This window comes from Crotalus tigris, unplaced genomic scaffold, assembly GCF_016545835.1.
Source record: "Crotalus tigris isolate CLP2741 ecotype Arizona unplaced genomic scaffold, ASM1654583v1 scf7180000017639.5415321, whole genome shotgun sequence".
NCBI classification, from domain to species: domain Eukaryota; kingdom Metazoa; phylum Chordata; class Lepidosauria; order Squamata; family Viperidae; genus Crotalus; species Crotalus tigris.
Genome location: NW_024096532.1, coordinates 248,286 through 497,828, shown reverse-complemented (window position 1 = coordinate 497,828; position 249,543 = coordinate 248,286). Strand labels below are relative to the sequence as shown.

The 249,543-nt window shown below is 42.2% G+C and overlaps 12 protein-coding genes across 36 annotated transcripts; 7 read left to right on the top strand and 5 right to left on the bottom strand.

The window, feature by feature from the left end:
- Positions 1-7,936: 7,936 nt before the first annotated feature.
- IZUMO2 (IZUMO family member 2) lies at positions 7,937-22,675 on the top strand. Its single transcript, XM_039334901.1, has 7 exons — positions 7,937-8,171; positions 14,301-14,375; positions 15,167-15,253; positions 16,254-16,274; positions 17,624-17,704; positions 21,783-21,906; positions 22,479-22,675. Exons 1-7 carry the CDS (start codon positions 7,937-7,939, stop codon positions 22,519-22,521), a joined length of 666 nt encoding a protein of 221 aa, XP_039190835.1. The 3' UTR covers positions 22,522-22,675.
- A 98-nt stretch (positions 22,676-22,773) lies between these two features.
- EPN1 (epsin 1) lies at positions 22,774-89,245 on the bottom strand. Of its 14 annotated transcripts, XM_039334955.1 has the most exons (15): positions 87,851-88,627; positions 75,990-76,519; positions 74,964-75,213; positions 61,496-61,635; positions 54,419-54,490; positions 53,300-53,386; positions 51,103-51,361; positions 47,575-47,742; positions 47,284-47,382; positions 46,366-46,608; positions 27,044-27,133; positions 25,901-25,918; positions 25,590-25,670; positions 24,328-24,418; positions 22,774-22,934 (listed from the first exon to the last, which is right to left on the bottom strand). In XM_039334955.1, the coding sequence occupies exons 2-15, from the start codon at positions 76,215-76,217 to the stop codon at positions 22,877-22,879; spliced, it is 1,884 nt and encodes a 627-aa protein (XP_039190889.1). In that variant the 5' UTR covers positions 76,218-76,519; positions 87,851-88,627; the 3' UTR covers positions 22,774-22,876. The 14 variants fall into 14 exon arrangements, with proteins under 14 accessions (XP_039190889.1, XP_039190893.1, XP_039190884.1 ...); XM_039334959.1 differs by lacking the exon at positions 27,044-27,133 and having other exon boundaries at positions 87,851-88,624; XM_039334950.1 differs by lacking the exons at positions 22,774-22,934; positions 24,328-24,418; positions 25,590-25,670; positions 25,901-25,918; positions 27,044-27,133 and adding exons at positions 42,291-44,473; positions 83,461-83,569 and having other exon boundaries at positions 87,851-88,609.
- TEX51 (testis expressed 51) lies at positions 28,334-40,504 on the top strand. 4 transcript variants are annotated; one of them, XM_039334970.1, is made up of 7 exons: positions 28,334-28,789; positions 30,690-30,764; positions 32,919-33,008; positions 34,560-34,577; positions 36,003-36,092; positions 37,600-37,669; positions 39,663-40,504. In XM_039334970.1, exons 1-7 carry the CDS (start codon positions 28,579-28,581, stop codon positions 39,940-39,942), a joined length of 834 nt encoding a protein of 277 aa, XP_039190904.1. In that variant the 5' UTR covers positions 28,334-28,578; the 3' UTR covers positions 39,943-40,504. The 4 variants fall into 4 exon arrangements, with proteins under 4 accessions (XP_039190904.1, XP_039190903.1, XP_039190907.1 ...); XM_039334969.1 differs by having other exon boundaries at positions 35,913-36,092; XM_039334973.1 differs by having other exon boundaries at positions 28,334-28,891; positions 35,913-36,092.
- Positions 89,246-92,370: 3,125 nt separating the features above from the next.
- U2AF2 (U2 small nuclear RNA auxiliary factor 2) lies at positions 92,371-109,526 on the bottom strand. Its single transcript, XM_039334963.1, has 12 exons — positions 109,387-109,526; positions 106,245-106,380; positions 105,182-105,211; positions 104,801-104,904; positions 102,652-102,803; positions 101,244-101,360; positions 99,740-99,878; positions 99,523-99,602; positions 99,078-99,200; positions 95,445-95,531; positions 93,922-94,170; positions 92,371-92,915 (listed from the first exon to the last, which is right to left on the bottom strand). The coding sequence occupies exons 1-12, from the start codon at positions 109,433-109,435 to the stop codon at positions 92,781-92,783; spliced, it is 1,401 nt and encodes a 466-aa protein (XP_039190897.1). The 5' UTR covers positions 109,436-109,526; the 3' UTR covers positions 92,371-92,780.
- A 2,533-nt stretch (positions 109,527-112,059) lies between these two features.
- On the bottom strand, positions 112,060-160,041 carry CCDC106 (coiled-coil domain containing 106). Of its 3 annotated transcripts, none has more exons than XM_039334966.1 (7): positions 159,917-160,041; positions 159,736-159,832; positions 122,325-122,398; positions 119,600-119,722; positions 117,800-117,976; positions 117,096-117,296; positions 112,060-113,831 (listed from the first exon to the last, which is right to left on the bottom strand). In XM_039334966.1, exons 2-7 carry the CDS (start codon positions 159,807-159,809, stop codon positions 113,419-113,421), a joined length of 1,062 nt encoding a protein of 353 aa, XP_039190900.1. In that variant the 5' UTR covers positions 159,810-159,832; positions 159,917-160,041; the 3' UTR covers positions 112,060-113,418. The 3 variants fall into 3 exon arrangements, with proteins under 3 accessions (XP_039190900.1, XP_039190901.1, XP_039190902.1); XM_039334967.1 differs by lacking the exons at positions 159,736-159,832; positions 159,917-160,041 and adding exons at positions 120,906-121,011; positions 127,674-127,742; XM_039334968.1 differs by lacking the exons at positions 119,600-119,722; positions 159,917-160,041 and having other exon boundaries at positions 159,736-159,825.
- LOC120304435 (zinc finger protein 581-like) lies at positions 137,368-145,457 on the top strand. 4 transcript variants are annotated; one of them, XM_039334975.1, is made up of 3 exons: positions 137,368-139,104; positions 141,760-142,448; positions 145,054-145,457. In XM_039334975.1, the coding sequence occupies exons 2-3, from the start codon at positions 141,809-141,811 to the stop codon at positions 145,095-145,097; spliced, it is 684 nt and encodes a 227-aa protein (XP_039190909.1). In that variant the 5' UTR covers positions 137,368-139,104; positions 141,760-141,808; the 3' UTR covers positions 145,098-145,457. The 4 variants fall into 4 exon arrangements, 2 of the variants coding, with proteins under 2 accessions (XP_039190909.1, XP_039190908.1); XR_005555719.1 differs by having other exon boundaries at positions 137,373-139,104; positions 141,760-142,651; XR_005555718.1 differs by having other exon boundaries at positions 137,374-139,104; positions 141,760-142,853.
- Positions 148,434-155,303, top strand: ZNF784 (zinc finger protein 784). 3 transcript variants are annotated; one of them, XM_039334947.1, is made up of 2 exons: positions 148,434-150,254; positions 152,114-155,303. In XM_039334947.1, the coding sequence occupies exon 2, from the start codon at positions 152,136-152,138 to the stop codon at positions 154,140-154,142; it is 2,007 nt and encodes a 668-aa protein (XP_039190881.1). In that variant the 5' UTR covers positions 148,434-150,254; positions 152,114-152,135; the 3' UTR covers positions 154,143-155,303. The 3 variants fall into 3 exon arrangements, with proteins under 3 accessions (XP_039190881.1, XP_039190880.1, XP_039190882.1); XM_039334946.1 differs by having other exon boundaries at positions 148,434-150,260; XM_039334948.1 differs by lacking the exon at positions 148,434-150,254 and adding an exon at positions 150,461-150,741.
- Positions 159,917-171,296, bottom strand: ZNF865 (zinc finger protein 865). Of its 2 annotated transcripts, XM_039334943.1 has the most exons (3): positions 171,079-171,296; positions 162,594-165,101; positions 159,917-160,043 (listed from the first exon to the last, which is right to left on the bottom strand). In XM_039334943.1, the coding sequence occupies exons 2-3, from the start codon at positions 165,076-165,078 to the stop codon at positions 159,973-159,975; spliced, it is 2,556 nt and encodes an 851-aa protein (XP_039190877.1). In that variant the 5' UTR covers positions 165,079-165,101; positions 171,079-171,296; the 3' UTR covers positions 159,917-159,972. The 2 variants fall into 2 exon arrangements, with proteins under 2 accessions (XP_039190877.1, XP_039190876.1); XM_039334942.1 differs by lacking the exon at positions 159,917-160,043 and having other exon boundaries at positions 160,489-165,101; positions 171,079-171,294.
- A 204-nt stretch (positions 171,297-171,500) lies between these two features.
- On the top strand, positions 171,501-182,860 carry LOC120304425. Its single transcript, XM_039334945.1, has 2 exons — positions 171,501-171,648; positions 179,163-182,860. Exon 2 carries the CDS (start codon positions 180,088-180,090, stop codon positions 182,698-182,700), a length of 2,613 nt encoding a protein of 870 aa, XP_039190879.1. The 5' UTR covers positions 171,501-171,648; positions 179,163-180,087; the 3' UTR covers positions 182,701-182,860.
- LOC120304431 (actin cytoskeleton-regulatory complex protein PAN1-like) lies at positions 176,984-205,396 on the top strand. The gene is made up of 2 exons (XM_039334965.1): positions 176,984-179,274; positions 205,079-205,396. Exon 1 carries the CDS (start codon positions 178,062-178,064, stop codon positions 179,136-179,138), a length of 1,077 nt encoding a protein of 358 aa, XP_039190899.1. The 5' UTR covers positions 176,984-178,061; the 3' UTR covers positions 179,139-179,274; positions 205,079-205,396.
- LOC120304430 (zinc finger protein 726-like) lies at positions 185,607-193,034 on the bottom strand. Its single transcript, XM_039334964.1, has 2 exons — positions 192,879-193,034; positions 185,607-189,088 (listed from the first exon to the last, which is right to left on the bottom strand). Exon 2 carries the CDS (start codon positions 189,044-189,046, stop codon positions 187,922-187,924), a length of 1,125 nt encoding a protein of 374 aa, XP_039190898.1. The 5' UTR covers positions 189,047-189,088; positions 192,879-193,034; the 3' UTR covers positions 185,607-187,921.
- Positions 205,397-219,046: 13,650 nt separating the features above from the next.
- LOC120304423 (sacsin-like) lies at positions 219,047-249,195 on the top strand. The gene is made up of 9 exons (XM_039334941.1): positions 219,047-219,135; positions 221,925-222,106; positions 222,977-223,007; positions 226,607-226,694; positions 228,092-228,203; positions 232,882-233,028; positions 234,989-236,444; positions 237,079-237,167; positions 238,743-249,195. The coding sequence occupies exons 3-9, from the start codon at positions 222,985-222,987 to the stop codon at positions 241,358-241,360; spliced, it is 4,533 nt and encodes a 1,510-aa protein (XP_039190875.1). The 5' UTR covers positions 219,047-219,135; positions 221,925-222,106; positions 222,977-222,984; the 3' UTR covers positions 241,361-249,195.
- Positions 249,196-249,543: the final 348 nt, after the last annotated feature.

The window sequence follows — 249,543 nt, the reverse complement described above, 5'->3', positions numbered from 1 at the left end:
CAGTACTAGCTCTCCATCAGGACCCTCCCCCATCAGCTCTTCTTTCAATCGCAGGATCAGAGATTCCCAAACTTCATACTTTGTAGGGGCGGGCGGAACTAGCTGCGCGAGAATGACATCACCCAAGGCTACCTGGAAGCGCCTTTCAGATTGCAGAGGAGTCTGCTTGTTGCAACTCTGAATGACTGCTGCTGGAGTTTGTCTTTCTTGCTGATTGGCTTCTCTTACCAGACGGGCTGTCATTCCACGTCATGATCCTTTTGACTTTTTTAGTCTGTCTCTCAGGCTACTCAAGCGAGTAGAAAATCTGAGTACAGGTGACACCCCCTGTTACAGCATCTAGGTTGGGTTCATGCAACAACCTCTTTGGACTAATATGAGGTTGGATATGTGTGGTCCAGTGTGTTGTGGGAAATCTAGCTGTTGTTTTAGAGCATTGTGTGAATCAAATTATTGATTCTGTGAAACTATTTTTTTTTCTTATTGTCCTAAGTTTAAAGTATAGCAATTTGAGCGAATGCAGTCACAGTCTATCATAGTCCCAGGACTCCTTCTGATCAGGAATCATGTGACAGTTTGACAATTTGCTGAAAAACAAAGCCTGTGGTACGTTAAAAGTCTGGAAATATGGCAAACAAACAAACCAGATGAAGTTCTGATTGGACTGCTGAGGCCACCATCTTGACTTTTTTGACTACCCTCTTCAAATACTCTTCAAATATGTGGTTATCATTGAGAACCCCTCCAGTTACACTGTGCATACCGAACAGGCTGGAAATAGATTTCTGAATACAATTCAGGTCCTGCATTCAACCGATTAGTCTTAAATTTCTTGGATTCAGGCTACAATGTTTAGAGGAACATCTCTTCTGAAGAGAATCTGCCTATCCTGTTCAGTCAGCTCAAGAAGACTTGATGTGGGGTTCCCTTCTGGAAAAGTTAAGAGTCTGGATCTCCAAGCAGGCTTCTTTTAAGAGTGATACATCTTTCTGGAACATGCTATTCTCCAAAATTCAGATGGCCTCCACAATTTTAATATTCCGGAAAGTCTAAATATCTGGCTTTCTTGTAGAGTATTTAGATTTGGAAATCTTTGTGGTATGGAGTCATCAATTCTTACTTTAATTCCACTTCTAATGTTAGTAGCTAATGATAATTTAAATAATATTTAATTGGAGATATTATCAGTTCATTGTTTTCTGATGTACAGTATTTGCCAGAGTTACTGGAAAGAGCCAGTTTGGTCTAGTACTGGTTAAGGCATCAAGCTAGCAGCCAGAAGACTGTGAATTCTAGTCCTGCTAGAAAGCCATTTGAGTGATCTTGGGCCAGTCTCCCTCTCTTTCAGCCCAACCTTCTTCAATAGCTCCTAAGAAAACATCACTACCACAGGATTGTTTTTCTTAAGAACTGGACAGGAATCAATTGACATTTCCCATAAGGCAGGGCTGTGAGAAGTACAATTTCCCTACCACTATCACATTGTTTACATCTCTAAGTGAATTGCAGGCAAGAGTAGAGCTGTGAAATGCAGCAGTGTCTGCAGCACATCAAGAGGATAGTAAAATGATGACATAGATGTGTTGATGTCATCACACAAATGCCAGTCTTACATACATGCATTTCTATGTCTGATGCAAATAACAACAACAACAACAACAACAACAACAAAATACAAAGACCTACAAATAGAAATAGAAAGACTGTGGCAAAAGAAAGCAAGGGTAGTACCAATAGTAATAGGCTCCTTGGGTGCAATCCCAAAACAACTGGAGCACCACTTGAACACTATTGGCATTGACAAATTCGCTATTAGTCAATTGCAAAAGGCGGCCTTACTAGGAACTGCTTCCATCCTGCGACGATATGTGTAATACCATCAAACATCCACATCTGCCTATCCCAGGTCCTGGGTAAGGACTCGATAGGTAGACAAAATGCCAAATCCAGTCTGAACATCTGGCTGACTGTGCGATGATCAATAATAATAATAATAATATAGATAACAAAATACAAAGACCTACAAATAGAAATAGAAAGACTGTGGCAAAAGCAAGCAAGGGTAGTACCAATAGTCATAGGCTCCTTGGGTGCAATCCCAAAACAACTGGAGCACCACTTGAACACCATTGGCATTGACAAATTCGCTATTAGTCAATTGCAAAAGGCGGCCTTACTAGGAACTGCTTCCATCCTGCGACGATATCTGTAATACCATCAAACATCCACATCTGCCTATCCCAGGTCCTGGGTAAGGACTCGATAGGTAGACAAAATGCCAAATCCAGTCTGAACATCTGGCTGACTGTGCGATGATCAATAATAATAATAGCAAAAACTGGTAGGATCATAAAATAGAGAAAGTCATAGAAAATGATAAAATTAAACTGCTCTGGCACTTCAGAATTCAAACAGACAAGCACCTGCAACATAACACCCCAGACTTAACAATTGTCGATAAGAAAGACAAAAAAGTCTGGATAGTGGACGTGGCAGTGCCTGGAGACAGCAGAATAGAGAGAAAGAACTGGAGAAGATAACAAAATACAAAGACCTACAAATAGAAATAGAAAGACTGTGGCAAAAGCAAGCAAGGGTAGTACCAATAGATAGGCTCCTTGGGTGCAATCCCAAAACAACTGGAGCACCACTTGAACACCATTGGCATTGACAAATTCGCTATTAGTCAATTGCAAAAGGCAGCCTTACTATACGATATCTGTAATACCATCAAACATCCACATCTGCCTATCCCAGGTCCTGGGTAAGGACTCGATAGGTAGACAAAATGCCAAATCCAGTCTGAACATCTGGCTGACTGTGCGATGATCCATAATAATAATAATAATAATAATAATAATAATAATAATAATAATAATAATAATAAGACAAGCACCTGCAACATAACACCCCAGACTTAACAATTGTCGATAAGAAAGACAAAAAAGTCTGGATAGTGGACGTGGCAGTGCCTGGAGACAGCAGAATAGAAGAGAAAGAACTGGAGAAGATACAAAATACAAAGACCTACAAATAGAAATAGAAAGACTGTGGCAAAAGCAAGCAAGGGTAGTACCAATAGTCATAGGCTCCTTGGGCGCAATCCCAAAACAACTGGAGCACCACTTGAACACCATTGGCATTGACAAATTTGCTATTAGTCAATTGCAAAAGGCGGCCTTATTAGGAACTGCTTCCATCCTGCGACGATACCTATAATACCATCAAACATCTACTTCTGCCTATCCCAGGTCCTGGGTAAGGACTCGATAGGTAGACAAAATGCCAAATCCAGTCTGAACATCTGGCTGACTGTGCGATGATTGATAATAATAATAATAATAATGGAGTCCAACACCCTGCTCAGGCAGGAAACCCTATACTATTTCAGACAAATAGCTGTCCAGTCTCTTCTTAAAAACTTCCAGTGATGGAGCACTCACAGCTTCTGGAGGCAGGTTGTTCCACTGATTAATTGTTCTAACTGTCAGAAAATTTATCCTTAGTTCTAGGTTGCTTCTCTCCTTGATTAATTTCCATCTGTTGCTTCTTGTCCTGCCCTCAGGTGCTTTGGAAAATAGCTTGACTCCCTGTTTTTTGTGGCAACCCCTGAGATATTGGAACACTGCTATCATGTCCCCCCTCGTCCTTCTCTTCATTAAACTAGACATACCCAATTCCAGCAACCGTTCCTTATATGTTTTAGCCTCCAGTCCCCTAATCATCTTTGTTGCTCTTCTCTGTACCCTTTCTAGAGTCTCAACATCTTTTTTACATCTTAATGACCAAAACTGAATGCAGTATTCCAAGTATGTAAGTTGTGGTATGGTACTCACAGACGTGTTACATTTGGCTTACCCTGCACACAACTCTGATGAAAGGTCGAGTTTATAAGTGGCATCACTACTCTTGGTCCTTGTTCAATTACCCATCTGGATGTGCAGGAAATAGCAAATGCTGCCAAAAAATTAACTTTGGCACAGTAAGGCTCACATCAGTTTGAGAGAGATTAATTGAGGCATGCATGCGTGCAAAAAGCAAGGTGATGGGAACAAGCCTTCACACACTCTCCTACACACATGCACACACACACACACAAGCATAATGTCAGATATATCTGAAATAAGAGTGTGATGCATAAAGCTTATGCTGCAATAAATCTGAGTTTTTAAACTGTGACAGACCAGATTTTTTTCTTCTTCTTCTTCTTCTTCTTCTTCCTTTTGCTGTCCCTTTTGCCAGAGTTAGTCTGCCCTCTTGTGGTAGATGAATGTCCAACTCTATCATACCAAGGTCACACTGGCAGTGATGCAGCAAAAGTCCACAGAAGATGACCAAACAGAACCATCATAAATGAAATTAGCTGGAGCAAGGCCGAGAGGAAAGGTTCCCCAGGCTACTTTTAGAGATTGAAGTGACTCAACAAATTGGCCTGTGATCGTTTTCCCATCCTGAGTGATGAGGTACTCTTGCTATATTTGTATGTGTTGATGCTGCATTCAACATTCATGAGCCAAAAAAAGGAAAGTAGAAATTTTCTCAGGCTTCAAAAGAGGAGGATGCAGTCAACACGTCAAAGGAAAGAAGATGAGTTACATCTTATAAAATGTACAACGTGAACTGTTCTGGGAGTAAACAAGATTTTAAGCCATGGGAAGAGACATTTCATCCCTTAAAAGTTCATTTAAGGCTTCCCTAGGAAAAACTGCTACTAATTCATCCAATTCTCTCTTTTTTGCTCTCTCTTTGTAACTCCTGAAACCTCATCCTGGAAAGACCTATGTAGCATAGGCCTCAAGGAGACTTGAGAAAGTATTGACTAAAATAATGATTATATTAGAGAATTCAGAAAAACAAACATGATGTCAGTATTACAGTACTGAGAAAGATGTATTTTTGTTTTCTATTTCTCTCTCACACACATACATATACAGACAATATTTCCCAAAATATTGTGTTTCTCTGGAACAGAAGGAGGTAAGCAATCCATGTAACTTTTATATGTTAGACAGTTTGAATAAGTCTGTATTCGATCTTAACCAAAAGCCCCAAAAGCCTTGTGGCTGTAATAAAGATTTGAGTTGCTTTGACTGACGGTAATTCTTATTAACTTATTAAAAATGCATTCCATGGTATTAATGTTAATTTTATTTGCATTTTCTATTTAAGAGAAGAAATAATTGCCCTGAGTAAGAATTCTGTATTGCTAGTCCCAGTCTCTAATAAAATTTATTTATTTGATTTTGGCACTATTCAACTTCAAACTGACTCTGGGCAGCCTACCACATAAAGAAAGCATGATAGAACTACAATAAGGAAATAAAATACAATAAAGTAAATAAATGAGATGGAAAATCCAGACATCCAACCAAAACATATACAACATATGTCAAACATATGTCAAAGAAGAGCATTCCGCCACCTTACCCCAAGGCCTGGGAGAACAGCCAGGTCTTTAAAGTTACTGGAATGTCATTAGGCTGGGAGCCATCTGGATTTCAAGAGGACTTCATTCCACAAGACGGAAAGATGACACTGTTTAATCAAGGGGACCTGGAATATATCCACTCTGTTGGTTCATAGTGGCCAGGAGAAACCATGAGAGGTAGGTGGTCCTTCAAATAACTGGACCATATTTTGTGTAGGGTTTTATAGTTGATAACCAGCATTCAAAGGTGCTTTTTCAAAAGGCAACTGGACTGTTGTTGTTGTTTTTTTCCTGAGGAAGAAGAAGACGACATTTTGCTTCTCATCCAAGAAGCTTCATTGGTTCTGGCTCATCTAAAAAGCCAGGCCAGAATTAATGAAGCTTCTTGGATGAGAAGCAAAACAACTTCTTCCTCAAAAAAAAAAAAAAAAACCAACACAGTCCAGTTGCCTTTTGAAAAAGCACCTTTGAGACAACTATGACCTGGATGACTGAGAATCTCCACAGACATTTGACAACCAGCACCTTGAATCACACCCATAAACTTATCTACTAGCAACCAGTAAAGTTCATGAAGCTGGAGTGTCAAGTGAGCATTCTGAGAGAAGCCCACCATTGCTTATTCCACTGCATTCTGAACCAGTTAAAATTTCTTAGTGGTCTTCAAGTGTAGGTCATTGTAGAGAAGCGGGTCTTCAAACTTGGCCCTTTTATGACTTGTGGACTTCAACTCCCAGAATTCCTCAGATAGGCATGCTGGCTGAGGAATTCTGGGAGTTGAAGTCCATAAGTCATAAAAGGGCCAAGTTTGAAGATCCCTGTTGTAGAGAATAATTATTTATTAATCAGGCCATGGCTTAGGACAGTATATATGAATCTTGCTGGTTTCTTGGCAGTTGGGCAATATCTACAGTTGGTGATTGTAACTTTCAGAGAGGCCTTTATACAGTTTTTACACAAGAGTCACAATTTCTGATACAATGCATAAGGGTGTATTAATTACATTAGCAGAATGTTAATAGAGGGAGATGCAAAGCAAATATCTACTGTTTAACTAATGGGGAATAATGTCGTTGTATTTATCCTAAAGGTGTGTAGTGAGGTAATCAATATGACTTGTGACTTACATAGCAAATGTCAATTTCTGAGTTATTTTTGAATCTGGGAAGAGTCAATTAATCCAATGCATTAACAAAAAAAAGATATGATACATTCCACAAATATTTCCACCACATTTGGGGTTTAAATACCTTTTAGAAGAATATAATTGGACTGATTGTGTGAATTGTGATGAAGTGCTATTCTATTCCAGCAATCCCCATCTTTTCTTGCAAAATATGTTAGACTCAGCTGCCTACATATTTCTCTCTACTCCTGTCTGTTGAGGAATTTAGGTGTTGTTGTAAGAACAGTTTTGGAGCATGTGAAGCAGAAAAGGCTTGTCTTACACATACAAGCAAGATTATATAGTCAATTTCAAAAATCACACTGGCTAATCCACATTTGGTCATTTATATAAGCAAGTGGAAAATCCCCTAAAGTTTACCTTTTGCACATCCATACAATAATCACATTTCTAAAGAACACAAATTTCTAAATGTGGAGCCCAGCCTCCAAAGTTCCCTTCCTCTGTCTACAATTATAAATTATAAATCTGAGAGCAAGGATTGCCATACCATTAATCTCTGCAAAGTATTTTAAGAGCTTTTATAAATATAAATATTAGCTTAGCAGTGGAGGGAAAATAATGCAAGGGCTTAATAGATACTAAAAATGAATAATCTCTTTGTTTATAAAATATGACTGGGAAAACATGTAGCTGCTTTCCCGTTCAATAACTTGTTGGGACTACAACTTCCAAGATTCTTTAGCCAGGGCCAGGCCATGCTGCCAGGGAATTCTGGGAGTTGCAGTCCTAGAACATCTGTGGGGCATCAGTGCAGGGAGCTTATGTGCAAATGGGAGAAGTTGACCTAAGCTGGGAGCTGCCTAGGCTCTTTCTTTGAAGAGGAACATAAAAGCTTACAACCATTTGTTTAGCAACTATTCAAAGTTGCAGTGTCACTGAAAAAAGTGATTTACAACTGGTCCTCATGCTTACAACTATCCCAGCATCCCCAAGGTCATGTGATCAAAATTCAGATACCTAGCAATATATTTACGACAGTTGCAGCATCCCGAGGTGTCATGATCACCACACGTTTCCTTCCTTTCCTTCTGACAAGTAAAGTCAATGGGGGAAGATGGTTTTGCTTAATGTCTGTGTGATTCACTTAACAATTGCCCTGTTTCACTTAACAACCGTGGCAAAAGAGGTCATAAAATTGCCTTGCTTATCAACAGAAATTCTGGTTCCAACTATGGTCGTAAATCAAAGACTATCTGTATTGGCCAATTGCCCAAACAGAATCTTATGATTCAGTTGATAATGTTCTGCTTATGCCATTCTGATGTCATGCTCAGCAGAACTTCGTGATCCTCTGATTCCTTTTGCTCACATTTTTAGTCATGCCGCTCCTAGGATTTTCTTCTCTGTTGTTCCTGGTATTCATTCCCACCACGATCTGGGCTTGCTTACAATGTGACCCAGTGTTTAAGAGCAATATAGCTAAGCTCCGGACTGACATTGTTCCAAAAAAGATACGGGACACTCGCTTGAAGACACGGGCTGAAGTCCTTCTCAAGGGCCTTGAGGGGGATTTCTTTCTGCATTATGCCACTAGCCAGTTTTCAGGATTGGCAGGTACAACTCTGTAATCCTTTGCCTACAGGTCAGCCCTGCCCTCTGGGCCTTTGTTCATTTAAAGCAAGTGTCCAACCTTGGCAACTGTAAGACTTGTAGACTTCAAATACCAGAATTCCCTAGCCAATTGTGCTGAATTCTGGGAATTGAAGTCCACAAGTTATAAAGTTGTCAGGATTGGACATCTCTGATTTAAAGGCTGTTTGAAAGACTGTCTCTTGCCTATTTTGTCCATCTGGCTCACCAGGATGGGAAGGGAGGGTATGTTACTAAGGTGACCAACTTTTTTACAATGAAAAGGAGGACACAAATAAATTGAAGAAAAAAATATTGTAAATAAAAGAAACATTTTATTCATTACAACAATAAATACAGACAACTTGCATGTGCAAAGTTTGCTAGCCGGGTGTATTGGCGTGCTCAGCAGCAATTCCTATTGGCTTTCAAAAGCCAATAGGGGGAGTAGCACAGCTCATGCAAAAGTTGAAAAAAAAACCCATAAAAAAAAGGTGCCGGAACGCCATTCTGAGCGTTCGATGAGGGGAAAAAAAGCCCTGCAGATTAGTCTTCAAATATCGAAAAGGAGGACATGAAGGAGGACACTTTTTGAGGGAGGACAGAACTTACAAAAAGGAGGACTGTCCTCCCTAAAGAAGGATAGTTGGTCACCTTAATGTTACAGGTCCCATCAATTAGAAACATACATCTGGATGGGACCACAAAAAAGGGCCTTTTCAGTGGCAGCCCCTTCTCTATGGAACATCATTCTCCCTGAGGTACAGTAGGCCCCCACCCAGCGCTTTTCTGAAAGGCCTACAAACATGGTTTGGTCAGTGGTCCTGGGGACTGCAACTAGAGATGGTGAAATGGCTGTTTTGATTGTGTTATTGCTGCTTTGGAGGTAGGGTGGGTTTTTTTAAAATAGATTTTTATTACTGGTATATGTTGGATTTTTAAAATTTTGTAAACCGCCTAGAGTCACCTAGGAATAAACTGGGTACTTATCTAAATGTATTAAATAAACAAATAAAATTAATGCTTCAACACATTTTAATCATGTGTTAGAAATGATTAAAATGTCTTTCTGTATATTAATACAATTTGCTGCTATGAAAATGATGTTCAGCCTACTGAACCTCTTTCAGCAGGTTGTGAATTGCTTTATGAAACGTAGCACAGGGCGCTTACGGGGGCTATTGGCTAGTAGCATCACTGCTGATACACAATACCTTCTGACCTACACAACATACAGGTAGTCCTCGACTTACAACAGTTCATTTAGTGACTGTTCAAAGCTACAAGTGACTTATGACCATTTTTCACACTTAAAACCGTTGCAGCATAGTTGCGTGATCCCCATAGTTGTGTGATCAGAAGCTTGGCAATTGACTCATATTTATGACCATTGCAGTGTCCCGGGGTCATGTGATCCCTTTTTGCGACCTTCTGACAAGCAAAGTTAATGGGAAAGCCAGTTTCACTTAACAACTGTGTAACAAAATTAACTATTGCGGTGATTCATTTAACAACTGTGGCAAGAATGGTTTTAAAATGGGACAAAACTCACTTAACAACTGTCTCACTTAGCAACAGAAATTTTGGGCTCAGTTGTGGTCATAAGTCAAGGACTATCTGTAATTGTATTATCTTAAAAACAGTAACGCTGCCAGGATTGAAACCCAAATTTCCAATTCTGTCTTCATTTTTGTTTTCTGTTTCTTAGTTTTTTCCATCCCACCCCTTTTAAAAATAAGATCCAGAACAGGAATGGAGGAAATAGAAAATAAAATTTCATTCATTTATAATGCTGAATTTGGTGGCAGTCTTTAAATCTGCACCTAGTGACTCATCCCTGGAAACACAGTTAGTTAGAAGGTTTTTTTCTAAATATTATTAAGTTAATATGTATTATTCAAAATATTATTTTTCTTCATGAATGGTCTGATTTCTCCTAGACCACAACACTGCAAGAGTCCTCACCCCATTAAAAAATGATCTGCCATTATATCAGTATTTCAGCGTCAACTCTCTCTCTCTCTCTCTCTCTCTCTCCCTCTCTCTTATAATATCTTTATAAAGTTTCAACATCATACATTAAAATACAAATTAATATAAAAGGAAAGAGAAAGGGATTGATAAAACACATGAAAAGTGCCAAAAGGGAAAAAAAATACATCTGACAAATATAACAGACTTTCTTTATACAGAAATATTAACAATACTTCTTCTAGTATTGTTAATATTTCTGTATAACTAGACAATGAGTTCTAGTTTTGCCTTAGGCATGAAAGACAGCTGGGTGACTTGGGCCAGTCCTTCTCTCTCAGCCCAATCCATCTCACAAGATTATTGTGGGGAAAACAAAAGCAAGAAGGAATATTAGGTATGTTTGCTACCTTGAGTTACTTTTAAAATAATAAAGATGGGATAAAAATCTAATAAATAAAAAAATACAACCACCTTTCTTAATTTTAAAGGGGTCAACTCTCTTACAATTTTTTTTAAAAAATGGCTGTACCACATTGAATGAATCTTTATTACAACTAAGGGCCCAAGAGCGTCAATATAACTGAAAACAGCTAAAATAATTAAATAAATGTAGAATACAGACAACTGTAATGGTTGATATGAAAAGTATGTTACAGCTGTGGGAGATCATTCATCAAGTGGTGTCTAATTTTTCCAGCAGCTACACAGTATTTAGCTACGACCTGATTTAGAAATAATTGACTTTTTTTTTTAAAAAAAGGATGAATATATGCATTGTCAGATCTTCCAGGATATTAATGTAAAAGGGGAAGGATATGTATTATAAATATCTCTGCAGATGGGCCAATAAAATAACACATGCTGGGGACTGTTTCAGGCTCTAGCTTATTTATTTATTATTTTATTTCTTCCCATCACAATTGATACACTCTTGGCAGCTTACAATCATCAAAATCCAATAAAACATCCATGGTTAAAAAAAAAAAGATGGAATGGAAACAAGGAAACAAAGAATGCACAACAGCGTTCCTCATTCAAAAGTCCTGATGGAAAAAGCATCAGCCACATCCAGTTCCTTGGTCTCCAACATGGGTGTGTCTGTGCAACACAACTATTTTTTTTCCCAACCCTGCAAATAATTATTACTAGATTGGAGCTCTGCTGAGTCAATTGTGCTGAAATCCATGGGATGAATAAATGAATCATGGCCATGTCCTCAGGGACTTCAACAGGCCTAAAGCACCCTAACAGGCAATCTTTCCTCCCTTAATGGGACCCAGCCCTTGCTGTGATGAGAGATGGAACTGGCAGCATTAAGACAAATTGTCCTTTCCTGTTTTGTGGCTGATTTTTCTGTGGGAGGGAAAACGGGCAGGTAGGTCTGGGCAAATCATGGCTTAGGGTCAAGGCAAGGTGGAAGGGGTCCTGGACTAGAAGACCTCCAAGATCCCTTCCAATCATGTTGTGAGGCACAAAGAATCAGAACTGCTCGTAAAGTTGCAGCATAGAAAATTTATTCAAGTCTATACACGAGAATGTAGTCAACTAACAGGACTAAATTGGTGCGAGATAAGGGTCAACAGAATTTGTGGGCTGGACTTGAATCTCTTATGGCAATGCAAGGACTCTAAACTGATGACACATTTAACTCCATCTCCCTACCTCTGCCTGCTCTTCTCCTATATCAATGACTCTATTATTCATGGAAACAAGAGGTAAAGCTGTGGTGGGAGGATGTTCTTTGTGGTGTTCTAAAATAACACGAAGAAAATTTTGCTTATTCTATTTCAAAGCATCAGTCACAGACATGATTCTGGTGCCACCGATATGTGTGTCGTAATTCTGTAAGAATGAGGCCAGACTGTTTTGCCCAGAATCCCAAATTTGACTCACAGAAATTAGGAGGAGGAAGAAGTATTCTGTATGTTCACTGCCTTGAGTTACTTATAAAGTAATCAAGGTGAGATAAAAATCTAATATATAAAAATAGATATAGGAGAGAGATATAGAAATGGGAATATAGGAGGACAGGGAACATACATTGACAAAGCTGGGAATTAAGGTTGGCTAATAGTCACACCAGAAACTTCATTGAAAAGATGAGATTTTAAAGGGCAATTTGGGACAGCCAATTTGGTCTAGTAGTTAACGCACTGAGCTAGAAAGCAAACAACTGTGAGTTCAAATCCTGCCTTAGCCATGGAAGCCAGCTGGGTGCCCTTGGACCAGTTACTGTCTTCAGCCTAACTTGCCTCATAGGGTTGTTATTGTGGGGCAAATAGAAGAAGGGAAATATATTGGATATGTTCATTGGCTTGAGTGATTTGTAGAAATAATAAAGGTAGGATATAAATAACTAAGGAGGAAGCAGTATTTAAGAGGTTGAATATCTGGAAGCTGGGCAAGACAGAAGAAGAAAATTGTATCCTTTCATATGATAAAATCATCTTTAAGGGAAGATAGGAAAAATGCTTTTTTTCCAGCCTCAATCAAGAGCCCTTCTAGATGTACCATCAAACTGATTGGGATAATAATAATAATAATAATAATAATAATAATAATAATAATGCAGATAACAATAAAACCTGGCAATGGCTAAGAGCAGGAAAATTGAAGAAAGAGACCGAGGGACTAATTCTGGCTGCACAAGACCAAGCCTTAAGGACAAATGCATACAAAGTCAAAATTGAGAAGACAGCAAAAGAAGTAAGTGCCGCCTATGCAAAGAAGCTAACGAAACAGTGGACCACTTGGTAAACTGTTGCAAGAAGATTGCACAAACTGATTACAAGCAGCGGCATGACAAAGTAGCAACAATGGTGCATTGGAAGATCTGCAAAAAATATCATTTGCCTGTAAGCAAAAACTGGTGGGATCATAAAATAGAGAAAGTCATAGAAAATGATAAAATGAAACTGCTCTGGGACTTCAGAATTCAAACAGACAAGCACCTGCAACATAACACCCCAGACTTAACAATTGTCGATAAGAAAGACAAAAAAGTCTGGATAGTGGATGTGGCAGTGCCTTGAGATAGCAGAATAGAAGAGAAAGAACTGGAGAAGATAACAAAATACAAAGACCTACAAATAGAAATAGAAAGACTGTGGCAAAAGCAAGCAAGGGTAGTACCAATAGTCATAGGCTCCTTGGGTGCAATCCCCAAACAACTGGAGCACCACTTGAACACCATTGGCATTGACAAATTCGCTATTAGTCAATTGCAAAAGGCGGCCTTATTAGGAACTGCTTACATCCTGCGACGATACCTGTAATACCATCAAACATCCACATCTGCCTATCCCAGGTCCTGGGTAAGGACTCGATAGGTAGACAAAATGCCAAATCCAGTCTGAACATCTGGCTGACTGTGCGATGATCGATAATAAAAATATGTGATTGTTATGCCATTTTCCACTGTTCTGATGAAAGAAAGGCGAACACTGTGAAGGGTGCACAATCTGAGACTCCAAAGACCGCATGCGCCCCAAATGCTATGGGGGAGACCTCCAGAATGGCTCCACCAACACAAAGAATAAATACAGATGAATAATTTGGGGATTTCTAAAATTTTCTACCAAAGAGAATTATTCATAAAGGGGAGGTGAATAATTAATTTAATATGCTTTAATGTATTTAATCTAATTTGTCAGTTTAAATTTTAATTTAACACATTTTTAATTTTATTTTAATGTTTAAATTTTAATTAAATTTGAATGTTGAATTAATTTAAATTTAATTTAATTATAATTTAATTTGAATATTTATTTTTTAATTTAATTTGAATGTTTAATTAATTTTAATTTAATTTAAATTTAATGTGATTTTAATTAAATGCAAAGCTCAGTTAAATTAAATTTAGATTTCTTGCACTGCATACAGAGAAAGTGTATAAGTTTGGTCTAAAAAACTTATGTACCTATGCTGTGATTTTAAAAGAAAAACGAAACACCCCTGAAAATCCTAGCTACTTTCATGGCATTTGTATTTACTCTGCCTAAGCCTTATTGTTTCCCCCCAAAGTTCCCTCCACCACTAAAGTATAGCCCAGTTTACTCTATCTTTTTTAAAAAATATTTAAAAATCTAAAAAAATTTTTTAACACTCTATTGCAACTGTCTCTCATTCTCTTCTTCCCAGTTAAAGCCATGGTTGATGCCTTGATCCAAGAGGTGAAGGTCACAACAGAAAAACTGCTTCAAACCCAACTTACAGGTGAGAATACCAGCAGCGATTACACATATTTCTCTATCATCTATCTATCTATCCATTATATATCTGTCTGTTTATCATCATCTATCTATCTATCTATCTATCTATCTATCTATCTATCTATCTATCTATCTATCTATCTATCCATCCATCCATCCATCCATCTATCTAATCTATCTATCTATCATCTAACTATCCACCCATCCATCCACCCATCCATCCATCCATCCATCCATCATCTATCCATCTGTCTATGTCTCTCTCTGTCTATCTGTATCTATCTATCTATCTATCTATCTATCTATCTATCTATCTATCTATCTATCTATCTATCTATCATCTATTTATCTATCATCCATCCCTCTCTCTCTTTCTCTCTCTCTCTCTCTTTCTTTCCCTATCTATCTATCTATCTATCTATCTATCTATCTATCTATCTATCGTATATTCCGGCATACAAGGCAACCTGGCATATAAGATGACCCCCATCTTCGGCGCCGAGTCACATGCCTAGAAAGTTGTCTTATACGCTGGAAACTACCGTTATTTCCGGCGTATAAGACGACTCGGCATATGCCAAGACGACCCCCGACTTCGGTGCCAATTTTAAAGCTTGCCAAAGTCGTCTTATACGCCGGAAAGTACGGTATCTATCTATCTATCTATCTATCTATCTATCTATCTATCTATCTATCTATCTATCTATCTATCTGTCTATCTATCATCTACCTATATCTATCATCTATTCTCCAGTCTTTCCCCTCTAAAGAAAGAAATTCTTGGTGTTTCTGCAGATGAGGATCTGCTGGAAGAATTGGTGAACTTCCGGACAAAGACAACCATGAGTCTCAAGAAAGCTTTAAAGATGTACCAAATACAAGGTTTTGGGTCTTTCCTAATTTCTGCTTCAGGAGTTCTTTTTGTAATCTGGAAATCTTCCTTGTCCTTTGTTTTGTTATTCCATAATAGAAGATATGGATGCATATATGTATAAAGCAGCGGTTCTCAACCTTTGTGTGACGGTGACCCCCGTCACACGGACGCGCCGTGCATGCGTGGCAGCAACCCCCACGCACGGTGCGCATGCGCGGCGTGGCCCCCGTGCGCGGCCCCGTGCGTGGCGTGGGCCCTGTGTGCGGCGCACGTGCGTGGCACGGCCCTGTGCGCAGCGCGTGTGCACGGCGCGCATGTGCGGCGGCGCCCCCGTGCACGGCGCCGCCCCCTGAGGGGGAAAAATGGCGGATCGCGTTGTTTGGCGACCCCCGTAAAATGGTCGTTCAACCCCAAATGGGGTCGCGACCCATAGGTTGAGAACCGCTGGTATAAAGCAATACATACGAACACAACTGAGCACAAAATTTCTGTTGTTAAGCAAGACAGTTGTTAAGTGACTTTTCTTGCCACAGTTGTTAAGTGAATCATTATAGCTGTTAAGTTAGTAACACTGTTAAGTGAATCTGGTGTCCCCATTGACTTTGCTTGTCAGAAGTCACAAAAGGTGATCACATGACCCAGGGACACTGCAACAGTCATAAATACATGTCAGTTGCCAAGCATCTGAATTTTGATCAAGTGGCCATGGGGATGCTGCAATGGGTCGTAAGCATAAAAAATGGCCATAAGTCACTTTTTTCAGGACTGTTGTAACTTTGAACAGTCAGCAAACAAATGATTGTAAATTGAAGATTATCTGTGCAAACTATTTTTCATAGTTACACAGATTGAAAAGGTATAAAAGCTTCATAATTTGGTTCTGTAGAAGTGTAACATTTGGTGTTGCAACTGAAGAGAATGTGGGAACAATTTGCATGTGAAGAAAAATCTACAGATAATATATTATTGGAGGGATGGGCATTCATTTTGGAATCTCTTTCCTTGTAGGTTGTGATGAAAACATATGTGGTAAGTTGCTTGGTTTTAAATGGGTGGGTGGAACAAGAGTCTGCCAGATAAAAGCTAGTGTGGTTGAATAATAATAAGAGAGGATGTGGCTTGGGAGAAGCTTAGGGGTGGCCCCTGGGGGATCAAGGCAAAAAACAGAAGTGTGTAGGAAATTATCTTGCACACATGTGGATCAAACAGTGACAAACCACAACAGAGCAGCAAAAGGATGAAAGAATTGTTGGAGGGTAACAGGAGGGGGAGCTAGATTAGGTTTCCCAAACTTGATGCACTTAAATGTGGAACTTCTAGAAATCCCAGGCTACATGGCTAATATTTTTGGTTATCATCACAAAACAGGATACCATGTTGGGGAAAGTTGAACAAGGTGGAGAACTGGCCCAAGGCAATATCTATGTGTTTGCCCCATTAGATGGGTCAGACCAAGGAATCAACAGCTGTGGTGGCACAGTGGTTAGAATGCAGTATTGCAGGCTAACTCTGCCAACTGTCAGCAGTTCAATTCTGACTGGCTCAAGGTTGATGCAGCCTTCCACCCTTCCGAAGTCAGTAAAATGAGAACCCAGATTGTTGGGGGCAATAGGCTGATTCTGTAAACTGCTTAAAACAACAAAACCAAATCATAAATGAACAAAAAAAGATGTAAAAATAGCATTAACACAGACTTATATACCGCTTCACAGTGCTCTACAACCCTCTCTAAGTGATTTTACAGAGTCAGCCTATTGGCCCCAACAATCTGGGTCCTCATCTTACCGACCTCGGAAGGATGGAAGGCAGAGTCAACCTTGAGCCAGTCAGAATCGAACTGCCAATCTTCTGACAGCCAGAAGTCAACAGAAGTAGCCTGAAGTACTGCATTCTAACCATTGCGCCACCACAGCTCTTAACAGACGATAATAAGCAAAACATACAAAAGAGAAAATTATGAGCAATCTTGGCATATTGTCTGTATGTCAAATAGTAAAAGAAAGGGAAAAAGTATTTCTTCTTTGAAGATGGCCACACATAAAAAACAGGTGACCTTCAACCCCATGATTGCAGCTGCCATCTTGACTGTTGGGCTCCATCCTGCAGACACTGCTGTTATTTTTATAACATAAATTCAGCACAGCCCCTTCTCAAGTAAATGGCAGAGTACGGGCTGAATTTATTTTATGTTCTTTGTGCATTGGCTGGGCCTATATATTGTCTTGAGCTGCTCCCATCTACTGCATGAATTGGGGTTGGAGCAGGTGGGTTACCTTGAGTTAATCATTCCTTGTGTGGAGATTTTAAAATTTAATTTCTCCCACTTTCTTTCTCTATCCCCCCCCCCAATACCCTTGCTCATCCTCCCCCTGTTGCAGCAACATTGAAATATGAAGTATTTAATTGTGGAAGATGCCTGCCAACGGAGGCCTATTGCTTGTCACTAAGTCAGTGCTTTGGTAAGTAAAGTTGGAATTTAAGGTGGGAAAAGGACTATTAAAAGTAATCTTCATTTACCAACTGCAATTTGTACAGAATTATGTCACTAAGAGAAGCAGTCATAAAGTGAAATGTCACAGGGACATGCTGACTTACAACATCAGTTCCAGCTGTAGTGATTGACCAAATCACTCACGGTTATTAAGTGCAACATCACATGACCGTGACTCGCAACTTCCTGCAGGTTTCCCCATTGACTTTGCTCATTGGAAACCAGCCATGAAGATCATCTGCAAAGGGAGATCATGTGACCACAGAATGCTGGCAACCATCATAAATGTGCATTGATTGCTAAGCATCCAAATTCGTGTCCCAAAAGTGCTTTTCCAAAAGACAACTGCACTTTCTTGGATTTTTTTTTTCTTTGAGAAGTAAAACATTTTCAAAGAAAAAACCCAGGGAAGTCCAACTGCTTTTTGGAAAAGCACCTTTTGGACAACCATGACGGGGATGCTTGAGAATTGACTTACCCATGACATTTTAAATGTGATTTTAATGCCACTATTGTATAGATGCATAAGTTATTATCTTATGCTGTTATTTGCATGTGTTTATGTATGCACACAGGTGTGTCGTATAGTGCTTTGTAATATTGTAAGGTGTCTAGAGAAGGTGATGGTTAAAGGCACAAGAGAAATATCTCACAGAATGATTTGAAAACAGAATTTGGTTCAAAGCCTGTTTGTGTGTTGCTTTGACCAGAAGAGGGCAGCACTTAAATTGTTTTGGGACATAACCAGACTGCCATTTTAAAGTACTTTCCTTTACTCTGCATGCCATAGCAAAACAGTATGGCAGCATAAATTGTCCTGCCCTCATTGACAAAGCCTATTCTGCTTCAGTAATTAATCTGCTGAGTTGTGTTTAATTTAATGTGGAAACCAATGCAATAAAGTAATTGGTGGATTCTCTTTTCTTTGTTTCCCCTTGCACCATGTCATCTCTGATAGCAAAAATAACCAGCAATTGCTCTCCTTAAGGTATAATGGAGTAGTCTGAGCTAGTGTAGATTGGTGCTTATAAAGTAGGTGGTATAATCGCCTCTCAAATTGTCTAACTAACAAGTTGCAGCTGAGAAATGCTCTGTGCCTGTTACCCATTAGTTGGGCTGCTTCTGAACGTGAGTTTAGCACTTTTCTGAAGAAGTACTAAACCCATGTCCAAAAGTAGCTTGACAGATCACAGATGCTAAGGGGGGGGGGGGAAAAGTGTGAGGGAACAATCAATAGAGAGCAAACCCTGTCCCCTAGTGGCATTGAGCAAGTGGAGGGTCATGCCCAAAGAACCAAGAACTTCTGAGTAGTTTTATTGTTGTTTGCCTACAGGCAGAATCTTGCCACACTAAAGCAACTATCTGCATAACTATAGATATACTCTGTAAACTGCTAGGGAGTTTATGGAGTGACCAGTAGTGGGATTCAAATACCTGAACACCCAGTTCTCTGCGTGGATGCAGGCCTGGCCTCTAAGGCCTAGAATGGACTTCCGGAAGTGACATCCGTGCACTTCCTGTGGGCTGTTCTAGGCCTGGGAGGCCTCCTCCAGGCCTACGAAACCTAGAATGGACTTCTGGAAGTGACATCCATGCACTTCCGGTGGGCCGTTCTAGGCCTGGGAGACCTCCTCCAGGCCTACGAGGTCTAGAACGGACTTCCAGAAGCAGCATGGGTTCAGCTGGTTCTCCAAACTCCAAAAAATTTAGCTACCGGTTCTACCAATGACTGAATTCAGGTGTAGCTGGGGAGGAGGCAAAATGGCATATACAAAGGGGTGTTCTCCTCCCTCGAATCCCTTGATGGCAGAAGCAGTAAAAACCTGTGGTTACTAATTCTTGATAGAACTAGCAACGAATTGTATATCTGGCCAACTTTGGATCTTATTCCTGGTTGAAACTGACTTTCTGAGTAGCACAGTTATCACCTTCTCTAGTCTTGTATTTTTAAACACAAGTCTAGGGCTCTTTCAAAACAGTACCAGGTATATCAAGAGCCTATGTAAGATCCACCGAGCTCTGGAAGGTTCCAGTCAGTCTAATAAGAGCAAATACCTCTGTAGAAGCCAAGTGTGATTATTCCAGACAGCCCAGGGCAAAGTCACTTCAGTTGGGGGTCATTTCAGGGGGGAGAGGTGCTCCAGGAGCCTAAAGTTGGTAACTGTGGTGGAATCTCCAGGTAGGCTGGTGGGTGGTGTTAAGAGGGGACTGAGTTTGGAGTCATTGCACTGCAGGATGTGGCACAGACATGACCTTCCCCAGAATCCTTGAGGCCTTATCATGCTGTTCCAAGAGAATGGAGTCAGTCTGGAAAGATTTTTGTAACATAGTTGACTTAGCAATAAAACTCCTGCTAAAGCTCTTCCTGAGTGGTTCTAGTTGCTTTTGCCTGACACTAACAGGAGCTGGGACATTTACCACATCATCAGTGAAACACGTTATCAGTTCATGTCCATAGCAGGAATTATATTTTAATTGTATTAATTGTAAAACTATATTTTAAAACTGGAGCATCTAATTTGGAGCAACTATAAAATGAACTATAGTATCAAAGCAGTTTCATGTGGACATATGATAAAAAAATTGTTAACAAGGCACAAAGATGCTGTACAGGTTATCCTCGACTTACAACAGTTCATTTAGTGACCTTTCAAAGTTACGACGACACTGAAAAAAGTGACCTATGACCGTTTTTCACAGTTATGACCTTTGGAGCATCTCCATAGTCCTGTGATCAAAATTCAGATGCTGGGCAACCGAATCATAGTTATGACCGTTGCTGTGTTCCAAGGTCATGTGATCACCTTTTGTGACCTCACAAGCAAAGTCAATGGGGAAGCCAGATTCATTTAATAACCGGGTTACTAACTGATCAACTGCAGTGATTCACTTAACAATTGAGGCAAAAAGGTCGTAAAATGGAGCAAAACTCACTTAACAACAGAAATTTTGGGCTCAATTGTGGTAAGGTGAAGACTACTTGTATTTACAGGAAAATGAGAAAGAGCTCAGAGTGATTTTAAACATTTGAACATTTATATGTACAATATAATTTTTTTCACAGTTATTGTTGGAAGGAGGGTTTTGAGGCACTTTAGTATATCTGTCTGATTGCAATTCTTCAGGTCCTAACAAACTACTTTATAATGCTTTTTGATGTTCAAAGGATTCTACACCATGTTATCTGATAATATTATACATCAATGCTGCAAGAGGGGCACTATTATTCCCATGTTGGAGTAACAAATCCAGAACCTGGATGTTGTTGAACTCCTATTCCCAGCACTGCTCACCACTGGCTGGACTATACAGGTTGTCCTCAACTTACAATATTTCGTTTAGTGATTATTTGAAGTTACAACGCCACTTGTGACCGTTTTTCGCACTTACAACCATGGTGGCATCCCCATGATTATGTGATCTAAATTCAGATGCTTGGCAACTAACTGATATTTATGAGTTTCAGTATCCTGAAGTCATGTGATATCTTTTCCAACCTTCTGACAAACAAAGTCAATGGGGAAAATAGATTCACTTAACACCTGTGTTACTAACTTACCAGCTGCAGTGATTCATTTAAAAAGTGTGGCAAGAAAGGCCAGTAACATGGGGAAATGTCCACTTAACAACTGTCATACTTAGCAACAGAAATTTGGGGTTCAATTGTGGTCGTACATTTAGGGCTACTTGTATGCACCTGATGTAGTTCAGCCACATTTGTAGGAGGCCCAGATTATCTAATTATCTCCTAGAGGTACCCATCTGTTTCCGGTCAGAGGATCCTCTTTTGCTGCAGGCCTCTTGTCTCCCTTGATTATTGTTTAGATGAGCCTTTGTGTCTTGGCACAAGGTTCTTTTTTCTGGGGCTGAACCTGAACTCCATGCTTTTGCAGAAATCTGGCTCTTTCATTTTGGAAGCATGAGAAGCTCTGAAGGGTACAGAAGAAATAAACAAGGGTGGCTTGGAGCAGACCTTTAGCCTTGGGAAGGAGAAGTGGCTGCGTTTTGCTGTTTTGAACCCAAATCTGTTTTTTTTTTATTTCTAGTTGATAACCAAGACCGTCTGGTCCTTCGCTTCGGGGAACCATTGGTGGAACCAGACATCGCTCGGACTGGAGTGGCCATTGTCCTGTGTATGGGTGGAGTGTTGTTCCTGGTGATCGTAGGCGTGTAAGTATTGCAAACAGCCTGTAATCCCCATAGAAAGCAATTTTAGTTTAATAATAATAATAGTAAAATTGGAAGGGACCTTGGAGATCATCTAGTCCAACCCCCTGCTCAGGCAGGAAACCCTATACCATTTCAGACAAATGGCTGTCCAATCTCTTCTTAAAGACTTCCAGTGTTGGAGCACTCACAGTTTCTGGAGGCAGGTTGTTCCACTGATTATTCTAACTGTCAGGAAAATTCTCTTTATTTCTAGGTTGCTTCTCTCCTTGGTTAGTGTCCATCCGTTGCCTCTTGTCCTGCCTTCAAGGGCTGTGGAGAATAGCTTGACTCCCTCTTCTTTGTGGCAGCCCCTGAGATATTGGAACGCTGCTATCATGTCCCCCCTCGTCCTTCTCTTCATTAAACTAGACATACCCAATTCCAGCAACCGTTCCTTATATGTTTTATCCTTCAGTCCCCTAATCATCTTTGTTGCTCTTCTTTTTTCCATACCAACGGTGACTACAAGTAACTATACCCCAAGTACCATGCATGAAGATTTTTGAAAGACACTAATTCTGCTTTTCTCCTAGCATTATCATGTACTGGAGAAGTCAGCTGTATCGTTATGTTTAGCTGTGATCTACCCTCTTCCTCACTCCTAAGTGGCGTCTGCTGACTGAGATGCCCTTAGACCTTCAGAATGTGAAGCCTGACCATCCCATCACAACCTTCACAGTAACTTTGCTCACAGACTGGTATTTTGTCTTCTGATCCTCTTCCCCGTGCTTCCCTATAATAAACACAAATCTCTTACGATTGCAAACTTACGCCATAGTTTAAAAAGAGCGGTTCTAGTCTACTAAAAAAAAATGACAAATGTTCTTCTCTGTACAAATGGGTTTCTTTTATTTAGGCTTGTCAACTGAAGATCAAGAATATTTTGAATGAAGAAAAGTCACTTAAATGGCCTTCTGGCCTATATATGCAATTAATAGCCCAAAGATTTTAGCAGCATGCGCTTCCTGTACTTGAAACACACCAGATACCTGGAAGTGAGGAAATGTGGTTAAGCAGAGAGGAAGGATTCTTAGATCTGATGGAACCGAAGTGAGTTCTAATCTACATATAATAAGAAACAAAGGTGGTGGTAAATTATACTATTCTGCTGTACAGGTTGTCCTCAAGTTGCAATCATTCATTTAGTAACTGTTTGAAGTTACAGTAGCATTAAGATGACCCCATTCTCGCACTTATACCACAGGATCATGTGATCAAAATTTGGGGGCTTGGCAATAGGCATGAATTTACAACAGTTGCAGCCTCCTGGGATCATGTGATCACCTTTTGCGATCTTCCCAGTCAGTTTACAAGAAAAGTCAACGGGGGAATTCAGATTTACTTAACTGTGTGATTCATTTAACAACTGTAGTGATTCTCTTAAAAACTGTGGTTAAAAAAGGATGTAAAATCAGGCATGCCTCACTCAACAGCCACCTTACTTAGCAACAGGAATTCTGATCTCAATTATCATAAGTTGAGAACCCTCTGTATAACCAAATAAAATAAACTACATAAATTCTTGACCAATAAAAAATAAAGGGAGAAAGGTTCAGTCCAAACCTTTCAGATTTCTGTCTTCTTTCTACCGTGTTTTCATATTGCCTACATATATCACAGGATGATCTTGCCCATCAATGTTGTCTTCAAAAAGCATTAAATAAGTATATACATCAGGGAAAGTGACAAAATAGTTATATCTATGAAGGCATTCCCATTTTTTTTCTACAATGTTTTTCAGCCTTAGTAACTTTAAGATGTGTGGATGTCAAGTCCCAAAATTCATAGGGAATTCTGGGAGCTGAAATCCATACATCTTAATGCTGCCAAAATTGAGAAAATGTGCTTTGGAACTTTTGCTTTTATACTTTTTGTTATGTCCTGGGCCAGCAGGCACAGGCTGCAGCGATTGGCCCGGGCTGACCATGTGGATGCCTGGGACAAGAAAAGCTGCTTCCAGCCTTTGCAATGATTGGCCAGCAAGGTATTATGCAGGGGGGCTATAAAAGCCCCCCCCCCCCCCGCACCATTTAAAAATCTGTTCTGTTGGTGTTGCAATAAAGGGGACTGTTGGAACTCGTTGCTTTGTCTCAATGCCTCTTTTCCTGAAACAGAACACTTTTGTTTTAAAGATCAAGGTTTACATTTTATAAATTTTAATTCTGTGCTTGTACAGAAACTCTTCCAGAGACGCATACAATAGGAAGAGTGTCCAGATCCTTTAAGAGGTAAGCATAATTGCCAGATTTGGAAGAAAATCCATTTCACTAACATCCTTTGATTTTTTTTTTTTTAAGGAATAAAAGTAAGGAGAATTAATCTAATGATTTTATTCCTGATCATTTGGGAAAATTCATAGGACTTGGTGGGGCATTTACTCACACAAGTATGATCGAAGTTGTTATCACAGACTCACAAACAAGGAAAACATAAAGAACAATTTCATTGTATTCTGCCAGATGTCTGTCTTCCACTGAAGAAGAGAAAAATCTTTTTTAGCTTTTTGTTAACAAGAAGCTCAGCATGGAAGCAAGGAATCTTCACAATAAGTTAATATATGGGTTGCTTAACCAAGATTTCTCGATTAGACTATAATTTGATGGGCTCATTTTCAAATCATAAGCACTTACCATCACAAAAATGGTGTTTTGTTTTAGAGTCTTGTATGAACCCACATAAAATTTAATGCTGGAATAGGATATCTTTCTGCCCCATCAGTATATTGGTCCAATTGCCTAAAAGGGATCTTTAAATGGGAGCAAGAAGAGAGGAATACAGATAGTTCCCAACCTATAATTGGTCACTTTGCGACAGTTTGAAGTTATGATGGACCAATCTTAGGGCTAGCCTTCCATCCTTCTGAGATCGGTAAAATGAGGTTTCAGATTGTTGTAGGAGATACACCGACAGTGTAAACTGCTTAGAGCAGGGGTGTCAAACTGCCGGCCCACAGGCTGGATGCATCATGCCAAAACCGCGCCTACCCCAGCTCTGGCAATGGGAAAAAAATTGCGATACGTCATGACCAGTGGTGGGATTCAAATATGTGAACAACCGGTTCTCTGTGTGGATGCTACTTCTGGAAATCCATTCTGGGCCTGGGCAACAAAAAATTAGCTATCGGTTCTGCCAAAGTGGTACGAACTGGCTGAATCCCACCACTGGTCACGACACGTCACGTGACGTGGTGAGTTTGACACCTCTGGCTTAGAGAGTACTATAAAGTACTATGAAGTAGTATATAAGTAAGTGCTATTGCTATTGCTACTTACAACCCAGATTCCAAGTTCTGACAGCCCCCCCGAGTCATATGACCAAACTTTGGGTGCTCAGCAATCCAGCTGCATTTGCACCATCCCATAGTCATGTGATTGCGTTTTACAATGGTTTTGCCAAAAATTGCACTAACTTCCAGTTTTTGGCAAAAGGGGCTTCTTATTTTGTATCTGTGGCGGCCTCTCCTTAATTATGCATGAATGGATAGTAATCTGTTCATGCACAAGCCATACCAGATTAAAGAATCTTGCTAACATTTATGGCTAATAATATGCTAACATATCTGGAGATGGGAAGACAATTTCAAAAGGCAGTGAGTTGAGACACAGAATAAAGCAAAAATCACCCTTCCCTTTCTCCATCCATACCTCCGCAGACTTCTCCATCAAAACACTGTGTGGTGATACGCAGACATGTCCAGCAGTCCAGAATAGGTCCTTCTATCACTGCTGCAAAAAAAGAATGTCAGAGTTGGACTTCAAAAAAGCAATCCTCAAAGCATGCATAGTCTTAAATCAGTGTTTCCCAACTGTGGCCATTTGTGTGGACAGCATGGCTGGCTGAGAAATTCTGGGAGTTGAAGTCCACACAGCTTCAAGTGCCCAAGGTTGGGAAACACTGGTGTAACTAAGTAATGAATAACTGAAGACGTGAGGGTCAAAATTTGTCTGATACTTACTGCAGTCCTCTGAACAAGCTAGAAGGTGCAAAGAAAAAGAAAAGAGGATTGTTTTAGAGACTGAAAACTCTAAGAGACTTTTTCCTAACTAATGCATGGTTGAGTTACATGCTCAGGAATACAGAATGCTAAGCAAGTAAGAAATTCAACAATACTGTATTAAGGCAGTGGTCCTCGGCTGTCTCATAGCTATAGGTTTTCCTCGAAGGGACAGTTTTGATATTGGCATCTTCTAAATAAAATATATATTGAACTGATGGGTGAATGCAAAGCTAAGCTAGAGTACTAAGGAAGGGCACTGAATGATAAATTGAATATTTTGGATTTTGGACAATCCAACTCTTCCCCACCACCACCATCTGGCTCCAAGGCACTGGGGAACGCTACATAAATCTTGTTTTATTGATAAAAAAGTTCCACAATTTCCATTAGAAAAAAGCCATGTTTCTTTCTGCCACAAAAGAAGAGTAAAATTCAAGATGGCAGCTATAGTTGCAGGCATCATTTGAACTTCTTCAACATATACCCATTGACCCTTGGCAGATACCCCCCAGTTTCTTGCCATAATAGTAAAGGAACTCTGAGAAGGGAGGACTGGTTCAAAAGGATACACAACCTGCAGAAGCACCTTTTCCAATCTGTCTTTAAAAGCAAATCAGGGTTTGGATGGAGCTGTCTTCTGCTTGGGTTTCCCTCTTCTCCTTTCATGCAAATGCTCTGATAATTTTACCTAACTATAGATTTGGAGATACCTTTTTTTCCCCAATCCAATATGGCTAAGATGCTTATTTTGGATCCCCTTATTTGCACACCACCTCATTTAACCTGGAGTATTTACTATAAAAATAGATTTTCATAAAGCAATGTTTTCCAACCTTGGCACTTTTAAGATATGTGGACTCCAACTCCCAGGATTTCCCAGCCAGCCAAACTGGCTGGGGAATCCTGGGAATTGGAGTCCATACTTCTTAAAGGTGTCAAGGTTGGAAAACACTATCATAGAGTTATTAAATTTGCAAAGGGGTGTGTGTGTGTGTGTGTGTGTGTGTGTGTGTGTGTGTGTGTGTGTGTGCACATATATATGATGGAGATAGGATGGGCTGGAAGTTTTGCCTCTTCTTTTTCACTCTTCAGGATTGGTACCAAGATCAGCAAATTTCTCCAGAATCTGGTGAATCTTCTTTCTCAGGGAAAAGCGGAGCTGGTACATAGAGAGCTGCCACAGAAAAACTCCTAAGAGGAAGGTTAGAAGAGGAGAAAAATGGAAGATAAGAGGATTCTGAATAAGACTGGGTTGGAAAAGATTCAAAAGCACCCATAGAATAGAATATTTGTAGCTCAACACAGTTGGACTGTGGGGTCCTTGGTGCTCCTGCCCCAGGAACAACTCCAAACAAAAGCCCCAGAAGTTATAAAAACCCACCGCTCCCTGCTACATGTGGTCAGCTTTCCCAGAGCCATCTTTGTGTCTGGCTCCCCTCTTCAATAAACTGCAACCTTCTTTCTAAAGCAGTTTCCATTTTGTTTATTCCCGGCTTGGACTGGACCTTGATGAAGATTTTTCTTTCAACAGAGGCAATGACTGAAGCCACATGATTTAAGACAAGATTAAGAATTTTCCTAGTGATTTCAACCTTCCAGCATCTCTCACTAGTGACTAGGTTGATTTGTAGCTGCCAGAAGATGCAATGAAGCAATATGGACGATGAGTTCTAATCTCACTTTAGGCATGAAAATGGGCCTGATGGCTTTGAACCAATCATCAGGAGACTATGAGTTCTAATCCTGCCTCAGGCACAAAAGCTGGCTGGATGACTGAGCCAGTCACCTTCAGCCCAACCTACCTCATAGGAGAAGAAAGGAGTATTAGGTATGTTTACCATTAAATAAATAAGGAGCACCACGAGTTTCCAACCTCTGGTTATGCAGAACAGTCCACTTTAGTAATTGCATGTATAGAGATAATCAACAGGGGATTATTTCTTGAAGGCAGATTGTACCCACAATCCACACTCAGTTGCAATCCCTACCCAAGTTTCTTCTTGCTCACCTTTCCACTGAGTTCTCTTGATGGTTTGTAACTGGTTAATAATGTGTAATTTGATCAACATCACTCCTCGGACATCTACAAAAAGACATTCACAGATGTCACCCTGTAATCCTGACCTAATCTCAACCCTTCCCACCCCTAAAGGGTCGCACCTAAAATTCGCTCGTAATTCCTCCGAAGGAAGGTGCCGTGCAAATCTGCCAAGGCTTGGATATGCCGTGTGATCAGGGAATTGCGGTTTGGCAGGTCATCTGGCAGGGTTTCCTTCAGCAGAGACACCACCCATTTTAAAAAACGGGGGTCACACTGAAGGCAGCTGGCCACCCCCTGGAGGGATAAGAGCCCTAAGAAGAAAGCCAGCAGAACCTGGAGCACCATGACATGGCCAAGAGTTTACAGGACTGTAAACTGTCCCAAGGCAACCTCTTTCCTGAAGTCCCCAATCACAGGAGAAAGTCTACCTCCGTGACCCAGGGAAACGTTGCCAAGGAGAAAGAACAAATCGCCAGGCAGTAGGTGTAGGCATTTGTGATGCTTGGAATAGAACAGGAAGTGATGTTCAATGCTGTATAAGCCATTGCTGATGTCGCCTTGGCACAGGAAGTGCTACTTTTGATTTCTGGTTCCCATGGCTACAGCCTCTCTGCTCGGATTGCTTCTATGGGCTGTCCCCATGCAGCTGGCTGGTACCTGCCTCCGTTGCTGGCCAGATGCTGCTGCCTATTTTATTTACGATGTTAACTTGCTGCTGCAACAGGATACAGCAGCCTCTGATCGGCTGGGGACACTTTTCCTGGGAAATGTCAAAGAGCTTGCTTCGTATGCCAGCGGATATTTGGGTATATAGAATTAAGGGAAGAGCTGAGCAGGGTCGCCTCTGATAGGAACTTCTGATGAGTGTCAAATACCCATTTCTGAATCACAGACTGTGCCAGGCTGAGGTACAAACTCTGGTTTTGATGTCTGTTTTGTGCTAGAGGCTCTAAGAGAAAGCCTGAGAAGCAGAAATAAGTGCTCTTAAAGAAACCTGAGCACTAATTATATGAATGAATGAATGAATGAATGAATGAATGAATGATCGATCAACCTTTATTACAGGTCACAAACTGATAAAATTGCCTCACTACTTTGAACATTGTAATGATTTTACTGAGTAGTTGTAATATAGAAATTGAGGTTGAAGAAAATCTGCTATAGTTAAAAATGTGTTTTTAGGCCTTCTAAAACATCAGTGATAACAGAAGGTAAGCAAATAATAACATCTTAATGTATCAGAAAGCAGTTCTGCCTTTTTCTCAAATTCAGCTCATTGGATTACTGTTGTTTAGGAGAAGTGCATCAAAATGTAGTCTGTTCATAGTAGTTACCATCTAACGAAAATGTTAGGTTGCCTCTAAATGTTCATAATGGGTTGATTACAGATTTCATTGGAGCAGACAAATTGATGTCAGGTCTTTACTAAATCTGGACAGAATGTATCAACAGAACACAATACATGGGCCAGAACCACTTTCAACAATCATGTATAAAACATCCGTTTTATACATCTACATACAGAAAGAATCAAGATTACATAATACAGCACAGATACTAAAAACATCAAAGAGATCGTCCAGCAGAAACTACCACATCATAGCAAGCTAGTTTATACAGTTGGTCCTCGACTTACAACAGTTCATTTAGTGACCATTCAAAGTTACAACAGCACTGAAAAAAGTGATTTGTGACCATTTTTCACACTTATAAATGTTGCAGCGTCCCCATGTCACATGATCAAAATTCAGATCCTTGGCAACTGATTCATATTTATGACCGTGGCAGAGTCCCCGGCACATGTGATCTCCTTTTGCAATGTTCTGACAAACAAGGTCAATAGAGAAGCCAAATTCACTTAACAACCATGTTACTAATTTAAGAAGTGCAGCGATTCATTTAACAACTAAAGCAAGAAAGTTCATTAAATGGGGCAGAACTCATTTAACAAATGTCTCACTTAACAACAGAAATGTTGGGCTCAATTGTGGATGTAAGTTGAGGATTACCAGCCAATCAGGAATTCTAGACAGATGCTAGCCTGAATTTGAGAAAGTTATTGGTGATTTCATTAAAAATGTGCATGACTTGAAAAAAAAAGAAACAAATATTCCAATTTTTAAAAGCATAACATAAAATCTATTTGCTAATTCACTCCAATGAAGGACTCAGCCTGGGGATGCTTCCTGAGGAATATTGCTGCATGCATATTCCAGATGTTCCTAAATGCATTCTTTGAATGTGGCAAAAAATCAAAACAAGCACCCCACAGCTTCTCATGTGCCTCAGTTGATCTGGGCGTGTCATAGAAAATATCCAAAACTCTCAGCCTTGGTTGAGAAAACAGGGACCCTTTGCAGACAAATCAACCAGAAAAAGATCCCTCCATTAAATATATAGTCCTACGTGAATGCAAAGTATGTTTGTGTTGGTTTAGTTCTGGGTTTAGCATGAGTGAATAACACACAAGCTGAATGACCTTCATCAGTTTGGCATCCTCTAATGTGTTTGGCCATCTTGACTGAGAATGCTAGGCATTGCAATCCTAGTATTTTTTAAGAATGGTAAGTTGGAAAAGGCTCCATTACATAGTAGAAGTTCTAAGTTAGTCTTGGTCAGTTTTGACAGAGCAGAAGAGCACGCTTGGAAGATCTGATAAATCAGGTTTCCACAAACAACATCTTGTGTGCCTCTCTCTGTTCGCAGAACGAGAAGATATGGAACGGGAGGCTGGCAATCTCTTTCATCATCTTGAACTAATTATACAGAAAAGTCAAAAAAGTAGGAACTGAATTACCCTTTTCCTTCTACAAATTGCTTGTGATCTCATGCTAATATGGCATCTTTAAGATGTGTGGACTTCAACTCCCGGAATTCCCTAGCAAGCCAAAATCTTAAAAGTTGCCAAGATCAAGAAACACTGTCCTAACATGTTCTGATTGTCAAGACATTTGTCTCTGTTTCAAGAAAATTAATAACATTCATAATATTTTTCTTCAATCAGAAGGGTATGAAGTTCAGCCTGCATGCAGCTGGCCCCAAGAGACTCATGTTATATAACTAAAACACAACTAAAACACAAAATGGCCTAGTTTTCAAGACTCAGGTAGTTTTACAACTAATCCTCAACTGATCACTCATTCTATGTTACAATGGCTGTTCCCCCCTCCCCCATCATGTAATCACATTTTGGGTGTTCGGCAACTGGCCCACATTTATAGCCATTTGTAATGTCCCAAGGTCATGTGACTATAATTTATGTTTTTTGTCAAAAACCAGCATTTTCTTCTGGTTTCCAGCAAAAAAATCCATTGCAGACAATGGCTTTACTTAACAACCACAGCATTCACCTAACAACTTTAGCATTCACTTTACAACACCATGCTTACTTAATGACAGTCACAAAAAAAAGATTGTAATATCAGGCATTGTCATGTGGTGACTTGCTTAACAACTGGCATGATGTTGTTTTGATGATTGTAACTCCAGGATCCACAATTATGGTTGTAAGTTTGAGGACTACCTGTAAAGGAATGGGAATAGGTGGCCACTGAGAGATCTACAGCTATCCTCACGGTTAAATGTCACCCTAAAATAAGTTTATATATTTTACTCATCAGAATGGAGATTATCCATTGTGGAGCCATCATGAATGTCCCCTTTTGGTCTTTCAAAAAGTCAAGAGGCTTAATTGTGGCTTCCAACTCTTAAATATTATCCATCCCTTAATTAAACTCATAGTGTTCAATTTTTGGTGGGCAGGATTTTAAGTATATCAACCAATGCAATTAAGAATTCCAGGTGAGAATTTTAGATGTTCTAGATCAGGGCTTTTCAACCAGTGGTACGGGTACCACCTGGGATACATTGGCACCTGGCAAGTGGTACGCGACCCATCCTAGAAAAGTGGTAGCGGGGGAGGGAAATGAGCTGAACCATTGGCAGTACCTCACAAGCCTGAGTGAGAGATGGCTGCAGTTGCAGGGCTGTCAGGGCTCAGCAGAAGCACCAGGACCAGTGCTGCTTTCCAGATGATCGGCGCTTCTTCGGGGCTGTCAGGGCTCAGTGGAAGCGCCAGGATCAGTGCCAGGCTCCAGCTGGAGCTCGGCACTGATCCTGGTGCTTCTGCTGAGCCCAGAAGAAGAGCCGATCAGCTGGAATGTTGCAGCATCTCCAGGATCTTGTGATTTACATTCAGATGCTTGGCAACTGATTCATATTTATGACGGTCACAGTGTCCCAGGGTCATGTCAAGTGACCAAAACCTGCTGCAACTACCCAGCAGATGGGGGAAATAAAAACCAAACACTCCCCCCACCCCTGCTGCCAATCCTAAACAGAAATGCTCACAACAATGAAAACCTCAGAAGGAGGAAGAGCGCAGCCGGGCGGGCAGGCAGGTGTCTTGCTCGGCTATGACTTGGGGGCCACTTTTTTCAGTGCCATTGTAACTTCAAACAGTCACTAAGTGAACTGTTGTAAGTTGAGGACTATCGGTAATTTATCACTTTTTTCCGTTTTTTTTTTTTTTTTTTTTTTGGTCATCAAGTTTTTGACAGCTTGCTAGGCAACTGGTGGTACTCGAATATTGCCATATCCTAAAAGTGGTACAATGAGTGAAAAGGTTGAAAAGTCCTGTTCTAACCTTGGCAACTTTTGTGGATTTGAACTCCCAGAATTCCCTAGCCAGTTTCAAAATCAAATTCCAACCCCTACCCTTGGTTAATCTAAACAAAATGTGCATTAATTACCTCTTACTACAGGTAATTTATTAGTGAAAAATTCAACTGTCCTTTCAAGAAATTTTTATAATCTCTTGTACAATACTTGACTTAATCATTATTTGCACTACATTCACACAGCCTGAAGCAGCTGCTCCTTCCTCTACATCTCAAAAGTCTTGGCCTCTGTTGTCTCCTTTCTTTTTACCAAAAGATCATGAAGTCCTGATGAAGGAGGCAGAGTTGGAAAAAGCAGACTTTATCAAGCGTTTGGAAGAAGCATCTGATCTTTTTGTGAAGGAAAGTAGGTGCCTTTTCTGTTTCCCTCTCACAAATGCTTCCATTTCTGTTCATTCAGAAAGCCGTCACATGCTGAGCCAGATCATTAATCCTTCTAAGACAAAATTGTCTTCTTGTGAGGAACAGATCATACATTAGTCAAGTAACAAAATCTAGCCTTCAGGAATCCAGGATGAATAAAACAGATCCCTTATGATACCAGTTCTTTGAATCAACTCAGCTCTGAGGGGAAAAATGTTTTTAAAGGTTTTGAGGAATTAAAACATTTGTGTTTCTGGTTCTTGGTAGAATACTCAACTGAAGCCCTTGTTACTCAGTAGAGTTGGTCCAGATGTAATTACTGCTTTTGAAATTCCAGGGTAGTTTGACGAGAGCCAGTTTGGTTTAATGGTTAAGGCATTAGGCTAGTGTCCTACTTTGGCATAAAAACTGGTTGGGTGACTCTCTCTCAACCCAACCCACCTCACAGGGTTATTGTGGGGAAGATGGGATGAGGAAGGAATATTGGATATGTTTGCTGCCTTGGATTATTTATAAAAATAAAAGCAGGATATAAGCAAGCAAACAAATAATAGTTTGCAGTTCTGGCAGAATTCTCTAGGGCTCCAAGGTCAACACAATAAACTGAGCAATAAACTGAACTGCTTTTGATTCTGTGGTTGTGTTGGTTTTCTACTCAGGAATGTGTCAAGGGTAGTGTTACAAGATCCAGTCTGAGTTGGTCACTGGCAACAGACATTTATTCTTCCAAGCTTTCAGTCTCTCTCTCTCTCTCTCTCTCTCTCTCTCTCTCTCCCTCCCTCCCTCCCTCCCTCTCCCTCTCTCTCTCTCTCTCTCTCTTTCTCTTTCTCATTGGAATGAACTGATTAACCCTTAAAAAACTGAGCCATTGAACAGAAGAACCTAATGTTTTTTATGAAGCTAATTTAAAAAAAACCCGAAAAGATCAAATTAGAAGATAGAACCAAAGAAATACAACTTTACCTCACCAGTCCTTTCAGAACTGAAACGGCTTCTTCTGAAAAAATGAATAGGAATCAAGAAACAATACCTGCCTTAGGGATATTGATTTAATTTTTTCATTGATAACTCCTTTCTCCGAATCAAGAAGCCACATACATTGTACATAACTTGTAAAACAGCCTGTTTCCAGAGTTCAGCTTGAACAATAAGTACAAAGCGATTTTGTTCAGGAAAATTAAAATAAATGCTGCATATGTAAATGTGCGTATGGGATGGTTAGAAGAGTTGGCAGCAGACTTTAGAGCAGTGTTTCTCAACCTTGTCCATTTTAAGATGTGTGGACTTCAACTACCAGAATTCCCCAGCTAGCCATGCTGACTGAGGAATTTTGGGAGTTAAAGTTCATACATCTTAAAGTGGACAAGGTTGAGAAATATTGATTTAGAGCAATGAACATGCCAATAGAGACAAGTTAAGACATGGGGTGGGAAATAACTTGGGACAGAATACTGAATTTGTGACCAGGAGTGAAAGAAATTTGCTGGAATTCATGCTCTGATGCTCATCCCTTCTCTGTTTTATGTCTTCACAGTCTGCAGTTTTTCCTGTGGTAAGTTCATCTGTCTAAACAGGCCAGAATCATGTTTGGTCCAAGAAACCCTGTTTCAAAAGAAGTTTTCAATGATCCTGTGTGTGAATCTTTGTCTATTAGCAACAGTGGGGTACATTGGTTCCTCCTAACTGCAAAATGAACTCTCTACTCTGCAGAGCAGGGCAAAGCAGTCTTTCCAGCAGCCATCCTGATGGGGCTGAAATCCCATTATAAATGGTTTCACCCTACCCATCCTGGGGCTTGGAGGAAAAAATAGAATTCTAATTTGAAATAAACCTAACTGTGTTTCCCCACTTAATATCTCCAGAAGTACTGGACAATCCTTGGTAGGAGAAGGCTAGCTGAGAATTAAGGGAGTTAATATTCCAAACATACGGAGAAATGTTACAAATATAGTGATGTCTATATAGAATCATAGGCTGAGCTCTTAAGCCAGGCACTGCAGGTCTACATCTGTTCTCCACCTCTTTATTCACAGTTTCTAGGGCTGAACATTTGTCAGCAAATCTGCAAATAATAGCAGCACATTTTTCTTTGCTTTCTTTCCCCCTTAAAATTGAGCAAAATGGATGCCTGAATCCTTCAAGGAATGCACCTAATTCAATTTCTAGAAAACATTTAAAAAAGAGGGACAAAGAGCCAGAAATTTCTTCCCCACCCACTTCAGGGTTTTTGTTACCATCCACTTGGTCTTCTAGCCTACAAACCGATAGAGAAAGGGAGGTGTACTCCTTGGACTGAAAAAATAATTTAAATTAATGGGATAAGGATTAAGGGGACAGGACAACAATTCTAGACTGACCAGGTCAATTTTATCTGCACTTCTAAAGGCAAAGTGCGTAATGTGCTGTTTAAATTCACTGAATGAATGGGTGCAGACCTGGAGCAAGTCCACTGCAATCAGCAATTACAATACTGTAATTACAGTAAAACCCCATTGATTTCAATAAGTCTATTCTAAATATGATTAAATCTAGGCCTAAAATATAATAAGCTTTGAATGTGATGTGGATTAATTCAGATATAATAGCAGACTAAGGTTCCCCCACCACCAACAACCACATTTAAATTTCATGCAAACACCTCACTTGTATTAATTTCCTCTGGACTCACTACCCCCTACAGTCCATGTATGTCACCTGGACAAGCTTTGATGAAGACTGGAAGAATGCCAACTATGGTTTGAACCCGATAGTTCATCCAGGATCTGTCTCATGCTGGGGTTCAAAAATCATAATAACTGTTTCCCTTTGCAAAGGGCGGGTGTGCCTTTCATGTGCACTAAAGCGTGACTCATGTTATTGTCTAACTCGACTTTTTCTCCACTTGTAGATAGGGCAGGTCTGACTGAGAGTATGGGTGTTTATGCTGCACAGGATAAGGAGGGTCGATCTAACAGCATCTCCTCCATCACTTCCACAGGCCAATCGCGGTTTCGACCTTACGAAGTGGTACAATGCAGAAACTGCCAAATTCTCAAAGTTTCCTGCTATGACCTCAGAATATGTGCAGGTGATTGTCTTTTGCCATCTTTCTCCCATACACCTTAACTTCTCCATCTCTCTTTGCCTCCATTGAAACAAACTGCACATATAAAATACGCTGAAATCCAAAAATGGTGGGTTGGACATCTAAGAAGACCATAAATTAAGAATCCCTTAGTGGTGAAGAGGGATTAACAACTTACTTGTGATTCATAAGAAGCTGCTTTAAAGCTCACAGCTTTTGACCTCTGTGGTTATAGGGTAAAACCTAAGATGTTTCATTTTTGAGATGACACAGGGAATGAAGTAGGCCTGGAATCAAACATCAGGCTATTAAACTATTTAGGCAGCCTTGGTAGATCATTCTTCAGCATACGTGTGTTTCACAACATTGCTGTGGGACTAACAATAACATGGAGAGGAAAACTAGACATATTCCTTAATGGAATAGGATAAAAATTATAACAAAGCTTCTCCTTCATCCCTCACTGATACATACAATTGTTTCACTCTGGACCTTTTATCAAGGGAGTTTTAACTTAGCTCTTTGCCTTTTACTTGCTTGCCTCTAAGTAAAGAATGAAAATTGGTTCAAGAACAATTCAAGAACAAGTACTTGTCCCTATTTCTCCAAAAGTTCCTTCTTGCTCAATGAATATTGCCATTTTCACAATAGAATAACCCACACAAGTAATAAGTTGCCAAACACTCATCAGGAACATTATTTTCAAGAATAATGTTGAACCATTATTCTTGAAAATAATGAAACGAAGGAGAGAAGCAATAAATTAAACCAAGGAGAGAAGCAATCTGAAACTAAGGAGAAACTTCCTAAGAGTGAGAACAATTAACCAGTGGGACAAATTGTCCACTGGCCAGCTGTTTATCAGAAATAGTATAGGTCTCCTGCTAGAGCAGGGGGTTGGACTATATGACCTTCAAAGTCCTTCCAACTCTATTACTGTTACTCTGTTACTGTTACATACACTCCATTATTATTTGCTTTTGGCTATGTGCGGAAAGCTCCCTTCCCCCCTTTCAGAATCACTGATTCCCTTAACTCAGGGGTCCCCAACCCCGGTCCGTGCACCAGAACCGGGCCGCGGCATGTCAGCAACTGGGCTACACAAACAAACAAAGCCCCATCTGCAACATGCAGGCAACACACAAAACCACGCACCTTCCAGTCCCCGGAAAAACCTCTCTCCATGGAATTGGTCCCTTGTGCTCAAAAGGTTGGGGACCTCTGCCTTAACTGAGTTGGGCAGAAACCCTAAACCTCCCCCCGAGCTGGCTACAATCCTGCCAAGAAATCTGTGCCTGCAGAATTATAGATCACCCATAAAGAAATCTGCCATGTTCTAATACATAAAGAAAAGCTACAGATCTGCGTAACGTTAATACTTTGGCCATGCTACAGTGAGGTTTCTGACTGGAAAAGTTTCAAAAACCATAGTCCTAGAAAGAGATTTATTACATAGACAGATTAAATGAATGATGCAAGGTTTCTGTTTTGGCTTTTTCCTTTTCTGCAGGACCCAATGTTGTTGCAGCTGTGTTGATAACCCTTACAGTCTTGCTGGGGGTAGTGGGAGTTGCGGTGTGGTGAGTTGCTTAGCATTTATAGAATCAGAAATGGCAGAATTAGGAGGATTATTTAGTATTGAACCCAAGCTTGTTGCTCAGCACAGGTATTAAATCGATGCATCCTGAACAGATGTTTGCTTGGACAATCCAGCAAAGAGATGCCCACTATCTCACTGGGAAATAGATTCAGTTGTTGATCATTCTTGCCATTTCCCTTTACATTCAGGAATTTGCTTTCTTACAGCTTTAGTATTCCATTTTCATTCCCCCTATAATAGATTTCAAGTATTTCCAGAGCCCTGTTATTTCATCCCTCCCCTCCTCCCCACACCCCCAAATCTCAAGATAAACTTAGCTAGTTCCTTCCATTTTTCCTTGCAGAATTTAACTTTTGTTTCATTCTCTGAACCCAGAGGTTTGAACCCTTCTTAAAGTGCAAGACCAAGATCTGGGCTCCATTCTCCATTTTGGTGGGGAATCACCCATACTTATCATTGGAGGTATTGTGTATGTGGGTAAATCGGTTTATTGCAACTTGACATCCTCCAACTGCTGGGAATGTTTCACTTAGTGGTAGGTGCTAAGTTGGAAGAAACTCGTGCAGAATACCAATTGCTTTGAGACTAGGGAAATGAGACATGAGTATTGCCTAGTCCAGTGGTTCTCAACCTTTTTATCCCGGTCATAAGCACGCGGCGCGCATGCACGGCGGTGCCCCTGCGCGGCGCGCATGCGTGATGCTGCCCCCTGCGCCAGCTGAGGCATAGCCGGCAAGGGGCAGCGGCAGGCAGGCCCGGACAGTCCTGGGCGGCCGCGGCAGCGGCGGCGCAGGGCGACCACCGGCTGGGCCACCAGCTGGCCCAGCCCAAGGCAGGTAAGGCACCTGCCAGGCCCCACGCGCGCAAGCAACCCTCCCTGCACCCACCGGCCTCCCACCTCCCATCCCCGGCCCTCTTTTACTTACCTTTTAGTTGCTCAACAGGGAGGGAAGCTCTGCAGACTGTTCCCCTTGCAGCACCATTTGCAGACTGGGGCTTTTGGCGGGCTCAGCAGGGCAGAGACAGCCCTGGACAATTCCTATTGGCTTTCAAAAGCCAATAGAATTAGACTCTGTTCAAGAGAGTCTATTCTATTGGCTTTCAAAAGCCAATAGAATAAGAGGGAGTAGCACAGCTAAGGAAAAGGGGGGGAAATGGCGGAAAAAATGGCGGATCGCGTTGTTTGGCGACCCCCGTGAAATGGTCGTTCGACCCCAAATGGGGTCGCAACCCACAGGTTGAGAACCGCTGGCCTAGTCAATGTTTGAGAATGAGCTATGGGTTCAATAAATATCTGATGAAATCTGAATAGTGCCACAAGTTGATAAAGCAATTTTATTTTAGGCCCATTTTATATAAGTAGTCCTTGGGTTACAATGGCAGTTGGAGCTGGAATTTCCATCGCTAAGCAATGCAGTCACAAAGTGTGACATCACCTGACTGCACTGCTTAGCCTCAGAAGCCCAGGATCACACTGGTTGTTAAGCAAGGACCTGACATGATTGCAAGGGTATAGATTACTATGGAGTGTCAGTGAGTCCCACAGGTAAGTGGGTGGGTGCTGTGGGTGGGCACTAGAGAGCATGGAAAGGAAGAAAATGGCAGGAATTGGAAGCAACTTAAGACTTCTTGGCAGCTTCCCCATTGACTTTGCTTAGGGAAGCTGTCAGAGAAAGTCACAAATAGCAATTACATAACTGCAGGACAGTGCAAACTGTTGTAATTGCAAGGTGAATCATGATCTTTGACCATGGGGACACTGCAATAACCGCAACTTCATGGGACTACTTGTAAGTCCTCCTTGTTTAGCACTGTCTTAATTTTGAATGGTTGCTGAACCAGTGGTCATAACCCAAGGACTATCTGTAGCACTGGGTGTCCACAAATCTGACAGTGCCTCCCCTGTTCAATTTCACTCATGGCCTAGAATGGAGCAGTTTAAAGGATGCACTTGCTATTCCTTTGTACTGCAGGTACTGCTGTCGTAAAAAGACATCCGAAGAAACTGAATCGGAAGATGAAGATGACGACAATAAAGATAATGATGAAGACAGTTCAGAAATTTCAGAAAGCTCAGAAAAATCAGAAGAGGCTGCCCCAATTCCTCCAGTACCAGACTACCCAAGCCCCCCTGAATATTACACGCCCAATCTACCAGAATTCGACATGCCCAGTCCTCCAGAATTCGACATGCCCAGTTCTCCAGAATTCGACATCCCAAGCCCCCCTAACTTCTATGATGCCCCGAATTAAACTGTTTACAGCAGGAAAGTGGAATTATTTCTCCTCACTTGGCAACATCTTTCCACCTGCAGCTCCACAGTGGTGTGTAAGTCAGGGCAGCCTCAGAGAACTATTTTCCATTTTAAGGTGGAAAACTCAAAAGAGTCACGGATCAGAAAGTAATTAAGGGCAGATTGAGCCAGGAATACTGAAGCGACTTTCAACCATTTACGCATGCTTGGCTCAGGGCTACCATGATACCTTCGCACATCAGATACCAAAGGTGAAGATCCATGCTGTGTGAACAAGTTTCTTTTCCTTCCTTGGTATCTCTTCAGCCTGAAAATAAAAACTCTTTTGTCATTCCCAGCTGGCTCTACCAGCCATGGGTAACGGGATTTCAATCCCAGCCACTCTGAAGGTAACCAGAATTATAATGGCTGTCTGGCTGACATACTGTAGTATATGTACCAATACTCTTCAATTTACAATCACAATTGAGCCCAACTTTTCTGTTGCTAAGTGAGACAGTCGTTAATTGAGTTTTGCCCCACTTTGTCTTTCTTGCCATGATTGTTAAGTGAATCACTGCAGTTGTTAATAACACAGATGTAAAATGAATCTGGCTTCCCCATTGACTTTGCTCGTCAGAAGATTGCAAAAGGTGATCACATGACCCTGGGACATTATGACTGTCATAAATATGAGTCAGTTGCCAAGCTTCTGAATTTTGATCATGTGACTGTGGGGGATGCTGCAATGAATGTGTGAAAAATAGTAATGTCACTTTTTTCAATGTCTTTGTAACCTTTAATGGTCACTGAATGAACTTTGTAAGTTGAGGACTACCTGTATAGCATATGAGTAAACCACCTGCAGGTAATCCTCATCTTATAACCATAGATGGAGCCTGTCTGTTATGGTCATTAAGCCATGACAGTCATAAAGCAGGTCACATGACAAGACACATTTTATGACCTTTTTTATGGCAGTTCGCAGTTTCATTCAGAGCAACCTCAAACCACATTACAGCCCTGAGCAATCTGTGAATTTAGTTGTGGAGATTTATAAATAATAGCTTATACTTTAGCATATTGTATGAACTCAATCAACTTATTAGTCAACAAACACGATCATTCTAAGTGTATTTGGGGCCAGCAATGGGAGCACTTCTGCAATGCTCTTTATCCTCAGGAAAAAGCTTTTGAAAAAAAAAAAAAAAAACCAAACAGAAATAGCAATTAAAAAAAAATGCCAGAACTTATCAGGCTGTGGGCATATGACATCCTGAAGCATGTTTTGTTTTGATTAGACCTTTCACACTGGTGTCCCTAAATCAAGACGCAGGTAGCTCTCACCTTATGACGGTAATGGAGGCTGTTTATTACCGTCTTAGTAAAACAGCTTGGTCATATGACCGACTTGAGATTACCTTTTTTGTGGCAGTTGCTAAGCAACCATGGTCATTAAGAGAAGCAATGATTTGCTATGAACACGGTTTGGCTGAAAAGCAGAAGTGCCAGTTTTCGGCAAAGCCATTGTAAAAGCCACGAGATGCAGCAAACGACTGTAAAAATGCAACCTAACCCCCGAGCACCTGAAGTTCGGTTACATGACTGCAGGGGTGGATGGGTAATGACCATCAGAACTTCAAATCCTGACATAAGTGAAGTTGATTTTTTTCCTCCTTTTGGAAGGAGGCTGTGCTTCTGCTTTGTTTGCATGGAGAGGACAACTTTATATCCTCGTCACTTAGGCAGCCACACAACCTTGGCTTAAACCAGCCTCTTTCCCTGTTCCCTCCACCAGCTCCCAACCTCAGAATTTTGTAAAGCACACAAAGGGGAAACAGTCGTTCACTGCTTGTCAAACACATAGCATACTTAATTGGACTGTTCTCTAGAGCAGGGGTCCCCACCTTGGCGACTTTAAGACTTGTGGACTTCAACTCCCAGAATTCCTCAGCCAGCTTTGCTGGCTAGGTGATTTTGGGAGTTGAAATCCACAAGTCTTAAAGTCGCCAAGGTTGGGGACTCTTGCTCTAGATGTCCTGGACTTCCGACTGCCATCCAGGGAAACCTTGTGAGGGGAAGGGCCAATCGCAGTGGTCAGAAGTAATACTGCAAGCTAACTCTGCTGACTGCCAGCAGTTTGATCCTGACTGGCTCAAGATTGACTCGGCCTTCCCTCCTTCCAAGGTCAGTAAAATGAGGACCCCGATTGTTGGGGGCAACATGGTGACTCTATAAACTTAGGGCAGTAAAGCACTGTGAAGCGGTATAGGAGTCTTAAGCGCTATTGCTAAATGAAGCAGTCCAACGCTCTCTTGTCAGCCATTTCCATACAAAGCAAGCCTTGAAGGGGCCAAAGCCTTTGGATGCCATAGAAGAATTTCCATTTATTTCAATTCATTAATAGCATTTTTTTCTGAAGCATACCAGAATCGGTTAGGAACCTGGGAGAGGGAAATGGGAGGCAGGGGGACTGAGCCAAGGGGGAGGATCACACACGGCTAAATCACTCCCCACCCCCAACAAATGACACAATGATTCAAATATACTGATATGGGGCAAAAGGAAAAATCAACCCCAGCATGATGGGGGGGGGCAGGGAGGCATAGGAAACACATTCCAAGAATTTATTTGGAGGAAAAAAGGGGGAGAAAAGAAAGGCCGAACAGATTGTCCTGGGTGCTAACGAGTGCCCCTCCCCAGCATCAAAGAGAAATTCAGAAAAGCAGCAACACATACACATACACACACACTCACAAACACACACAGCCATGACTCCCTTCCTCCACAAGCTGCTGCTGCTGCTGTAGAAGGGGTAAAAGTGACCACCCAACATCCCCTGTGCCTCCCTCGGCTCAAAGACACGGAAAGATGCTGCCACGCAGGCTGTGCCTGGAAGGCCACTGGACCAGATGCAGGAAGAGCAACGCCAGGTGGGTGTCTCAATTCTGCTCGGCATCCGAGTCCCATTGTTCTCAGTAAATTCCTCGGTCTCCTCGATTGAGCTGGCCGTGGCCCGCAGACCAGGACAGATAATTTTAGATCCCGCTGTTTCAAAATCCAACAGGGGCTCCATTCTTTCAGGGCTTGCAAGACACGGGCCAAGAAAGCCTTCCAAGTCGTGGTCCAGCAAGGGAAGTTTTGCCTTTAAAGCCTTTCTAGCATCTTAGAACGCTCGGACTTCAGCTGTTTCCAGATTCCCCCTTCACAGTAGGTTGCATTGAGTGTTTCAAGGCCCTCCCCACCATTGATCCACTCAATGCGTTGGTTGGCAAGGTCCTGCATTTCTTGCAAACGGATATTCTTTCGGGGTCCAATGTTTGCAGAAAGTGGGTGTACAAGGGGGAGGGGTCTAGGAGCATGACTCAGCCCTGGTCTCTGGCACTAAGTTAGTGGCATTTCTCTTGATCCTAAGAACAGAGAGAGATGTATTCTAAGGTGCCAATTGTTCCTGTCACCCCCACCCCACCCCTATTTCCTCAGGAGGAAAAAAAAAATCCCCAAAAAACCAGAAAAAACTGGTCCCAGCTAAGGGGTTGTGAGAAGAGAAGGAGGTTGAAGAAGATGCAACAAACATTCAGAAGGAAGGGGAATACCTAGAGAAAAAAAAAACAACCATTGATTGAAAAGGTTGTGTCTTCATTTCCCCAAAGAATTTCATCTGGAACATCACAGAGGTAGGGAGTTAGCCATTTCCCTTTCTTCTCTTCTTCCACAAAAGAGAAGACAGAGATTGATGAAACAAAAACAAAAATAAAGGAATATAAATATTCCAAATCCAAATCTGGATAGGTACTCAAAAAAAAAAAAAAAAAAAAGTGAAAGGATTCAAAGATCACTTTTAGGGAAGAGCCCTCTTCCTCCAGTTCTGCTTCAGTGAATAGATTCCTCCCCGTTGAACTAGTCGCTGGGTGTGGCCACTGTGGCTCCCTAGACTTTGGTACTAGAAAAGGATCTTTCCAGGTCCCAGCAGAGCGGGCCTGGGGAGAAAGGGGAAACCAATTTTCAGAAAAACTCTCCTGACCTCCCAACATGGGGGTGGAGGGCCTGCAAAGACGTGGGTCCCTCCCTTTCCTTCCACCTCCCTCCCATCCCAATTCAGCTGCCCCTGCTGGGTGGCTGCCATCGGAGGGCCCCACTGCCAATGGGGAACACAGGGCAAAAGGGGATGTTTAGGTGGTCAACACCTGGCCAAAGGTCCCCCAGTTATAGCAAAAAGGGGTTAGTGCTCCCCAGGGTGGAGGCCGAAGTGCTGCTGGGAACAACGCCGGCAGGGGGCAGGCTCTGAGGGGGCAGCCCCATGGCAGGGAGCCCCAGAGGGGGAACAGCCCCCAAGGGCTGCACCGCCACCATGGGGGAAACAGAGGCTAAGGGCATCCCGGGAGCCATGGGGGACATGGAGACCATTGGAGCTGTGGCAGGAAATGCTGGTGGCGCTGGCTGTGATAACGGAAGTACTGGACTGACACGGAGTTGATTGAGTGACAGCGGGGTGGCTGCCGCTGCCTGGAATGGATTGGTGGCCGAGGCAGGTGGGGTGGGAGCTGAACCTGCAGCAGGCAACAAGACAGAAAAGAAAACATCATTACAGAGAAGCCCAGAGGGCCTCCCTCTGGCCTAAAAACCCCAGAGGTCTACTTAACCCAGGAAGAATTCTGAGAGTTCAAGGCTGCATGTCTTCCAGTTGCCAAGGCTGAGGAACACTGTTCTGATTCATCCTCTAGAAATATATTTCTCGACTCTGGCAGCTTGAAGATGCGTAGACTTCAACTCCAGAATTCCTCAGCCAGCATGCAGTCTGGGGAATTCTGGGAGTTGAAGTCCACACGTTGTTGCCAAGTTTGAGAAACACTGCTCTAGAAGGTTCTACCTGTCAATCTGGTCCTGCTTCAGGCCAACAAACTCTCTTCTATGAATAAATCTTCACACAGCTTTCCCCAAACAGGCACCCATCCAAATAAAAAAGTTCTACCTTTCTAATCTTACAGCCTTTATTACAGCATTTCTTTACATCAGGGGTAGGCAACCTCGGCTATTTTATAAATCATGGACTTCATGATTGAAGTCCATGAGTCATAAAAGAGCCGAGGTTGCCTACCCCTGCTTTAGATCACGGATGTCAAACATGCTGCGTCACGTGACACATGGCGACTTTTTTTGCATTGCCGCAGCTGGGGTGGGCATGGCCTCCGCATGATACAACCGGCCCTCAGGCTGGCAGTTTGACACCCCTGCTTTAGATGCTCAAGATGACACGCATGGAGTCATTCATTTCATTCATAACCATAGCAACCCTTTGAGGTAGGCTGGATTGATCGTGACTGACTCAGTTATCCAGTAAGTCCTAAAGCGAAGTGGGAACTTGAATCTTGGTCTCCACACTCAAAACATGAACCACTCCTCTGAAATATTTTTGGCAATCACACCCCATAATTCCCACACCAGCTGGGAACAATGGGGGTGTGCTAATTAACATTTTGTCAGGCAGTCAAACTGGGAGAAAGCTACTTCAAAAACGAATTTAAATTGTATTTATTTGTATCCCGCCTTTATTATTTTTACAAATAACTAAAGGTGGCAAACACACTTTCCTCCTAGGTGGGTTGGGCTGAGAGACCATGACTAGCACAAACTCATGCAGCCAGCTTTCATGTCTAAGGCAGAACTAGAACTTACAGTCTCCTGGTGATCGGCCCAAATGACCCACCTGGTTTTCATGGCTAAGGCGGAACTATAACTCAAAGTCTCCTAGTGACTGACCCCAAGTTACTCAGACAGCTTTCATGGATAAGGTGGGACTTGAACTCACAGCCTCTGGTTTTCTAGCCCGGTGTCATAACCGCTAGACCAAACTGGCTAGTCTGATTTCAGTGTTGCTTATGCAAGTAATCCTCGACTTACAACAGTTTGTTTGTGACCGTTCAATGTTGTGACTTACAATGCCACTGAAAAAAGTGATATGACCATTTTTCACACTTATGACCATTGCAGCATCCACATGATCATGTGATTTACATTCAAATGCTTGACAACTGGTTCATATTTATGACCGTTGCAGTGTCCCAGGGTCACGTGATCACCTTTTGCGTCCTTCTGACAAACAAAGTCAACGGGGAAGCCAAATTCACTTAACAACTGTGTTACTAATTTAACAACTACAGTGATTCACTTCATAAGCAAAGTTGTAAAATGGGACAAAACTCACTTAACAAATTTCTCACTTAGCAACATAAATTCTGGGCTCAGTTGTGGTTGTAAGTCGAGGACTATCTTTAATTAATTCAAACAAGGATAGTTCCTTTTTATTTCTATCTCAGTGATATCAATGCAATGGGACCGATTTCCTATACCTCAAACCGAGTTTGATTCTTCTTGAGCACAGCAATGAGTAGGAGTCCCTTTATTTGCTCCCCCTGACACCCCAAGACACAAAAACCCTTACCAGGAGGGAGGAAGGGGTTGGAAGCCTTGGTGCTGCTAGATGGAGCAGCAGGTTTGCTAACCAGCGAGTCCAGATCCACCAGGGCTGCGTTGGGACCCAGGAATGACTCGGGAGTTTTACGCATCGGCTTGCAGGTCTCTGGCAGTGACCCAGCCACAGCAGCCATGTCAAAAGTATTGGGGCTCTCCTTGCCACTGCCAACCTGAGAGACAGGGACCTCCCCTGCTAAGAGGGACAGTTCACCTGTGGAACAAGAAATGAGAGAGTGAGAGAGTGAGTGAGAGTGAGAGAGAGAGAGAGAGAGAGGAAGAGGGAGGGAGGGAGGGAAAGAGAGGGAGAGAGTAAATATCCAGATGTACAGAGAATATGGACGGAAAACACAGGCCCCATTACAGGCAGGGCAATTGGCTGGTCATACAAGGAATTGTGCTTGGTTTATGACTTTCCACAATCATTTTGGCCCCATTCCCCCAAACCACAAACAACCCTCCCTTCCCCAGATTTTAGTTTTTTGTTAATTAAAGTGTTAATTTATTTTCTCATCCCTTTCAAACTACATGCAAGAACATGTAGTTTGGAAAGCCAATGTCCAAACAAGGTTAGAGGAGGTAGGGAGGGAGATAATCAAAGGGAGGAGCATGCAAACTCTCTCCCATGCCAGGGGAGCGAGAGGTCATCCAGTCCACAAACCATCGGCCTGATAGGTTAGAGGGAAGGGAGGTTAGCACTGTGTTTCTCAAATGTGGCAAACATGACGATGTGTGGACTTCAATTCCCAGAATTCCTCAGCCAACACGGCTTGCTGGAGAGTTCTGGGAGTTGAAGTCCACACAACCTCAAGCTGCCAAGGTGGAAAAACACACTGGGGTGCAGCGTTAGGAACCATGCCTAGGAGAGGGAGGGGGAAGCAAGGCTGACCTGTGCTGCTTCCAGATTTGGGCAGTGCTGGGCGCAGGCTGTCAAAATCAGAGAATTCATCCCTGTCCCCGTCATCAAACTGCTCAAAGCCTCTGGCAGCTGGAGAGGAACAGGGCACACAAAAGGAAGGATGGGGCAGAAGGATTAGCTGGAAGCAGGAAGAGGCCCTCTATCCCAACTCTGAACTAGGAGTCCTTCCCCTTCAGCTGACCCAGTGAGAAAGACCAGCCCCTCCCCTCCCCTTCTCCCACCACTTGGTCCCCAATCCCCTACTGCAAATTTCATCCTTACCTGCCACACCGTTGGTGCTCGGCTTAGAAGGGGAGCCCCCCCAGGGATCTGAAAAAGTGGATGCTGGAGCCCAAGGATCAGGAACAGGCTGTCCTTGGTGCGTGGGAGCCGTGCTGGAGGACCATGGGTCTGTGGGTGGTGCTGTTATGGGCCCCACAGAAGTCCCACCTGGGAAGGAAACGAACCATGTCTGTGCTGGACCGGACTGTAGCCAGCTAGAACTGTGTTAAGAGTATTTAGCATTTACAGGATTAATGTTGTTTCATTGAGAGAACTGTATGTTAGAATGTTTAGCATTTAAAGGGTTAAACTGTTTCCTTAAGAGATGGCTTAGGGTAACATAGTTCAGTGTTAGTCAGACCCATTTCTTATCTAGACAGTGGGAGTAGTTAAAAAGTTATTGCAGGAGTTCCTGGCTTTGTGCCATTGTATTATCTCTCTGCATGGATTTCCGGAGGAGTCCATTATTCCTTTACCTATGGGAATAAACAATATCCTAATGACCAGATGTATCTTCTGCATAGTAAGTCTCTGCTTAGAATTCCTGGACAATAAATATTGTTTTAAAATTGTTCTCATTGAGTGTATGCTGTCTGGACCAGAACTATAAAGCAACTCAGTTCATGGTTCCGGAATAATGTCAGAGATGGAATTGGAGAACAGCCTGTCCAGGAATTCTGGCATGTCTAGATCCAGCTGCACAAGGAAAACACAGGAGGGTTTTTGAGGAGCAGGCTGGCCAAAATAATGCTCAATCACAGGAAGTTTTTAAGAAGAGATTGAACAGATATTTATCCAGAATGGTACAAGGTCTTCTGCTGGGGGTGGGGGTTGGACTAGAGAACTTCCAAAGTCTCCTCTAATTGTTATTCTGCATTGTGTGTGGCAATTAGGGAGCATGCATTCCACTGGTGAAGGACCATCAAACTGTAAAGAGGTTTAACTCAAAGGAAATGGCCTTCCTGTTAGATAATTTGTGCATCTATCACACTCCCCTGACTGGAAGTGGCTCACTAAGATCCCAAAAGAACACAGGAAAGAAAAAGCAGTAACTGAAAATAAGCCAACATGGCTTCCAAAAGGTGAGTGATCCCCTGAAACTTTTGAAATTTGGGGAAAGTGGGAACAAGCATGTGGACAAGATACCTAGTAGATAATGTGTATTTGGATTTTCAAAAAGCCCTCACCAAGGGGTCTTGAGCAGGAATCTTCAAACTTGGCAACTTGAAGACTTGCGGACTTCAACTCCCAGAATTCCTCAGCCACCCTTGCTGGCTGAGGAATTCTGGGAGTTGAAGTCCGCAAGTCTTCAAGCTGACAGGTTTGGAGATCTCTGATCTTGTGCAAAGTCAGCTGCCATGGGTTAAAAGTGTAGATACATTTATGGACTGGGAACTGATTAAAAAAATGAAATAAATGATAAAAATAAATGGGCAATTCTCAATTGTGCAAAGATATGCAAAGCATCTACCTTCCAGCCACAGATGCAGTGAGCAATGCTTTTTATTTGATATTTCAGTGATCTGGAACAAGGGCTAAGCATTGAAGTGACTCTGTTTGCTGATGGCAGCAAACCATTTAGAGCTTGGCATTAAATCGAGAGTTTTCAAAGGATTCCCCTTTTGGGAGATAAATGGGCTTTCAAACAGCAAAGGCAGTTAAATGTAATTAAATTAAAGGGACGTGTGTTGGCACAAATTATGTATGTTAAAAAGGTTTGAACTGGCAGTGACTAAAACCAGGGAAGGGATCTTGGGGGTCACAGTGGACAAATTGATTATAAAAAAAAAATTAATCCAGCATGACCTTTCATTTGTGGAATTAGTAGGAGAAACTAGAACTGCAATTTAATATAGGTAATTCTCCCAACCATAACGGAGTCTGGAATTATGGTTGTTAAGTTGCTCTGGTTGTAAATTGAGGTATTGTGTAACTCAGTGGTTCTCAACCTGTGGGTTGGTGGCCATTTCACGGGGGTCGCCAAACAACGCAGTCTGTCATTTTTTCCCCCTTTTCCTTAGCTGTGCTACTCCCTTTTATTCTATTGGCTTTTGAAAGCCAATAGAATAGACTCTCTTGAATAGAGTCTAATTCTATTGGCTTTCAAAAGCCAATAGGAATTGTCCAGGCTGTCTCTGCCCTGCTGAGCCCGCCAAAGTCCCATTCTGCAAACGGTGCTGCACCAGTTGAGTAGTCCTGGACTTACGACCGGTTGAGTAGTCCTGGACTTACGACCGGTTGGGGGTAGCGGCATTAAAACGGTTGAGAACCACTGGTATAACTGGACCTGATTTTTTGAACATTTTCTGTGGCTGACGTGAAGCAAACATGGCAGTCACCAAGAGGACCGATTTTCTCCAATGAGCTTTTTTTTCTTCTTTTTTTTTTTTGCCAGAAACCAGAAGTAAATGCTGGAAATTGACAACAATATGTTGTAAAATATGGTCGCGTCACCATGGGATGCTGCAAATGGCCATAAGGATGAGCTAGTTGCCAAGTGCCCAAAGTGTGATCATGTGGCCACAGTGGTAGGTGGCACAGAGAGTATGCGAGCATCATAACTTAACAAATGGGAGGTAAGTAGCTCTGGGTCATTAAGTAACTAGTTGTAAGTTGAGGACTATCTGTAATGCCTTTTCCCAACTCTATGGTGAGACCACATGGTCTATAGCTGTGGTTATTCATCTTAAAAAGGGCATTTCAGGTCCAAAAAAGGACAAACATCCATTATCTGCTGAGAGCCTTTCTGCAGGAAAGCTAAGAACCGAACTGGGTCTTTGGCGAAATACCGTCTGCTCTGCACATCAAGGGTCTCTCTTCCAATGGATACAGAGGCCGTGTGTGGCTTTTAGGACAAACCATAGAGAACCTCTCCATTAAAAACGAGAGGCAGAGAGACACCAGGGTTGTAGAGGCCAGGAGGAATTCTGGGGATGACGATGTCCTTCCTCCTAGGACTGAAGGCAGCATAAAAGAAGGCCTCATCTAGCCTGGTGCTGACCTGACCTGGTTGAAACATTTTTTTCCCACACCCTTCATGGCTGAAAAGCAACAGGCAGCCTTTCTGAACCTGCAAAGAGTCAATTCACACGAACAGTAATCTGTGGGAAGCTGCATGCTGGGAAGGGATAAATCAAGCAGGAGGTGGTAACGGAACGAAATGGGGATGGGAACACCCTGTTTCTATTACCCCCATTTTCTTTTTATCACAGCTCCAGCTGTGGCAACTTTATGACCTGTGGACTTCAACTCCCAGAATGCAGCCAGTCCACAGGTCATAAAGTCGCCATAGTTGCCTACCCCTGCTCTACACTCTTTTCTCTACACTCCACCAAGCAGCTCGCAGCACAGGAGACAACTACTATAAACAGCCTCATCCATAGGTCTTATGAAATGCCGCGGGACCCCCATGTTGGCCACCTCCTCCTCTTAAAAGATCTTTTCAGAAGAGGAACCACACACAAGTACATAATTAAAAAGTAATGGTGATCAGAGATGAAGACTGTTTCAAACAGACTCGGTTCTTACCTTCGGCTTTCCAGGGATCAGCGCTAGCAGCTGGGGGCGCTCCCCAGGGGTCCGAGGGGGGTGCAGGAGGTGCTGCAGAAGTTCCCCATGGATCTCCTGTAGGGGCTGCTCCAGCAGCAGGGGGTCCCCACAGGTCCGTGCGGGCTGCAGGCACTACTGTGGTAGAGCCACCCCAAGGGTCAGCAGGAGCAGGCTGAACACCCCACGGATCAGCAGGTGGTGGAGCAGTAAAGACATCAGTCAGGTCCATCAAAGATGACTGGGTAATGGAGAATAGAACAGAGATTGTAGTGGGAAAGAGAAAAAGTATAGCGCCCCTTCAATGGTTTCTCCCATTTCCCTGGCCTAGAGCATCCTGCTGGAATGTAGTGTTGGAAATGTGGACTAGGACTAGTAAGAGAAGGCACAGAGTCACACTCAGCCCTAAATGTAAACCTATACACTGATGCTCTATTTAAACTGTTAACGATTTTATCTGCTGTGTTTCTATGATTACTGATTTTAGGTTTTTTTAATGCTCTAATGCAGTGTTTCTCAACCTTGACAATTTTAAGGCATGTGGACTTCAACTCTCAGAATTCCACAGCCAGCATTGCTGGCTGTGGAATTCTGGGAGTTGAAGTCCACATGCCTTAAAATTGTCAAGGTTGAGAAACACTGCTCTAATGTCTTCATGCTATGAGCTGCCCAGAGTCGTTGGATTCAAGATAATCGGAAAATAAATTTCATAAACAAACAAATTTATACTTGTGTTTGTACAGATACTGCATTTTATTAGTGTTGTATATCAGTGGTTGCACGACCTCTGTAGACACTATACCCCAAATAAACAAACAAACAAACAAATAAAATCTTGTTCTTAGAAGTGGGCAGAATCGGTTTATTTACTTGAACATTTATTATGAACCAGAGCCAATTGCAACAGCTTGGCATCCTGTTCTCAATAACTGAATTCAAAGGCTTTGTTACACTAAGTTCTACTTCTGTTTTTTTTTTTGGGGGGGGGAGGAGTGTCATTTAAATTGTAAAAGTCCTTTCAATTCCGACATTATTACATAAAGGGGAGACAGAGTACCCACGATGATGACCTGTAAACCACCCAGAAATCAAGGGAGAGACTTTGATTTATATTCACTTTTGGTTTAATTGACAACATAGTATTTGTGCAAAGATAAAACTAAAACATCCATCCATAAAGTTCTTTGGAAGAAGATATAAAATGGTATTAGTTGACTCTTGAGGGCTCCCCGGGGCAGAAAGATAGGATATGAATCATGTCCATAAAATGATAACTATTTCACACTGTTGCTAAGAGGTGGTTTTGCTAGAGTAAAGCATGGGTCTTGTAGGACAAGGGTCTTGGCCCTTTTATGACTTGTGGACTTCAACTCCCAGAATTCCTCAGCCAGGCATGCATCTGAAGACCCCTGTTCTAGGAGATGACCAGGCTGAGCCCGGGGGTGAGGCCAAGTGTATCATCAGTTTGGAATCATGCCACTCCCACAAGAAATCGAAGTCCACTTGAATTCCGTTGACTGTTATCAGGCACCAATTTGCCTTGGACCGTTAGTAGGTCAGATTCTTGTGTATGGGTAGTATGTACAAGTAGTCCTCGACTTAGGACCATAACTCAGCCCAAAATTCCTATTGTTAAGTGAGACATTGGTTAAGTGAGTTTTGTGCCATTTTACGACCTTTCTTGCCACAGTTGTTAAATGAATCGCTGCAGTTGATAAGTGAATCTGGCTTCCCCATTGACTTTGCTTCTCAGAAAGTAACAAAAGATGATCCCATGATTCTGGGACGTTGCAAATAAGAGTCATCTGAATTTTGATCATGGGGAGGCTGCAGCAGTCATAAGTGTGCAAAATGGTCACAAGTCACTTTTTCCAATGCCCGTCGTAACTTCAAATGGTCACTAAATGAACTGTTGTAAGTTGAGGACTACTAGTAATAAACTTGTAGTACTTTGAACTTAAACTCCGGTTCCCAGTTATTTGTGCCTGACAGGTCTTCTACTTGAGCATCCTCTTTTTCCCGAAGGGACCAGCCAGATGCCCCTCGGAGTTGACCCCATGGGGCACAAAGGGAAATACTTGCTGCCCCACGTTGCTCTCCTCCCACCCACACCACCCCTTTGCATGGGAGATCCTAACTATCATGGCAAGCAGCTGCCCACCTGCCTCTTCCGTCTCACCTCCTCCTTAGCAGGGACCGTCTCCTTCTTGCTCTCTTCAATGGCCATCTGGAGACGTAGGTCATCCCCCCGCCGGATCCGCTCTTCCTGTAAGAGGGTTGTGAAAAGGACAGAGGCATGAGCAGAGGCAGTAGAAAGTGACAGGTGGTTACTCACCTTTGGCATAGAAAGAGCAAGAGCCAGAATATAGATGGACAGCAGCTTGGCCAGGGATCAGATCAGGTTTGAAGCATCTGCTACTGTTGTTTCTGTTTTGCATGAAAAGTTATCTTCAGGAAAAACATCCGAGAAAGAGAAGTGAGCGAGATGCTATTCTAACCTTCCAACAACTAGTTGCTGCCAAATAATGGAATCCTGAATTTTGGCTGCTTTTGTCAGTAGTTCATAAAAGTGGAGTCCAAGTAGAAGCATCTTCTAGTCACTGCAACTCCCTCAGGCTCAAAACTTATATGACCTTCAAGGTGCCCAGCAATCTCAGTGTTAACTTCTCATTCTAGGATTTTTACTAGCTGAAACTGGCTGAATTTCTAGTACTTTATCTTTTCATCTACTGGGTGAATCCAGTAAAATCCAGAGATAACACAGATTAAGAAAAAAAGTCTTCTTTTTCTTGCCTTTCCACCTCACCTTCAGCTAAGGTGAGAAAAGAAATCTGAAAAGACATCCAACGCTTTGTTTCAAATTGTGGCCTTCCTTTCCAATTGAGAGTCTGATCCCTCTTTCTCATCAGCAACTCATAAGTACATTTTCCTCCAGGATGTTGTCTCCAAGCTTCTGGAGACATTCATCGAATACCTTAGCTGGCCTGAATTAAAGTCATAGCCCAGTCAAGCTTAGGATACCTGGATTGACCGGTTTATTAACCAGCTTCTCACTGGGAGAAACTTGGAAACTGGTCAACTGAAGAATGGACAATTAACCCGGGAGTGGATAATTCAGGAAGCCTAAAGCTGAAAACGGAGAGATTGTTGCCATCACCCTGCTTTGGATGTGGACTTGGAGAGACAGAGAATGCCATGTTAGTTAGAAAAGTGTGAGGGGTCAAGACTAGCTCAGAGAAAGTGGTTTAGTTGATTATTTCAGGAAGAACTGAGTGGGGTGTCATGACAGCAGTCTAACCTTGTCGTGCTCCTCTTTGCTCAAGCTAAGGGCTAGCTGGAGCTGTAGGTCTTCGTCGGCCACTGCAGGGGGCTGGGAGGGAAGAAACACAACATAAGAGGCATGGAATGGAGTTTGACACATGGAGAGGAAGGAGGAGAAGACAGACAGACGGAGGGTATCTCCAATTCTCAAAGCCATTTCCACACTGGGTTGCAAAAGCCCAATCAATTGAACTAACCCAGGGGTCTGCAACCTTGACAACTTTAAGATTTGTGGACTTCAGCTCCCAGAATTCCTCAGCCAGCTGGGAGCTGAAGTCCACAAGTCTTCAAATTGTCAACGTTGCAGATCCCTGAACTAGCCCATCACCTCCCAGATTTTGAACTGCCCAATAATATTCAGTTTCTGAGATAATATTTGTACCTCACGATTGAACTGTGGGGTCCTGGATGTTCTCCAAACTTGGTTGTTTCCTTGCAGGTGTTTTATTGCCCAATTAGATAATATTATCAGTGCAAAACCCTAGCTGGGTAATGAAATGTCTGCAAGAAAACTACCAAGCTCATATCCAGTATTTTCCCTCAAAATTGGCCAAACCAGTTCTAGGTATACTTGCGAAGTGTGATTTCTAGGTATACTTGCAAAGTGTGATTTTTCTTCCTGGCTACAATTAAACAGTTCTCACAAAAATTTCAAAAGCACTCCAAGCCCTAAGTAGTGTTCTAGTAAGCAAAAGCAAACTGTATTGGGACCATATCGTGATATATGTCGAGAAATGTGTCTGCACAGGTCCAAGAATCAGCAAGATATCCTCACTTTCCAACCCTTAATAATCACTTTAGGTGGGATCACCCTTCCCAATCGGGTGTGTTCACATGTGATGGACGTCCACTTCCATAAATGATGGGAACTGAAGTCCAAGCCCTCTAGAGAGCCACCAGGTAGAGAAGGCTGAAATTGGGTAGTCAAATGAACAAAATAGGATATGAAGAAATCAGGTTCAGAATCCTGCTATGATACTCATTTATGAGTTCTCCCTACACTCTTCCAACACAGTGGAACAAGGGCCACAGCCTGATGGTATCTGGAAAGTGGATGCCTTCTCGGTGGGAGAAGAAAGACATATTTTTATGCTAATGTCCATGTCTGTGAAGCATCAGCCTGGCAGCTATAGAGAATCAGAAACTGGATGTAGGCAAGTGAGCTGTCAGGAGAGAGGAGGAGGGAAGACGTTGACTGTGCAGCAGATGTAGAATATTCTGCTCCTTCTGTCTATCCTGTATAAAAGCCAGGCACTGGAGAAGGGAAAGCTCCTTCCACTAACGTAGGGGTGTCAAACTCAACTTCATTGAGGGCTGCATCAGCATTGCAGTTGCCCTCAGGGGGCCGGGTGGGTGTGGCCAGGATGGGTGCAGCCTACTGGGTGGGCGTGGATGGAGTGGGCGTGGCCAGCTCTACATCATTCGCATCAAGGGGGCCTGTGGGGGCCTGGGCAGGAGTGGGACAGATCTGAGGGTCTCTGGCAGAAAGGAGTGGGACCAGGGCAAGTACCAAGGCATGGTCCACTGGAGGAGCCTTACTGTTCGTCTCAGGCCATGCGTGCGGGGGGGCGGGGCGCTTATGGAGCTAACACTGAATGCGTTTCACATAGATGGCCACCACAAAATTGTACATTGGCTCCTGGCTGGCCTGGTCCAGGGCCAAGGCAGCGGGGGCCGTTCCCTCACTGTTTCCAGGATGGCTTCGTGGGCCATGTGAAACCACTTCGTGTGCCGCATCCGGCCCCCGGGCCTTGTGTTTGACATATCTGCACTAACACTATGGAGAAATATTTCTCTCTACCTCAACTTTCCAACTTTCGGATCAAATCATCCCAAGCCCTCCAAAAAAAAAAAGTAATTACTTTTTTTTCCTCATTCAAAAAAAAAAGTAATTACTTTTTCATTCTTGAACATAACAGAGGTGTCAAGAAGAAGAAAAATAGTCTATACCACATCTAGACTGTTTTTTTTCTATCCTGTTACCTAGACATCTTTCCTTAATACAAATAGAATAAAAATAAAACCTGGCACAATGGCACAGATCTTAATTAATATCTCGGTAAGAATTTATCTGCTTTCCGTTTAGAACAACAGGGTGGAGGAAATGCTGCATGGAGGGGGGTGGTGGTCAAGGGAAGTGGAAAGAAGGTGCCAAGAATAAACAAGGAGCTGAAAATAAAAGAGGACCAGGTGGGAGGGGGTTATTGGGGGGAGGGGAGGGAGCACAGAGGATCAAATCCGTCTGGAAGGAGCCACAGAAACAGGAAGAAGCTGACAAGAGAGCACCGGGAAGGAGTCTCAAAGGTACTTTATTATTATTATTATTATTCAAAAGGCACTGGACTGTTTTTTTTCATTTGGGAAGAAGAAAAAAAAAAGCTTCACTTCTCATCCAAGAAGCTTCATCAGTTCAGGAAAAAAACAATCCGGTTGCCTTTTGAAGAAAAAAAGCACCTCTGAGACAATTATGACTTGGAAGATTGAGAATCTCCACAGACACTGGGAAGGAGTTTTATGTTTGGCGAGTCACATTGGAAGTGTAGGAACAGCCACTCAGCTCAGTGATGGAAACGAACAGTGGTTGGACAGCAGCAGGTCTAAGGAGAATTAATGATCACGAACAGAATTTAGGGCTTCGCTTTCCCTATGCAGAGTGAGTGAGCACATCTTTTTCCATCTCCTCCATTCGGTGGAGGAAGCAGACTTCTTAGGAGAGTGAGAGGATATGAAAACTACAACAGAGGAAAGGTAAACAAAAGAGCATCCTTAAGGGGTTTTGTGTAAACCAGGAGTGTCCAACCTTAGCAATTTTAAGACTTGTGGACTTCAACTCCCAGAATTCCCCAGTCAACTATGGGAATCGGCGCAACTGATCCACAACATGAAGCTATACAATGCCTTCCTAGTCATGGCTGCCTTCTTCAGTTGGAGCCACAAGTCCAGGGGGACTCCCAAACTGTCCACGGGATCTGTCTTGGGCAGTGCAATCCCATCCGGAATGAGAGATGGGAAGTCCTTAGAACAAGGGGATCCTAAAACCCAAAGTCACTTGGTCTTACTAGGGTTGAGCCAAAGCCTCTTGCTCTCCATCAAGTCTCCCACAGCCTCCCGACATCAACAGGATCTCCACAGCATCACTCAGAAGGACCAGGGTGGAGATATATAGCTGGGTATCAGCTATAACACTTAAGATATGTCTCATCCCAAATAAAGGGATGACCTCACCCAATGGCTTCATGCAGATATTAAACAGGAGAGGAGAAAGCATTGAACCCCATGTAGTGGAAGACATAGACTGGGCCTCTCCTCCCCTATCCATGTAAACTGGAACCAGCCCTGGAGGAGGAAGGAAAGTCAGATCACCACCATACTGCCCACCCCACTGCTGGAAGCTGATTTTACTTCCAACGGCATTGGACGATTTGTGGACAGCAATTCAACCCTTATGCTGACCAGATGCATTACAAAATACTTAAAGCTCAGCTATGCTCAAAACAATCCCTGTCAAAATTCAGCTCCCTGGCCCTAAGAGCTCCAGTCAAGTTATTTTAAACAGGGATCATATTCTCAGAAGAGCAACAGCTGAAGGAACCGATAGTATCAGCCTCCTTCCACAATTCTCTGTCTCCTGCAGACATAATTGTTAAACCAGATCCATGACTCTCAACAGCTTCAAGTGTACATTGGTCTGTTCTGCACATTTTACTAAGCTATAACATGAGAGCTACAGTCCAACACATCTGGAAGACATCAGATGAGGGAAAGCTGCTCTAATAAAGCAGCCTCTTTAAAAAAGATTTCTTCCTCAAATCTGATTCCCTCTGGACTTTGCGATCTATTGCAACTAACAGCCCAAGGCCACATGATCAATGTTCCAAGATGATGAACTTTTAAACCAAGCATCTGTCAGAATCCGGGTTGAGAAAGGCTCCCTAAAGCCTTATGATTTTTCTTTTTGATTAATTAGTGACACACACATTCTATTTCTGCTTTTATTTGCACCCATGTCTGTTTGCACCATTCTTTTTGGTCCAGTTGTCATTCAATCGGGCATTGGGCACTTACTCACAAACCCTCTTTAGCCTCTTCAGCGTCAGGCAGTGACAGCTTCAACTCAAATTATTTGATCTGCAGGCAATTTCAAATCAATTTTCCAAATTAATCTGATTTGAAAATGTCAATGCCTAAATCAATCTGATTATTCCAACTGAATCAAGGCTGATTAAAATAGCCTTTAAAAAAAATAAAAGTCATTTACAAGTAACCTTTTAAAAACTTTTATACTATTAAACCCAGGGACTTTGTCACTAGCATCTTTTTAAGCTGGGCTGGGAGCCTATTTGAATAGGCAGGACAACAAATGCACAGCAGAATTGGAAGTAATTAATAATTGCTGATAAAACAGCAGCATGATAAGTGGAAACAAAATTGAAGATTGGCAATTGTTTGAAATTACAGCAGCCATGAGTAACTGCCCAGTCCCCAAAGTTATGGCCATTCCAGTCCCCCTCCGGTTATATGATCAAAATTCAGGGGCTTTGCAGCCCACCCACAATTAATAATTGCGTGTGTGCTTCAACTCCTCTCTCCCTGTCGTCTTGCCCTCATCTCTGCCCTTTTGGCCACCCTGCCCTCCACCAGCTCTGCCACTCTGGGTTCTGCTGGCCTTAGGTTCCATTCGACTTGCCAGCCTGCATTCCTCTCACCTTGCCAGCTCTGCTGCTCCCAGCTGGCCTTCCTCATCTTCTTCGACCCACTGTTGACAAGGCGCGTCTGGCCTGGCCCTTCACGATGCAGCTGCTGGCTGCACTAGGCTTTCTTCCAAAGGCAGCATGCAGCCTTGCCCAAATCACAGCTGGCTTTCTTACCAGGTGGTGGACTGCAGGATGGCCCAAAATGGCAGACAGGCGGGAGATGGGCAGGTGGGGGAGCCAAAGAGAAGGCAGTCCCTTCAGTTACTGAGGCTCGGGGCTAGGCGGGCCCAAGCCAGGAATGCCTTGGATTGGGGTGAATCCTTGCCTAACAACCCTTAGGGATTCTATGAACAATGGGAACTGCTGAGATTCTCACTGTTGAACAATGAAGTCACATGATGTTGTATTTTATGACTGTTCGCTTAAGTGACAGAAATTTAGATCCCAATTACTGTTGTAACAAAAACTGTACTTTTTTTGGCACTGAGCAACCATCAAAAGGAGCTGAGTCATTGGGGTTTACCATTCATAAAACTTTTTTTATCATCAAAGATGGGGGGATGCAGAGAAACACTGGGGAGGAGGAAAGAGCTCTGAAAATGATCTCAGGTGCCTAAGCAGAGTGGTCCCCAATCTTTCCGGCTTCGCAGACTGGGTGGGTGGGTGGGAAGAGGAAATGGTTTCGTGACAGCAGCAGATGCAGGTGCTTGCGAGCACAGCTCCATTTGCTCACATGAAGCTCCTTTTGTGCCAGCGGTGGGCCCTTGCTCAAATGGAGCTGCATGTGGGCACCCACCTGCCGCTTGAGTAGCCCAGTTCTGAACTGACCGTGGTCCAGTACCGGGCTGCATGTGGGAGGTGGAGAGTCCTGCCTAAACAGAGAGGTTAGGAAAGGCAATCCTTCAGGTACCAGACCTTAAGAGGCTATGAGGTCTCTGCAAACAGCCTGAGGGGAATCACTGGCTGCTCTATTAGCTTGCCCAGCTGCCCTAAACAAGGGGAGCCCTCTTAGAGCTTCTGATGTTACTCAGAGGGGATTACAATTGCAATTAGAAAATTACAAACATAATTGGGACGAGGCTATGCTTTGGGATTAGATCTAATGCAAAGTCCATGATGATATCACTCCCAAGTGTGGGGGATTTTAAAATTTAAAAATTTTAAAGCCTGCACTCTATTTCTGATTCTCTTCATGGCCTATAACACAGATATCAAATTTGATCACATCATGTGACGTATTGCAACGTATCACAATGCTTTTTGCCTTTGCGAAGCTGGGGTGGGCATGGCCTATGCATGATACATCTGGCCTGCAGGCCGCCAGTTTGACACCCCTGGCCTACAGCATATGTTCCTCAACCTCAGCAACTTTAAGTGTGTGGACTTCAACTCCCAGATTCCCCCAGCCAACAATCTGACTGTGGAATTCTGGAAATGGAAATCCACACATCTTCACGTTTGATGAAGTTGAGGATATTGGGTTAAACCAATGGTTCTCAACCTTCCTAATGCCGCGACCCTTTAATACAGTTCCTCATGTTGTGGTGACTCCCAACCCAAAGGGCTCTCCAAGCGCACCGATGCCACCCACTCACCACCGTGCCCGGGGCTCAGCGCGCCTTGCCTGTCCTCGCCTCACTTCCAAAGGTCGCCGGCCTACCTGGCTCCAGCTGGCTGGGGAGGGGGGGCAGAAAGACTGCTCCACCGGCTCCGCCCAGCCTGGTTGGAAAAGCATCCAGGCGGGGAGAGGGAGAGCCAAGAGGGCGACAGTGCCAGCAGAGCTTAGTTCAGCCTCCTCCGCGGAAAGAGCCATGAAGCAGCGCAGCTTCTCTTAGGAGATGCTCGACGGAAACGAATCCGGCACTGCAACGGCCCCCAGCTCAAAGCCGTGCGGAGACGGATAGAGGAGCAGTGTCTCAGTTCCTAAGACCATCGGAAATATGTGTTTTCTGATGATCTTAGGCAACCCCTGTGAAAGGGTCGTTCGACCCCCAAAGGGGTCGCGACCCACAGGTTGAGAACTGCTGGATTAGAATAACCTATGCAAGTCTACAGTTGTAGCAGCTGCCCATTTTTTTAACCTGATAGATGGTGGGGAGAGAAAACTTCTGGAGATGTTTTTTCCTACAAAAAAATAGGAGAATGGGCCCAAATCAAAATAGTATTCCTGATCTAATAAAGTTTTATATTCTTTTACATGACAGTTCTTAAGCTTCAACAGATTCAAATGAGAACTTGCACAACAAATAACAGCCCCTCCATTGAAATATACAGTATTTTATATCCCAACAGACAATGATCATTTGCCCATTCTTTGCCCCACTTCCATGCATCCAAAGAGCTTCCAGTGATAGATTTACCTTGGCGCTTACCTGCTCCGCTTCCTCTTTACTCATGGCCAGTGCCAACTGTAGCTGCAGCTCTTCTTCCCCACTGCTCTGGGGCCATGCTTGCTCTGCTTCTACTGGGGCATTTGCCAAAGATGACGAAGCAGAAGAAGCTGAAAAAGAAGAACAGGACAGGAGAGAGTTGGTCCAGAATGCAGATCTTTTCCATCTAACTTGAAGGACCAAAGCAATCTGTAAGTGTGATGTTGCAGGCAGGCAGAAAGGAGAAGATGATCGATATTTCTCCTGAACAACTGCAAATAACATATAGCCTCTCACGCACCCTTATTTGTGGTTGTCTTTATGACAGAACTTGATTAATTTTATAGCAAATCTATGCACATTGTGGTAACTTTAGTGCTGTACCGCATTTTGGTTTATACATTGTTCATTACATTTCTCCTACCGTTGCAGAACCTCAAGTGCAGGTTAGCAAGATGATCCAAAGGCAACACTTAAAATCACCTAAAATTGATAAACGCCGATCAAAACAACTGAAGGAGTAAAATGTAGTTACAGCTATAGCTAAGGAGCCTGACCACACTTTAAGACTAAGCAAACCACGGTATATGTGCTACAGCATGTCTCCATTTCATAAGTTTTGAATTCCATCTGGATCCAGTGAAAACAAAATCCTGCATTTCCAGGCTTGAAGTTTCCTGTCCCTAGAGAGTGCTGGACAGACTTAAAGACTCTGCTTCACATTTTTTGTTCAGCCAGCAAGCTTCCTATAAGAGTCATATTTTCTGGATTATCTATCTCAGGGCTTTCTGGAATGACAAAGTAGGGACAAAGTTTTTTTTTTTCCATTTAGTTCAGACGCTATAAAAACAACATAAAAACATTAAACCAAACGGACAGTCCAGATTAAAATAATCTTACAGGCAACAAAAATCAAACAAGGCAGAGATCCTAGACAAGTAATGATACATCAACCGCAGTCTTGGGACCAAAGCCAGGTTTTCTGGAGCTTTCTGGGGCCCTGGGAGTGAGGGCGCCATCCTTATCTCCGGCGGGATGCTGTTCCAGAGGGGGACATGATAGCAGTGTTCCAATATCTCAGAGGCTGCTACAAAGAAGAGGGAGTCAAGCTATTCTCCAAAGCGCCTGAAGGCAGGACAAGAAGCAACGGGTGGAAACTAACCAAGGAGAGAAGCAACCTAGAACTAAGGAGAAACTTCCTGACAGTTAAAACAATTAAGCAGTGGAACAACCTGCCTCCAGAAGCGGTGAATGCTCCAACACTGGAAGTTTTTAAGAAGAGACTGGACAGCCATTTGTCCAATATGGTATAGGGTTTCCTGCCTGAGCAGGGGGTTGGACTAGATGACTTCCAAGGTCCCTTCCGACTTTATAATATATTATTATTATTATTATTATTATTATTATTATTATTATTATTATTATTATTATTATTATTCTCAATCATCGCACAGTCAGCCAGATGTTCAGACTGGATTTGGCATTTTGTCTACCTATCGAGTCCTTACCCAGGACCTGGGATAGGCAGATGTGGATGTTTGATGGTATTACAGGTATCGTCGCAGGATGGAAGCAGTTCCTAATAAGGCCGCCTTTTGCAATTGACTAATAGCAAATTTGTCAATGCCAATGGTGTTCAAGTGGTGCTCCAGTTGTTTTGGGATTGCGCCCAAGGAGCCTATGACTATTGGTACTACCCTTGCTTGCTTTTGCCACAGTCTTTCTATTTCTATTTGTAGGTCTTTGTATTTTGTTATCTTCTCCAGTACTTTCTCTTCTATTCTGCTGTCTCCAGGCACTGCCACGTCCACTATCCAGACTTTTTTGTCTTTCTTATCGACAATTGTTAAGTCTGGGGTGTTATGTTGCAGGTGCTTGTCTGTTTGAATTCTGAAGTCCCAGAGCAGTTTAATTTTATCATTTTCTATGACTTTCTCTATTTTATGATCCCACCAGTTTTTGCTTACAGGCAAATGATATTTTTTGCAGATCTTCCAATGCACCATTGTTGCTACTTTGTCATGTCGCTGCTTGTAATCAGTCTGTGCAATCTTCTTGCAACAGCTTACCAAGTGGTCCACTGTTTCTTCAGCTTCTTTGCATAGGCGGCACTTACTGTCTGTTGCTGTCTTCTCAATTTTGACTTTGTATGCATTTGTCCTTAAGGCTTGGTCTTGTGCAGCCAGAATTAGTCCCTCGGTCTCTTTCTTCAATTTTCCTGCTCTTAGCCATTGCCAGGTTTTATTATTATCTGCTTTCCCAGCTATTTTTTTAATGTATTGGCCATGTAGTGCTTTGTCTTCCCATGCCTCTATTCTGTTCTTCATTTGGTCTTTCTTGTAGGCCAGTTTGGTCTCTCCAGTAGTCAGTAAGCCTTCCTGATATACTAATTTCAGTGCATCTTCATCATTGTTCTTCAGATATTCTTCCAAAGCCATTTTTTCTTCTTCAACCATCTGATGTACTTGTAGCATTCCACGCCCACCTATTTGCCTTGGTAGATAAAGTCTATCAATGTCACTGCGTGGATGAAGGGCATGATTCATTGTCATTATTTTTCTGGTCTGCCTATCCATTGCTTTTAGTTCTGCTTGAGTCCAGTCCACTATTCCAGCTGTGTACCTAATGACTGGGATTGCCCAGGTGTTGATTGCCTTTATGGTATTTCCTCCATTGAGTTTGGATTTTAAGATCTTCTTCACTCTCTTGATGTATTCACCTCTAATCTTTTTCTTGACTTCAGTGTGCTTGATGTTGTCAGCTTGAAGGATACCCAAGTATTTGTAGTACTCTTCCTCATCCAGACTCTTAATGTTATTTTCGTGGGGCATCTTGATTCCTTCAGTTTTCATTATTTTTCCTTGTTTGATAGTAAGTGTGGCACATTTGTCCAAGCCAAACTCCATTACAATATCTTGGCTATATATACGGACAGTGTTGAGCAGCGATTCTATTTCAGATGATGTTTTTCCATACAGCTTCAGATCATCCATGTAAAGGAGAGGTGGGATAGTCTGGCAGATGTTTTGATGTTTGATAGCCATGTCCTGAGTTATTCAGTATTGTTGACAGAGGAAACAGTGCAATAACAAATAGTAATGGTGATAATGAATCTCCTTGAAATATTCCTCTCTTGATATTAACCTCTCACAGCTTTTCACCATTGATCTGCAACTGTGTCTTCCATTGTGCCATCGATTTTTGCACAAATTTTCTGATGTTTCTACTTACTCCTGTTATTTCTAGGCACTTGATTATCCAATCATGTGGCAGAGAGTCAAATGCCTTTTTGTAGTCAATCCATGCAACCTTCAGGTTGGTCTTCCTTCTCTTGCAGTTTTCCAAGATCATTTTGTCTATTAGGAGTTGATCTTTTGTTCCTCTGCTATTGGGGCGGTTTCCTTTCTGCTCAGGTGGAAAGAGATTGTTTTCAACTAGATGCTGTTGTACTGCATCATCTACCACACCAGTTAGTAATTTGAAAGTTGTTGGTAAGCAGGTAATTGGCCTGTAGTTACCTGGTGTTGCCCCTTTTGCTGGATTTTTCATTATTAGGTAGGTTTTCCCAGTTGTTAGCCACTTTTCAATTTCTCCGCCTTGTAGTATATTGTTGAACTGCTTGGCAATGAGTGGGTGTATAACAGTTAGATTTTTCAACCAAAACCTATGCAGTTCATCTTCACCTGGTGCTGACCAATTTTTGATTTTCTTTGCTCTTTTTTCTACCATTTTTGTTGTTATTACTAGTTCTTTCATTTCAATTTCTGTTTTATTTGCATCCACCTCTTTTAACCAAGCTGTTGTATTTCTTTGGGTTATCCCATATCTGCTTCCAGAATTGCACTGTTTCTTCCTTGTCAGATACTGACTGATTCCTTGCAGTTTCTCCATTGATGGATTGGTAGAAACGTTTCTGATTGGATTGAAATTGGAGGTTCTGCCTATAGTTTGCAATTCGAGCTTCATATCTACTGATTTTCCTGGCTATAGCTGTTATTTGTTGCTTTATTATTTCCAGTGCTTCCTGATCTTCCTTGTTTCTAAGTGGTATTTCTTGATTAGGTATTCTTTGGTCTTCTTGTTCTTCAGCTTCTTTTCTTTCATCTGTTCTAGCTTGCTTTCATGTGATCTTAACTTGCTGATCTTATTTTCTAGTCTAACCTTCCATTTTTCTGGTGCATTGTTTGTTTGTTTTTCTTTTTTGTTGATTTTACATCCCAGGTATTCTGTTATAACTGCAGCTGTGCTGTACATTAATTGGTTTGTTTCTTGCAGTGAATTGGTGCTTATACTTGCTATTGCAGTATTTGCATCTTTTAATGCTTGTGCTAGCTGTATTATTATTATTATTATTATTATTATTATTATTATTATTATTATTATTATTATTATTATTATTAAGGCATACTGCCTTGGTGTCACAGGATGACAATATTTAATGGAAGGAGCACACCCACTCTGTCAGAATGTATTTTGTGGGCAGAAACGATTGGAAAAAAAGCTATCACTCAGATATTCAGGCCCTGTAACGTAACAGGGCTTTTATAGGTAATACCCAATACCTTGAATTGTACTTACCATGTTTCCCTGAAAATAAGACAGGATCTTATATTAATTTTTTGCTCCAAAAGATGCATTAGGGATTATTTTCTGGTTAGAGCTTATGTTCAGGGAAATATGGTACTAAATGCGTCCGTCTGGCTGACGATCTTAACTGGTTGTTATTTTTAGGGTGGAGCTTATATACTGACAAATCATGCTAAGGTTTATTTTCCGGTTGGGTCTTATTTTGGGGAAAACACAGGAGAAACCAACTAGCAGCCAATGCAGTTCACATAGCAAGGGTAATAAATGGGGCACACACAAAGGCCCCCTATTGCAGTTTGTGCTGTTGCATTTTGAATCAGGTGTAGCTTCCAGAGAGTCTTCAAGGGCAGCCCCATGTATAGGTAGTCCTCATTTTATGACTGTTCAGAGTTACAACGGTCATGAAACAGGTGATTTACAGCCCATAAAAAAACTCTGACCATCATCAATTGTTGTGCTGGCATCTCACATGACCACATGTCGGGCGGGTCAATTTTACAATTTGTTGCAGCATTCCACAATCATGTGACTATAGTTTGCAATGAATTTTGCCAGTTTTAGCAAACAATGCCAATTCATATGAATGGCTTTGCTAAACGGCTGCCATGAAAAGGGCCAATAAAGTATTGTTGGTCATGTGTGCGCCTTGACATACGACTGCAAGACGTTAAGATTGTAATCCCGGGCCCAACTGCAGTTATAAGTCAAAGACTAGAGCACAATCCTATAGTGCAGAGGTCTTCAAACCTGGCCCATTTATGACTTGTGGACTTCAACTTCCAACGTGCCTAGCTGAGGAATTCTAGGAGTTGAAGTCCACAAGCCATAAAAGGGCCAAGTTTGAAGACCCCTGCTATAATCCAATCATGAGGTGCCCAGGACATGAATAATTGTCTGAAGGGCCTCAAGGTGAGTGAGAGAACTCAAACTTTCCAATTATGTGTACTCAGAAGATTTTTTGCCTGATGGAAATTATTTTGTCAGCCAAAAGTTGGGTTTCTTAAATCAAGTGATGTGATTTGACAAAATGTACATGGTACATTGAGTACATTGAGAGTTGGCATCTCTCCCAGATGGGTTCCTTCAAAAGGAAATGAGGTGATTATTTCTAAACTTTAGTTTATTGCATTTTTAAAGCACTATTTCAAAGACACAGTGCTGATCAACAGCATGAAAAGGCCCCCTAATTAACTCTACTTATACACAGAAAGCCAATCGGCGCTACAATTATTTTATTTTAATAAAAAATAGGGAAAGATGTAATAGAACAGGAAATCTGGAACTTATGTAGGTTTTTATATAAGTAGGTATTTCCTCTCCTGAAATTACAGGCAGTCCTTGACTTACAACCACAACTGAGCCCCAAATTTATGTTGCTAAGCAAGGCAGTTGTTAAGTGAGTTTTACTGCATTTTTAAAAAAATGTATTTAATTGATTTTTTTAACATAATCACCTTGATATTTGGTAAACGGCACGTTGTCTGGGTTTATATTTAAAAAACAATAACAATTAGTTGCTATAATTCTCTAGTCCACATAGTAGCTTTGCTTGATTTTCTTTTCTTCTCTTTTGTCAACCTTAAATTAATACTATTCTTATTATTTTGATAAATAACAATTAAATATATATTTTTAATATTTCTGCAAATAATAACCACATCAATATAAAGCTTCTTTTCTAACTGATCATCCCTCGTCATAGATCCTGTTTACAAAATTCTTATTTAAATCTGTTTTTCCCGCAATATTCAAAACATTCTTACCGGTTGAGATTTTCTCAAAGTTAATTACACTTAAGTATTTAAGTCATTTTCCTCATACAGGCCATCCCAACACTTTTACATTTCTCATGTCTTAAAAAAAAAAAAAACACCACTTTTTAATGACCTTTCTTGCCAGAGTTGTTAGGTTAATCACTGCAGATTTTAAGTTAGTAACATGGTTGTTAAGTGAATCCGGCTTCCCCACTGCTTGTCAGGAGGTTGCAAAAGGAGATCACATGACCCAGGAAAACTGCAACCGTCATAAATATGAGTCACTTGCCAAGAGTCTGAATTTTGATCACATGACCAAGGGGACACTGCAATGAACGTAGGTGTGAAAAATGGTCCTAGGTCACTTTTTTCAGTGTCATTGTAAACTTTGAATGGTCACTAAATGAATTGTTGTAAGTCAAGGACTACCTATATCCAGAATGTTTTTTTTTTTAACCAACTGACTAATCTAATTTACTTTAAAGCAGTGAATGGATTTTCATAGTGCAAGGCCAAAGAAAGATATGGCAGGTTATAAAGTTATTTCTCCATAAAACCACACACAAAGGCTCCCTTTTTGCAAAATTGGCTAAAAGCCCAGCTTACATTATGAATCAAAGGCAAAGCAGACAGCTATCAACAGGATCTTGATCAGAATGAAGCTCAGGAGGGTCAAACATTAAGTCCGAAATAGTTTTAATTATTTCAGTACCTTCCAATAAAAAAAAAAAATAGTACTCCTATCTGCCCCTACCTCTATAATATATGTTTAGAGAAGGGAAGCCTTCTCAGGAATTCTCATTTCCTCATCCAGGTTACATTGGCTCTTATCTCAAATTAAGCAACTTTTGGTGACCTGGGGCTACACTTAAAAGTTGTTTTGGTAGGGGCAAGAACTATGGCAGATGGAGGAAGGGTGCTGGGTGGGTCGAGCTGTGTTTTCACTTTGTTCACAGGTGTTTATTTTTTTCCCCATTTAGGACAAAGACGGGAGATTTTTTTCCTATATGGCATATACTCCAGAATAGCAGTGACTTTTCTGCCACAAAAAAGCAAATCAATTGAAACAAAGGCTATAAAAAGGGCTGTGATGTGCAGCGTGCAACTCATGGGCTGGAGACTGCCCACCACAGCTCAATCGCCATTGCGGCTTGTCTTCTAAACCTCCAAGTCAACTATTACTGCCTACTAAGGAAAAATACTACGGCTCCACTAATGCTTCTGTCTTACAAACTCGGAACAGGACAACTTGCTGGGACCCACTCTCCGTGGGATGACTTGCCGTGGCCACCTTGCTGTGGAACAACTCACTGTAGGATAATTCAATTTAATTATTTAAAATAATTTTAAAATAAAAATTTTAATTGTTGTTGTTCACATTTTATTTTGTCCCTCCTTTTGCATCCTTTCCTTTCCATTCCATTTCTTTGATATGTGTAACTTTTGTCCCATGGCAAGTTGTCTCATGGGGAGTTGGACGTAGTGAATTGGCCACAGCGAGTTAGCTGTGTCCAGTTGGCTGCAATGAGCTGACCTAGACCCTTACAAACTGATAGGAAAGTCTACTAGAAAAGATCACAGATGCCAAAGCCTACACGTATGAGCAGAAGGTGGTAGTAAATATGGTGTATTAACAGGCTGTTAGCCATCCTCCCCTTTTACATATATTGTTATAATTTATAAGTCAGAATCTTTGGGGTCTGACAACTCACCAAGCTAGAACCAAACAAATTTTAGGACTTAGCAATCAGGGAATCGTAAACGTTGCAATAGGTGATTCTCTGAAATCATAAATGTTATTTTTAATAAGTTAGGTCTGATCCCTCCTCCCCCAAAAAACCTGGCCATGTTTCAAAAAGTTCTGAAATCCTGGCTCTTTCTCCAGACCCCACATTATAGAGTAAGTCTCACATATGATTATCTTTTAATCATTTCTTTTCTTCAGGGCTTTGTGTGAGGATTTTGTTCTTACTGTTTGTCTGATTTATCGAACTGCTTTTACTCTATGCCACCCAGAATGCTTACAGAGTTGGACAGCATTATACAGTCCATTTCGAAAATTAAAAAGTAAAGAAATAAAATACATTTCCTGGAGCAAATAATTTGAGCTGTTTCACCTACTTTTAATCATTGTATTTTAAATTGTACAAGTGAAGCAGTTACGGAATCTTTGCACAACTTTTTTCCAGATGATTTTGTTGGCTTCATATTCCCAGCAGTATTTTCTGACAAAAACTATAGTGAATTATTCTCCAGTAACCAAAAAATAATAATGTGGAACCAAAAGATATCTAACTTTCATCATGCTTTCTTGTCTCAAGCTAACTTTTATTAACACAAAAGCTTTTTACTTACTAGATCAGTGGTTCTCAACCTGTGGGTCGGGACCCATTTGGGGTCGAACGACCATTTCACAGGGGTCGCCAAACAATGCAGTCCACCATTTCCCCCCCCCCCCTTTTCCTTAGCTGTGCTACTTCCTTTTATTCTATTGGCTTTTGAAAGCCAATAGAATAGACTCTCTTGAATAAAGTCTAATTCTATTGGCTTTCAAAAGCCAATAGGAATTGTCCAGGCTGTCTCTGCCCTGCTGAGCCCGCCAAAAGTCCCATTCTGCAAATGTTGCTGCACCAGCTGAGTAGTCCTCGACTTACGACAGGTTTCCTCGACTTACGACCGGTTGGGGGGTCACGGCATTAAAAAGGTTGAGAACCACTGTACTAGATAATAAAAACTTTTCCATTTTGAAAGGTAGGTGTCTAAAATAATTACTGAATTTCACTAGCACATAACTACAAGCCAAGCCATCAGACATGAAAAAAAATATTTCCAAAAATCTGAAATTCACTAGGGTGGCCAGTGGATCCTCAGTACCTTGTAACTATTTTCCAATGATCAACAATTCATTGTTACGCGCTGCAGAAATGAGAAATTCTCCACTTTGTGTTATTAATTCCAATTCATTAAATATGTTATAAATATATAACCAAATCAAATTACAAAATTGTATTGGTATTTTTGATAAAACAAGTGATTTTAATAGACAAGTTTAAATGTTCTGTAAAAGAAATACTATGCAAAAAAAATCAAATATCATTTCAAAATAGTATTCTATAACAAAAAGAATATAGTATTATTGCCATTCATAGTGTAGGAGAAAAAGTGGAAGAACCTGGGGGAGGAGTTAAAAGAGGGATTAGCCTAGAATCCCTAAGAAGCTACAAGTAGACTAATCCAACCCCCTTTGAATTCCATTGACTTTTATTGAACTTCAAAGAGGTGCTATTGTTGAAAAGATCCCTATGCATAGGCTTAGCTATAAATCAGTTTAATTGGTTCTTCATGTCTGGACTTGGTCTCCTCTGTCTGATACATAAGACCTCATCTCTAATAAGAAAGGGAAATAAGATGAAAAATAACTTGACCCAGAATATGAGAATCCTTGGCTAGCCTTAGCATCTATACCCGTGGTGGCGAACCTGTGGTACGCGTGCCATTGCTGGGCTGAGCTGTTCCCTTCTCCTCTCTGTGCATGCGCAGTCTGGGAATAGGCGAGAGGCTATAAAAGGAGCAATTTTCTGCGGAAGCAGCATTTGCTGCAGACAGCTTGAGAGCGAGCACAAGTTGGAGCGGACAGCAAGCGAATGAGCGACACGAGCCAACAGCTTGGTGGCCACGCCCACTTGGTGGCCAGGCCCACCCGACACCCGGCGATGCATAAGTGGGTTTTGGGTTGCAGTTTGGGCACTCGGTCTCTAAAAGGTTCGCCACCACTGAACCCTCAACTGAGAATTTGAGGTCATCCAAATGGAGTTATTTTAAACAAGAATTACTTTTAAAATATCTGCTACCTTCTCCTGGTAGAAGGCTTTGGCTCTCTGGAGGAAACGGAGAGCCAAACACTGATATAGAATGATTATCGCTTTCTATTCTAATCCTTTATCTTCTCTAAGCTAAGCATAAAATGACAATATTTATACCACACACACAGAGGCATCATTGTTTTTCCATATAAAATTAGAAACAAATTCATCAAATTAATACTGCTCCAGGAATTGCTCTGGTCTTCAGGCCACAATAGTAGCACTACTAGCCAAAGAAGTAAAGGTGATTGCAGCATCTAGAGCCCAAAATACACAGATGGGGTTTGACTAGATGACCTACAAGGTCCCTTTCAACTGTTATTCTAACAACATGCATTGTGCTGACCACATTACCAATCTCTATTGCAGATAAATTAAATATAGTGAACTCAAGGGAAAATTTCTCTGCTTCCTGACACCTGAAATATGACCGACAGCTTTGCTAGTTAATCATCATTTTTCCCAAAAGGCTTTGGACAATGGTTTTTCCTACTCCCACAAACACACCCAAGAAACTTAATTTATGAGGGGAGCACTTCAGAAGAACTCAATAGGACTTGCTATTTCATATCTCTCTTATATGGTGTCATAGTTTTATTGTTCGTAAATTTGTTTTAGAAATTGAAAGCAACTTTCTTATCTTCCTTTATCTACTGTACTTCAATCAAAGGGTGTAGGAGTGTTAACATTACACATATCATGAGGTTGCGAGTTGATTTTTAACTACAGGGCATTGCTTGGGATGTTCCTCTGGGCCAATATGGCTAGCAGTCTATCTTCAGCTCCATTTGGGGGTTGGAGTTGGGTGAGGGGGGAGGTTATGCATATTCCCTTTTTCCTTTTTCTATTGAATTCTCTCTAACAATTCCCCAGTTCCCTGTATTTCTGCTGAAATGGTTACAACAGGAAGCAAACGCTGCACTTAAAAAAAAAAAAAAAAAAACTGAACCTGCCCTACCAGATGTTGTGCAAACAAATGTGGTGGAATTTGATCCAGATTATCAATATGGAGAAAGGGCACCAGCAGATCAAGGAGACCTGTAACTCAATCTTAAGAGCTTGGCAACCTGCCAAATTGGTGAGAGTTGTATCAGGGGCACACCTTTCTCTGAAGGCATAATTTCAGAAAAATGAACATAATCAAGACAGCCGGCCTTTGTACCAACCTTTTGGACAATGGGAAAAATGATAATTAAATAGCAGAGCTGTCAGTCATACATCAGGTGTCAGGAAGCAGAGAAATTTACCCTTGAGCTCACTATATTTAATTTATCTGCAATAGAGATTGGTAATGATGTCTTCATATTGTCCTTCTTGCTGTCCGTAACCAGAAAAGAAAAAGTGCACTGGAGACAAGTAGCAGGTTCAGATTTTTCAAACATCCTCATAATTGAACCTAAACAGCCAAAACAATCCAACTTCTACAAACAAATTCCAGCACATCACCTTATTTCATATTGCACAATCAGGAATTTCCCAAAGGCATTTGAATCTTAGCTCTTAAAACAATATGGTAATTCTGGAAGTTACAGTTCTATCACTGTAGAGATGGCCAGGCTGAGACCAAGGGAGGGGAGGGAACAAACATGTCATCAGTCTCAAGTCCCTTCGCACCCACAAGAGATACAGGTCCAGACCACCTTGAATTCCGTTAACTCTTATCTATTGCCAATTTGTTCTGACTGCTAGTAGTTCAGATTCTTGAAGAGAGTATTAGTATGCTGTATTCATTTGCATTGACTTCCTGTGCTTGACAATTCTGTTATAACTGGAGGAAACCAGAAGCGAGAAATGTTGCTATCTGGGAATGGGGTCACAATTGGTGCCTTGCTCCAGTATCAGAACAAGTGTAACATTCATCTGTTCATCAATTTCTGTTCTAATGCTTTTTCTCCAGGCTAAATATGACAGTATTTATACCATACACCCAGAGACACCATTGTTTTTCCATAGACAATGAGAAATTAATGACATTTGATGAAATTAAGAATGCTCTGGCCTTCGGGCCATTGTACAGATAATCAACGTTTAGCGACTACTATTGGGACCAGCAACTGGGTCATTAAGTGAAGTGGTTGCTAAGTGAAACACTGACTGTGCTTACAATTTTACCTCAGCTTTCCTTTGCTTACAGACCTGCAATGGCGTAAATGTGAGGATTGGTCACAAAGCTACTTTTTCATCGTTGTCATAACTGTGAACGATTACTGTATAAACATCGACTTACTACCACTTGCTTACTGACCATTTGGAGTTACAACAGACACCCCCCCAAAAAAGGTACTTACGACCTGGATTTGAAGTTCTGATGGCCACACACACCCCATGGTCGCATGATCACATTTGGGGTGCTCGGCAACCAGCCTACATGTACAGATATTTACAGCATCCTGCAGTCATGTGTCCACAATTTACAATGGGTATTTACTTCCAATTTCAAGCAAAAAAAACCCACTCATTGCAGACAATGGGCTTGTTTATTGACTACAGCCGTGGTGGCAAACCTATGGCATGTGTGCCACAGCCTTCTCTGTGGGCACATGCGCCATCACCCCAGTCCTAGGCCTTCAGCTGGGTTTTATAAAACCTTTTCGTTTTAGGCCTCCACCGCCGTATGCAAAAAAAAAAAAAAAAAAAAAAAGATTCAATCGATCAATGAATTTCAACTTCTCATGGGGAAAAAAAAGATCTTGCAAAGCTGGAATTGATTGAACTTTTTAGTCCCATCCAGTCTGCCGTTACCACCGCAGCCATGCCCACCTAATTGGCCATGTCCACCCAATTGGCCACACCCAGCCAATGGGCCATGCCCCACCCGGCACCCAACGATACATAAGTGGGTTTTGGGTTGCAATTTGGGCACTCCGTCTCTAAAAGGTTCGCCATCACTGGACTACAGCATTCCCTTAATGACCACTGATTTGCTTAACCAGCATGGTGACCTGCTTAGATGATTGCAGCAACTCAGAGACCAAAGCACACATACAAATTAAATGTGGTGAACTCAAAGGAAAATCTCTCTCCTTCCTCATGTGCAATATATGATTGACAGCTTTGCTATTCATTCATTATTCTTCCCATCATCCAAAGGAAGAATGTGGTTCTGTCCTACCCTATGAAATACATAGACTAAAATACACAGGGATTACTCCAACAATCTCATTATACTGAAGAGGAATCACTTGGAGAATGAGAAATGTGGATTTGGATAACAAAGAAAACAATGTCAACTAGATCAAGGCCCAGAGAGCTTACCGGTTGCGGTCTGGGCCAGCTTCTCCTTAGTTTTAAGAGCATGGACCCTCTCTTCTTTGAGACGCTCATCGTCTTTAAGGAGGGCCACCAGCTGCTTGGCCTTCTCCCGCACGTTGACCCCTTGATCTTTGCCATCCCGGTCAACGTACTGAAAATCCTTTAGTGTTTGGATGGCGTAGATGTTCTCTTTACACTGCTGTGCAACCCGCTCTGAGCCTGTCTTGATTAGGTATTCCATAAGTGTCATAGCCTGGAAGAGATGCAAGAAGAAACAAACTCACGACATGCTTAGAAGATAGCCCAAATTTAGCCACTTGCAATGCCCTGTGTTCACGCTTGGTTTCCGGCAAAAATGGCCACTTGGACAAAGGGTTCGCTTAATGACCAGCACAAAAAAGTTGTAAAGTCAGGTGTGGTCACATGGACTCACTTAATGACATGTTACAAACATAATATGCAGGCTTAATTGCGATCATAAATTGAGGACTACCTGAATGATGGAATCCCATCCCCTCACTTTAAAGCCTCGCACCCCACCCCAAGCATTAACTGTGCTCCTGGGCTACCAAAACGTATCCTAGTTTAGAAGCTTTCTAGGGTTTCAGACCTTTCCAGTCTTTCCTGAGGATATCATGATCTGAATTTGGGATCGGATGGATGAGAAGTTGGTTCTCTACCACTGACCAACAGCCCCTCCATTTGCATGTTTGAGGATTAATCTGCATTTGAGAATGAATTCACATATTTGGACTTTTGAGATAAAGCACACAGACTGCCATGCACATATACATTCTTCTGAATACTGTGCTGCATGTGTCCAAAGTAGTACGCCTTCTATAATAAAATCACACCATAATACATATGAATGTATTCCACTTTCTTAATAAGGTATCTGTGGAGCAGTGTGGAAATGCAATGAAACAGACTTAATAGTGAATCGCTATGAAAAAAACAGAACAGGAGAGTTACAGCACCGTTACCAGACAAATATATATTTCCAAAAACAAAGAGACGGTGCACGCTTACCTTATAGACATGACGCCAATTTTTCCCATGGTCGTTGAGACGCTTCCAGATCATGCTCATGATTTCTGAGAAGGCTACCACATTGTAGGTGAGATCAGCAATTTCAGACATGAGAGAACTAGATGGGCCCCAAGGGTCATTTGATGTAGCCTCCCGGACCTTGATTTCGGCTTCAGAGTAATTATGTACAATATTCTTCATCTGACGGCGCAATGAAGACGTCGACATGGTGGTGATGGTGGAGTGGAGAATGGGAGAGAGCCAATTTGTACGGTACCCCAAGCTTTCTGTTGATGGCTTTGAAATAAGCCAGGCTAACGGTAGCCAAAAGGGCTCTCTGGGTTAAAGCAAATCAAATTTAACCAACTGCTTAAGACAGTGAATCCTGTATATCCAGTCTGAACGGAACTTAGTTTGCTTCACAAGAGGCAGACCGCGACTTCTGCTCCTGTGACACTTGCTTGAAGTTCCTAGCTGGCCAGGCACTCTCTGAGCATCCATCTGGGCATCGCAGCCATTCCGGGACACGACTGAAAAAGAAAGAGAAAAACTTTTAATGCTGATTTATTTAGATTGCTATCCCACCTTTATTACTTTATAAGTAACTCAAGGCAGACAACATACATAATATTCCTCCCCTCCTTCCCCCCCCGACACAACAACTCTGTGAAGTGGGCTGGACTGAGAGAGAGAGAGTGGCCCAAAGTCACCCAGTCGGGTTTTGTGCCTAAGATGGAACCAGAACTTCAGAGTGTCTTGGTTTCTAGGCAAGCACCTTCACCACAACACCAGGCCTGGAATGAAGGACATTGTCCCTGATCCTATGCATGGTTTGCATGAATCCAATCAGGTCCTGGGAATCAGTCCCAGAACATTATCCAAATTTTGGATTAAAGACCCTTACTTTAGGACAGACATGTCAAACACAAGGCCCGGGGACCGGATGCGGCCCGCGAAGTGGTTTCATGTGGCCCACGAAGCCTTCCTGGAAACAGTGAGGGAACGGGCCCCACTGCCTTGGCCCTGGCCCAGGCCAGCTGGGAGCCAATGTACATTTTTGTGGTGGCCATCTTGGCACTTGCCCCAGTTCCACCCCCTTCTGCGAGAGACCCTCAGATCTGTCCCACTCTTGCCCAGGCCCCCATAGGCACCTTTGACGCGAATGATGTAGAACTGGCCACGCCCACCCAGTAGGTCACACCCACTCCATCCACGCCCACCCAGTAGGCTGCACCCATTCTGTCCACACACCCCTGCCCCCCCCCAAGGGCAATCGCAATGCTGATGTAGCCCTCAGTGAAATTGATTTGACACCCCTGCTTTAGAACTTTCTTTAAGAACCTGGTAAAACCAAAAGTTCCCTCCCAAGCTAGCTTTTAAATTCTCAAGAGGACATCAAGAGAAGTGCATGAAGAGAAGTGAAAAGACCAGACCTGCTTCAAAAATTAACTTGTCATATTGATAACCAAGGAGAAAGAAAAGGACAAAAATTCTACACAGCTCTTTATCAGAGAAGCTTTAAAATAAGTAAAATAAAAAGCACAGTATGACACTTTAGATCAGGGGTTCTCAACCTTTCTAATGCCCTGACCCCATAATACAGTTCCCCATGTTGTGGTGACCCCCAAGTGGGTGTGGCCACCAATAAGAGGGAGTAGGACAGCTAGGGAAAAGGGAACAAAATGGTGGACAGCATGGTTTGGCAACCCCCATGAAATGGTCGTTCGACCCTAAATGGGGTCCCGACCCACAGGTTGAGAACCACTGCTTTAGATGCTACATTCTTTATTTCTGTTGTTTAGCTGTTTTAAAAGATTGTAAGTCTGAAGTTTGTTCTCTCTGGCTTATAAGTGACAGCTTCCAGACAAAAGGTTTAAGCTGAACAACAGAATTTTTTTCTTATTCTGGATCAGAACAAAGGTCTGTCTGCCTTGCATTTTAGCAATGGCAACTGGCGAAGAAGGTATTCTGAGACATGGGCAGAAAGGAATGCAGCTCTCACTGCCAAATACCTTCTACTGTAGGGATGTCTAACCTCGGCAACTTTAAGATAGACTTCAATTCCCAGAATTCCCCAGCCAGTCATACTGCATTTGCTACTTTCTTAAGGAAAACTGGCTAGTCCCACATCTCCCAGGCAATGTAAGATTTGGAAGCATTGGGGGGGAAAGAGGGGAGGGGAAAACCGTACAGTCCAGCTATCTATTTCTTCCTCCATTTGCCTTTTAACCAACATTGCTTGTTTTCCAGTCAGGTTTCTATGGTCAAAACACTAGCAGACATCTTAGTTAAGGTTACAATTTTGGCAGTGTTTACTTGCATCAGGCCTGCAGGATCAAGATCCAAAACTTCATTCATGATTTATTTTACAGTTGCTTTTCCTCAAAAAAGCTCACAGAGGCACAGAATCTACCTTACTTATATCTTTGTAATGACCTCGTGAAGTAGGCCTCAAAACACATTACAAAAGGCCTGTGATTGTTGTACAGGTGGTCATGACCACAATTGAGCCCAAAATTTATGTTACTATTTGTTAAGTGAATTTTCCTCCATTTAATGACCTTTCTTGGCGCAGTTGTTAAGTAAATCACTGCAGTCGTTAAGTTAGTGACACAGCTGTTAAGTGAATCTGCCTTCCCCACTGACTTTGCTCGTCAGAGGTTTGCAAAAAGTGATCCCAAGACCCAGGGACATTGCAGCTGTCATAAATATGAATCAGTTGCCAAGCGTCTGAATTCTGATCACATGACTACAGGGATGTTGCATTGGTCATAAGTGTGAAAAACGGTCAGAAGTCACTTTTTCCAGTGCCGCTGTAACTGTGAACGGTCACTAAATGGACTGTTGTAAGTCGAGGATTACCTGTATTGAAGTCTGAACAAGGAACTGAACTGGAATCTCCATAACTCTATGAAGCCCCAGGGAAAAAAACTTGGGGGAAAAAAATAGAGGGACTACGACAAAAATCGGAAAGCAAGTTTTAAGCCTTCATACCAGAATAAAATGCTTCAACCACAATGAAAGAACGCTTACCCAAACACAGAGAACTTCCTATATTATTTACTAATTTCATCTCTTATCCTCTGCTTTCCTGGTGCAACAGAAGACACAAACACTGTCTTCCCCTTGCAGCCAAGTAACCTTAGCGATTTCAATGGATCTGAATATGTCAGAATTGCTTCTAGGACAATTCAAGCCAGAAACAAAAATTCCCAAGGGTAGATGGGTGGGTGGAAAATCTGGGAGGTAAGAGCAACGGAAAGCGGAAATTGTGCAGATGGCAACATCTGACCCCAAATTCTCCTCCACTTCCTGGAAGCCCCTGCCCTACTTAAGGCTTTACATTCCTAAAATCTCAAAAGGAAGGAAGCCCACATTTCTAAGGAATGAGTCACAGTGGCTCGTTCTTCCTCTTTCTGCCCCTTCCCGTTTTGTCCAATTCAGTTTCCAGCTCTAACTTTTCAGGTTACCAACTGATAACCTGAAGATGATTCAAGAGAAGCAAAAGTGACCACAGACCCCCCCCCCAATGCTGCACAAGGACACTGAGGTCAAATGAATGGGAGCGCTGATTTCAGGCACACTTTTCTAAATTTCTGTGTTTGAAAATTTCCAATTCAGTAAGATTAAGACAGTATAAATAGATGGCAAGGCCATTTTAAGAATATTATTCTTTGTCCCGCTTGGGAATACATAACTACTGTACTATTGTACATTATTATATAATATTTTAAGAAGCAAAACCTAAAACAAACTCAAGGTCCATCAGTTTTGGAAAAGAGCAAATTGAACAGCTTCCCCACCAGTCTAGAGATCTCTAGGCTTCTCCCCAAATTCCCAGTTAGCATTTTTTTTTCAGAAATTGCAGTCTCAGGATTGATAAGTTGGAACAGCTGATAACAGGAAGATCTACTCAGCATTAACTTTGGCCAAAGACTGATAGTTCAATTTCCTTCAGTTCTCAACATTGCAAGGAAACTTAAGAGAGGCAATGTGGAATAGCAAGTGTAATAGAACTATTTTTCTTATTTTTATTACATTTGTGAGCCTTCTCCAACCTCTATGTGGGGGGTGATAGTTTCTATCATATCTCTCTATTCTACATACAGGCTGGATTAAGGGAACTGTACTGCAAATATTCTGGAGAGCACTCAGTTTTACAAAATACAGAATAATAGAACTGGAAAGGACTTTGGAGGTCTTCTCTATTTGTTCTTGCATCCTACAAGACTAAATGCATGTATGAAGCAAAGTCTCTTAACATATTATAATTCACCCCTTTTAATTTTCTATTTAAAAAAGTGATCAATATGGCATTAAAAAAAATTCATATTGGTAGAACCAAAGTGTTTCTGTGGCAAAAGGATTTGCCGGTGACATCACGTTTGAGACCCTTTGCTGCTGCGGGGTGAGGTGAGCTCCCGTCATCCACTCAGCCCCTGCTGACCCAGCAGTCTGCAAGTAGATTAACGGGTACTACTTTGGTGGCCAACGTCATGGGAATACATGAAGATAAATAACTTTTCTTGATGAAATAAGGGAAATTAGTAATGATTTGGAGGTGAAACATCACATTTCAGCAAGAATGGTACCACTAATAATTAAATAAGCTTTTTTCGGGCCATTGCAGAAATTTTAATCCAATTGTTTTAAGCTAAAAAAAAAATCACCATCAACTGATGCAGCAATTATTCCAACCATGATATATACTTGTTGGTGCTACCACTAATTTATTTTGCTTTATGTCTGACACCATGATAGCAGTGTTCCAATATCTCAGGGGCTGCCACAAAGAAGAGGGAGTCAAGCTATTCTCCAAAGCACCTGAAGGCAGGACAAGAAGCAACGGATGGAAACTAATCAAGGAGAGAAGCAACCTAGAAGTAAGGAGAAACTTTCTGACAGTTAGAATTAACCAGTGGAACAACCTGCCTCCAGAAGCGATGAATGCTCCAACACTGGAAGTTTTTAAGAAGAGACTGGACAGCCATTTGTCCAAAATAGTATAGGGTTTCCTGCCTGAGCAGGGGGTTGGACTAGATGACCTCCAAGGTCTCTTCCATCATCATCATCATCATCACCATCACCATCATCATTACCATGGATAGTCTTTGATCAATCACGATAGACAATGCAGGTATAATCAGATCAAGGGTCTAACTCGCTATAAGGTAGCCACAAAATGAAAATACATGCAAACACAGGCATCTGAAACAGAATATGAGCCTTGTGCAGCTTCCTAAGCAAACATTTAAGGGGAAAAAAGTCAAATTTGTAGACTTAACAGCTGTTTCTGTGAGTTGGAATTTAAAAGAACCCGTCAGTCAGCCCACTTCCCCTTCAAACACCACAATTGCCATCTGCAGTTTTGCTTTTCCTTCTCTAGAGTAGTATCTTGCTTGCCTTGCCAAACGACAGAGACTGTAACTTATACTGCAAGATTTTTTGATGATTCAGCAGCTTTGGGGAAACTTTAAAACTGCCTCAGCAGCTGATCTTAGCTGAAAACTGGGATATATCTAGAATCAATGTTAGGAATATAAGACTTTGAAGACTTGTATTACCATCTTCTCAGAATATTCTTCTGATGAATGAGCCCCATGCATTTTAGCTGTGTTACAGCAGATAGCCAGTCTCTTCTGCCAAAGCTTAACGAAATCGCCAGAAATTAAGAATATACATAGCATATTTGCAGATAAAATGCAAGTTGAAACTGCTTTATGCTGAATGAAATAGTCCTAGGCAGAGTTAGGATAAAAAGTAATATAGCATGAAAACTAGCACTGTTTCTTTTACTTATAAATCAAAATTTTCTTTTGGGGAAAATTTGCTTTTCTTGCCTAATGAACTATATCCTGCTGGAGGTATACCACTCCATAACAGAGGTAATTGGCACTGGACACAGAATCTAAGACTCTCATCATCTTAGCTTTCATTTATCTAAACTCTGATCCTTATCATACAACAATGTGCAATGCACAATATCTCTGAAGTTGGGCGTGTTTATCTGGATCTCCAGCACCCTATTTTTCTGAGCCTATCCTAACAAAAGCAGGTATGAAGAGAATTATATAAATCCAGTATAAACATCAAATGACATAATTTGTCCATGAAACTTAGACGTAATGCCAAGTGCAACTACAAACTTGATGAGAAGTTTTCAGTTAATCAGTTTATTTATCCATTTATATCCAGCTGATGAAAGTTTGGATACAAACATGCATGTTTTCTAAACATTTTTCAGAAGAAAAAAATATGCAAACAATTTGTGCATAATTATTTGTGCAATAAACACTTTCACTATAGTATTTAATATGCATTAGATGAGAGTTTTCAGGAAAATTTTCCTATGCAAATGAAAAGAATAGAGCTGGAAGGGACCTTGGAGGTCTTCTAGTCCAGCCTCCTGCTCAAGCGAACCTATACCATCTCAGACAAGTGACTGTCTAGCCTCTTCTTAAAAATCTCCAGTGATGTAGCGCCCACGATTTCTGGAGGCAAGCTGTTCCACTGGTTAAATTGTTCTCACTGCCAGAAAGTTTCTCCTTAATTCCAGGTTGCTTCTCTCTTTGATCAGTTTCCAACCATTGTTTCTTGTCCTGCCCTCTGGTGCTTTGGTGAATATCACGACTCCCTCTTCTTTGTGGCAGCCCCTCAGATACTGGAATACTGCTATCATGTCTCCCCTATTTTTTCTCTTCTTTAGACTAGCCAAACCCAAGGCCTGTAGCCATTCTTCGTATGTTTTAGTCTCCAGGCCTTTGATCATCTTAGTTGCTCTTCTCTGAATTTTTTCCAAACCCTCAACATCTTTTTTGTGATATGGTGACCAAAATTGGCTGCAGTATTCCAGGTGCGGTCTTACTAGGGTTTTATAAAGCGGTACTAATACTTCGCGTAATCTTGATTCTATGTCTTTGTTTATACAATCCAGGATTGTATTAGCTTTTTTGGCTGCTGCTGCACACTGCTGGCTCATAGACAAGTGATTGTCCACCAGGACTCCAAGGTCCCTCTCATAGTTACTGTTTTTAAGCCAGCTCTTGCCTAATCTGTACTTGTTACCTTTGATTTTTCCTGCCTAAATGTAAAACTTTGCTTTTCTCCATACTGAAACTTATTTTGTTGGATAGGGCCCATTGTTCAAGTTTGTCAAGATCTTTTTGGATCCCGAGTTTATGCAATATTATTTGTGCAATAAACACTTTCACTACAGTATTTAATATGCGTAAGATGTGAGCTTTCAGGAAAATTTTCCTATGCAAATGAGTATGAGTATAATAAGGATCTGTATCTCAACATTCTTAATTATGTTTTTTATTACTATAAATAAGTTACTATATCTTATGCGAGGGAAAGGGAGCCATGAAATCCCCACTTCTCATTTTTTTAAAACAGTCACCTAAGTAGATAGAACTCTGAATTCCCCAAACCTGCCTGAAGAGAAACATTTTCATAGAAAAAAAATTACCCTGAAAAATGTTTTGGCCTGTATTTCTGGACACAAATCCTGCAACAAACAAAGGGAAAATATTCTTTTGATGCCTTGATGATAAACAGTTGATGATGGAACCAATTACCTAGAAAGTAACAAAATCATGTAAGGGTTGTTATTTTTTTTACAATAGTTTAAAGACTGGAACATCTTCCCTGTGCAAAAAAAAGAGGGTAAAGCAAACCACTCTATTAATCCAGAAAACAAAAGCAACCAGAAGAGGAAGAATGTTCTTTAAAATGCTTAAGATGCATTTTTAAAAATGCAAAACTTTGCCTATAGCAGTGATGGAGAACCTATGGCACGCATGCCAGAGGCGGCACTCAGAGCCCTCTCTGTGGGCACGAGCGCTGTTGTCCCAGCAGAGTTTGCCAGAGTAGCAAGCACGTGGCGTTTGGAAACAACAGGACAGGAAGTGAGTGAGCAAGCACCATTGGCCCCCCGGGAATGCCCCGGAGAGGGCGAGGGACTGGCCTCCACCGCCCTGGCCCCAGCCACACTCACCCAGTCTGCCGTGACCACTGCAACCACGCCCACCCAGTGGGCCACGCCCCCGCCCCTCCATCAGCCAATGCTGATGCAGCCCTGGCACTTTGCGATAAATAAGTGGGTTTTGGGTTGCAGTTTGGGCACTCGGTCTCTAAAAGGTTCGCCATCACTGGCCTATAGTATGGCGAAGGAAATCTTTACCCACTCCCATACTTGGAGACAATGTAAATGCAGTTAACGGGAGTCAGATCCAGAACAGAATGATTTGTACTAACATGAAATTTGTTCTCTTGCTTGCTTAATTTCAAAAGGAACTTAGAAAAAGACCCAAATGCAACAGATATAACTCATATAACAGCTACCTGAAACAGCCATGTTCATAGGTAAACTGTTGGGAAAGACAATGTGAACTGGGAGCACTAGGAGCTGCAGTCTACCATATTTTGAAGATACCAGAGTAGGAAAATTTAAAATAAGGCATACTCCTATTTGTTGCTTTGCTTTTCATATTTCATACATAGCGCCTCACTTTTCTGCATTGATGGAATAATTGCTACATCCTGGAAACTGATGACAATTCAAAAATGCAGAAAAAGTGTACCCTTTTTCTAGAAATCTCAAGGAACTCCAAAATAAGGAAATGAAAATTGATTACTAGAAAGAACAATTACTGTTAATAACATATTTAATCCTTTGTTTTGAGGGGAGGGGGGGAAGAGAGGAAGAATGAGTAAATATTCACTAAGTTACAAAATCCAGACAGTTCAACCATTTGAATTCTAAAGTATCCACAAGTTTTGATAATCTTCCAATCCCATTCTTTCCCAGCTGGGGATCCTTCAGATGCCAAAAAGATTCCATCTCTTACTTTCCTTAAGAGAGTTGGAAGATATTGTGTTAAGAAAAAATAGTATGAGTTTGTGCAATATGTTTGGTACAATACTATTCTGTGAAAATATTGTTAGTGTAGGCTTGATTTTTTGCCTTCCAAATTCATTATATTACTGTAAAAATGAAATATTGTTAAACTTTTTATTAAAACAATTAAAAAAAACCTTCAGCCTGCCCTACCCCCTCAACTCTTCTTTATCATCCATCAGCTAGTCATGATTATACAGAAAACTAGTTTTACGTGACTCAGTGAAGGTTCAGCACACATGAAACACAACTAAGTCCACAAAACCAAAGCAGACTGGCAATGCAAAGCCTGGATGCACAATTACACTTCCAAGTCAGTGTTGTAATAGTGATCCCCAGCTGCCATACTAGAAATGACTGAGGATTCTAAAAAGTTTCAAATTTGAAGATTTAATGAAAATAATCTCTGAGGTTCTTCTAGCAGTTTTTATACATTTTTCACTGCTCATTATCTAAATGTCACAGCTGTTGCCTCATTCCATTATGTCCCAAATTTGCTTGAAAGAAAGCTAAGCAATATACTCTAAGACAGGGCTTTTCAACCTTTTCACCCATTGTACCACTTTTAGGATATGGCAGTATCTGAGTACCATCAGTCGCCTAGCAAGGTGTCAAAAACTTGATGACCAAAAAAAAAAAAAAAAAAAAGGAAAAAAGTGATAAAGTACTGGTAGTCCTTGACTTACAACAGTTTGCTTAGTGACTGTTCAAAGTTACAATGGCACTGTAACAGCCGAGCAAGACACCTGCCTGCCCACCCGGTGGCGTTCTTCCTCCTGTCCGAGGTTTTCATTGTTGTGAGCATTTCTGTTGAGGATTGGCAGCGGGGGTGGGAGGGGGGATGTTTGGTTTTTACTCCCCCCGTCTGCTGGGTGGTTGCAGCAGGCTTTGGTCACTTCACATGACCCTGGGACACTGTGACCGTCATAAATATGAATCACTTGCCAAGCATCTGAATGAAAATCACAAGACCCAGGAGATGCTGCAACATTCCAGCTGATCGGCGCTTGTTCTGCGCTCAGAAGCGGCAGGATCAGTGCCGAGCTCCAGCTGGAGCCTGGCACTGATCCTGATGCTTCCACTGAGCCCTGACAGCCCCGAAGAAGCGCCAATCAGCTGGAAAGCAGCACTGATCCTAGCACTTCCGCTGAGCCCTGACAGCCCTGCAGCTCTAGCCATTTCTTGCTCAGGCTTGTGCGGTGCTGCCACCCATTCAGCTCATTCCCCTCCCCTGCTACCACTTTTCTAGGATAGTCGCGTACCACCTGCCAGGTGCCAATATACCACAGGTGGTACCCGTACCACTGGTTGAAAAGCCCTGGTCTAAGAGACCTACAGACTACGGGACCCTGAAGGTCACTGGCAAAACTGACTCTAGATAAGATAGCCCGTGAGAGAATGTATAAATAATATCTCAAAGAATCTAAACACAAGGCGAAAGCAAGCTCTCTGACTCTCTCTAACTTCCTCTCTTTTCTTGAAACTGAAATTGCAAAAAGGAATTTAGGAAGCAAAGGCATTTTAGGCTGGTTCTGAACAGGTAGTCCTCAAGTTACAACCACAATTGAGCCCAAAATTTCTATTGCTAAGTGAAACATTTAAGTGAGTTTTGCCCCATTTTATGACTTTTCTTGCCACAGTTGTTAAGTGAATCACTGCAGTTGTTAAGTTACTAACATGGTTAAGAGAATCTGGCTTCCCCATTGACTTTGCTTGTCAGGTCGCAAAAGGGGTTCACATGGCTCAAGACACTGCAATGGTCATAAATATGAGTCGGATGCCAAGTGTCTGAATTTTGATCATGTGACCATGGGGATGCTGCAACAGTGTGTGAAAAACAGTCATAAATCACTTTTTTCAGTGCCACTTTAACTTTAAATAGTCACTAAATGAACTGTTGTTAAGTCAAGGATTACTTGTACTTCTCTTTTTCCTCCTGCATTTCCAAATCAAGCCAGGCTAAAAATAAAGGAAGCAAAGGAGGAATAATGATCATATATACTGTAGCTGGAAGATATTTTGGACAGGTGAATAAAAGTGTGGAAACCTGAGAACCTCAGGTTCAAATTTTCACTTAGCCATAAAGGTTTTATATTAAACCTCATATATTCATCAAAATTACACGATTGTTATGAAAACAGCATGGGAGAGTGAGAGAACAGGTATTTCACCTTGTGGTTCTGAAAGAAAAATAGTAAATGCAATAATATTTACTTCTTTTTAATTTAAATTGAACCAATAATGCCATCTATGCTTATCATTCTTCAGCAGTGGACAGCCATGTAGTTCTGGAGAAGTGATATGAAAACAATACAGAAGCCTGGGGTTTTTGAAGAGCATTTGTTTTATCAATGATATACTATCTCTGAATACAAACTTTCAACTAAGAACTGCATTAATAATCTCTGACAGGCTGTTCTAATCTATATTCAAAGCTAACAAAAGGTAGCAGTTACTACCAAAACACATTGTAATAATGGATTTATAGCATGAAGCAGCATTTCTTTGCACCTCTTAATAGTCTATCAATCCATTTCATTTTATTTTCTGCTTCTATTACACACTCTAATATGCTCCATTCTCATCAATCATCTTTAAAACTTAACCTGCACTATCAATTTGCTGGAGTTTCATTGATATAAATCCTTTCATTTCAATCAAAAATAAAATTCTCTTGTTTCTTCCCAATTATTTGGCACAAATATAACTTGTTTCACATACCAAATATTGGCTTAAATTCATCCTTATCAGAGGGAGTTCCTTCTCCGGCCAGATACGCACCTGTCCTGTGAGTTAATTTCTGAGATCAGACTCAGCTCTTACAACTGAAGGGATAACTCTAGCCAACAGGAAACGGGAGTTGAGACATATTGTCCACACATTATATAAATACAATTCCTTTTTCTAGCCTCCACCCTCCTCTCCTGCTCATACTGACCTGCCAATGGCAGTTACTCACCTAGATAGTGTAAGAGAAATTTCGATCTTCCAGGCCACAGAAAGGTTGGGGCTCACACCAACAGATCTGTGAACAGCCAGACCAACACTGGAGTCCCCCTCCCCCCCCGGGTCCCCAGTAAGCGTTTCAGCCTCCCCACTTCCCCCAGCCAGGGGGCATAGCCAGTGCCCTTCTTTAAAAAACGGGGGAATATTGGCAGACGGGAGGGTAAGAAAGCTTCGTTTTCAAATAGCTTCTCGAAGAGACGAAATCGGGCACAGAAAATCTGAAACGTTAGGTTAAGTCGAGGGTGGATCTGAAGAACAGACCTAGGAAGAGAGCCGCTCCTTGGAGGGAAGGAGGAACAGAAAAGAATGGAAGTCCTTTGGGAGAGAAGCTTACATGGACTGGGTTCAAAGGTCACAAAGGCAAGGAGGTCAGAGAGGCCAAGGGGAGGCCAGTTCTCCAAGGAAAAGGCTTCGCAGAGTCAGAAGTCACGGGTCAGAATGGAGGCGGCGGGGAAGACGAGACAATTCAAGCTTTCTCCCTGTGGAAAACCTCGGCCTGACCCCGTCTGAAGACACCCCCGCCCTGGGCTCTCCCGTCTCCCAGGCAATGCAGAGAAATCTGGGCCAAGGGAGGGCCGCTCTACCGCACCACGACTCTATGGCCCTTCCGAAGGCTTTCGGCCCCTCTCAGCCCAGGGGCAGATGCGGCACTAGCGGCGCCACCGGCGCCGGGAGGACCGCCCCGCAAATCGGAAGCGGATGTCGGCTTGCTTCAACTTCCGCCTCCAGGTGGTGCCCAATTCCGCCCTCATCCTTCTCCGTGTTGAGAAGCCGGCACTTCCTGCATCATAGAGAGAATCGGGCCAAGCAAACGTGAAACGGGACCAAAAAAAAAAAAAAAAATGGAGGGAAGGCAAACGGACGAATCCGGTATTATAGATTTCTTTTCTTCATATATAGGCATTCTGGTTATTTTCAAGCCAAAAAACCCCCCAAAACTCAGAAATAGCAAAACGTTTACCTCAATACAATCGAAACAATAATCCAACACGAAAACATTTAATTTTAGCAGTTTCTTCCAGGGCAAACGTTGCCAAATGTTTAATAATCTAAATGGTATTGCGTGAATGCAACCCGTGCTTTCGCAAGAAGTCAGAAAACATAGTTGTAATTTGGGAGGATGGGAAGGGAGGGAGGGTACCTTCAGTAAGAGTCGCAATTGTTCGTGCAGTCATACCGCACTTCTTCCCAACCTCCGATTTATTAACATTGGTACCTGGCTTGCTCAAACGGCGACCCCCACCACAGGGGAACACCAATCAGAAATGTGGCCTGCGATTAACAGTAGCCAATCCCAAATCACCTAAATTTTAAAGGAACAGCACTAGCATTTTCTGCACATTAATATAAAGATACGTTTGGGACTGGAACCATGAGGGAGGAAAAGAATAACAATCTCTTGAGTTCCGTCTTTTGTCTGGACCTATAAATGCAATATTTTGAGAAAGGCAAGAGACTACTCCAAATCATAACTCTGAATCTCTTTATTTTTATCTTACAGATTCAGCAAATTTTCCATTAAATGCAAAGAAAACTCAGTTTGTTAACATTAAGGTAGCTTGTACCCAACCCATTGAAGTCACCCCATTTGGCATATTAAGTAGTAGCATACAATGCCCTCCCCTCCCAAAAATCCAGTAGTCTGACTGACTACAAAAATAGGTTTATTGGAGCTGGAGAACAGTGGATGAATAGAAAAGTTTTCCTTTTGTGTATGAAATTCTACAATCTAGACACATATAAAAGTATAGCTGCAGTGATTATAAAGGATCCTGTAAGCATATATACATAGAAAATAATATAATGGAATTCTCTGATTTAGATATTTTGTTAAAAGTTTAGGGCCCTATCTAAAAATACCAAAAGCAAATAAAAGGTCAAGCAAAATTGTCATTTCCTCCCATTCCAGCAAATACTGAAGGTACAATCTTAACAAGTAACAAAAATCCACAATAAATTAAACCATCCACTGAAAAGGGATAAATAGGTATTAAATCACTGATGTCAGGGAGATGAATGTCAACATCATACACTTAAGGTTTGTTAAAAGGTAAGGTGTATTGTGAAAAGCTGTTGAAATAAGGCTTTTGGATAGAAATTTCAAACCACATCTGCAAAAAAGATCCTTTTCAGTAACCCCTCAGATGTTTGTGGAATAGACTCTTAATTTGTCCCTAGGATTTTTTTAAAGTCACGATCTTTTAAAAAGCCAGTATAAATTTTATGCTTCTGGGGTATAGCAACTGCAGCTTTAATCCTAGCTACCTATCCCTTATACATAGTGATTAACATTAGTTCAGAAGACTAGATTTTTCTCTTAATTCTGAACTTCTTAAATGGCAGAATAAAAAATGTAATAAAATAAATTTAAGAAAAACATAGGAAAGAAAATGCATGTTAAGATTCCATTGCTTTAGAGATATTTACAGCTTTAATGTGCTGTTACTTTAGCAGTCGCAGACCTTAAAAGGTAAGCATTTCTCATTACTTTGTTATTCTGCAGCGAGAAATATATTTGCCAACCTATAATTCTTAGCTGATTAATTTCTTTAGCTTTCCCATTTGAAACTGTTATATTCTTCAAAAAAACATGTTTTCTCTTTAAAATTGGAATAAAAGTTATCTGTCCATACTAATCTACTCCTAGTTTAAGCAATTACTAACTATACCCTATTTGTGGATGTACGTGTAATACATAATGTTAGAAAATAACTTTATATGATCATAAAATCTATCCAATAACAGATCTAAGTAGCTTGCCTTATAGCAATACCAGATGGAGGAGTATAAAATCAAGAAGCTATGGAAGCTATTTTGCTGTAGCTTCTGGACTTCCATTTCTATGTTCACAGAAGTAAAGCCAAACTCAGTAAAGGCACTTTGAAATAATCATAGCATCCTGAAATTGAATTAAGATGAATTCAAAATAAGTTTCTTGATATTAATATGAGCAAACATTTCATCAGGCTGACTAAATTCAGAAGTTCATTGATTTAAAAAATTGCAAATACTGAGATAGGTCAGCTGGGTTTTGAATTAGTTATTAATATTAGTTACTAGTTACTTCATATGTAAGCTTTGGTATTTTGGAAGCAAAGTAATTGCAAATTTTTGCATCAGTCCCTGTTGGGAATTTTCAAGGGTCATGCTGCAGTTGTACACATTCCAATACATTACTAAGGTCCACTGAGCATTATAAGCTTTAATTTACTATCCTACTTAAATTTTGTGAACAAGCTCTAAGCTCAATTTTTTTAGCTGAGGCAACAGTTTTAAAAAGAGTCTTACATAAACGATTGTAGCATGTTGTTAAATAAATCAGAATTCAGTAATAACCCCAAATTCTCCAGCAAATATAGCTTAATCTTGCAACCTGAACAGATCATGTAAGACATCATGCTAATTTCATCATTTCTATTGTTAGTCATTGGTATGGACCACTGTTATATTGGGCAGTGAAGTATTGCCATAGAAATGTTGGCTTATTCAGCAATTCCTCAGGATAAAGTTCTCAGCATGAATTGACCAGTCTTAAGTATGCACCTGTACCTCTAAGGGGAAGAAATAGTTTTGTGGAAAGAAATTGGATGAAAATGAAGATTTTTGGAAAATGTATAGATTCACCAAGTACCACATACTGGCATTTCATTCTGCTCAAGATTACCAAAAGCTCAGCCTCCTGCACTTTATACTAGGGGTCTTCAAACTTGGCCTTTTTATGACTTGTGGACTTCAACTCCTTCAACGCCAGTCTGCCAGGCTGAGGAATTCTGGGAGTTGAAGTCTACAAGTCATAAAAGGGCCAAGTTTGAAGACCCCTGCCTTATACAAAGACAACACTGCATAGATCCAAGAAATATAAGCTATTTGTGACCATAGTCCCACAAAGACACCATCTGAGAAATCTGTAGTCACAGATTTGCCAATTTCTACATTACAGAAACAGTGTGTGCAGTATTCTTCTGGCAGAACTCAAAGATGGTAAATACCCTAGTTAAAAATAATTACTTCCATCTTCTGTTCTTAAGATTCAACCAGCATTCCAGTTCTCTTTGAATGATCATTTGTTCGGTGACCAAAGTTGCACATGGTGCTTGGAGCCTGGCTTGCAATTTTGATACTGCAACATCCTATGATAACAAGATTGCCATTTGCAATTTTCACTGCCAGCTTCTGACAAAGTCAATGGTGAACCCAGCAAGAAGTTGCAAATGGTGATCACATGCTGTTGCACTTAATGCCAGCTAACAGAAACGCCAGAACTAAGTGGCAGTCAGGTGACACTGCATTTTATATCATTTACCGACAAATTCCAATCCCAATTATCATCAAGTAAGGATTACCTGTACGTTACAGATAGGTTTTGATACTGTGAGTATCTTTGATAAATTTCCCTTTGAAAAGCATGTTAAACCATCTTAGTTTACAATCAGGGATTTAAAATTGAGCAAGTCGCCCCAATGACACCAGGGAATTGGAAAAAAATGTTTTAATTATGAGAGACAACACTAGAGAAATAGTTGTCCATACACACAGCATAGAAGAAAGGAAAATACAACAAAAACAGGCCCACTGTTTTGACAGCAAAACTCCTTTTAGCAAAAAATCTGAAACATCACAGAGAAAGGAGGGAAGGAAAATATGGGAGACAACACTTCTACTACAGAATAACCATCATTGGGAAACCAGTGGGGGGGCATGGGTGGGTGGGCTGATGGTAGGTTTAGAAAAGGAAGGAACTGGGAGGATAAATGGAAAGGGGAAGGGGAAATACAGATTTTGGCCATAAAATATAAACAGGCTATGCTTCTAAAGGAGCCTCTCTGGCCAGCAAGTTGCTCCTGCCTCCACAAAACCCCCTCAAGGCTGTTTCAAGGGCTGGGCTACCAGAAGTCTCGGCGATGATAAGAGTCAGGATCGCAGTACTTAGTCACAACGACCCGGTTTGCAAACTTGCGTCCAGTGAGGCCTTGCATGGCCTTCTGACAGTCGAAGACAGATGTGAACTCCACAAATATCTACAAAAAGAGCGAGGGGACAAAAGAGAAGACAATTAGTGGTACATTTTAAAAAACTTGACAATTAAAGGATTCAAATCTGATCTAGATCATTCATATAAGAATGTGAGTAGGAAAATAAACTGAAGCAACTGTACCTCTATTGTAATTTGAGTCTCACGAAATGTTTCTTCCATGCTTCTAATCTAATTTATTTACCGTACTAAATTTGTAGATAGATGCTTTTATGAACTGATCACCACCTTACTATTCTTAGAGCTACCCAGTTTTATACTGGCTGATTTAAAACAGATAGCACCTAGCCAATCTTTAACAACTAAGCAGGTCCTGATGTGCCTAGTACAGGGGTGGGGAACCCTGGCCCTTTTATGACTTGTGGGTTCAACTCCCAGAACTCCTGAGCTATCCATGCTGGCTGAAGAATTCTGGGAGTTGAAGTCCACAAGTTATAAAAGAGCCAGGGTTCCCCATCCCTAGTACATGCATATAAAATCACCAGTCCGCAAATGTCTATGAAGATCCAATACAATTGATGAAGCTTCCAGGATAGGAAGCAAAACTTTTTTTCTCAAAAAAAAAAAAAAAAAAAAAAAATCAATCAGCCCAGTTGTTGTTGTTTTTAAATAAAAACCACTTTTGTTACCCAGTCTATAACCAAATGGTTTACTTAACAAAACCCCCACTACCTTTTCAATTTGCTTTAGAGATGTGATACCAGAAGTTTCTGCAAAGGCAAAAAAACAAAGCAATTCTTGGACACCAAGCCACAATTAATGAAATCCTAATTTGGATTCCCATGATTCAACCTCTTCATTCCTTAGTGGATACGTTTGTGTTTTAGAGCAGAGCCATCTGATTGAGCACTTCTATATCCCACATATACCATAAGAGCTCACGGAGCCAAATAAATATTTAAGAACAGAAGCATTTTATGTTAACAGCAATAGCTTCTTCATTTCCTTCTAAAACACCATCCCATCCTGCCAATCCTACAACCATTAAGTACCTTTCCACAGCCAGGCACCTCAACTCCATCAACAGGCCGGGGGATTTCAATGGATTTGACAACACCATATTTGCTACACTCATCACGGACATCTTCAACTATCTCTTCATATTCCTCATCATCCAGGAGCTCCTCAGGTAATACCATATTCATGAGGCACAGAACCTCAGTTGGATGACCGCCCATCTGTACTTGTGAACTCATTAGACCCGGTACCTGCAGGGTTACTGGGGTCTGGTTTATTGTACTCTGTAGGGTCAGCAAGAGAGGAGAGACAAAGCCACAGAGGAATTCAACAATACAGCCATTTAAACTGGCAATCCCAAACAGACTCAAACTTTCTGTATTCTTTCTTTACAAGCTCTGATTTTATTTTCTGGAAGAATTCAGAGTAGCTGTTTTTTCAATTTCAAACATGCCAAACAGCTCCTACTAATTCTATTTTAAAACCAAGTCCCAAAATCTGAAACTCTGAAAAGTGTTACTTCTCTGTCAACAAAATAGCTAGTTTATGTTTATGACCGGCAGAAATAAGCAAAGCAGAAATAATAATTTCTGATTCTCAAAAATGTAATAACTTTTGGCTATACTGTAATTCTTTGGGTACTGGTTACTTTGGAAACTGGTTTTTCAGATCACCAGAAATCAGCATGATGCCCTATTCTTCTAATATATGGCTTCAATACATTAGCTGATCATACCAGGAATGTCTTTATAAAGACAATATTACCATTTCATTTTTGGTTTCAAATTATCCTGGGTCCATTGCATAGATAGGTTTAATATAAAAATAAGAATTCAATTCAGGAATAAACCTTTATGAAAACAAAAAAGAGCCTTCACCATCTGAATAAGAGTGTTTTAGACTGTCAGGAAGCTTCCTGGAACACTCAACCAGAAATTGGTGGCAGCAGCTGAAGGGAGGGAGTTAAAGTGCTGGAAAGACAATGGGGACAGTCAAGCCAGCAAGACAGCTGCATTGGGAGTTTCTGGGTAGAGGAGGAGAGAAAGAAGGCAACACACACCAGCCTTGTCTTTCTCATTTGAATTATGTTTCGCCTGAAAGCCAGAGCTACCAAAGATGTTTTGATATTGCCAAGCTAAGGGTGATATGAAAACAGTCACAGCTGTTCCAAATTTGAAGCATTTTCCCCACTTCATGCACACTTATTTCTGAGATAATATAAAGCAGGCATGTCAAACTGCTGGCCTGCAGGCTGGACGAAACAGTGCCCACCCTATTGCCGGCAATGGGGAAAAAATTGTGATACGTTCGCACGATGTCATGTGATGTTGTGAGTTTGTCATGCCTGATCTAAAGGGCCTGGGAACCTTCTTTGGCCTGAAATTGCTTCTCTCTCGTTAAGCAAGGCAAGAAACAAGTAGTTCCCCTATGCCTGCAACCATCGGCATTTGACAGTATTGATAAGACCAACTTTCAGAAACAGAACCTGCAAATATATCCTGGAAAGGTTGTTCTTTGGTACTACTTTTCCCTCATCCCAATCCCTTCCCTTCCTTACCAGGGTAGCATTCTTGGCTCCCACGCTGGCTCTCTGCACCAAAAGCTTCTTGTCACCCAATTGCATGCCGTTCAACCCCGCGATGGCCTGCGAGGGCAAAAAAAAGTGAATCCAGACACTTCAAAACTTGAGCCTCTTGAAGCCACCAACCTCACACCCCGCTGCCCCAGGCTCCAAAACACATCCACACATTCATACACAAAAAGTAGCTTCTTTTATGCCCCCCCACCAGATTCCTACCTGAACTGCACTGCTCTTGGATTTAATACATTTAGTTTATTTACCTGCCGGGCCTCAAAAACAGCATGTTTTTAAAAAATAGATCTTGTTGGAAGGGATTAAGATGAGCCAACAAGACTGTCTGCATGAAGGAGAAGAGCCAAAGGTGAGATTTCAGCCTCAGCCAAATGTTGCCAACAAAGACAGAAAATTCTAAAATGATGCAGATGAGACCACGTATTTCTCAGAATGAGAATTCCACTGATTTGAGGTTGTCATGCTTTGGGAGTTTACATCTAACCAGTCCAGCCCCAATAAAGAATTTAGTATCAGGTTTTACAATATTGAGAATTTGTTTTGCACACAAACCAATTTCAGAAGCAAGAATATGAGGCCAAATAATTTCCCAGCTACAATATAGAAACTGAGGTTTATGAAAGAATGCACATTTCACAGTTATCAATTAATTTAAAAAAAAAATCTGGCAAGCAAATTTACTAATCCTTTTCCGCACAGAAGAATCCAGTGGATGAACGGCTGGTTCAGGCAGGGATGGAGCAAAATACATATCAAACTACAACTTGGCCAAAATATTTCAAGTTATGATCTAGAATTTGTATTTATGGCTGTGTAACTTCAAAATACACATATGGGCCAAATTTCCAGCATCTAATTTTATCAGAGACAATTTTCTAATAACTTGTTTCTAGAGAAAGTAAGAGTATAAGACACAGAATCAAGAGGGGGAAAATGACAGTTTTAAAAAGTTATTTTACCAATATTTGGTACAATTATATACCTGTCTAGTCAGAAAGTAATGTTCATTTATTCAGATGGTGTAATCCTCTTTCCCTTAATGCCACCTGCTCCCAGGATCATCCCTTTTCCAAAGAAAATGCTCAACATTCTATTTGCAGGTTAAAATTTTAGGTCTTCTTGGCAAAATGAAATTGTTATAACTTGAACTATATATTTTAAGAATCTGTGGAGTATATAAAAAAGTCTCTCCTGAAGAACCAAGTGTCTATCACTGGTAAAAAAAAATAAGGTTCACTAAAAATAAATCTTATTTAATAGACTCTTTCAGATACTTGCTCCTTCACAGGATTTCTTGGAGAGATTTAATATAAATGTAACTGAAATTACATCAGAAAATGTTTTCCATATAATCAATATGTCTTTGTATTACATTACAAATAGCAATTTGATGGCAACCTTAGGAAGATCCATAAGGTGTGTTTATGGCTTTCTGGGGCCCAAGGTGTGCAGTTGCTATGCCTCTGTAGAATTATTTTTACAGTTAGGGCATTTATCTTAATATCTAACCAAAAGTAATTAGCTGATGTTTGAGCAAGCTGTACTGCTTCCTCATATAATATTTTAATATTTAAAAAATGAGAAAAGCCCGTTAGCCTTTTCAAAGCCTTCAATTTGTGGGGTATCACTGGGTTGAATACTTTTACTCCTCCTACTATTACTACATGGACAATATTCAGTTGTGCATCTCAACAAAGCAAGCTTGGTTGTCCTGGTGTCTGGAAGCTCTGGGGAGGAACATGCTCAAACTCAATCCCATCAAGAGTAGCTGTAGATACTTGGTTCCAGGGATCTTTGATTCTGAATGGGATCACACTATCTCTTTCTGGATCGGTGCACAATATGGGGGTCTTCCTGGACTTTCAATTCCTGTTTAAGGAGCAGGTAGCCACTGTAAGCAGGAAGTTCTTTGTATGGGTTTTGCTTCAGATGCAGCAGTTTCCAAATCATGAGACTCTCCTTATAGTCATATATGCCTTGGCTATCTAGTGAGTAGACTTACAATTCGCACTATACAAGGCTGCTTTTAATGATTAATCAGAAGCTACAATTGGTCCACCTTGCAGTGACATAAGGAGCAGATGAAATTATGCCCCTGTAACAAACCCCTTTGCTTTATGACCTGCACTGATTATCATTAAACTTCCTGGTGCAATTCAAGATGCTAGTTATTACCATAAAGCCCTCCATCACATAGGTCCTATCCGAGGACACTTAATAGTGTCTACCTGTTCTCTATAATCAGATTTGGCTTGCTTTGGGTTCCACTGATCAAGCAGTATCATCTTGCAGAACTCAGGAAATGAACTTTCGGTTACTGAACCTACCCATCTAGAACAGGATCCCCCCAGAGATTCATACAGCTTTCACCTCACCCAACTTCAAGTGAATTCTAAAACCCTGCCTCTTTTCTCAGGTTAGGGTGATTGACAGACTCCTTTGGGCTGGGAATAATACAGAAAGTGTATTTTGCATGCTTTTTTGGGGCTACTGTTACTCTTTTTGTAACATTGTTGTCTTCTTAATCTGTGAAGCCATTTTGGAGGTTGGTGGCCTAGGAAGTTAGAGAGATAAATATCCAGTCCACTCTCAGATTTACTATCTGATTTTGGATCTCATCCAATATTTTAGTTTTTGCTAAAACCTCATAGCTTTCTCCTTGATGCAGAGAGACCAAAAGAGGGGAAGGGAGAGCATGGGAAAACACACTTCCCAAGTAGCATGTGGGAAGAAAGACTGCACGGGACAGGAAGCAGGTGTGGGGGATTTTATATATATATACATATATATATATATATATATATATATATGTATTAAAAAAACATATATCCATACATACTAACAATGGCACTCAATTACAAAGAAACACATGCATAACCCTGATGGAGATCAACCCAAAAACAAGAGCTTATGCTCTGCATGCAAAGTTACCACCGACACGCTCTGAACCTTATTGGGAATTGTGGGGTGTTTCCTCTCCACCACAGGTCCCCCCTCTCCAACGGGCAAGGGGAAACTGGGGTGCTTTTCCTTTGTTTTATTGTTAAACTATAAATGTCAATACTTGCATTTTACAACTCCCACTGGAGTCAGCAAGCATGTCTGCTGATTACGGGCCTGTTCCTCCTCCCCCCGCTGTAACAGAAAGCACAGCGGGAGAAAGGAAACATAGTTATTAGGGGTGCAGAACAGAGAATTTACTGGGGGGGGGGTAGGGAAATGGGTGAAATGCACTACGGACCCGGCTCTTCCCTTACTGGTGAGGGGAGGGCTTCTTACCGGCTCTCGGTCGGGCACGGCGGCCAGGGTCTTCGCAAAAAGGCCGAAGCCTTCTCCGACTAACATTCGGGGAGAGTTGTTGTTTTTTTGGGGGGAACAAAAAGCAGAAGTGATCAGAAAACTAACTCGATGGTGTCTGCCGCTAAGTCAGCAGCTGTGCTGTAAAGGAGAGAAAAGCTGGCACCCCCTAGAGGGGAGGAGAGAAAAAAACACCCCACCTGCTCAAAGGACAAAGAACCCCCCTCATCCCACGGGAAGATCGGCGGGCCGCTGCAGAGCAAAAATGAAAAGAGGATAAACAAGGGAGGCTGGCCCTACCTGGTCCGTGACATTGATGTCCACATATTCACAGAAGGCATAACCTTTGGACAGGCCAGTGGCACTGTCCTTCACCAGATTAAAAGCCTTTAGAGGTCCAAAGGAAGTGAGCAACTCCTTGACCTGATGAAGAAACAATGTTGAAGAAGAAACAATGTTAACAATTGTCATCATACCAAATACAACCTTTCATAGTAGCATGAGAGCGTGAAGAATTAAAACTAGTCTTTAAAAACTTATCTGGCTTTTGTAAAAAGATTATTAAAATTAGTAAATATTTCAGGAGAAAGATTTCCCATTAAATGCTAGCTCAAACTGGCTATTAACTGACTTAAACTGGCAAAGGATTACACTGAGCATGAAACATGTCCCAGCTGGTTAAAACTTAAGGAGAATGAAACACTTGCCCATGTTATCCTGAATTATGTAATATACCCAGACTGACCTGATCATCATTAAGATAGTTTGGCAGACCCCCAATGAACAGTTTATGAGCAGAATCTGGGACCACTGTGGAAACGACACCTGTAAGAAGGAAGTGGGTTGACATGGCAGGAAAATGTATAAAATTATACATACACTGCATACAACATTGCTACATTTTCCCCACCCTATATATATGACCAGCACTTCTTTATTCAGCAGAATTCTGATAAACCCACCTGGCACATAAACTGATGGGTTTTCAGACATGCCAGGAAGTGGTTGATAATCATGGGGGCGTCTGATCTTCAGTGACTGTCCCTGGAAAATAATCCCATCAAAAGCCATGGCCTGTGTAGTTTCATCCACAGAACGGAACTGGAGCAAAGGAAAGGAAAAAACAAATGGGAAAATCGGTGTCATAGTCTCTTATAGAATGTATTGCTATTGCGATTCTTATCTCAGGACTTTTCACCTCACCCATCTTCAAGTGAACTCTAAAACCTTGGGCAAGAAGCAAAATAGGCATTTCCAATTAAATTCTACACTTATATGAGGTTAGATAATCAATGCCCGGTTATGGAAGCAGTAGACATATCTTGCAAAATTTACAAGGAATGAAATTCTCACCAACAATTTGGAAGATTGTAGAATACATAGAACAAGGAAGCTATTATTTTGTACACCCAAAGAGACATGCCCAGAGCTGAAGTGGCGATTTATGCATGTGTCCACAAAGCATTTAGAGTAGATAAAATACACAAAAAAATATGAAGTTAGAAGTCAAAGAAGCTCAAGAAACTCAGCCAGATGGAATCTAAGCCTCATATAACCACTACATTTAGCATTTTTATTTTAAGAAAGTTTTTAGAAGATTGCAAATTTTTCACAATTCTCTTGGGACTGATAACTCATATTTAAATGTATATTCATGTTTATCAAGATTAAGGTTCCAAATAATTCAACTTCTTCACCTTTAAGGTCCACAAAATTATTTATTTTTTGGGAGGGCAGGAATACCGGGTTTATTTCTACAAGCCACCCATTCCACCTTTTAATTCTATCTCCTGTCCATTAATGTATGACATACAATCTATTTCATATTAGCTTGTTTCATGTTTGTACAAAGTCATGTTTTACTGTTCAATTAAATGCAGACATTCAGCAAAGGGTAGCATCAGCAAGAGATGCCTTTAATTAGAATAATTAAATAATGAAACAAGTTTGTAGCACAATTGGAGTGCTCAAATTAGTCCCAAATTCTAGAAAACAATGCTACTGAAAGAATTTGTCAACTGAACAAATAAGCAAGACACTATTTCTAAAATATCTTGCATCCACTGTCTCCTGGCTTTTCTGCTTTTCAGCATTTGCATAAATTACTATTGTAAATGTTTCCTCTCCTACTATCACATTAGTCTATGGAAATCTTTTCTAAAAACTGTTTTTATGCTTTTAATTAAATTTATTAACTTGCAGAGACTGGATTACCCTTACACCATCAAGCTCCACAGTTGTGGCTTAAGATCACAGTAAAACATATAGAAAGAGAATAGCTCTTATAGAGCCTCATACATAATCAAACTTTAGAACTCATGAACATGGACTACCTATGTTATATTTTGTACATTCAACAAATCTATATGAAACAATTTTACGCATTTGTTTTGATTTCTCCAGAATCATAACTGTGCGAGTAAATCAGTGGTGTTTTAAACCTGTTTTGTGCCACTGTAAACTCACCTCCAGAAAAGCGAAGTTCTTGTCCTGGTTAATTTGCACAGCCAAGACAGGATTACCAGGAGCCTGAGTAAGGCCACCAAGGCGCATCTGGGCATTGAAGAAGTCCATCATTGCTTCCTATTGGAATCATGGAAAGAGATGCAAAGAGTAGATGTATGATATAAGCTGGAATGGCAACCTGGATCACAAATAGATTACAAAATAACATTTCCTACTTGCCTGCTATGATGGTAGCAAACTGTGAAGCTATGAGGATTGCAGTCCCATACACTATTCACTTAAAGAGAAATGGAAAACTCTTTGGTCTTTCTTTTTCTTTTTGGTAGGGATAATTAAATAACAAGCAACCATATTTATTTCTCTGGTTATTTAGGTTTTTAATACATCTCCCTCTACTAGATATAAGCACCACTGAGCTACAGTCAGGACTGCAAATAAAATATGCTGCTGCCCAGGGTCTAGTGGAGTAGCAGCCATAACAAATTTAATGAAATAATAATGTCCCATTCCCATATCCAGATGTCTACATCAGAATTCACCTCTTCAGACCAACAACATTGATCAAATGTCAGTATCAATTGGAAAAGACAAATTTAAAAGAGGCCAAGAAAAGATACTATATTAAACTGAGCAACTCACTGACTCAAATGTAGTCATTTGGCTCATAATGAATGAAAAGCAAGAAATGTCCTTTGAAAACAGCATCTGTGTCACATAGAGAAAAACAGTTGAGCTGCTTTTTCTGTATGCTCAGCAGAGCTTCAAGCCACCATTTAACCAATTTTGGAAGTAGTACTGAGGATGGTTATGTCTCTATTGCAACCAACCTTAAAAAGGTGAATGGCAGTAACCCCAAATCAAACAGTTTTCTTTTTAAAGACAAACACTAAACTGTGTGGGGATAAGACATTATTTGATAGGAAGGAATATTTAGAATCTCCTTTCAGTCTGACTACAATTTCCATCTGTATATTTGGAAGGTACCAGTTCAGGGTAAGCAAAAATTCATTTCATGTGATTCGCTGATGAATAGTTTGTATCTATCAAATTTGAGTCATTAAGATGCCAGGTCATAACAACAGTTTGAGCATGGCTGCATTTAGAGATTCAGTCAGCTCTTCCAACTTAAACTTCCAGTATTCCCTTTGCAACTCTTCAAATTTCAATGGCAAAATGTCAAATATGTAGTTTTTGATCCAAAAATGACAAAATAAGACTGAAGTGAAATTCCTCTGAGTAGGGAAGCACTCCCATTTCCATTCTTACCCCCATATTTTTGAAAATAAAAAAAAGAAACAAATACCAAACCAGGCTGCTTTTTCTGGTGGTGTCACTGAAATTGAGCACTTGTTGCAGCAGCCAAAAGTTTCAATGCTGCGCAGAGATAATAGGGCAAGCTAACAAGTACCTCAGTGATTCCAAAAGGGATATTGCCAACATAGAGACGTCGAGCTTGTCGCGTCATTTGGCTGCCGACTACAGGCACAGGTGTAGGTGTTACTGCCAGCCCATCTGGAGTCATGGTTGGTAGTAGGGCTGTAGCTGGAATTTGTCCCGCAGCTAGAAATGAAAGAGTATAATGAAAGTTACCAGTTCTGATTCTCCTGATAAAAACAGTATATATTGGGAAAGTCTTGATGACATAAATACAAAGGATTAAGGATGTGCAAAATGTACCATTATGAAACATCCAACCCCAAAACAGGCCTATATTGTGTTACAGAAGTGGTTTAAAATAGATCTAATTTGAAGGTAAGGGCACTTCCAAAACACTCAGAATACCTTATTCTGGAGTCAGAACAATCTGAAGAGCCCAAAACAATCTGTGGCAACAGTGAGAGTTAAGGTGTTATAAAAACATACATGGAATGATGAAGAGAACTAGCAATCCAATTACTTTTCAAACACATAAAAGTATTAATTTTGTTATTTTTCCACTAAAAAATAATCATCTATTCACCAGCAAAGACCACAGCTATCTTTTTCCATTATGCCCAGTAAATCATCATCCAAAATGCACCAGATACAGGAAAAATGCTCCCAAATTGAAACAGAACATTCTGATCACAACGTGGATTTTTATAATTGTTATAAGGTCAAATTGGGGAACTCCTAGGCTGAGGCTTTTCAATGCCATTTAAAAGCCTTTAAAATCATGTGTTCCTTTTTTATTAATTTTTACCCCACCTTATTACTTTATAAGAAACTCAAAGCAGCCAACTCCTTCCTCCTATTTTCCCAACAACCCTATGAGGTGGGCTGGGCTGAGAGAATGAATGACCCAAAATCACCCAGCCAGCTTTCATGCCAAGGTGGGACTAGAACTCCAGAGTTTCCTGATTTCCAGGCCAGCACCTTAATCATTATATCAAACTGGTTCACACATACTCAATGTTTCTTCCTTCTAAGCAGCACAGTCACAGAAATGACAGCCTGTGGTTTGTTTAAGATTAATAACATCATACAGCTCTGCTACTGAAAAACACCAGCCAAATTTAAATATGAATTTGGTCTTTGATTAATAAAAACTAGATGTTCTGTCACATAAACCACAGAACAACCCTTAGGTCAGTGTTTCTCAACCTTGACAATTTTAAGGCATGTGGACTTCAACTCCCAGCCATTGCTGGCTGTGGAATTCTGGGAGTTGAAGTCCACATGCCTTAAAACTGTCAAGGTTGAGAAACACTGCTTTAGATTAAGCTCTGTGGTTAATGAAATCCAGAAGTAGCAGTTAAAAACATGCTTATTTTGTGGCTATGATTTGCAGAAAGTACTGGATATGCCTTCATTTGACATTTAATAAGAGTTTGCAGTTTGATATAGCACTTTAGCTCCTATGCACTCTTGTGGGATTCTACACATAGGTACATTTCAGAAATGGCCTATTAGACATGATTCTTCAACCAGCCCTTTGGCAAGGACAACTGATGTCATTTTCTTCTTTTTCCCTGTTCCCATCCAGGTTTATTTGGCCTGCTATCTCTATTCTTCTGTTTTGTATTGTTTCTGTATTTCTAGTTTTAAATGTTTTTAACAATTTTACAAACTGTCCAGAGTTGCTGAGAGCCAAGCAGCTTATCAATGTAATAAATTATTAACCCCATTTTAAAATCTTATTGTGGTATTTTTATGCATCGTTTGTAGCAGGATGGAAGGGCAACAATTATAATTATTGTAACTCAAGATACAAAAAATCCAAAGATTAATAAAAAGAATTTCACCAATGAAAGTTATAAGACATTGATAATCAAATTCATGGATGTTAACTCAACTGCAAGCCTTACAGAGACTGGTGAGACATGTTTTGAGGAGACATAGATGAAATACTGAGGGAGGCCACTCAAGGTAGATGTGCAATGAAGCAACTAGCGAGTAGGGCCACACATGCTCTCTATTACTGACCTGCCCAAAGTTCAAACTGCCAGGGAAGTGACAAAAAGCTAGTACCAGAGAGAGATCAAAACTGCTTACTTCAGATTTTTAAATTACGCAAGCTGCCTATCCCTGTTCTAAAACTGAGTGAATCAAGGTGACTTAAGCAAAGAGAAGCCTACCCTGCATAGCTTTATACTGCATGGGTGTAATGTGCTCAAAACCTGGAGGAGGGACATCCCAATACTTGCGGATTTTCTTCTTCTTCTCATGCCGGGGAGAACGGCTGTTGTGGGGAGCAAGAGTAAAAAGTTAGTAGGAAGAAAGAAAAAAAATACTTTACTGTAATCTTAACATTAAAATGAATTCCTAGTCAAGTCTACGCTTATTCCAGTTGGGATATTATGTATGTAATATCCAGGATCAATCTTTTTAATTTAACAACCCCTACAGTTAATTCTGATTCTTGCATTGTTTCCTTTAATTTTAGGGGTTTTTTTAGTGAAGCTTCCTATGTTTTTTTGTTGTCCCTGGCAGCACTAGGAAGAACCGGCAATGCTCACCTTAGAGGACCTGACAGGCTTAGAGGAGATCTGAAAAGCAAAAACAAAAAGGGTTTAAAGCAGCCCCAGAAAAACATTCATAGAAATGTAATATTAATTTAATAGCTTTGCCAACCTTGCAATTGCGAGCAGAGGTGCAACCAACGTAGACAAATGAGCAGTGTAAGAAAAAAAGTTCCAGAAAGAACTTTATCCATTTATTATTGTGGCATATGACATTTCTAACTGGGTTTAAAAAGTGTCCAGGCACAAATACCTATATCATGTGTATCCATCACCAAGGATACTGGATGCCAGATATTAATCAGTAAGAAGAGTGTTTGATTATCAATAATAAAATTCCAGGGTTTTCAAAGGATAAAGCTGTTTCAATCACATAAGATAAAGATACAGCAAAATACTGCAATAGTCCTGCTGGCCAAGGAAACAAACGTTTAAAAACAAGGACAAAACCAGAACTATAACTGTAAAGCAGTTTGTAGGGTTTCCAATCCCACATTTTACAAAAAATATATGGTAAACAAAAATTTAACGTCAAAAGCAACCTAATAGTTTCTATTGTATTATATTTCTGTGTTGCTTCTTTCTTTTTATTTTCCTGAAGCTTTGTTAAATTCTTCATTTCCCAGCTCACCCAATATGCAGAGGCAAAATAGTTGGCAAGACTACAAAGGATGCAGTACATAACTTACAGAAGATACTGCTTACGTGCAATTTCAGCATGTTCTCGTATATAGCTCTGACATTAACTATTTTCATTCTGGCGATCCCTGAACACACTTTCGTAACAAATTTAGTTTCAGCAGAGTAACTAATCATTCATTACCAATGATAATTAATTAGCTCCATTTGCCAATATTACAAAAATAGACTTTTGGTCTCTAGTAATCTGGATTATTAGATATTATTATTATCTCAAAGAATGTTCAAAATCTGTTTCTCTAAATTTAGTTTTCAGAAAAATCACTATTCTGCATAATTCTGAATGGCAAAAGGATCCATATTTCTGACGTTTTGCCTAAGATTCTCTACTCAGTATAAAAATGTTGTTGAGGATCTGTACCTGCGCCTCCTGCGATCTCGTGAAACACTGCGCTGATCCCTGTTGCGCCTGTCACGGCTACGACTGCGACGTTTCCTGTCACGACTCCGTGAACGACTGTGGCTGCGTTTACGATGACGATTCTCTTTATCACGTTCTAAAGGCAACAGGATAGTACACAGTGAGCCATCAGCTGCTGCTTCAGAACAAAGAACGTATCTCCTCTGGTTGTTGCAACCCATTTCATTTCCTTAAAACAGTGAGCGGGTGGGGGTTTTGGGATTTCAAAGGAGAACATTGAGAAAAAGAAACATTGCCAAGAAGAAACTGATACCATGATTGGATCATGTCTGTTGTATAATCATCTGGATTATCTTAATTGCCCCTGGAAAATTGCAACAACAAATGGATCAAACAGGAGAAATAGAGACAATAGATTAAATTGTTTTAGAATTTCTCAACATTAATAGGGCACACAACTATCTCAAAGTTTATCTCCAAATCTAGCAAGCAGAGGGTTTGTTTGGCCCAATTTGGAAAGCCTTGAGACACACATTACTTTCCATGATATTTTTGTAACATATTCTCAAGGAGCAAAAAATGAGATAATCTAAATAAAATTTGGAGTCAACAATTTAATTTCTTTAAAAGTCAAAACCAAGTAATCTGTTTTCTATTTTAAAAAAACATTGAGGAAAATCTGGGCATAATTCTATCTAGATTTTTTAGACTTTTAGATACAAACACTACAAAAACAAAGTAAAACAGCATGAGGGAAAGGGTATCAAATGATATGCCTGTCTGCTTCTAAAATATATTAATAGCTATAATTGCAAGAATGCAGGATGTTATTTCAATTAATACTGCTTTCTAATAGTTCTGAACTACTATGAGACCTACTATAGGAGGGCTATGGAACAGAATTAGATACAAAACAATAGATCTTAAACAAAGAACTGTTCTGGAGACTGGAGAAGACTGATGCAGCTGCACTGGACACAAACAATGTTTTAGAACAAGCACAAATTATTTGTGTGGTCAATGGGACTGTTTTAAGATTCTTTGGTAACAGATACAGAAATTTCTGTGTTGAAAACACTCATGCAAAGCAGAAAGTCCTAATGGAAGTGAAAACAGGGAAGCTTCAGTTTTAACTAAGGATCTATAAAACAATATTTTTAAAAAACAGCATGCTTTTATTTCTATATATTAGTCATATAATCCAAACTACTGGTAAGTCCAGTGTTATCATTGGACCTGCAGTGCTAAACATTCTTATGCCCTAGTTCAGTGGTTCTCAACCTGTGGGTCGGGACCCCATTTGGGGTCGAACGACCATTTCACGGGGGTCGCCAAACAACGCAGTCCGCCATTTTTTTTCCTTTTCCTTAGAGTCTAATTCTATTGGCTTTCAAAAGCCAATAGGAATTGTCCAGGCTGTCCCTGCCCTGCTGAGCTCGCCAAAAGTCCCATTCTGCAAACAGTGCTGCACCAGTTGAGTAGTCCTCGACTTATGACCGGTTGAGTAGTCCTCGACTTACAACAGTTGGGGGGTCACGACATTAAAAAGGTTGAGAACCACTGCCCTAGTTTCACCATCAAGAAAGCTTAAATAAGGACTCACATTGCTTCTATTTGGTATACCCAAGATGTCCAAAACAGTCTCCATTTTTTTAAAAAATAGACTGAATTCTAAAAAACTCGTGAATGCTTGTACTTTCAGAAAGGGTGGAACGGATTTCAGGAAATCCATTCTGGGGAGCAAAGAGGCAGCCTCTGAATTATACTGTTCAAAAGCAGAACATGAATAATTTGCATTCTTAGAACTACACCCTCTATTTTGCTTCAATGCTAGCAACCAGGCGGTGGATGATAACAAATTTGGCCTAGGAGTCTGTGAATTATTGTGATTCCCACCAAACGGAAATAGGTATGTCAGTAGGGAATGAAATCAGGAATATAGTACTGTAGCTTAATTCAAATATTTTGACTCATACAAGGAAACCTCTACTGCCAAGATATTATTCTATGGTGTTTTCTGGAAGAAGCATAGACATGTTGTATACGGGTAGTCTTCAATTTACCACTACTCATTTAGTCATCATTCTAAGTTTCAATGGCACTGAAAAAAAAATAATATATGACCAATTTTCACATTTACAATCGTTGCATCGTCCTGGGGTCATGTGATCACCATTCGTAACCTTCCCAGCCATCTTCGGACTAGCAAAGTCAACGGGGTAAGTCAGAATCGTTTAATGACCACAACTGAAGTGATTCACTTAACTGTGGCAAAGAGATCAAATGAGGCAAAACTCATTTAACAATTGCCTTAACTAAGGAAATTTGGGGCTCGATTGTGGTCGTTAGTCGAGAACTACCTGTACTGTACAATTTAAACTCTGGCGCCTCCAACTCGGAATAGGAAAAGGCCCCCATCCCAAATCCCCTTGGAACAGCTGTCAGGCCACATGGCCTTTAGTAAGGCTGAGAGAGGCGGCTTCCTGGCGGGGCCTAGGAAGCCACCTTCCATTCACCGCTCGCGTCCCTCCCACCATGGCGCCCGAGAGCGGATTTCGCTAACTTAAAGCTCTCCTGCAAGCCCTCCGGTTCGCCTTTATTCCGCCCTGGCAGGAACACCCGTAACGCAGGAGAGCCTCCTCTCCCAAGTGCGGCCTCGCCTCCCCGCTCGGCTTCAGGAAAGGGAGGGGGTGCACCACGTGCGTTCTCTAACTCTGGGCAACCCCCCCCCGCAATCCCCAAAACGGAGAGCTCCCCCCCACGCTTTTCCCACCCACCCCCTCGGCGTTCCCCTCCCCCACTCGTTTTAAACGCACGCCGCGCACTCGGCCGCCAACGGTCCCGGGCGCGCGGCCTCTCCTCCTTCCTTCTCTTCCCCCCCCCCCACGAACCACTTCAGACTCGCGCCAAATTAGGCAGAGAGAGGGGGATGTTAAAGAGCAGGAGGCGGCCGGGCGCACGAGGGTCCCCCACCCTCCTCTTCAACGAGGCCTTCCAAGGCAGCCGATGGGCCGCGTTGAAAACCAGGGGAGTGAAGAACGGAACGGTGAAAGGGGAGCAGTATCGCCGCCGCCTCGTACTTCTTTTTTCTCCCTCTAGCTTGGACCCGGCCGACTTACTTGCTCCCACCACGCATGCTTACCCTGTTTGTTTTCATTTAGTTGTCGCTCGAACTCGTCGAAGTCCGACATAGCTGCGGAGAAGGGAGGAGGACGTCCCCTGGTCCGGCCTAGCTACGGTTGTAATGTGGTGGCGCCTGCTAGCCCAGGATCTCCTCACGCAGTAGGCCTCAACAGCGCCTTCTCTGGGAGTTCGGCAACTTCCGGTGACTGCTTCGGATGTGAACGGAAACTCTCGGCTATCTCCGGAACGCCTTTCGAGAAGAGGTTGGTTTCCCCCCCCCCTACTACTTTCCCCTCCCCCGAATCTTCACAGAAGCTCTCGGGAAAGTCTGCCTCTCTAGGAAAGTTTCGGATTCTTATGGAGAGACTCGGATACTCTTTTTAACGTCATTTCCTTCATCTTAAAACCTTTTGGGCGCCTGACACATGCCTTTGTATTCACGCTTAAAACAAAACCCCCAAAACAAAAAACCGTGGCTTCTTAAAAATAAAGGTTCTGATGTATTTCCGCCGGATGTTGCTTGAATGCTTCCTGTGCATTTTTTACAGAGTGCCTGTACGGTGGCTGGCCTTTCAATGTCAATATACAAAACAGGAAGAATGAGAGCAGTCTTTTTTTAATCCTAATTGTTTCCATTTGTGAAATATACTAAACTGAATAATTTCACATGCTGGACTTACATACCATGTTGTTGTTAACTGCGAAGTCGTGTCCGACCCCTCGCGACCCCATGGACAATGTTCCTCCAGGTCTTCTTGTCCTCTACCATCTTCTGGAGTCCATTTAAATTCACACCTACTGCTTCAGTGACTCCATCCAGCCATCTCATTCTCTGTCGTCCCCTTCTTCTATTGCCCTCAATCTTTCCCAGCATTAGGCTCTTCTCCAGTGAATCCTTCCTTCTCATTAGGTGGCCAAAGTACTTGAGTTTCAACTTCAGGATCTGGCCTTCTAAAGAGCAGTTGGGGTTGATCTCTTCTAGGACTGACCGGTTTGAACGCCTTGCAGTCCAAGGGACTCGCAGGAGTCTTCTCCAGCACCATAGTTCAAAGGCCTCAATTCTTTTGCGCTCAGCCTTACATACCATACTGTGGCGCTAAAAAAGATGATGCTTAGCATGTTGCATGGATGTAGCTATATTTTCAGGGCATATTATATGAACACATGCACCCTCATTTGACGTGTACTGAGTGTCACGCAAACCTAGAAAATTGGTTCATTTAATAAACCCTGAATAGCCTTGTTTAAACATATGAGCACAGATAAACATGGGAAGTTGTTAACATGTAGGCAATGCATACCTGGTAGATTTTTGTATTCAGGTTGCCAGTTGGCACTGAATTTTTACTAAAATACTTGTAGGGATGTAATTCATAAACACTATTCTTTCCAGGGCAACTCTTCTAATATAAAGAGCACTGCTATTTTCCCTTTTTCACAAGGATTATGCTAATTAATGCTATAGAAAGATAATTGCTAGTTTTTATATTTTTGAAAGGGAACACACATGTTCCTAAAGCTTGTGTAATCTGTGGTCTTTCCCTAACAACCTAGCATAATTTTGTCTAGAGGACCACCCTGTGGTACTTTATGGTGCATTTTCCTGCATATTTTCTTAAGGGGTTATACTTTCATCTTCCATGTTGAATTTTATCAGCATGAAAGTTTCTCCATTTCTTTATGAAAATTCAAAAGTGTTACCTATTTCCAGTGCTTTTTTTTTCTTAAAAAAAAAAAGTGCCAGAATTCACACACATCATACAACCCGCCTTGCCTACCCTACAAGGTTCCATCCAAAAGTGCCAGAACTCCGTTCTGGGCGTTCTATGACAAAAAAAGCCCTGCCTATTTTTTTTCCTAACGCACCACTTATTTGCAAATTGTCTCTTGAACTTACTGTGTTCTCATTTTAAACATATTTTCTGCCTTTTAAGAAACATTGAAGTGATGTAGGTTCTATATACTATTATACACTTATAAATCCTATCGTTAACTGGGAAACTAACTAGTGCTCCCATATTACCAAGAGGAAACCAACTGAACAAGTCCAAATGTAATCCAGGAACTCTTGGAAAATGAAGATGTTGGAAGCCAGCACCCATCCATCTTCTAGAAAAGGAAATACTTTGCAGAATATTAAGAAGGCAGAATATTTCCCGAAAGGAATAATGGAGGAAAAAAATTAAAAGCAGATTTGATAATCCCATTCAGAAAGATCGGATCACCTATTCATAAGCAAAATGCCTTTAGCCACAGCCCCAAAGAAGGTTTGAGCTGCTAGATTAGAAAAAGATTTCAAGGATGGGAACATGACCTTTAGCATAATAGGATTAACCCACCACCATTACAATACCAAAAGGGCACATTCAAACTCAGGTCAAAGTATAGTGGAACAGGAACAACCTCGAATACAAAGCCCAAAGAAGATATAAAAACCCACCCACTCCCAGCTCCATTTTATCAGCCACTCCAGAACCATGCTTTGTCACTGAAGTTTCTGGTAACTAAATAAACAAGAACCTTCTTTCCCAAGCAGCTGCTTGAACTGGACCTGAAGATTTTTCTTTCAACAAAAGAAATTGGATTTCTCCACTCTAGTAATCCACACATTTGTTTTCCCAGGCTGTATATTTGCCCCATTTTGCAATGTGTTACACAAATTTATGTAAAAAAATATACATAGTACAGAATGTTATACCAAAATGTTCTCTTTAATTTAAATTCTGTTTTAATAAAATGTTTAATATTTTCTTTTTAATTTCTTTTTTAACACAGAAAACCGATTGGAGAGAAAGAAATTACAGGCACAGTGGGAAGAGTTTGCTAATTACACTGAATAAAAAGGAAGCATCCTCAAGGAATGCAATATATAATTCAAGTCCTTGCATTCAAACACACTTCCTCACAAACATACTGAGAGAGGGGGAAAAAGTAAAATTGCCAGCAGAAAAATCCAGTTGAGGGCTTGGAGTGGGACAATAGCTAGGGAAAAGTTTTAGGCAATACCTTCCAAAACTATGAGGTGAAAGATGCAGTAGGGGCTCAGGATGTGAGACCATCTTTGGGAGACAATAGGAAAGCAGAGGCAGCTCAATTCTGCAATTCTTCCAATCATAGCAAGATTGTAGTGAAAATGGAATGGTAACCACAACATCAGCAAAAGAATTGATACAGTACCAGTAGCGTCTGCTAACAGCTCAGAAAACACGGAAAAGGTTTTCAAGCAAAGAGAGGTAAAACTACAGAAGTGCATCATGCAATTTTTATTTTCCCTCTTCCAGTTTAGAAAAGAATAAGTTCTGTTGGTTAGAGTGATTTGGCTCTCACTGAGGCAACTTCTCTCCCTCAGTCTACTGTTATTTAACCTACTGTTAGATGGTGGCCCTTAAGGAAAGACCAAATCACCCTAACCAACAAAAATTGGGAATATAACTGCTGCTGACAGGGACATTTTTGCAAACTTTTACCATCTTTTTATTATATCATTTGTTTTGACATACCCCAAATGACAGGAGTTTATTTTATAAAATGTGTGGATTTATATCTTATGTGCAAGGCTATAATTACCATCAATCAATAAACTAACATTGTTAGCTGTTTCAAGTTACCTGTGCAACAATTACAATCAATCTATCCATGATGTTATTTATTGTGGGGTGGGACACAATATTATGTCTGCCAACTGCTCCTTCGCCATTGTTTCTCCTCTGGCCAAACTCTCAAATGGAAGGAGGGAAAATGAAAGCAATCTGGTAGCTGTGGGGAAAGCTTTAAAGAGGGAAGCATGATAAACAGATCTATAGTCAAATAATAATCCTAGGAAACCACTCCTAGGCCTTTTGTGTAATGATAAGCTGGTGCTTCTTGTGAAACAGCAGCTTTATTCAGTAAACCTAGGAAAAGGTGGGAGGTTATTGTGCAATAAGGTAGAAAACTCAACACTCTTGAGAGTTTGCTGAATAATGGATGGGGGTTGGGGGGTGCAGGAAGTACAAAGAAAAAGGTCAAAGGGCTGGCAAAGTAGGTTCTGGCAGTAGCTCCAGGAGAGAATTCATCGTGTGTAACATTCAGCGATCGGCAGAAGTTGCTTGGGTGGCGCGACAGGAGAAGGGACAGAATTGCCAGCAGCTGAGCCAGGAGAGTCCATTTTCCTCTTAAAGCGGTAAGTGATGGGCAGTAGAAGCTTGCTTTTCTTGAGGGCCTGCACTTTCTTGAGCGTCTCATCATCTAGCGCCATGAAACATCGCCGGGAATATTCAAGCAGACGCTCCTTAGATGGGTCAAACTCACCCACTTCAGCCAATTTTTCGGGAGCAACAATAAGGAGCTCTGCTATAGGGGTGGTCAAGGCCACAGTGTTACGGTCTACCCGATGATGTTCAAAGGCCCGACTCATGCTTTGCAGCTTCTGAAAAGTGTACAGGATCTTCTTATACCGGCAGAGAACTCCATCCACATCCTTTACTGTACGGTGAATTTGGGTTCAGGTGGACAATACCATGGAGGATAGAGATAAACAGCAGTGTAATTGAACAGCAAAATGCAGAAAGAGAAGAACAGCACCTCATGAACACCAAGATGAAAGAAATGAAAAATTGCCATTAAGGCAAGAAAGCAAGAAGTTGAGATGGAGAAGTAGATAAGGACATGATGTGGGAGGGTTATAATATGCCATATAGGACAAGAAAGGCAAAAGGCAAAAAAAAAAATCGGATCAGGTTTAAAAAAATATACATTTAAAGTTGAGAACGTCAATAGATATGAAAAGATGAATACAGGGACAGAGAAGATAGGTTGCAAAAAGAAGGAAAGAAGTCAAGCAGGAGGCATATATCATAATTGTCAAGATCAGAAATAGGAAATAGGATGGTGAGAAGTTTAAGGATGGATCAAAAAAAAGAGGAAAGGGGAGGGGAGGGGAGGGAGAGGAAAGGAGAGCATATTATTTCTTTTTTACCAAAACTTGAGGCTTTAATGTGAGATTTGGATAAACTAAATCAAAATTCCCTGTTTCTATATATCTTAACAAGATATCCCTTACAAACATTTTAATGAAAGCTCTAACAATATCTTGCACGGCCCATATGGGTTAAGATTATGAAGGATGTAAAATGTCTCAGATGCTCGGTTGCCTATCCTTGCAATACTGTAGAGATCTTGTTTTTCAAACTCTAGATTCTCCTTCCTACTTCTTCCTTTCTTTCCTCAAAATAAAAAAAGACTTATACTGCAATATCATAAAATCTCTGTTATAATATTGTAAGGGTTCTGCTGGATCAAATCAAAATCGTCTATTTCAGGATTTTGTTCCCATAATAGCTAATGAGATGCTTCCAAAAAGCCAAAAATAGGAGAATGCTAAACCTCACATCTATACATACACACCGGTATTACCTAGCAACTGATGGTCAAGTGCTCTGTTGCATTTCTCCTGCATGTGTTTTCTTTTCCAGTGTCTCAATGCCTTTGTACTAGAAAAGCATCTTCCAATGTAAGCATTATCACTCAGAGATATTCAAGAGCAGTAAAAGATAGGGGACAGTAAGGGGACATTCAAGAACAATTCTATTTCATGTCAATGTTACAAATGTGTTCCTTTGTGGTTTTCAATCTTTCTTTGCAATTATAAATAGGGATGAATTCAATGTATAAATTTAAAAAAATGATTAAAACTGCCAATTGTTGCAGGGAAAAGAAGAGGAAGAGATATTAGGCATTTATATCCCAATAAAAGTGGGATATAAATAAATAAGTGGCAACATATCCTATATGCTTGTAATTATTGCCTTTGTTAAATATAAAGGAAAAGATTGGACTGAATATATGCTCATCTTTTATTTGCTGTTGGATGTTTGCAATAAAATAGTTTCTAATTCCATTTTTATTGTCTTTTCACTTAATTACATGGAGGTTTTAATGTTATGTTTATTGTGCAATGAGACATTAGTTTACCCAAGTGAAGAGTTTTATCAGGGATTCATGCTCTGGGCTAAATATTTTTAAAGGTGGAGAAAGATAAAAAGTTTTGCTGGAATGGGACACTGCTGGGGGAAAAAAAGAGTTTGGGAACCACTGTTTTAGTGAAAAATGCCAAATTTTAAGACTTTGGAAAAGAACATCAAATCTAAAATTTTAGAAAAATATCTACACCTGTTCATCCATAGACCATAACAAGAGATTTTTGTCTACTAGATCTATGGCTAAATGAAATCATGTTTGTTCTTAAATCTAGTAAGAAAAAAATGCTGGGAGAAACTTAAAACACTTAAATTTAAAGAACTTCACTTTATTGTAGCAAAGAGATGGCAGCAGAAATACTGAATAGTTAGTTCCATTTAGTGTCTTTGCTTTTAATTCAAACTGCAAATACGGTTACAATACATTTAAATCTAATTTCAAATTTGTTTATTTTTCTTCTTTCTTCTTGCTATCTCTTTTGTGCTAGATTTTTTTAGACTATGATGGCAATAACTATTTTATCTTCTACTGGCTTTATATAAACGTCTCTGGATGCTCTTTTGACCATTTATTTCTTACTTAAATAAATAAAGACAATAATGAATGAAGACACTTAAGAAATTAACTGTCTATTAGGAAAAAGATCCACTTTTGATGGAACTGAAAATGAAACTTGTTTTATTTAGTGAGAATGGTTAAACAGATTGGAGAGGGAGAATGCCAAGAGGACCCAGATTGTTGGGGGCAATGTAAATATATATATACATTGCTTACTGGTGTACACCGCTTAGAGCAGCGTTTCTCAATGTTTGTGTGACGGCGACCCCCCGTCACACGAACGTGCTGCGCATGCGCGACGCCGCCCCATGCATGGTGCGCATGTGCGGCACCGCCCCGAGGGGGGAAAATGGCGGATCGCATTGTTTGGCGACCCCCGTAAAATGGTCGATCGACCTCAAATGGGGTCGCGACCCATAGGTTGAGAACCGCTGGCTTAGAGAGTGCTCACACTTAAAGCGGTATATAAGTCTCATAAATAAATAAATAAAGAGGTTATCAGTGGAAAAAATAATCTATTTTGATTGTAATATATATATATTTAAAAAACCATAAAAAAAATCCACCCCAAGTGGACAAATGAAATAGTTGTCTTGCCCTTCTAGTTCCAAGTCATTTTTTGAGATCAAATTGGAAGTGGTACATACCTATCCAAATTATTATTTTGTTATACAGGTAATCCTTGAGTTACAACCACAATTGGGATTGTTAAGTGTGTCACACCTGATTTTATGACCTTTTGCCGGATTGCTAAGTGAATCAGTCTGGTTGTTAACTGAATCATACAGTTGTTAAGTGAATCCAACTTCCCCCATTGACTTCGCTTGTAAAGCTGGCTGGGAAGATTGCAAACGGTGGTCACATGACCCCAGGTCATTGCAATCGGTGCAAATACACGCCAGTTGCCAAGTGCCTGAATTTTGATCATGTGACAATGTGGATGCTACATGCTATGACATTTGTTAAGTATGAGAACCGATCATAAGTCATCACTTCAAACAGTCTCTAAATGAATGGTTGTAAATCAAAGATTATCTTTACAGTAGAACAATGTTAATGGTAATACTATAACTTGGTGTTGCTCAATCTTTGCATGCTGGCTGGGGGGTCCTGCGAGTTCACATACATGCATCTTAAAGTTGATAAGGTTGAGAGACGCTTCTGTAACCGTTGAGGCATGGCTCTCCAAACCTTTCAAACCTTAGTACTTACCTCTCTGCCTCTCCCGGACTTTAGGGTTGGCAAAGCATCGTCGGTTCAACCCTGCTTTAGGTTTCTTGTGTTCCACAGAACCTCCTTCTTCAGGGCTGGTGGTCATGCAGGAGCCCATATTGTCATCATCTGTCATCTCCCTATTTCGGGTCTCCAATACTTCAAATCTCCGGGGCAGTTGTTTGTTACAACAGTGATCATCTAGGTTGGAAAAGAAAAAGGCTAAGCGAATCACATTTGGCAAGGGAGATGGGAAACTCAAGAGCACTCACCTGGGTTACCAATTTCCTCCAAATTACAGCATTACCACATACTTTTATTTTAATAAGGATAATCAGCCTATGGTTCTTCATGGGCCACTAAATTCAACATCTATCAACCCCAATCAGAATGGCTCCTGATTGGACTACAATGCACACCATCCCCATTATGTTTCTCAACTTTGGAAGCTTGAAGATAAGTGGACTTCAACACCTAGAATTCCCCAGCCTGTCTCAAAATTCTGAATGGGCCCTCAAGCCAAAAGTGTCTTCTGCCATGATCAATCCCTATCCTAAATTGTTCCCTCCTTTCTCTTAAGAACCAAGTGTCCTGGCATCCATTCTCCTCCCCCCCCCACCTTTATTTCTAGATTATTCTTCTTTCCAGTAAGGTGCTTTCCACTAATCCAGCAAAACAACTCCATTAGCCTCCAGAACGTTTACCAGCATCCAAGTGGGCTGAAGAGATGAATTTGTCTAGCTGGCAGCGCAAGAAATCTCGTTCTTCTTCCAGGTCCTCGATTCGCTTCTGCAGCCAAGAGTTCCTTTCCAATGCCATATGTAACTGGGTCTTCATATTGGTCACCAGGGTCAATGATGGAGCTGGTATCTCTGGGACCTCTAAGACACAACAAGAGGCACAACACGGGGCTCCATTCACACACCATGCTGAACTGGGTTTGTGCAAAGCTCTAGTTTAGGTTGAAACAGTTTGGCAGTTCCTAGTTCAGCGTATGGTGGGGATATCCAATCATTCTCTTAGAATGCATTGTGAATCAGGTCACCAGGTTTAGCCATGATGTGGCTGATTTGTTTGGGTATAGTATGGGAGTGCTTAAAGTTTGTGAATCCTGTTGAATGTTCAATATTTCTGTGACCTAGAATGTGATCTGTTCTCCACACTAGTCCTAAAACTAGATAAAGAGACCCCAATTAAACAAATGAATCAAAAACACAATACTTGTTCATCTATTTATTGAAGAAAATGATTCAAAGCTACTTGTTTACGTTATACTGAAATAACAGAATTAACATAGTCAGTCTGCAGAGGTCCCCTGACCATTCCTGGTAGAAACGTCTGTGTAAAATGTTAGACAAGGACAGTGTTTGCCTGATGCAATAAATCACAAAATAGCCAACCACATTGAAGCTTAGTCTGTTGTGCAAATTTCTACCTAGAAAACATGCTCTGCTAGGAAGCTACTGTCTCTCACAGTTGTAAGGATTGTATAGAACAGGGGTAGGCAACCTTGGTTCTTTTATGACTCGTGGACTTCAACTCCCAGAATTCCTGAGCCAGCATGGCTGAGCTTGGAAACCTCTCCCTTTCCCCTCAGCATGGCTGGCTCAGGAATTCTGGGAGTTGAAGTCCACGAATCATAAAAGAGCCAAGGTTGCCTACCCCTGATATACAACATCTCCCACATTTATAGAAATCTATTAGGACTATTACTAGTCCTTGATTAACAACCAACATATCTAGTCTTAGATTAACAACTGTCACTAAGCAATGTGGTCATTAAACAAAGCATCACATGACTGACAGATTTAAATTTTCACTTCTGCTGTGGATATTAAACAAGACACCGGAGGTTGTTAAGTAAGATATCATGTGACCACAACTTCTGATTTTGCTACTGGTTTTTCCATTGACTCTGCTTGTTGGAAGCTGGCTATGAAATATGCAAATGGCAATCACATGACTGCAGGATGCTGAAATGGTCATAAATGGCTGGCAGCTACAAAGTGCCCGAATCTCAGCCACATGACTTGAAGCATTGCAACAGTCATAAGTGCGAGGGCCAGTCCCAAAATTATTTTTCCAGCATTGTCATAACTCTGGATGGTCACTAAATAGAGCAGTTGTTAAATGAGGACTATCTGTACTTGGGTTCAGTCTCAGAAAAGGACACCACTTCTTATTGCGTTCTAAATAAGTGCTATCTTGGTGTGCTCTCATCTGCCTCACAGCACTTTCTGGAGACAGAATCCTCAGGGCTACACAGCCGTGGTCCCAAGATACCCCAGTTTCCTTTTCTACTGCAGTTTCCATGATGGTGACTTTTTTTGATGGTTTTTCTTAGCACTTTTCCAGAGTTACCATAATCAGGGAAGAAACAGAAGAGCCCATTCCAATTCCCCGTGGCTGAAATGGATTGCCTTGAGGTCCTCTGCCTACATGGTCCAGGACAGAGTTAAAGGATGTTTATTTGCTGACAAGGGGAAGGTGACATTGTTTCTCACCATCAAAATTTTCTGGGATGCTCAGACCATAGTATAACCGTTGCCGAGTTTGCGTCTGGGACTCTGTTTGGCATGGCTCATCCAAAGGTAAGGCTAGTTCATAAGTTTCATTATTCTCTTTCACTGTAAACATAAATATGGGGGGGAGGAGAAGAAATGTAATAAACTTGGAATACACAAAGTTAAACATCATACTAAACCATGGTTTGTTCAATTTCAGTTTACTCCAATGGTTCTCGACCTTTCCTTCACAACAGACCCTCTTTAAATACCTTTTGTGGCCATGGACCACCAAGACATAACTCAACCTTATGTGACAACATTACACCTCCCCAGAGGTCCGCAGACCACAGACTGAGAATCACTGGTCTACTCAATAAATCACATGGGACTTGGTTTACATAATATGTTAGGGAATAGTATACAAATCTCAGTAACAGGTTCACATAACCCCCAAGCCAAGCAAACAATATTATGGCTTATCAAAGTGGATGAACTACTAGAAGAAGTAGAACACAATTTTGTTTGAACACATCAATAATTCATGAAGTCCTAAGCTGAGGCAAACAAAAATATTCTTGGTTAAAGACTTTCACTAACACTAATAAAAGAGACAATTCCATTGGCAAGAAAATAAACACAACTATGTAATAACAATTCATGTTTATGGGAAATATAGAGTATAATATGAGGAAACTGTATGGAAGTGGTGGTACTTTATCACTTTCTCTATATCACATTTTTAGCTCTACAGTATGACAGTGATCTGACATTTTAGCACAAAAGTAAAGCATTGTCATTATATAGCTGCTATTTCTAAAATCCTTAAATTTAGAGTTTCCCCTGATCAGAAATCTATTCCCCTACAGATGCTCATTTCTTAACAAAAACTTTGGGCTGGGTTCCTTCATTATGCTAAGTCAATAAAGACTCGTTTCCAAGCCAGAGGGGCTGATTCCTACATGTAGCTTGTAAATGATAGTTTCTGAGTTGAGGATGGGAACCCAGCCATCTGTAATTTGCCCTAATGATTATTAAATAAATCATGGCTCATCATGATGAAGAAGACAATATTATTAGGAGCTCCATGGGTATCTCTATACACAGAAGCCAGAAATAGACTTATCTGGATTTGATTTAATGCAGCATATGAACCGACTCAATAGGTTGGATTCAAATTTTCATCTTGATTTCAGTAAAATGCAAAGCTAGCTAACATGCGTTTCCCTGAAACATTACTCCATGATTATCAGGACTTTGCCTCAAGCCTGGGACAATCGACCTCATTCCCAGCCAATATACACACCTTGCTTTGTTCCAGCTCCACGGCGACCCCTACCTACATCTGCTCCCTGGTGGTGGTTACTTTCATTCATTGTCCTCCCTCCCCGAGTGAGATGAGTATTTCCAACCTAGAGGACAGGATGGAAGTTATAACTAGGGCTATGGATCACACATACCTCCTTTCTCCATTCTCAGAAAACTCTGGTCTAGATTTTCCTCCCAAGTCAACTCCAAGTTAAGGAGTCTGAAGGTCTCCCTTCAACAAAATTCCTCAGCCACTAAGGAGCCTCTTTCAGGAAATCCTAAATGGCTACCTTTCACAATTGTTGGTCTAACATCTTTTAAGATCAGAACGGCATATACAGGAGGGGAAAATACATACGGTAGATAGAAATAGCAGCAGAAAGTAGAACTTTCGTAGAAATAGCACAGAAATAGCAGCAACTGAAACCAAGAGGCCTATGCTTCCTCCTGAACAGAGAAACTATTGAAATTCCCTAACAGGATGCACATTCCCCGATTCCTGCAACTAGTGGAGTTACTAAAATTCGGACTGGAAAATTTGTGGTTTTCTATTTGTTCTTACAGTCCCCATCTATCCTAACCGATTCGCATGCTGCTAAGGCCAACATCCTCTAAAGAGATTGAGTTTTCTGGGTGACTTTTGGCCAATCACCAGGAGACAGTGTGTTCTAGTCCCACCTTAGCCATGAAAGCCAGCTGAGTGACTTTGGGCCAGTCACTCTCTTCTCAGCCGAAACCACCTCATAGGGTGGTTGTTATGGGGAAAATAAGAGCAAAAAGGTGTGCTGGATATGTTTACCACTTTGAATTATTTATAACTATAACAAAAGTGGGATACAAATAAATAAATAAAAATAAAATTTGATAAATAATACATAAATAAACCAGGCCTCTCCTCTCCCTCCCAAAAAACCCTCTACAATATTTCTGCTTTGTTTTTTATACCATTCCTTCATTCATCTCAAAGCAGCGAGCACTGTTCACACATAAAATTTCCATTTTAATTTTTCCACCACTGTGTGGGATAGTTTAGACCAGGGGTAGGCAACCTTGGCTCTTTTATGACTCGTGGACTTCAACTCCCAGAATTCCTGAGCCAACCATGCTGAGGGGAAAGGGAGAGGTTTCCATGCTGAGCCATGCTGGCTCAGGAATTCTGGGAGTTGAAGTCCACAAGTCATAAAAGAGCCAAAGTTGCCTACCCCTGGTTTAGACAGTGACCGCCTTTGCACATCATGTTCTCATGGTGTGCTTCATTCTGCTTTGAAAATGAAAGAGGAATCCAACTACTAACTGGCTCAAATTATTCAACTTGGGAGTTTTATGCTGAGTGGATATCTCTTTTGGAACTTCCTCATTGTCGATACACAGCTACTTATTGGCTCGCTACACAAATAGAGTGTAATGAAATCTCTACCTGAGCCAGGGTAATAGTTGGGGATCCAATATTCTTCACACAGCTCCTTGCTTCCTGGGAACAACTTCAAACACCTGATTGAAAGCAAAAGAGAAATTTAAAAAGTTTGGCGAAGAATTCCAGAAACTGGTACAGTCTATGACAGGTGGATGACAGCATCTTTCAAAGTAACTATATAGAAGATTTTTTTAGTACAGGAATTTACTTGCACCCAAAAGTAGTATTTAAAAGATGGTGGTATCTGAATCAATTCCCTATTCTATGAATTATGACACTTTTTCTATAATGGCTTATTCACATATGGAATTTGTTTCTTGATTTTAAAGCCTTAAGTGATGAAAATATATGAATATTTTGAAAGCAAAACACCATCAAAGATCAGTTCAATGCTCTGTGAGGAGGGTTGGGCTGACTGGCCTAAAGTCATCCAGCTGGCTGTCATGGTTAAGGTGGCACTTGAACTCGTGGTCTCTCCTGGCCTAAGAACAAAAAGTCTGCAGAAAAGCAACTAAATTCAGAGAACTCCAAAATCCCCAAAGAAATATCCATACTATTTCTTTGGTAACAATGTAGAAATAGATTACTGACCAGGTTTTTTTTTTTTTTTAAAGCAATGCCTAGAGGTTGGCATAAAGTTTTACTTACTTGCCCTGAGGACAGAACAATGTAATGCCATACAACTCCTACCCGTTTTGTTATGTTTATATAATCCTCTTAGTCTCAATCATACAGGCCAATTTTGCATCGCTCACAGTAAACCTGTGTATGTTGCTTAACATTCTTCAAGACTGAAGTCCCTGGAGATTAAATTTCACCAAGAGAGAAACTATTTCCTTTGCTTTTTAAAAAAAATGCCTTGCTTAACAGGGTTGAGCATCAATTTTTATTTAGCCCTTTAATCCAAGCCAATTAATAACTGATCAACTGTCTTTCTTCTCACCAAATAACTCGTCACTCAGCCGTATCTTACAACCACACCTATCCTCTTCTTTGCCAAAAATAAAGGGAACCCTATAAACTAAACATTTCCAGTTTGATGTACTCCAGATGGGTTGTATTCAGCTACCATAATTATGGGAGGGCCTCTGGAGAACAGCAAGTTTGAAAAGGTTGATCTAAACCAGGAGTCTTCAAACTTGGCAATTTTAAGACCTGTGGACCAACTCCCAGAATTCCTCAGCCAACCGACGTGTCCAACCTTGGCAGCTTTAAAACTTGTGGACTAACTCCCAGCCAGCATGGGGAATTGATCCCCTATCTAAACAATGGTTCATCTGTTGAATCTCTACTCTTTCTAATAGGGGGGGGCGGGAACTGTGTCTATTGCAGAGATCTGGAATTGGCTCCCGGACAAGGTTTTTCATGCAGAGAAACTCAAGGAGGGTGAAGTTGAATTTATTTTTAATTATTGCAATGCAGAGGTACCTTTTCTGATTCCATTCTAGGAACCAGAAACATCTCTAGGAAGCCCACACCTATCAGCACTTATCACCCCAATACAGTATGTATTTATGAATTACAGTTATTTATATCCGATCTTTCTAGATACAAATTCTTCTCAGGTGACAGAAAAGTAAAACATTTTAGAATCTCCTCTCGAAGGACCAATATCAACATTCAACAAGGTATCTCAATTATTCCAACAAAACAGCTGATGTCAGATGGACCCAGAGAGGTCAGAATCATTGAAACAGGTACAGGTAATCCCTGACTTAATTTGGTCCAAAATTTCTGTTGCTAAGCAAGGCAGTTGTTAAGCGAGTTGTGCCTTATTTTACAATGTTTTTTGCCACAATTGTGAGGCAAATCACTGCAGTTGTTAGGTGAATCACACAATTGTTAAGCAAATCTGGCTTCTCCCATTGATTTTGCTTACCAGAAGCCAACTGTGAAGGTCAAAATGGTGATTACATGACCCCAGGATGGTGTAATTGTTATAAATACATGCCAGTTGCCAAGCCCCTGAATTTTGCTCATGTTATCTCAGGAATGTTGTGATGGTTCTAAGTGTGGGAAGCAGACATAAGGCCCCTTTGTCCTGTGCCATTGTAACTTTGAGCAGTAACTAAAAGAATAGTTGCAAAGTCAAGGACCACCTATAATTCTATTTGAGTTCTTCTCAGAAAGTTGTGCTGGTGACAGATGCCTTGTGATGGAATGTAAGAATCCAACTGAGGCAGAACCTTAAGGTCTCTTTCGCCACCTTCTTTCCCTCTTTGCACAGAAAAATCAAACTTTATCATTACTTATTTCCCCACCATTGACAGAGTACCCATACTGTCCTAAACTATGCCATTATTGTTGGGCTCTTGAACAAACCACAAACAACAGATGTATTGCATATCTTGCAATAAATCAAACCCAGACAGATCATATTACAGTTCAGCACAACGTCAACCAACCAACCAACCAACGTGAACCAACCAATGGATCCTATCAACAAACTTAAGTATTACTCTGTATATAGCAGGATTAGGAGGTGAAATCCTAAATAACTATTAACCCAAAATCCTAATATTCTGGCAGCTCTAATTTTTTTTTTTTTTTTTTGCATGATGGTTCTGCCATGTCCTAATCCAGTGATGGTGAACCTTTTAGAGACCGAGTGCCCAAAACCCGCCCAGCCCCCCTGCCCCGCCTCATCTTCCCCATCCCACCGTGCCCCCACCCCCTTGCCTACCCCCACTCCGGTCCCACCCCGCCCACCTGCAGGGCCACCCACCGCCTCCATGGCCCACTGCAGATCGCCCAGGTAGCCCAGCGGCCCCATGGCGGTCACACCCTCCGCCTGTGCCCCGCAGCATCATTTGCATGTGATGGGGAGTGAGGTTAGAGTCTTGTCCCTGCTGTCCAGCTGCCATGTCCTTGGCTGCGCTGCGTCGCGCAGGCCACACCCGAGGGTGGCTCTCCTCCAGGGTGGCTGCTGGTGAAGAGGAGGCTGTGGGGGGAGGTGGGGCTGGAGCGATGGCATGTGTGCCCACAAAGAGAGCTCTGAGTGCCGCCTCTGGCACGCGTGCCATAGCTTCGCCACTACTGTCCTAATCCAACCATCAGATTCTGTAACTGATAGCGGGCTTACAATTATACAAGTAGTCTTCATTTAGCAACCACAATAGGACTGGCAACATGGTTGTGCTTACTAAGTGAAATTGCGACTGTGCTTATGATCTTACTTCAACTTTCCTGTCCTTTGTTTCACAGAAGGATTGGTCATTAAATCAATTTTTCATCACCATTGTAACTGTGAACAGTAGCTAGATGAATCAGTCACTAAACAAGGACTACTTATACTTCCATTCTTATATCTCCTTCCTGTCCTTCTCTCGCCCCACCTAATCTAAAACTGGTTTGGATTTATTTTAGTCAGTCTCTGCACTATATTTCAGCCTTCTCCAGTCTGATGCCTTTAAGCTGTGCTGGATATGTGCCTATTATGTCTAATCAGGGAATTGTACTTCAGAGCTAGAGGGCACCAGGTTGGGGAAGGCTGCTGCAGACTCCAGATTTCCCATGATTTAAATCATCTGTAAATTAAATGTGACCCTTTCCCACATTCCCTTTAATAACTTGTAACATATTTGGTTAGCTATAGTTGGTAATTAATAATGGGCTATTTTATTGGTGAGGCTTGTAAAATGGAGTTATAAATATATAAGATTGAACATAAAGGAAAGCATATTACTATATGCAAACCTTTATAGTACCATAACATCTCAAAAATGTATTTCTGCATGAACCTGCTATTCCCAATCTATTAGCAATCAACCATTTGCTTGGGATTCATTTCCTCTGATTACAATACTCAAAGCAGAAAAAAGGAACCCAGGTCTTAGTTAACAGAAGTGGGACTTTCTTTAAAATTTGGTTCTTGATTTGTTATCAACTTTCCACAAGTGAATGGCTATAATCACACTTTTGCTTGGTCCCAGTTGATAGGTTTTCACTTAGTAATATGCAGTTATTTGCTATGCACTGTGTTGGCAATGTCTTCACAATTTAAATCACCATTCACCAATGATACAGACTTAGTTGCAGTTTCAAATAGTCCTTGATTACAACCATTTATTTAGGGACCATTTGAAATTATAACAGCACTGAAAAAAGTGGCATGTAATCAGTCCTCACACTTACAACTGTCATAGCACTCTCACAGTCACATGATCACAATTCAGGCACGTGGCAACCAGTATGCATTTATGATGGTTGCCATGTCCTGGGGTTATTGATCACTACTTGCAATCTTTCCAGCTGGCTTCTGATAAGCAAAGCCAATGAGGGCAGCCAAATTTGCTTACCAACTGCATGATTCACTTAACAACAGGCGTGATCTGCTTAACTGTGGCAAAAAATAAGGTTGTAGAATTGGGTGTGAGTCACTTAACCACCACCTTGCTTAGCAATGGAAATTATGGTCCCAAATGTGGTCTTGAGTTAGCTTAGTAACTTTCCAATTAATCAAAATACATCACTCGTCGTTTTTCTATAAGCATTGTAATATCGCTTTATATACATGAAAAGTAATAGAAAGAAAAACTCTGAATAAACCAAATTAGGGGGTTTTATCTTAACTGACTCCCCTTTCCCAAGCTACCTCTTCCCCACTGCACAAACATGGACGTCAATCTAAAAGTCAAAAGCCAGCTATGTCAGGAGGGGAGGCAGTTTTACAGGTGCTAGTGAAACAGACTGGAGTCAGAAAGTTATTTTTCAGCAGCATCTGAGACCTACCAAGGGGACTTGAAGCACACCTGTGAGGAGTCTCTAAGGTGCACTCAAATGTTTAGTCCAGCCATTTCTTCAAGCAGAGAGGGGGAGGACTTCGATAATTCATGCCCCAGGCTTCAACCCACCCTTCCCTACAGCCCCCTCCTCCCACTCTGCATCCCCCGATACCAGCAAACTGCAGGTACGGCACAACGATGCCACTCAAATACCCTGGGCGGGCGAATCCATAGCAACCCTTCTCTTCCCCCTCTCCATTAAATCAGGCCTTTGGCAAAGAAAATCCAGAGTCCATTACCACTAGTCCAAAATGGCCTCGGCTGTTGTCCTGCTATGAAGAAACCCTCCCTTCTTTTCTCAAACCCCCCCCCCCCAATTCCAAATCTTGCGGCTGACGCGCAGCCAGGACTTCGGAGACACCAAAGGAACTCCGCGCGCCTCCGCCGGTGCGCCTAGGCGCTCGGAGCGCGACAAGTTGGGATGTGTTGGCGAACTGATCTCGAGGGAAGCCCGCGCCGCTTCTTCGAGACGGAGATGATGCGGAAAGCGTCGAGGGAAACCGACCTGGCGATGGGGCGACCTACAGCCTCGCTCCTGCCAGGACCCCCTCCCGCCTTAACTTTTTACCTTCCTCGCCTGGGTGGCCAAAACCACAGTGGAGCGTCCCAAGTCGGAGCTTTGGGTAGGCGAACGGCGCTGGGGAGCTCCTGTAAAGTGCGGCGTGAAGAGGCGGGGCTGAGGAGGAGCAAAACGGCCTTAAGCTGGGAAAGGGGGGGGGGGTAAAATCTAAGCGAGAAACCTAGGCATCTCTACGGCGATGGCAAAATCCCAACGCCCGGTTCACGTATCTTCCGATAAGTGATTCCTGGCATATGTGGGAATGAGCCATTAAGAATGTAGATCGTCACACCCCAGCCGTGTATTTTCCACAGAAGCCGCTTAAACACCCAGCTTGTCAGAAATCAAGACCAGCAGGGTAGGCCAGAAGCCTAGCTAAGTATTGAACCCAGTGTGAAGACGTCTATTTCCTCACAGCATCAAGAAAAGGCAAAACTTCTATTTCTATACAGGAGCAGAAGTCTATGCTTCTGGATTACCCACCCAAGGAGTGCACCAGAAATCAGCACTAGTTATTTTTATACAATGTACCACAGAAAACAAGAGAGAATTGCTGATTGGGTTACAAAGTTACCTGACAGTCATACTTTAAATTTACTGAAAAAGAATTAAAGGGAGACTAGTATAGCTATTTTGAGCTATACTCGACTCCCTTTAATTCTTTGTCGGTAAATTTAAATCTAACACACAAATAGTCTATCACAGAATGTGACTGCTTGTGAAGGCTCCTAGATTGGGGCTGAAAGGCGAAAGAGGAAGCAATATGCTCTGTCCCATATTTGGGGTAGACCAGGTTGTCCTGTTAGACGTCTCACCAGAAAACACATGACAGTCAGATATTCCCACAAAGCAAAGCCATCACATGAAACCCATAATTATTAGTAAATCCTGCTTCATCATCATATAAATTGACTACCCTGATATGATTTTTACTATGCTAATGCTAAACTTTATTCCTCTTTGAAGCCTTGTCCAGATGCCTCTAACCCAGTGATGGCGAACCTTTTAGAGACCGAGTGCCCAAACTGCAACCCAAAACGCACTTATGCATCCTTGGACGCCGGGTGGGTGTGGCCCAGTGGGTGTGGCCCATTGGCTGTGCCTGGCTGCGGTGGTAACGGCAGACTGGGCGGGACTAAAAAGTTCAATCAATCAATTCCAATTTTACAAGATTTTTTTCCCCCAAGAAGTTGAAATTGACTGACTGATTGATTGAACCTTTTTTTCACACGTCCTTGACTTACAACCATTCATTTAGTGACTTCAAAGTTACAACAGCACTGAAAGTATCTTATGACCATTTTTCATACTTATAACTGTTGCAGCACCCATGGTCATGTGAACAAAATTTGGATGCTTGGCAACTGGCATGTATTTTTGAAGGTTGCAGTGTCTTGGGGCCATGTGATCACCTTTTGCGGCTTTCTGAAAGCAAAGTCAAGGGGAAGCCAGATTTACTTAACATCCTAGTTATTAACTGCAGTGGTTCTCTTAACAAGTGTAGGAAGAAAGGTCCCTCCTTAGCCAGGAAAGACAGCTGGGTGGCTTTTGGCCAGTAACCCTCTCTCAGCCAAGCCATCTCACAGGGTTGTTGTTTTGGGCAAAATAAGAAGGTGTGTTAGAAGTTTGCCACCTTGAGTTATTTGTAAAATAAAGACAGGATACAATAAATGAAAATAAATATGGTGAATAAAAGGACAATGCCTAGTAAGATGGAACTGAACCCAATGGTTGGGATTCAAAATGAATAGTTAGGATTTTAAAAAGTGGCAGAACTTTTTTTTAATGCAAATCAAATCATATTTCTTTCTATTGCCTCATTGCCTAACCATGATTATGTGCCATCAGCTTGTCGACTGTTACTGACCACATAGATTTGGTCCAGGATAATCTATTCCTAATCTGGTCTTTCAAGTCTTCCAATGGTGCACCCATCAGCATTATAACCGAGTCCACCCACCTTGCTGCCAATTGTCCTCTTCTTCTCTTTTCTTCCACCTTTCCTAATGTTGGGGCCTTCTCCAGTGTCACAGGTTCTTTTGTCGGTATTCAAAGTCAGCTGGCTCTCAAAACCCAGAGGCCAACACAAGCTCCCTTGGTCTTTAGGCAATCTGCACACCAGCACACTACTCACAGCTCCTTCTCACAGGTTTACTACCCTTCTAATACTAGACTACTACAATTTGTGAGCCATGCTGCTAAAGAATAGTATTTCTGTCTCTTGGCCCTAGGTCAGTGGTGGCGAACCTATGGCGCGGGTGCCAGAGGCGGCACTCAGAGCCCTCTCTGTGGGCACATGCGCTGTCGCCCCAGTCCTAGGCCTTCAGTTGGGTTTTATAAAACCTTTTCGCTTTAGGCCTCTGCCACCATGTGCAAAAAAAAAAAAAAAAAGAGGTTCAATCAATCAGTCAATTTCACTTCTCGCGGGGGAAAAAAAAGATCTTGCAAAGTTGGAATTGATTGATTGAACTTTTTAGTCCCACCCAGTCTGCTGTTACTACCACAGCCACACCCACCCAATGGGCCACACCTACCCAATTTGCCACACCCAGCAAATGGGCCACACCCACCCGGCACCTGATGATGCATAAGTGGGTTTTGGGTTGCAGTTTGGGCACTCAGTCTCTAAAAGGTTCGCCATCACTGTGCTAGGTTGTTTCCAGTGGCTCTATTTCCACAAAGTAACAAAAACTACCCACCCAAAATTATTCCAGTACAACAACACCCACCACACTCAACTGCTTTTATAGCTGCTGGTTGCTGGGCAATTGAGCTGGCTGGGGAGAGGTAATAATAGTAGTAGTAGTAGTAGTAGTAGTAGTAGTAGTAGTAGTAGTAATAATAATAATAATAATAGTGGACGTGGCAGTGCCTGGAGACAGCAGAATAGACGAGAAAGAACTGGAGAAGATAACAAAATACAAAGACATAGAAATAGAAAGACTGTGGCAAAAGCAAGCAAGGGTAGTACCAATAGTCATAGGCTCCTTGGATGCAATCGCAAAACAACTGGAGCACCACTTGAACACCATTGGCATTGACAAATTCACTATTAGTCAATTGCAAAAGGCGGCCTTACTAGGAACTGCTTCCATCCTGCGACGATACCTGTAATACCATCAAACATCCACATCTACCTATCCCAGGTCCTGGGTAAGGACTCGATAGGTAGACAAAATGTGAAATCCAGTCTGAACATCTGGCTGACTGTGCAATGATCCATAATAATAATAATAAACAACTCCCAGTGAGGCACTACCTTGACGTAGTTGTGGGGCTTGTGTACTCTGAGGGGAGAGCTATGCCAGAGGTTCAACCATATTGGACAGGTCTCATCAGAGGAGTCAGACAAAGAGTGTCTCTCCCATAAAAAATATGGTGAGACATAAATTTCAGAATGCCATACCGGCTCGGATGTCGCCCAGGTTAACAAGGTCCACGCTAGATGTTGGAGTTCCTGGATATCTGGTGAAAAATGGGTTACAGGACTGTTGGCTGAGCAACCAGGGCCAGCAGCTGCAGAACTACTGGAAGAAAAAGTGTTTACCCATCGAGTGGCAAAAGCAAGCAAGGGTAAGTGGCAAAAGCAAACAAGGGTAGTACCAATAGTAATAGGCTCCTTGGGTGCAATTACAAAACAACTGGAGCACCATTTGAACACCATTGGCATTGACAAATTCACTATTAGTCAATTGCAAAAGGCGGCCTTACTAGGAACTGCTTCCATCCTGCAACGATATCTGTAATACCATCAAACATCCACATCTGCCTATCCCAGGTCCTGGGTAAGGACTCGATAGGTAGACAAAATGCCAAATCCAGTCTGAACATCTGACTGTGCGATGATCCATAATAATAATAATAAAGTTGGAAGGGACCTTGGAGGTCATCGAGTCCAATCCCCTGCTCAGGCAGGAACCCTACACCATTTCAGACAAATGGCTGTCCAATCTCTTCTTAAAAACTTCCAGTGTTGGAGCATTCACCACTTCTGGAGGCAGGTTGTTCCATTGGTTAATTGTTTTAACTGTCAGGAAGTTTTTCCTTGGTTCTAAGTTGCTTCTCTCCTTGATCAGTTTCCATCTGTTGCTTCTTGTCCTGCCTTCAGGCGCCTTGGAGAATAGCTTGATTTCCCTCTTCTTTGTGGCAGCCCCTGAGATATTGAAACACTGCTATCATGTCCCCCCTCTTCCTTCTCTTCGTTAAACTAGACACACCCAATTCCAGCAACCGTTCCTTATGTGTTTTAGCCTCCAGTCCCCTAATCATCTTTGTTGCTCTTCTCTGTACTCTTTCTAGAGTCTCAGCATCTTTTTAAAATCGTGTTGACCAAAACTGGATGCATTATTCCAAGTATGGCCTTACCAAGGCATTGTAAAGTGGTATTAATACTTCACGTGATCTTGATTCTATCCCTCTGTTAATGCAGCCTAGCACTGTGTTGGCTTTTTTGGCAGCTGCAGCACACTACTGGCTCATATTTAAGTGATTGTCTACTAGGACTTAAACAGGAAGGCACCATCAGCCCAGGTGATAGTCAATTTTCAGGCAGCCTCTCTTCTCACACCCAGGTCTTTGCATCATGTGTCTGAAGTAGAATAATTGAAGTCTGCTCGTCTATACTTCAGGTGAGACCTCTGGATTGATTTGATCAATGGTCCATTTGTTTGTTTCCTTGGGTGTCTATGGTATTCTCAGGAACTTTCTCCAATACCAATATTTGAAAGCGTTAGTCATATTTTCATGTTAACTTAGAAAACACATGCATAAGACAGAATTTACCTATATACTGTAATTATTCTCTGTCCTGCAAAGAGGAAACTGTTTAGGATACAACATCCTGACTTCATCTATGACAAGTCTGGAGGTTCCAGAAGCTGACTAATAAGGTCAAGTATATATTAATTGGAACTATTTTCCATTTACAGTAGAGACTCTCAGGTGACTTACCTCAGTGCAGAATGAGGCAAATAAAATCCAAGTGGAACCCTGTCACAACTGGGGAAAGAAAGGGGTGTGGGAAAATGTGAAGGAATTTAAAAGAATGCCAAAATAGAATTGGACATTATTTTATTACCAACCAAAAGCCGCAATTAAAATTAAAAATAAACCAGGGGTACCTGATTATTATCCTAGTGACTTGAGGTTATGACCTCTATGAAAATAAAAGGTTGCACCCCAATCATCTCTCATTCTTTCATTGATTAGAGATGAGTAGAAACAAGTGACTGCCATAGATGCTTTTCTCCAAATCTGTTTATAACTCCTTACACGATGAACTGTTATATGTGGAATGTGAGGCAATCACCTAACCCAGGGGTAGGCAATTTTGGCTCTTTTATGACTTGTGGACTTCAACTCCCAGAATTCCTGAACCAGCCATGCTGAGGGGAAAGAGAGAGGTTTCCAAGCTGAGCCATGCTGGCTCAGGAATTCTGGGAATTGAAGGCCATGAGTCATAAAAGAGCCAAGGTTGCCTACCCCTGACCTAATCATTTCTTAAAATAAAAATAAAATAGGCCAAACTGGTTCATAGGGAAGTACTATACTTATAAGTAGCATCAATGAAGTTTTCTATAGACACCTCTGGTCACTGATTTGTATAGTTTGGGGAAAATAAAGTCTATTTCAAACTTGGTTCTGATCTCTGTACATTCCCTATTAGGAGGAAAAAAGCAAAAATAAAGAGAGGCATTGTAGTTTTAAATAAATACTATTTGAGATTCAGATCGAGATATTGCTGGTTAAAAGGGAAAAGACACATTTAAGATGAGCTTGTCCTCTACATGACTACATTCAGGCAGTTTTCCGGGCACAAAGTACATAGGAATTCTAATCCTAACTGCAGTAATGAAGGATTAACTCTGCAATTTTATATCACAGTGTAAACTCTATCCCAGGGGTGTCAAACTGCCGGCCCACGGGCTGGATGTGTCATGCCAAAACCGCGCCCACCCCATTGCCAGCAATGGGGAAAAAGTCGCAACACATCACAACACGTCACATGATGTTGTGAGTTTGACATCCCTGCTCTATCCTTTCATACAGCTGGTCCTCAACTTTTGACCATTCATTTAGTGACTGATCAACATTACAACAGCACTAAAAAGTGACTTATGACCAGTTCTCACATTTATGACCATTACAGCGTTTTCATGGTCACATGATCAAAATTTGGGTGCTTGGCAACAGCATGTATTTACAATCATTGCAGCATCCTAGGGGACATAGGGCTGCCATTTGTGACCATCCCAGCCAGCTCCCAACAAGCAAAATCACTGGGGGCCAGATTCACTTAACAACCATGGTGATTTGCTTAATGACCACAGCAAAACAGGTCATAAAATCAGGTATAACTCAATTACAGCTTTGCTTAGTGATAGAAGTTCTGATCCTAATTAGGATTGTAAGTTGAGGACTACCTGTTCTTGCATCACGATATTGCACACAAGTATAATACAGTTTAGTGCTTCCTAATGGATTTTGCAATTATGTTTGGAGGAGTTAACAGTAAAAGGAAATCAGGCCAGCAAAGAACATGGTGGCTGGACACCATCAAAATGACACTAGCCAGAGCATAGAACAACTCAAAGAAGTAGTGCATGATTGGAAAACGTGGGGAGATCTGGCCCATAGAGTCACCAAGAATTGGACTAAACTGAATGGATAACATCATCATCATCATTTTTGCTCCAAACAGTTATCAAGCCCTAGCCTGCTTTGATTCCAAAGATAAGTTGGGTAATAGAGGTTCCCAAAGAAGCTGAAATCCTCTCCCCTTCCCCCATGTTCTGTTTGCACTGTGTCAAGATATGTTCAATATATTTTATTTCACCATGGTTTAGTGACAAAGCCACAATTGCTAGTTTCCCACAGTGTTTACATAACATGCTAAGCCACAGATAAATAAATTACCTTATGGTTAACATGATGCAAGGTCATAGCCACCATATTCTGAAATCACTTCATTGGTAGAAGAATGTTACGTAGGCTGAGGCATCAGATCACCCCAAAAAGCCACTGAATCAGGGTGGAACAAACCATTTAGCTTGGAAATAGTTTGGGTGGAAGCAAAAGCCATTAAAGCAGTGGTTCTCAACCTCGGGGTCGGGACCCCATTTGGGGTCAAACGACCATTTCACGGGGGTCGCCAAACCACGTTGTCCGCCATTTTTTCCCTTTTCCCTAGCTGTCCTACTCCCTCTTATTGGTGGCCACACCCACTTGGGGGTCACCACAACATGGGGAACTGTATTATGGGGTCACAGCATTAGAAAGGTTGAGAACCACTGCATTAAAGCAAATAAGTAAAGGAAATTTATCATAGATGACTGAATCTGAATGGGGAAGGAGGTAAAACTGTTTGTATCCATTTAAAAGTATGTGTTTCTCTTCTCTGTAGGAAGCTAACAAGTCAGTCAGTCAGTCAGCTCCGGGCAGTTAAATGTATAGTTACAGTATATAGTTTTCTTGGCAACATTTTTGGAAATGGTACCTAGGGCTGAGAAGAAGTAATGGTCCCCAAATCCCCCAGCTGGCTTCATGCCTAAGGCAAGTTAGAACTCACAATTAATGTCTCTCAACTCTAAAATGCTGGCCGGGGAAATCTGGGAGCTGAAGTCCACATGTCTTAAAAGTTGCTAAGGTTGAGAAACACTGCCTTAGCCACTAAACCTGACTATTGTGAGACTGGAGTGTGAGACTGGAGTATAAACCATACAATGAATGGTTGTAAGAACTGGAAATGTCTAGTTTAATGAAGAGAAAGACCAGGGGTGAGGTGATAGCAGTCTTCCAATATTTGAAAGGCTATCACAGAGAGGAGGGGGTCACCTTATTCTCCAATGCACCTGAGAGAAAGATAAAAAGATGGAAACTTAACAAAAAGAGATCCAACCTAGAATTAAGGAGAAAGGTCCTAATAGTAAGAACAATTAATCAGTGGAACAGTTTGCCACCAGAAATGCTCTATCACCAGAGGTTTTAAAGACGAGGTTGGATAGCCATTTGTCCAGAATAGTATAGGGCAGGGGTGTCAAACTCAATTTCATTGAGGGCTGCATCAGCATTGTGGTTGCCCTCAGAGGGGGTGTCCAGGGTGGGTGCGGCCTACTGGGTGAGTGTGGATGGAGTGGGTGCAGTCTACTGGGTGGGCATGGATGGAGTGGGTGTGGCCTACTGGGTGGGCGTGGCCAGCTCTACATCGTTCACATCAAGGGTGCCTGTGGGGGCCTGGGCAGGAGAGGGACCGATTTGAAGGTCTCTGGCAGAAGGGGGTGGCACCAGGGCAAGTGCCAAGGCATGGTCCACTGGAGGAGCCTCACTGTTACTCTCAGGCCATGCCGGGGGGGGGGGCTGGATGGTGGTGCGGGCTGCCCGGAGCCCTGGGCAGCAGAGGTCAAATGCCCAGCCTGGTCCTTGAGCACCCACAGCACCAAGCCCAGACCCACTTTCCTAAGGGGGTGCCCAGCTGCACTTACCTCCTCCTCACGGCTGCTGCTGCTGTGCTTGCTCTCCTTGGCCAGGTTGCTCATGATGGGTACAAGGGCAAAGTCAGAGGGAGGCCCATTCCATGTCCATGGGAGGAGATCCGGCTTTGTATCCAAAGCTTCCTTAGCAATAGGATGGGAGACCCCCAGGATAGGCCAGGAGGGGGGGGCAAGGGGATGGTGAAAGGGCAGCAGGGCAGGACTAAGGCAGGACTTCCCTCAGACCCTCCCTCTCCTTTTCTTCTTTCCTTCCTAAGTACAGAGTGGTGGGAAAATATTTGAGATGAGGGAGGGAGAAAAACAGGCAAGAAACGCAGCCGGAGAGGTGTCACCCTTCTTGAGGAATGAAGAAATGCACTACTGCCTGGAAGTGGCCAACACATGGCCCTCACCTACTTCACATATCTGGCTTGATGGGCTCTAGGGGAGGGGATGCCATGAGCAGCTGAGAGTCAATGTTACCTGCGCAATGCCGCCCAGCCCCAGCCTGCCCGGTTTCAGCAGGCAGCGAAGCGCTCTCCTCACAGTGCCGAGAGGCTGAGCCAGGTGGTGCAAATCCAAAAAGAAGCATGACACCGCCCAGCCCCCAGCCTGCCTGGTCTCAGCAGGAAGCAGGGCACTCTCCTCACAGTGCTGAGAGGTTGAGCCAGGCGGTGTGAAGCTCGCCAGCCTTGCACCTTGCTGCTTGCTGAAACTGGGCAGGCTGGGCGCTAGGCAGCATTGCACTTCTCATCAGTTTCGTGCCACCCGGCTCAGCCTCTCGGTGCTGTGAGGAGAGCGCCCCAGTGCCTGCCGAAACCCCTCTCCCAGAGCCCATCAAGCCGGATATGTGAAGTAGGCCAGGGCCATTTGCGGGCCACTTCCAGGTGATGGTGCATTTCTTCATTCCTCACAAAGGGTGACACCTCCCCAGCATGCACCCAGGGGGCGGGGCTGATGCGACAGGGGCTGGTTCCTTGCTATTTCCAGACAGTCTTGTGGAGCTAAGTCTGAATGCATTTCAGCATAGATGGCCACCACAAAATTGTACATTGGCTCCCTCCCGGCTGGCCTGGGCCAGGGCCATGGCAGTGGGGCCATTCCCTCATTGTTTCCAGGAAGGCTTCGCGGGCCACATGAAACCACTTTGCGGGCCGCATCTGGCCTCCAGGCCTTGTGTTTGACATGCCTGGTATAGGATCTCCTGATTGAGCAGGGGGGTTGGACTAGAAGACCTCCAAGGTCCCATGCAATTTTTATTCTGTAATTCTGTTCCCTACTGGGAAATGCTACATTTATACTTATTAATCCTTCTTAAATTCCATACATACATGTACAATACTTTCATTTTGATAAGATAGACCTGGAGATCTTTGCCTATATTTTAGGCAAAAGATACCTGGTAGTGAGGGGAAGTTTAAAATGGACCCCCTGGAAATGGAACTCAAGACTGCAATTGCCTTTTTTGGACAGCGCAAAGATTAGGAGGGATTGGAGGGATCTGAGGAGAAGCAAAATCATGAAGGAGAGAGTAAATTACTAAGGAGATAACTGCATTTGTTCCTAGAAAAGAAGCGTCTTGCGAATAGAAGGTAGATAGCGGATCGCAAGAATTCATCCTCAGCAGAGATGTCCTGACTGGATGCAAAAAAAAAAAAAAAAAAAAAACAATCACTCCGGGGGTGGTGGTGGAACCCAAATCTTCTGCTAGAATGGGTGACTCTCCCTGCGCTGGAAGGAGCCACAGGCGGGATAGCAGAACGATCTCGCTTCCTCTGTTAGGATTCGCGGACGCTTACAAAAGATTGCGCATAAATGAAAAGCCTGTTTTTTCTCCCTCCTCCTCCCCCTCCCAAGAAGGTGAAGTAAACGGAGAAAAGGATTTGCGCGGGAGGCGAACGGGAAATAGGGATGATTGGGATTCGGGATCGCTTGCTTCACGGGGAGAAATTGAGGATCCCTGCCTGGTTTTTTTTTTTTTCCAATCCTACAGAAGGAATATTTACTCCGGGAACTGCTTTAGCCTGAGCCGGTGGGAGAAACTGCTGCGTTTCCGTCAGGACGTTTTTTGCTGTGACACTCACTCCTCCTTTTTCTCCTCCTCCGCCACCCTCCAGCCTTGCCCACCCATCTCTGATCTAGGTAGCTCCTCCACCCTTTAGGCAGATCTTCCTTTCCTTCTCCTCGGGGGTCTTCTCTTTCTTCCGACTTGCTCTTGAGTTGTTCCTTTTTTTTCTTTAGGACTGGCCCCTCTCTTCTATGAGACTTTAAGGGGAGGAGATACCCTGTTCTGTATATACCCTCATTATTGATTTTGGGGAGTGGGGGAAAGGTAGATGACAGTTGCCATAAATAGAAGGATTCGGACTCTTCATCATCACAAAAACCACATCGGTAGCGCTAAAGGGGGTCGTGGCCGCTTGCAGATGGAGGTGGCTGATTTTAAACTGACATTAGGAGCCCAATGCTAACTCTACCAAGTCTTTGGGTGAATAATCAGCTTGGATTCATCTGCCAGGATGTTTTGGCATTGCTTGCCACCGGCTGTGCCTGCTGGGTAGGTTCTCCCAATTTTGGATTTTTTTCTTAAGAATCATCTTCACTTATAACTCTGCTTTGGACAACTTTGCAGCTGTCTGGATTGTTACTTCAGGACTATTGCCTGCCCAGTTGAAGATGCCTTTGCTGTCTTTTTCTTTCTGAGCCTTTCAGGCAGGGGTATGTTCTGCCAGGCACATCCTTATGGAGATCTTGGATTTATATTTCTCATGGTTTTGCTTGGATCCCTGCCTGCCACTGCCAGTTGATAGGTGGCCCAAAGAGCCCTCTTGTCTTCTCCTGGACATTACAGTGGCATCCTTCTACAGGATGATAGCACAAGATGCATGGTGGCACCAATTGCACCTTGCTGTGAAAGTTAGGTGCAGAAATGAGAGTTGAGACCAGAGATATTGGAACATCACCCAAGCAGGGTAAGTTTAAAGCCTGGTTTAATTTCTTCTACATATGGGTACTATTGTTATTTGGGAGAGGAAGGAGGAAGTACATGGACTTCTGCCAAAATCTTTCTGTGGAATTTAATAAGCCAGTCCTCAGGCTGCATATGATAAGGCTAGAAAAATTGTTGCAAATGCTAATTGGAGGGGTAGAAATTGGCACGTAGTACTCAGGCAGGAGAATCATGGGGGTGCAGATTGGCTTGTCCTGAAAATGGGGGGATCTAAGATCCAATTATCCTGCAAGTTTGTCGTATAGCTCTTCACTTCTTCAATTCTTAAATGCCACTGGATGTTTCTCCTTTAAGCATTATAAACAAAATACTGAGCTTCCATGTTCAGAAGCAGTTTAATTCTGAACAGAAAAGGAACACTGCTGCTTTTGTGATTTCCTCTGCAAACTTCCCAAAGCATCTGGTTGATTAAGCTGGAAATGAAAAGCTTCAAACTGAGAACAAAATACAAAGTCACAAATTTAAGAAAAAAAATCCCAGGAGACATCTGAGCACTCTGACTTTCCAATTGCTGCTGCCATACAAAAAGCCAGGCATCCTTATCAGGAACTCCTCCCTATTTCCTCAAAGATTGTTTAAAGATTGCTACATGCACCACTTTTCAGTAAGTTATTTTTTGGAATTCATGTGAAATGTTGATGTGTTAGCCAGTCAATAATCCTTAAAAACCAGGATAACTTTTTTTCTGCATTTCTTAGTCTTTCTCATCCTTTTCTTAGTAATAGAGAGTTTTGTTCTGTTTTGATCCTTTGAGTCGATGCTGACTCCTGGCAACTGCTTAGAGAGACAAATTCCTGCATTTTTCTTGGCAAAAATGTCTTGCTATTGCCTGCTTCCTAGGGCTGAGAGGAAATGACTGGTAGAAGGTTACCCAGCTAGCTTTGTGCCTAAAGCAGGATTCAAATTCATAATCTTTCAGTTTCTAGCCTGATGCCTTAACCGCTATACCAAACAGCCTCATAGTAATAGGAGTAGAAGAAGTGGTGGTCTGATTAATTAAAAAAATTATATCTCTTTCCTTGTCCTGAAGACCAGATTTCCCCTATCTGAACCTTGCAGATGTGCTAGTTTATAAAGCCTATCATCCCTGAGCCAAGATAATGATTGGGTTGGCCACTTTGAAATTAGAACATTGGACTTACTGAGGCTTTATCTTGATCCATCATTGGTCTTTTTACACTCTTATATGTTAACACATCTGGAAGGTGCCGAGTTGAAGAAGGCTGTTGGAATTGGTTACTTCTCATCACATTAGCCTGTTCTAGCCTAGTCAAGCTTTATTCAGAGCTCTTGTTTTGCATCTCTTCTGTTATTGATGACATGAATTTTACACATGTGTTATATGGGCCAGACTTTAAAGGGCAAAATCTGGCTATCATGGACAGAGATGATAAGGATTAAGATAATGTTTATTAAAGACAGTAAATACATAAGTATTATTTATGGGTTTGATCAGGAGTCCTGACATTTGTAGTGTTCGTAAATATTTTGCTTGGGTGTTAGGGGGATAATGCCTACACAGATTTCCCAGAATCCTGCTGAATCACATTGCCAAGGGAAGTGAAACAAGGCAAGGCTGGTTACTTTGCTACCAGCTAAAACAGTTTGCCACTATACAGAATACATGTTTCCAGAGCTAGCGTGGCAATTAAATATGCTTAGAGTTGCAGTTTTGTAGCCCTATCAGTTGGGAGTTGGGACTACAAACTTTAGATACCGAGGAAATAATCAATTGCAGTTTTGCAGCCTAATCCTGTGCTTTTTCATTCAAACATAAGTTAATTTATTTAAGTTGGGAAAATCAGATTTTGAAGTGTAGCATCCAAAATATAAATTGGCTTTATTGCCAGATCAAGTGTTCCTTAGATTGTAATCATAAAGATACTTAGCTGGAGTAATCTCTACTTCTAACTAGGCATGCACAATGTTAGGATGTCACTGGATTAATGGCTGAAAAGTTTAATTGACAGGGCATAAAGCACTATCCAAATTGCCCTGCTAAACCTCATTAGCAGAGTGGGTAGTTTTAAACGGTCTGGATTTAAATTTAAAAAATGCTAAATAAAAATAGTTCTGAAAGCCTCTGTGGGGCAAAATGTATCTATTCCGTATTTCATTCCGCTCTGCCCCTAAAGAGGAGAACAAATGAGCAGAATATTTTAAGCTATCTCTCCTCTGGTGATGACACCACTTGTCATGCCACCATTTATAGCAAGGAAAGAAAATACTCACATCTGCTCTGAACCAGAACTTGATTGGTTTGATGAATAAAATACAGCTGGCCGAGATCACCACTGTAAGCCAAGTCCAAACAAATAATATCATGGTTTATTTTGTGTGAGATAGGAATCCAGTCTGAGAGTCTATCCAATCATAATGTAGCATTTTTTCATACATTCCAAAAGATACTTGTATTAAGATGCTAATTTTATTCACTTAAACTGCTTATTTTTGAATATTTGAATGTCAGCCACAACTATTTTAACTTGGCTAATGGCTAAAATTTAACAGATTTACCCTAAAACGTTTGTGTCTCTTTCTATATGGCTGTTTTTTATTTTTAAAAAGCATATCATTACATTGCATAGGTTAATTCTTGCTTTTTTTTTTTTTACAGACTTGGTACTGCGCCCCAAGGAAATCACTCATACATTCATACAAAACTTATGGAGCTGCATTCCAGATCTATAAGGGATCCTCATAAATTATCAGAAACATTGGATTGCCTGCAAGAACCCAAAAGCAATGTGGGACAGCACATCAAGCTGGAGATGGGGGTTGAGGGAGAGGATGTTCCTCCTTCACCTCCTAAACTCTCTCGGCCACCAGCACCTTCTCCTAGCGGCACCCTTGTTCAGAGTTTGAATGGCTTACCGGGAACAGACAGGCGGGTACACGCTCCGGGTGTGACCACAACAAGCCTTGACCAAGGAGAAACCTCTCGACTAGGGCATTACCTGTTGATTGACAGTCAGGGGCTGCCATACACTGTACTGGTAGAAGAGGGAGTGGGGACACCAGGGGGCCCTGAAGGGGGTGGGAGTGGGGGGGCCTTGCGCAAAGTATACAGCTGCCCTGTGTGCTTACGAACATTCGAGTACCTGTCTTACCTGCAACGCCACAGCATTACTCACTCAGAAAGCAAGCCCCACGTCTGCCGGGCATGTGGCAAAGCTTTCAAGCGCACGTCCCACTTGGAGCGCCATAAGTACACCCATTCAGGCCGGAAGCCTCATCAGTGCCCCATCTGCCAGCGCCGTTTCCGTGACTCTGGAGAGCTCTCCCATCACCAGCGGGTGCATACTGGTGAGCGGCCCTACCAGTGTGAAGCATGCCACATGCGCTTTGGGGAACGCAATACCCTCCAGAGGCACATCCGCCGGAAGCATCGTCTGCAGCTCCTCCCCACACAGTAAAGACTGGTCTTTGGGGAAGGGGGACTTAATTTGGCCTGAAGATCTATTTAGGAAAGCGTCATCCAGGCTCTGCTAGCTTCCATGCATGCAATGGTAATCCTAGCCTGCTTAAATCTTCCTGGGTTTTATCGGTCCAATATTTCCACATCAGTCAACACAATGACAACCAGTTCCATAGGAAAAACATGAGTGGAGAATTTCTCCCAAGTCTGCTAAAAATTAGCAGGTGTGCTGGAAGCAGCTTGCCAAGATTTGTCATAGACCTCTTCTACTTTTACTTGCCAACGAGGACCTGGTATGATATTTTATAGAAACTAGAGAATACCATGCCTGTATGTTCCTGCCCCCTCAACCTGCCAGGAAGATCCTTTCCCTTCTACTTTGTTCCCAAGCATCACTGTTACCATTGCCTATATAGGCAGTGCATACCTAGCATGGATACAATGGCTGAATATCACTTCTCCACCACATGCAGCATAATGGTTGCATTTAGCCTGGCTATTATGTTCTGGCAGGAGCCTTTTTCTTGTGCCAGGCCTAAATGGCAGGGAGACTCCAACAGGCACTGAGTAAACTTACACATACTGCATAAACACTGCCTTTGTTGTCTATGCCCCAAAGGTATGTTTTATCCGGTAGACTGACATTGCATGCCTATTAATGCATTTGTAGAACTGGTATTGAAATCTATCGCCTGTTAAGCCTGGAGATAAGCCCTCCCTTTTCATGTATCTCTCAATGCACAAACAGCCTGCTGGAAAACTAGGGCCTTCCTATCCATTCTAAAGTTTGTATCAAGAGTCCAACTGGTGTGGGAAGGGATGTTAAACTGGGCAGCTGTGAGGATGTCTTTTTCTTCTACGTGGCATTTCAAAGAGAACAGAGGTTTTGTCCAAGTGAATGATAGAAGAGGCTGGGGAAAATGTCAGCTAAATTCCATAGTTCCTGGGAAACAAGGATTTGACTCTCCCTTTATGATAATGTGAAAGTACAAAAAAGTGAGGGGAGGTGTGCTTCTCTTACAGTCCCTTAGGTACTGTTTTTGAAGTAAGCTGAAATTAGGAGGAATTGTTGTTTACAATTGAGTCTCCCCCCTGTTCCTCTCAAAATTCAAGCACTGCTTTAAGACATCTTCACTTTTTTTTACAAGCATAAAAAGTGGGAACTGGGGCAGCAAAGGATAAAATATGGCATACAGGTAATCCTTGACTTATGATCGCAGTTGAGACCAAAATGTCTGTTGCTAAGTGAAACATTTGTTCAGTGAAATTTGCCCCATTTTATGACCTTTCTTGCCACAATTGTTAAGTGAATCACTGCAGTTGTTAAGTTAGTAATATGGTTAAGTGAATCTGACTTCCCCATTGATTTTGCTTTTCAAGGTCACAAAAAGGTGATCACATGACCCCAGGACACTGCAACCGTCATAAATATGAGTCAGTTGTCAAGCGTCTGAATTTTTATCACGTGACCCTGGGGATGCTGCAATGGTCGTGTGAAAAACAATCATGTCACTTTTTTCAGTGCCGTTGTAACTGAATGGACACTAAGTTAACTGCTGTAAGTCAAGGACTACCTGTATTCCTTTACTGTCAGACTGAGCACTCTCTTATTTTGAAACCCTCAATTGTTTTCCAATGAAAATTGATATTTCAAAATTCCTTCCAAAAGATTTTTAGTTTAGACTTCAGATAGTTTAGTAAGGTAGTTCTCAACTTACAACCACAACTGAGTTCAGAATTTCTGTTGTTAAGTGAGACATTTGTTTTGCCTCATTTCTTGCCACAGTTGTTAAGTGAATCACTGCAGTTGGTAAGTTAATAATGCGGTTGTTAAGTGAATCTGGCCTCCCCATTGACTTTGCTTTTCAGAAGGTTGTAAAAGGTGATCACATGACCCTGGGACATAGCAACAGTCGTAAGTATGAACCAATTGCCAAACATCTGAATTTTGATCAGAGGATTCTGGGGATGCTGCAAAGGTCGTAACTATGAAAAATGGACATAAGTAAATTTTTTCAGTGCTGTTGTAACTTTGAACAGTCATTAAGTGAACTGTTGTAAGTCGAGGATTACCTGTACTTCAGCTGTTCCTTTGTCAGGTCTAGTTTAATTTTTTTATTTTTTTTCAAATTAGGTGGTGCCATTTTAACCCAACTTTCCAGATAATTTTGGGTCAAAACTGTTAAACTTGAATTTACCTCTGAATTAGTGTTTCCAGTCTCAGTATGCTGACTGGGAAATCCCATACATCTTCATTTTGCTGAAGTTGAGAAATACTGTTGTAATTTCAAGATAATAGCAAAAAAAACCATTCCCACTTGACCTCAACCACCATACCTGGGTTGTAGAATCCAGGTGACCACAATACTGCATCAAAGAATATTTATACTGCCATCTACTGGTTGACCGCACTACTGCACTACTGATCCTGTAGTTCTAAGATTGGTTTTGGAGAAATATGTGATGCTATGGTTTCCTACAATATTTTCACAGGTTTTAGGATCTGTTTCCTGGGTAGTGTGATGGACGTGATGTGAGGCTGGAGAAATAAGCAGGACAGGCTGCTATGCAGACATGTGTTGCACGGTGTCAGATGGACTGGTATGTAGTCAGGGAGATGCTCTGGCCACGTTTCCTCTACTTCAGGGATGTCAAACTGTCGGCCCGCAGGCCAATTGCATCTTGCAGAGGCTGTGCCCACCCCAGCTCTGGCAATGTGAAAAAAGTCATGATACGTCGCGACGCGTCATGTGATGCGGTGAGTTTGACACCCATGCGGTCTACTTAGTGTTGTATATTTGACTTATGTCTGGTTTTTTTGCTCTCTTTTTTAATTAAAAACAATTCTCTGGTGTTCTGGTTCATTTGTGCTGTTCAAATAAAGTCATACTGTGTTATCTCTGTCTTGTTGATCTGTTGCCTAGAAGGGAGCCTTTTGGGTGTGGATGGGCAGAAAATATAAAACCATAGAGTCATGGGGTTGGAAGGGACCTCGGGGGCCTTCTAGTCCAACTCCCTGCTCAAGCAGGAGAGCATAATAATAATAATAATAATAATAATAATAATAATAATAGCAAGAAGATTGCACAGACTGACTACAAGAAGCGGCATGACAAAGTAGCAGCAATGGTGCATTGGAAGATCTGCAAAAAATATCATTTGCCTGTAAGCAAAAACTGGTGGATCATAAAATAGAGAAAGTCATAGAAAATGATAAAATTAAACTGCTCTGGGACTTCAGAATTCAAACAGACAAGCACCTGCAACATAACACCCCAGACTTAACAATTGTCGATAAGAAAGACACAAAAGTCTGGATAGTGGACGTGGCAGTGCCTGGAGATAGCAGAATAGAAGAGAAAGAACTGGAGAAAATAACAAAATACAAAGACCTACAAATAGAAATAGAAAGACTGTGGCAAAAGCAAGCAAGGGTAGTACCAATAGTAATAGCCTCCTTGGGTGCAATCCCAAAACAACTGGAGCACCACTTGAACACCATTGGCATTGACAAATTCGCTATTAGTCAATTGCAAAAGGCGACCTTACTAGGAACTGCTTCCATCCTGCGACGATATCTGTAATACCATCAAACATCCACATCTGCCTATCCCAGGTCCTGGGTAAGGACTCGATAGGTATACAAAATGCCAAATCCAGTCTGAACATCTGGCTGACTGTGCGATGATCCATAATAATAATAAGTTGGAAGGGACCTTGGAGATCATCTAGTCCAACCTCCTGCTCAAGCAGGAAACCCTATACCATTTCGGACAAATGGCTGTCCAGTCTCTTCTTAAAAACTTCCAGTGTTGGAGCATTCACCGCTTCTGGAGGCAGGTTGTTCCACTGATTAATTGTTCTAACTGTCAGGAAGTTTCTCCTTAGTTCTAGGTTGCTTCTCTCCTTAATTAATTTCCATCCGTTGCTTCTTGTCCTGCCTTCAGGCGCTTTGGAGAATAGTTTGACTCCCTCTTCTTTGTGGCAGTCCCTGAGATATTGGAACACTGCTATCATGTCCCCCTCGTCCTTCTCTTCGTTAAACAACACATACCCAATTCCAGCAACTGTTCCTTATATGTTTTAGCCTCCAGTCCCCTAATCATCTTTATGCCACCTTGTGCCATTTCAGTGGTCCAATCTCTTCTTGAAAACCTCCAGCAAATGAGCACCCACAACTTCAGAAGACAAGCCGTTCCTCTGATTAAGTGTTCTCACTGTCAGGAAATTTTTCCTTAGTTCCATGTTGGATCTCTCTTTAATGAGCTTCACCTGTTACTTTTTTGTTCTGCCCTCAGTGGCTTTGAAGAATACAGTGTGACAACCCCTCAAGTACTGCAAGACAGCTATCATGTCATCCTTAGTCCTTCTCTTTGTTAGACTAGACATAGTATGTAGTGTCCACAACCCTCCATCATGCTGTTTATCCTCATCCTTAGCATCCTTGCAGTTGCTCCAAAGAAAGCAATAAAGCATCTTTGTTGCTCTTCTCTACTCTTTCTAGGTTCTCAGCATCTCCTTTTGTATTCTGGTGACTAGAACTGGACCCAGAATTCCAAATGTGGCCTCACTCGTGTAATATAAAGAGGTATACCCCTTCACGTGATCTTGATACTATCCCTCTGTTGATGCAGCCCAGAATTGCATTAGATTTTTTTTTGGGGGGGGCAAGTGCAGAACACTGCTGGCCCATACTTAAGTATGGTCTTCCAGGATTCCTAGATCCCTCTCCCAGGCACTACTTTTGAGCCAGGTGCTGCCTATTCTATACTTGTGTATTTATTTTTTCTTGCCTAAGTGTGTAGCACCTTCCTTTTTTTCACCACTAAATTCCATTTTGTTGGATAGGAGTCAATGCTCACATCTGTCAAAATCCTTCTGAATCTTGAATCTATCTTCCAAAGTGTTAGCACTTCTCCCAGCTTAGCGTTGTCTGCAAATTTGATGAATTCCCCTTCTATTCCTTCAGCTAAATCACAGGTGTCAAACATGCCATGTCACGTGACATATCATGACGTATCACAACTCTTTTTGCATTGGTGGGCACGGCTTTGGTATGATGAAACCGGCCCGCGGGCCGGCAGTTTGACACCCCTGATCTAAATCATTTATGAAGATGTTAAAGAGTACTGGGCCCACAATAGAACCATAAGGTACTTAGTGCATACTTCCCCCCATATAGATGTAGTTTCACTGAGTGGGAGCAGTTGGTCAGCTATCTGGTAGTGTACTATCTATTGTACATTATTCTATCTTACCAAGAAGTAAATTGTGGTCTACTTTTTCAAATACTTTACTGAAATTCAAGTAAACAAGGCCTTTCTTAATTATGCTGGACAAACATTGACAAATCAACCATGTAGGGAAAGAAAATATTTAGCACTCTAAACCAGCAGAGTTGCTTATTTTATGGAAATATTTCAGTTGTATTACTTTGGGGGATGCTGTAAGTGATTACAAAATGATAAAAAATCTTTTCATCATTTCATCACTGACTAATTATCCCAGATGGGGATGGTGGATCATAAAAACTGGCATGCCTTGAAGATCAGAGCATTCACACATTAAGAGTGTGGGGGAGGTTATGGTGAACTATCATGACTGTGGCAAAGGCCAAGGAACAGGTGAGTAGATTGGTTCCTTGGAATGTCTCTGGATAAGGAAAAGATGGGAGATGGCCCATATGTGCTCTGGCTGGCTGCTCCACTCAAGCAAACCATAGGATGGATTTCTGCAGGTTTGAGTATGGAAAATAGGATTAGTCATCCTGATCACAATTGTCTGCCTTTAATCGTGAACCAAGGAAAACTTTAAGCGTAAAAATTTAAAGAGTCTGAAATAGCACGAAAGCATCATAAGACTTTAATCTTACAAAGATATAAACAGTCTAAGGGGGGCAGACAAAATTGGAACATTGAAACTTTTACAATAAGATTTTAGAATTATTTATAAAATACAGACAGCAGCTTATGGGAAAGAGATCCTGTTTTGCTTTTTACAAGACACAAAATAAATAATAGATTTCAAAAACTGGACATTAGAGGGAACTACAGATTTTAGGTAAAGGAAATATAACAGGCCTCTCAAGTTGGTTATGACAATAAAAATACTGAGGGAGACTTTTGAAGAATGGAATCAGTAGCATTATATCAACAATGCAGTAATTATGGTCTAGTTTTAATGGATAAACTGTCCAAAAGATGCTTCTGAAGAAGTGTCAGATGTAGACCAAATGTTATATGACAAAATAGATATGATATTGACAGTAGATAATTATTTAGAAAAGGGAATTGCACTGGATCTACAAATCTACAAATACAACAGATTGGTTTTTAAAATTTAAAAGGCAAATGATAAACCAAGAGAATGACTTGGACAATTTTTTTCTACTGTATTTACAGAAGGGGCTTATTAAAGCCTTGAAGAACTCTGTATGAAGAAACAAAGAAGAAATGAAATCAAACTCTGCAACAATATTTGAGTGATAACGACTGTTAGAAGTAAAAGGAAAGAATATAAAGTTGGTTATTTGACCAAGGTTAAAATAAGATATGTTGTTACCTTTCCTGGACTTTCCACTGACACCAGGACTGAAAATATGGTTTATGGATATGTTTATAGATAAGTGATGGAATATGGGATAAAAAGATAAATATCTGTAACATTCCATTCTTTGATTAGGAACCATATTGAAGCACATCAGATTAACACCAATTTTTGATTTGAGAGTAAAGAAGCAACACTATAAAATTGGGATAACTAAGAACAACTTTAAACTGCCTTCATGTGTCATGAAGACATGGGCAAACATAGCCTCATAGCATGTTTACACTGCAGTTATAAGAAGTGAGATTTATCAGGTTTATTTTAGATAGGCTACCAAATTGTGCATAGATAAAATTATCTATATCTCTTCTTTGCCATCAAGTAATTTGGATTTTTGCATCTCAGATATGGTTACCCTACCCTGCATAATTAAGTTTGCTGAAGACGCAGGACAACGGGGGCTCTCTTAACTTTCACTATATTTACTGCACAATGAAGGTCTCTGTTATGCTGTCAGATGTGAGCTCTGAAAGTACAGACCACCATTAGATGATGGAAGGGAATTACATTTGTAGGCCTATTTTTTGTGACCAAATGGTGATCCTTCTGCTTGCAACGTAACTCTAATGTAGAAATTTTAATCCTAGAACAATTTTAGGATTCAACTGTAATTCACCTTTATTACTCCACTGAAAAATACTGTATTTAAATCAGGGGTGTCTAACCTTGGGAACTTGAAGACTTGTGGACTTCAACTCCGTCCATAATTTTTAAAACTGCCAAGTTTGGACATTCCTGATTTAACCTAAACGACGTAATGAGCGCGTCAATATATATGACTGAGTCTCGCGATTTTACACGAGCGTCTTGTGCCTTTAAACTGGGGCCGGAGGGTGGGGGGACGGGGAACGAGGATTTGCGTTTTTGACGGGCGGCAAAAATAAGGGGACCAACTCTACCATTCCCTTTAATTTCTTTTTTCGGTTTCAGTTAAAGGGGATGCGCGCGCATGGAAAGAGAACTGCAGCCTAAAGAGAAGCGGGGCGGGGAGCGCTTTCCCCAACCGCTTGTTCGACTGAGCGAAGGCAGCTGAAAGTTGCAAAGGACCCGAAGACAAAAACCTTCGTGTTAAAGTAAATGGAGAACAGGTACAGGTGAGAATACATCCTAGAAGCGGGCACGCAGGTACGGACAGCCTCCGGTGTTCTGCCCAGGGATGAGTAGGAACTTCCATGCCTCTGGGGACAAAGAACCCAAGTGAATCGTGTGTGTGTGTGTGTGTGTGTGTGTGTGTGTGTGTGTGTGTGTGTGTATGTGCAGTGAATTAAGCTTGTAGTAAGGGGAGGGGGGGAGAACTCCCTCGCTTCTGGCATCGGGCAAGCAGCCAGCCAGCCGATCATCGCGCAAGCTTTGCCAGCTCCGGACTATTGTTCTCTGCACCCTCCGATTTCACAGCCGAAGATAGCGGATCCGGGGGTGGGAAGACGGCGCTGCTTATGTCCCTGGCAGCCGGGCCCGAACACCTGGTTTCTGGGCACGTAGAGGCGGGGAGGGGAGCGACACGGGTTCTTCAGGAAGGTTGGAGGATTCAGCTCGAATTCCTCGATCCCCAGGAGATTCCGGCTTCCTTGGAAGGTGAAGGGCACGGTCTGCTTGAAAGCAGGGTGAGGCGCTGTAATGATAGGTTTAGGGAACTGCCTGGGAGGTGATAGGAGTTGTAGTCTAACCCATTGGGAAGAGGCTGTTGGGATTTCAAATGGCCTTCCTGAATAAGGGAGGAAATCTCAGCCAGTTTGAATAGCAACTGGGGATATCTGGTTTAGTTAAAAACAGAACCTGCTCTCCAATTGTTATTTATTTAGCGTACATGGACGCTCTCACACATGGACTAGCAATATACATTAATATTTATATTATCCAGTACAGCATAGGGCTTTCAGAGGTTCTCCTGCTGGTCCGTTTTTCTTGTTTGGCAGAGAGGAAGGCTTTGTAGCTCAGCCTGCTTCAACCTCTAAGAATTGGGACACAAGGAAGACCCATAGGTGAGCTCTGAATCAGGACTGTAGTTTCCTGGCTGAGAATGATAGGAATTGTAGTGCTGAGACCAGCTGGCTTGAGGGAAGCCTAGTTAGGATTCTTAACAGGTTTCTTGGTTGATGTGTGAGACACTTTTTACATCCTACCTTATTCTGCTCAGAGCGCTGGGTTTCACACATCAGATAAGCTTTAACTTGATTTATTTAGTTTTGACCTAGATGTAGCAACCAAGCCAGCGGTGGAGCATAGTTTATGACTGTGCTGACTTGTAGAAAGGAATTTACTTCCTGGCAACCTATAGAACACCATGTCCCAGATTTTGTCTGATGCTTTTGCTCATTATTGCTGCCTTTCACTGAAAACATATATTCTAGTAGCTGTTGATTTCTCCACAATGGCCTGTTTTTTTGTAAAAAGGTTAAGGGAAAAATGCCCTTGGGTTATGTTTGACAACCATGCAGGTTTTTTGGCAAGTGTAGACATTACTTGCCGTTGTCTTCTTCCAATGTGCTAACCTGCAGCTCTGGGGTTCCCCGGTGCTCCTTGTCTAAGTATTAACCATGATTAGGTCAGCTTAACATCTGAACCTGGACAAAAGCAGTGGGATGCTCTCATTGCTTGAGCAAGGTAATTTTTAGCTGAGGTCCATTATTTTGTTACATTGATATGTGGATCATCAGACATTAGACACCATCAAGTTATTTTGGGCTCCTAGCAACCACAGGGATATATAGATATCCTCTCTGACCTAAGTGAATGAGTACAACAGCATGCGTTTGAATGAGTGGGGAAATCAAATTTGGATGCCCCATTTCTTATCAGACTGTGCTTTTCTCACTTCGACCCTTAGTTTTTTAAAATCAGGAAATGAGCTGTAGACCCCTATTCTCCCTGTGAGTGAGTGCTGGCTTCCATTCCATTTGTTTTGTTCTGTTCTGTAGTTTACATGTCTCCTTTCTGTCACTTTCAGGACAGATGCTGGGGATTAGCCAATGGAGATCCAGCTAGTAACAGTGAAGGAAGAGATTGGATCAGTTCTGCCCACTGTATGCCCCCTGTGCCAGGAAGACCTGCCAAGCTTTGCTGGGCCCCACAAGCCAATACCCCAATGCCAGGGCTTCAGAAACTTCCTTTTAGTGCCTCAGAGCTGGTTGTCCAGCAGTATTGAGGCTTTGGTCCTCCCCGCTGAGAGGCCTTACAGCTGCTCTTTCTGCCCCAAACGCTTCAAGAGGGCTTCAGACCGACGTGATCACGAACGGGTGCATACCGGTGAAAGGCCATATGAATGTGGCATCTGTGGCAAGTGCTTCACTCAGAGCTCAGTGCTGTCTGGCCATATGCGCATTCACACTGGAGAACGGCCTTTTCACTGTAGTGTCTGCTTTAAATCTTTCAACAATGGCTCCAACTTCCGCAAGCACCAACGCATTCATGGCCCACCATTTGGGTACAGTGAAGGGAGAGTTGGTGGGAAGGAGTGGGATTCTCTGCCTGGAAAGAAACTGGAGCAAGTGAAAGAAGGGAGGGGTGGCAGAAGTCTAAGTCCTACTCTTCTGTTGAAGCAAAACGGCTGTCAGACCATCCAAGAATTAAGAGAAGGCAAGAACAAGGCCGATCAAAACCTTCAAGGGAAGCAAAGTTGCTTTTATAACACTAGGCTTAGCCAAGGGGATTACTGCACTAGCAGCCAAAGACAACTAAGTGGTAGCATGGATACCTTCAACAGAATGGGACTGCAACAGGATGATGTCAGTCTTGGTATTAATCTTGCTACAAGGCAGGGCAACCAAGATGATCTCAAGGCAGATGCTCTGAAGCAAGCAAATGACAGCAATGGGCATGCTGGGGAACTAGGGGGAAACAGCAATTGCAGCTACCGCCAAGAATCCATCCCCAATGGCCACAGCTTCAAGCAACTGCCAGAGGCAAGCGCTGAAGATCCCACAGATCCCTTCTCAAGGCAGAACAGAGCAGGGGGAAGCCACATTCAGGAAGAACAGAAGCAACTGGTTGACAGCTGCCCTGGTAAGTTACAGCTAGAGAGTGGCAGCAGCTGTGGGAAAGGCTTCTTGCTAGTCGCGGACAACAGGGGCTCTGCTCACAAGCTGAATCAAGGGAGCTCTGAGAGGGGTTTTGGAATAAGGAGGCCAAATGGCCCAAGAGGGCTCAAACAGAGCAGAGGGGCAAGTGGAGGAACAGAGATAAGGCAAAATGGTAGAGGGGAAGGCGGTGTGGGGGGATTCAATGAAAGCAAAACTTTAGTTTCCGAGCCAGAGGAAAACAATAGCCAGGGAGTTTCTCTCGGTGTCCTTAGAGAAAGAGAGCTGACCCAGAAGAGTAACACCCACGGAGACTTTCAAACATGTGCCTCAGAAAAGTTGAATGTTCTCAAAGTGGAACCATCTACGTGGCTCAAACATGGCATAGCCTGGGAAGATCTTGCCTCAGAAATGGATGACTCTGAAGGCTCTTCTCCCAGTCTGAAGGTTACAAGATCACCTTGGCAATTGGAGGATCCTGATCCATGTTCTGTATCTTGCAATGCTTGTGAGTCTCAGAGATACCACTCTTTGCAGGATCAGCTTGGAAGTACTGCTCAGCATAGGGAAGATGAGAGGCCCACCTCTTGCTTTCTTTTCCCAGCTTGGGAGCCCTCCAATGGACACACTCCCTCTACACTTGAATCCAAGCCGTTTCTCTGCTTTGCCTGCCCCAAACAGTTCCGTCGTGCCACAGACCTGAAGGAGCATTTACGAGTGCACACAGGTGAAAGGCCCTTCGGCTGCAGTGTCTGTGGCAAGCGGTTCACACAGAGCTCAGCCTTAACCACTCACCGGAGACTGCACACTGGAGAGAAGCCCTTTGAATGTGCGGTCTGTTGCCGCCGTTTCAATAACTCCTCTAACTTTGCCAAGCATCGTCGAATACATGGGCCAGACAGCATGGGGTATAGGAATAAAGCAGTAGAAAAAGAACTCTGGAAGGTAAAACCACATTGATTTTGTTTTTCAATTCCTACATTGAAAGGTAGAATGAACAAACAAGGATGAAATGTGCTATTACAATACTGAATGCTGAGGTTTTAATAAACAATTTTCCAGACAATTCAGTGCCTCCAGATGTTTTGAAACTCAACGCCTATGAACACCAATCAGCATCTTCATAGTGGGCAATTGCGCCCCAAATTATTGGAAAGCACCAAGTTGTTATCTGGGACCTGGCATTTCATAGGCAGGTCATAGCTGTATGCCGTTTTTCTTGATTTACTGATTGATAACAGCAAACCAGACCTTGGAGACTGCAATCAAATTACAATTTTTAATTCCAGACTGAATAACCATAGAAACTTAAAATGCAAAGGCGGGAAGGAGCATGCAGATCTGTAATGCATTTAGCCAGCCCCATCCTAGGTTTGATACCCTGCTTGAATTGAGTCACGGGGATCAGAACAGTTCCAGTTAATGTTCAGCATCATCTAGATATCAATCAAAATCAATGTTTTGGCTTGTTATCACAGGTAGCTCCCGACTTACAACAACTGGGACCAGAATTTCTGTTAAGTGAGTTGTGCCCAACTTTTGCCACAGTTGTTAAGCAAATCTCTGCAGTGGTTAAAGGAATCATGTGATTTTAGACAAATCTGACTTCTACCATTGACTTGTTGGAAGCCATCTGGGAAGGTCGCAAATGGTGATCACATGGCCCATGGGACACTGCGACCATTAGTGATACATGCCAGTTTTCAAGTGCCTGAATTTTGATCATGTGGACACGGGGTTGTTGCTATGGTCATAAATATATTGGTTGAAAATCACTTTCTGTGCTGTTGCAATTTTGAATGGTTGCTAAACAAAAGGTTGTTAAGTGGAGGACTGCCAATGAAAAGAAGACTTAGTGTATTAATGCCTGCTGCAGTTTCTAAGGTGGGGCACAGAATGGAGAGCAGATTTAGTTAGATTTGGGAACTGCCTCTGCCCATCTTGCTAGCTCAATGGGCTGTGTGGTCATCCACTGTGGGTAACACAAGATGCTGTGCAAACTCACCCAGCCTAGTGAGATTAGCAAGTCATGGTACTGTTAACCAAAGCTAGCATGCTATGTGAACAGAGCCATGCTTTGGTCAGAATTTTCCTGTTACCAAAAAAAAAAAAAAGTTATTTACAAATTTAAAGTATCTGGGAAATGGATAGTTTATGTTGAATTTCTAAACTTATTAGCCTGGGCACAAGTCCCATGGAATTAAACTGGCCTTACTTCTGATTTTATATTTCATATTGGTATGGGATATAATTTTTCAATATGTGTGTAGCTGTTATAATCCACTCATTTTAATTATGAGTGTATTTTCAACTAGCTATAAAATTATTTTAAAAATATATGCCGCAAAAGATTTCAGTAAATAAAAGTTTCTTACTTTACACCAATGAAGTAAACTGTGTGTGTCTGTGTCTGTGTGTGCATCTCTATTAGCAAATATCCAAAGCCAAAATATTTGTTGGCATTCTACTTTGCAAACCCAAGCATGTTAGAAAAAAGTTTATATCAACAAAATTGATTTACGTACAAATCTAACTAAAAGTTCTATATAAAAAGAACTGAATGATCTTTAAAAATAATTAAATGGCTTTGTAGCTACCTCTGTGTTGCTACCCAACTTATTTCCAACTCAAATCCTTTTGTCAATTTAGATATCTTTTTGTTAATTGAAGTAAGGAATCTTATAAAGCTCTATAAACTTAAGGTAATTTCCCCCCCCCTCAACTCTGCATTTTCTTTGTTCTTATTTAATATAAACATTTTAAAATGTCCATGGTGAATTCTCAACTATTTTCCACATGAGTTGTAAAATGACATTGGACGATATCGGTACTACTCTACCAGTCTCGTGGTGCAAAATATATCCAGAACTCCCATTTCAATCTGTACCCTCCAATTTTTCCACAACACTTCATCTCATCTCATTATTAATTTACAAGAATAGATGAGCATGCATAAATGTTTCTAAACATTTCTTTGCAATTTCTCTAAGAATAAGGCGATGTAAAAAAAACTTATTCTGTGTTGTGTCATGTAGAATTTCCCAAGCTGTCAGTGTCCTCTAAAGCTCCACCCTCCTGCAAAAGAGGTTTTGAGTAAATAAAGGATGCTCTGACTTGTTGGAGAAAATAGGCCAAATCTTGAAGAATGAAAGCCCTTTCTTTCTGCAACAGTTATCTATACCAGGATCACCTTGATCTATCTGGCTGAGTAAATGCAACTTCCTTTTGTCTTTTACAAGGACAGCATGATTCAAAAGCATCTGCCATTGCTTACTTCATTTGTTTTTTTTTGTTTTTTGTTTCATTAGTTTGAGAATTATAAACCTAGTTATTCTGTGTTAATTCTAACAATATACTCACATTGTTTGAAGGGAAGTCCTCTTACATCAGCTTGTAACACAACGTGGCTCAGCACAAACAATATCCAAATTCTTTTTTTTTTAATGTTTGTTTAGTCTGTACATTGTAAATCAGACATTTTTAAAATGATTGCTTGGCTTAAAACACAAAACACACTCCCATTCCCCCACCCCTGACTGAGAAACACACGCTGTACAGGTCCCAAGGGGTATAATGAAGGAAGAAGGGACAGGTTATCATTTTAGGTCCATCAGCCGCATGGACAAGGATGGGGGTCCTATACATATTTTAGTACACATTATCATAGGGACATAAATCTTGGCATCAAAAGAACTGCACTTCCTGCACTCTGGCCAATGGGAAAAGGAGGGGAGGTTATTAAAAAGAAGTATTTATATAGAAATGTATGTATTTATATATCTGTATTAATATAAAAAGTCATTAGCTAACATGATTGCAATGGGTTGGGTCCTATCAATGGTATACTCTTTATTCTGAATTTGCAATTGTCACTAGTTTGGGGATGTTCAAGTCCTGTCTTAAAGACATCCATCTCCCTGTATGAGATGAGAAAGGAGAGTACAGGACAACAGTACCAGTCAGAGAACTATAGAGTCCATCTTCCTCAAAGAACAGGAGGGTTGAAGAAGTTCTGAGAAGATGGCTGTGTATCAGGTGACATCTCAAAACAGCAAAATCAAGTCTGATGCCAGCAAAAGATGGAATATCTTCCCTGCCCTCTACTTCATAGTTCCAGGGTGAAGCAAACAAAGCCAAGTGGGTGTGGGCATCTGTAGGATATCCAGCATCTTAGTGATGTAATTCAGGATTAACAATCCATCCAAGAACATATGCAAGGCAGAAGAGTAGAGTGGAAAAGATGGTTGATCATTCTTGATTACACACTCCAAAACTAGTTCTTCAAAAAACTCAATTTCCCAACCACAATTAAAAAATAGATTACTTCATCTCAACAACCCACTACTCCCTTAAAAACTCTTCCCACACAATTGTCCATGGAATACTGCTTTCTAGCCCCTTACTCTCAACTTGACTAGAGTCCTCATACCTTCTACATCAATGGTTCTTAATCTTTTCTTCACCATGGACCCCCTTTAAATACCTTTTGTGGACACAGACTTAACAAGATTTAAATCATAAATTTCTTCAAGCCTTCACAGACCCCTGGGATGACATCTTGACCCCACAGGGGTCCATGGGCCACAGGTTGAGAACTACTATTCTAGATAAACTGGAAATTATAGGTGTTTTGTCTCTAATATATTTTTGGGGGGCATGACTTGCACCCACTAACAAATCCAACCACAACAGAGAAAAGAGATTTGGACAAATGGTTCCTGGGATGAGGAATGGATGCAAATAGTAACAGTGATCGGATATGTCCCTAATAACAAACACTCTACCCATCCATCTTTTAGGTATTTAGTTTGCTAGAGCTAGAAAAATAGAAAAGAACTATTTTGCACTCTCAGTTTCTTCTCTTTGTTTGTCAACTATACATTGAAAGAGTAAATGTATTTCCATTTTTGCCATTTTCCAAACGTTCAGATTCTAAGTACACGAATTACAAGAATTAGTTAAGGTCAACTAATTCCTTTTAAGTTGGATTTTATAAATAAACATACTTGGATGACTGCATTGTCTTCTGACTAGGAAACAGGCCACCATTCTGACTTAAGAAGCAAGACCTAGCCAAATGTGTTTGCACCAATTCTGTGACTGAAGCAAGCATTCCATAGGCATCTTCAATAATAAAATTTGTGTCCTATATTCCAGGCCTACAATTTTTAAGAAATTCTTTAGAAATCCTGTATCCTTGAGAAAAAGACATAAATTTAGTGATTTTGGGAACACAGTATGTTCTTTGATCAACTTGTTTCTCCATTTCACATTCCATTGCCCATTTGGGAAGCTATTATGAAGCCAGTTAACAGGAACATCACCTATTGATTAATCACGATGAACTCATTTTTTCCCCAAGATGAAGAAATTGGTACTATTAACCAATAAAAGCCTTTCCTGTAAGAACAAGTTCCCAGTTTGGGGAGCTGTCAAGGGGGCTTCTAAATTATATACAATTTAGAAATATCTAGTTCTGCAAAGCACAGAAAGTACATATAAGAAAAACTAATACAGGTAGTCCTTGACTTACAACAATTCATTTAGTGATCGTTTGAAGTTACAGTAGTACTGAAAAAAGTGACTTATGACCATTTTTCACACTTACAATCATTGCCACATCCCCAGGGTCACGTGATCAAAATCCAGGTGCTTGGCAACTGACTCATATTTATGACAGTGCCCTAGGATCATGTGATCGCCTTTTGTGACCTGACAAGCAAAGTCAATGGGGAAGCCAGATTCACTTAACAACCATGTTACTAACACCTGCAGTGATTCACTTAACAATTGTTTCAAGAAAGGTTGTAAAATGGGGCAAAACTCACTTAACAAATGTCTCCCTTAGCAACAGAAATTATGGGCTCAATTGTGGTCATGAGTCAAGGACTACCTATATTAAACTCACTCCTATTTGCAAATTGTGAAGGCAGGGAAGAAAAATTCGAAATGAGGAAAACGATTTCTGTAAAAGACAGACTGAGGTATAGCTACCACCACAATTCACTGAATTTCAGTGACAAATCCAGACCTTTAACGATTTAGTACAAAGATAAACAAGGAACATCCAGTTGCAATCACTTCTGAAGATAGAAGAGGAAGCAGTACGTTTCAGACGCTAATCTAACTGGGCCGATTCAAAGTGGACATGATTTGCCCCCCCCCCCCCCGCTTAGCCAATGAGGAAATTGTCTGGAAGGCTGGAAAACGTTTTTAGTCTTCTTCCCGTCTCTTTTCATATTTCTATATTTGGCCACCAAATTTTGCGGCAATTTCTTCAAGGAAGCATTGATAATAGTACCTTTCACAAATACTGCCATTATCCACCCCTTCTCCCTCCCAATGTGCTCACTGAGCATGGAGACTGCTTAGCTATTGTAAGCCAAGACTTGTGGGGGATTGAGAGAGGCTGCCTTAAGAAATACCTGCACTCAATAAACTCCTATTCTCTACTGTTCAAAAAGCCTTTGGCAACATTTCCCCTTCTAGGCACTGGACAACCAAATTTAAACATTACATCTTTGGATCCTCATAATCACAGATTGCCACTCACCAATCTGGGAACTGTGGATGTGAGCAAGTGGGTAGTAGACCAAAAGCAACATCAAGGAGCTTTGGTGCAGCCATCTGGTAGAAGAGACGCTCTTACTCTGCTAGAGTGGAAATGCTGAAATTACTTTCTGTTGTACTGTCAGTTTGGGTTACAAGGGGAGGTGGGAGGAAGAGGGAATTACCTGTGTGGTGTTCCCTGTACACAAGGGAACCTGGTTTTAGAACTCTTTGGTTGCATCTAGCAAATTAGTTTCCCCTCCAGTCTATTTAAAGGAGTGCTGCAATGTCTACAATTTCTCTGAAGGAGGACTGAGGAGGAAAGGAGACAGGTTATTGGGGGAAGTCAGAGAATTTGCAAAGATCTTTTTATTCGTGCCTGGCCAGCATTCTCCACTTCAGATGCAGATTGGTGTCGAATATGTATAAAAGGGGGCTTTGCATTTCTTCAGATTTGATAAGGTGCTTCGGAATGCTTGGGGCAATGAACACAACACCCAATGAACACAACACCCGTTGAATGACTTTTAGACACCCCCAGCAATCACACAATCCCTGATGCTGTGTTTGTGCTTTGAAGTACCTTTTTGGAGTCAAACCTGAAGCGCTATACAAGTCTAATAACCATGGAGTTTACAAGGCCAGGGCAGTCAGCTCGATGAACAATGTGGATACACCATGTCTTACTAGGAAAGGGTAATGGATCAAACCAGAGAATGCAGGAGAGCAGCTGAGCAGCCAAAGCATTGTGCAATCCTGGTAGACCCACCAATTAAGTTTATTTTTCTCTCACACACAGTTTCATAACCAACTTTCAGTGGCGGGCAGAAGGAAAGCTAACATTAGGGAAGGCTAACAATGTACACAGTCACAACTCTCTCCAAACCCACATTCCACTTTAGGGCTCAAAGTAAGGTATTATTCACACATGAGTTCATCTATATTGAGTCCAATAGATTAGGGAGGATGTTGAGCACAAAGAAAGAGAGCTAATCCAAGGGGGAAAGAGCCTAGCCTACTTTTGCCTTTCCTGTCTACTCCTGATGGGCCAACTTGAACATTTAGAAAAGCACACATTATAATTATCCTGGGATTTTGCTTCTTCAGAGGTGCATAATGGCAAGAATAACAACTTCAAATGCCTTTTAACATTCAGTGCTCCCTAAATGTGGAAAGTGGCATGGCAGGGAAGCTTGACTAGAAACCTTCTGGGCTCAATTTTTTTTTCTCCATAGTACAGTTTTGTGAACCTCCAATTGCATCATGAACTGGTACTGTTCTGGAGGCAGGAATATAATAGAAATGTGATGGCACAACAGCATTTAGATAATAGGGGCCACCCACTAGACCAGTGGTTCTCAACCTTTCTAATGCCGTGACCCCATAATACAGTTCCCCATGTTGTGGTGACCCCCAACCACTTATACATCACCGGGTACCAGGGGCATGGCCAAGGAAAAGGGGGGAAAAATGGCGGACAGCCTTGTTTGGCGACCCCCGTGAAATGGTCGTTCGACCCCAAATGGAGTCCTGACCCACAGGTTGAGAACCACTGCACTAGACAATTCAAGCAGACTTCTTTAACTTTCTACTATCCTCAGCCATGTCTCACTACCTCCCAGGTCTTAAAAAATTGAGAACTAGCCTATTTTCTTTATACATATGAAGAAAGGAACACTAATTAAAGTCTTTCTCTCAGAATGCAAGCAAGGCTTACCTAATACAGATTACATAGTTGAGTTTACACAAAAGATTGGTGGACATTCCTCAAGTGCTGTATCATGGTCCTTCCTGTCTCATTCCCAAAGGAATGAATTGGGTCTAACGTTTCTCTCTAGGGGATTACAGGAAGCACCATCTCTTCTTGTGAACTGGAATGCCATATACGGTTTCCATTCCAGAATGGAGGCTTCAAATGAAAAAAAAAATGTCATTCCACCATAACCTTATTTGTTCCCATTTGCTCAGAAACAGGAAGAAACTTCCATCCCCCAGCACCGTGGCCATGCTTGACAGGCAAAGGTCACTTCTATGATTGGTATCTCCATCTCCCTTTCCCTAGACAATTAGTTAAAAAATCCAGAGTGGTCAAGATACTCTGTCAGAGAGCAGAAATCTAGCAGGTAACTGGCGACTACCTCTTGTTAATTATACCCTATCTTTACAATTCATTCTTGCCTCTACCTGGCTTGTCCTCTCGTGACTTTATGATTGGATGACTCTTCCAAATTAGTGCCCAACTGGAGCATCTCACTGCTAACAAGCACATCTTATATTCTATACATGGAAATGCCTTGCCATCTTGGCTCAACAGAAACCTGGAAGTAGCTGCATGTCCCATCCTACAGTACCAAGATACGGACCACCCATTTTTTTTTCTGCTGCTACTATTCCAACATTAGGGCTGTTCCTTATGGGCCCCCATGGCAGCAAAGCGCTCCATCTTGTGAATGTGGCGGTGCTTTTTGAGGCCGTAAGTATTGGAGAAGGCTTCTCCGCAGGTGCTGCATTTGAAGGGCCGTCCTCCCTGATGGGCTTGGAGGTGTTTGCTAAAATACTTGGGGTCTTTGAAGAGCTTGAGGCACGCCCCACATCTCAATTCACGCTTAGCATCGTGGGAGCGTTGGTGACGCAGAATGGATGACAGATAGAAGAAGCTCTTGGAGCAGCGGTCACAGCGGTAGACTTTCTCGCCCAGGTGGACTCTCTGGTGCTCCAAAAGGTTGCTACGGTAGCGGAAGGTCTTGCCACAAGTTGGGCAACGCTGAGGCCGGGCAACTACGTGAAGACGCTGGTGTTCTGCCAGACTGGATGACTGGGCAAAGCGCTTGTTGCAGAGGGCACACTTGTAAGCACGCTCACCTGTGTGAACCACTTTGTGTTGACGCAGGTACCAGGAACGCAGAAAACCACGCCCGCAGACAGCACAACGGTATGGGCGCTCCTCGGTGTGGCAGCGTTGGTGACGCATGAGAAGGGCAGCCTCCCAGAAGCGCTTGCCACAGACTGGGCAAGAGAAGTGCCGCTTTTGCAAGTGTGTGCGACGATGCAACAGCAAGTCGTAAGCTCCAGCAAAACTCTGTCCACAGACCGAGCAGGCCAACGTGCGACGCACCAGATGCACATACTTGTGGGTCACAAGTCCCAGGAAATGCTTGAAGGTCTGGCCACAGATAGAGCAGGAGAAACGTTCTCCACTTGGCAAGGTCGGATGATCTTCATAAGACGCTATGTTCTCACCACTAGCTAGCCCGTTCTCTAGTGGAGCGACAGCAGCTGCTGTTTCATCTGGTGGTATAAGTCGCTCAGGAGCAGCTTGGTGGACAAGTTTGTGCCACATGAGATTCTCAATGAAACCAAAACATTTGCCACAGACATCACAAGGGTAGGGCTTCTCGGCCACATGGACCTCCTTGTGGCTCATGACATGAAAAAGATCAGGAAAGCGCTCTCCACAGTCAGAACAGCCATACGTTAGTCCCTCAGGGGGTGGAGGGAGAGAAGGGCCCATGGGAGTTAGGGAGGGTCCCATGGGTGGTAAAGAGCAAGGTAACTGTAACCGGTGAATCTGTTTATGCCGAGTTAAGCTTTGGGGATAACCAAACACTTTCCCACATATTTCACATTTGTACGGCCTCTCCCGAGTATGCACTACATGGTGTTTGCTGAGGTGAAAAGATTCACGGAAACGCTTCCCACACACTGCGCACTGGTGAGGCTTCTCACCTGTATGGATCCGCTCATGACGCTTTAGTGTCTCCCGTCGTCCAAAGCCACGGCCACAGATCCCACAGCAGAAATTCTTGCCTGCCGCTGTCCCTACCAGCAAGGGGTGGGCACCCAAGAGACCATAGGAGGTTGGCTTGGTGTCTCCCTCAGAGCCCGTGCCTTGTGGGTCTTGTGGAAGGAGGTAGGCCCCTGGTGGCAGATAAGGCAAGGTATTGGTGCCATCCTTGGACAGCTGGACACCCTCGTGTTGGAGCTGCCGATGACGTAGTAGATTCTGGGGAGCCACGTAGCCCTTGCCACAGATGTCACATTTGTACTCGGGGCGTGGAGGTAAAGTTCCAGGAGGAGCGTGAGTGGCCTGGTGCTTGAGCAGGTAGGAGGCATCCCGGAACTCTTTGCCACAAACCCCACACTGGACTCGCAACAAGTCTGAGTGTGTCCGCACGTGTCGCTTTAAGCTCTCCCGGCGATTAAAACTCTTCTGGCAGACAGAGCAGGAGAATGGCTTCTCACCAGTATGGATAATCTGATGCTGGTGAAGATGGCTTGGCTTTTTAAACACTTTCCAGCACAGAGAGCAGGTAAAAGGACCTTCGGCTTGAGCTATGGCAGCACTGAGGGCAGATGTGGCTGTTCCGCCAGATGGTGCAGCTACTGACTGGAGGTTACCGCTTTGGGTAGGAGGCTGGCCTGCTCCCTCAGCGCCAGGTGTTGCTGTTATGCTGGCGGCGGCAGCAGCAGCGGCAGCGGCGGCCACTACGTTGGCAGCTGCTACATTGGCGGCCGCTGCATTGGCAGCTGCTGCATTAGCGGCCGCTGCATTGGCAGCAGCAGTAGCATCCTCAGTATCTTTGTGACAACGGCGGTGCCGGATGAGACTGGAGATGTGGTTATAGGTACGGCCGCAGGTGGTGCATTCGTACGGCCGTTCGCCTGTATGCACCAGCATGTGTTGAACAAGATGGGATGACTGCTTGAATGACTTCTGGCACACACCACATGGGAATCGCCGATCAATGAAATATTTCAGTCGACGGAAATAGTTCTTATCGTCTTTGCCTGCCTGACTGTCAGGAGTAACGGTGGCTGCAGTTGGTGGGGGAGCCTGCCCACGTTTCAGGCTGCTGAAGAGATGCTGGTGGCCAGAAAGATCTACTATGCCCCACTGAGGAGTGTTGTAAGCTGCCGCAGCAGCAGCTGCAGCTGCTGTACTGTCAAAGAGAGGCTGGCCTGCTGTTTGCACCACGGCTGGAGTACTGTATGGCGGTTGCTGCTGCTGGGGGGGTGGAGGTGGTGCAGGGCCCCCTGGTTCAGCTTTCTTGACTTGAACGGTCCCAGATGAAGTGGCTGAGGAAGAGGAGGAGGACGGGCCTTCAGCTTTGGGTTTAGGTGTGCCAATAGTGGCAGGGATGCGGTCAAAATGAGCAGGTGGAGCAGCTGTTGGTGGCTGGGCATATTCGTACTGTGGCTGTGGGCAAGGGAGGGCAGCAACAGCTTTGGCGTGTTCGTGATTGTAGGCCTCCATAGGTTCAAAGCGCTGGTGGTTCAGGAACTCCAAGAAGTCAAAAGGGTAGCTCTGGAAATGCACACCCTCATCGCTTGCTGCATTGGCTTCCATCTCCACCCAGGAGGGGGCACGGCCTAGAGAAAGGGGAGAAAGACTATAGAAATATGTATACTGGGTACAGGTTATCCATATCAGCAGCCGCACAATGGTATGGTGTGTTTTCTTGTAATGTCAGAGAAGCAATGAAAGAAAATGTAATAGACCTAATTTATTGTTCATCAGAAGATAATTTGGCTGACTTCATGACAAAGCCATTGGGTATATAGAAACACAAGGATCTTGTGAAACAATTTGGTTTAAATGTTGTCCAGCTATAAATTAGAAGGGTGTTAAGATATTTAAAAATTTAATAGCTGGAGCAATTAAGGGTTGTATAACAAGAATACAGTTATAGCTAATTGATTAAAGAAAGGTGTCCACTGCATGAGAGAATCCGAGCTATAATTGGTGTAATTGGAATAAATAAAGGGAGAGTTTCCTTGTTTTCCTCTGTGTGCAGTGCATGCTCCCTGTAATTTACCTCATGATGTTCCTGCTGTGATGGTTTGCTTCTCCTGTTTGCCTCTCTTATTTACTGTAAATATATTTATTTATATAAAACTGCAAGTTCGTGTCAGCGTCTCTGACTCCATTTGGACACTGGCTGCACTATTCCCTGACAGTTTTCTTATGAAAATTCAGTATCTGTTTGTCCCATACAAATATTTGGGAATCCAAAATTACAAATGTGTGCATCCATTTAAAAAGTTATCATCGTAGTATAGTGCTGATACCCACTTATACAGTGTTGCGATTTTTATCTTTTGTTTGTAGTATATTTAGTTTAAGCACATAAATAAAAATTCAAAAAAATTTTTTTAAAATACTAATAGTGGAATATAGAATTTGTTCTGTACAAGTTAGAAAAACATTAGCTGAAAAAAATGTTACAATGGAAATTCCTGTGGGACTTAAGAATTAAAGCAAGTATCACACAAGTTTCATAGATCAAATCTGTGAAGCTAATTTTACCGTAAGTTTTATATCTCACAAGATACTTCATAAATATCTTCACAATTATATCTTTCTCCTTTTTTTTCCAAGTTCATGTAAAATATTAGAAAAATGGACTAGAACAGCATAAAGAATTACATTTTAATTTAATATTTTGCTGTCTTGAAAGAAAGGTATTAATTCATCTGATTTCAGTATGAAACTACAGTTTTGATGTGGCCTCAGCTTTTTTCCCCCGAAAGAAAAATGATACTGCTTCACAGTATCTATCTGTAACTTTTTTAAAAGCAGTCAACCCTTTTCCAGGAATTGCATGATAGATACAGAGAGGCAGCTACAAAAGTCAGGAAAAGTGCAGATATGTTCTATGATCATGCTTCTAAGCATTTTCTCAAAATAATTTCCAAAATTATGAGTTGTGGTGGTGCAGTGGTTAGAATGCAATACTACAGGTTAATTCTGTTGACTGCCGGTTGCCTGCAGTTTGAATCTCTGAGGTAGGTAAAATGAGGACCCATATTGTTGGAGGGCAATATGCTGACTCTGTAAACTGCTTAGAGAGGGCTATAAAGCACTGTGAAGCGGTATATACCGTCCGTCTAAGTCAGTGGTTCTCAACCTGTGGGTCAGGACCCCATTTGGGGTCGAATGACCATTTCACGGGGGTCGCCAAACAACGCAGTCCACCATTTTTTTCTCCTTTTCCTTAGCTGTGCCACTCCCTTTTATTCTATTGGCTTTTGAAAGCCAATAGAATAGACTCTCTTGAATAGAGTCTAATTCTATTGGCTTTCAAAAGCCAATAGGAATTGTCCAGGCTGTCTCTGCCCTGCTGAGCCCGTCAAAAGTCCCATTCTGCAAACGGTGCTGCACCAGCTGAGTAGTCCTCGACTTACGACCGGTTGAGTAGTCCTCGACTTATGACCGGTTGGGGGTAGCGGCATTAAAAAGGTTGAGAACCACTGCTCTAAGTGCTATTGCTAAAATGTTTCTCAATCTTAAGTGAGCTTTTTTAACTGTTGTATTTGTCTATGAACTGAATGGCAAATGGCAAATGATTATGGCAAATGATTATGGCAAATAAATATGAAACACAAGAAAGTAATTACTAACAAATGGCTCATGTGTCATTTATATGGAGTAAGCACAAAAAAAAAGCCATGGCCTACAGCAGCATCATACATATCTGTGTTCTCCCCATTTACACATACTGGCATGCCGCATTTCTTCATATATGTAGAAAACATACTTTATATGTGTGCGTGCAACAAGTGGCATGCATGGATGTTGTCACATGCAGTGATTTACATGTGGCTTTCATGCTTTCTTGTATTCATTAATAGCTTAATCTGTGAGCTAGATGGAGATCTTTGCTAAAAGAAAGAGAGCCAGGCAAAGCAATACAAAGCCCGATGAAAAGTTAGAGTAAAAAGTCTGTCAAAGTTATCTACTTTGTCTTGCTCAATAATTCACCTTCAATGGTTTTTTCAGTTAATTTTCAGTTAATTATAGTTAATTTAAACTTTACTGTAAGCTATGTCCAGGGCTTATGCAAATAAAAAAGGCTATAAATTTTAATTTACCTTAACTTTTATTTATTAAGTCTCAGCAAATAAGGCTCCCAAATTATCACTTTCTTTACCCTTTTCTGTACTTCATGAAAAACAAAAGAGGTTGGAAAATGTTGTCATTCAGTTCCAACCCACTTTATCAACATGGATGAATTAATCACATTTTTCCTATTTTAGCAAGTGCACTGAGGTATAATGCAAACGATGTAAGTTTGGGAATCAGTCGCTAGGATTCTCAGATAGAAGAATATGTCACAGCAAGGAGTGAGCAAAGGCCAGTTTTCTGAAAGGGAGTCTTCTAGTACAAACGCCTTTATTTAATGTCAAAAAGAAGCTGTACTAAAGACAAAAAAGCAAAGTACCTTATGTTGTACTATACATTAATATTAATATTAGTAAAGGTGTGGTGCAGTGATTAAGGAATTGGACTGACATCAAGTACAAGTTCAGGCTAAGCCAAATCTACTTGATCAGTGGTCCGAGGAGGGAATGCCATGTATAACTAGTTTTCAGATCAAAATGTGAGGTATAAATCAAATAAATTATATGATGCCTCATTAGGAAGAATTTAGGTTTGCATTACATAGATCCAGTGAAGTTAGTTTGGAAACAACAAAATATAGGAAGCCCTCAACTTACAACCACAATTAAGCCCAAAATTTCCATTGCTAAATGAGACAGTCGTAAAGTGAATATTGTCCTATTTTATGATTTTTCTTGCCACAGTTGTTAAGTGAATCACTGCAGTGATTAAGTTAGTAATGGCTTCCCCATTGACTTTGCTTGTTGAAGCTCACAAAAGGTGATCACATTAACCCTGGATACTGCAACCATTATGAATCAGTTGTCAAGTGTCTGAATTTTGATCACATGACCATGGAGGATGCTGCTTAACTCACTTTTTTCAGTGCCTTTGTAACTTCAAATGGTCACTAAATGAACTGCTGTAAGTCATAGTAAGAAAAAGATGCCAGGGAGGCCAAAATAAGTGCTAATAAAGTTTACATTGTGATACTCTGAAAATAGCTGGAGAGTCTTGCTGAGTTTAAGCAGATGAAAAGAGATTGGGGCTCTTAAAAACAATAGATTCTGCAGAAGTAGAACATAGAGGTCAACTTAAAACAGAGTGAGGGATGGGAACTCCTCAATATTTGAAATGTACTCTGAGTAAAAACCAAGAATTATTAGTTCTATTTTTACTTTTCCTCTGTTGGCAGTTAAGTAATATATACAGATAGGCTTCGACTTATAACCATTTGTTTAATGATCATTCAAAATTACAATGGCACTGTAAAAAGTGACTTATCACTATTTTTCACACTTACAACCATGGCAGCATACATGTGGTCACATGATTAAAATTCAGACACTAGGCCACTGACTCATACTTATGACGGTTGCAGTATCCCCAGGTCATGAGCCAGATTCATTTAAAACTATGTTACTAATTTTACTACTGTAGCAATTCACTTAATAACTGTGACAAGAAAGGTCATAAAATGGGACAAAACTCACTTAACAACTGTCTTGCTTAGCAATGGAAATTTTGAACTCAATTATGGTCATAAGTCAAGGACTACCTATACTTCATTGTAAGCTTCTCTTTGAATAATTTAAAAAAATCATTTCACAACACTGGCTGGACTTAGCTAATAAAATCCACCCTTTAAAAAGTATTGTGAAGAGAGACTTTTTTTTCTTATAGTAAAATATATATTTAAAATAAGGAAGTATTTAAACTATTGATCAATTCAAACTAAGCCAAAATTATCTCTCAAAACAAATCTGTTTGAAGTTATGAAAGTATAATGTAGCTAACAAGTAAATGAAGAGTAATTTAACTAACAATCCATTTAGGTGCATGCTGCATCCTGCAACAGAAAGCATACACACTGAGAAGGAAATTAATGGTGTATGGAGGCCAAGAAGCTCAATCAAATTTCCAGTGATGAATGCTGTATTCCTTATTGCTCCTGTTCAGTTCTATAGGTTAAAAAAATCTGTATTGATATATTTCTTATAAACAAACCAACCAATAGGTAGTTTGGAGATTTTCAAAGCAAAATTGCACCACCTTTTGTTAAGGAACCCCTGAGGTAAAGCAACATAAATAATCTCTTCCTAAAATGTTGCATAACTATTCCCATCAAAGTCTAGGAAAGTTTGCTTTAAAAGTACATGTAGCCTACATAACACCATGCAGAAAATGAGTAAGAGGAATGTAATGAATATTTGGGATATTTTAGCTTAACAGTAAATGAGAACATCTTGCACACAGCAATGTAAGACAGAGCCAATATAGTTAGTTTTAAAAAAAATGCAGTGTACTTATGTACTTTCCTGACACTAATAAGATACTTAAGAAGGGTTTAAGTCTAAAATCTGTTGTAAAGCAGGCAGAAAGAATTTGAAATATCCTTTTCAATAACAAAGATAAGGTGGGCAGGAAAATTAAGGGTAATAAATTAAGGGTAATAGCAGAATATTGTAAGACATTCTTGTGGGCTGATTTGAGAGGCATATCCTCCTGCAACCTGTTAATTGAAATATCTAAACTAGGGAGGTGCTGCTATCTAAGGATGCCCATCTGAATCTCTGAAGAGCCAATGCCATTGCAGAAACAGGAAACATAGCTTTGTTGCCTTTAATCATATTTAAGTGCAAATATATTCATTCCTAGGAACCATAATATTTATGGGAGTTGCAACCCAATACATCTAAGCATTAGGATGAAGATAGCTGTTATAGACAAAAGTAATTTTACTTTTAGACCAAAGATCCGATTAGATATGCAACACCATCCTACATTCCTAGAAATTTTCAAGAGCTGGCAGACAATTAAAAAAGGTGGGGTGGAGATAACATTTGAGGCAAGTAGCAAAATTGCAACTTTCTGTGTAAAAAAGTGGCTTACTGTACACTTACAGGCTGGATTTAGGGAGACTACAGTAGAATACGGGTACAGGCTGGATGAAGACTTATGGAAAATATTTATTTTATGAAAAAGAATATGGTATCCAGTTATCCTTTCGATCTCTACCGCGGACCGCCCGTACGTGACTCTGGGTGGCTTAAGGATGAAATGGGAGGACAGTAGTTTATTCAGTTATGGGGGCGGCAGAATTCGGGCTCGATCTAGGAGCACAAGCTAAGATAAAGGATTATAACACAAGTTTGTCGGGTTGGCGTGGAGAGACCACGACAAGGCGCGGGCTTCGGTTCGGGGCCAGCTCTTAAAAAAGCAAGAGGGACAAGACGGGAAAAGGGCGCCAGGCTCAACGGCGACGCTGGAAAGCAGCGTGTGCTGGAAAGGGGAGGTGAGTCAGGATCGCAGAATAGCTGGGGTGGGGCTGTTAAAGGGAGCGGAAGTTAGCCGAAGCCGCGCGCTGTGGTGTATCTGTGAGGGGGTTTATCTCGCCTTCGGGATCAGGTGTGGGGGGGAGGGGGAGGAATCTAAGGGCCAGAGTGGCTCCAGGGTGGCACTTACCGGTGTGTGGCGCTGCCCCAGCCTCCTCCGCGCCCCAGGCAGGGGCTGGTCCTTGGATAGCAAGATTGGAGTGGGGGGAAGCCCCCTGGCCCGGCCCTTACCCCCAGGATACGCGGGGGGGCGTTTCTGCTCCCTCACGGGTGGGGGCAGGGGGGCACTGCCAGGCTGCAATTCACAGGCCCAGCCGGAACCGGAAGCTTCCCTCCCCAAGCAAGAATACCGTTTCCTGCTCCCCCCCTCGTACCCACAGGACTCTGCGATTTTTATTCCTCCCTCCCCTCTCCGCTTGCTTCGTTTCCCAGAGCCCAACGCGCTTGCCCACTTACCCTCCCCTCCGCCGGGCTTTTGAGTCGTCGCGAGAGCTGGAAGGTCTTCTCGGTCGGCTTCCTCCTTTTTATTAATCCTTTTTTTTGGGTGGGGGGGGAAGGAGAGTGTGAGTCGGGGGCGCACGTGCAGAGCAGAAAGCCCCCCCCCACCTCTTAGCGTTGTCAGCGGGTCTCTGCAAATGTTTGCGAGCTGCTAGACTTCCTTCTGAGTCTTAAAGTGGATTAACAGGGAGAACCTCAATAGGTACAGCTTTTTGTTGTTGTTGTTCATGGCATGGAAATAAAGGAATGAGTAAATGCTAATTCTGTAAATCTATCCTGAGGATAGTTGTCCCTAAAATTACGGGGCTGTGCTATGAAGCATTAAATTGCTTGGAACACGACTGTTTCAGCTTGTGTCTGAGCCATTGGGAGATAGATGTGTTATCTTAATACCATCACCACATTATTATACTGTAATTATTTCCTAATAAATACTGTTGGAACAGTTTATTGCCAAATGGGCTGGACTAATTACATTCTTCCTGTTGGCACAGCTAAAAGGTATGGGAAAAGTGATGGGAAATGAATCAAAATGTTTAGAAAGCAAGACACAGTAAACACAATGGGTTGTGTTGCACATAACACAATAGTACAGTGTTTCTTAACGTGTAATCCTAGGGTTCCTGGAAGTCACCAAGGCCCTCTTGGGAGTGGGGCAATCAAAATTATGTGTTGGCCTATGCTGAAAAATAATAGCAAAGGTAGGGCAGCAAATGCATCATTTTTTAAAAGAAATTAACATAGTAAATATCAATAAATGTAACCCATACAAGCAAAAACTCTTTTGAGCTCCCTCATAATTTTTAAAAGTGGGAAGGGGTCCTGAGGGAAAAAAATGATTCAGAAACACTGCAGCAGAGTAGAATATATTGCAAATTGATAAGATATATAAAATATATTTATCCTTAAGTGTACTCTTCAGTATCCACATTCAAACACTGGAGCCAATTCTTTATTTAGTAGGTAGGACAGAGAAATTATTATTCCAAAATATCAACTCCCACCTACTGGGTCAGCATCAGTGTTATAAACATATGTGATGCGGCTATGTGCTGTAAGTACAGATTTTCCTTGACTTAAAACCATTCATTTAGTGACTGCTTGAAATTATGGCACTGAAAGAACTGACTTATGACTTGTTCCTTGCACTTACAATCATAGCAGCATCCACATTGCCATATGATCAAAATTTGGGCTCTTGGCAACCAACATGTATTTACAATGGTTGCAGCATCCCAGGGTCATGTAATTATGATTTGCATCCTTCTCAGACTGTTCCAGTGAGCCAAATCAGTGGGAGAAACTGGATTCCCTTTAACAACCATGTGATTCTCTTAACTGCAGTGATTTGCTTAACAACTGTGGGAAAAAAGGATATAAAATTGGGTGCCACTCATTTAACCACCTTATTCAGCAATGGAAATTCTGATCTCAGTTTTGGTCATAAATGAAGGGCTACCTGTATCCCCAAAAACAGATTTGGACCAAGGAGGAGCAAATGGCATCGATGTGGACACAAATTTCAGCCATGTCTTAACTACAGAGTGGATCTGATACATTTTTTTCAATACCTGATACATTTTTTTCAATACTTACCACAACAGAAAATGAAATAGAAGGGCTTATATCAGAGCACACACTTTACTATATATTTTACTATAATAACCTTGCTTTGAAAATGATTAATTGTAAACACAGACAAGATTCAGGAGTTGCTTGGTATATCCTTATGTATTACCTTGTTGAATTAAACAGTACATTGTATATAAGTATATCTATCCTGTTTGTTAGTCTCAGGGTGAGAAATCACTGAGGAAGGCGTTAAAAAAACAGACAAGATGAAAACATTGTCATCCTACTGACAGACAAAGGCAGACTGATGGTGATAATTGTCAAAACTAATTAAATCAACAAAACTGAAGATCTGCTGAATGACACCAATAATTAACATCCAGTCAGTCAACAACAATCCAATGCACATCACCTAAATTGTGTCATACCACATAACCAGCCTCAGCGTGGAAACAAACTTTGCCATATGTCAAAGGAATGTCAGAAATGCTGGTCAGAATTCTACAATCACTGGGAATAATGCTGGCTCACAAACCAGTATCAACACTCCGACAAGAGCTGTCCAGAACCAAGGATAAAATACTGAAGGAAGAGAACAGCAATGAAATCTATAACGGGGTCTTCAATCTTGGCAACTTTAAGACTTGTGGACTTCAATTCCCAAAGTTCCTCAATCACCCATGCTGGCTGGGGAATTCTGGTATTGAAGTTTAAAAATCTTAAAGTTGTCAAGGTTGGAGACCCTTGATCTACAAGATCAAATGCAACAACTGCAATCGATTCTATGTCAGGCAAACAGGACAACAACTAAAAGCAATCTACGAGCACTGACTAGCAGTCAACTGGCATGGCCACAAATCTCTGATCTCAGTCCTTGTTGGCACCAAGCAACTCTAGTTCAACTGGGACAGAACAAAAATCATTGGCCATGCCACCACATGCCACGCACACAAATTAGTTGAAGCCTGGTATTCAACAAACGGGTCGATCAACAAACATATCAATCTGGAACCAGCCTACAAGCCCATAAGAAGAATTCTTCTTCAACAGAAGAATAAGTGCATGCATTGAGGAATATAAGAACTCAGTCAAAAAAGAGGAACCAACTTCTTCCCTGGTCCAACACCTTAAAATCACAGGACATGAAATTGACTTTAAAAAAGACCAGAACTATCGCCAAAACTGAGCACTTTAATAATAGAATAATCAGAGAAGCCATCGAGATAGAAAAACGCCCACACAGCATGAACAAACGAGATGATACCTCCCGCCTACCAGCCATTTGGAAACCCGCCCTTATTGACAAACGAGTCCCTAACACAAAGAATGACACCGGACCCACACTCACAAAAGCCACACAGGATGTCACCATCACACGTCCACGCAAAAAGCAAACCCAAACCCACACCGATGATGAGGCACAACCACAAACCAGAAGCCAGACCACAGCTGCATCATTAGCCACTTTAAACCCCTCCAATCCATACATGAAGTAAACTGACACCCACCATGAAGATGAGGCACGACCATGAACGCGAAGCCAAACAATAGCAATTCAGCTCACCATCTCACATCCCCATGCAACTCAGACTAACCTGAGCACAACAAAGCCCCCACCCAAAGAGAACACTCCCCCAACCAATCAGAGCACAGCCAACCCCCCATCCAATCAGAGCACAGCCAGCCCCCCATCCAATCAGAGCACAGCCAAGCTCCTAACCAATCAGAACACACCTCCATCCAATCAGAACACAGCCAAGCTCTCATCCAATCAGTTCATACCCCCACTGGCAGTTAAAAGGAAGAAACAGCTACGATCACACATTGCTCCTAGAAGCACGAAGCCGAAAATACCAGCCTGAAGATGACGAATGAGACTTTGTCGAAACGTCGCCAAGACACTTCCAATTTGACGCGGGAGAAAACCCAAATAACCAAAGACCTACATACAAACACCTGCGAAAACCTCAGAAAACAATACATACATACATACATACATATATATATACATACATACATACATACATACATACACATACATACATACATACATACATACATACATACATACATACAGTGGGGCACCAATTGTGCAAGTTCTCCCACTTAAAAAGATGAGAGAAGCCTGTAATTGTCATCATAGGTAGACCTCAACTATGAGAGACGAAATGAGAAAACAAATCCAGCGTCAGGTTGTCCTGGATTGGTGCTTCACAAACCAGCCGGCAAACAGGTACGATCGACAACGGTAATTTTTATTCACTCTGTCTGGAACAAAGTCAGCACTGGGAGTGGTTTGCTCCCAGTGCTGTATATAGTCCACCACCGCACCCCACACCCTCAATTCCTACTCCACCCACCAAACCAGCATCTGGTCCATTAATTGCCTGCACCCCGCCCCCACCAGTCCATCTGGTGGCGTGGAACCGTCCCATATGGCCAGCGAGCTGACCGCCGCAATCATCCAGTTCCTTCATGCTTGTTTAGTGTCGGCCTGGCGAGGCGCATGATGATGATGTCATCAGGAGATGAGGCGCACGTTTATGACCATATGGTGGCCTGTAGCATAGCCATCACAGCCCAGCCTCCGAGGTCGCTCCCAGACGCCGAAGGGACACGTGGTTGAGTCAGGAAGCGTCCCGGAGTCAGGAAGCGGTGCAGAGACCGGGTGAGCCTGTTCCCTGAGTCCCTGTATGGATCGGCCTTGCCAGGCACGACATCCAGACAATCACACTGTCTGATTTGGAAAGAATTTATTTGCAAATTATGGTGGAAAATAAGTATGTGGTCACCTACAAACAAGCAAGATTTCTGGCTCTCACAGACCTGTAACAACTTCTTTAAGAGGCTCCTCTGTCCTCCACTCATTACCTGTATTAATAGCACCTGTTTGAACTTGTTATCAGTATAAAAGACACCTGTCCACAACCTCAAACAGTCACACTCCAAACTCCACTATGGTGAAGACCAAAGAGCTGTCGAAGGACACCAGAAACAAAATTGTAGACCTGCACCAGGCTGGGAAGACTGAATCTGCAAGCAGCTTGGTGTGACGAAATCAACTGTGGGAGCAATAATTAGAAAATGGAAGACATACAAGACCACTGATAATCTCCCTCGATCTGGGGCTCCACGCAAGATCTCACCCTGTGGGGTCAACATGATCACAAGAATGGTGAACAAAACTCCCAGAACCACACAGGGGGACCTGGTGAATTACCTGCAGAGAGCTGAGACCAACATAACAAAGGCAACCATCAGTAACACACTATGCCTGCAGTGCCAGACATGTCCCCCTGCTTAAGCCAGTACATGTCCAGGCCTGTCTGAAGTTTGCTAGAGAGCATTGGGATGATCCAGAAGAGGATTGGGAGAATGTCATATGGTCAGATGAAACCACAGTAAAACTGTTTGGTAGAAACACAACTCGTCATGTTTGGAGGCAAGAGAATGCTGAGTTGCATCCAAAGAACACCATACCTACTGTGAAGTATGGGGGTGGCAACATCATACTTTGGGGCTGTTTCTCTGCAAAGGGACCAGAACGACTGATCCATGTACAGGAAAGAATGAATGGGGCCATGTATCGTGAGATTTTGAGTGCAAACCTCCTTCCATCAGCATGGGCATTGAAGATGAAACATGGCTGGGTCTTTCAGCATGACAATGATCCCAAACACCGCCTGGGCAATGAAGGAGTGGCTTCGTAAGAAGCATTTCAAGGTCCTGGAGTGGCCTAGCCAGTCTCAGATCTCAACCCCATAGAAAACCTTTGGAGGGAATTGAAAGTCCGTGACAGCCCCAAAACATCACTGCTCTAGAGGAGATCTGCATGGAGGAATGGGTCAACATACCAGCAACAGTGTGTGCCAACCTTACAGAAAACGTTTGACCTCTGTCATTGCCAACGAAGGATATATAACAAAGTATTGAGATGAATTTTTGATATTGACCACATACTTATTCTCCAGCATGATAGATGTAGCATCCACCGATTGGGTAATCAAAGCCCTCCTGCTCAGATTTAGACTAAGACCAAACTTTAGCCATGCCTCCCTTGGGCGCTCCTTTCCCAGTTTGTCTTAGTCTATGCTCAGAGAGGACACAGTTTTGTTAGCTCCTCAGCAATTGTTAGTTTAAATAGTGTAGCATTAGGATTGTTAATATAGCTTCCTGTAGTGTACTCTTTACATAATTTTTGTTTTTTTAGTAAAGGATAGTGAATTAGCAATCTTGGAGATTTGCTTTCCAGAGGGCCTAATTGGCCTCGTGGATCGTAGGAGCTTTGCCGCTGAGGCGGCTTTCAGCTCAGAGTATCTGTTCAGCACACCGAGGGAGGCTTCCCTTGTGTCTGATAACAATTTTTATTGCCAGCATTTCTGGAGAATTCAGCCGATTACCAGAGCTTCTCTCTTGCCTCATGGCCATGAGGCTCTATCCAGGATCGCACAGAGACTCCCCCAGGCTGCAGAATCGCAAGTAGTTTGTGGTGCCTTATAGCTGTAAGGGGGGAAGTGTGTGTAAGGTTCCCTCCGTCTTTTTGCCTGCCTGAACGGGGACTTCAAAGACGAGGCCGGAGAAGCTGTCTTACAGCTCTGACTAAGAGGAGAGACCATTTTTAGGCGCAAAGAAGACCTGCGGCCGCCATTTTGAATTTGGTGCTGGGCATGGTCGCCATTTTAAGGTTGCTGTTTGCCTCCAATTCAGACCTAGCATTAGTGACTCACTGCGTTGGGTCCTCTTGGGGGTTTAGCTATTGTTTTTTCGACGCATTGCTTCTCAGAGATTTATTACAAAAATAAAATAAAATAAAAATAATAATAACAATAATAACACCTATTATCTTAAATTGTGGGGTTCCTGACCTGTTCTATTTAGCTCCCGGCGCTCTGCCGGCAGGGCCCAGCAGACAGTTTTAGACAGCTGTTCTGGCTGTTTGCCATTGTGGTTGTCTTAGGGCGTGGGGAGCTTCCCTCCCGGACAACTTGATCTGCGTAGTTACCCCCATCCCAGGGCTTCTCCTACCTGGAAAGCCTGGGCACAATGGCAGATGGTGAGTCTCCTCAGGCTTTGCAGGGTTCTGATATTCCCCCCATTCAAGCAAAACGCAGATCCTCTGATTCAAATACAGGGGGGAAGAAAAAAGCTAAAACCAAGCATTTATCAACCAAAGAACCCTCCAAGACTGCTGAGCGAGAGGCCTCGAGGAGACACCAGGCACTGGAGCAAGAGTTCTCCAAAGCACAAAGGCTCAGGTCCAGAGAAGCTGAATTGGTTCCCCCTGCTTCTCTGGCCAGCTCACCTTATGAGCCCTCACTGGTGCCGTCTTATCAAGCCCCCAGGGCAGGGTCTCCTCAAGGGGGAACTGAACAGGTCAGTCTATTTGCCCCTAGACAACATATCCCTACATCCCCTCTGCCAGGGCCTTCCATTTCTCCTGCTAACATTAGTACGCATACTCCTGAGACCACCGCTGCTGGTGTGCCTTCAGCTGAGCGATCCTTATGGGCTCAACAGTTTCAGAGCTTTATGCACCAGGCCTTCAATAAATTCATGTCTTCTTCCTTAGCAGCTGGTCCCTCACAGGTTTCACCTTCTCCACCCTTGCCCGTAGACCGCACTGGACGTCCCCAGTCAGCGGGTTCAGGTATTTCTGAGACTTCATCTCAGTTTGGGGAGACTGAATCTGTTGACCTGGTGACAACTGAAGGACCTATGTCTGAGGATGAGGAGGTAACTCAGGATCCAACCCCAACATTGGGGCTTTTTGATCCAAACCTATTCAAATCTCTTTTGTTAAAAGCCTGCACAACAGCCAACCTGGCCTCGGAGCAGGAACCCAAGCCATCTACCTCGTCTACACAAGAGTCAAACCCTTTATTTGTTAGAAAGGTGGTAGAGGAAAAACAAGTTCCTTGTCCAGCTGATTTCCACGAGACAGTGGAAAAAGAGTGGACCTCACTGGCCACCCTACCCTCTCCTAGCAGCACAGAAAAGAGATTGTATAATGTATCTTCTGCATTCTCTTCCCTTCTAGAGGTTCCTACAGTGGACGCTCCATTAACATCTTTGTTCTCCACATCCTGGAGACATGGCCGAACATCTCAAGGCGGAAGATAAACGTTTTGAGTTTTCTCTCCGCAGGGCTCACCAGGCCTCTGCCTGGGCCATCAGGGAGTCTTCGTCCTCGTCCTTTTTCGCGAGAACTTCTATCATCTGGCTCCGGGAACTACAGGCATTAATTCCTCCAGACCAGGTACGCACACAACATACTCTAGGTAAACTAGTAACAACGGCGGAATACATGTCAGATGTTTCCCTCAACTCCACCAAATTTTTGGCCAGATCTATTGCAGCCACAGTTGCGTCCCACAGATTCATGTGGCTGAAACAGTGGAGGGCTGACCTAAAGTCAAGATGGCGTCTTGCTACAGACACCTACAGTGGCAAGAATTTATTTGGCCAAATCCTAGAGCCGTACCTGGTTGAAGGGAAGGATAAGAGAAAAACCTTAGCTCATCCGTCCAAGAAGACGGATAGGAGATCTCAACAAGAATTTCGCAGGCAGTCCTTCAGGGCCAGAAGTTCTTGGGAATGGAGGCAGCCCTTTCGATCAGAGCAGTCCTGGGATTGGCCCAGAGGTTCCCGATCCTTCTCCCCCAGACAGAATCGCCAACAGGACCGCCAGAATTCAGGAGCCAGGGGTCAGTTCCAGACCAAGCGACCCTTCAGAGGGGCGGGAGGCCGTCCATTGCGAAGGTCTAAGTGACGCCAGATTGGACCCTCCCATAGGCGGACGCTTAACCCTGTTCAGCGACACTTGGGAGGTCACCACAAACGATACCTGGGTGAGAGAGACCATAAGATTCGGTCTAGCCCTAGAACTAAAGTCCATACCACCAGACCGTTTCCTTCAGTGCCCCGCCTCAAGACACGCACACAAGGCCGAACTAGTAGACACAGCAATATCACACTTATTAGAAATAAGAGCCATAAAATCAGTTCCTCCAGAACAAAAAGGAAAAGGGTTCTATTCCATTCTCTTCGTGGTTCCCAAGCCCTCGGGGGGATGGAGAGCGATATTAGATCTAAAGGGACTCAACCGCTTCCTAATCTACAGGAAGTTCAAAATGCAGTCCCTCAAGTCCATTCTAGCAAGTGTCAGGAAGGGAGATTACCTCTCCTCCATAGACCTGACAGAAGCCTACTTTCATGTTCCTATCAGACCACATCATCGCAGATTCCTCCGCTTCTGCCATGCAAACAGACATTATCAGTACAGGGCACTTCCCTTCGGTCTATCCTCGGCACCACGGGTATTCACAAAGATACTGGCAGTATTAGCGGCACATCTCAGATTAATACCGGTAAGAATACAATGTTACCTGGACGATATAATCATCCAGTCCAGTTCATTCCACACTGCTCAACTAGATCTACAGACCACAATAGAGACACTTCAGAGACACGGCTTCTCAGTAAATTTCAAGAAGAGCCACACCACCCCTACCACTCGGATCTTGCATCTAGGGGCGGTGATAGATTCAGACCTATGCAAGGTCTACCTCTCCCAGGAACGCAGGGACGGTATCAGATCCTTAGTTTGCAAGATCCAGAGAGAGAAGGTAGTTCCCCTTGTCCAGTTGTCACAGCTGTTGGGGAAGATGATTTCTTGCCTAGGAATAGTGCTGTGGGCCAGTCTGCATTCCAGACATCTACAATGGTTCCTGCTTCCCTTCCAGAAGCGGAACATGAGTGCCTCCACACGGAAGGTGAGAGTTCCGTACCACACTCTACAGTCACTCAGATAGTGAGGGTCACCCGCCATACACAAGGGGACATTCTTCAAGGAGCCTCACAGACTTATCCTGACCACGGACGCCAGTCTGTTCGGTTGGGGAGCGCACATATGGCTCAGGGTCAATGGTCCAAGCACGACCTCACGCACAATATAAATTGGCTAGAACTAAGGGCAATACACCTGGCTCTTTGCCAGTTCTCCAACATAGTGAAGGGGAATCATGTCCTGGTAATGATGGACAATGTCGCAGCCAAGGCTCATATCAACAGACAGGGAGGGACCAAATCTTGGTCCCTCATGCAGGAGGCCCTAGCATTGGGTCTGTGGGCAGAATCCCATCTGAAATCCATCAGAGCAGAACACATTTCCGGGGAGGAGAATTGTCAGGCAGATTCTCTAAGCAGGGCGACGATAGACCACTCGGAGTGGCAATTGGAACCGAACCTCTTCAGGGAAATATCGGAGAGGTTCGGGCAGCCTCGGGTAGACCTGTTTGCTTCCCCAACAAATGCTCAGCTTCCCAGGTATTTCACGCGGTTTCCATCATGGGGGGCGGAGGGAACGGATGCGCTACGCAGCAGATGGCCCAAGGGACTTCTGTATGCCTTCCCTCCACTTCCCCTGATTCCAGCTGTCATCAGGAGACTCCTATTAGAGGGGGCAGAATTAATCTTGCTGGTCGCCAAGGCGTCCTTGGTTTGCAGATCTCGTGGATCTATCGATCTCCCCACCTTGGAAGATTTCAGCAGATCGCATCTCCCTCAGTCAGGGTCAGCTCCAACATCTGGACCCGCAGTGGCTTCAACTAGCCGCTTGGCACTTGAAAGGGAGAGCTTAACTAGACAGTCCTATTCGACTGGAGTGATTGCTATAATTCAAGCCTCCAGACGTCCCTCCACTAACAGGATCTACGATGCCACGTGGAAAAGTTTCTGTGCATGGTGTAACACCAGGAGGGTCAACCCACTGGCTAGCACCATTCCGATATTATTGGACTACCTTTTAGACGGACTAAACAGGGGACTGTCTCACAATACCATCCATAGGCAGATCGCAGCATTATCCACGGTCCTCATTTGCGAGGATCAGGTACAGCTATCTCATCATCCAGTTGTTACAGTCTTCCTTAAGGGAGCCGTTAAGACAGGTCCCCCTGTAGTACACAGATATCCCACATGGGACCTGCCAAGGGTTCTTCAGATTCTTATCAGTTCACCATTTGAACCCATCAGATCTTGTTCACTACACTTCCTTTCATTGAAAGTAGCCTTTTTGATAGCCATCACCTCGGCAAGACGCATCTCGGTACTTGCTGCACTCTCGATCAGGGAGGATCTTTGTGTTTTTCTGGATGACAGAGTGATCCTAAAATTGGACCCTTCTTTCATTCCGAAAGTCAATACTAGCTTCCACAGGTATCAAGATCTGATTCTTCCGGACTTTTGTCTGCGACCTTCTCACCGTCTTGAAAGATTGTGGCATACATTAGACGTACGCAGGGCTTTGCATCACTATGTGAAGCGAACCGCTGCATTTCGTAGATTGGAGGCCTTGTTTGTGTCTTTCCAATCTTCTTCCATGGGTCTGAAAGTATCATCCTCAACCATTGGTAGATGGATTAGGGCCTGCATCTCTCACGCTTACAGGACTCAGTCTCTTCCTGTTCCTCCTTGCATCACTGCTCATTTTACACGTAGTGCTGCTACATCTGCGGCCTGGTCCACTCAGGCCTCGATTGAGGAAATTTGCAGGGCAGCCACCTGGGCTTCCCCCTCTTCATTTATAAGGCATTACAAGCTTGATAAATTCGCTGCCTCAGACGCATCCTTCGGCAGAAGGGTTCTGCAGCAGGTAGTCTCTACGCATGAGCCACAAGCCTAGACTTCCCTCCTGACAGGGACACGGGTGGCTTTGATATGTCCCAATCGGTGGATGCTACATCTATCATGCTGGAGAAGGGGCGTTGTCTTACCTGAACGCCTTTTCTCAGCATGAAGATGTAGCATCCACACCCACCCTTAACACTTAGTCTAGGCAGATTTTTTTCAGGAGGAGCTACTGTGTCGGACCTAATGAACACTTCGCCTCAACAAAACTGGGAAAGGAGCGCCCAAGGGAGGCGTGGCTAAAGTTTGGTCTTAGTCTAAATCTGAGCAGGAGGGCTTTGATTACCCAATCGGTGGATGCTACATCTTCATGCTGAGAAAAGGCGTTCAGGTAAGACAACGCCCCCTTTCCACCATAATTTGCAAATAAATTCTTTCCAAATTAGACAATGTGATTGTCTGGATTTGTTTTCTCATTTTGTCTCTCATAGTTGAGGTCTACCTATCATGACAATTAAGGCCTCTCTCATCTTTTTAAGTGCGAGAACTTGCACAATTGGTGGCTGACTAAATACTTTTTTGCCCCACTCTGTGTGTGTGTGTGTGTGTGTGTGTGTGTGTGTGTGTGTGTGTATGTATATATGTATGTATGTATGTATATAGAGGAACAAAGGATGAACCTCGAACGAAGAGCATCCTGGTAGCTGACCTGCAGCAAGTGACCTCTAGTGGTTAAAGCGAAAGTTGTTCAAATTCGCTTCAAAATAGCTGAGAAGAACACTGAACCTACCCTAGCCATGGCAGAGTGTCTTATTCCAATTTGACGCGGGAGAAAACCCGAATAACCAAAGAAGGTGACTGGCCCAAGGTCAGCCAGCTGGATTTCATGGCTAAGGCAGGACCTGAACTCAATGCCCCTTACTTTTTAGCTTGATGCTTTAGACCAGTGTTTCTCAACCTTGACAATTTTAAGGCATGTGGACTTCAACTCCCAGAATTCCACAGCCAGCATTGCTGGCTGTGGAATTCTGGGAGGTGAAGTCCACATGCCTTAAAATTGTCAAGATTGAGAAACACTGCTTTAGACAACGTGTAGTGCAGGAGTAGGTAACGGATGTAGGGAGCTTCTGCCAGGCCAGATCACTTTGGCTATCATATTGCTTGTAGGTCTTCTAGTCCAATCCCCTGCAACAATGATAGAGCACCTACAACTTCTGAAGGCAAGCTGTTCCACTGTTTAATTGTTCTAATTGTCAGGAAGTTTCTCCTTAGTTCTAGCTTGATTCTCTCCTTGATTAGTTTCCATTCATTACTTCTTTTCTTGCTTTCTGGTCCTTTGGAAAATAGGTTGACCCCCTCTTCTTTGTGTCAGCCCCTCAAATATTGGAGGGGCTGCTATCATGTCATCCATAGTTCTTCTTTTCACTAGACTAGACATACCCAATTCCTACAAGAGTTCTTCATATGTTTTAGTCTCCAGGCCCTTAATCATCTTTAAAGCTTAGTCTCTTTTTTTATGTAAGTAGGTCTCTTCTGGTATAAGTTGTTGCAGCACAGGAAGCCATGAAAGGAAGCTTTTTCTTTCTTTTTTTTTAAAAAAAAGGATACATTGATTATCTTACATCAAAATTCAAAAAGCGCTTAAATGGAGAATTATCCTTAAGGACTGAGTGTGGATTGGACCAGTTGCTGAACAGATGTCTTGGGCCACTTTTTGTGAGAAACAGCTGGTGTGAATGAAACCAATGTGTTGCACTAAGATGAGGGCAGAATCCTGCATCCATTACTTTGTTTTTCTGCTTTTCAGCTGAACATATTGCTGCAGCTAAGAGAGAGGAAAAAAAAAAAACCTAGGAATGAGATAGTATTTCTTTTTTTAAAATCCTGCAGCCTTCACAACACCCAAGGCCTTGAGGCCCTTCTTAACAAAGATTCTGCTTGGAACACATCGACTCTGTGCTCAAGGTGGTCTCCATGGCAACAAAGATAACTTGGAGGCCTGGGTAACAAGAGAGCCCTGGAGATAGTTCAAGGCAAAGCTAGACTCCCTTCCTCCTACTCGGATGCAGTTTGCTGGGTATGTGCGTGTGCCAGTGTGTAGCAGAGTTGCAGCTTATTTGATGGAAAAAGCAGCACGGATGTTGGATGGAAATGTAGCAAGGTAGACAATATGCCCTCAATGTAGTTTTGAGTGTTGTGGGCTATTCAGGCTTCAGAATTTGACTATTTTCATCTCTGGTGGTGTAACACCCCCACCCCACCCCACCCCCCCCACCCCCGCAAAATCAAGGAATTGAGCTTTTATATGCTCACTGCTGGAAAGTGCGAAAGTTCATTTGCCTTATTTACTGGTTGCAGACTAAGCTACTTGTGCCAAAGACAACAACTTTTGGTAGAATGGAAAGTGGTATAATTTTTCACAGAGGGAATTTGCATACACTTTTCTCTTCCGTGCCATAGCCTATGCAAAGGAGAATAGAAATGGCCTTAATAACATTACACTGACATAATCGGTACTGTTAAAATCTTGACTTTTTATACCCAAGGACATGGTTTGAGCCCTCCTAACAAAATGGAAAGATGAGAGAACCTTTTTGTGAATAGGTACTCTTAACATGATGGCAGATACACACATACTTGTTTTCGAGAAACTTGTTTGTACAGAATTCCCCTGCTTCCTATTCTGTATTATTATTATTTATAATAATAAAGGATTCATGCATTCCTTTATATAAATTGCATATGCCAAACTACTTCATAAAGCCTTCTGTTTGGCAAAATAAGAGATTCAGGCACATTTGTTTGATGCTAGAAGTAGCTACCCCACCTCCAACTCCTATAACTCCTCCTTTATCATCACTCTAGATCCATTTCAGGCAAGCATTTGAACGTAACCTAAATCTTTCTGACAGCCATTCTGGGTTATGAAGCATTTGTGGCTCACATTGTGATTTAGGCTGTCACTCTGTTTTCAGCAAACCATAATCTGAAATGCTTTTGCAGTGCTGTGGAAATGAAATCACCAGAGCCACTGCAATGAAATGGCTTGTAATGTTGAAAAAATACCACACAAGTTCAACTCAAATTCTTCCTGCACATATTACTGCTTAGTATAAAAACTTATTATTATTTAATTTAGGTACAAAAACTTATTAAGAACAAATAAAAATGTATTAAAAAGGAAAAAGCATTGGCATGAACAACACACATACATGGATAAAATAGAAATTCAGACTAAATAGGATTGCCAACAAAGAATAGTAGCAGAAAATGACAGCCATTTCTAATGAAATAATACAGACAATATCTACATGACCTTGCATATAGGACATTGAATGTTTGCTGTACAGCATTGTGCATGGTTGGGTTTGAGAATCTATGAAATGCAAGCCTCAGAAGGAGAAGAACCTATTCTTTAAAAAATATTGCAGGGCATATGCATTACCAAATACATATACATTAAGTACAGGTTTCGTGATTCAGTGTGTTCTTATGCTTCTATTTTGCAGAAATTGCCTCTTGCTTGTATCAAAAGCCTAATGCTTTTAATAGAAGAGTCCAACTCTCTCTCAGAAAGACTGAGATACTATACTTAAGAGATACAATGCTGATCTTTTGTCATGAGCAGCATGCACATACAGTAGTCTCATGGAAACGACATTATGAAGCGTAAATTTGGTCAAAACACTTCCCTTGCCATTTTTATTTCTTTACTGATACATCTTGATTGGACCAGTGACCGCAATTATCTGAAATAGCCAGACAACCCTTATTTTTCAGTTCTTACATACCAAAGAATGTACATGTAAGCCCCCGGCTTCTTTTTGATCTGCTTGACTTTAAAACTAAACATTATAGATAAGATTTCTAGGGTTCTTTGAAGGGAAGTAGGGAGGAATAATGCAAAGCTGTCACAAGCTGTGAGATTCTTAAATTTTTGACTGCAAATATTATTCAACAAATAATACCCCTATCTGTCCCTTTACATAAAATGTAAATAATATTTGCAATTAAAATTTAGAGAATCTCTCTGCTTGTGACAGCTTTGAATTACAAATAGCTTCCTGTTTCCCTTCAAATAAACCTTGGAAATATAATTTTGTGAAAAGGCTAGGCTAGGAATTCATAATACCATTGGCAACACTTTCCTTAAAAATAATCTTTCAGATTTCTTTAGGCTGAGAAATGACAATGTACATTTATGCTTCCATTGAAGTGCTAACATAACTGCCTTCACTCTTCTTTGCCTCAATATCATCCTGGATCAGGTGAAAACAGTTATTTAAAAGTGATTCTGATTGATTTCACTGAATTCAAAGTTTGTGTAAAGATCCAGTTGCAGAGAACAGGCTTCTTATTTATCCCGTATTTCCTTTTAATTCCTCAGTTTTTCAAAAGCATATATGCAAGCTGACTCTTAGCCTATCCATGAAGATTTGGTTTCCCCCCCCATCCCTTATTAAGCAAAAGGAAAAAGAAAAGTTGTATAGCCTCACATGTATCCAGGTTTGTCTTTTCCTGCTCTAGTTCAACCTTCCTAAACCAAGAGCCCTCCAGAGATTTTGGCTGCTAACATCGCCGGAAGAAGTATGGAAATTAGAGTGGATAATTTCAGAGGACACGAGATTAGGAAAGCTGTTCTAGGCCCAAGCTATAGCTATGGGCTATAGAGAATGGAAAGAGAAATCTAAATCCCTCACCTTGATTAAAGTGGAATAAGAAGAAAGAAAAAAGGTCAGCACTGTTTTGCATATGTTAATTCATTAAATTGTTTGCAAACAGAATATGCCCCGTTGCAGGGATATGGAGTTTAAAGGAAAACAAAACAAATAGCAGCTCAGGTGTGTAGGGAGGGTAATTCATTTTACAGAGGATCATCATATATCAATATTTTGTTTTGTACAATTGTTGAGAGGAACACAACTGTACCAATTCGTCAGGAAAGCATAGGAAACTTAAGAAAACAGTATTCTCAGTCTCATTTCCGCCTGCGAAAGAATTAAAAACATGAAATGTTCCCCTCTCTTCATAGCAGCTCTGAATATTGTGGTACAATTGTTGAACGGGGCAGTCTTCTCTAGTCTTTGGTGATGCCCATATGGTGTCATTTGAAGGGCTTTAACAATATAGAACAGTTCTAGAAGATCCTTTAGTTTCATGCCCTTTCTTTCAGAGAAATGTTTCAATGCAACTTTAAAGTCCCAACAGATAACTGTAGGATAAACATATTTGCAGATTCTTCACTGTCCTGGTCTGTCTTCCCCACTTCTGCATGTTTATGGGGGTTGAATCTCAGGTTTGTCTTTATCTTTGATGTGCTCCATCTGTAACATTTGTGTCACGGTTCCAGGCAGGCTTCCTACCTCCCTTTCTGAAGCTTCCCTCCAGTGATTCCCACTCCCAACCCAGTCTTCTACTGGTTCACTGCTCCAGCCACTCCCAAGTTCCTCTGTGGCCCAGTCCCCGCTTCCCACCATCACTTCGGATTCCCAGTCCCCCACCGTAGTCCAACTGCCCCCTCCTTCCTCCACAGAGCGTTGATAGTAGGTCTCACGGGCATGTTTGCGCTTAGCATGCCGGCGGAGGGTGTTGCGTTCTGTAAAGCGCAGTCGACAGATCTGGCATTGATAGGGCTTCTCCCCAGTATGGACCCGCTGGTGACGCAACAGTTCACCAGATTCCCGGAAACCTTTGCGACAGACGGGACAGTTGAAGGGCCGCTCACCAGTGTGGATGTGCTTGTGCCGCTGAAGGTGTGAGGAACGCTTGAAGGCCTTGCCACACTCGTGGCATACGTACGGCTTGCTCTCGGAGTGGGTGATGCTGTGACGCTCCAGGTCAGACTGGTAGAGGAACGTCCGCAGGCAAATGGGGCAGAAATACAGCTGTCGTGGTGGTGGAGCAGAAGCCAGCAACTCGGGTTCCGAAGACTGCATTTGTCCAGCCAGTTCCACTTCCTCTTGTGACACAGTGTGGGGCACCCCTTCTGCATCAATCAGCACCAGGGATCCCTCGTCAGTGGTATTGCCCTCTCCTGCTGGACCTAGGTGCTTAGAGTTTGGAGCAGAGGCTTGCGTATTTGACCTTCCTCCTCTGTGTCTAGTCAGTGCAGAATGCAGCTTGGGACCCCACAGAGCAATGCTGTAGATCTCAGGGTGGGGTGGCCTGTCTTCTGTAGCCAGTTGGTGCTGCGTGACATCACTGCTGAGTGGGGCCTGCGTATAGTGGTTCCAAGGCACTGGGGGGTAACTTTCTATCACCTGGTTCTCAAGCGTGTTGCCACCATGGTTTTCCAGTCTCGGCCAACTATTCTCTGCTGGCACCAATACCTGAGCTTCTGCCTGCAGCTCTGCTGGATGCCCATCACCCTTGCAGACTTGCCACCTGTGAGATGGCTCCATTGGGCACCAGGAACAAGAGGGCAATCAGCTACAGGAACATCACTGCAGAAATAGGAGAATAGTAAGAACTGTGAGGAAATACACCCACCATCAAATGCACACAATCAGTTTAACATACTGTCATGAGAACACATTCCAGAATTAAAGTGATAAAAAAACAAAGCAACTAAAAGCCCAGTAACGCCAAATTTAACTAAGACTCGGCGGAACTTACTTTCATGTAAAACCTGCTCAAGACTATGCCAGATAGTAAAGGCTTTTTGGATTATGATTTGATGGAACATTCAAAAGATTTTTAGAAGGAAAATAAAGTTTACTCCTCAACTATTTTTACTGGGTATCTTCGTTGATTTAAATGAAAAAGAAACTATCTTGATGTTGAATTTAGTAACTGCAGCAAGGTTATTAGTAGGTTTATACTGGAAGAAAGATTCTTTGCCTATTTTAGAAGAATGGACACTTAAAGTATCTAGTTTTGCAGAAATGGCAAAAATTTCTGCTTATTTAAAGGATCATACACAAGAAAGATACATCATTGTATGGAGAAGATGGATAGATTATATTCAGAAAAAGTATGGAATTAAAAAGTTTCATTTATTTTATGAATGAATATTATAACAAATATTATAGAGAATTGTCTTATAGGTTATGGAGTTAAAGGTTAATTATGATATTTTCTTTTTTCTTTTCTTTTTTCTTTTTTTTTCTTTTTTTATTATTAAATTTTGTTATTATTAACCCTGTATTCTGCTCTGGGAAGTGAAGGGAGGGGGGTTGGGGGTGGGAGGGAGGGTAAGGGGGGGGTAAGTGTAGTATAGATAATGGTTGTTTATAGGGGTGCGGCCTGGCACTCCCCTTATGCTGCGTTCATGGGTTTGATAGGGATGAGAGGAGAGAAGGTGTAGAGAGGAAGTAGGGTATTGAGAGGAGAGGGGGAGGGGAAAAGAGTAGGAGGGGAGGAGAGAAAGAGGAGGGAAGTAGGGAATGTTTTAAGAAAGGGTGGACGCAGCCTGGGGGAATGGGCGGGTCGCACCAATGGTTATGAATTTATCTTATTTTAAAATTGTATTGTATTTTTATAATGTTTAAATGGAAAAAATAAAAATTTTAAATAAAAAAAGACTATGCCAGATCATGCCTTGCAAACTATTAATACATTTTTCAGCCTTTTTAAGAAGTATGGAGTTTTTTTATGAAGCTCCAAAATTAGTTAAAGTAAATCTTTTATTATTTATATGTAGAGTTCTTTCAAAATGTCTAGAAAATTGTTAGCATGGCAATGCACACAACAAGCATGGATACAACTGCCTGGTATTATATGTTCAGATATTTTCTTGAGAATACAAATATCTCTTGGTGAATATTTGCCTTACACTTATAAGTAGAATTCTAAGCACCTGCAGCCGTGAGAATGCAAGGTATTTGAGTGAACATCTGTGATTTGTTATTATACCCACAAGAAAGATTTTGTTTACAATACAGTACAAACCAATCTGGAGAACAGTAATGGTTAAAGGAACTAGATTAGAATCTGAGAGACTGTGATTCTAGTCCTACTTCAGACATGAAAGCCAGCTGGTGACTTTGGGTCAGTCTCTGTCTCTCAACTTCAGAAAAAAAAAACTGGCAAACCACTTCAGAAAAATATTTACTAAGAAAAGTGCAATACTTTTTCTTGTATTCACCAAAAGCTGGGGCCATAACATTTGTACCGTAATTTTGAATTATCCTACCATTTTCATAATCAGTTTGGTACAAGAGAATGGTTGATTTTTCTCCCCTTTTGAAGTGTGCTTACGGGTAAAGTGAGGATTCTAAATTACATTAACCATTGTAAGGAAGTCGAGCAGGGAGCTACTTCAAGTAAAATGTAAGGAGTATCAGGTCCATCATCCAGAGGCAAGAACAGAAGCCATTTGGAAAATATATAACTCTAGCTTACTTTCTTCTCTTTACAATGCAAAGCTTCTGCACACATTATATTCTACAAAATGTACCGCACTTTTGCAAGTAGAATGTAGTAGTTCACAGATACAATAGTGATGTAGCCATTAAATTTGCATCCTAATTCTTGAAAACTGTAATTGTCAGAATTATTTGGAGGGTACCAACTCTTCCCAAATAGCAAAGTTTGTCATTTGCAAGGATTGTCTGGCATATCTGGTCTTCGTATTATTTAGATCTAGTCCTTTATATGCCTTGTACATAGCAGATGTCTCTCAAAGCTTTAATCCAGGGGTCTTCAAACTTGGCGGTTTTATGACTTGTGGACTTCAACTCCCAGAATTCCTCAGCCTGGCTGAGGAATTCTGGGAATTGAAGGCCATAAGTCATAAAACCGCCAGTTTGAAGACCCCTGCTCTAATCAGAGGCTAAATCAAAGGGTCAAGTTTGAAGTTCCTTTTGCTTTGGAGTCTAATTTCAAACAGCTACCCTTGCTGCTCCCAGCTAGAATATCAGCACAGTACGTGTTTAGTAATGTAATAAATGCTAGATTAAAGTTTAGGAGACTTTGGGCCAATAACCTATCTTTCAATCCAGCCTACCTCACAATGTTATTGTGAAAGTAAAATAGGAGAACACACCCCTTTGCACTAACTTGAGCTTTTAAAAGAAAGACAGGATATACATTTTTATACAGTCTCCAAATATCTATTAATAACTTCAAATTCTAATACTAAAATACAGCCTAGAATTCTGAGCTGCACTCAATTTTAAATGTTACCAGTATCAGACTGAACACTCAGTTTTGAACATTTCTGTCACTTTATAAGAATGAAAAAAAACCCCTCTCTTAATTCTAGGTGAAATCCATTCCTTTGCACTTTTTTAAACAGGCGCATACTAAAATCCCTCAGCATCCATTATTAGAAATACTAATGCGAGAGGGCAAAGATAATGAGAGAATGAAAATAGAGAACACAGGTTACACATGTTGCAGTCCATGTGATTTTGGACAAGAAACCTTCTTCCACTTTGCATATCAAATACATTTTTGTTCATAATCTGCCAATCTATACTTTTCCTACCCTGGAAAAAGTGAGGCATGCATGCATTACTTTCAGCTGAAATCATGTGATCAAGCTGTAGCAAAATGCCCATTTTCAATGCTTAATCTGAAATGAGGACCCAGATTGTTGGGGGCAATGTAAATATATATATACATTGCTTACTGGTGTACACTGCTTAGAGAGTGCTTGCACTTAAAGCGGTATATAAGTCTCATAAATAAATAAATAAATAAATAAATAAATTGGGCCCTTGTCACAATTGAACCAATACATTTTTTAAAACTTCCCTAAGAAATTGTGGAAGGACCCCGAGTGTTGTCTTGAGCATGGGTCATTTGATTTTTTTTTCCATTAAAGAGGAGACAGCACCTCTGGGCATGTGCAGAGTGCCCTTCTTTACCAGCTGGAATAGCACAAGCCAGCCCTGAAGCACCTGCGACTCAGTGACAAGACTGGCAGGTTGAAAAAGCACACAGAAGGTTTCCAAGCAGTCTCAATCTGTGGCATCCCATAAAAGGGGGGAAATGTCCTATTAAAATTGTATTTTACTTTTTAAAGAGAAATCTGTTTTCCGCTATCCCTTATTCCTCCAACAGTGTCGCCAAAAGCAAAGGATTCATAGCCTTGAGACCGTTTCTCATCCATCACAAATGGATCATCAAGATCCAAGATCACCCTTCCCTTTCTCCTTGTGCCCCAGCCTGCGGATAAGCGGCCAAAGCTTTAAGCATCCCCCACCCCACAAGTCTGCTTTGGGCTATGCTGGCTGAAAGGAAAGGCACTACCCACCCTAGCCAGAGAACCTGAGGAGCAGCTAATACCTGTTTTGCATTGTGATCTGCGGCAGTGGAGGATTTCACTGGGCCGGCAGCGGGTGGGGAAGAGATGAGCGTCTGCTGGGAAGCCTCTCAGCCCGGCCGCTGCAGAACAAAAGAGGTTGGCTGGTTTTAGCTGGGCATCCGGGAGGCTTTCGGACCCAGCCGAGGGACCTGGCAGAGAGCACAATTCCTACATTCAAGAGCGGCTCCTGGGTCCTAGTGCTACCAGCTGGTCACAAGATGGGGACACCAGGAGTGGCGAGCAAATTCAAAATAGTCATGGGTCCCTGCGGTGAAGGGCGTTATCGCCTTGTGCTTTTGAGAGAAAGAGGTTACTCTTTTACCTGCCCAGTTATGATTTTCCACCTTACAAGGACTAGTTAACATCACGATAGACCATGATTTGACCGTTTCTGAATGAACCACCATTGATTGGGTTTACACATTCCTCTATTGTATGCCACTACTTCACAACCTTGGCAACTTTAAGAATGTATGGATTTCAACTCCCAGAATCCCCCAGCCAGCCTTGCTCTATGCCAAGACCAAGCACATCATTTAATGGCATAGTACAATATGTGATCCCCTAGTTAAATGACTGTTTAAACTGGGGATATCCAACCTTGGCAACTTGAAGACCTGTGGACTTCAACTCCCAGAATTCCCCAGTCAGTGCTGGCTGGGGACTTCTGGGAGTTGCAGTCCACAGGTCTTAAAGTTGCCAAGGTTGGACACTCCTGCTTGACTCTTTGTTATTACATGGACATGCAGTTTTCTCATAACTTTATGAAAAGGATTTGTCTTCATTGGTCCTCTTTGGACATCTCCATCCAACCAAATTTAGCTTGTGAGTCCAGACCCGGATGGCTAAGGGTTACCACCTGATGAGGCTCCTAAGGGAATCTGAATTTGATATTGACTGTCTGCCCACCACACACCAATCAACCAGAGGCTATTTATTTATTTCCATCCAGACGAAATGGATGGAAATAAATAGTTGTGAGTCACCATCTGGGTGACTCACAACTCAAACATGTCAGAATAAAAATAAAATAGGTAAAGAACAAAATGATGAATCTGGCTAGCAACCTCAAAATAAAGATAAGCATATGCAACAAAGGGCCCCAACCATCTTCAGGGGTAGCCAAATTTCAGGTTACATAGCCTGGCAGGTTAGGAGAGATCACCTATGCAGTGTACAGGCATATGCAGCCAATAGATCTGAAGTTTGCAGGTCACCACAATGAAGCTGGGTTGTTTCTGCTGAACCATTACAGGATTTCCTTGTTCTCACATCCTGGACTCTGGTGTGATAGGTAAGCAGTTGTAACCTTCCAGGGTTACATACCTGGAAGGAGGAACATAAAGAAAGTAAAAATGGCAACCTACTGCATATTCAAAAGCAATGCATTATCAAGAGGTCCCTGGTTCAAGTCCAGGTGCCCCCTCCAAGTTTCTGGTTTTAAGGTAAATAATAACAAGACTAAAATATTACCGAAAAAATATGTCTATGAAGGAAAAGGATATGTTAGCTAAATTGACAGGTTTTGAAATAATGAAAAAGGTTAAATATCTGGGAGTATATATTACAGCTTCTAATGTTAAATTGTATAAAAATAATTATGAGACATTATGGGTAAAAGTGCAAAAGGATTTAAATGATTGGAAAAAACTACAATTATCTTTGCTGGAGAGAATCTCAGCGGTTAAAATGAATGTTCTTCCAAAGTTTCTTTTTTTGTTTCAAATGATACATATTTTGAAAAAAGATGCCAATTTGGATGAATGGCAGAAGGGTATTAATAAATTTATTTGGTCGGGTAAAAAAACCAAGAGTTAAGTTCAAGATTATACAAGATGTACGGGAAAGAGGCGGACTTAAGGCGCCTAATCTGAAATTATATTATGATGCGGTGGCTTTAACATTGATTAGTGATTGGCTTAATTTAACGAATAAAAATATACTTTCTCTTGAGGGATGGGATTTATTATATGGATGGCATGCATATTTAATTTATGATAAAAAAGTGCATCAGGTTTTTAAATCCCATATTTTAAGAAGTGCTTTATTGTGTGTCTGGAAGAAGTATTATTATTTTTTTTTAGTCTCTTTTTAATTTTTATTATTTTATTTTCATTACAATCATAAGAAAAAAAATTCAGATACATAAGAAGTTAAAATACAACACACAAATTCCGACATTGCTCAGCCATTTCCCCCCAGACCGCATCCCCCTCTCATCTCTTCACTTCCCCCTTCCTTCTACCTCCTCCTCTCCTCCCCTCTCTCTCTCCTCCATCTTTCTACTTACTTATCCCTCTGCTCTTCTTCTCAATCGGATGCGGTCTGAGGGAAAATGCCCGAGCAATCCTCTATCACCAAAATCTGAACTATTGAACATACTACCCATACTATCCCCTCCCCCCCTCCCCCCCCACTTCCCAGAGCTCAATACAGGGTTACAAAAAAAAGAAAAAGAAAAGAAAAAAAAGAAAACTAAACATAGTCAACTTAAATTTACTACATACAATAACCGGAATCCTAATAACCCTTAACTCTCTGCGAACTTGAATTCATAATTTAATAAAAATCCATTATTCATAAAATAAATGAAACTTTGTTGTTCCATACTTTTTCTGAATATATTCTATCCATCTTCTCCATACAGAAACATATCTCTTTTGTGAATGGTCCTTTAATTAAGCAGAAATTTTAGCCATTTCTGCTAAATTAGAAACCTTGAATACCCATTCTTCCAAAGAAGGCAGAGAATCTTTTTTCCAATACTGACCCACCAATAGTCTTGCTGCTGTTATTAAATTCAGCATTAAAATAGTTTCTTTAACATCAAAATCCACAAAAATACCCAAAAGAAATAATTGGGGAGTAAATTTAATTTTCCTTTTAAAAACCTTTTGAATGTTCCACCAAATCATAATCCAAAAAGCTTTAATATTTTTGCAAGTCCACCAAACATGAAAATAAGTTGCATCCAAGAAACCAGATCTCCAACATTTGGGTTGCAAATTCGGATACATACAAGATAACTTTTTAGGATCCAAATGCCATCTATAAAACATTTTATAAAAATTTTCCCTCAAATTTTGTGCTTGAGTAAATTTAACATTTCTAACCCAGATTATCTCCCAAGAATCCATTAAGATTTGTTCCTATATATTCTGGGCCCATTTGATCATACAGTCTTTTACTAACTCTGTTTCTGAATCTAATTTTATCAACTCATTATAAATTCTTTTGATATGAGCAAATTTCTGATCTTTAATCTGAATTATCAAGTTTTCATCTGTTAAAGTAATTCCCACCTTCTTATCTACCCTCCATCTCTCCATTATTTGTAAATATTGAAACCATGATTATAAAATATTTTCTTGCCTTAACAAATCAAAAGACTTTAATTGCCAATCTGTACCTGACCAAATGAGCAACTCTTTATAGGAAATATTGTCAAAATTTACCTCTTTAGAAACCCCTTGAATTGCCTGTCCAGGAATCCCCCAAATGGGTATTTTATAATTCAATTTATAATAATACTTCCTCCAGACATGGAGTATGGCATTTCTTAAAATATGTGACTTAAACACCCAATCTACTTTCTTATCAAAAACTAAACATGCGTGCCAACCAAATAATAAATCCCAGCCTTCAAGAACCAAAATATTTTTGTTTGTTAAATTGAGCCAATCACTTACTAAAGTTAAAATGGCCGCTGTTGCGTCCTTCCCGAAATGGCAAGACACGAGAAGCAGTTGTAGTTCTCAGAAAACTTTTTTATTCAGTTCAGCATACAAAGTACAAGACGCCGACAACGCCCAAAACTCTTGGCCTCTTATATAGGCCATTCCCGGATCAATCTGCAACTTTTGGCGCGCCAGCACTTGCGCATGCGCACAAGTACTGGCGACAGCCTGTCTGGTCCCGGGCAACTTGCACCTGCCTGGAACCGTTTGCAATGCCCCGAGCCTGCTTGCACATGCTCAGGACATAACACCGCTTCCCCCTGGGTTAAAACTGTTAACCATGCCATAGTAACACATAACCCATTACGAGTGTAGTGCCAGACTACCCAATGCCAGGTATTACTTTTGCTTCCATTAGTCTAAGTGTTCTGTTCCCTCTGTTAACTCTGTTTTGCCAATAGAGTTACAAAATCTTCTAAATACTTAGGAGATTTCCTGGCTCTCTGTGATCTCCTAACTTCTGGGTACCTGCCAAGTACCCCTTGACTGAGGGGTGATGCGTATCTGTCCCCCCTATTACACCTTGGAGGTTCCCAAGGACTGTGCTCCAATGCCTGGCCTGCTTGCTTGCCCACCGGGCTCGTCAGGCCAGGGCTTCTTTCTTTGCTTGGCCTGGTTGTCCTGCCTTGCTGCAGGCTCTCTGGCCCCCCTAAGTGACTGTCACTGTTGGGCGATTCTGTAGAACCTCCAAGGTCCGTCCAAGACCTGTCAGGAGGTTGTCTGTCCCCTGGTTCCGTTCTGTCCCCAGGCTTGTGGGGTTTTCAGTACTGTCCCAAAACTCAGTTGTCCCCTGAGTGAAGTCAGAGGTGTTGTAGTCGGGATTTGGTTCCACGACCACCTCCCTGTGTGTTTGCCCCCTTCTAGGGACAGGGGTAGTGTCGGGCCAACTAGAAGGAATGTGTGCCAGCTCTCTTGCGGGGAATGGTTTATTGGGATGCTCCCGGGTATCCTCCTTGACTGGAGTACTGTGTGATGCTGGTGCGTAGTGATTATGCCCCCGGGGTGACTCCCTGGCTGGAGTAGGCGTTGATGCCTGGTATCTAGTTGGGCTCCTTGAATTCCTGTTTGGAGCACTCGCGGAATCTTGAGATGAGCCGTTTGTGGCTTCCTCATTGATAATGGACAGCAGCCCATGCCCTTCCCTTTGCCCAAAGGGATCCCCCTCCCCCCCTGGAGAAGACCCAGGAGTCTCAGCGGGAAGGTTCCGTCTAGGGCGAAGTTGGTCGATGTGTCGACGCAGGACACGACCGTTGTCCAGGGACACCTCGTAAGACAGAGGACCTGTGACCCTGGATATAGCAGCGGGGACCCATGAATGACCAGGCCCGTAATTACGAGTCCAAACTGGGGCACCCACAAGGAGTTGTCTAGGTGCCCCGGGGTGTGTGTAAGAAGAAGGCAGTCTATCCGGATGCAACTGGTCAAGCTTGGTAGTCAGTTTGCGCCTCCAACGAAGTTCAGCTGGGCTCCTCCCCGTAGAAGTGGACGGTGTAGTGCGATAAGAAAGGAGGAAGTCAGCCAACCTGTGATGCCAGTCTCCATAGGTAATGGAGGCATCCTTGGTGATGCGAACCATGCGTTCAGCCATACCGTTGGTGGACGGGTGGAACGGTGCAGAGGTGGCATGATGAATCATGTTAGCCTGTAAGAAAGCTTGGAATTCGGAAGAAGTGAATTGAGGGCTGTTGTCAGACACGAGGACATCTGGAAGCCCGTGTGCAGCAAAAATCCCCCTCAGTACTTGAATAGTCTTTGCAGCGGTGGTGGAAGATACAGGTACAATCTCAAGCCATTTTGAATGGCTGTCAACTAGGACCAAGAAGAATTGACCCTGAAAGGGCCCAGCGTAGTCAATGTGCACCCTAGACCATGGAGACTGTGTTTCCTCCCATCTATGTACAGGAGCTTGTGGCATTTCGGGGCGCGAGCGTTGGCAAAGGTGGCATGCGTGCACCTTAGCTTCAATGTCACTATCTAGCCCAGGCCACCACAAATGGCTGCGCGCGAGCGCCTTCATGCGTACAATGCCAGGATGACCCTCGTGGAGGAAACCTAAGACCCTAGTCCTCATTGAGGTAGGAATGACAACTCTGCTTCCCCAAAGCAGACAACCCTGGAAAGTGGACAACTCGTTCCTTTTAGACCAGAAACTCTGAAACTCAGTGCCCGGACAGCTCTCTGGCCATCCAGATAAAACCCAAGAAAGGACACGTGAAAGTGTGTGATCTGTGCCTGATTCAGCGGCTACATCTCTGGCATTCAAAGGAGACTCGGGCAAGGCCTGAATGGAGAGAAGATTGATAGCTGGTGCAGGGTCAGCTTCTATTACCGGCAGGGGTAACCTACTGAGGCCATCAGCATGGTCCATTTCCTTCCCAGGTTTATGAAATAGGGAGAAATCACAGGCAGAAAGAAAGATAGACCATCTTAGCATTCTGGGGGAGATGATTTGGGGAGTTTGCTTACGTGTGGTAAACAGTTTCAACAAAGGCTTATGGTCAGTGAAGACCGTGAAATGCCTGCCATATAAAAAATCATGGAATTTTTTAATTCCAGCAACCACAGCTAAAGCCTCCCTGTCTATTTGAGCATAATTACGCTCAGCAGAAGACAAGGTTCTGGAGTAGTATGCAACAGGAACCTGAGTTCCATCTGCCCTGAGGTGGCTTAGTACAGCTCCTACCCCATAAGGAGAAGCATCACAAGCAATGCACACAGGGAGGGATTCATTGAAATGTGCGAGTATACTGTTAGAAGTGAGTAAGGCTTTGACCTCATTGAAACTTGCCTCATGTTTTTGTGACCACTGCCACACTGCCTGTTTGTCTAATAGCCTGTGAAGAGGCTCAGCTACACTAGCCTTATGTGGAAGAAAGGAATTGTAGAAATTCAGAAGGCCCAGGAAAGCCTGTAGTTCGGCCTTAGACTTTGGCCTGGGAGCATGCATAATAGCTTTCAGTTTGGATTCAGCAGGGTGAATCCCAGTAGCATCAATTTTGAATCCCAGAAAATCAGTAGAAGGCACCCCAATTTTACATTTGTCCTTCTTAAGCTTGAGGCCCGTTTTCCTGAACCTTAACAGGACAGCCCTTAATCTCTCAGCTAAATTGTGTGTAGAATCTCCTGCAATTAAGACATCATCAAAATAGGGGCAAACCCCTGGTATACCCCGTAGTGTGTTTTCCATTACGCTTTGGAAAATTCCAGGAGCGACATTTACTCCAAATTGTAGCCTTTTCACCTTGAAGGCCCCTCTGTGGGTCACAATGGTCTGCGCTACAGTAGCAGCATCATCAACAGGCAGCTGTTGATATGCCTGAGCTAGGTCAAGCTTTGCAAAAATGCGCCCCCCCTTGAGGGAGGCCAGAATATGACTGACCACAGGAACAGGATAGGCATGTTGCTGCAATGCCTTGTTCAGAGTGCATTTGTAATCAGCACAGATGCGAATGTCCCCATTTGCCTTGAGAGGCGTGACAATGGGGGTTTCCCAGGGACTGGAGTCAACAGGTTCTAGAACTCCTTGCTGAATCAGTTTGTCCAACTCAGTGTCAATTTTACTTTTTAAAGCAAAAGGGACCCTTCTTGCTTTAATTCTAATGGGAGTGACAGTGGGGTCTAGTTTTAATGACACAGGGAGTCCTTTGTATGTGCCCAGCTGGGGGCTGAAAACATCTGCAAATTCTTTGCAGACTTCTTGTAGGTCAAGTGTATTCCCAAGGCCTCAAACCAATTGAGTCCTATGAGACTCGTTCGTTCACCCCCTACTACTATTAGATCTAGTGGACCTTCAAAATCCTTATACTGTACGTTAAGGGTGGCCTCCCCCTTATCACACACTCTGGAGTTTTGAAAGTCTGTTAACACAATGTCAGAAGGCCTCAGCTTGGCCTGAGTTCCACTACCGGAACAAATCTTCCTAAACGTTTGCATGGAAATGATTGAGAGTGCAGACCCCGTATCCAGTTCCATAGCCAATGGAACCCCTTGTAGCTTCACCTTAAGTGACAGTTTTTTCTTAATGGGCTTGTGTGTGCCTGTCCTATAGATGCTCCTTCGCGAAGCGCAAAACCCCACCCTATTTTGGCTGGGAACCCTGGTACCTTTCAGGCGCAATTCTTCCTGAGGTTGTATCTTCTGACGGCCCAGGCACACAGCTGCAATGTGTCCTTGTTTTCTGCATGCTCTGCAGATAGCGGAGCGGAACTTGCAGTCGGTTCTCTTGTGGCGACCTCCACAACCGAGGCACTTGGGGAGAGCTGAAGAACTTCCTTTCTGTTTCCCTTCCTTCGTGGGGTAGAGACGGTCCACTTCATCGTCAGGATCCTCCTCAGAGTACCTTTGGACTCCTTCCTGGTGTACGGACGCAGCATCTGGAATGCTTCTGATCGGCCACATGTTCTTGATGGCGCCACCCGCTGCTTCTTCTGCAGTGACCTCTCTCAAGGCATCTTGGAATGATAAGTCTTCTTTGGCAAAAAGTCTCTGCTGTATCTCTCTATGCCTTAGTCCGCATACAAATCTGTCTCTCAGTCGTTCTTCAAGATCCTTGAACTCGCAGTGTTTAGCGGCTTTTCTCAGCGCGGCAATGTATTCTTTGGCCGATTCTCCGGGTCGTTGATCCCTCTGTTTGAAGGTGTGGTGCCATGCGATAACGGACAACTTGGGCTGGAAGTGCTCCTTTAGTAGCTTTTTTAGATCTGCGTAGCTGACAGAGTCTAGAGGAACAGGTGCTGCAATGTTCTCAGCGATTTCGAATGCGTCTTGACCGCAAACGCACAGCAGGGTGGCAGCCTTTAAACTATCTTCCCTTACTTGATTTATCTTGAGATAGTTTTCCACCCTGGCTGCGTAGGACTCCCACCTCTCCAGATGTGAGACATCGAATTCCGAAAGCCTTCCAATTTTTGCCATTTTGTAGAAAGGAAGGGTCTATCAGCCAGCCTACCCCTGATACTTGCTGGATTGGCGGGTAGCTGCCGAGTCAACGCCGTTCCTGCCGCTCAGGACTCACTCGGGTAAGCTTACACCTTTCTTCTGTCGATGTAAGGCATCCCACCTTCGTCGCCAGTGTTGCGTCCTTCGCGAAATGGCAAGACATGAGAAACAGTTGTAGTTCTCAGGAAACTTCTTTATTCAGTTCAGCATACAAAGTACAAGACGCTGACAACGCCCAAAACTCTTGGCTTCTTATATAGGCCATTCCCGGGTCAATCTGCAACTTTTGGCGCACCAGCACTTTTGCATGCGCACAAGTACTGGCGACAGCCTGTCTGGTCCCGAGCAACTTGCACCTGCCCGGAACCGTTTGCAGTGCCCCGAGCCTGCTTGCACATGCTCAGGACATAACAGCCGCATCATAATATAATTTCAGATTAGGTGCTTTAAGTCCACCCCTTTCTCTAGCATCTTGTAAAATCTTAAACTTAACCCTTGGTTTCTTGCCACCCCATATAAATTTATTGATACCCTTCTGCCACTCTTCCAAATTTGCATCCTTTTTCAAAATGGATAACATCTGAAATAAAAAAAGAAACTTTGGTAGAACATTCATCTTTACTACTGAAATTCTCCCGAACAAAGATAATTGTAGTTTTTGGCAGTCATTTAGGTCTTTTTGTACCTTTATCCACAATTGTTCATAATTATTCTTATATAATTTCCCATTAGATGTTGTGATATATACTCCTAAATACTTAACCTTATTAACTACATCATAACCTGCTGCTTCAGCTATAGTATCTTTTCCCTTCATAGACACATTTTTAAATAAAATTTTAGTTTTATTCTTATTCACCTTAAAAACCAGAGACTTGTCCATACTGCACTAAAATTTCAACCAATTCATTAACTGAATCTATTGGATAAGATAATGTTACCACCAAATCATCAGCAAAAGCTTTCAACCTATAATCAATCTTATTTATTTTTATTCCTTTTAATCTAGAGGATTCTCGAATTTTAATAAGTAAGATTTCCATAGTTAATACAAATAACAAAGGGGATAAAGGACAACCTTGCCTAGTACCTTTTTCTATTTTAAATTGCTCTGTTAATCCCCCATTAATTATAATTTGTGCTGATTGTTGCTGATATACAGCTTTAAGAGCACACAAAAATTTATCTCCAAAATTCATTTCCTCTACCACTTTCAATAAAAATTTCCAATCTAATTGATCAAAAGCTTTCTCCGCTTCTATAAATATTAAGGCAGCAGAAATTTGATTATTCTTATCCAAATATTCTATTATATTAACCAATTGTCTTACATTATTTTTCATGTATCTTCCCGTTATAAATCCCGATTGATCAGTATGAATCAGTTGTTTCAAAACCTGCATTAATCTATTTGCCAAAATCTTTGCAAAAATCTTATAGTCCGTATTTAACAAAGATATAGGCCTATAATTTCTAGGCTGGGACAAGTCCTGATCATCCTTTGGAATCAATGATATGAAGGCCCTTTTCCAGGATGGAGGTAACTCTGCTCCCAACAAAATGTCATTAAAAAGTTCCTTCAATGGTTCTATCATTTCCTCCAATAGCATCTTGTAATAAATTGCAGTTAATCCATCAGTACCTGGCGTCTTACCAACTTTTAATTGTTTAATTGCAAAGGTAATCTCTTCAGCAGTAATTGCAGCATTAATTCCATCACGCTGATCAGTCATAAGTCTGGGAAAATTGGCTTGTTGTAAATAATTTTCTACATCTGAGATTTGTATGGCTTCACTAGTATATAACTTAGAATAAAAATCTAAAAAAGCCCTTTTAATCAAATTTTGTTGATACACCTCTTTGCCTTTATAACATATTTTGTTTATAATCCTTGATTTCTGCTTCTTATGTAATTGATAAGCCAACCATCTACCAGGTTTATTTGCATTACAAAATGTATTATACTTCATGTACCTCAAATTAATTGCCATCTGATCTGCTATTAACATATTAAATTGTTCCTTAATCAGAGTTATAGAAGCTTTCAAATTATTATCCATTGGATTTGATAATAAAATCTTTTCCTTACATTTAATCTCATCTAAGGAAGAAGTATTATTATAGGTTAAATTATAAAATACCAATTTGGGGGATTCCTGGACACACGATAGAGGGGGTATCTAGGGGTGTGAACTTGGATAGGATTTCTTATAAGGAATTACTTAGATTGGTAGGGAAGGATTGGCAATTAAAATCTTTAGTTGAGTTAAAGCAGGAAAATATTGTATAGTCTTGGTTTCAGTATAACCAATTGTTGGTTAGGTGGAGCTTAGATCAAAAAGTTGGTATTACTTTAGCGGATGAGAATTTGGTAAAACAAATTAAAGATTCAAATTGAGCCCACATAAAGAGAATTTATAATGTTTTAATAGAATTGGACTCTGAAATGGATTTAGTTAAAGATTGTATGATAAAATGGGCTCAAAATATTCAAGAACCGATTTCATTGGATATATGGGAGGTAATTTGGGTTAGAAATGTAACATTTACTCAGGCTCAAAATTTAAGAGAAAATTTTTATAAAATGTTTTCTAGGTGGCATTTGGATCCCAAAAAGCTGTCTTGTATGTATTCCGATTTACAACCCAAATGCTGGAGATGTAGTAGCTTGGATGCAACCTATTTTCATATTTGGTGGATTTGTAGAAATATAAAAGCTTTTTGAATTAAGATTTGGTGGAACATTCAAAAGATTTTTAAAAGAAAGATAAAGTTCACGCCACAACTATTTTTGTTGGGTGTTATTGTAGATTGTGATGCTAAAGAAACGATTTTGACGTTGAATTTTATAACAGCTGCAAGGTTATTAGTAGGGCAATATTGGAAGAAAGAATCTTTGCCTAGAAGATTGGATGCTTAAGGTGTCAAATTTAGCAGAAATAGCAAAAATTTCTGCTTACTTGAAGGATCACTCACAAGAAAGATTCATTTTGGTTTGGAGAAGATGGATAGATTATATTCAGAATAAATATGGGATTAAAAAGTTTCATTTATCTTATGAGTAAACTTTAGAGTATTATTATGGTTTAACTATATTGATTTGTTTATATTGTTATGTTTATTTTTAATTTGTTTATATTTATGTTATAAGGGAGTTAAAGTGTGTTATGGATTTGGTTACTTGTATAGTTGGGTAATGTTTTTTGTTTAGAGTTTGATTGTTTATTTGTAACCTTGTATTCAGCTCTGGGAAGTGGGGTAGGGGGGTTGGGGTGGGTGGGTCTTGGGATGTATATTGTATAAAACTTTTCAATAAAAAAGCAATGCATTATCAACCATGCAATTGGAGCTTCCATCATTTATTAGATTTTTTAAAAGATGTTTATCTCACTTTTATTGCTTTATATGTAACTCAAGGCAGAAAAATGAGCTCATTGTCTTATTGGGAAAAACAATAAAGGTGGGATATAAATAAATAACTTCCTTCTCCTCTTTCTTCCATACAGTAACAAAGGTAGAGGAGGCAACTAGAGGAACAGCCATACTGGACCTAATTCTCACAAACAGAGAAGAAGTGATAGAGGGAGTTGAAACTGCAGGAACCTCGGGTGAGAGTGATCATGTCATACTGGAACGCAATATAATCCAAGCACAAGCAATAGAACATAATGATACCAGAGTCTTAGATTTTAAAAGTGCTGATTTTAACAAACTCAGAGATAACTTGGGAAAGATTCCTTGTATGAAAATCCTGAAGGGGAAAACAACTCAAGAAGCTTGGGAAACTCTGAAAAATATGATCCTAAAAGCCCAATCCAGCACAATACCACTGAAAAAGAAAAACAAAAAATCTAACAAAAAACCAGTATGGATGCACAAAGATCTCTCTGATAAACTGAAAGACAAAAAGCGTAAGTGCAAAAAATAGAAAGAGAAATACATAACTAAGGCAGAATATCAGCAGATAGCCAGAATCTGCAAAGAAGAAGTCAGGAAAGCAAAGGCTCAGAATGAACAAAGACTTAAAACAAAATCAAAGGTAATTTAAAAAGTTTCTTTCAACATATAAATAACAAGGAAAAAAATCAAGGAAACAAATGGTCTACTAAAGAGAGAAGATGGCAAGGAAGTAACGGGCAGCAGAGAGAAAGCAAAACTGCTTAATTCATTTATTGCATTGGTCTTCACGCAAAAAGAAATTATAGCCCAATCTACCAAAAACATAACTGAAAAAAACAGACTAGAAATAAAAGTTAAAATAAAATGTCATCTCAGAACCACTGTACCATATATTTCAAAAACCCTGGAGCACCAGAGGATTGAAAAAGAGCTGATGTGGTTCCCATCTTCAAAAAAAACAAAAAAAACAAAAAACAAACAAACAGATTCAGGAAGCTACAGACCAATCAGCCTAACATCAATACCTGGGAAGATACTGGAAAAGATAATCAAAAACCAGATCTGCGAATATCTAGAAACAAACAAAGTTATAACTAGAAACCAACATGGGTTTGTCAAAAACAGATCATGCCAAACCAATTTTATTTCATTCTTTGACCAAGTAACTAAATCAGTAGACCAGCAAAATGCTGTGGACATAGTATACTTAGACTTCAGCAAGACAACCTACTTCTTGGAAAGCTAAAAAAAAATGGGATATCAGATTGTTTTTTTAACTGGCTGACAAACCATATTCAACAAGTAGTCCTTAATGGTACTATATCTACATAGAAGGAAGTAAGCAGTGGGGTACCACAAAGTTCTGTCCTAGACCCAGTACTCTTCAACATCTTCATAAGTGACTTAGATGAGGGAATAGAAGGGGAACTTGAATAGAAGGGGAACTTATCAAATTTGCAGATGATACTAAGCTGGCAGGAATAGCCAACACCCTAGATCAGAGATGTCAAACTCAATTTTACTGAGAGTCGCATCAGCATTGCGGTTGCCCTTGGGAAGCTGGGTGGGTGTGGCCAGGGTGGGCATGGATGGAGTGGGTGTGGTCTACTGAGTGGGCATGGCCTACATCGTTCATATCAAAGCTGCCTGTGGGGGCTTGGGCAGGAGTGGGACCGATCTGAAGGTCTCTGGCAGAAGGGGGTGGTACCAGGGCAAGTGCCAAGGCATGGTCCACTGGAGGAGCCTCACTGTTCCTCTCAGGCCATGTGGGGGGGGGGCTGGATGGTGGTGCGGGCTGCCCAGAGCCCTGGGCAGCAGACGTCAAATGCCCAGCCTGGTCCTCGAGCACCCACGGCACCAAGCCCAGACCCACTTCCCCAAGGGGGCACCCAGCTGCACTTACCTCCTCCTCAAGGCTCCTGCTGCTGTGCTTGCTCTCCTTACCCAGGTTGCTCATGATGGGTGTTATGTCCCGAGCCTTGCAAACGGCTCGGGCGTTTGCAGGCAGTCCCGGGCAGGTGCAAAGCTGCCCGGGACCAGACAGGCTGTCGCCAGTGCCGTGCGCATGCGCGGGTGCTGGCGCGGGAAAAGTAACACATTTACCCGGGAAGCGTCTATATAAGAAGCTGGGAGGTTTGGGGAGCTGCTGAAGCCATCTACTTGTAAGCTGAACGCTGAATAAAGGAAACTGAGAACTTCAACTGCTTCTCGTGTCTGCTTCCCGCCAAGGACTCAACACTGGCGACGAAGGTGGGATGCCTTGCACTACCTGGAAAGGAAGAAGTGTAAGCTTACCCAAGGAGTCCTGAGCGGCGGAAAGGAACGGCGTCGACTCGGCAGCTGCCCGCCAATCCGGTGCGCATTCGGGGGTAGGCTGGCTGATAGACCCGTCTCCTGAAGATTTGAAGATGGCGAAAATCGGAAGGCTTTCGGAATTCGACGTCTCACATCCAGAGCGGTGGGAGTCCTACGTAGCCAGGGTGGAGAACTACTTCAAGGCAAACAAGTGAGGGAAGAGAGCTTGAAGGCTGCCACCCTGCTTTGTGTTTGCGGTCAAGACACCTTCGACATCGCAGAAAACCTTGCAGCACCTGTTCCAGTAGAGTCTGTCAGCTACGCAGATCTGAAGAAGCTACTGAAAGAGCACTTCCACCCCAAGATGTCCGTCATCGCATGGCGCCACACCTTCGAGCAGAGGGATCAACGGCCTGGCGAGTCGGCCAAAGAATTCATCGCCGCATTAAGGAAGGCCGCCAAGCACTGCGAGTTCAAAGACCTCGAAGAACGAGAACGACTGAGGGAGCGATTCGTGTGCGGGTTAAGGCATCGAGATCTACAACAGAGACTTTTCGCTAAAGAAGAACTGTCCTACCAAGATGCCTTAAGGGAAGTCACCGCAGAAGAAGCAGCAGGCGGCGCTATCAAGAACATGCGGCCGATCAGAAACAGTCCAGAGTTTGCATCCGTGCACCAGGAAGACGCCCAAAGGAACTCCGAGGAGGATCCGGACGAGGAAGTCGACCGTCTCCACCCCACGACGGAAGAAAAACAGAAGGGAAGCTCTTCAGCTCCGTTCAAGTGCATCGGCTGTGGAGGTCGCCACAGGAGAACCGACTGCAAGTTCCGCTCCGCTACCTGCCGGGCATGCGGCAAACAAGGACACATTGCAGCTGTGTGTCTGGGCCGACGAAAGGTACAACCTCAGGAAGAACCGCGCCTGAAAGGTACCAGATTCCCCAGCCAGAATAGGGTAGGGTTTTGCGCTTCGCGAAGAAGCATCCTTAGGACAGGCACACACAAGCCATTAAGAAAAAGCTGTCACTCAAGGTGAAGCTACAAGGGGTTCCATTATCTATGGAACTAGACACAGGGTCTGCCTTTTCAATTATCTCCTTGCATACATTTAGGAAGATTTGTTCCGGTAGTGGAACTCAGGCCAAGTTAAGGCCTTCTGACATTGTGTTAACAGATTTTCAAAATTCAAGAGTGTGTGTTAAGGGGGAGGCCACCCTTAACGTGCAATACAAGAGTTTTGAAGGTCCACTAGACTTATTAGTAGTAGGGGGTGAACGAACGAGTCTCATAGGACTCGATTGGTTTGAGGCCCTGGGGATACACGTCACAGGACTCAACAGTTTACAAACACTCGACCTACAGGAAGTCTGCAAAGAATTTGCAGATGTTTTCAGCCCCCAGCTGGGCACATTCAAAGGACCCCCTGTGTCCTTAAAGCTAGACCCCACTGTCACTCCCATTAGAATTAAAGCAAGAAGGGTCCCTTTTGCTTTAAAGAGTAAAATTGACACTGAGTTAGACAAACTGATTCAACAGGGAATCCTAGAACCTGTTGATTCCAGTCCTTGGGAGACCCCCATTGTCACGCCTCTAAAGGCAAATGGGGACATTCGCATTTGTGCTGACTACAAATGCACTCTGAATAAGGCATTGCAGCAACATGCCTATCCTGTTCCTGTGGTCAGTCATATTCTGGCTTCCCTCAAGGGGGGGCGCGTTTTTGCAAAGCTTGACCTAGCTCAAGCGTATCAACAGCTGCCTGTTGATGATGATGCTGCTATAGCTCAGACTATTGTGACCCACAGGGGAGCCTTTAAGGTAAAAAGGCTGCAGTTTGGAGTGAATGTCGCTCCTGGGATTTTCCAAAGCGTAATGGAAAACACACTACGGGGTATACCAGGGGTTTGCCCCTACTTTGATGATGTCTTAATTGCAGGAGACTCCACACACATTCTAGCTGAAAGGCTAAGGGCTGTTCTGTTAAGATTCAGGAAGTCAGGCCTCAAGCTCAAAAAAGACAAATGCCAGATTGGGGTGCCTTCTACTGAATTTCTGGGGTTCAAAATTGATGCTGCTGGGATTCACCCTGCTGAATCCAAACTGACAGCTATTTTAGAAGCACCTAGGCCAAAGTCCAAGGCCGAACTTCAGGCCTTCCTGGGCCTCCTGAATTTCTACAATTCTTTTCTTCCACATAAAGCTAGTGTAGCTGAGCCTCTTCACAGGCTACTAGACAAACAAGCAGTGTGGCAGTGGTCACATACACATGAGGCTTGCTTTAACAAAGTCAAGGCCTTGCTCACTTCTAACAGTGTACTTGCACATTTCAACGAATCTCTTCCTGTGTGCATCGCATGTGATGCGTCCCCTTACGGGGTAGGAGCTGTCCTGAGCCACCTCAGGTCTGATGGAACTCAGGTTCCTGTTGCATATTACTCCAGAACATTGTCTTCTGCTGAGCGCAACTACGCTCAGATAGACAGGGAGGCTCTGGCTGTTGTCGCTGGAATTAAAAAATTCCACGATTTTCTCTATGGCAGGCATTTCACGGTCTTTACTGACCATAAGCCTCTGCTGGGACTGTTTACCACACGTAAGCAGACTCCCCAAATCATTTCCCCTAGAATGCTTAGGTGGTCTATTTTTCTGTCTGCATATGATTTTTCTTTACTCCACAAGCCTGGGAAAGAAATGGGCCATGCTGATGGCCTCAGTAGATTGCCTCTGCCAGTAGTAGAAGCTGACCCTGCGCCAGCTGTCAACATTCTATCAATCCAAGCCTTGCCCGAGCTCCCTCTTTGTGCCAGGGATGTTGCCGCTGAAACAGGTACAGATCACACACTTTCACGTGTCCGTTCCTGGGTTTTGTCCGGTTGGCCTGAGCACTGCCCTAGTCCTGAGTTTCAGAGTTTCTGGTCCAAAAGAAACGAGTTGTCCCTTTCTCAGGGTTGTCTGCTTTGGGGAAACAGAGTTGTCATTCCCTCCTCAATGAGGACTAGGGTCTTAGAATCCCTCCACGAGGGTCATCCTGGCATTGTTCGTATGAAGGCTCTTGCATGCAGCCACTTGTGGTGGCCTGTTTTAGATAAGGATATTGAGGCTAAGGTGCATGCATGCCACCTGTGCCAACGATCTCGCCCAGAGATGCCCCAAGCTCCCGTGCATAAATGGGAGGAAACGCAGTCCCCATGGTCTAGGGTGCACATTGACTACGCTGGGCCCTTTCAGGGCCAGTTCTTCTTGGTCCTTGTTGACAGCCATTCAAAATGGCTTGAGGTTGTACCTGTCTCTTCCACCACCACTGCAAAGACTATTCAGGTACTGAGGGGGATTTTTGCTGCACACGGGCTTCCAGATGTCATCGTGTCTGACAACGGCCCTCAATTCACTTCCTCCGAATTCCAAGCTTTCTTACAGGCTAACATGATTCGTCATGCCATGTCTGCACCCTTCCACCCGTCCACCAACGGTATGGCTGAACGTATGGTGCGCATCACAAAGGACGCCTTGAAAAGACTCACCTACGGGGACTGGCATCACAGGTTGGCTGACTTTCTCCTTTCTTATCGCACCACACCGTCCACTTCTACAGGGAGAAGCCCAGCTGAACTTCGTTGGGGGCGTCAACTTACTACTAAACTTGACCGGTTGCATCCGGACAGACTGCCTTCATCTACCTCACATCCTAGGGCACCTAGACAACTACTTGTGGGTGCCCCGGTTTGGGCTCGCAATTACGGGCCTGGTCATACCTGGGTCCCCGCTTCTATTTCCAGGGTCACAGGTCCTCTCTCCTACGAGGTTGCCCTGGACAACGGTCGTGTCCTGCGTCGGCACATCGACCAACTACGCCCTAGGCAGGACTTTTCAGATGAGATTCCTGGGTCTTTTCCAGGGGGGGAGGGGGACCCTTTGGAGCAAAGGGAAGGGCACGAGCTGCTGCCCATCTCCACTGATGGAGCCACAAACGGCCCATCCCAGGGTTCCGCAATTGCTCCGAAAAGGAATTCATGGAGCTTACCCACACAACAGGCACTCACGCCTACTCCAGCCAGGGAGTCACCCCGGGGGCATACTCACCTTCCACACACATCACACAGCACTCCAGTCACGGAGGATACCCGGGGGCATCCCAACAAATCATTCCCCGCAAGAGAGCTGGCACACAATCCCCAAGGTTGGCCTGACCTTACCCCAAATTCTACAGGGGGTCAAACATACAGGGAGGTGGTCGAGGAACCAAGTCCCGACTACAACACCTCTAGCCCAAATCAGGGAGTAACTGAGTTTTGGGAAAGTACAGAAACCCACACAAGCCCGGACACAGAACGGGGTTCAGGGAATGGACAGCCTCCTGACAGGTCTTGGACGGACCTAGGAGGTTCAACAGAGACGCCCAGCAGTGGCTATCACTTCAAGGGGCCCGAGGGTCTACAGCTAGGCAGGTCAACCAGGTCACAAAGTGACAGAAGCCCTGGCCTGACGAGCCCGGTGGGCAAGCAAGCAGGCCAGGCATTGGGGCACAGTCCTTGGAAGGCACCAAGGCAAAATAAGGAGAACAGGCTCACATCTCCCTCCAGTCAGGGAACTCATGCTAGTAACCCAGAGCTGAGAAGGTCACAGAGAGCAAAGAAGTCTCCTAAATACTTAGAGGATTACATAACATTGCTGGCTAAACAAAAGCCAGGTAACGATAGGAGCACTGAGAAGCAGAACACTGCATAAAATAAATGTTTATATGTTGGTAGTAGTTTTAGCCCGGGGGAAAGGGGTGTTATGTCCCGAGCCTTGCAAATGGCTCGGGCGTTTGCAGGCAGTCCCGGGCAGGTGCAAAGCTGCCCGGGACCAGACAGGCTGTCGCCAGTGCCGTGCGCATGCGCGGGTGCTGGCGCGGGAAAAGTAACACATTTACCCGGGAAGCGTCTATATAAGAAGCTGGGAGGTTTGGGGAGCTGCTGAAGCCATCTACTTGTAAGCTGAACGCTGAATAAAGGAAACTGAGAACTTCAACTGCTTCTCGTGTCTGCTTCCCGCCAAGGACTCAACAATGGGTATGAGGGCAAAGTCAGAGGGAGGCCCATTCCATGTCCATGGGAGGAGACCCGGCTTTGTATCCAAAGCTTCCTTAGCAATAGGATGGGAGATCCCCAGGATAGGCCAGGAGGAGAGGGCAAGGGATGGTGAAAGGGCAGCAGGGCAGGACTAAGGCAGGACTTCCCTCAGACCCTCCCTCTCCTTTCCATCTTTCCTTCTTTCCTTCCTAAGTACAGAGTGGTGGGAAAATATTTGAGATGAGGGAGGGAGAAAAACAGGCAAGAAACGCAGCTGAGGAGGTGTCACCCTTCGTGAGGAATGAAGAAATACACCATCGCCTGGAAGTGGCCAGCACATGGCCTCAACTACTTCACATATCTGGCTTGGTGGGCTCTGGGGAAGGAGATGCCATGAGCAGTGTGAGAGTCAACATTACCTGCGTGACGCCACCCAGCCACCACCCTGCCCAGTCTCGGCAGGCAGCAGGGCACTGTCCTCACAGTGCCAAGAGGTTGAGCCAGGTGGTGCAAATCCGAAAAGAAGTGCGACGCTGCCCAGCCCCCAGCCTGCCTGGTCTCGGCAGGCAGCGGATCACTGTCCTCACAGTGCCAAGAGGTTGAGCCAGGCGGTGCGAAGCTCGCCAGCTTTGCACCTTGCTGCCTGCTGAAACTGGGCAGGCTGGGGGCTAGGCAGCATTGCACTTCTCATCAGATTCGCACTGCCCGGCTCAGTGTCTCAGGACTGTGAGGAGAGCACCCAACTGCCTGCGAAAACCCCTCCCCCGGAGCTCATCAAGCCGGATATGTGAAGTAGGCCAGGGCCATTTGCTGGCCACTTCCAGGCGATAGTGCATTTCTTCATTCCTCACAATAGGTGACACCTCCCCAGCATGCACCTGGGGGGGGGGCAACTTGGCAGGGGCTGGTTCCTCCCTGTTTCCAGACGGCCTTGTGGAGCTAAGACTAAATGCATTTCAGCATAGATGACCACCACAAAATTGTACATTGGCTCTCTCCCAGCCAGCCTGCCAAGGCAGTGGGGGCTGTTCCCTCACTGTTTCCAGGATGGGTTCTCAGGCCACATGAAACCACTTTGCGGGCCGCATCTGGCCCCGGGCCTTGTGTTTGATATGTCTTCCCTAGATGATAGGCTCAAGATCCAGATGGATCTTGACAAATTTGAACACTGGGTCCTATCTAACAAAATGAAATTCAATGTAGGAGAAAAGTAAAGTCTTACACTTCGGCAAAAAAACCCAAAAGTACACATATAGATTGGGTGAAACCAGGCTTAATAGCAGTAACTGTGAGAGGGATCTTGGAATCTTAGTGGACAATCAATTAAATATGAGCCAATAGTGTGCAGCAGCAGCAAAAAAAGCCAATGCAATCCTAAATTGCATTAACATAGGGATTCAATCAAGATCACGTGAGGTACTAATACCGCTCTATAAAGCCTTAGTAAGGTCACACCTAGAATACTGCAACCAGTTTTGGTCTCCACACTATAGAAAAGATGCTGGAACTCTAGAAAAAGTGCAGGAAAGATCTACAAAGATTATTAGGGGACTGGAGACTAAAACCTGAAGAACGGTTACAGGAACTGGGCATGACTAGTCTAGTGAAGAGAAGGACTAGGAGACCTGATAGCAGTCTTTCAATATTTGAGGAGCTGTCAGAGAGGAGGAGATCAGCCTGTTTTCCAAAGCACCTGAAGGCTAGACAAGGAATAACAGATGGAAACTGATCAAGGAGAGATTCAACCTAGAAATAAGAAATTTTCTGACAATGAGAACAATCAACCAATGGAACAATTTGCCTCCAGATGTTATGAGAGTTTCATCACTGAAAGCTTTCAAGAAGAGACTGGACTGCCATCTCTCAGAAATGGTGTAGGGTCTCCTGCTTGGGGGGGGGGGGAGGTTGGACTAGATGACCTACAACAGATATGTCAAACTCGCGACATCATGTGACGTCACGCAACGTATCAGGACGGTTTTGCCATTGCCGGCAATGGGGTGGGTGCAGCTTCTACAAGGTCCCTTTCAACTCTATTATTCTAATTCTAATTCAACCCTGTGAGGTGGTTTGGGCTGGAAGAGTATGATTGGTTCAAAGTCACTCAGCTGGCTTTCATGCCTAAGGCAGGACTAGAACCCACAGTCTCCTGGCAATTGGCCCATAGTTAGCCAGCTGGCTGTCATGCCTAAAGTGGGAGTAGAACTCATTGTCACCTATTTTGTAGGCCCGCACCTTAATCCCTACACCAAACTGGCTCATGGCTTTTTAAACCTCTTTGGTGAATGCAGATTCACAACATCTCTGAAGCAGCAATTTCTCTGTTTGCTATAAAAGATTCCTGTGCATTGGTTTCTCTCTTTTAAGAATGATGGATGAAGTTGATTTTTAACAGTTTCTGCTGCTTCAAATGTAAATACATTTATTTACAAAAGAAAAATACCACCTGTGTCACCCAGCCTCTCTTTTTACAGTCTCCTGCCTCAACCTCCTGCTCTTAACATTTGGCAGTGATTATGGATGAATGATAGTAGCATGCTTTAATACTTTCAAAATAAACACAATGATATAAGAATATGTGTTTAGTTTTTTTAAAAAAAAAACTTACAAGAAAAGCTGAAAATTATGATGGCATGTACAGGTAGTTCTTGACTTACCACCACAATTGAACCCAAATATTTTGTTCCTAAGGAAGACAGTTAAATGAACTTTGCCCCATTTATGACCCTTTTTTTGCCAACGTCAATAATACAGTTGCGAAGTGAATCTGGCTTTTCCATAGACTTTGGGTCCCAAAAGGGGATCACAAGCTCTCCACACACACTGCAACCATCATAAATATGACTCAGTTGCCAGGGGGATACTGCAACGGCTGTAAGTGTGAAAAAAGATCATAAGTCACTTTTTTAGTGGTCTTGTAACTTTAAATGGTCACTAAATGAACTGTTGTAAGTTGAGGACTACCTGTATCCGATCAGGATGGGAAGAAAAGGCTACAGACCTTTAGCATTATAGCTTAAAAAGGTGAACAAGGGTAAAATACACAGGTAGTTCTCCCTTAGTGACTAACAACTTTATTGCTAAACAGTGTAAGTGAAATCTCACTATTGCAATCGACTTACAATGTCACTTCTCATTTTGTTGTCATTGTTGGTTGTTGAGCAAGATATCATGGGACTGCAACTGCTCAATTGACTCAGCTTGTCGGAAACAGTTGTGAAATGGCAATCACATGATCACGGGGACACTGTGATGTTTGCAGTTGAGAGGACTGGTTGTAAAGTTACTTTTTCCCACCATCACAACTTTGAACATCACTAAACAGGACAGATATTAAGTGAGGACTACCTGTAATAGAACTGTATAATTTTGCAGGGCTCTATACCAGTGGTTCTCAACCTTTTTAATGCCGCGACCCCCAACCGATTGTAAGTTGAGGACTACTCAACCGGTCATAAGTCGAGGACTACTCAGCTGGTGCAGCACCATTTGCAGAATGGGACTTTTGGCGGGCTCAGCAGGGCAGAGACAGCCTGGACAATTCCTATTGGCTTTTGAAAGCCAATAAAATTAGACTCTATTCAAGAGAGTCTATTCTATTGGCTTTCAAAAGCTAATAGAATAAAAGGGAGTAGCACTAAGGAAAAGGGGGAAAAAATGGCGGACTGTGTTGTTTGGCGACCCCCGTGAAATGGTCGTTCAACCCCAAATGGGGTCCCTACCTACAGGTTGAGAACCACTGCTCTATACCATCGGAAAGTTGCATTTTATTTTTCCTGTGGCCCACCCCTTTTGTTGGCTTCATACAATACACCAGCAATAGTATCCTATATTTGAAGATTAGCATTGTGGCTTAACTCAGTCAATTGTGGTTTAATCAATTTACCATGGTTAGAAAAGTCATTGCTTAATGTGGTATGTAACATAGCTACTACAGGGAAATTCTGGGAGCTAGAATTCTTTTGACTGTGCACTAAGATGAAAGGGTGTTGGCTGTTTCCCTCTAGTTATTATGACATAAAAGCAGCTTTCTCCAGGCTGATGTCTTTTAAATATGTGTTAGGCTCCAGCTTCTTAGCCTAGAGCAGCATATGGCATATGGTAGCTAGGGATGAAAAGAGTTGCAGGAAAACAGATCTGGAAGTGCCAGATTAGAAGAGAATCAGGGCTAATCATGCCCCATCTTTCTCTTAGCAGGAAAAAAAAGTGTTTTTTTTGGGGGGGGGGGGGCAGTTCAATGAAACACATAATTTCTGCTTCTACTTGGGAAGCCAAATGGTTAAAATTAAAGAATAGAGCCACTTTGCTAACCCTGATCCTGTAACATTCCACGTAGCTAAGAAAGGAAGAAAAAAGAAAAAGAGAGAAGATCACCCTGAGATCTTAGGTAGTAGATCTGTCTTGCACAGTACACCAATGGTTGTAGCTTTTCTGATCCTAGTCCTCTGGAACAGACGTAACCTTTCTTTAATCTCACCTGTTTTTCCCCAGCTGTGTTGCTTTACAGGTAATCCTCGACTTAACAACCGTAATTGAGCCTGCCCATCATGGTTAGTCACGATGGTCATAAAACAGGTCACCCCATGACCAGATCCACTTTTGCAACCATTTTTGCTGTGGTTGTCGAATGACTTGCTGTGATTATTAAGTGAATACTGCAGCTGTTAAACAAATGCTGTTTTGGAGCAAAAACATAAAAATGCAGTCATACGATTGCAGGATGCTGCAAATGCCCATAATGTGGGCTGATTGCTAAGCACCCAAAATACAGTCATGTGACCACAGGAGGGGGCATCTGTTGGAATTTTAGAACTGGTTGTAAGTAGCTTGGGGGAGGGTCTGTTGTAAGTCGAGGACTACCTATATTCTCCTTTCAATCATTATTTTCTTGCACTGTGCTATCAGTAAAGTGACCAACCGTCCTCCTTTAGGGAGGACAGTCCTCCTTTTTAAAGTTCTGTCCTCCCTCAAAAAGTGTCCTCCTTCATGTCCTCCTTTTCGATATTTGAAGACTAATCTGCAGGGCTTTTTTCTCGTAGAACGCTCAGAACGGCGTTCCGGCACCTTTTTTTGATGGTTTTTTTTTTTTCAACTTTTGCATGAGCTGTGCTACTCCCCCTATTGGCTTTTGAAAGCCAATAGAAATTGCTGCTGAGCGTGCCAAAACACTCAGTCGGCAAATTTTGCACATGTAAGTTGTCTGCAGCGAAGGTGAATTGGCAGGAACTTTGCACCCCTCCCTGCTACCTAACTACATCATCTCCTAGTTAATCCCGAAGATACCTGGAGGAAACTGGAGCGGTGACGCCACGGTAATTTTCTGTTGATCTTCGGCCCTGCTAGGGCAATAATGGCTGTGGGTGCAAGAGGCAGGGGTGGTGGGGCTGCTGCGGGTGAGGGTGTGAGGGGCGGCAGTGGCCGGCTACCCATGCTGTGGGAGCTGCGGGGCCTGCTCTACACGGGGCTGCACAGGGTGGGCGGTGCAGCAGGTGGGGTGTGTCGATGGCGGACTGCCCCCCCCTGAGGCTGGAGCTGGTGCAGCTGGTGATTTGGGAGCTGCGGGGCCCACTATACATGGCGGGGCAGCAGTGCTGGCAGGGTGGCTGCAGGCAGGGGTGCGGCATGTAAGCATAATTACAATATAAAATGTTATTGTTACAAATGTTTTATTATGCATTTATCATATTATAATGTATTCTGTATTATTGTTGCAGTGAATAAAATGTTTCTTTCATTTACGAAATTTTTTTCTTCAATTTATTTGTGTCCTCCTTTTCATTGTAAAATGTTGGTCACCTTACTATCAGCAGCTGCCCACCCATATCTCTGCCCTATTCTGGCTCATACAGGTAGTCTTTGCATTACAACCACACATGAGCTCAAAATTTTTATGGCTAAGCAAGGCAGTTGTTAACTGAGTTTTGCCCCATTTGTCCACCCTTTTTGCCACAGTTGTTAAGCAAATCACAACAGCTGTTAAGTGAATCAGGTGTTAAGTGAATCCAGCTTCCCCCAGTGATTTTGCTTGTTGGAAGCGGGCTAGGATGGTTACAAATGGTATGATCACGTGACCCTGGAATGCTGCAACTATCATAAATACATTCCAGTTGCCAAGTACCCAAATTTTGTTCACATGACCATGGGGATGCTACAATGGTCTTAAGTGTGAAAACTGGTCATATGTCACTTTTTTCAGTGCCTCTGTAACTTCAAATGGTTGTAAGTTGAGGACTACCCAGTGATGGGATTTAAATATGTGAACAACCGTTTCTCTGTGTGGATGCCGCTTCCAGAAGTCCATTTTGGTCCTGGGCAACAAAAAACTAGCTACCGCTTCTATGAACTGGCTGAATCCCACCACTGGGACTACTGATATACAGGTAGTTCTCAATTTCCAGTTTGATATTATGATGGACCCTGAAAAAGCTATTTACACCCTGGATTCAAAGCTCCAGGTTCAGCTGGCGGAGGCTAATGGAAAACAAAGCATGAAGGGTTCTTGACCATATAGGGCAGGGGTGTCAAACTGCGGGCCCGCAGGCCAGTTGCATTATAGAGAGGCTGCACCCACCTCAGCACTGCAATGTAAAAAAAGTCATGATATGTCGCGACACCACGTGATGCGGCGAGTTTGACACCCGTGATATAGAGGGAAATGAAATTGAAAAACCAGTTAGAGAGAGCTGACATTGCTACACTAAGAAGTTTTGAGCTTGAAATGAGAAGTGCTGCAAAGGGTAGAAAGAAGATCTAGTCACTTTACTTCCATTTTTGCCTGCTGCACCTGATCCCATCTCTGAATAGATCAACCATGGATGGTGAGAGATACTTATTTCCAGGTGGAATTATTTAGGAAGATCTTATTTCTCTTTATCTTTGTTTTGCCTTCTTCTTTCTTTCCTATGCCCTTCTCTTGCCTGCTCACTCTCTTCTATAAGCTAGCCCATGGGTGGGGGAACCTTGGCTCTTTTATGACTTGTGGACTTCAACTCCCAAAATTCCTGAGCTGGCTGGCTCAGGAATTCTGGGAGTTGAAGTCCACAAGTCATAAAAGAGCCAAGTTTCCCCACCCATGGGCTAGCTGCAGCGGCTCCCAACCTTTTCTATACCCTGCACCCCTAAAATGCTTCTGATATATTCTCACACCCCTTACAAAAGTTCAAAGTAATAGCAATGAATTATGCATATACACTATAATTTTGAAAACCCAAGTTTTCACACCCCCTTTTGGGAACTCTTGGGCTAGAGGATAACAAGTTGGAGGAATGGCTGAGTTCATGTAAACTTTTTGAGGTTTTAGTTTTAAAAAAAGGTTGATTGTGGAAAAGGTTTTGCTTAGCAATGTTAAGCTGATTTTGGTTTCTATTTCTTAAGAATGGTGCAAAGAAACAAAACTTAAGATTCTGAAAGTTATTTCCAGGCAGAGGAAATCACATGAGAATTTGAGGAAGTTTATTGCCATTTTCCTGTTGAAAGAAGATTGTACAGTACTATAATATAATATGTATATGTGTGTGTATACACATGTTGCCCTTGACTTACAACAATTCATTTGGTGACCATTTGAAGTTAAACAGCGCTGAAACAAATGACTTATGATTGTTTCTCATCCTTATGACTGCTGAAGCTTCCCCATGGTCATGTGATCAAATTCAGATATTTGGCAACTGACTCATATTTATGACGGTTCCAGTGTTCCAGGGTCATGTGATCACCATTTGCAACCTCCTGACAAGCAGAGTCAATGGGAAAGCCACTTAATAAATGTTGCTAAATGAACAACTGCAATAATTACGACTTTGGCAAGACAGGTCAAAAAATGGGACAAAATTAACTTAACCACTGTCTTGCTTAGCCTTAGCAACAGAAATGTTGGGCTCAGCTGTGGTTATAAATTGAGGACTATCTGTATGTGTGTGTGCATGTGTGTGTGTGTATATATAAACCATATGCATACATTTTTTTAGATTGCTAACAAAGAATAAAGGGAGAATTGGAATAGCTATTTTGAGCTTCTTAACTCTCTTCAGCCAGACATACTCTTCTGAGATTCGAACCTGGGCTGTGTGCATGTTAGGCAGATGTATTAACCTCTAGGCCACAGGCTCTTTCTCACTTTGTCAGCTGTATCAGGGAGGGAAGAGACAGGGGGAGGAGATTTACCTTGAATGTTTTTTGATGCACCCTGTCAGCCCCCCCCCCCCAAAAGGATTTCTTTCTCCCATATTTGGGCCGACAGGGTGCATCAAAAAACACTCAGGATAAACCATATACTTATATCTCTATATACTAATATTCTTGGTACAGTTTCATGTTGTTCCTGGAATTTGAGTTGATTTTGCCTGGCAGGATACTTAAAAAAAACCAAGGGAAGGATTTCCGTGGAAAGCCAAGTTATCTCCATTTAAAGAAACAGCAAAGATAATTTGCTTGTGGGGATTTTAAAGCAACTTCCAGCAAGCAATCTGTTGTTCTAGATCAGGGATTTCTGAACTTTTTGCCATCACATCTCCCGTTTAGTGTAATCTTAATTTATATACCTTCCCTAAAAATCCACATACCAAAATGTACACAACAATAAAAACAATGGAGTCCTTGGTGCTCTGTGAGTTTGGTTTTTCTTTTTTTGCCGACGAAAGTGTTACCTAGTTGAGTAATAATGAAACATCTGCAAGAAAACAACCAAGCTCAGAGAGCACCAAGGACCCCTCACAGTTCAACTCTGAGCTAGAGAGACTCTAATGAAAACTTTGGGAAAGATGGATAGATGTCATTGAAAGCTGAAGAAGCTTTCAATGACATCTATCCATCTTTCCCAAAGTTTTCATTAGAGTCTCTCTAGCTCAGAGTTGAACTGTGAGGGGTCCTTGGTGCTCTCTGAGCTTGGTTGTTTTCCCTGGACCTCTGCATCTCCTTAGACCTCACTGTTTAGAAAATCCTGTTCCGAATGTTTGAATAGCAAATTTCAATACTTACAGTCCTCAACTTACAGTCACAATTGAGTTCAGAATTTCTGTTGCTAAATAAAGAAGTTAAGTGAGTCATGCTCAATTTTACAATCTTTTTCCCCATGATTGTTAAATGAATCACTGCTGTTGTTAAGTGAATCATGCAGGCATTAAGAGAATCCAGCTTCCCCCTTGACTTTGCTTGTCGGAATCTGGCTGCGAAGGTCACATATGGCAATCACATGGCCCCAGGATGCCACAGCCATCATAAATACATGTCTCTTGCCAAGTGCCCAAATTTTGATCATGTGACAATGGGAAAGCTGCAATGGTTGTTTGAGGACTGGTTTTAAGTCACTTTTTTCACTCCTGTTTTAGGACACTTCTGTATGGGTGAGGTTTCCCGAGCAGAAATTCTCCTCCTGAATAGGACCGCAGTTTGGGACTTGCAATGCTTTACACATATTTACTTAGGTGTAACTCCTACTTAAGTCCCTGAAGCTTACACCTTGAGTAAAGAAGTCGTGGGCATTCCGCTCAAGCAGAAGTCCAGTCCTCCGCACTTTCCCCTGAATAAAACAAGACTTCGCCCCAGATTTTACAGCTCTCAGCATCTGTGACCGCCTCGCTCTTGTTTCTGTTCCCTTTCTCTTCCACAGCCAGTTCGGTTTCCATTTCTCTGACAGGAAAGGCAGCAAGTTATTTAACAGCGTGCAGACGTCTCCGCTGCCGGCACTCTGCTGATTGGGCGGAGGGGGCGTCGAGGAGCCGCTTGGATCTTTTCCTCTGGGGAAGCCACGGAGCATCGCTGAATTGACAACCTGAAGACCGGGAGTGGCGTGTAGGTATTGATGGGGACCAGCGTGCCTGGGAGGGTAAAGAGAAAAAGGGGCTAGAACGGTTCAAGAAAGCAGGGCAGGATCCGAGCCAGCCGATAGGATCCCATCGCCCCATTAATTCAATCCGAGAATACGATCCTAGCTTGGAGCATCGCTTCGGGCAGGTCTTTATGGGTTCTTTTAATTTCTAGAACAGTGTTTCCCAAACTTGACAATTTTAAGGCATGAGGACTTCAACTCCCAGAATTCCACAGCCAGCAACGCTGGCTGTGGAATTCTGGGAGTTGAAGTCCACATGCCTTAAAATTGTCAAGTTTGGGAAACACTGTTCTAGAAGGTAATCACTTAAAAAAAAAAGCAAATTAGAAAAAAAAACCCAACAATAAATAGCCTTGCTACAGCGAAGCGAAGAGGATCCGTATATAAATAATTGCTGTGTTTCCGTTCGATGTTTCAGTAGCATAGGGATCTGTTTGCTGGATCAGAAAAATCCAGTTTGAGAGAGGAGAAGATTGTAACGGATCTCCTGCGATGGAGCAGACTTTGGCCGGCTGAACCAGGTGCCTAATCGCGAATGAATTGATTCGAGATGGTGTGTCTAAGTTTCGTTTGTGATCAATAAATGTCAGCGGGTCAATAACCTTAAAACTTAAAAGCTTGAAAGACAGTTTAGATTTCAGACAGAAATAGATTCCTCCTCTCAAACCGTTTCCAACTTTCCTAAAAATTGACTATTCCCGGTTTGCAGGGTTGCAGTGGATCAAGTTCCCTTGGATTCATCCTAGAATTAATTTGCACTCAGTTCAAATCAATTGGTGTGATTATGTTACACCTGTATTTCATTTTTATATACTTTCTTCTTATTCCTGCAGGTTGAAGAATGTCTCAAAAGGAGAAAAAAAAGTAAGGATTTGTGTATGTGTGTTTGTGTGCAGAGAGAAGGCAGAAGGATTATGGCTGGGGATTGTGAAAATGGCAATGCCACATACATGAGAGCAGGTGTAATGGTTGAAACATTGAACTACAGTAGAGTGTGTTTACATCTATGCACAGGTTGTGCATGTGTGGGCGTGCATAGAGTTGCATATAACTTTCCAAGAGAAACATGAATGTGACATTATATTCCCATATAGGAGATTTTGGGTGATGTACATGCATACACACTTGGGGAGGAAGGCTTCAGATCCCAGCCTATCCTCAGCACAAGAACTAAGCTGGGATAGTGAAATAGTTGGATTAGGAGCAAGGAGAGAGAGGCAGGTTCTAATCTGCCTCAGTTTATTAGGTAAATCTGGGGCAGGGTCTCAGCTCAGCCCAGAAAAAAATTAGGTATTATGCATGGATGAGCCTTTCTGGTGTAGTGTTTAAGGCACCAGACTAGAAACTGGGAGACCGTGAATTTTAGTCTTGCCTTAAACACAAAGACAGTTGGGTGACTTTGGACCAGTTTCTCTCTCTCTCAGACTTAGCAAGAAAAAGGCAAAAAAAAGGCATTTCTGAAAAACTTTGCCAAGGGAACCGCAGGGACTAGACAGAAATTGACTTCATAGCACAGGAGCAAGCTTGCGCAAACACAAAACCCTCTATGTAGCTGTAAAGAGGAAGAGGAAAGAGTGGGAAGAAAAAGATTTACCCTATCTTTGCAATATTGGGAAGCGTCTCTCGGCCCCAGATCCCTCCCAGAAATATCACTGCTACAGTATTGTATAGGCTGGCCCAAACTCTCCGGTATATTTTTCTGTTTCTTTTTATCTAATTTCTGTAAGGATCTTTAAATGCCCCCCCCCCCAATTTTTTTGGGGGGGGGCAATGACTATACCCCCAAAATGTGTAGAATCAGAACTAACATAAATTTGATTCTAAATAACTGATTTGTGTACATGGATCTATATTTTATTAATGTTCCCAGCCTGCTTTTCACTAACAGCAATTTCACATGAGGCTTTGAACAGAGTTTATATACCATTCTTCCTAGTGAATTTAAGAGGGGTGCTTCAGATCTTAGTGGTTAAGATGCCGGGCTAGAAAGCAGGGAACTGTGAGTTCAAGTCCTGCCTTAGCCATGAAAGCTAGCTGGATAACTTTGGGCCAGTCACTCACTCTCTCTCTCTCAGCCCAACCCACCTCACAAGGTTGTTGTTGTGGAGAAAGGAGGAGCAGGAAGATGTGTTGGATATGTTTGACACCTTGAATTATTTGCAAAAATAATAAAGGTGGGTTACAAATAAATAAAATTTGGTAAAAGAATTTTGGATCTCATAGAGATGCAACACCTCTGTTGTTATTCCTTAAAGCAGCCACATTCTGTGATCCTAAAAAGTTGAATCTGTTCCTTAAGGAATCCACTCATGAAAATTCGAGTTGATGTTTGAAGTGAAAGAACTTTTTTGTTCTGGCCGTTTTAAAAAAGAGAAAAGAGGTTAACTGCTATAGTGTTCAAAGTACTTTTTTTTCAAAGTATATCCAGCTGTAGTAGCTAATATTACCCTCCATCCAATTAAATATTATAATTTGGCAATATTTTTTGAGGGTCACTTGCAGCTACGCCCAAGGCTTATGGGAAATCAGCCTGAATTGTCCCACTGATCATATGTCCATTTGACCAATTTATTTATCAAATTTAGAGACGACCATCTCACATTTTTTTAAAAACAAGTTTTATTAATTTTTTCGATTTTACATTCAGATATTTAGGAAGCAGCATGGTGATTGGGTAGTCAATAGTCCAATAACAGAGTTTTTCATACATATCTCACTCTTAATCCCTTTGTTCTAGCCTTGGAATCACCTTGTGAGGACATAGGCTGAGAGAGAAATGGTGATGGGCTAAATGTGGCCAGAATATCATTTGTTGATGGCTTAATGTGTTGTATGAATACAACCGTATAAACCAGAGCTGACTAGTAAATATATGTGGTAAACCTTGCCTGCTGTGCAATGAAGAAAACTGTTCAACAATTTAAAATTTAAATCTATGGGTAATTTCTGGACAAAGTTTTAATCTTGAATTATCTTGGCTGGCTCATATAATTTTATGGGGCGTTGTATTTGTACAGGTAGTCTTCAACTTAAGGACTACAACTGGGACCAGAATGTTTATTACTGTGCAAGGCAGTTGTTAAATGAGTCATACCCAATTTTATAACCTTTTTTTTGCCACAGTTGTTAAGCAAATCATTGCAGTTGTTAAGTGATCATGCCTTCATAATCCTGCTTCCCCCATCTTGTCATTGTTTCTTTCACTTGTTCACTTTCCATATCCAAAATTAACAAAAAGTTATACATTTTCTTAATTAGTTTCTCATCTGAGGTTAACAAAATCTTATCAAACATAGTTTGATGCTTATAAAATCCATACATTTTTACATCTTTTTCATATCTACTTTGTATCTGTAAATGTGCCCACTAAGTTAATTCCCTGATTTTCCAGTTCTTGTTTAGATTTTAATTTCCCATCAATATTTAGAATATCTTTAATGTCCCTATTTTTTCAAAGTCTACCAAATTCAGATGTATAAATGCCTCCATCGTTGATAACCACCCTGGAATTTTTAAATATATTTTAGCTTTAATTTTTTCCCATACTGTTGACAAGGCATTTCTTATAAAATGATTTTGAAAGTACTGATGAACTTTGTTTTTCCCGTACCATAAGAAAGCGTGCCACCCCAATTGTAAATCATGTCCCTCTAGATACAACAACCTTTTATTTCTAAGTGTTATCCACTCTTTCACCCATGTTAACACAGATATTTGGCAATACAATGTCCATTCCGGCAATCCAAAACCTCCATTTTCCTTAGCATTTTGTAATGTTTCATCTTAATTCCAGCTTTTTTCCCCTGCCAAATAAAGTTCAAAATTAATGAATTTAAATCTTGAAAGAATTTTCTCTCAAGTTTTATCAGAATTGTTTGAAATAGAAATATAATCTTCGGCAACACGTTCATTTTTATTGTAGCAATATTCTTCCTAATATTGACAGCTGCAGATTTTTCCATCTTTCCAAGTCTAGCTTTATTTGCTTCAATAATTTTGTATAATTGTCTTCTTTTATTGACGAACACTTAGCTGAAAGATGAATACCTAAATATTTAACTTTTTTTTACTATTTGTACCTCTGTTTTACAGTGATGTTGTAACTTTGAATGATTGCTAAATGAATGGCTGTAAGTCAATAACTGCCTGTATCATTCTGTCTTCTCATACTTCTGCCTTGTTTTAAGGCAGGACCCCTCCCCCTCCTCCCCAGCCCCTTTGGAACAATGGCTGAAAACCTGGCATCCTCAAGATGTTAGTAAAGGTCCCAGCCTTTCCCAACAGAACTGACAGCAGTAAAAGAGGTTTAGAATTCTTGTTCCTTGTAACTTCTGCAAGGTCACAAACTCCTGTTCTGGTGTTAGATAGATGGATTAGCTACACAATGTATCTGAATAGGCATTGCTGGAAGGTGGCTATTACAAGGTCCTTATGCCCTGTACTGAAGTTTGTCTGTCTTTCAGGAAGGGCTTTCGGCAGAAACCACCTCCCATCCTCAAGTATTTGCAGGGTATCCTTCGCAAATACCCAGATGGAGGGCAGATATTAAAGGTGGGTTAGTAAGAGCTTTAAACACTGGATTTTTTTGTCTTTGGAAATATTGACACAGGAGTAGACTCTAGCTGCTTTGTTCGTTCATTCATTCATTGATTCATCATCACATTTATATAGCTGCTTGTCTCATAAATGTAATTCAATGTATATGCAAACTATTTTTCGTTTGTTTTGGTTAATTGGATGGTTAAATGCACCTATATGTGTATATGGGTAAGTGCCATATTGTATTTTGTTGCAAGGAACATGGTTTCTACTTTTAGAATATTCCACAATTTATTTATCAGCAATATCTAAGGAGCAGTTTTGTTTTCTACATGAAATAAAAGTAAGAAAAATGTCCTACATATATATACATGCATACACATGCTGTATAAAAAAGTAGGATGGTTAGAGGAGAAGGGGAGGGGAAGAGAATAGGAGGGGAGGAGAGAAAGAGGAGGGAAGTGGGGAAGGATTAGAGAGGGTGGACGCAGCCTGGGGGGAATGGGCAGGAGGTACCAATGGTTAGGAATTTATTTTATTTTGTATGAATAAATGGAAAATAAAAACTTTTTAATAAAAAAAAAATCACAGCACTTTTTATTTGTTCAAAAAAGATATATGAACATAAGTAATTAGTCAATTTGATAGTAATTTAGGTAATCTGGATAATTTGGGATTTACTGCTGAGTAAACATATATAATTATCTCTTTTAATTGATGTATTATTTCAACTTACCTTATAAAATTATTTGGAAACTATTGAGGGAATGATTAGAGTTGAAATATAGTTTGGCCACCTAATGAGAAGGAAGGACTCACTGGAGAAGGGCCTAATGCTGGGAAAGATTGAGGGCAATAGAAGAAGGGGACAACAGAGAATGAGATGGCTGGATGGAGTCACTGAAGCAGTAGGTGTGAACTTAAATGGATTCCAGAAGATGGTAGAGGACAGGAAGACCTGGAGGAACATTGTCCATGGGGTCGCGATGGGTCGGACACGACTTTGCAATTAACAACAATAATAACAACATACATGAAAATGGGGTGGGCAGACTCCTGAAAATTATACTTTCAGTTTACACCAGGAATTCTACTGTTGTGCTATTCATGCTAAAGGAAATGTTGACAACTACAGTTCCCACCCTCATGTAGATCAACAGGTTAGGGAAATCTGGTGTTTTGGGGATGGAAGCCATTTGTGTTAGATATATTTTCATTTATACCTTTTCATTTAGTTATATAATAATGTACAGGTAGACCCCATCTACTGCCTTCCTCGTTTCTCAGGTATCTAGCACTTCCTCTCAGATGAGTTTTACAGGATGGTGTATTCATAAAGGCACAGCTTAATGTTTACTAGCTTCATTGTCTACCTGAATCTGCCTCTGATTTTCTGCCTCTTCTCAAAGGAGCTGATCCAAAATGCAGATGACGCGGTTGCTGAAGAGGTGATTTTACTCTACGATGAACGGAGTTTTGGAACACAAAGTCTTTTCTCCGATGGACTGGCAAGCACCCAAGGTATTGAGCAGAACATGTGGAAGACTAAAAGCTGTTCACCTTCACCCAGAAATAATTCCAGCTGTCAATTGAGGGCTCCTGATGTTTGAGATCTGTGTTGTGTGCCTTGGGGTGCAAAATCCTGACACACAGGCCTATGATCCATACTGAACTGATAGAAGGAAAATTGGATATATTATAGCACAAGAAGATTGCATTATTATGGGGTTTAAGGAATATTTTTCCATTTCTTTTACTTGTACATTGGACAACAGGGCCCCCTGCACTTTCCAGGCAGCCAGGCCTGTTATCCCATTTAATTTGATGCTATCCTCCAGTGGTTCTTAATCTGTGGGTCGGGACCCCATTTGGGGTCGAACGACCATTTCATGGGGGTCGCCAAACAATGCAGTCCACCATTTTTCCCCCTTTTCCGTAGCTGTGCTACTCCCTTTTATTCTATTGGCTTTTGAAAGCCAATAGAATAGACTCTCTTGAATAGAGTCTAATTCTATTGGCTTTCAAAAGCCAATAGGAATTGTCCAGGCTGTCTCTGCCCTGCTGAGCCTGCCAAAAGTCCTATTCTGCAAACGGTGCTGCACCAGTTGAGTAGTCCTCAACTTACGACCGGTTGAGTAGTCCTTGATTTACGACCGGTTGGGGGTCGCGGCATTAAAAAAGTTGAGAACCACTGCTATCCTCCCTTCTTAGAAATAAAGAAATTGCATTTTTAAAAGCCTTGTATTTTAGAGACAGTCCTCGACTAATTTGAGCCCAAAATGTCTATCGCTAAGTGAGAGAGTTGTTTTGCCCCATTTTACGGCTTTTCTTGCCACTACTGAATCACTGCAGTTGTTAAGTTAGTAACAAGGTTGTGAATTGATTCTGGTCCCTCCGTTGACTTTGTTTGTCAGAAGATCGCAAGAGGTGATCACATGACCTGCACATCACATCATATGACACTGCAACAGTCATAAATATGAAACAGTTGCCAAGCATCTGAATTTTGATCACGTGACCACGGGGATGCTGCAATGATTATAAGTCTGAAAAACGGTCATAGGTCACTTTTTTCAGTGCTGTCGCTGTCGTAACTTTGAAACAAAAGGTTGTAAGCCGAGGACTACCTGTATGAATTCTCACAAGAGAATGTGGAAAATGAAACTGGATTTTGGGGGTTATTTCTATCGGGTTCCTCGTGGTCATCCTAATTTAAGATGTCTATGTGTACAGAAATCATCCCTCCATCCCCACATCATCCTTTGAGTTTGTCTTTATTGGACAAGTCTCTCTTTTTTGTTTTTCCAGAAGTCATTTGCCATTGATTCCTTAACTACCCGGCTGTACCAGTGTTATGTTTAGCCTACATCCAAATAACGTGGGTGATGCTTAGATCAAGAACACCTTCAGCTTGTAAAATCAATCTCATTTTATCAATCTTCGTTTACCAATGGCTGTTCTTCAGTTGGCTGAAAGGCAGTTTTTTGTTTTGGGCCTTGGGGCCAATCAAGATATTTCCATGTTGCTTTTGGCAGACAAGCATGTTTTTATTTCCCAAATGCTGAGACATTAGTTCTGCGATATGCATCACAGGGAGTTTGGGGCATAGGTTGTTTTTCCATTAGCAAGAACTCTTTCTCCACTCTGTCCTCTCGTGGCTGGCTTCCTAAGTGACCTTGCCAGTAAATCTTTTTAGAACACAGCCACGTGGCAGCAAGGAAAGAGTGTTTCCCCAGCGCAGGAGCTGGCAGAAAAGAACGATGATGTAAAGTGATGATGATATTTGCAACCCATATTCTGCCCATGCAGTGAATCCAAATAGGGGGTTCTGTCCTCAAATGCAGAAAGGGAAGGGTGGGGGGAATACCTCATTTGGTATGCAGTTCCTGGCCACAGAAGACTGTTTCCAGGAAGCTGGTGAGATTAGAGGTCTGCCAGCAAGACTCATTCTCGGCTTATTTCTCATGCTGCTTTTGGTCAGTTTCCCATTCTCATGGTGTCATCACTTCCTGGGATCAGAGAAATGGCCACAAAAGAGCCATTCTCCCTTCGGGGGAGGAAAAAAAGGAGGAAGCAGGGGATCCTGGTGCCAGTTCTTCCAGCACCAAAAAGACCACCTCCCCACACCCAGTATAGAGATTGGTAAATTGCAGGGGTGGGGAACGATGGCCCTTTTTACTCGTGGACTTCAATTCCCAGAAGTCCTCAGCCAGCTATGCTATGCTGGCTCAGGAATTCTGGAAGTCAAAGTCCAAAAGTCATAAAGGGGCCATCATTCCCCACCTCTGCTGTAATGGAATGCATGGGTGACCTTGGGAGAAGAGGAGAGAGTCTGCCTAGGAAACAATCGGATAAGAGGGGCAGAAGCCTTCAGTTGCTTTAAGAGTTGCAGCAGTGGTTCTCAACCTATGGGTCGGGACCCCATTTGGGGTCGAATGACAATTTCATGGGGGTCACCAAACTATGCTGTCCGCCATTTTTTTCCCTTTTCCCTAGCTGTCCTACTCCCTCTTATTGGTGACCACACCCACTTGGGGGTCACCGCAACATGGGGAACTGTATTATGGGGTCACGGCATTAGAAAGGTTGAGAATCACTGAGTTGCAGGAAGAAACTGAGGAAGGACCTGACAGTTAAAATGGATCAAGCAGTTAAAAGTGGTGGGTGGGAAGATTGTACTTTTCAGACTTCTGTTAGTGTAGCCCTACAGTGAAGTAGACTTAGTTCATCTAGTCCTGTTTCCTGTCTGGTTTTACCTGGGAGCGTTGGCAGTAGTTGAAGAGTTGCTGTTTCCTTTCCCAGGCAGATTGCAGGTCTGCAGTAGGTAGCCCCACAAAATAGCTGCCCACAGCTTTAGCAGCAGGACTCCAGAACTACTGGTATATGAGAATGACCTTGAGAGAGGGAAAGAAGAGATGTTGCCTAGGACATGATCAGATAAAAGAGGGTATAGTCCAGAGCTGCATAAGGAGCGGAGAAAGAGACTCAGAAGAGCCTCTCCCCTAAGGCTACAAAAGAGACAGCAGGAGACTTGTATTTTCAAAGTAGCAGGATTCTGTTAACTTACCTTTACAATAAACTAGGCTTAGCTCATCTGGTCATGTTTCCTGTCTAGCCCACTTGAGAATGTTGACAAGAAAGGGTTTTTGGAGGCTAATTGTATCTCTGAGTTAACTAGTTGGGTCCACAATTCAGGTTTTGATGCAAGTAGTCTTCATTTAACATCCACTCTTTCAGCAACTCTTCAAATTTACAGTGATGCTGAATGAGTGGTATTGAATGACCAGAAAAGATTGCAAACCTTGAGAAAAGGGGGAATGTGAGAAAGAAAGTCAAAATAACCATGCCTTGATGTTGTTTATTATAAGGTGGGACAGAGAGAAACTTGGATAAACTTTCAAGAGTCTGACTCTAGTCTATCTTACTATAATTATTTATTCCTAAAATCCCAACCTTGTCGTTTTTTTATTTGCTCTGCCTTGAAGGGCTAATAAGATACCACCAGGCTACAAAATTGGTTTTTTTCATTATCTCAGCTATGAGTGGGAATTTACAGACAGGAAGAATTATGTATGAATGTATGTATGTATGCATGGCATGCACACTTCTATGCTGTCCATCTTTCCTAGAAGCAACTCTAGGTGGTTTACAATCATAAAAAAGATAAAACATGGAAACAATAAATATTAACGCTCAAATTAATTTAAAATTGACAAGGTGGGAAGGAAGGGAGCAAGATGTGTATGGGGAGGAGGTAGAGCTCTCTTTGTCCATTAACCATTTCCAGAATCAGCCCCCATCAGGGCCCAAGCCAGTTGGCAGAGCCAGGTCTGGAATTAAACTGGCAACTAGTGCAGCTCAAGGAACAGTGGTACGACATGGGCCACTCTAGGGACCCCACATACTATTTGCATGACTGCATTCAATGCCAGTTGTAACTTCCAAATATTCTTCAAGGGTAGCCCCCTGTAAGGCACATTGCAATAGTCAATGTTTTGTTGGCACTAGGAAGCATTCTCTTCAGAGATCAACCGCAACTTTTGCAAAAAGGTCAAACATAGCATAGCCGGGAAGCATGGGTGTGTGCAGCAGTAATTAGAGGGGGGTTTCTTACTCCAGGAGCTGCTGTTGTTCAGGAGTGGAGCCTTGACTGAATGACAGTTTTTGTTCTCCTGCGATTGGTTGGAGGTAACACTAACTGGCCTATTGGAATTCTCTGCAGACTCCCAGTATTTGGAGGTTGGTGGAAATAAAGAAGAGGAGTGCATGGGGTAAAGAGACTGGAAAGTGGCAAAAGTGGACTGGGAGAGTGGAGTGGAATGGAATGGAATGGAATAGAATAGAATAGAATAGAATAGAATAGAATAGAATAGAATAGAATAGAATAGAATAGAATAGGACTTTATTGTCACTTATCAGCATACATTAAAATAAAATTTTGTTGCATTCAGCTCCCAAAGGATAACCACTTCCAATATACACTGCATAAACATGACAAAAATTATGCTTATACCACATACACACACATATATGATACAGAGAAACAACACAGTCTAGTTCAGATGTACACATATACATGGCGAGAAAAAATAGATGTCCTTTGCAGGTGGAATACTACAAGGAATAAACTCTCTTTTATGACCCTGTAATCCCTCGTGTTAAAAAAGGAATATATGTAGTCCATGTTTTTCTTTCTTAGGACCTGCACTTCTGGCTTACAATAATGGCATTTTCTCTGAGGATGACTGGGAGGGGATCAAGAGTCCCGGCATCAGTCATAAGGAAGATGATCCATCTACTGTTGGTAGATTCGGCTTAGGCTTCAATTCTGTCTATCATATTACTGGTGAGTAGTTCTGCACATCTTGATTCAGGAGAGAGCAAATTTCAAAACCGACACACATTTCTGAAAACATTTCTTGGGCATAGTTTTTTCTTTTACCTCCACTGCCAAAATTCTGAAGTATTTCAAGAAAATGGAATTCTGTGCTTTGTATATATGAAATCCAGCAAGACACATTCCTGATATTTTAGATAAGGGAGGAGTTTTGTCAAAAGTATCCACATTGCCTTAATTTAAAACCAAACAAATCACATTGTGCCACCTGATTTATCAACCGTGGCTTATCATTTATTGTTTTGCACAAATCCAGCCAATTGTAGCATACTGTGAATGTAATAAGTGTGGTTTAGCGCAGTAAGGTTTGTATAGGTCACTAAGCCTTGATGTGATTTGCGAGGTTTGATTTAACCCAGAGGAATGGCTGCTAGAACCTAATGTGATATGTGAACATCCAATAAAGTGAAGATACTCTGGAACATTGTTGCTTAACCTTGACAATTTTTTTTATTAAAAGTTTTAAAAATTTCATACAATACATCCCAAATCCCTCCCACCCCTCCCCCGTTCCCCCACTTCCCAGAGCTGATTACAGGGTTACAAATAAACAAACATAATTTAACTAACATTACCCGATTATACTATCAATCAAATCCATAACATACTTTAACTCCTTTTCAAAATAAATATTAACAAATTAAAAACAAAAATAATAATATAATTAAACCATAATACTAAAAATAATATAAATTCAACCATATTAAACTATTAATAATAATCTAAAATTTACTCAAAAGCAAGATAATACTTTTCAGTCTCATATTTCTTTTGAATATAATCAATCCATCTTCTCCAAACCGAAATATATTTTTCTTGTGAATAGTCCTTCAAATAAGCAGAGATTTTTGCCATTTCTGCTAAATTAGACACCTTAAGTATCCATTCTCCCATAGTAGGCAAATAATTTTTCTTCCAATATTGCCCCACCAGTAATCTTGCAGCTGTTATAAGATTCAACATCAAATTAATTTCTTTAACATCAAAATCTACAATAATACCCAACAAAAAAAATTGCGGCGTAAACTTTATCTTTCTCTTAAAAATCTTTTGAATATTCCACCAAATCTTAATCCAAAAAGCTTTTATGTCTCTACAAGTCCACCAAATATGAAAATAGGTTGCATCTAAACTTCCACATCTCCAACATTTGGGCTGTAAATTAAGATACATGCAGGACAGCTTTTGAGGATCCAAATGCCATCTATAAAACATTTTATAGAAATTTTCTCTTAAATTTTGAGCTTGAGTAAATTTTACATTTCTAATCCAAATTGTCTCCCATGTGTCCAATAAAATCGGCTCTTGAATATTTTGAGCCCATTTTACCATACAGTCTTTAACTAACTCCATTTCAGAATCCAATTCTATTAAAACATTATAAATTCTCTTTATATGGGCTCGAGTTTGATCTTTAATCTGTTTTACCAAATTCACATCCTCTAAAGTAATACCAACTTTTTGATCTAAACTCCACCTCGACAATTTTAACATGTGTGGATTTCAATTCACAGAATTATGGGAGTTGAAGTCCACACATCTTAAAACTGGAAAGGAAACATTGTTGTAGGGTGAAATTCAGCTCTGCTGAGTGCATTTGCTCTTTGCTTAGCAACAATCCAATGCTGGTTGCCCTTTGCCATTCCCTGCCATTTTCAACTTTGTTTTACACAATATTGTCCCTCTGCAATCAGTTGGTTGTTCTTGGGGTACATTGCCTGGTTATCTGGTCTACGACATTAATATTTTCTGGTGGTCCAAGTATTAATCAGGTACAACACTGTTAAGATCCAAGATCCAAGTGGCTACTATTGACTAATACGGACTGAAATAAGAGAGGAGGAAAGTAATTGAAGTAGGAGTGCTCACCGCATGTTTGTGAAGCTAAATTTTCCTTCTCATCCTTCAGATTTTCCATCAATTCTCTCTGGTGAATTTTTGGGAGTGCTGGACACACAGCAAATAGCACTTGAGGAAGGAGGTCAGCTGTGGAATATAGAGGAATGGGAGGAGGCATCTGATCAATTCCAACCATTCTGGGCAACACTGGAATCCCTTGGTAAACCCTGCCCAGCAGTCAAAGGCCACTTCCCTGGCACCCTCTTTCGCTTTCCTATTCGGCAGAGCCCCTCCAAGATCTCAGACAACATCTACAGTGCACAACGGGTGCAGGAACTGCTGCGCTCATTCTTAAATGATGCCCCCATTAGCTTGCTGTTTCTCAGGAACATCCAGAAAGTGACCCTGGGCATGGTTGGGTCCGACGGTGCCATTTGTGAGCTGCTAAAGGCTGATGTCTCAGCTCGTCCATATTGTGAGTCAAATGCCGTTCAAGACGTTCAAAAACCAATCAAAGCATCTCTGAACCAGGGTAGAAACAGAAGTATCTCAGAAATATTTGCTGATTACAATCTTGGCGCCACACTGGAGACCAATGGCTGCATCAAAACACTTGCTTTACAAGGTAGTGGGGTTGCTAAAGCCACCAGCTGTGAGTGGCTCATATTGTCAGCAGAAGCAAAAAAAAATGCTCTCCGGGGATTGTGGGACCTGGCTGAGAAGGTGAGATCCACACCAGCATTATCCTTGGCCTACTGTTTGCAGGACAGATGCACCGGCCGCCTTAGCTGTGTCTTGCCTCTCCCAGCCACTGAGGAAAACGTCACTGGATTGCCACTGCACATCAGTGCTCCCTTTCAACTCACTGATGACAGGAGGCATGTGCAGTGGTCTGAGGAGGGGTCCCAGGCACGGGGGGCTGAGGGCCGTTGGAACCACTTACTTATGGAGGAGGTACTGCCTGTTGCTTATTGCCAAATGGTGGTGCTGGCCTCCTCCTGTCCTGGTGACCCATATGGGGCATGGCCAGACCCAACTCATAGCCAACAACTCCGGTACAAGCCTCTAGTAACTGAAATATGCCAGAGATTAAGGAACATGAAACTCTTGGTGAGGGTTGGAGAGGGGGACCCTCGCTTGCTCCATCCTTCTGAAGCCATCCTTTTGCCAAAGCCAGTCTTGGATAAGCCCATAGGCCCAGTGCTGGAGAAGGCCCTCCTTTTGGCAGGATCACCGCTGGTAGCAGCCCCTCCTCATGTGCGTCAAGCCTTGGTGTTGGGTGCAAAAGATGGGACAGTAGTGCAGGAGGCCACATCCAAGTTTGTGGGAGGGGCACTGCAACGTGCTGCCAACATCTGGAATTGGCTCACAGAGTCTGAGAAAAAGTTGTTATTGGAATATTTGGTTGAAGATGGGTGTTACCTGGAACTGAAGGATCTGCCCCTACTTCCAACAGCCAATGGGCACTATACCTGCTTTGGAGATGCTGGAGAGACCGTATTTATTGAGAATCCTAACTTTCCCAGGTGAGCAGCCTCCCCTCATTCCCTCCCCAAAATAGTCTAATTTTGTCTTCCCTTTCTTCCTCCTTCAGCATACTGTACCTCCTGATTTGATTATCTGAATTTAGTCAGGCTTGAACATCTGTTAAGGTAGAAATTCAAAATGCTTTAACTATAAAGGGAAGCAGAACTTTACTGATTTGTTCCAGAACCGCTGAAGGTCAGCGTCAAGAGATGCATTTAGAGATGTCACACTCTAAATCTTGGACTGAACATACCTTTATTTCCTAAGACATCTTATGTTCTAGGGCTAGGCAAAGAAAATTAAATAGAAAGCTGCATCACTTTTTAGTCTGTATTTTGCCAAATAGACCGGTTACCATACTAAAAAAGTAAGAATGGTTGTTGACTTGTAGAAAATGTTTGTTTGTTTCGAAAAAGATGGAAGAAATTATTCATGGTAACAGACATCATCCAGGGAGATGGCAGTGAGAGTGTGAAGAATTAAGCTTGGAGTTTGCTAAATAAACCAATTGCCTTAATATTTGATGGGCCTGTGTAGTATTTACAACCTTAAAATATATAGAGTAAGATCCATTTTATTAACCTTCTCAGTACTTTGTAGTTTATTTATGGATCCTTTCTCTTGGTTTTGCAGAATTCTTTTGCCTGGTTTGGCCAACCAATTTCTTCCCAAAGATCTAACTCCTGTGTTGCTGAACCATTTGCAAGCAATTGCCAAAAAAAGTAAGCTGTTATCTTTCCCTTATGTGAGCCCCTCAAGCAAGGGAGGGTAATGGGCTGTGAGAATAACCTTGAGGAACGGAAAGAAGAGCCACAACTAAAACAACAGTAGTGTTGTCTTCGGTTGTGGCTCTCCTTCATGTGTATGTTCAAAGTAATTGTTCCATCCCATTAGAGTGGCTGGAAGCAGGCTTATCCAGTTGATTGCAACTTCTACTATCTCAGTGGGATACTGGTTGCAGAGGATGGAGTTAATTGAATATATCTGAAGGACAATATGATTGGGTCTTAGCATGTCCATGTAGACACATAGCAGCTAGCTGCTCTCTGAGAACAGACTATACCCTAGAACAGACATGTCAAACTCGTGACGTCACGCAACGTATCGGGATGGTTTTGGCAATGGGGTGGGCGCAGCTTCTGAATGACATGTCTGGCCCGCAGGCCGGCAGTTTGACACTCCTGCCCTAGAAGAAGGATAGTGAGCTTTTCCATATTGCAATTGCTAATCAGGTAGGATACACCTGACTTACTGGTGCAGTTAAAAGGGAAAAGTCGTTCTCCTCCTTTTTGGTTTTAATTTATGGTTCTGTAAAGCAAAGGGTAGGAGGAGGATTCGTCTTCTCGAGATTCAGGATTTTCTTCCAATAGAAAACAAAGGGCAAATGCAATTTTCTCCCAAAGGAAGTCAAAGACTTTTTTTGTCAGTTGTAGAGTAAACGAGACGTTTTGACTTCTGGCCACAAAAGTGCCTTCAGAGGTCATTTGAGTATGTAAGACTATCTGATCTGATTTGGATCAGGCACAGAGTGCATGTAATAGAGCTACTCACTGCAAAGTCTGAAAAGTAACCTTTCCAACTAGAATCGTGGCTTGAACCTAAGTCTCCTTGCTTCTAGACTAACATTCCAATAGTGTGTCGGCATTCTCTTGTTAGAATCATCAAATGCAATTAGCTAGAAAATTAGTATGGTACCTCTGGAAGAGAATATTTGTAGCTCAGGGTTGGGGGCCTTAGTGCTGAGGGGTTCTTGGTGCACTGATGAAGTTACCTAGTTGGGTAATGGAATGTCTGCAAGAAAACAATCATGTTCAGAGATCTCCAAGGACCCCACAACAGCATGATCTCAAACCATTCAGAGACGTTTGCGATATAGCCTTTAGCACAGATCAAAAATATTTCCGTAAATCTTTAGCTCCAACAGAGATATCGCAAAGGTGCTTTTTCAAAAGGCAACTGAACTTTGTTTTCTCTTTGAGGAATATATTTTGCTACTCATCCAAGAAGCTTCATCAGTTCTGATTGGATGGTGGGGGGAATGGAAGGATTAGTTCTGAAGAGAGACTATCCAGTCAGAACTAACTCTAAGGTCAGAACTGGTCTTTTTATCCCCCCACCCTCCAGTCAGAACCGATGAAGCTTCTTGGATGAGAAGCAAAACTTTTTCCTCAAAGAGAAAATGAAGTGTAGTTGCCTTTTGAAAAAGGACCTTATGACTGAGAATCTCCAAAGACATTCCTCCAACAGAGATGCACAAACATTGGTACTTGATCCTTGTGTCTTTCCTGTCTCTCTAGGGTTATTCAAAAATCTGGTCTCCTTGAATCAAGCCATCATTGAGAAGAATCTTCCCAGAGCTCTCCCGAGAGGTTGGGTCAGCAGCAAATCTGTTCCTGTTATTTGGAGCCCCAGTGCGTATCCTGGCGAACCTCCCCTTGAGTGGATTTCCGCTTTCTGGACTTTCCTGGCACACCATGCCTCTTCCCTGGAACCCTTTGAGGGATGCCCGATAATACCACTGACGCCTCTGTATAATTCTCTCAATGGCATTCAGTTGGCTCGACTTTTGCCCCAACCCACCCTCATATTCCAAAGGCATAATGGGCACTGTTTGCCAGACGCAGTGGCTAAAATTTTGGAAGTGTTGGGCTGCACCGTGATCCAGAAGTGGGACTCCAGTTGGTCCCACCACCAACTAAAAGAATATGTTCTAGAACCCACACCTAGCAATGTCCTGCAAGTTTTTGTCCATCTGGGAGTAGCAAATGTAACAAACCACCTGACATTTTTGTCCACCTGCCAGATTGAAAGCTTGAGTGCTTTTCTCTCTACAGCTGTCTCATTCTCTCAAAAAGATATCGGAGTCCTCACTAAATTGCCACTCTTCTTCAAGATGCCTTCTCTTCTTCCACCTTCCAAGGCAGCCTTGGTATCAGCCCAGGATTATTTGGCTTTAGAAAAGACCTTGGTTCCACCAGTGCCTACAAATCTCTTGACTCCAGAGCCTGTGCTCTTGTGTCGCAATGAAGCTGAACGATGCTTGCTCTTCAAAATCCGCAGAAAGCTTCTGGGGACGCCGGATCTGTGCTTGCTGTGTGTCCGAGCAATGAAGAAGGGGTCCTATGCCAATCGGACTGAGGATGCCAAGCAATTCATGTTGTGGTTATTGCGCAATGGAGATACACTTTTTAGCCAGAGCCAAGAATTACAAGCTTTGTGCCACGATCTTCCATTTGTGGATTGCGGATCAACAGAATTGCTTCGTCCCTGTCATCTCTACGATCCAGAGAACAGCACATTGCTGGCTTTATTAAGACCGAGCCATTTTCCCAAAGGGCCCTTTCAGGAGCAAGCAATGTTGCGAATCCTTCGTACGCTGGGTCTGAAATCAGATCTTAGTGCTGTCTCTCCAGCAGATGCAATAACTGCTGCAAGGGAAGTGGCTGTAAGTGAAATGGCAACTGCCAAGGCCAAATCCCAGGCCCTTATCCGGGTTTGCAATGAGAGTCCCCTACTGTCACGTTTATCTCCTGAGATGCTGAAGCAGCTGAGGTCCTTGCCTTGGGTTCCTGCCATCAATTCCTCTAAGCTTGGGCCAGCTGGAGTCTTCCTAGCACCTGAATCAATTCGTTCAGAGAGGTATGCAGGTCTTGTAGGACAGGTCATGGGACTGACAAATGCTTTTTGGGCCCACGCTGCAGAAGAATTGGGCCTGGAACGCTTACCTCCTCCAGAAAAGGTGATGGAAAACTTAGCTGACCTGGTACAAGCCTATTGCCCTAAAGAGACACCCCTGTTAACTGCAAAGTTGCGTAGCATCTATCAACACATGCAACAGCATCTCTTCGATTTCCCGCATCCACCCACGTACACTTCAGTGTGGAATGGGAAGGGCTTCTCGTGCCCAAAAGACGTGGTACTGTCCTTTCCTAATGATTTGGACTTTGCACTCCTAATGCCACGAGTTCCTCCGGATTTCCAAGACTATAGGCAGCTTTTTGCAAAATGGGGTGTCCAGCAGTCACCCAGCGAGAAAGATGTAGACCAGGCTCTTCGTAAGCTGGCAGAACAAATCAATGCCAGACCAAAAGGGGGTACACAGGCTGAACTACTCCTCTTCATAGCTGTTTTGGACTGGCTTAGCAATCAAGGTCACCATGGGGAAGAGGAAATGCTTATACCGGTGCAGATCGTAGGTTTGGTTGGTTTTGCTCTTCGCCCTGCCAGTTCAGCACTGTATTGTGACATGGATCGTGCCCATCTTGCTGATTTGGGTGGAGACCTACCCATTTTGGTGCATGAAGCGGTTTCTTCTGCCACAGCTGCTTTCTTTGGGGTGGAGATGATGAGTACCAAGTTGTCAGGCTTAGAACTGTTTGAGGCTTGGGGGCCTTCAGAGCCCATCACTCTCCGGATCCGTAACATCCTTCGGGAGTACAGCCAGGATGCTGATGTGTTTCAGGAACTGCTGCAGAATGCCGAGGATGCCAGTGCTAAGACTTGCCACTTCTTAATAGACCTCCGGCAGCATGACGCTACTAAAGGACTTCTGGATCCTGGCATGGCTACTTGCCAAGGCCCGGCCCTTTGGGCCCAGAATGATGCACTGTTTACTGAGGCAGATTTCTCCAACATTACCCAACTAGGTGCAGCCACCAAGGAGCACCAGGAGGACAAGATTGGTCGCTTTGGCCTAGGTTTCTGCACTGTCTATCATATGACTGATGTGCCTTTCCTTCTCAGTGGTCACACTGTCCTTATCTTTGATCCCAATATCACCCATCTCCGAAAACATATCCATAGTTCAGCCCGACCAGGCATCCGTTTGAATTTGACCTCCAGAGTCGCTGCTTCATTTCCAGAGCAATTTTGGCCTTTCAGGGGAATATTTGGATGTCGAATTGGAGAGAAATAACAAGGCACTCTGATCCGTTTGCCTTTCCGCACTGAACAGGAGGCCAAAGAATCTCAGATATGCCCTGAGCCATTTGGACCCAGCCGGATCAAAGGACTAGAAACTGGTTTCCAGGAGATGTCCCAGTACCTGCTGATTTTCTTGCATAATGTGCAGGAGGTATCACTCTCCTGCCTTGCACAGGGTTTCAGTTCTCCAGAGGTTGTGCAGCCACTGGCAACAGTAAGCCGAGAAGTACTGAATGAGATGGGCTTTGCCCTTATACGATTGAGAACAACTTGGCAATCAGTTGTGGATATCCACCATTTTCTGCTTCATGCATGTTCAGCTGGTGGAGAAGCTGAGGAAATATTCAGAAAGGGAAGAAAAAGGGGTATCCATTTCTTGCCTCCTTCTGCTAGGGTAGCCTTACCACTCCGCCCTAGTACCACCATTGGACGATGGCTCCCGGATATACGTGGTTTTAAAGGCCATGTCTTCTGTTTCTTACCTCTTCCCATTGAATCAGGTCTCCCACTGCATCTCACAGCTCCCTTCGCTGTGCTTAGTAATCGCAAAGGACTCTGGGATACCACAGAAAAGGGCCAGTGGAATATAGCACTGCTACGAGATTCAGTGACAGCTGCATGGCTTGGGGCACTAAATCAGCTCCGACACATGTACAAACAAGAACTGCTGGAGGACTACGAGTATTATGATTTTTGGCCTGATATATACAGTACCAAATATCCTTTCACTGAAGCAGCCAAAGCCTTCTATCAAGCGCTAATCGATGGAGTAAACGGGGAGCAGCCAGTTCTCTTCTCTGATGGACAAAAATGGCGCCCACTTAATCATGCTTGCATTTTGGATGATGATATCATTTGCGAGACACAACTGAGTTCTATAGCAGTGAGAGCCTTCTCGTTACTCTTACCAGAACCACAGATTGTAGTGCTTCCTGGGAATATGCGTAAAATCTGCTGCCCCAGTGAGATTTACTACCACAAGCTGAATTCCTTAGTACATTTGATTGAACCAATCCTGGACAAGGAAGCCCTTGGGGGAAACTCCAAGCTCTCTAAGGAGATAATGGAATTCCTAGGAGTGAAATGCAAACCATCTGTAACTACAGTGCTAAAGCAACTGGAGAAAGCATCCTTTTGTTCCAATGCTCTCTCCAAAAAAAAGTTGGCTAAGATGGTCCAAAATTGTTATGCTTTTCTCAATGATGCAGTCCAGAACAATGAAAGTAGGGTAGAGATAGCGCAAAAGGCACAGACATTCCCCTTCATCCTGGTCAGTGTTGGCTTTGTGCCAATATGTAAAGTGTCTCACAATCTGGCTTTCGACGCTATTCCATATCTCTTCAAATTGCCTGAGGAGTACTGGCAACAAAAGAATCTGTGGGAGTGTATCGGTCTACGTGATGTATTTACCTTGGATGATTATGCTTCTGTTCTGGAAGCCCTGGCTGAAAATACAGCTGGACAGCCACTTTCTGTAGAAAAACTAGAAATTGTACTTAGGTTGATCACTGCAGGACTTGCTGGAGTTTTGCCAGAAAATCAACAACTGGATTCTTATTTGTCCCAGAAAATGTTTTTCCCAGACCAGGACAAAGTCCTACGACAATTGCCTAAGCTGTTGTTTGATGATACTCCATGGCTCCCACGTGAGAGTGGAACACCATTTTGCCATAGTATGATTCCACGGGAAATTGCTGTGCGCTGTGGCATATCGACCAAAAAGCACCGTATACTGTCCAGGTTACGGATTCAGAAACTTTCTCTTTGGGGCACAGATTTTGGAGCTAAGGAGGACTCTTGTACCCGCCTATCTAACATCCTTCGGGAGTATTCCTCTTCACAGGATGTGCTGAAAGAGCTGCTGCAGAACGCTGACGATGCTGGTGCGAGTGTCATCCATTTCCTTTGGGATCGCCGCCAGCATCCAACAGAGCGTGTTTTCAGTGATGACTGGAAGTCTCTTCAAGGTCCAGCCCTCTGCATCTATAACAACCGGACCTTCCAATTGAGCGATATTGAGGGGATCCAGCGCTTAGGCCATGGTGGCAAAAGAGGAAGGTGGGATGCTACAGGAAAATATGGTCTGGGATTCAACACTGTTTACCATTTGACAGATTGCCCTGCATTTGTCACAGGGAATAGAACACTATGTGTCTTTGATCCCACATTGCGTTATCTCCCAGAGTCTGATGAGGTTTCACCTGGTGCACAGTACAATCTCACAAAAGGTTTCAGAGAGGCCTTTTTGAATATTTATGACACCTTTTTGCCTGATGTGTTTGAGTTGGAACAGGGCACACTTTTCCGGTTGCCCCTGCGTACTCCTGCAGGGGAGAACCTCTCTCCTATTTGTCAGAAATCAGTGTCTGAGATAGATATGGAGAATATGTTGGAAGCTCTTAAAGAAGACGCAGAATGTCTCATGGTGTTCCTCAATCACATTCGCACTGTAATTTTCTCTGTTATGGGTGAGGAAGACAGGAAACCCAAAGAGTTATTGCGGGTTGAAACTGAAGGAGGGGAACCTGGAAGGCTCGAGTACCAGAAACATCTGCAGCAGAGAGCTGCAGCAGGAGGCCTGGAGATGAGCAAACCAGTAACCGTCTTCTACAAAATGAAGATCAGCACTAATCTCTTGCGTGATCCCAGCATCTGGTGGGTTGGAAGGCAAATTGGAATGGACAGCCCAGAGACCATAGAGGGCATGCTACTGCCATATGGTGGTGTAGCTGTTTGTCTTAATAGACAAGTGTGTGGGAGGGCTTTCTGCACATTGCCCCTGCCAGGAAGGACAGGCCTTCCCATCCATGTCAATGGGAACTTTGATGTGGATTCAGCTCGGCGTGACTTAAGGAAAGATAGCAGTGAAGGGGATGTCAGTTCAACCTGGAATAGGTTAGTCATGCAATATCTGCTGGCCCCTTTATATGGCCAGTTACTTAAAAACCTGTGCCAGACATTTGGGAGGGAACCACTGAAATTTCATACTCTGCAGAAATGCCATGATCAACTTGCTCAGAAGTATTTGCAATATTTTCCAATTGTGACCAAAGATGTATCCCCTGTTTGGCAGCAGCTGGTAACCCATCTGTATAAGCTGATGCATAAAGACCAGCTCCCATTGTTGCCAGTTTATCAGAAAAATGTTAATTACAAAAAAGCCCGTAGAATTGAAACAATAAGGGTGTGTTGGAGTGCACCCAAAGAAGAGGATTCCACCAGAGGCCCCTATTTCCTGAAGAATACAATAGAGGATAAAATTCTTGAGCGCACTCTTCAGGAGCTGGGCATGAGCTTGGTCCCTGCCTTTGAACAACTACAAGAGATACATGACCAATTTGTTATGGCGGAAATTGATGTACTGACTCTCGATTCTCCTTCCCTCTGTCATTTTTTGAAGAGTGTGCTCAACTTCTTACCATGCTCACTAAATCAAACTCCTGTAAAGAATCGTTGCATTTGCTTTGCTCTCCTAACCTTTTCTCTCAGTGGACTGTGCTCTGATGATGTGAATTGCGTGGAAGGACTTCCATTACTGGTGACTAATGATAATGTGCTGAGATGTTTCAGCCAACAAGAACCTGTTTATCAGAAGACCAGTGCTTCTGAGCTTTTCCCACATCGTCAGCATTGTTTTTCTGCCTTTGCAGATTGCAATCTGAATCAGCTTCTATTAGAAATGGAATTCCTGAAGAAGTTTACTTTAGATGAATCTGTGGCTTACATACAAGAGATGTTGACACTGGATAGCTGGGGTAATGATAGCAAACGCCAGAAGAGTTGGTTAGGGAAAGTGTGGAAGTTCTTTGAAAGTCAAATCTGTGAGACACAGAATAAGGAAAAAAGGAACGAGCTATTTGCAAAGCTCATTTCCCTCTTCAAAGGATGTACTCTGCTCCCTGTCTATGGTTCCAGTATGTTGATTCCTCTTGAATCCCTTGGTACGTTGATACCTAATAACTTAAGCCCAGTTTGTGAAATTCTTCATAAGCTGGGCTTTGCCAAATTAGATAAGTCCCTGTTGCCTCCAGAGTTGACTGTATACTGCATCAGTCCAGAGCTACTGAAGATCGAAGACTCTATAGAAGTGCTGGAGCAACTGTCTACCCACAGTAGCCTATGCTGGAATGAACTTGAGTCACTTGATTATGATATACTCTTGAGGTTTCTCTGTGAGGATCTGGGAAAGTTAAATAATCAAGCATTATTAGCAAAACTGAAAGCTTTGCCTGTCTTTGAGACATATCAAGAAAAATATGTATCCCTAGTTTCATATGATAAAGTCTATCGTCTGGTATCCAAAAATCCAAAGCTCTGTAAGAACTTTTTGGAACTTTATGAATTGGATGGAAGGACTGTTTTACTCAAGGACACCAGTTGGAATCAAAAGTTGAGCAAGTGCTTTGGTATTGGAGAAATGAATGATTTGCAACAGTTTATGCTACTTTTACCTCAGATACCCAGTCTTCCTGAGGCCAAAGTACTGGAAGCCTTGAAGTTACTCTTCAACATCAAGTTACACTATGATGAAGAGTATGAGACCCAGAAACCAGTTGTGGTGTCAAGATTCAAATCCTTTGCCTTCATTCGGGATGAGGAGAATGTGTTGCGTCCTGTATCATACTTCTACCAATATCAGAATGATACAATTTTTCAAGAGTTGGGATTATGCTCTCGATTTGTACCAGAGGAATTCTATGATTCAATGCGTCCAATCAATATGTTTGAAGTGAACATGTTTTTATTGGATGTGGGTTTGCAGGAGGTGATTTCTGAGGAAGATTTTTTGAAATGTGCTACCCAGGTTGAACGAGAGGCATTTGGCAGCGGTTCCACTTCTGAAAGTGTCCGAGGAAAAAGTAAAGCACTCTTGAAATATCTATTTTCCAGAGCAAAAGATGAACTGTCTAATTCCTTCCTGGCAAAATTGTCCAAGCTCCGTTTCCTTGTACCACGTCTCCTCCCTGATAAACTGTGTAGCCTTCACACGCCATATGCCCCTTGCAGATCTCCAGTGGCACCCCAAGGTTCTTTGTACTGTTCAAAAAATGTTGCACTCTTTTGGACTTCAGCAGTTGCTTTCTCTTTTAAGGACCATGTTGGAAAAGAAGGTAGGGATGTTTTAAAAAAACTTGGAGTGATATGCACAGTACCTACCGAAGTGGTCTTGGAAAATTTGAGCAATGTCTGTCAAGTAACCTGTGATACCCTAGAAAATAAGGAAACTCGGGCAGAAGTTCTAAAATGCATGTACAAATTCCTGTCAGAACAGGAAGAAATAGATGTGAATTCCCTTAAAGGCCTTCCTGTGATACTGACAGATGATAATGAAGTAGCTACGGCAGAAAATGTGGTGGTCCATTTGCAACACTCAAATGACTTTCGGCCATACATGTACATGCTGCCATCTAAGTTAGGGGGTTGTATAGATGTCTTTGAAAAGTTGGGAATGCAAACTGAGCCAACCATCTATCATTATGCCAGTGTTCTGGCCAGGATCCAAGAAGAGACTACAGAACGGATGAAACTGCAGGCCAATCTTACTAAAGCAGTGCTCAGGGCCACTCAGTTTCTCTTCCATCTGTTGGAAGAAGCAAAGGAGCCAGTGGATTTCTCAAAGCTGCAAGAACTTTATCTCCCTTGCATTGATGGGAAGCTATATCCATCAAACACTTTAGTATTTAGTTTCTACCAATCTGGCCAAGAACCCCTTGCTTTGAAAAACACACTTCGCTTTCTGGTTGATCTCTCTGAATGTTCCATATCAGCGGACAAGTATAAGCAGTGGAAACTTCTGCGCTTGCTACCTGAAAATCTGCACCCCAAGAATTTGGATAACATTGTTGAAGAACAACTAGAAGAGACCTCTCTGACACTGTGCATGTATCGGGAATACTGTGAGTTTCAGAACAGTCTCAAAGAACTTCTGGTTTCTCTTGATTTCCAGAATGCGCTGATTGCACTACTGAAATGGCAGAGTAAAACGGAAGAGATAGAAGACATAAATGACGGACTCTTCTCTCCAGATCAGCTAGAAGTGGTGTGCTGTGAAAAGCTCTGCATTGTAATGGTCTACAACCTGCAACTTTTAGGGGAAACTGAACGTGTCAAGACAGTGCATGTTGCAACAACACCAGATGGCAAGACAAAGATTTACCTTACTCACCAGGAAAGCATGAGTCGGCAAGAGGGAATACATATTTTCTCAACTCTAGCCATTGAAATTAATAAGCTTTTGGGAGAAAGACTTCAGCCAGAAGCTATGGGGATCCTCATGGAAATTCTAGCTTGCGAAAGACCTAAAGATACTGCTAAAGTCCTAGAGAAACGCAGAGTGCCCCTGTATCAGCAAGGAAACCTAAATGCTTATGATCTTCCTCCTCCAGGAGAAGATATCCCTGAGGAATGGTATGACAGTCTGGATATGAGCATTCTGCATACCTTTATGAAAGGAGATTATGTGGGCTATCTGGCTTCTTCCCAGCCCAAGGAGCATTACCTGTATGCTGTTGTCCTTGAAGTACTTGAGTCACAGAAGAATGGTGCTGGTCAAATACACAGATATCGTATTGACTTGGGAGGAGGTCGGCAAGAAGAAGTGACTGCTTATGACTTGTACCATTTCAAGAGAAATAAGCCAGTCTCCGATTCAAATAAAATGGTAGTGCTGGCTGCAGTTTCCGCTGATGCTGCCCAAGTAGTAAGACCAGATATTAATGAGTATTGGCATCACCGGCCACTGAGCGAGGTGAAGAAAGAGATAGATGCGTGCCTAGATCAAGTTTGGAGACTTTCAGAAGAGGAGAAGAAGAAAGCCCTTAGAAGATTATATCTATGTTACCACCCAGATAAAAATCTTGGCCAGGAAGATTCTGCTAATGAACTCTTCATATATCTTAAAGAAAATATCAAGGAGATGGAGAAGGGAATGAGGTCAAATGGCCCCAAAAGTAGCAATTCCTATCACAGAAACTTCTCAGACTGTTGGAGTGAATGGGATCAGCAAGCTCATCAGCATCAACAGAGGCACTATGAATTTACCAGAAGTGGTGGTGGTGGAGGAGGAAGAGGAGGAGGAGGAGGAGGAGGAGGAGGCAGTTACGATTTCTGGTCATACCATCGATGTGGACCAAACTCTTCAAAATCACAACCAAATCACTGTTTCCTGGAGGCAAAGCGTTGGCTCCGGCAAGCAGAATGTGATCTGCAGGTAGCAGCCAGCATTGCTGGAAATGGCAGCACTGAATGGCTGCTGTATGTGACTTTCCGGGCTATGGAGAAGACTCTGACAGCAGTTGAGTACAACCAGGGAGGTGGCTTTAAGAGGAATCTCTCTCTTGCAAAGCTGGCTGATAAGGCAGCATCTTATGGATGTGAGCTGGCTAAACTTCCTGAGCAGATAGATGTGCTCAGGGAACACGGCGTGGATGACAAGATAACACAGTATCCCAAATATCATACTTTACCCACCATTCCTAATGAGGCCTTTTCTGCCTGCAAAGAGCAGGATGTGCTATTGTCAGCATGGGAGATCTTAAACATGGTAAAGAGATGGCTTGGCCTCTAAACACCCCAACCCTGCAAATATTAGAAGCTGGGAAGGAGCATTGTATATAGAATGCAGCAGTACCTGTAAAGACATTTTGCAGATAGATGCTTTAAAATGAGAAAGATGGTTCTCTTGAAAAAAAGTAGCCTCACAGAACCTGTATTCTTTGTAGATGATAAAATAATAGAGAGTCTATGAAACAGTATGCATATTTTTTTAATATGGACATTCCATTTTTTTGTCTTTTGATAAGTTTCTTTAATAAACTTGGCTTTCTTAAATAACCAATTAAAGAATTGATTATATATTTATGGAGGGGAAAAATGGAATTATTATAGCCATAGGTTCCTTGATAGAAATTTCATTTCCTCTTTATCTTTGTATTTGATTCTTCTATAACAGGAATGCCAAACTGCCAGCCCCCAGTCCGGATGTGTCATCCCGAAACAGCGCTCACCCCATTGCCGGCAATGGGGAAAATGTCACGATACGTCACGCGACGTCACATGACATCGCGAGTTTGACATGCCTGTTCTATAAGATCAACCACCAGTTCACCCGAATATCCAATAACTACCGTAGAAGTAATAGGCAGTGTTTTTCCCAATGGATGTGCTTACTGAAAT

Coding starts and splice junctions, on each gene's coding strand:
- IZUMO2 (XM_039334901.1), top strand. CDS start 7,937: ATGCCGCTCCTAGGATTTTCTTCTCTGTTGTTCCTGGTATTCATTCCC. Junction 15,254..16,253: donor AAAGATGTACCAAATACAAG/GTTTTGGGTCTT, acceptor CTTTCCTTGTAG/GTTGTGATGAAAACATATGT. Junction 21,907..22,478: donor TTCCTGGTGATCGTAGGCGT/GTAAGTATTGCA, acceptor CTTTTCTCCTAG/CATTATCATGTACTGGAGAA.
- TEX51 (XM_039334969.1), top strand. CDS start 28,579: ATGGCTACAGCCTCTCTGCTCGGATTGCTTCTATGGGCTGTCCCCATG. Junction 36,093..37,599: donor TGACCTCAGAATATGTGCAG/GTGATTGTCTTT, acceptor CCTTTTCTGCAG/GACCCAATGTTGTTGCAGCT. Junction 37,670..39,662: donor GTAGTGGGAGTTGCGGTGTG/GTGAGTTGCTTA, acceptor TTTGTACTGCAG/GTACTGCTGTCGTAAAAAGA.
- EPN1 (XM_039334953.1), bottom strand. CDS start 76,217: ATGTCGACGTCTTCATTGCGCCGTCAGATGAAGAATATTGTACATAAT. Junction 53,387..54,418: donor GCAAAGAGGAGCACGACAAG/GTTAGACTGCTG, acceptor ACCCTCTTACAG/GAAGAGCGGATCCGGCGGGG. Junction 51,362..53,299: donor CGGTCCCTGCTAAGGAGGAG/GTGAGACGGAAG, acceptor TCCATTACCCAG/TCATCTTTGATGGACCTGAC.
- U2AF2 (XM_039334963.1), bottom strand. CDS start 109,435: ATGTCGGACTTCGACGAGTTCGAGCGACAACTAAATGAAAACAAACAG. Junction 104,905..105,181: donor AGCCTGTCAGGTCCTCTAAG/GTGAGCATTGCC, acceptor TCCCCACAACAG/CCGTTCTCCCCGGCATGAGA. Junction 94,171..95,444: donor GAGCCAAGAATGCTACCCTG/GTAAGGAAGGGA, acceptor CTGACCCTACAG/AGTACAATAAACCAGACCCC.
- LOC120304435 (XM_039334974.1), top strand. CDS start 141,809: ATGGAGCTGCATTCCAGATCTATAAGGGATCCTCATAAATTATCAGAA.
- ZNF784 (XM_039334947.1), top strand. CDS start 152,136: ATGGAGATCCAGCTAGTAACAGTGAAGGAAGAGATTGGATCAGTTCTG.
- CCDC106 (XM_039334966.1), bottom strand. CDS start 159,809: ATGGCTGCACCAAAGCTCCTTGATGTTGCTTTTGGTCTACTACCCACT. Junction 122,399..159,735: donor CATCCACAGTTCCCAGATTG/GTGAGTGGCAAT, acceptor GCTTTCAATCAG/GTGTTTGAAGTTGTTCCCAG. Junction 113,832..117,095: donor AGTCCGGGAGAGGCAGAGAG/GTAAGTACTAAG, acceptor TTCACCGTACAG/TAAAGGATGTGGATGGAGTT.
- ZNF865 (XM_039334942.1), bottom strand. CDS start 165,078: ATGGAAGCCAATGCAGCAAGCGATGAGGGTGTGCATTTCCAGAGCTAC.
- LOC120304431 (XM_039334965.1), top strand. CDS start 178,062: ATGGCAGATGGTGAGTCTCCTCAGGCTTTGCAGGGTTCTGATATTCCC.
- LOC120304425 (XM_039334945.1), top strand. CDS start 180,088: ATGGAGAGCGATATTAGATCTAAAGGGACTCAACCGCTTCCTAATCTA.
- LOC120304430 (XM_039334964.1), bottom strand. CDS start 189,046: ATGGAGCCATCTCACAGGTGGCAAGTCTGCAAGGGTGATGGGCATCCA.
- LOC120304423 (XM_039334941.1), top strand. CDS start 222,985: ATGTCTCAAAAGGAGAAAAAAAA. Junction 233,029..234,988: donor TTCTGTCTATCATATTACTG/GTGAGTAGTTCT, acceptor CTCATCCTTCAG/ATTTTCCATCAATTCTCTCT. Junction 237,168..238,742: donor GCAAGCAATTGCCAAAAAAA/GTAAGCTGTTAT, acceptor CTGTCTCTCTAG/GGTTATTCAAAAATCTGGTC.